General features: G+C 51.3%; 8 protein-coding genes, 1 long non-coding RNA gene and 1 other non-coding gene across 77 annotated transcripts; 3 read left to right on the forward strand and 7 right to left on the reverse strand.

Annotated features, from left to right (window-relative positions):
- Positions 1 to 42,913: 42,913 nt before the first annotated feature.
- MAP3K10 (mitogen-activated protein kinase kinase kinase 10) lies at positions 42,914 to 66,294 on the forward strand. 2 transcript variants are annotated; one of them, XM_054538912.2, is made up of 10 exons: positions 42,914 to 43,798; positions 49,461 to 49,641; positions 55,556 to 55,728; positions 56,192 to 56,367; positions 56,978 to 57,224; positions 60,128 to 60,244; positions 63,513 to 63,684; positions 63,784 to 63,896; positions 64,225 to 64,923; positions 65,685 to 66,294. In XM_054538912.2, exons 1-10 carry the CDS (start codon positions 43,117 to 43,119, stop codon positions 66,005 to 66,007), a joined length of 2,883 nt encoding a protein of 960 aa, XP_054394887.1. In that variant the 5' UTR covers positions 42,914 to 43,116; the 3' UTR covers positions 66,008 to 66,294. The 2 variants fall into 2 exon arrangements, with proteins under 2 accessions (XP_054394887.1, XP_024094164.2); XM_024238396.3 differs by having other exon boundaries at positions 55,556 to 55,704.
- Positions 66,295 to 66,758: 464 nt separating this feature from the next.
- On the reverse strand, positions 66,759 to 69,086 carry TTC9B (tetratricopeptide repeat domain 9B). Its single transcript, XM_024237374.2, has 3 exons — positions 68,657 to 69,086; positions 67,889 to 68,071; positions 66,759 to 66,991 (listed from the first exon to the last, which is right to left on the reverse strand). Exons 1-3 carry the CDS (start codon positions 69,081 to 69,083, stop codon positions 66,882 to 66,884), a joined length of 720 nt encoding a protein of 239 aa, XP_024093142.1. The 5' UTR covers positions 69,084 to 69,086; the 3' UTR covers positions 66,759 to 66,881.
- Positions 69,087 to 72,953: 3,867 nt separating this feature from the next.
- CCNP (cyclin P) lies at positions 72,954 to 78,020 on the reverse strand. Its single transcript, XM_063719501.1, is given in 6 exon segments — positions 72,954 to 73,212; positions 73,889 to 74,040; positions 74,125 to 74,283; positions 75,197 to 75,352; positions 75,431 to 75,520; positions 77,097 to 78,020. Coding segments are annotated over 6 exon segments (990 nt in total). The 5' UTR covers positions 77,364 to 78,020; the 3' UTR covers positions 72,954 to 73,046.
- A 5,030-nt stretch (positions 78,021 to 83,050) lies between these two features.
- AKT2 (AKT serine/threonine kinase 2) lies at positions 83,051 to 135,866 on the reverse strand. Of its 3 annotated transcripts, XM_054538916.2 has the most exons (17): positions 133,066 to 135,317; positions 132,705 to 132,932; positions 130,229 to 130,352; positions 129,598 to 129,743; positions 115,743 to 115,872; positions 107,483 to 107,611; positions 105,712 to 105,823; positions 93,302 to 93,455; positions 92,707 to 92,838; positions 90,692 to 90,757; positions 89,554 to 89,622; positions 88,595 to 88,717; positions 86,979 to 87,107; positions 86,612 to 86,826; positions 85,980 to 86,067; positions 85,762 to 85,864; positions 83,051 to 84,670 (listed from the first exon to the last, which is right to left on the reverse strand). In XM_054538916.2, the coding sequence occupies exons 5-17, from the start codon at positions 115,786 to 115,788 to the stop codon at positions 84,591 to 84,593; spliced, it is 1,446 nt and encodes a 481-aa protein (XP_054394891.1). In that variant the 5' UTR covers positions 115,789 to 115,872; positions 129,598 to 129,743; positions 130,229 to 130,352; positions 132,705 to 132,932; positions 133,066 to 135,317; the 3' UTR covers positions 83,051 to 84,590. The 3 variants fall into 3 exon arrangements, with proteins under 3 accessions (XP_054394891.1, XP_024092565.1, XP_063575568.1); XM_024236797.3 differs by lacking the exons at positions 115,743 to 115,872; positions 129,598 to 129,743; positions 130,229 to 130,352; positions 132,705 to 132,932; positions 133,066 to 135,317 and adding an exon at positions 135,680 to 135,866; XM_063719498.1 differs by lacking the exons at positions 90,692 to 90,757; positions 130,229 to 130,352; positions 132,705 to 132,932; positions 133,066 to 135,317 and having other exon boundaries at positions 129,598 to 129,755.
- A 7-nt stretch (positions 135,867 to 135,873) lies between these two features.
- On the forward strand, positions 135,874 to 156,530 carry LOC129051774 (uncharacterized). 2 transcript variants are annotated; one of them, XR_008516244.2, is made up of 4 exons: positions 135,874 to 137,090; positions 143,092 to 143,248; positions 144,728 to 144,843; positions 155,915 to 156,530. It is a non-coding gene; the product is annotated as an uncharacterized LOC129051774 (long non-coding RNA). The 2 variants fall into 2 exon arrangements; XR_008516246.2 differs by having other exon boundaries at positions 135,875 to 136,062; positions 143,096 to 143,248.
- LOC112130264 (U6 spliceosomal RNA) lies at positions 149,979 to 150,085 on the reverse strand. The gene has a single exon (XR_002912535.1). It is a non-coding gene; the product is annotated as a U6 spliceosomal RNA (small nuclear RNA).
- Positions 156,531 to 172,728: 16,198 nt separating the features above from the next.
- Positions 172,729 to 200,144, reverse strand: C20H19orf47 (chromosome 20 C19orf47 homolog). 14 transcript variants are annotated; one of them, XM_054538923.2, is made up of 12 exons: positions 199,895 to 199,987; positions 198,760 to 198,882; positions 195,040 to 195,072; positions 193,420 to 193,471; positions 187,911 to 187,998; positions 187,701 to 187,815; positions 185,493 to 185,571; positions 180,094 to 180,231; positions 178,015 to 178,167; positions 175,672 to 175,742; positions 173,696 to 174,044; positions 172,729 to 173,018 (listed from the first exon to the last, which is right to left on the reverse strand). In XM_054538923.2, exons 4-12 carry the CDS (start codon positions 193,436 to 193,438, stop codon positions 172,930 to 172,932), a joined length of 1,101 nt encoding a protein of 366 aa, XP_054394898.1. In that variant the 5' UTR covers positions 193,439 to 193,471; positions 195,040 to 195,072; positions 198,760 to 198,882; positions 199,895 to 199,987; the 3' UTR covers positions 172,729 to 172,929. The 14 variants fall into 14 exon arrangements, with proteins under 14 accessions (XP_054394898.1, XP_054394897.1, XP_054394895.1 ...); XM_054538922.2 differs by lacking the exons at positions 198,760 to 198,882; positions 199,895 to 199,987 and adding an exon at positions 200,028 to 200,144; XM_054538920.2 differs by lacking the exon at positions 198,760 to 198,882 and having other exon boundaries at positions 199,895 to 199,990.
- PLD3 (phospholipase D family member 3) lies at positions 200,050 to 231,342 on the forward strand. 50 transcript variants are annotated; one of them, XM_063719151.1, is made up of 14 exons: positions 200,111 to 200,297; positions 218,433 to 218,465; positions 218,598 to 218,813; positions 219,255 to 219,380; positions 219,480 to 219,554; positions 219,643 to 219,785; positions 220,569 to 220,752; positions 222,749 to 222,869; positions 222,951 to 223,078; positions 224,516 to 224,716; positions 227,298 to 227,437; positions 229,404 to 229,569; positions 230,645 to 230,744; positions 230,845 to 231,342. In XM_063719151.1, exons 4-14 carry the CDS (start codon positions 219,354 to 219,356, stop codon positions 231,030 to 231,032), a joined length of 1,473 nt encoding a protein of 490 aa, XP_063575221.1. In that variant the 5' UTR covers positions 200,111 to 200,297; positions 218,433 to 218,465; positions 218,598 to 218,813; positions 219,255 to 219,353; the 3' UTR covers positions 231,033 to 231,342.
- A 788-nt stretch (positions 231,343 to 232,130) lies between these two features.
- HIPK4 (homeodomain interacting protein kinase 4) lies at positions 232,131 to 243,391 on the reverse strand. Of its 2 annotated transcripts, none has more exons than XM_002829251.6 (4): positions 242,574 to 243,391; positions 236,935 to 237,291; positions 233,473 to 234,318; positions 232,131 to 232,629 (listed from the first exon to the last, which is right to left on the reverse strand). In XM_002829251.6, the coding sequence occupies exons 1-4, from the start codon at positions 243,036 to 243,038 to the stop codon at positions 232,447 to 232,449; spliced, it is 1,851 nt and encodes a 616-aa protein (XP_002829297.1). In that variant the 5' UTR covers positions 243,039 to 243,391; the 3' UTR covers positions 232,131 to 232,446. The 2 variants fall into 2 exon arrangements, with proteins under 2 accessions (XP_002829297.1, XP_054394889.1); XM_054538914.2 differs by having other exon boundaries at positions 233,464 to 234,318; positions 242,574 to 243,345.
- A 3,020-nt stretch (positions 243,392 to 246,411) lies between these two features.
- PRX (periaxin) lies at positions 246,412 to 265,320 on the reverse strand. The gene is made up of 7 exons (XM_024236433.3): positions 265,264 to 265,320; positions 260,283 to 260,326; positions 260,101 to 260,199; positions 259,849 to 259,974; positions 255,664 to 255,820; positions 251,264 to 251,460; positions 246,412 to 250,614 (listed from the first exon to the last, which is right to left on the reverse strand). The coding sequence occupies exons 4-7, from the start codon at positions 259,873 to 259,875 to the stop codon at positions 246,613 to 246,615; spliced, it is 4,383 nt and encodes a 1,460-aa protein (XP_024092201.3). The 5' UTR covers positions 259,876 to 259,974; positions 260,101 to 260,199; positions 260,283 to 260,326; positions 265,264 to 265,320; the 3' UTR covers positions 246,412 to 246,612.
- Between the last annotated feature and the right edge of the window lie 3,416 nt (positions 265,321 to 268,736).

Below are 268,736 nucleotides of genomic sequence, written 5' to 3' on the forward strand. Positions count from 1 at the left end.
GGAGATGAGGCTGAGGTTTATGAAAGGCAAACACATTTAATGGTTAACCCAGGCCTGAACCAGGCTGCCTGGATGGACAGGGTTTTTGTTTGTTTTTTGGGGGTTTTTTTGAGACAAAGTCTCGCTCTGTTGCCCAGGCTGGAGTGCAGTGGCTCAATCTTGGCTTACAACAACCTCCACCTCCCAGGTTCAAGTGGTTCTCCTGCCTCAGTCTCCTGAGTAGCTGGGACTACAGGCACGTGCCACCATGCCTGGCTAATTTTTGTATTTTTAGTACAGACGGAGTTTCACCATGTTAGCCAGGCTGGTCTCGAACCCCTGACCTTGTGATCTGCCTGCCTTAGCCTCCCAAAGTGCTGGAATTACAGGTGTGAGCCACCACTCCTTGCTGATGGACAGTTTTTATAAGCTGTTATCAGGAAGGAATGCTTTTGGCTGCAATAACAAAAAAAAAAATTTTTTAACCTGATGAACACTAGCTGAAACCTATAAGAAATTAATTTTATGCCTATTTTTCAAGGTCCAGAAGAAGGCTGTCTGGAACCGTTTTTCTGGCTCAGGTGAGCCTAAAAACCAAGTCCTTATGAAAGGATCACTCAAGGCCAGGAGTTCCAAGACCAGCCTGGGCAACACAGCAAAACCCCATCTCTAAAAAATAAAAACAAAATTAGCCGGCGTGGCGACATGCATCTGTTGTCCCACTTACTTGGGAGGTTGAGGCAAGAGGATCTCTTGAGCCTAGGAGGTCAAGGCTGCAGTGAACTATGATTGCACCACTGCACTCCAACCTGGGCAACAGAGTGAGACCATGTCTCTTAAAAATAAAAATAAATAAATAAAATTTTTTTAAAACCCAGGCCTCTAGGAATCAGAGGTTTTCTGTGGGTCCCTAAAGAATGTCCATTTAACTTTATTAATACTTCCTTAGAGAATCAGCTCCAAAGACAGCTAAGCATAACACAAGCAGTTAGGGCTTCAATGTAGAAACTTTGGAGGGCACAAACATAATAGGGGTGCACATTGGGGTGACAACCAGAAGGAACTGGGAAATGTGATTGCTATAAAAGACAGCACAGGCTGAGAGTGGTGGCTCACTCCTGTAATACCAGCACTTTGGAGGCCGAGGTGGACGGATCACGAGGTCAAGAGTTCAAGACCAACCTGGCCAACATGGTGAAACCCTGCTCTACTAAAAATACAAAAATTAGCCAGGCCTGGTGGCACGTGCCTGTAGTCCCAGTGACTCAGGAGGCTGAGGCAGAAGAATTGCTTGAACCCGGGAGGCGGAGGTTGCAGTGAGCCGAGATCACGCCACTATCACCCAGCCTGGGTGACAGAGCAAGATTCTGTCAAAAAAAAAAAAAAGACAGCACAGTAGCTACCCAGGGGAGCAGGGAGAGGACTACGATGGGGAACAAGGCGGGGTTCCTGGGGTGCCCAGCAATGTTCTGTTCTTGAAGCAAGTGGAAGTTAAAAGGCTGTTGTCTTATCTCATTAAGGCAGACCTTTGTTTGGTGTAGCTGGCTTCCTTCCTTCCCTTTTTCTTTCTTTTTCTGGAGACAGGATCTCGCTCTGTTCCACAGGCGGGAGTGCAGTGGCACTGTCATAGCTCACTGCAACCTCAACTGCCTCTGCTCAAGTGATCTTCTCACCTCAACCTCCCAAGTAGCTGAGACTACGGGCACGCACCCCCACACCCAACAATTTGGTGTCATTTTCTGTATATATGTTTTATTTTACAACCATAGGCTGATAAAATAGGCTCCCAGGCCCAGCGCAGTGGCTCACACCTATAATCCCACCACTTTGGGAGGCCAAAGTGGGAGGATCGCTTGAGCCCAGGAGTTCGATGCTGAACTCAGCTATAACCATGCCACTGCATTCCAGCCTGGGTGATAGAGTGAGACTCTGTCTTTTTTAAAAACAAAAATACAAAATAAAATAAAAATAAGATGGGCTTCTCTGCTCCTGCTTCATCATCCAACCCTGTGTCTTTCTTCCTCCTCGTTGCAAAATAACTCCTGCACCTCCGGGTTGCACATCCACATCTCTGGCAGGAAGTGAAGGCCAAACATCTGGAGTCTTCTCCACATAAAGCTTTGCCTTACCCTTTAGAAAGAAAACCCTCTTCAGGCCCACAACAACCTCTGCCTCCCAGGTTCAAGTGATTCTCCTGCCTCAGCCTCCAGAGTAGCTGGGATTATAGGTGCCTGCCACCACTCCCAGCTAATTTTTGTATTTTTAGTAGAGACGGGGTTTCACCAGGTTGGCCACAGTAGTCTCGAACTCCTGACCTTGTGATCCACCTGCCTCGGCCTCCCAAGGGATTACAAGTGTGAGCCACTGCACCCAGCCAAATTAATTGATTCTTTAAACCCTGACATCTTAGAGCACCGATCCCCAACCTTTTTGGCACCAAGGACCAGTTTTGTGGATGACAATTTTTCCATGGGTAGGGTGGGTGAGGTGGGAATGGGGGGATGGTTTTGGGATGATTCAACCACATTACATTTATCAATAGCTTCTCATAAGGAGTGAGCAACCTAGGTCCCTTGCCTGCACAGTTCACAATAGGGTTCACACTCCTATGAGAATCTAATGCCGCCGCTGATCTGACAGGAGGCGGAGCTCAGCTTCCCTGGCTCACCCGCTGCTCACTCCTGCCGTGCAGCCCAGTTCCTAACAGGCCATGGACCCATATCAGTCCACGGCCTGGGGGTTGGGAACCCCTGTCTTAGACTACTAAGCCCCATTCTCCTGAATTCTTGTGGCATCAATTTTTCATCAGCCAAGCATCTAACCCTCCAGGCACAGCCCTTGAACAAGCTTGCCTCTGGTACTTCAGCTCGACTAACCTTCTGCAAAAACAGTGGTAACTGGGCCCTGCCCCTCCACTGTGGATATGGGGAACGGATGCCCTGCGTCTACTCCCAAGCTCCCCCTACTGTGCCCTCGAGTACTGTAGAAGCTGGAAAGCTATTTTTAAAATAATAACTTCACCACTCTCACCCAAATAATCAATACTTAATTGCCAATTGGTTTTCAGTGCTTACCCTCCTGTCTTAAAATATCATGTAGACCGGGCGCGGTCCCAGCACTTTGGGAGGCTGAGGTGGGTGGATCACGAGGTCAGGAGATCGAGACCATCCTGGCTAACATGGTGAAACCCTGTCTCTACTAAAAAACATTAAAAAAAAAAAAATAGCTGGGTGTGGCAGCACGCACCTGTAGTCCCAGCTATTCGGGAGGCTGAGGCAGGAGAATGAAGTGAACCCAGGAGGCGGAGCTTGCAGTGAGCTGAGATCGTGCCACTGCACTCCAGCCTGGGCAACAGAGCATGACTCAGTTTCAAAAAAAAAAAAATTTAATACTAATAGAAAATTTGAGGCTGGGCATAGTGGTTCATGTCTGTAATCCCACCATTTTGGGAGGCTGAGGCAGAAGGATTGCTTGAGCCCAGGAGTTCAAGACCAGTCTGGGCAACACAGTGAATCCCCATCTCTACAAAACATACAAAAATTAGCCAGGCATGTTAGTGCATGCCTGTAGTCCCAGCTGCTCAGGAGGCTAAGGTGGAAGGATCTCTTGAGCCCATGCAGTGGAGACCACAGTGAGCCGAGATTGTACCACTGCACTTCAGCCTGGGTGACAGAGCTAGACACTGTCTCTAAAGGAATAAAAAGAGAGGCCAGGCGCAGTGGTTCATGCCTGCAATCCCAGCACTTTGGGAGGCAAAGGCAGGTGGATCACCTGAGGTCAGGAGTTCGAGACCAGCCTGGCCAACATGGTAAAACCCCATCTCTACTAAAAATACAAAAATTAGCTGGATGTGGTGGTAGGTGCCTGTAATCCCAGCTACTCGGGAAGCTGAGGCAGGAGAATTGCTTGAACCCGGGAGGCAGAGGTTGTAGTGAGCCAAGATGGTGCCATTGCACTCCAGCCTGGGCAACAAGAGTAAAACTCTGTCTCAAAAAGAAAAAAAAAGAAAAGAAAAGAAATTTTGAGGTAACAGATGAGGAGATGATTGCTATGGAAAAGATAGTTTGTTACTCACAGTTCCCAAGAGGAAGGGGCACATGATTCCATGGGGGACCACATGAGGGAGCCCCTGAGTCAGTTAGGAGAAGAGACAGAGGAGGAAACTGGGCACGAACTTTTACCGTGGTTGCCACAGGAAGGAATTGCTGATGCTGCTTCTGGAATGAAGTGTTGCTGGGGTAACACTCACAAGAAAAGCAGGCAGACAGGAAGCAAAAGTCCCTTCTCCTGGAGGTGACCAGCCCCCGTGGAAGGGGTTCCGGGATGCAGAACTTTCAGTGTTAAAAATGGGAAAGATCTGGCGAAAGTGGGACGAGTTGATTACCCTACTTCTGCAGTCTCCTAGCAAACTCTCTTGCCAGAGCCTTACATAGAACCATCTGGCAAAGCAGAAATGTGGTTTGCTTGTCCCAGCATCACAAAGCAGGGCACAGGATGGTGCGTTTGGAGCTGAGAGACAGTAACTCCGTAATTGATACTGACTTTTTTTTTTTTTTTTTTTAACAGAGTCTCACTCTGTCGCCCAGGCTGGAGTGCAGTGGTGCGATCTTGGCTCACTGCAACCTCTGCCTCCCGGGTTCAAGCGATTCTCCCAGCCTCCCGAGTAACCAGGGCCACAGGCAAGCACCACCACGCCTAACTAATTCTGTATTTTTAGTAGAGACAGGGTTTCATCATGTTGGCCAGGCTGGTCTCGAACTCCTGACCTCAGGTGATCCACCTCCCTCAGCCCCCCAAAGTGCTGGAATTACAGGCATGAGCCACCTGGCCCAGCCTGATACTGCCTCTTTATGACCTTCCTGGTCCTCTCCAATCCGTCCTCTGGGCTGCCATTGAGAGGAGCTTTATAAATAGATAAAACTGATCATTTCAGACTCTTGCCAAAAGTTTTCCATAGTTACCTACCAGCCAACCAGGGTGAAATTTCAACTTTTCAATGAGGCATAAAATGTTCCTCAAAGTTATCCTCAGTTACAGCCCAGTTTTATCTCCTCTCCTGAACTTGACATTCTAGAAATATATAAATCTTTGAATTTTTTAAAATAAATCATATTCTCCATTTCCTATGCTTTTAATACACTAGTCCCTCATCTGGATAAAAAGATTAGGCCGGGGGCAGTAGCTCACACCTGTAATCCCAGCACTTTGGGAGGCCAAGGTGGGCAGATCACCTGAGGTCATGAGTTAGAGATCAGCCTGGCCAACATGGTAAAACTCCATCTCTACTAAAAATACAAAAATTAGCCAGACATAGTGGTGTGCACCTGTAATCCCAGCTACTTGGGAGGCTGAGGCACGAGAATCACTCGAACCCGGGAGACAGAGGTTGCAGTGAGCCGAGATCACACCATTGTACTCCAGCCTGGGTGACAGAGGGAGACTCTTGTCTCAAACCAAAAAAAAAAAAAAAGCATATTAAGCCCCCCTTTTTAGAGACAGAGTTTTGGTCTGTCACCCATGCTGGAGTGCAGTGGCGTGATCACAGCTCGCTGAAGCCTCAACTTCCTGGACTCAAGCTATCCTCCCACCTCAGTCTCCCAAGTAGCTGGGGCTGCAGGCCCACCACCATGGCCAGCTAATTTTTTTTTTTTTTTTTTTTTTTTTGTAGAAACAGGGTCTCGCCCTGTTTCCCAGGCTGGTCTTGAATTCCTGGCCTCAGGGGATCCTTCTACCTCGGCCTCTCAAAGTGCTGGGATTACAGGCATGAGCCACTGTCCGCCCAGCCAAACCCCTTTTTTAGAAGAAAATATCAGATCAAAAGATGTGCTTCCACTTTAAGAATGGAAGTTAACTTCTGATCAGCTCAATGTTAGCTGGATTTGAAGTCCAAAGAAAATTGAAGCAAATGTATTTTTGAATTACACAGTATTTACTGTTCTCACGCGTTTGACACCCAAGGAGAAGAAAGATAACGCTCCCAGTGCTAATGAAACTTGCTAGGTTTTCTTTCCTGCTAAAGATATTTATACTTGAATTCTTTTATTTTTTAATTTTTTAGAAGCAGGGTCTCACTGTATCACCCAGGCTGGAATGCAGTGGCTTGGGCAGAGCTCACTGTAACCTTGAACTCTTGGGCTCAAGTGATCCTCCAACCTCGGTGGGAGATTACAGGCGTGAGCCACTGCACCTGGCCTTAAATTCTTTTTAAGGCTTGGAACAGCTTTAGGTTAATTCCATAAATGAAAAAGCTGTAGTTGATTTGAAAATTAGAGATGGTTTATAAAATAATATCAGGGGATATAAATGATTCTGCAATAATTTACCAAGCTTTTCCTTAAATTCAAAGGCTAATAAGCTTGCATGGTTATCTGGTTAAAAGGGTGATTTTGCTTTTTGTTTTTTGTTTTGTTTTGTTTTGTTGAGACAGAGTCTCGCTATGTCACCCAGGCTCCTGAGTGCAATGGTGCCATCATAGATCACTGCAGCCTTAACCTCCCGGGATCAAGCGACCCTCCCATCTCAGCCTCCTGAGTAGCTGGGACCATAGGTGCCTGCTACCACATTTGGCTAACTTTTTTTTTAATTTTTGTAGAGATGTGGTCTCACTATGTTGCCAAGGCTAGTCTTGAACCCCTGGGCTCAAGTGATCCTCCCCACTTGGCCTCTGAAAGTCCTAGGATTACAGGCATAAGCCACGGTGCCCAGACTGACTTTGCTTTCCCCACTCCCCACCCTTTCTACAGCAACATTTTTTCTTTTTAAATCAGGTGATTTCTGACAGGTCTTTAGTTTTTCTCCAGCATGAATTCCTTCGTGAAGACTTCTGAGGCAAACTCTAGGCTGTGTGGGATCCTATTGGATTCAGTATCTCCTTTCAATGAGCTGCATGGTAACTGTTTACTCAACTGTCTTTCCATCATGCTAAACCTTCTTTCGGGCAGAAACTGTGGCTTTCCATCTTCAGATTCCACATTTTGAGCACAGTATCTTCCCTATAGTAGACATTCATCCTACCCTTGTTGAATACATGTAAAATAACTTTTGATGAAACCAAATTTACATAGAGAGAAGGGTGGCCATCAGGGACTCTGGGGGAAGGACGGACGTCCTTCTAGGGGAAGATATTGGTCAAAGGATACAAACTTGCAGTTATAGGATGAATAGGTTCTGCAGACCTCATGTAAAACTTGGTGACTGACTGTAGTTAACAATACTGTATTATATACTGGAAATTTGCTAACAGAGTAGGCCTTACATATTTTCACCACACACACAAACAGGTGACTGTATGGGGTGATGAATGTGTCAAGTAGCTTGATTGTGATCATCATTTCACAATGTATTTTAAAAATCATATTGTAGGTTAGGCACAGTGACTCACACTTATAATCCCAGCACTTTGGGAGGCCAAGGTGGGACGATTGCTTGAGCCCAGGAGTTCAAGATCAGCCTGGGCAACACAATGAGACCCCATTTCCACAAAAAAAGAAATTTAAAAATTGACAGGATATGGTGGTGCACGCCTAGAGTCCCAGCTATTTGGAAGGCTGAGGCGGGAGGATCACTTTGAGCCTGGGAGTTTGAGGCTGCAGTAAGTCGTGATCACACCACTGCACTCCAGCCTGGGCTACAGAGACAGATCCTGTCTCATTTAAAAAAAAAAAAAAAAAAGCCCAGCGCGGTGGCTCATGCCTGTAATCCTAGCACTTTGGGAGGCCGAGACGGGTGGATCACGAGGTCAGGAGTTCGAGACCAGCCTGGCCAACATGGTGAAACTCCATCTCTACTAAAAATACAAAAGTTGGCCAGGCATGGTGGTGCACCTGTAGTCCCAGCTACTCAGGAGGCTGAGGCAGGAGAATTGCTTGAACCTGGGAGGCAGAGGTTGCGGTGAGCCAAGATCACGCCATTGTACTCCAGTCTGGGCAACAGAGCGAGACTCCATCTCAAAAAAGAAAGAAAGAAAGAAATCACCTTGTATACCTTAAGTATATACAATTTTTATTTTTAAGTTATGCTTTAATAAAGCTGGGGGATAAAAAGATGTTCAAATGCAGCCCCAGCCAATTCTTACTCAACTTTGGCCAAGTTTAGGATTATCTGAGTTTCTGCTGAACAGAACAGAAGCCATGGCGTGTTGTGGCTACAAGTGAGCGCGCTGGTGTCAAGCTGCTTGGTGAGATAGTTGCTGGCTGTTTGGCCTTGGGAAAGGGATTGAGCTCACCAGGCCTGAATTCTTTTCCTACGGAATAAGGATGTTGACAACAGTGCCTTATTCATTGCATGGAGGATTAACTGAGGCAATGAATGTTCAGTCCAGAGTACAGAGCTGGAGACTTTAGACAGAACTGAAATATTAGGTGGGCTGGGGGCAGTGGCTCACACCTGCAATCCCAGCACATTGGGAAGCAGAGATGGATCACTTGAGCCCAGGAGTTCGAGACCAGTCTGAGCAACATAGTAAGACCCCATCTCTACAAAAAATCAAATTAATTTAAAAATCAGCTAGGTGTGTGTGGGCAGGGGGAGCACACCTGTAGTCTCAGCTACCTGGGAGGCTAAGGTGGAAAGATCGTTTGAGCCCAGGAGTTGGAGACTACAGTGAGCTGTGATTGCACCACTGCACTCCAGCCTGGAAGACAGAATAAGACCCTGTATCTAAAAATAAAACTTTTTGCCGGGTGCGGTGGGTCATGCCTGTAATCCCAGCACTTTGGGAGGCCAAGACAGCGAATCACCTGAGGTCAGATGTTCGAGACCAGCCTGACCAACATGGAGAAACCCCATCTCTATTAAAAATACAAAATAAGCCAGGCATGGTGGCGCATGCCTGTAATCCCAGCTACTCGGGAGGCTGAGGCAGGAGAACCACTTGAACCCAGGAGGCGGAGGTTGCAGTGAGCCGAGATCGTGCCATTGCACTCCAGCCTGGGCAATAAGACTGGAACTCTGCCTCAAAAAAAAAAAAAAAAAAATTTAAAATAATAAATAATTGAAATGTTAGCTGTTAGAGTTCTATTCTTTGAAATGTGGGAAATGGCACTTAACTCACAGTGTTGGGGTTTTTTGTTGGTTTTCTGTTTTAGACAGGGTCTCGCTCGCTCTGTCACCCAGGCTGGAGTACACTGCTGCGATATCAGCTCACTGAAACCTCTACCTCCCAGGTTTAAGGGATTCTTGTGCCTCGGCCTCCCAAGTAGCTGGGATTACAGGCCTGAGCCACCATGCCCAGTTGAGTTTTTATTTTTTTGTAGAGACGGGGTCTTGCCATGTTGCCCAGGCTGGCCTCAAATTCCTGGGCTCAAATGATCCCCTAGCCTCAGCCTCCTGAAGTGCTGGGATTACAGGCGTGAGCCACCACACAAAGCTCATAGTATTGTTTTAAGGTTAAAAAGGTGTAATAGGGCCAGGCACGGTGGCACACGCCTGTAATCCCAGCACTTTGGGAGGCCAAGGCAGGCGGATCACCTGATGTCAGGAGTTCAAGACCAGTCAACATGGCGAAATCTCGTCTCCACTAAAAACACAAAAATTAGCCAGGCGTGATGGTAGGTGCCTGTAATCCCAGGTACTCAGGAGGCTGAGGCATGAGAATCGCTTGAACCCAGGAGGCAGAGGTTGCAGTGAGCCGAGATCGCGCCACTGCACTCCAGCCTGGGTGACAGAGCAAGACTCTGTCTCAAAAAAAAAAAAAAAAAAGAAGAGAAGCAGAAGGGGAAGGGAAAGGGAGAGGGAGAGGGAAAGGGAAAGGGAAGGGGAAGGGAAGGAAAGGAGTAATAGGTTCGGTGATTCCAGTGATCTGGCATAAAGCAAGCCTTTGCCTGGGAAGTCCCTCACTTAATGCCCCTGATTGCCTCCTTTAGCTATTCCGGGGCAGATCTGTCTTCCCAAAATGCACCTCACTGAGCAGCTAGTGCTGCCAGTTCTTGTGTGTCACTCAGAGAATAGGGTTTTCCCCAAAGGAAGGACCACTGATTATGTCAAGAGAGCTACAAGCCACTCAGCAACAATGCCTTTCATCTCCCTGACTTTGGCTATGAGTTGTTAGGAAAGCCAGCGTAACATTCCCAGGCCTGGGGTTGCACCACCTGGGAAGGAGCTGGTCTATGGAGCAGAGTGCTGGCCTTGAGCTTCTTAGTAACAAATGCCACTCAAAGGACATACAAGACAAGGTCAGTCGTCTGGTTTTTCAGACAACTGCCCAGGCCCACTGGTTGCAGTCCTACGTCCCCATTGCCTTTTGCAAAGAGTGCAGCTGCAAAGCCGTGCCACTCTGCAGGGCCACATCTCCACAGTGAAGCCCAGATCACACTCTGGGGCCATGGCTCAGTCTGCTCATTTGCGAGAAACCCAGGACTCCCAGGGATCTAGCAGTAACATGGACCACAGTGCCTGCGAGGGCCTGGCATGGTGGCTCATGCCTGTAATCCCAGCACTTTGGGAGGCTCAGGCAGGAGAATTGCTTGAGCCCAGGAGGTGGAGGCTGCAGTGAGCTAGAACGGTGACACTGAACTCCAGCCTGGGCGACAGAGCAAGACTCTGTCTTAAAAAAAAATTTAAAAATAAATTGCTGATAACACAATTCTCACCTGAAATGCTCTTTGTAGATTAGCGTATAGCCTGAATTTTACCATTAGGAAAAAAAAAGAGGAGAGGTAGTATTGAAGCATTTGTTACTAAGTAGAATGAACTGCATGTGCAAAGATTCAGAGGCGACATGTGTAGCAGATTCAAGAAACTCCCATAAATTCAGTATGACAAGCATGTCGCTGTTCTATAATTTTTTATTTTTATTGGCAAATAAAAATTGTATATATTTTTAATTGAGATATAATTCACGTACTATAAAACTCGCCGTTTTGTTTTTTGTTTGGCTGGTTTTTTGTTGTTGTTTTCGAGACGGAGTCTGGCTCTGTCACCCAGCTGGAGTGCAATGGCGGGATCCTGGCTCACTGCAACTTCTGCTTCCTGGGTTCAGGAGATTCTCCTGCCTCAGCCTCCTGAGTAGCTGGGACTACAGGTGTGCACCACCAGGCCCAGCTAATTTTTGGATTTTTAGTAGAGACAGGATTTCTCCATGTTGGTCAGGCTGATCTTGAGCTCCTGACCTCAAGTGATTCTCCTGCCTCAGCCTCCCAAAGTGCTAGGATTACAGGTGTGAGCCACCGTGCCTGGCCAAAATTCGCCGTTTTGAAGTCTACAACTCAGTGGGTTTTCATGTATTCACAATGTTGTGTGACCATCACCACTAACTCAAGCACATTTTCACCACCCTGAAGAGAAACTCTGTACCCATCAGCAGCCACTTCCTGCTTCCCCTTTCCCCCAGCCCCTGGCAACCAATAATCTACTTTATATCTCTATGGATTTGCCTCTCTGGACATTTTATACAACTAGAAGGATACATTTGTCGTGTGTGTGTGTGTGTGTGTGTGTGTGTGTGTGTGTGAGAGAGAGAGAGAGAGAGAGAGAGAGAGGTGGTCTTGCTACGTTGTCCAGGCTGGTCTCAAGAGTTCAGGCCTCAAACGATCCTCCCACTTCAGCCACCTGAGTCGCTGGGATTACAGGCTAATGCCACCAAGCCCGGCTAATTTTTAAAAATTTTTTTAGAGATATGGTCTCGCTACAACTTTTATCCTTTAATGTCTGGTTTCATTCAAGGTTCATTCAGATGGCCAAGCCTGCTGTCACTGGGGACCTTCCTGAAGGGACAGCAAATATCATGACCAATAATGCAATCTGCCATACCTTGGCACGCCAATACTGTTTCCAGATATTGTCACTATTTCTTCTCCATACTTTTTTTTTTCTGTTTTTGAGACAGGGTCTTGTTCTGTTGCCCATGCTGAAGTGCAGTGGCACAATCTTGGTTCATTGCAGCCTCAGCCTTCTGGACTCAAGCGATCCTCCTACCTCAGCCTCCTGAGTAGCTGGGACTATAGGTGTGCACCACAAAGCCCGGCTAATTTTTCTAGTGTTTTGTTGTTATTGTTGTTTGTAGAGATGGGGTTTTGCCATGTTGCCCAGGCTACTCTTAGACTCCTGTGCTCAAGCCATCCTCCTGTCTCAGCCACCCAAAGTGCTGGGATTACAGAAGTGAGCCACTGCACGTGGCCTATCCATAGTCTTTGTTGTTTTTTAACCCTGTCCCTTTGAGGCTTATGCTATTGAGCTGTACTGCTTCCACTTCATCTTAGCAAGCCTCCTAGACAGATCCTCTGTTTTGGGGTTTGTTTTTTTTTTTTTTTTTGACAGAGTCTTGCTCTGTCGCCAGCCTGGAATGCAGTGGCACGATCTCAGTTCACTTCAACCTCCGCCTCCCGGGTTCAAGTGATTCTCCTGCCTCAGCCTTCCAAGTAGCTGGGACTATAGGTGCACGCCACCATGCCCAGCTCATTTTTGTATTTTTAGTAGAGACGGGGTTTCACCATGTTGGCCAGGCTGATCTTGAATTCCCGACCTTGTGATCCACCTGCCTCAGCCTCCCAAAGTGCATGCTGGGATTACAGGCATGAGTCACCGCACCTGGCCTCTTTTTTTTTTTTTTTCTTAGAGACGAGGTCTTGCTTGATTGCCCAGGCTGGAGTGCAGTGGTGTAATTACGGCTCACTGCAGGCTTGAACTCCTGGGCTCAAGCAGTTCTCTCATCTCAGCCCCACGAGTGGCTGGGACTACAGGTGCGCACCACCACACCAGGCTAACTTTATAAATTATTATTATTTTTTTTTTTGTAGAGACTAGGTCTCACCATTTTTTTTTTTTTTTCGGAAACAAGATCTTGCTCTGTTGTCCAAGCTGTAGTGTTGTGGTGCCATAATAGCTAGCTCACTGCAGCCTCAATCTCCTGCACTCAAGTGATCCTCCCTCCTTGGCCTCCCAAGTAGCTGGAACTAAAGGCACATGCCACCACACCTGGCTAATTTTCATGTTTTGTAGGGATGAAGTCTCGCATGTTGCCCAGGCTGGTCTCAAACTTGAACTCCCAGCCTCAAACAATCCCCTCCTCCCCACCAAAGCCTCCCAAAGTGCTGAGATTTTAGGTGTGAGCCAACGCGCCGGGCCAGGTCCTCTTCTCCCTTGCTCTCCACGGTCTACTTGGAAATCTGAGAGTTGGCTGAGCGCAGTGGCTCATGCCTATAATCCCAGCACTTTGGGAGGCCAAGGTGGGCGGATCACCTGAGGTCAGGTGTTTGAGGCCAGTCTGGCCAACATGGCGAAACCCTGTCTCTACTAAAAATACAAAAATTCGCCGGGCATGGTGGGTAAGCACCTGTAGTCCCAGCTGCTTGGGAGGCTGAGGCAGGAGAATTGCTTGAACCCGGGAGGCGGAGGTTGCCGTGAACTGAGATCACGCCATTGTATTCCAGCCTGGGTGACAGAGCAAGACTCTGTCTCAAAAAAAAAAAAAAAAAAAAAAAGAAAGAAAGAAAAGAAAAAAAAAAGAAATCCGAGAGTCATCCTTCACTCCTTCCTCTTCCTTACTCCCATAGCAGACCTCTTGGAATGTCCTGGAAGTTCTAAGCCTATCACTTCTCAGTCCCCACAGAAGTCACACTCTCCCAAGCCACCATCATCTCTGGCTTGAATTACTGCTGCAGGAGCCTTCCAAGTCTGGCTCCTACAATTAATTCATGATCCACCCAACAAGCACAGCACGTCAAGTCACTCCTCTCTTAAAATCCCCCAGTTTCCCGTTTTCCCTTAGGAAGAGTCTAAAACCCTTAACTTTTTCTAGAAAGTTCCTCCAGGAGGTCTCTACCTACTGTCTCAGCCTCAGACCCTCTGTGCTTCTTCAGCATCCTGTGCTGGCACTCAATTACTTTAGGGGTTTCATGACATGGTTCTCTCCCTCCCACTCCTTTTCATCCTTGGGGTCTTAGCTTGCTCCCCGAGGCCTCCCCACCCAGTAGTTCTCAGTCCCCGTGTGCCCACAGCGCCCTCTACTGCCCCTTCCCAAACGCGCAGCATGGGTGTGTTCACCCAGCGCCACACCCAGGCTTCAAGCTGCAAGACGGCAAGCACTGCCTCCTCCACCGCTAAGTACCTGGTAAAGCAATTGTAGTCAGTAAATATTTTTTCTTTTTCTTCCCTTTTTTTAATTTTTTTTTTTTTTAGGTAAAGAAAGGCATTTATTAGGTCTGGGCATGGTGGCTCATACCTGTAATCCCAGCACTTTGGGAGGCCAAGGCCAGTGGATCACCTGAGGTCAGGAGTTCAAGACCAGCCTGGCCAACATGGTGAAACCCCATCTCCACTAAAAATACAAAAATTAGCTAGGGGTGGTGGTGCGTGGCTGTAATCCTAGCTTCTCTGGAGGCTGAGGAGGGAGAATCGCGTGAACCCAGGAGGCAGAGGCTGCAGTGAGCCAAGGTCGCGCCACTGCACTCCAGCCTGGGCGATGGAGGGAGACTCTGTCTCAAAAAAAGAAAAAAAGAAAAGAAAGGCATTTATTAGAGAAGGCATGAAAATACGTTGCAAGAGTGCAACAGGCAGCACTGCGGAGAAGGGGCTGTCTCCTCTCAGTAAATATTTTTTTCAATTAAAGAATGAGTTTTTCATACAAGAAGCCTGAAAGAAAAAAAATGGTAAAGGTTGTGAAAGTTGTCAGAGTCAAAATGGAGTCACCAGGCCTGGTGCGGTGGCTCATGCCTGTAATCCCTACACTCTGGGAGGCCGAGGAGGGCATATTGAGTTCAGGAGTTCGAGACCAGCCTGGGCAACATAGTAAAACCCTGTCTCTACTAAAAATACAATTAGCCTAGTGTGGTGGTGAGCGCCTATAATCCCAGCTTCTCGGGAGGCTGAGGTGAGAGAATCACCTTGAGCCTGGGAGGTTGAGGCTGCAGTGAGCTGAGATCATACCGCTACACTCCAGCCTGGGAGACAGAGCAAGACCCTGTCTTAAAAAAGAATGGAGTCACTTCTGAAAAAAATAAATAAACTCTGACACAGGAGTTCAAAAACACCCTGGACAACATAGCAAGACCCTGTCCTCCGCTCCCCGCCCCGCCCAAAAAAAGAAGAAAATTAGTTGGGTGTGGTAGCACACACCTGTAGTCTCAGTTCAAGGCTGCAGTGAGCTATGATCTGGCTCCTGCACTCCAGCCTGGGTGACAGAGCAAGACTCTGTCTATAAAAAAAAATTATAAAAATTTAAAAAACAAAAAAGAAAACCTGACAAATAGAGATGGAGAAGGCCATGAAGAGAAGATTCTCAGGGTTGGATGCCTGATTACAAAAACTATTACAAAAGACTCCAACTCTGCAAAACCCACAACCCTGCACACACAGAAAATACTTCTGCAAGAACATCTTCCCAGCAATTGCCTATCCAACTTAAAACTGGCATCATACCCGTTATTGATCTTTGTAGCCAAGGATAATTATCTCAAAACAATTATGCACTGCTCCTCATTTTTTGTTTAAAAACCTTTGTCAGGCCAGGCATGGTGGCTAATGCCTGTAATCCCAGCGCTTTGGGAGGCCAAGGTGGGCAGATCACCTGAGGTCGGGAGTTCAAGACCAGCCTGACCAACATGGAGAAACTCCGCCTCTACTAAAAATACAAAATTAGCCAGGTGTGGTGACACATGCCTGTAATCCCAGCTACTCGGGAGGCTGAGGCAAGAGAATCGCTTGAACCTGGGAGGCAGCGGTTGCAGTGAGCCGAGATCGCGCCACTGCAGACTCCAGCCTGGGCAACAAGAGCAAAACTCCGTCTCAAAAAACAAAACAAAACAAAAAAAGCTTTGTCTCCCTTTGCCTCCTGGAATATACAGTGTTTACTGTGACACCTGTATTCCTATTGCAATGCTCTGTTCCCAAGTAAATACCTTTTTCTTTTAGAAAAGCTCTCTGTTATTTAGGTTGGCATGGTTAATAGATGCAATGGTTAATGATTACTAGATAATTAATATTGATTAATGGATGATTAATAATTGAGTAATAGATGTCATGGATAATAATTACGAATTATGATTAAATTAGCTTCCTGGATGTATTAGTCTACTTGGGTTGCTGTAACAAAATACCTTAGACTGGATAATTTATAAATAATAGAAATTTGGCTGGATCTGGTAGTGTATGCCTGTAATCCCAGCACTTTCGGAGGCCAAGGCAGAAGGATTGCTTGAGGCTGGGAGTTCGAGACCAGCCTGGGCAACATAGCAAGACTCCATCTCTACAAGTAAAAAATTTTTTAACACTTTGGAAGGCCGAGGCAGGCAGATCACGAGGTGAGGGATCAAGACCATCATGGCCATCATGGTGAAACCCCGTCTCTACTAAAAATACAAAAAAATTAGCGGGGCGTGGTGGCGCATGCCTGTCATCTCAGCTACTTGGGAGGCTGAGGCAGGAGAATCGCTTGAACCCGGGAGATGGAAGTTGCAGTAAGCCAAGATTGCGCCACTGCACTCCAGCCTGACGACAGAGCAAGACTCCATCTCAAAAAAAAAAAAAAAAAAAAAAATTAAATTAGCCAGGCATGGTGGCATGAGCCTGTGGTCCCAGCTACTGGGGAGGCTGAGGCAGGAAGATCACCTGAACCCAGAAGATTGAGGCTACAGTGAGCCGTGATCATACCAGCACACTCCAGCCTGGGTGACAGAGTGAGACCCTGTCTCAATAAAAATAAAATAAAATAAAAAGAATAGGGCCTGGTGTGCTGGCTCACGCCTGTAATCTCAGCAGTTTGGGAGACCGAGGCGGGTGGAACACTTGAGGCCAGGAGTTCGATACCAGCCTGGCAAACATGGTGAAACTTCATCTCTCCAAAAAAAAAATACACACACACACACACAAATTAGCCAGGCATGGTGGCGTGCACCTGTAGTCCCTGCTACTTGGAAGGCTGAGGCATGAGAACCCTTTGAACCCAGGAGGCAGAGGTTGCAGTGAGCCGAGACTGCGCCACTGTGCTCCAGCCTGTGCGGCAGAGTGAGACTCTGTCAAAAAAAAAAAAAAAAAAAGCAAAAAATAAAAAGACTAGAAATTTATTGCTCACAGTTCTGGACACTGGGAAATCCAAGATCAAGGTGCCAGCAGATTTGGGGTCTAATGAACACCCATTCCCTGTAAATGGCACTTTCTATGTATCTTCACCTGGCGAAAGAAAACCACAGCTCTCTGGAGCCCCTTTTATAAGGGCATTAATCCCATTCATGAGGGCAGAGCCCTCATGACACCATCACCTTCTAATACCATCACCTTGGTTATCTGGTTTCAACAGGGGAATTTTGGAGGGTCACAAACATTCAGGCCGTAACACTGGCTTATAAAGAGAAGCAGAACAGGGCTGGAAGCCCAGACACGCACGCCACCCCTGAATTACCATTAGTTCTCAACTCACCTGACATCATTCCCTTTCAGTGTTTCCTATGTTTCTTTATTTTTTTTTTTTTAAAGACAGGGTCTCGCCCTAAGGCCCAGGCTGGTCTTGAACTCCTGGGCTCAAGTGATCCTCCTGTGTCCGGAATTGGTGGGTTCTTGGTTCACTGACTTCAAGAATGAAGCCGCGGATCCTCGCGGTGAGTGTTATAGCTCTTAAGGTGGCGCGTCTGGAGTTTGTTCCTTCTGATGCTTGGATGTGTTCGGAGTTTCTTCCTTCTGGTGGGTTCATGGTCTCGCGGGCTCAGGAGTGAAGCTGCAGACCTTGGCGGTGAGTGTTACAGCTCTTAAGGCGGCGCGTCTGGAATTGTTCGTTCCTCCCGGTGGGCTCCCGGTCTCGCTGGCTTCAGGAGTGAAGCTGGAGACCTTCCCGGTGAGTGTTACAGCTCATAAAAGCAGTGTGGACCCAAAGAGCGAACAGTAGCAAGAGTTATTGCAAAGATTCAAAGAACAAACCTTCCACACTGCCGAAGGAGACCCCAGCGAGTTGCCACTGCTGGTTCTGGCAGCCTGCTTTTATTCTCTTATCTGGCCCCACCCACGTCCTGCTGATTGGTAGGGCCGAGTGGTCTGTTTTGACAGGGCGCTGATTGGTGCGTTTACAATCCCTGAGCTTGACACAAAGGTCTCCACGTCCCCACTAGATTAACTAGATAGAGTGTCCACACAAAGGTTCTCCAAGGGCCCCACCAGAGTAGCTAGATACAGAGTGTTGATTGGTGCATTCACAAACCCTGAGCTAGACACAGGGTGCTGATTGGTGTGTTTACAAACCTTGAGCTAGATACAGAGTGCCAATTGGTGTATTTACAATCCCTGAGCTAGACATAAAGGTTCTCCACATCCCCACCAGACTCAGGAGCCCAGCTGGCTTCACCCAGTGGATCCCACGCTGGAGCTGTAGGTGGAGCTGCCTGCCAGTCCCGCGCCCTGCACCCGCCCTGCCCTTGGGTGGTCGATGGGACTAGGCACCGTGGAGCAGGGGGCGGCGCTCATCTGGGAGGCTCGGGCGGCACAGGAGCCCACGGAGGGGGTGGGAGGCTCAGGCATGGCGGGCTGCAGGTCCCGAGCCCTGCGCCGCGGGAAGGCAGCTAAGGCCCGGCGAGAAATCGAGCGCAGCGTCAGTGGGCTGGCACTGCTGTGGGCCCAGTACACCCTCCGCAGCCGCTGGCCCGGGTGCTAAGCCCCTCATTGCCTGGGGCCGGCAGGACCCGCCGGCTGCTCCAAGTGCGGGGGCCGCCAAGCCCACGCCCACCCGGAACTCCAGCTGGCCCGCAAGCGCAGCCCGGGTTCCCGCTCGCGCCTCTCCCTCCACACCTCCCTGCAAGCTGAGAGAGCCGGCTTCCGCCTTGGCCAGCCCAGAAAGGGGTCCCACAGTGCAGCGGTGGGCTGAAGGGCTCCTCAAGTGCCGCCAAAGTGGGAGCCCAGGCAGAGGAGGAGCGGAGAGCGAGCGAGGGCTGTGAGGACTGCCAGCACGCTGTCACCTCTCACTCCTGCTTTGGCCCCCCTAAGTGCTGGGATTACAGGCATGAGCCACCACACCTGGCCACTTCTATGCCTCTAGACCTCATGAAATGCCCTTCCCTGCTATGCCTGTTGAAAGAAAGCCAGTTTCACGCTTGAGAGAGTGTGTCCCTTCCTCTGCCCTCCCTAATTCCTGTTGTCTCGCCTCTCCCACAGTCCTCCTTCTGGGTGTATCCCCGAGTCCTTCCCTTTTACCCACCCTGAGACTCCCACAGCTCTCTCAGTGGAGTCCTCCACAGAAGTCTGGAGCCTCACCAGGATGTTGCCTGTCCCCGAGCTCATTTCTGAGTAGAAGGATTTGAAACCCTCAGAAATGACACCCTGAAAAAAGAAACAGAATGCTGCACCCGTGAGACACATCCCAGGCCTGGGCTTGTTAAGTCTGTCTGCCAAACCAGGCTGTGCTTTGGGTGTGATGTGGACAGCTTTGCAAAGCCCCCTCCCGCCTGTCAAATCATAGTTCCTCCCTCTGGGCTAAAAAGGGGGTTGTCTGAAATTAAAGCACTGGAGGCTGTGTTTGTCTGCGCAGGCTGCCATAGCAAAGTGCCACAGACTGGGTGGCTTAAACAACAGAAATTTATTTTCTTACAATGCTGAAGGCTTGGAAGTCTAAGATCAAGGTGTTGGCAAGTTTGCTTTCTTCTGAGGCCTCTCTCCCTGGCTTGCAGTCGGCTGCCTTCTCACTGTGTCCTCACATGTTCTGTTATCTATGCATACACATCCCTGCTGTCTCTCTGTGTCTAAATTTCCTCTTCTTGGCCAGGCATGGTGGCTCAGGCCTGTAATCCCACCATTTTGGGAGGCAGAAGAAGGAGGACCACTTGAGGCTAGGAGTTCAAGACCAGCCTGGGCAACATAGTGAGACCCTGTCTATACTAAAAATACAAAAATTAGCCAGTTGTGGTGGCACATGCCTGTAGTCCCAGCTACTCAGGAGGCTGAGGCACGAGAATTGCTTGAACACAGGAGGTGGAGGTCACAGTAAGCCAAGATTGCGCCACTGTGCTCTAGCCTGGGCGACAGAGCGAGACTCTGACTCAAAATTAATTAATTAATTAATTAATTAAGGACATCAGTCAGTTTGGAATTGGACCCAGCCTCATGACCCTATTTTAACTTTATCACATCTTTAACAGCCCTATTTCTAAATACAGTCACATTCTGCAGTACTGGGGGTTAGGGCTTCCACATATGAATTTGGGGGAGGGGGAACATAAGTCGGCCATAACAGAGACAGTCCTTGGTTTTAGGATATTACCAATCCTTCAGGGTTCTCTGAATAGGAGCAATAACCAATGGAAGAATAAGTAAATAAGTGTCATGTCTGTGAAAGCTAGAGACAGGATACAATTAATTTGTAAATGAATAGGCACAGGCTGGGTGTGGTGGCTCACACCTGTAATCCTAGCAGTTTGGGAGGCCGAGGCCAGGAGGATCACTTGAGCTCAGGAGTTTGATACTAGCCTGGGCAACACAGTGAGATCTCGTTTCTATAAAGAAAAAAAAATTTTTTGACCAGGCACAGTGGCTCCTGCCTGTAATCCTAGCACTTTGCGAGGCCAAGGCAGGCGGATCACCTGAGGTCAGGAGTTCGAGACCAGCCTGGCCAACATGGCAAAACCCCGTCTCTATTAAAAATACAAAAATTAGCCAGGCGTGGTGGCACAGGCCTGTAATCCCAGCTACTCAGGAGGCTGAGGCAAGAGAATCACTTGAACAGGGAGGCAGAGGTTGCAGTGAGCCGAGGTCGCACCATTGCCCTCCAGCCTGGGCAACAGAGTGAGACTCTATCTCAAAAAATATTTTTTAATTAAAAAAAAAAGAATACGTATGAATAATTGTATGTCAGCTAACTTTTTTTTTCTTTCTTTCAGATGGAGTTTCATTCTTGTTGCCCAGGCTGGAGTGCAATGGCACGACCTCAGCTCACTGCAACCTCCGCCTCCTGGGTTCAAGTGATTCTCCTGCCTCAGCCTCCGGAGTAGCTGGGATTAAAGACACCCACCACCACACCCAGCTAATTTTTTGTATTTTTAGTAGAGACAGAGTTTCCCCATGTTGGCCAGGCTGGTCTCGAACTCCTGACCTCAGGTGATCCACCTGCTTCGGTCTCCTAAAGTGCTGGGATTACAGGCGTGAGCCACCACACCCGACCAACTAGCTTTTTAACTCAATGAAAGAGAGCAGAGGAGGCCTGGGGTCCACACATCTGGGTCCTTCCCCCAGTTGTGCCACTGTTAAAGGAGAGACAGTACGATTTAAAGAGACTGGAAGATAAATAAAAAGGAAAGTTCCAAATTGCAGGAATTAGTATCTCCAAACAGCCTCAATCCTTTTGGAACTGGGAAGCAGGCCTGCAGGACTGAATGATAAAAATAGTAGTAACTCAGTAGAAAGCAGAATATTTCTTTCCAACTCTGAGGACTGTGGTGCACATTTGATGGAAAGATGGGAAGAAAATCAAATGCACTAAACTTGTTCCAGGGGCAAGCACAGCAAAGTATCTGCCAAGAAGGGGGATCCCAAAGAGAAAATTTATCAGCCTCAATTTTGCGTGGGGTTAGCCTTGTACGCAAGGATCCCAGGTATCCTGCCAATAGCATGGGATACATTGTTATGGGACAGATAATGCTAAGTACATAGTATCAGCATGAAGATCTAGAGAATATCTTCATACATTACATGGCAGGTTTGATTGTGAAATTTTTAATTTGTTTTGTTTTGTTTTATTTTATTATTTTGAGACAGGGTCTCACTCTGTCACCCAGGCTGGTGTGCAGTGGCGCAATCACAGCTCATTGCATCCTCCACCTCCCAAGTTCAAGTGATTCTCCTGCCTCAGCCTCCTGAGCAGCTGGGATGACAGTCGTGTACCACCACGCCTGGCTAATTTTTGGGTTTTTTTGTAAAGACAGTGTTTCATCATGTTACCTAGGCTGCTCTCAGACTCCTGGGCTCAAACAATCCACCCACCTTGGTCTCCTAAAGTGCTGGGATTACTGGTGTGAGTCATCACACCCTGCTGATTATGAAGTTTAAAAACTTAAGTCCTGGCCGGGCGCAGTGACTCATGCCTGTAATCCTAGCACTTTGGGAGGCCAAGGCAGGTGGATCACTTGAAGTCAGGAGTTTGAGACCAGCCTGACCAACATGGTGAAATGCCGTCTCCACTAAAAACACACAAAAAATTAGCCAGGCGTGGTGGCACGCACCTGTAGTCCCAGCTACTCGGGAGGCTGAAGCAGGAAAATCGCGTGAATCCGGGAGGCGGAGGTCGCAGCGAGCTGAGATTGTGCCACTGCACTCCAGCCTGGGTGATGGAGCAAGACTCCGTCTCAAAAAAAAAAAAAAAAAAAAAGTTAAGCCCTCTGTGTCACGTAAGTTTGTATGCTTGGGTAGAGATACAGCTCTCCATTGTTCCTGGGCACACAGTAAGACTAAATGAAGGGAGTCTTGGCTGGGAAGCGTGTGTTTTCCATTGACATGTTCCCAGGCATGTGTGGACATGGCTGGTGTGGGCCTCAGGAGTAAGGCAAGGGGAATTCAGGATTTCCTCTCTCCATGACACATGACAGCTTAGGTCAGGTTAAATTTCCTTTGTTATATGCTCTCATACAATTGCATTCCTCTCCTTCTGTCTTAGTCTATTCAGGTTCCTTATAGCAAAATGCCATAAACTGGATGGCTTATAAACAACAAATATTGGCCGGGCACTGTAGTTCATGCCTGTAATTCCAACACTTTGGGAGGCCAAGGTGGGTGGATCACAAGGTCAGGAGTTTGAGACCAGCTTGACGAACATGGTGAAACCCTGCCTCTACTAAAAATACAAAAAATTAGCTGGGCGTGATGGCACATGCCTGTAATCCCAGCTACTCAGGAGGCTGACACAGGAGAATCGCTTGAACCCAGGAGCTGGAGGTTGCAGAGAGCTGAGATCACACCCTTGCACTCCAGCCTGGGCAACAAGAGCAAAACTCCGTCTCAAAAAAACGAAAGGAAGGAAGGGAGGGAGGGAGGGAGGAAAAATATTTATTTTTCACAGTTCTAGAGACTGTGAAGTCCAAGATCGCGGCACAGGCAGATTCGGTGTCTATCAAGGGCCCATTTCCTAGATGGTGCCCTCTCACTGTGTCCTCACATAGTAGAAGAGACAAACAAGCTCTCTTGGGCTTATTTTATATAAGCACTAATCCCAGCCTGAGCGCTCCACCCTCATGACTAATCACCTCCCCAAAGGCCTCAGCTTCTTTTTTTTATTATTATTTTTTAAGAGATGAGGTCTCACTCATTCACCCAGGCTGGAGTGCAGTGGCACCATCACAGCTCACTGCACCCTTGACCTCCCAGGCTCAAGTGATCCTCTCACCTCAGCCACCCAAGTAGTTTGGACTACAGGCATGCACCCCAGCTGATTTTTTTATTTTCTTGTGGAGACAGGGTCTCTCTAGGTTGCCCAGGCTGGTCTCAAACTCCTGGGCTCAAGTGATCCTCCCACCTTCGCCTCCCAAAGTGCTGGGTTTACAGGCATAAGCCACCGTGCTCAACCGTATTAACATTCTTGCTTGTGTGATGGATGCTATCACTGACGAAACCCTCCCAGGTCTCTGGTAGTGCCATGAATTTCTAATATTTTCAGACTCAAAGAAATGCCCAGAGTTCAAAGAAGAACACCAGAACCTCATTTGAACTCACCTGCCTGTCCCTAGTGAAGGGCAGTCATCTCAAATACAACTGACAATCAAGTTCAGATCTGACACTTTTATCATAAATTTATGAACTAGCTGGTCCCAGGTGTGCATGGCCCACTTCTCCTTGTCCATGATCAAGATAATTTGCTTGTTATTTGCTTTTTATTTTTATTTTTTGAGAAGGAGTCTTGGTCTGTTGCCCAGGCTGGAGTGCAGTGGCGCGGTCTAGGCTCACTGCAACAAAACCTCCACCTCCCAGGTTAAAGCAATTCTCTGCCTCAGCCTCCCAAATTGCTGGGATTACAGGTGCCCACCACCATGCCTGGCTCATTTTTTGTATTTTTAGTAGAGACGGGGTTTCACCATCTTGGCCAGGCTGGTCCTGAACTCCTGACCTCATGATCCACCTGCCTCAGCCTCCCAAAGTGCTGCGATTATAGCCGTGAGCCACCGCACCCGGCCTGCTTTTTATTTTTCTACCAAAGACTTCTGTCCTCGGTTTTCTCCTCCCTCCAGCCCTTCTGACCCAGCTGGCCACAGACCATGATAGATGAAGTGCAGAAGTCCTCGCTGCCAAGCTGCTTCTCCCTTGTGACTATGTCCATGCTAAGTATTTCTGTCTTAGAATAGAGCTACAAGAATTATAGAGGCTGAAGACTCTCATTAATAAACAGCCCTTTGCATTTGACAAGGTGTTACAGAAGAAGAAAGAAGTGAACTTTTTTTTTTTTTTTTTGAGACAGAGTCTGGCCCTGTCACCCAGGCTGGAGTGCAGTGGCACAATCTCGGCTCACTGTGACCTCCACCTCCCAGGCTCAAGCCATCCTCCCACCTCAGCCTCCTGAGTAGCTGGGACTACAGGCACATGCCACCATCACACCCAGCTAATTTTTGTATTTTTTGTAGAGATGGGGTTTTGCCATGTCTGATCTGCCCAGGCTGGTCTTGAACTCCTGGACTCAAGCAATCCACCTGCCTAGGCCTCCCAAAGTGCTAGGATTACAGGTGTGAGTCACTGCGCCTGGCCAGAAGTGAGTATTCTTAATAGCCTCAGGAAATGAAAGATACATTACTGGGCCCATACTCAGCTCCTGGCAAAGCCACCTCCATCAACTGCCTCCATTCCAGCTGGCTGGCTGTAAAATTGCCTTTGCAAAAATTATGACAGTGAAAGAAATATAACGTAACTGACTCCATCTTGCTTCTAAGTTCACAGCTGTCTTTGCTTATTCCTGCACATAGGCCAAGCCAACTATATGAGGAATTTAGTTTATAGTTTAACTTTAAAACAAAGCAAGCCAGGCGTGGTGGCTCATGCCTGTGATCCCAGCACTTTGGGAGGCCGAGGTAGGTGGATCACTTGAGGTCAGGAGTTCGAGACCAGCCTGACCAGCATGGTGAAACCCCATCTCTACTAAAAAAAATACAACAATTAGCCAGGCGTGGTGGCACACGCCTGTAATCCCAGCTACTTTGGAGGCTGAGGCAAGAGAATCGCTTGAACCCAGGAGACAGAGGTCGCAGTGAGCCAAGATCACGCCACTGCACTCCAGCCTGGGTGACACAGCAAGACTCCATCTCAAAAAAATAAAAATAAAAAATAAAAAGAATAAAATAAAGCTGATGACAGTCCTTCCTGAAACTAACCCCCTTCTTGCTCAGGGACTGACTGACACTGCCTTTGTATAACTAATGAAAGACCTCAAGGTTAGATTTGTGGTAGGGGCCTGAATTCTGCTAAGATGAAGGCATAGTTAAACTCTTAACAGTCATTGTTTCTTCTAAGATGTGGATATAGTTAAACTCTAACCAGTCATTGTTTTATAACTTGCCTTTTTTTGTAGCTGCTTATTATTCAGAAATCATATAGCCAATGGTCACAAGATTTATAACTTCCCCAATTCCCCCATGGACAACATCACTATTGTACAATCAAAGACTGGTGTTTGAGACATTTTCCAGACCTTGCATTCCGTATGGACCAACTGGCGCCACCTGGACCAGCAACCGACACCCAGGAACTGACTTAGCACAGAAGATAGTTTCGATCCCCTATGATTTCATTCCTGACCCAACCACTCAGCATTCCTCATTCCCTAGTCTCCTGCTTGCCAAACTATCCTTGAAAAACCCTAGCCTCCAAATTCTTGGGGATGTGGATTTGAGAAATATCTCCTGTTCTTCTCACTTGACTGGCCCTGTGATTATTAAACTTTCTCTGCTGTAACTCCTGCTGTTCTTGGTGTCTTGGCTTTTCTGGGCAGCAGGCAAGAAGAACCAGTTGGGTGATTACAGCAAGGATGGGTTTCTTGCTCAGTTATGAAATCCTTCTTTTTAGCAGGCCATTATCCCCATTATCAGCCATCCTTGACTACTTTTGTCCAGAAGCACACCTCGCAACTTGTCTGAAGTGCAACCTACACCCACCCCAGTAGGAATTGCCCTGGGACATGATGGAGCTCTTCAGGCCCACGGCAGTGTCAACTGTGAGTCATGTAAAGGAGAAATGCCAAAGAAAAAAAAAGAGACGAAAAATAAATAGAGCCAAGGAAGACTCTGGGGATCTTCTAGGTTGTACAAACCAAAATAGGTTTTTGTTTGTTTGTTTTTGTTTGTTTATTTGTTTTTTTGAGATGGAGTCTTGCTCTGTCGCCCAGGCTGGAGTGCAGTGGCACGATCTCGGCTCACTGCCAGCTCTGCCTCCCGGGTTCACACCATTCTCCTGCCTCAGCCTCCGGAGTAGCTGGGACTACAGGCACCCGCCACCACGCCCGGCTAATTTTTTTTTGTATTTTTAGTAGAGGCGGGGTTTCACCGTGTTAGCCAGGATGGTCTCGATCTCCTGACCTCGTGATCCGCCTGCCTTGGCCTCCCAAAGTGCTGGGATTACAGGCTTGAGCCACCGCTACCGGCCCAAAATAGGTTTGGGGGAAGGAAAGAGTGAAGGAATTACAAACAGATCCATCAACACCCTCCTTATCCTCAAAGTTTACTGTGTTTTTGTTTTATTTTGTTTTATTTTGAGACAGGGTCTTGTTCTGTCACCCAGGCCAGAGTGCAGTGGTGTGATCATGGCTCACTGCAACCTCAACCTCCCGGGCTCAAGTGATTCTCCCACCTCAGCCTCCAGAGTAGCTGGGACTACAGGGCATCCATCATCATGCCCAGCTGATTTTTAAAAATTTTTTTGTAGAGATGGGGTCTCACGATGTTGCTCAGGCTGGTCTCAAACTCCTGGGCTCAAGCAGTCCTCCTGTCCTGGCCTCCCAGAGTGCCAGGGTTACAGGCATGAGACACTATCCCTGGCTTACTGTGTTTTAAAGAAGCCAAAGAAGTACTTCAGTGCCCTGACATGATCTTTGCTGACAGTCAGATCTACAGGCACGTTCAAAGGTGACTTGTCATATAATGATACATCCATTTCAATCCACTGGTCCAGGAGCTGCCTTCGGGGCATTAGGACAGCTGGGCCTCACAAGCCACTTCTGTTCTAGCCCACTCTTCAGGGCAGTTGACGGAACACAGTGAGAATGTTCCAGCAAAGAAGTGTATACCTAAAGGTGAGTCACAGGTACTCAAAAGAAAGCAATACTGGTATGCACAAAGTGAAAAGCTTCCCAGTAGATTAGATATTCCCATACCAGCTTCTTTCTTGCCCCATCCTCTGGCTTCTAATGGCCTCTTGCATCTTTCCTTGGCCAATTCTTTTCTCTCTCCATGTTTATTGTCTCACCTCCCTTCCTCTCACCCCCAGTCCTTATTCTCATCTTCTGCTTCAGATTCCTGTCTGTTTTCTTTTCTTTCTTTCTTTTTTTTTTTTTTGAGATGGAGTTTCGCTTTTGTTGCCCGGTTGGAGTACAGTGGTGCCATCTTGGCTCACCGCAACCTCTGCCTCCCAGGTTCAAGTGATTCTCCTGCCTCAGTCTCCCAAGTAGCTGGGATTACAAGCATGTGCCACCACGCCCGGCTAATTTTGTATTTTTAGTAGAGATGGGGTTTCTCCATGTTGGTCAGGCTGGTCTCGAACTCCCGACCTCAGGTGGTCTGCCCACCTCAGCCTCCCAAAGTGCTGGGATTACAGGCTTGAGCCACCACGCCCAGCCAATTCCTGTCTGTTTTCAAGAAAAAGGATCCATTCCCTTCTTGATCGTCATGTCCATCTTGACTTTTGCATGATCAACACCCTCTGTCCTACCCTGCAATCACCCTACCTCTTCCTCCTCACATTTATTGTCCCTCAGTGACAAATTTCTCCCCTGTTCTTTGCTTTTCAAAAGCAAGAACGAAGACAAATTTTGAGGCCAGGTGCACTGGCTCATGCTTGTAATTCCAGCACTTTGGGAGGCTGCTGTGAGAGAATCGCTTGAGGCTGAGTTCAAGATCAGCCTGAGCAACAGAGTGAAACCCCGTCTCCACAACAAAAAAAAAAACAGAACAGCCAGGTGTGATGGCATGCACCTGTGGTCCCAGCTATTCAAGAAGCTAAGATGGGAGGATCACTTGAGCCTGGGAAGTTGGGGCTGCAGTGAGCCGTGATCATGCAACTGCGCTCTAGCCTGGGCGCTCTAGCCTGCCTCCAAAAAAAAAAAAAAAAAAAAAAAAAAAAATTAAACTTCGAGATTATGCAGAGCTTCCTGATCATTAAATATATCCTCAGACGGGGATGGTGGTGCACTCCAGCTCTATGCCGATAGAAACTCTTGTACTTAGAACCCTTCCAGACCTCATCCTATGCACCTCTTCATCTGTTCCCTTGTACCCTTTATATTAAACTGGTAAACATAAGTAAAGTGTCTTCCTGAGTTCTATGAACTGTTCTAGAAAATTATCGAACATTATGAGGGAGGCATGCAAACCCCCTGATTTATAGCTGGTTGGTCAACCAAAAGAGTCAAACTCTGTAAAATACTTGAAGAGATTTATTCTGAGCCAAATACGAGTGGCCATGACCCATAACGCAACCCCAGGAGGTCCTGGGAACACATGCCCAAGGTCACTGGGGCACAGCTTGCTTTTACACATTTTAGGGAAACATGAGACATCAACCAACACGTGTAAGATATACACTGGTTTGGTCTGGAAAGGTGGGACAACTCAAAGCAAGGTAGTGGAGTGGAAGGGAGGGGAGGTGGGGATTCCAGGTCATGGATGGATTCAGAGATTTTCTGACTGGCAATTGGTTGAAAGAGTTTAACTAAAGACCTGGAGTCGATAGAAAGGAGTATCTGAGTTAGGATAAGGAGTTATGAAGACCAAAGTTCTTTTTTTTTTTTTTTTTTTTGAGACAGGGTCTCACTCTGTTGCCCAGGCTGGAGTGGAGTGGCCCAATCTTGGCTCACTGCAACCTCAGCCTCCTGGGTTCAAGCGATTCTCATGCCTCAGCCTCCCTGTAACTGGGATTACAGGTGCATGCCACTGCAAGAAATTTTACTATCTATTCTCTCTGAAGCCTGCTACCTGGAGTCTTCATCTGCATAAGAAGAACCTTGGTCTCGGCTGGGTGCAGTGGCTTATGCCTGTTAATCCCAGCAATTTGGGAGGCTGAAGCGGGTGGATCACCTGAGGTCAAGAGTTGGAGACCAGCCTGGTCAACATGGTGAAACCCCATCTGTACTAAAAATATAAAAATTAGCAGCTGGGAGTGGTGGCTGCCTGTAGTCCGAGCTACTCAGGAGGCTGAGGCAGGAGAATTGCTTGAACCTGGGAGGTGGAGGTTGCAGTGAGCCAAAATCATGGCACCGTACTCCAGCCTGGGCACAGAGTGAGACTCTGTCTCAAAAAAAAAAGAATTTTATTTTTGGTTTACATTGGTCAGAAGTACAGGAGTCCTGGGACTTGCAACTGGCATCTGAAGTTGGTGGGTGGGGCAGTTTTGAGCCCTTAAGCTGTGGAGTCTGCCCTAACTCCAGGTAGTATCAGAATTGAACTGAATTGTTGAATATCCAGTTGGTGGCCAGAGAATCAGAGAACTGGCTGTTGGTGTTGGAAAACATCCCAGGAGTCCTTGAAGTAGGAGAACAGAGAACCAAGAAGAGCATGAGAACCAGAGACAGAGTAAAAAGGATTCAAAGATGAGCTGTTCTGGAGTTTAACCCCTTACACACTCATCACCTATGGACAACCCACCTTTCAATAGACTTGGACGCTTACAGGCTCCCTGAATGGAGGCTGGATGAATTGGACACCTTGTGTGGATAAAGCATGAAAGAACTTCCATGTAAAACAAGATGGAACCAAACAGACGCAATTGGAAACGTCCCTATGGGCACCAATGGACCTACCTGCACCGTCCCTTAGGTATGGAGTCAGCAAATGCTCACTGCAGTATCCCAAGAATGAACAGGGTTTAGCAGGAGATCCTTTCACAGAGAAGAATCCTTCTAGGAAGTGCCCACTGAAACATTCAGTTAATCTAAGATTTAGGCACTGAGAATGGAGCAGAGAAATTTTTTTTTTTTTTTTTTTTTTGAGACAGGACCTCACTCTGACGCCCATACTGGAGTGTAGTGGTACCTACATGGCTCACTGCAGCCTCAACCTCCTGGGCTCGAGCAATCCTCCCATCTCAGCCTCCTGAGTAGCTGGGACCACAGATATGTACCACCACGCCCAATAATTTGTTTGATTTTTAGTAGGGACAGAGTCTCACCATGTTACCCAGGCTGGTCTCAAACTCCTGGGCCCAAGTGATCCTCCTGCCTCAGCCTCCCAAAGTGCTGGCCTTATAGGCGTGAGCCACTGTGCCTGGCCGCAAATTCTTATATCAAGGCTTCATCCTTCTTTCTGTATATAAATATCTGGAAGTTCCATGGAGCTATAGCAGATGTCAGGAAGGGCCTCATTCAGAGTCTCATCTCTTGCTTTTCATGGTAATTAAAATCTTAAGGTTGGCCAGGCGAGGTGGCTCACACCTGTAATCCCAGCACTTTGGGAGGCTGAGGCGAGCAGATCACGAGGTCAGGGGATAGAGACCATCCTGACTAACTCAGTGAAACCCCGTCTCTACTAAAAATACAAAAAATTAGCCAGGCGTGGTAGCAGGCACCTGTAGTCCTAGCTACTCAGGAGGCTGAGGCAGGAGAATGGCGTGAACCTGGGAGGCGTAGCTTGCAGTGAGCTGAGATCGTGCCACTGTACTCCAGCCTGGGCAACAGAATAAGACTCCGTCTCAAAAAAAAAAAAAAAAAAAAATTACAAACAATTGGCCAGGCGTGGTGGCGGGCGCCTGTAATCCCAGTTTCTTGAGAGGCTGAGGCAGGAGAATTGCTTGAACCCAGGAGGCAGAGGTTGCAGTGAGCCGAGATCATGCCATTTCACTCCAGCCTGGGTGACAGACAGAGGCTCTGTCTCAAAAAAAAAAAAAAAAAATTTAAAGAGAATAGCTTCCTGTTGGTCCCCAGCCCAGAGCCAAGCAGTTCAGTGAGTGACATTAAGCCAGATGAAGATGACATAGCAGAGCAAATGGCAATGCTATCTTCTAACCAGAATTGTCAGTAATTTACCTCCAGCCTTGCCAAAGCCCAGGAGGAGGCTTAATTGAAGAAGGGATATTTGCAGGCCACAGATCAAAATGACATAAAGAATTATGAAAAACAGGCTGGGCGCAGTGGCTCACGCCTATAATCCCAGAACTTTGGGAGGCTGAGGCAGACAGATCACTTGAGGTCAGGAGTTCAAGACCAGCCTGGCCAACATGTTGAAACCCCGTCTCTACTAAAAATACAAAAATTAGCCGGTAGTGGTGATGCGTGCCTGTAATTCCAGATACTTAGGAGGCTGAGGCACAAGAATCACTTGAACCCAGGAGGTGGAGGTTGCAGTGAGCCGAGATTGCACCACTGCACTCCAGCCTGGGTGACAGAGTGAGACCCTGTCTCAAAAAAAATTTTTTTTTAATTCTGAAAAATGGAGTCTATCACCACCCAGACTGGTTCCAACAACAGGAAAATTATGGAAAAAGTGATTTAGACACTGCAGTATTTTCGACACGGCAGACTGAGCACATGATATAGTCTCTACCTCTCACACCAAACACCAGCTGCAAAGAAAGCATCTTTCAAAAACATTCACTATGCAGGGTGCAGTGACTCGTGCTGGTAATCCCGGCGCTTTGGGAGGCCAAGGCAGAAAGGATCAACTGAGGCCAGGAGTTTGAGACCAGCGTGGGCAACATAGTGAAATATCATCCCTAACAAAAAAAAAAAAAGAATTAACCAGGCATGATGGCACACACTTGTGGTCCCAGCTACTCAGGAGGCTGAGGCAGGAAAATCACTTGAGCGCAGGGAGTTTGAGGCTGCTGTGAGCTATGATCGCACCACTTGCACTCTAGCCTGGGCAATAGAGCAAGACCCTGTCTCTTAAAAAATATAAAGATCCATTCATTTAAGAAATAGTTAGTGAATACGTACTATGTACCTGATATTTGTATTAGTCCGTTCTCATATTGCTATAAAGAAATACCTAAGGCCAGGTGTGGTGGCTCACGCCTGTAATCCCAGCACTTTGGAAGGCCGAGGCAGGTGGATCACCTGAGGTCAGGAATTCCAGACCAGCCTGGCCAACATAGTGAAACCCCATCTCTACTAAAAATACAAAAAAAATTAGATGGGTGTGGTGGCGGGCACCTGTAATCCCAGCTACTTGGGAGACTGAGGCAGGAGAATTGCTTGAACCCAGGAAGCAGAGGTTGCAGTGAGCCGAGATTGCACCACTGCACTATAGCCTGGACAACAGAGTGAGACCCAGTCTCAAAAAAAGAAAAGAAAAAAAAGAAAAGAAAACAGGCCAGGCACAGTGGCTCACATCTGTAATCCCAGCACTTGGGGAGGCCGAGGTGGGTGGATCACAAGGTCAGGAGTTCGAGACCAGCCTGGCCAATATGGTGAAACCCCGTCTCTACTAAAAATATAAAAATTAGCCAGGTGTGGTGGTGGGCACCTGTAGTCCCAGCTACTTGGGAGGCTGAGGCCGAAGAATCACTTGAACCTGGGAGGTGGAGGTTGCAGTGAGCCAAGATCGAGCCATTGCACTCCAGCCTGGGTGACACAGCGATACCCTGTCTCAAAAAAAAAAAAAAAAAGAAGAAAATAAAAAAAGGAGGCCCTGCTTGGAAGAGCGGCGCTTGTAATGGAGGTGCTGAAAGGTGGCCTTCGAGTAAGGGGTTAGGGCGACACATGGGAGGAGTCACGCTTGCATTGCACACAAAGGCTTTCTTCTCTGAGCTATGCCGTCCTCTTCCCACTCCTGAAATTTACCAGGAGGGGCGTGATGCAGGGCCTGGGCTTTCACCCCTCCACCAAGCAACACAGACTTCCAAGGGAATATGAGTTCCAAAGGGGAAAAGGGTGAGGAACTAAAGCACTATATGGGAACAAACTACAGCAGAGGGAATGAAATTAATAAAGAACCCTCAAGGATATAAAGGAGAATACTGAAAACCTGAAGCAAAGACAAGCAGTCCAAAGAAAAAACAGCCAGGTATATAGTGGCTTACACCTGTAATCCCAGCGCTTTGGGAGGCCGAGGTGGGAGGATCACTTGAGCCCAGGAGTTCAAGACCACCCTGGGCAACATAGTGAGACCCCCCCCTCCCCAATCTCTCAAAAAAAATTAAAAGTCAGCTGGGCGTGGTGGCACACGCCTGTGGTCCCAGCTACTCAGGGGGCTGAGGTGAGAATCTCACTTTGAGCCCAGGAGGTCGAAGCTGCAGTGAGCCATGATCACACCACTGTACTCCAGCCTGGGCAACAGAGCAAGACCATGTCTCAAAAAAACAACCAAAAAAAGAAATTATAAAATCTAAATAAAGAACTCACTGGAGGGACTAGGCAGTAAAACAATACAAACTGCGAAGAACTTAAGTGAGAGAATGTATCAATTTCAGAAGGTAACAGTAAGAGACAAAAACTTGGAAAATATTAACATTTTAGAATTTAAAAAAATTAACATCTTATGATGGATAAAAGTAGACATGGTAATAGGTGTAAAACAACAGACTCATAGGAAAGACAGAAGGGAAGAAATATTTGGAAAAAATAATGACTACATTTTACAAAAATCAAACGAAAAAGGTAAGACTCCAAATAAAAGGGCTTGTATGTGTTTGCCAGGGCTGCTGTGACACTGGGCCACGAACTGAGCTGCTTAAATAATCCAAATGTATAGCTTCATGGTTGCGGAGGCTACAAGTTCAAGATCAAGGCATCAGCAGGGTTGGTTCCTTCTTTTTTTTTTTTTTTTTTTTTGAGACAGAGTCTCACTCTGTCACCCAGGCTACAGTGCAGTGATGTGATCTCAGCTCACTGCAACCTCTGCCCCCTGGGTTCAAGTGATTCTCCTGACTCAGCCTCCTGAGTAGCTGGGATTATAGGCATCTGCCACCATGCCTGGCTAATTTTTGTATTTTTAGAAGAGATAAGGTTTTGCCATGTTGGCCAGGCTGGTCTTGAACTCCTGACTTTAGGTGATCCACCCGCCTCGGCCTCCCAAAGTGCTGGGATTACAGGCGTGAGCCACCGCACCCAGCCTGTATTTTTTTGTTGAGATGAGGTCTCGCTATGTTGCCCAAGTTGGTCTCCAAATACTGGCCTCAAGCAATCCTCCCACCTCAGCCTCCCAAGTAGCTAGGACGACAGGTGTATGTCAACACGCCTGGCTAATTTTTGTATGTTTTGTAGAGATGAGGTCTCGCTATGTTGCCCAGGTTGGTCACCAAATACTGGCCTCAAGCAATCCACCCACCTCCCACACCGTTGAGATTGTAGGTGAGAGCCTCTCCCCCTGGCCTCAAATTTCCCCTTTTCATAAGGACACCTGTCATATTGGAGTAGGGACCCACTCTAACATCTTAACTAATTACACCTGCAACAACCCTATTTCCAAATACAGTCAGAGGCACTGGGAGTTGGCACTTCAACATGTGAATCTGGGGGGTGGGGTACCCATACCAGGCTCATAGACAAATAGGTTTCAAAACATGTAGATAATTTTCAATTAATCTGAAGACCTTCAAAGAGAAAAATTCTAACAGCTTTCAGAAACTAAACAACACCAGACTTGTCAGCAGCAACAACACATGCAAGAAGACAATGGGGTAGTATTTTGTTCGAAGAATAAAAGGAAAAAACTTGGAACTTACAGAATTTTATGTCTAGCAGAACTGTCATTTAAATGTGAGAGTACATAAAGATATTTTCAGATATAAAAAAGTGTCAAAAATTTATCCTGGGCCAGACGTAGTGGCTCACGCCTGTAATTCCAGCACTTTGGAAAGCCAAGGTGGGCGGATCACGAGGTCAGGAGTTTGTCACCAGCCTGGCCAGCACGGTGAAACCCTGTCTCTACTAAAAATACAAAAAAAAAAAAAAAACTAGCCGGGTGTGATGGCAGGTGCCTGCAGTCCCAGCTACTTGGGAGGCTGAGGCAGGAGCATCGCTTGAACACGGGAGGTGGAGGTTACAGTGAGCAAAGTTCCCACCACTGCACTCCAGCCTGAGCAACCGAGTGAGACTCTGTCTCAAAAAAAAAAAAGTTTACCCCACAAAAACCTTCAAAAATAATCCTGGAGGAAGTATTACAGCAAGAAGAGAAACAACTTATGAGACACAGGAAATAATAGTGACTACGTTTCTATGATAAATAAATAATGCCCCCAAAAGGCATATTTATACAAATCCAAAATCGAAAGTCTAAAAAATATCAATATGGCAGTTTCAGGGCAAAAGGAAGCAGAGGGGAGAATTTATGGGGTAGAATAAACACAAATTAGTCTGAGCATGTTAGAAATAACTACTATAACTTTTTAAAAAGTTTTTAAATTAAATAATTTTCAAATCAGAAGTAGAAAATAATCAATGTATTCATGGAAGCAAGGAAAGGAGAAAAAAAAGAGAGTATGGTAAATAAAAGACTGAAAAGAGAAAGACCAAAAAACAAAAGTCTTTTGTTGTTGTTGCTGTAGAGATGGGATCTTGATCTGTTGCCCAGGCTGGAGTGCAGTGGCTCAGTCATAGCTCACTGCAAACTTGACCTTCTGGGTTCAAGCAATCCTCTCACCTCAGCTTCCCAAGGTGCTGGGATTACAGGCATGGGCCATTGCACCTAGCCAGGAAAATGCATTTAAACCTGGGCTTTAAAGAATTTCCTTAGGGCTGGCCACGGTGGCTCACACCTATAATCCCAACATTTTGGGAGGCCAAAGTGGGAAGATCAGGAGTTCCAGACCAGCCTGGCCAATATAACATGGTGAAACCTCGTCTCTACTACAAATACAAAAATTAGCTAGGCGTGGTGGCAGGCGCCTGTAATCCCAGCTACTTGGGAGGCCGAGGCAGGAGAATCGCTTGAACCCAGGAGGGAGAGGTTGCAGTGAGCTGAGACTGTGCCACTGCACTCTAGCCTGGGCAAGATAGCAAGAGTCCATCTCAAAAAAAAAAAAAAAAAATCCTCATATAAAATCCCAAGGAACATAAGTTGATATTTTTAAAAATCACTAACAGGAAATAAACTACATAAGCAGAAGCAATAAACCTCGGAATCAGACTCACAAATGGCACAGCCACTGGAATTATGCTGTACAGAACATAAAATAAATATAGTAAATCTTTAAAGAAAATAATGGCGGAGCTTTAAAAATACTGAAAGAAAAGCTGATTATTAAAACTGTCAAGGAAGATTTGGAGAGGAAAAACTAAAAATTATATAAGTGAAAACTTTAAAACCCAGTGAACAAATGAAATCGATTACAGCACAGCTAAAAAGAAAAGAAACTAGGCACATATTGGACGAAATTATACAGGGTGTGGCCAGGCACAGTGGTTCACACCTGTAATCCCAGCACTTTGAGAGCCTCAGGCAGGAGGATGACTTGAGCCCAGGAGTTCGAGGCCAGCCTGGGCAACATAGCAAGACCTCGTCTCCACTAAAAATTAAAAAAATTAGCCAGGCATGGTGGCGTGTACCTGTGGTCTCAGCTACTGGAGAGGCTGAGGTGGGAGGATCGCTTGAGCCTAGGAGGCAGAGGTTGCAGTGAGCCAAGATCGCACCACTGCACTCCAGCCTGGGCAACAGATTGAGACCCTGTCTCAAAGGAAAAAAAAAAAAAAAGAAGAAGAAAAGAGAGAGATTGTTAGAAGATAGTATTAGGGAACCTGGCACTTGTAAGGAGAAAAGTAAAGTTAGTTCCCTACCTCTCCCCACAATACAAAGGTCAAATAAATGGGCTAGGAACCTAAATAAGAAAGGTGAAAGCAGAAGGCTAGGATGGTATGTTAATTTCCTAGGGCTGCCGTAAAGTACCACATGCTGGGTGGCTTAACCCAACAGAAATCTATTGTCTCCCCATTCTTGAAAGCCAGCAGTCCAAACTCAAGGTGTCAGCAAGGCCACGCCCGCTCTGAACGCTGCAGGGGAATCCTTCCTCACCTGGTCTTAGCTTCTGATGATTTATTGGCAGCCTTTGGAGTTGCTTCGCTTGTAGCTGCATGACTCTAATCTCTGCCTTTGTTGACATATGGCATTCCGTGTGTGTGTGTGTGTGTGTGTGTGTGTGTGTGTGTGTGTGTGTCCGTCCTCACATGGCTATCTTCTTTTTATTTATTTATTTATAGAGACGGGGTCTCACTGTGTTGCCCAGGCCGATCTTGAACTCCTGGGCTCAAGTGATTCTCCCACCTTGGCCTCCCAGAGTGCTGGGATTATAGGCGTGAGCCACGGCGGCCAACCAGGCTGTCTTCTTATAAGGACAACAGTGATGCGGCATTAGCAGCCCACCCTACTCTAGTATGACCTCATCTTAACTAATTACATCTGCAACGACCTCATTTTAAATACAGTCACATTCTGAGGTACTGGGAGTAGGAATTCAACATGTCCTTTTGGAAGAACACAATTCAACCCATAACAGCTGCTAGAAAAATGTAGAATATTGTTATGGCTTTGGAGTGAGCAAAGATTCTTCAACCCAGAAAGCACATATGGTGAAAATGTGACGGTTTTGACTACATGAAATTTAAAGATTTCTTCCAAACAAGGACATCAGAACATCATTGAAAAAGTTAACACAGCTGGGAGAGGTGGCTCATGCCTGTAATCCTAGCACTTTGGGAGGCCAAGGAGGCGGATTACTTGAGGTCAGAAATGGCTCATGCCTGTAATTCCAGCACCAGCCTGGTCAACATGGCGAAACTCAGTCTATACTAAAAATACAAAAATTAGCTGGGTGGGCGTGGTAATGGGATTACATGCCTGTAATCCCAGCTACTAGGGAGGCTGAGGCAGGAGAATCACTTGAACCCAGGAGGCGGAGGTTGCAGTGAGCCAAGATCGTGCCACTGCACTCTAGCCTGGGTGACAGAGCGAGACTCCATCTCAAAAAAAGATTAAAAAATAAAAAGTTAACTTGATGTTAGTCAAGGGATACAAAATATCAGTTATGCAAGATGAATAAGTTATAGAGATCTAATATACAATGACATGACTATCGTTAATAAGATTTTATTGTATACTTGAAATTTGTTATAAGGGTAGGTCTTAAGTGTTCTCACCCCCCAAAAAAAAAGCTCCCCAACTCATTGAATAGGGCTAGCATTCTGCCAATGTCAAAACTAGGCAAGAATAACACCAGAAAATGCCATTTATGAAAACAAATGCAGGCCAGGCATGGTAGCTCATGCCTGTAATCCCAGCACCTTGGGAGGCCAAGGCAGGTGGATTCCTTGAGGCCAGGAGTTGGAGACCACTCTGGCCAACATGGCAAAACCCCGTGTCTACTAAAAATGTAACAATTAGCTGGGCACAGTGGCATGCGCTTATAGTCTCAGCTCCGGCGGCTGAGGTGGGAGAATCGCTTGAACCCAGGAGGTGGGTGAGCTGAGATATCACCACTGCACTATAGCCTGGATGACACAGCAAGGCTGTCTCAAAAAAAAAAAAAAAGAAAAGAAAAGAAATGCAAAACAACCCTAAATAAAGTATTATTAAATAAAATCCAGCAATGGTGAAGCAAGAAAGAGGAGATAATCAACATTAATGGATTAAAGGCAGAAAAACCATCTGATCGCATAAATAAATGCATAAAAAGCATTTGATAAAATGTAACACCTGCATTTAAAAAAAAAAAGAAAGAAAGAAAAATATCTAGCAAGTTAGGAATAGAACCTGATAAAGGACTTCTACTAGAAATCTACTAAAAGCATCATACTTAACGATGAAACTTAGGCTCATTCCCTTAAATGTCTAGGACAAGAAAAGAATTGTCCATTAATACCACTGCCATTCAACATTGTATTGGAACTCCTAGCTAAAGAGGAGAGGATTAAGAAAAAAAGCATAGACATCAGATTTTTTAAAGCTGTAATTTTTTTCTTTTTTCTGGACAACAGGATCATCTAGCTAGAAAATCGAAGAGAATTATCTGTCGAGCTATTCTAGAACAAGCAAGAGTGAGTTCAACAAGGCAGCCAAATCCAAGATAATTTTTTTTTTTTTTTGAGACGGAGTCTCACTCTGTCACCAGGCTGGAGTGCAGTGGTGCAATCTCGGCTCACTGCAACCTCTGCCACCCGGTTCAAGCGATTCCCCTGCCTCAGCCTCCCGAGCAGCTGGGATTACAGGTGACTGCCACCGTGCCCTGACTAAATTTGTATTTTTAGTAGAGACGGGGTTTCACCATGTTGGCCAGGCTGGTCTTGAACTCCTGACCTTGTGATCCACCCGCCTTGGTCTCCCAAAGTGCTGGGATTACAGGCATGAGCCACCGCACCCGGCCCAGAGACAACCTGTTCTGCAGCCCATTTGCTTCTTCCAGAGTCTCCCTCTGTCGTCCGGGCTAGAGTACACTGGCTCGTTCTCGGCTCACTGCGACCTCTGCCTCCCAGGTTCAAGTGATTCTCCTGCTTCAGCCTCCTGAGTAGCTGAGATTACAGGCATCCGCCACCATGCCCAGCTAATTTTTGTATTTTCAGTAGAGACAAGGTTTCATCATGTTGTCCAGGCTGGTCTCAAACTCCTGACCTCAGGTGATTTGCCTGCCTCAGCCTCCCAAAGTGCTGCGATTACAGGTGTGTGAGCCACCGCCCCCACCCTCTATTTGCTTCTTTCAGATGAATCACCCCATAAATGATTGGTAAATGGAGTAATGATGTCAGCATAACACAAGCATGTTGGTTAACATGCAATTTTCTCCAGGAAGTTAACATTTTGAAGCAATCAGGGCCAAGCTTTCTCACAGTTAAAGGGGAAGCCTTAGTACTAAAAGATCTTCAGAGGAAAAAGCTGCAAATCTACAGAAGTGTCTTCCTTTGGATCCACAGTGGCTGGTTTAGTGACTTCAAAGACCACCATGTTTGTCACAATGTTACGCCTACGGCAAAGCCATGAATGCAGATGAAGAAATTGCAAATATATTTCTCTCATATTAAAATAACAGATTAATGAAAAAGATCACACCTTGGATCACATTTTGAGTTTTGATGAAAACAATCCCCATCAATAGTTAATATCTCCAGACCAGCATCCCCAAAGAGGAAGCATAAGCCCAACCTTCAAGGCTGCAAAGTGCTGCTGAAAGCAAATGCTCATGGAAATTTACCTATTCTAGTGTTTCTATTAGCGTCATTATTGGTTTTGTAGCACTCTGAATATAAAGTTGTATACAAGAGGCCGGGCACGGTGCCTCACACTTGTAATTCCAGCACTTTGAGAGGCCGAGGCGGGCGGATCACAAGGTCAGGAGATCGAGACTATCCTGGCCAACATGGTGAAACCCTCTCTCTACTAAAAATACAAAAATTAGCTGGGCATGGAGACACACACCTGTAATTCCAACTACTCAGGAGGCTGAAGCCCGAGAATCACTTGAACCAGGCAGTCGGAGGTTGTGGTGTGCCAAGATCATGCCACTGCACTCCAGCCTGGCAACAGAGCGAGACTCCATCTCAAAAAAAAAAAAAAAGTTGTATACAGGTTTTTATTTTTACTTTTTTTTTTTTTTGAGTCAGGGTCTCGCTCTGTCTCTCAGGCTGGAGTGCAGTGCCACAATCACAGCTCACAGTAGCCTCGACCTCCTGGGCTCAGGTAATACCCCTATACCTCAGTCTCCCGAGTAGCTGGGAACACAGGTGCACACCACCACACCCGGCTAATTTTTTATTTTTTTGTAGAGACGGAGTCTTCCTATGTTGCCCAGGCTAGTTTGAAACTCCTGGACTCCAGTAATTCTCCCTCCTCGGCCTCCGAAAGTGCTGGGATTACAGGCATGAGCCACCGTGCCCAGCTAGTTGCATATATTTTGAGCAATCTGTCTCTAACTATTTTTTCCATGAAGTCTTGTTAATTTTAGTGCACCGTTTTGAAGAACTGAAGGTTTTTTAAGAATGCATATAGCAGGTTATAGCAGAAACACTTATACTCAGAATGAAGCTGGGGCTCTCTCTTCCAACAAGCATTTTTGATATGTTCCGAGTGTCCCTGCTAGGTAGCCAGGAGACCAGGTAACCCACTTCCCTCTGAGATTGGAACAATTCCCCAAGGAGCCTGAGGGGCAGTTCTCTGGAGTTTGGGCACTAGAGCCCCTCTTATTTCCTCTTCTTCTCTCCTCCCTCTAGACCCCATACCACTCAGGAGAGGCCAAGTAAAAAGACCCAGAATTTTGCTTCTTACAAGCTTAGAGATCTTGAGGAAGTCACTGAACCTCTGCGGGACCCACTTTCCTCATTCTTTAAATAGAAAGGCAGTGGGTTGTTTGTTTTTTGTTGATGTTGTTAATCGTGGCGATGGTTATTAACTTTTTTTTTTTTTTGAGACGGAGTCTTGCCCTGTCTTCCAGGCTAGAGTGCTGTGGCGTGATCTTGGCTCACTGCAACCTCCACCTCCCAGGTTCAAGCGATTCTCCTGCCTCAGCCTCCCGAGTAGCTGGGATGGATTACAGGCGCACACCACTACTCCCAGCTAATTTTTTTTTTTTTTTTTTTAAATAGTAGAGACGGGGTTTCTCCATGCTGGCCAGGCTGGTCACGAACTCCTGGCCTCGTGATCCGCCCGCCTCGGCCTCCCATAGCGCTGGGATTACAGGCGTGAGCCACCGCGCCCGGCCTGGTTGTTAATTTCTAAAACTGCCTTTCATTCTTACTTTGCCATTTATAGCTCTGTAGCCTTGCACAAATGACTTCACTTCTCTATGAGTCATCTGTAAAATGGGGCTCTTTGTGAAGACTTAACGATACCACGTGTACAAAGCACTGAACACAACATGCACATTAAGCTCCCCGAAATTGAAACTCCTATAAAATAGGAATCGGGGATTCTCAAGAGCAGGAGTTCTGACTTCAGCAGAGGAACCCAGAGCTTGTGGGGAAAGCAGACGTGGCTGTGACATCCCCAGGGACACTAAACACATCCTCCCAGCCCCATCTTCCCCGCAGAGTCCCGACCCCTAACTTACTCCAACCACCCGCCGACGCCCGCAGCCCGCTGTTTGGGGGCCGCCCCCTGCAGCGCCAGGTCCCCGCGCGGACTACAGTTCCCAGCGTGCATCTCGGTCGGAGGTCCGAGGGGCCGTCCTGCCTCAGGGACAGGGTCCAGGCTGCGTTCGCGGCTCCAGGCAGTCACAGTGATGCACTCAGCTCCTATTTTTCGCGTTGCTAATCGCGTCCGTTACAGTCCACCCCATCCTGGGCCGCGGCCCCCGCAGGGTCTGTGAGGAGCGCTTCCCCCCGCCCCGGGCGCCCGCTACGCCGCATCCGAGGGAGGGGCCGAGGCCGGGCTCATCTCTCCGGGAGGACTCCTTCGGCTTCGTGGGGTGTCATGTCCACTGCGGCCCGAGGCTGGTCGCGGGGCTCTGCGGGAGGGCGCTGAGAGCCGGGCCCTGAGGCCGCACGGCCGGAGACTACAACTCCCAGGCGGCACCGCGGCGGCGGCACCGCCCACACGTCACTCGGGCCCCGCCGGTGGCCCGGGGAAGCAGCACGGGCGGGGGGCAGGGGCTGGGGCCGACCGGGAGGCCGGTGCCAAGGATGGGGGCCGCCCAGCTGCCCCGCGCGTGAGGAGGCCGAGGGGCGCGCCACCCCGGCCCGGGGCGGCCGCCCCAGGGGCCCCGCACCCCCGCCCGGCCCGGCAGTCGTGGCCCGGGATGCGGAGCCGGGGGCCGCCGGTGGAGCTGCGCGGGGTGAGCGGCGCGGGGAACGGGGACTGCCTGCCGCCCTCGCCCTCGTCCCCCACCGGCGGACCCCGGCGGGCATTCGAGAGCCGCGCAGCCAGGCCCTCTTAACCCTCTGCCGTTTGGGGGGCACGGGTGAACCTGCTGCCCCACTCCCACCCCGCCCCGCCCCGCCCGGACAGCCAAATCGGAAGGGACGAGCCTGCCCTTTGAAAGGGGTTTTTTTCTTGCTCCTGCGGAGGGCGCCCCAGCCATGGCCCTCAGGAGCTCCCTAGACCCCGCAGGGACTGCCCTCCATCCCGGCCGCCGGGGCCCGCCTTCTGCATCCCGCGGGCAGCCTGTGTGAAGCGGCCTCCCGCAGCCCCCGGCCCCTCCCCCATGGAGGAGGAGGAGGGGGCGGTGGCCAAGGAGTGGGGCACGACCCCCGCGGGGCCCGTCTGGACCGCAGTGTTCGACTACGAGGCGGCGGGCGACGAGGAGCTGACCCTGCGGAGGGGCGATCGCGTCCAGGTGCTTTCCCAAGACTGTGCGGTGTCCGGCGACGAGGGCTGGTGGACCGGGCAGCTCCCCAGCGGCCGCGTGGGCGTCTTCCCCAGCAACTACGTGGCCCCCGGCGCCCCCGCTGCACCCGCGGGCCTCCAGCTGCCCCAGGAGATCCCCTTCCACGAGCTGCAGCTAGAGGAGATCATCGGTGTGGGGGGCTTTGGCAAGGTCTATCGGGCCCTGTGGCGTGGCGAGGAGGTGGCAGTCAAGGCCGCCCGGCTGGACCCTGAGAAGGACCCGGCAGTGACAGCGGAGCAGGTGTGCCAGGAAGCCCGGCTCTTTGGAGCCCTGCAGCACCCCAACATAATTGCCCTTAGGGGCGCCTGCCTCAACCCCCCACACCTCTGCCTAGTGATGGAGTATGCCCGGGGTGGCGCACTGAGCAGGGTGCTGGCAGGTCGCCGGGTGCCACCTCACGTGCTGGTCAACTGGGCTGTGCAGGTGGCCCGGGGCATGAACTACCTACACAATGATGCCCCTGTGCCCATCATCCACCGGGACCTCAAGTCCATCAACAGTAAGTGGTGTCCTCTCCCCAAAATTCCTTCCACAGAACCTCTCAAGGCCAGGCCTAGGTGGCGGGAAACAGGGTGAGGGACACCAGATGACACTGTGCCTGGAGTGAGAAGGGGCAGCAGTATGATACCTTCAGGGTGAAGGTGAGGTAGGCCTTGCCCGCCTTAAGGGAGAAAAAGGAGGCTCAGAAAGGTTGAAGGACTTACCTGCCTCCCAGGCTGCAGAGTCACAATCGCTCAATAAACATGTATCCATGAACACCTGCGTTCCCTGCATGAACAGGACAGATGCAGTGCCTGCCTTCAAGGTGCTCGCCATCCAGCCATGCTGCCAGAGTCCACCAGGCAGAGACAAAAAGAGCCTACCCCGTCTGGAGTCAGTGTCTCTCAACCCCAGCACTATTGGCACTTGAGGCTGGATCATTGTTGTAGGGGCTGTCCTGTGAATTGTGAGTTGCTTAGCGGCATCTTTAGCTTCGTCCCACTAGATGCCATTCCCTGCCCCCATCCCCAGCTATGACAACCAAAAGTGTCTCCAGGCATTGCAAATGTCCCCTGGGGGGCAGAATCACCCCCAGTTGAGAACCATTTCCTGTCTTCATAGGCCGAGCTGGCCAAGGCAAACTGGAAAAGATGAGGGAGGAATTAAATGCATGTGGCTTATATAAAAGCTTCCAGGCTGCCTGACAGGTTCTCCAAAGTTGATTGGTTGGTTGAATAAATAATGGAGCCAGGTAGAAGGGAACATTCTACAAGACTCATTTCTAGATCGAAGAGCTTCATGTGGTGTCAGCAAGTATTAATTGAGCACCTATTAAGCAGGAGCCCAACTGGGACTAAGACAGCCATGGTTTCTGCCCTGAGGGTACTCACAGGCTAGCAATTTCATTCATTCATTCCACAGATATTTCCAGAGTGCTGTGTGCCAGACCCTTTCCCAGGGATACAGCAAGAAAAAAAATCTTACATTCCTGGCTCTCCCATTCGTGCTGTGCCCCATCTCACTCCCTTTCATTTCTTCATTCATTTGTTCATTCTTCCATTTGGTATTTACCAGGCCAGATCATGTGCTAAGCAAAGGCATCAGCAGTGGAGAAGGCCAGCATGTCCCCGGCCCTCACGTCACTCACAGTTAAGCCCTAAAATGTGAAGGTGCCCCCTTTGCTCTCAACACCCACATCTCATCTACTCCTGATTTCTGTCACTTCTACATCTTGAAATTTACTTTAATCCATCCCACTATTTTTAGGAATATATTGCTATTCCCCCACCTATAGCAATTGTAAGCCCCTAGAATAGAGGGACTGCATCTTCCTTGCCTCCCAAGCCTGACATTTGTATATCAACAGAAAGCTTGGCTGGGTGCGGTGGCTCACGCCTGTAATCCCAGCACTTTGGGAGGCCGAGGTGGGTGGATCACCTGAGGTCAGGAGTTCGAGACCAGCCTGACCAATAAGGTGAAACCCCTTCTCTACTAAAAATACAAAAATTAGCTGGGCATGGTGGCATGCACCTGCAATCCCAGCTACTCAGGCTGAGGCAGAAGAATCACTTGAAACCAGGAGGTGGAAGTTGCAGTGAGCCGAGATCGCTCCACTGCACTCCAGCCTGGGTGACAGAGCAAGATTCCATCACACACACACAAAAAAAGAGCTAACACATGACCACGATGTGCCAGGGCTGGTGCCGTGTCTGGGGAACTGATGCTTATGCCCCAGCACCTCTGAAATGTTGGGTAAATGGAGGCAGGGCCACCCAGCATGCTCCTGTTGAAGGCTGGGGCTCCTCGGCCCTTCCTCACCCCTGCTGATTGACAGCACGCCCCACACCCCGAGGTTTTTTGTAGCCAATGCTATTTGGCCAAAGGGTCAGTGGGCCTCTTATGGCCAGGGCTTCCTCCTGGGGTGATGGGTCTGCTCTTTGCCAGAAACAGAGGACACAGCACCTCCACAGCACTGCTTCCCCACTCATCCTACCCTAAGGAGCGCCTCATCTGCCATCATTCATTCATTGGTTCATTCCACCAGTAATTCTTAAGTGCCTACTCTGTACTAAGCACTGTCCTCAGCCCTGGGATTACAGAAGTGAACAAGGCAAGATTTCCCCCTCCCCCAGCTATGGAATTTATATTCTGGTGAACAGGAATAAATGATGGATAGATGGATACCAAAATTTCAGAGAGTGTCAGGGGCTCTCAGTGGACTAAGGCAAAGGCTGGAGCAGAGGGTTCTCTTTATTTAGATTGGGTGGTCAGGGAAGGCAACATTTGAGCAGAGACCTGAACAAAGGGGACCCAGCCTTACAAAGATCTGGGGAAGGGGAACAGTGGGGCACATGTCCTGAGGTGGGAGTGAGTGTGGCTCATTGGAGAACAGCAAGACCAGAACAGCAGGCATTGAGGCAGAGATGGGAGGAAGTAGGATCAGAAAGGCTGGCAGGAGCCAGATCACATAGGACCTTGGGGGCCATGGTGAGGACTTGGGGTATTTTATTTGATGTAGTGGAAGCCATTAGAGGATTTGAAGCAGGGAGTGACAGGATTACATACAGATTTTGTAGGGGGACTGACTTAGGCCCAGCCTGGGAAATACAGAAATAAAGCATAAAACCATGAGATGTTTCCTCTGTCACAGGGTTTTGATACAAACAGGAGAGGTGGGGACCTAAGAAGGGAAAACTTCTGCAGAGGTGGAGTCACAGACTAGGAATTTACAGTGGGGGCTTCCAGGAGGAGGTGACAATAAAGCCGGGCCTTTTTTTTTTTTTTTTTTTTTTTTTGAGACAGAGTCATCTCACTCTAAGACCCAGGCTGGAGTGCAGTAGCGTGATCACAGCTCACTGAACCTTCCGCCTCCTGGGTTCAAGTGATTCTTCCACCTCAACTTTCCAAGTACCCAGGGCTACAGGCGTGCGCCACCACGTCTGGCTAATTTTTGTATTTGTAGTAGAGACGGCGGTCTCGCCATGTTGGCCAGGCTGGTCTTGAACTCCTGACCTCAGGTGATCCACCTGCCTTGGCCTCCCAAAGTGCTAGGATTACAGGCATGAGCCACCGCGTCCAGTCTGAAGCTGGACTTTAAAGGATGGGCAGGATTATCAACTGTGTGACCCTGGGTGATTTGCCAATCTCTGCCACCTTCAGTTCCTTCATCTGCCAAATGGGCATGATAGTAGAACTACCTTACTATTATTATTATGACTGGGAAGTAGCCAGGAATGGCAAAAGAGAAAGGTGGAGAAATTCGGAACAATTATGGCAATATCACACACTAATAACAACAGCTAACACTTTTAAAGGCCCTATTGCTTCAGGCAATAAATTTTTACTATAATGCTAGAAGGTAAATTCTGTTACCAGCCCCATTTAACAGAGGAGAAGTCTCAGTGTGAAGATTCAAGTAAACTGTACAAGGTTACGCAGCTAGGAAGAAGCAGGGCTGAGATTCAACCCCAGGCAGTACACTGTATACTTTGGGGCCTCTGTGTGATAGAAGGTAGTAAAATATCCCAGCAGTTAAGAGATTGGGCTCTGATGACAAAACTAATTCAAGCCTTTGTCCTGCCATTTTCTAACCATGTGACCTCTTGGACAAGTGACTTCTGAGTCTCTGTTAGCTAGTCAAGAAAAATGGGTTGTGGCTGGGTGCAGTGGTTTACTCTTGTAGTCCCAGCACTTTGGGAGTCCAAGGCTGGAGGATTGTTTAAGCCCAGAAGTTTGAGGCTACAGCAAGCCATAATCACATCACTACACTCCAGTCTGAGTGACAGAAAAAGACCCTGTCTCTTTATTTGTTTTCATTGAGATGGAGTCTCGCTCTGTCATCCAGGCTGGAGTGCAGTGGCGCAATCTCGGCTCACTGCAACCTCTGCCTCCTGGGTTCAAGTGATCCTCTCGCCAAAGCCTCTCAAGTAGCTGGGACTACAGGCACCCGCCACCACACCCAGCTAATTTTTGTATTTTTAGTAGAGACAGGTTTCACTATGTTGGCCAGGCTGGTCTCGGACTCCTGACCTCAAGTGATCCACCTGCCTTGGCCTCCCAAAGTGCTGGGATTACAGGTGTGAGCCACTGCTCCTGGCCAACCCTGCCTCTTAAAAAAAAAAAAAAAAAATGGCTGGGGGGGTCATTCGTGAGTCAATTCATATAGAGAGCTTAGCACAGTATAAACACTAGCCATGTACAAACACTAGCCATGATCCTCATCGCTATTAGTGACAACCCAGGTAGAAAGTAAGCTGGAACCATCCAGTATGTTTAGGGAATACTTCAGTCAGATTTTGTCACAATAATGCTATGTAATAAGCTACCCCCAAAACTCAGCATCTTAAAACAACCATTGTGTATTACTGCTCCTGCATTTGTGGACCAGCTGGAGGGTAAACTGATGGAGGCTGGGCTCAGCTGGAGAGGCTTTGCTCCAAGTAGCTCTCATCTTCTTGGACAAGCAGGCTAGCTGAGGCATGTTGTCATGGTGATGACACAAGTGCAAGAGGGCCAGCAGACATGCGAGGCCTGGGCTTGGAATTGGCACCCTGTCATTCTTAGCCAAAGCAAGTCACACGGCTGAGCCAGAGTCAGGGTGCACTCTGCCTTTGTTTTTTGTTTTTGTTTTTGTTTTTGTTTTTTCGGAGACAGAGTCTCACTCTGTCACCCAGGCTGGAGGGCAGTGGCGCGATCTCGGCTCACTGCAACCTCCACCTCCCAGGTTCAAGTGATTCTCATGCCTCAGCCTTCCGAGTAGCTGGGATTACAGGTGAGCACCATGATGCCTGGCTAATTTTTGTATTTTTAGTAGAGACGGGGTTTCACCATGTTGGCCAGGCTGGTCTCGAACTCCTGACCTCAAGTGATCCGCCCACCTCGGCCTCCCAAAGTGCTGGGATTACAGGTGTGAGCCACCGCGCCCGGCAATACTCTGCCTCTTTAGCAGAAAGAATGGCAAAGTGTCATGGCAGAGTGCAGACACAGGAAGGGGTAGGATTGGGACCCTGACTGCAGTGTGCCACAGGGGTGATAGACACGAGGGGGAAGCCACGTTCCTCCCTTCTGCCCCAGGTTTGCAGTTCCTGCTTCCAGGGTAGCTGGGAACTCAAGGCCTGGAGAACCAAGGCCTGGGCTGTTGTTTCTTTTTTTTTTTTGAGACAAGGTCTCACTCTATTGCCTGGGCTGGAGTGCAATGGCAAGACCATGGCTCACTGCAACCTCAACCTCCCAGGCTCAAGTGATCCTCCCAACTTAGCCTCCCAAGTAGCTGGGACTGTAGGCACGCACCACCACACCCAGGTATTTAAAAAAAATTTTTGTAGAGATGGGGTCTTGCCATGTTGCACAGGCTGGTCTTGAACTCCTGGGCTCAAGTGACCTGCTTCAGCCTTGGCTGTTGGTTCTTGACCATTCATGGAGCTCCCCAAAGCCCAAGACAGAGTCAGAATGGCAGAGGACACAGGAGGAGCTCCCTACTCCCTCATGGGAGCCTGGGACAGGGATTAGACCTGGGCAGAGGGGCTCATGGATGTTCCAGGCCAGGAAAGGACCTGCCACAGAGTGGGGCAGCCTGAGGCAGTGAGAGGGGAGACGTGTTTCTAGCTGAGGCAGCGGGCCAGAACACTTGGGTCTGCAGCACGGCAGGTCTGGGGTGACCCACCTTTCTTCCCACCCCACAGTCCTGATCCTGGAGGCCATCGAGAACCACAACCTCGCAGACACGGTGCTCAAGATCACGGACTTTGGCCTCGCCCGCGAGTGGCACAAGACCACCAAGATGAGCGCTGCGGGGACCTACGCCTGGATGGCGCCGGAGGTTATCCGTCTCTCCCTCTTCTCCAAAAGCAGTGATGTCTGGAGGTGCTGAAAGGCGCGGCCGGGATGGCCTCTGCGGAGTGAGGGAGGGAGGAGGGGGTGAGGGCAGAGTGGGAGGGAGGGTCTCCTGCTGAAGCCAGGATCTCAGTCTGACAAAGGGACCTGCTGGCAAGGTCAGGCCACCAGACAAGTGCCAGTTACCTGTTCAGCTAGCACAAATGGCAACTAGGGGGCACATTGGGTTAGAATAAAAAATTTATAAGATCTAGAGACAAGGCTGGGCGCAGTGGCTCACACCTGTAATCCCAGCACTTTGGGAGGCCAGGGTGGGTGGATCACTTGAGGTCAGGAGTTTGAGACCAGCCTGACCAACATGGTGAAACCCCATCTCTACTAAAAATACTAAAATTACCTGGGCGTGGTGGCAGATGCCTGTTGTCCCAGCTACTCGGGAGACTGAGGCAGGAGAATCACTTGAGCTCTGGAGGCAGAGGTTGCAGTGAGCTGGGATCAGCCACTGCACTCCAGCCTGGGTGACAGAGCGAGACTCTGTCTCCAAAAAAAGAAAAAATTTTAAAAAGCGTAGAGACAGCATGTGCATGCCAGCACTGAAAGCCCCCTCAGACACTAGCCCGTGCACCGTCCCATCTGTCAGATGGGAAAATGATGAATTCACTCATTCATTCCTTCATCTAACTGCACCGGGTTCTAGGGATATAGCAGAGAAGAAAAATAGACGCAATCCCTGCCCTCAGGAATAGTAAGTCAGTCAACATACAAGAAGCTCTTTTTTATAAAGCTGTTTTTTAAGAAAATTATAATTTTTAAAGACAAGTACACCAGAAAAAAGTGTTAGTACAAAGTGCGAGGAGGCTGAGAGGAAGGCACTTTGAGGGCTGGAACACTACTTTTGGGAACGCTTCTCTGAGCAATCTGAGAAATGATACTTCATCTGAGTTCCAAGTGGCAAAAAGGAACCAGCCACGAAAAGTTTGGAGGAAGAAGGAGGTGCTGAGGTGAGCATGGTGTGTCCCAGAAACAGCAACGAAGCCCATGTGGCTGCCACTGTGCAGGCAAGGAAGAGAGAAGTAGGAAATTATGTAGGAGAGGGAGCTGGAAGGCCCTGTGGGGGAGGGAGTGGCCTTCAGGTTTTATTCTAATGAAGTAGGAAGCCATGAGGAGCCATGTCTGGATAGAGTGGTAGCTCACACCTATAATCCCAGTAGTTTGGGAGGCCAAGGTGGGAGGATCACTTGAGGCCAGGAATTTGAGACCAGCCTGGTCAACATAGTGAGACCCCATCTGTATGAAAAAGATATTTTTAAATTAATTTTTATAAAATGAAGTAAATAAAAACTCCTTTGGAGGCCGGGTGTGGTGGCTCACGCCTGTAATCCCAGCACTTTGGGAGGCCGAGGTGGGTGGATCCCTTGACACCAGGAGTTTGAGACCAGCCTGGCCAACATGGTGAACTCCCATCTCTACTAAAAATACAAAAATTCGGCCAGGCGCGGTGGCTCACACCTGTAATCCTGGCACTTTGGTAGGCCGAGGTGGGTGGTTCACTTGAGGCCAGGAGTTCAGGACTAGCCTGGCCAACATGGTGAAACTCCATCTCTACTAAAAATACAAAAATTAGCCAGGCATGGTGTTGGGTGCCTGTAGTCCCAGCGACTCGGGACGCGGAGGCAGGGGAATCGCTTGACCGCAGGAGGCGGAGGTTGAGATGGCGCCATTGCACTCCAGCCTGGGTAACAGAGCGAGACTCCATCTAAAAAAAAATATTTAAAAATAAAAGCTCCTTTGACTGTTAGGTAGAGACGGCCAATGATGGGTCTGTTGCTGTCACCAGTGAGAGTTGATGGTGGCCATGGAGACTTTCAACCCAGGACCTTCTGCTTGGTTGGAGCCAAACCTGGGTCTCCCCATTTACTGTTCCCGTCAATTCCCAGCTGAGGCTCCAGATTGTCCAAGCAGCAAATTAATGGGTATGGGACCGAGACAGATCAGACAGGAAGTCTCCAGCTCAGCCTAGAGCAGAGCAGCCCTTTGGGAGAATTTCCAATTGGCTGTACATCAGGCGTTCATTTGTGCTACCTTTTTTGTTGTTGTTTTTTTGGGACAGAGTCTCACTCTGCCGCCCAGGCTGGAGTGCAATGGCACAATCTCGGCTCACTGCAACCTCCTCCTCCCAGATTCAAGCGATTCTCGTGCCTCAGCCTCCCGAGTAGCTGAGATTATAGGCATGCACTGGCTAATTTTTATATTTTTAGTGGAGACAGGGTTTCACCATGTTGGCCAAGCTGGTCTTGAACTCCTGACCTCAGGTGATCCGCCTGCCTCAGCCTCCCAGAGTGCTGGGATTACAGGCATGAGTCACTGCGCCCGGCCGGGCAGGCTAATTCTTTCTGGTGTGGTCCTGTCCTGTAGTTACCAGGATGCAGGATATCCACACCTCCCAGCCACAAACTTCAGTAACATTCCCAGTCATTATTACAATCACAATACCCCCATAGGTTTCCAAGGACGTGGGAGAGAGGGGAGGATCATGCTACCCTCCAGTTATAAACCACTGTTTTTCCCCCACCTTGTGTGGTCTCCATTCACAAGTTTACTTCATGATCCAAAATGACTGCTTGAGCTCCAGCTTTTTTTTTTTTGAGACGGAGTCTTGCTCTGTCGCCCAGGCTGGAGTGCAGTGGCACGATCTCGGCTCACTGCAACCTCTGCCTCCTGGGTTCAAGCAATTATCTTGCCTCAGCCTCCCAAGTAGCTGGGACTACAGGCACATGCCACCAGGCCCAGCTAATTTTTGTATTTATTTATTTATTAATTTTTTAATTTTCAGTAGAGATGGGGTTTCACCATACTGGCCAGGATAACCTTGATCTCTTGACCTCGTGATTTGCCCACCTGGGCCTCCTAAAGTGCTGGGATTACAGGCGTCAGCCACCGCACCCAGCTTTTTTTTTTTTTTTTTTTTAACAGGGTCTTGCTCTGTCACCCAGGCTGGAGTGCAGTGATGCCATCACAAATCATTGCAGCCTCAACCTCCTGGGCTCAAGTGATCCTCCCACCTCAGCCTCTCTAGTAGCTGGGACTACAGGCATGCCACCACACCAGGCTAATTTTTTGTAGAGACAAGGTCTCACTTTGTTTCCTAGGCTGGTCTCGATCTCTTGGGCTCAAGAGGTCCTCTTGTCTTGGCCTCCCAAAGTGCTGAGATTACAGGTGTGAGCCAGTGTGCCTAGCTCCAGACTCTAGCTTTTTTTTTTTTTTTTTTTAATTTTAAGTTCTGGGATACATGTGCAGAACGTGCAGGGTTTGTTACATAGGTATACATGTGCCATGGTAGTTTGCTGCACCCATCAACCCATCATCTAGGTTTTAAGCCCCGCGTGCGTTAGGTATTTGCCTAATGCTCTCCCTCCCTTTGCCCCCCAGCCCCCAGGCTCCAGGTTTTATGTCTACATTCCAACCACAGGAAGGGGTAAAGAGGAAAAAGGCACCACTTCTTTTTTTTTTTTTGAGACGTAGTCTCACTCTGTCGTCCAGGCTGGAGTTCAGTGGCGCGATCTCGGCTTACTGCAAGCTCCACCTCCTGGGTTCACGCCATTCTCCTGCCTCAGCCTCCCGAGTAGCTGGGACTACAGGCACCCGCCACCACGCCCGACTAATTTTTTGTATTTTTAGTAGAGACGGGATTTCACCGTGTTAGCCAGGATGGTCTCGATCTCCTGACCTCGTGATCCGCCTGCCTCGGCCTCCCAAAGTGCTGGGATTACAGGCGTGAGCCACTGTGCCCGGCCTCATTTTCTTACCTATGTTGTGTTTTTGTTCCTGTGCTCCTGTGCCTGTCTGCTGTGCTGAGCTGCAGATGTGTCCTGCCGCAGCTTTGCAGGACAGGGATAAGTTAAGACATGAAGCAAGAAGCTTTGCCTGTCAGGCTGCCCTTGGCATGACTAGAGTGTATGTGGGGATTTTCACCTCTTATTTTGGGGTCCATTCTGTTCCTTCTTTGAACAATAGTCTTTACAGGATAGGGTGTTTGGGGATGGATTTCATCTTATTTTAGATATAAATAATATAAAATTAACCCACTATAAATTTATTTTTCATTTAAAAAAATTTTTAAAAGACAGGCTCTCACTCTCCCACGCAGGCTGGAGTGCGGTGGTATAGTCATAGCTCACTGCAGCCTTGAACTCTTGGGCTCAAGCCATCATCCCACCTCACACTCTTTCCCGGCCGGGCACCCCTTCTTTTTATGGCTACTTCCTGGAAGCTAGTTGCCTACTACGCCCCCTCCTACATCCCATGTACCAGAACTGTGGTCATGTGGACATGCTTAGCTGCCAAGGAGAATGGAAAATTCATGCAGGCAGCATGTGGCCAGCTCAATTCACCAGCACTGTCACTGAAGAATCGGAGGCTGTCGGCTGCATGGGGGCAGTGATTGTGTCTGTCTCTTCCCAATGTCTAAAATGGTGCTTGGCACACAGTAGGCACTTAATAAGTATACGCTGAATGGGCCGGGCACAGTGGCTCATGCCTGTAATCCCAGCACTTTGGGAGGCCAAAGCGGGTGGATCACCTGAGGTCAGGAGTTGGAGACCAGCCTGACCAACATGGTGAAACCCCATCTCTACTAAAAATACACAAATTAGCTGGGCTGGTGGTACGCACCTGTAATCCCAGCTACTTGGGAGGCTGAGGCACAAGAATCACTTGAACCCAAGAGGCAGAGGTTGCAGGGAGCCGAGATCATGCCACTGCACTCCAGCCTGGGTGACAGAGACTTTGTCTCAAAAAAAAAAAAAGGATATGTTGAATGAATGCATGAGTGGATAGTGGGGGAGACCAGGGATCTACTCCAGGATAAACACCACACAGAATGGCCATCAGGATCTGGGAGGATGTAGAGTTTGCAGAGGAAGATACCCTTGCAGGGACCACAGCACAGTGACGCACGCTCTGGTACCATGGAGCCACTGAGGGCACTGTCGTGGGCAGCAGGCAGACCTGAGTCCAAGTGTGGCTCCACCACTCACTAGCTGTGTGACCTCAGGCAAGCCCCTTACCTCTCTGAGCCTGTACCTGCTCATCAGATAAAGCAGGGGTCATACCAAATCCTTCTGCCTTACAGGGCTGTTGTGAGGATTACCGAGTGCCTAGCACAATGCCTGGCCTGCAGTAAGTGCTTTATAAATGTTAAATAGTGTTAACTGGTTTTTAGAGGTAAGTGCTGAGTGTTTTGGGGAAACATAGAGGAGGGGCCTCTAACCTAGCTTTGGAGGCTGCAGAATCAAGGAAGGCTTCCTGACAGAGGGGGCAACCTGTGTTGAGACTTGAGGGACAAATAGTTACACAAGGGAAGAGTGTTCTCCACAAAGGGAACAGCATGTCTGAAGGCCAGAGGTTAGAAAGAACAGGGCCTGTTCAGTATTCAGTGTGGCTGCAAGATGAAGTTGGGGTTAGAATGGGCTGAGAGTGTTTGGAAGTGAGGCTGCAGGGGTCATCAAAGGCCAGGGCTAAGAAGGATGGATTTAGGTGGTGTGCAGTGGCTCATGCCTATAATCCCAGCACTTTGGGAAGCCGAGGCAGGAGGATCACTTGAGCCCAGGAGTTTGAGACCAGCCTGGGCAACATAGTGAGACCTCCATCTCTACAAAAATAAAAATAAGAAGGATGGATTTGGCCAGTAGGAACACGGGACCTGAAGATTTTCAGGCAGAGGAGAGGGAAGAGAGGCCGAGCAAAGCAGAGACATCGGAGAGCCAAACCCACCCCATCTATTGGAGAACAAGGCCATGGAGGTCAAAGCAAGTTCTTGTGACCTCATTGGCCGGGGGTGGGTGTTGGGGTGAGGGCGGCCCTGCATGGGACCAAGGGCAGGGCTGGGTATAGGTGAGGATTGGGGTGGGCTGCGACATCACCCCTCCCTCTCCCCTGCCTGCAGCTTCGGGGTGCTGTTGTGGGAGCTGCTGACGGGGGAGGTCCCCTACCGTGAGATCGACGCCTTGGCCGTGGCGTATGGCGTGGCTATGAATAAGCTGACGCTGCCCATTCCCTCCACGTGCCCCGAGCCCTTTGCCCGCCTCCTGGAGGGTGAGCCGGGGCCCCGTGATGAGGGTAGGCTCAGCTTGGAGTGGCAGGGACCTGTGGGCCCAGACCTCGCCCCTTCACACCCATCCATACCAGTGGGCCTGGGAGTGAGGGAGAAGGGGCTGGAACCCACTGGACTCTAAACAGCCTCCCCATGGTTGGCTCCATCCCCCACATCCCAACCCTTGTTTGGGCCACGCCCAGAGCTCTCAGGACAACCTGTTAGGACTCCTTGGCCCTGGGATTCCACCGTGATCCTGATTCCCCCACCAGCCCCTCCTCGGGGTGCAGGTCCCGGGGTTTCTCTCCCAGCGTTTCACTGAGTGGAACTGGCCAGGAGCTTGGCTTTGAATCCCTTCCCCTCAGCTCTATAGCATCTGTTTGTCTGCCATCCCCAGAAATTCTGCCTTCCTCTGAGCAGGCTGAGTCCCCAGAGCATGACCACTGACACCTCCACGCCCCACCACTGTCCTTCCTCCTCCCACCCCAGAATGCTGGGACCCAGACCCCCATGGGCGGCCAGATTTTGGCAGCATCTTGAAGCGGCTTGAAGTCATCGAACAGTCAGCCCTGTTCCAGATGCCACTGGAGTCCTTCCACTCGCTGCAGGAAGACTGGAAGCTGGAGATTCAGCACATGTTTGATGACCTTCGGACCAAGGAGAAGGTGAAGGCAGGGGGCAAGGTGGGAAAGATGGAGCAAGACCCCTGAGTTCTGATGCCTTGGGCTGCTCAGAGACCCCTCCCCTGAACCCCAGCCTTTGGGTCCATGCAGGGTCAAGGGAGCCTTTTTTGCATATTAAGAAAAGACAGCCTCCTGTTGGTGGATTAATAAGAAAAAGGCACCCTGTACTGAAGTACTTACAGGTGACACTGCATGATGACTGGGGTTGGCTTTAAAATACTACAGCAGAAACGAAGAAAGGGCAAGAGGAGAGAAGGATGGGGATACAAGATTCGCAAAGCATAGGTAATTGTTGAAATTGGATGATGGGTACAGGGGGGTGCACTGTTCTCTGCTTTTGTGGGTGTTTGAAGTTTTCTAAATTGAAGAGTTAAGAAAGAGAAAAAAAAGGTACCCCTTTCTTTGGGCTAACACAGTTCCCTGCCCTGGCACCCAGCTTGGCTAGCAAAGCATGAGTCGGGTGGTGAAACCAATGTGCCCCACAGCAAGGTACCCTTGTGTGAGGCACCAACCAGACGCAGCAGCCCTGGGTCCCTCCCCAAGAAGCAGAGCAGCTAAGCCCCTCCCCCCAGCCACCGCCTCTCCTTCCCAGGAGCTTCGGAGCCGTGAGGAGGAGCTGCTGCGGGCGGCGCAGGAGCAGCGCTTCCAGGAAGAGCAGCTGCGGCGGCGGGAGCAGGAGCTGGCAGAACGCGAGATGGACATCGTGGAACGGGAGCTGCACCTGCTCATGTGCCAGCTGAGCCAGGAGAAGCCCCGGGTCCGCAAGCGCAAGGGCAACTTCAAGCGCAGCCGCCTGCTCAAGCTGCGGGAAGGCGGCAGCCACATCAGCCTGCCCTCTGGTACCCACCCGTGACCCCAGAGCGCCCCCGAGAGGCTGCTGGGAGCAGCCCTGACCTAGGATTTATCTCTTCCTTTTCTTTTTCAACTTGTTTTTATTGCTAAATATATCGCACATAGTCAGTGATCAGCCCAGTGCAGTGGCGAGCACTTGTAGTCCCAGCCTACTCAGGAGGCCAAGGGGGGAGGATCACTTGAGGCCAGGAGTTTGAGACCAGCCTGGGCAACATAGACCCCATATTTACCAAAAAAAAATTTTTTTTTTAATTAGCTGGGCATGTTGGCATGCACTTATAGTCCGAGCTACTGGGGAGGCTGAGGTGGGAGGATCATTTGAGTCCAGGAGTTCGAGGCTGCAGTGAGCTGTAATTGCACCACTGCACTCCAGTCTGGGCAGCAGAGCAAGACCCTATATCTAAAGGGAAGAAAAAGAAAAAAAGAAAATGACCAAAAACCTGTACAGCTAAATGAGTTACTCTAGTCATCTCCATGAAAGCAGAGAGAACCTCACAGCCATCCCAAGTGCTTTCCACCTGCCCCTCCAGACAACCTCACACCATCCCCTGAGAGTAACATCTGTCTTGACACTTAGGACAGTCACTTCTGAACTTTCTTTTTCATTTTATCTCTCTTTAAAAATATCTTTTAATCTGGCCATGTGCAGTGGCTCACGCCTGTAATCCCAGCACTTTGGGAGGCCAAAGTGGGTGGATCACTTGAGGCCAGGAGTTCTAGAGCAGCCTGGCCAACATGGTGAAATCCCGCCTCTACTAAAAATACAAAATTAGCTGGGTGTGGTGGTGCACACGCCTGTAATCCCAGTTACTTAGGAGGCTGAGGCACAAGAATCGCTTGAACCTGGAAAGCAGAGGTTGCAGTGAGCCGAGATCGCGCCACTGTACTCCAGCCTGGGTGATAGAGTGAGACTCTGTCACAAAATATATAATTAACATATACATATATATGCTGATATTTGACCATTTTTTTAACCTACAAAAACAGAAGTTTCACATGGATCAAGACTTAATCAGATTCAGATTCAGGTTTGATTTTTTTTTTCCCCACACTGCTTCCCAGGTAATGCATTCATGAGGGAGGCACGTAGTGTCTGCTTGTCTCTTTCTGTGATGTTACAAGCCAGAAAGCTGTGCCTTAAGCAGCAGTGGCCAGTGGAAACATAATAAAAGATATGTGTATAATTTTAAATTTTCTAGTAAGCTACACATAAAAGCAAAAAGAATAAGAGATGTCAATTTTAATATTTTAGGCCAGGTGCGGTGGCTCACGCCTGTAATCCCAGCACTTTGGGAGGCTGAGGCGGGCAGATCACCTGAGGTCAGGAGTTTGAGACCAGCCTGACCAACATGGAGAAACCCCATCTCTACTAAAACTACAAAATTAGCCGGGCATGGTGGCGGGCGACTGTAATACCAGCTACTCAGAAGGCTGAGGCAGGAGAATTGCTTGAACCCAGGCGGCAGAGGTTGCAGTGAACCAAGATCACGCCATTGCACTCCAGCCTGGGCGACAAGATCGAAACTCCATCTCAAAAAATATATATTTTTTATTTAGCCCAATATATCCATGCAATCAATACAAAATAATTGTGAGATATTTTACCTTCTTTTTTCACACTAAATCTTTGAAATCCGGATGTATTTTATATTTATGGCACATCTAAATTTGGACAGTAAATTTTCATTAAAAAAATTTTTTTTTCTGAGATGGGGTCTTGCTATATTGCCCAGGGTGGTCTTGAACTCCTGGGCTCAGGCAGCCCTTCCACTCTGGCCTCCCAAAGTGCTGGGATTACAGGTGTGAGCTATTATACCTGGCCCATCAAAAACATTGGATCTGTATTTAAATTTCATAAAAGTTAGAGTTGAAAAAATACATACACATACCCAAATTGTTCCAAACATGCTTAAATGTTTCCAATAACCAAATGGAGTACCTGTTTTTTGTTGTTTGTTTGTTTGTTTGTTTGTTTGTTTTGAGATGGAGTCTCACTCTGTCACCCAGGCTGGAGTGCAGTGGCGCGATCTCAGCTCACTGCAAGCTCTGCCTCCCAGGTTCATGCCATTCTCCTGCCTCAGCCTCCTAAATAGCTGGGACTACAGGCGCCCACCACCACGCCCAGCTCATATATATATATATATATATTTTTTTTTTTTTTGTATTTTTAGTAGAGACAGGGTTTCACTGTGTTAGCCAGGATGGTGTTGATATCCTGACCTCGTGATCCGCCCGCCTCGGCCTCCCAAAGTGCTGGGATTACAGGCGTGAGCCACCGCGCCCAGCCCCCATACCTGTTTTTAAAATTTAAACTTAAATTACGGTAATTACAATAAAATAAAGAGTTGGCTGGGCATGGTGGCTCATACCTGTAATCCCAGAACTTTGGGAGGCGGATGCTAGAGGATTGCTCAAGGCCAAGAGTTCAAGACTAGCCTGGGCACCACAGTGAGAACTCATCTTTTATATATATATATACGGTTTAAAAATTAGATAAATAAAGGTTAAACTCCAATTCCCCCATTGCACAAGCCACATTTCAAGGTGCTCAGTTGCTACACGTAGCTACTGGCGGCCATATTGGACACTGAGGCCTAGGTCCTTGATCCACTAGAGCTCTTGTGCTTGTGCTTATTAAACCACAGTTCCATTGCTGAGCCTCACCCCAACTTGCTGATTCAGGGGGGCCCAAGAATTTGCATTGCCAAGAAATTTTCAGCTGATGGTGATGCTGCTGTTCTGGGACCCACACTCTGAGAACCACTGCATTAAGGAGTGAAAAATGGTGGTGTTCCCATTCTAGAATTCCTTCTCTACTTCTACATAGGAAAATTCCCTTTGGTAATCCCTGGAACCATTTGCTTAGGAAAGCTTCTCTTTCTTTCTGCAGGCTTTGAGCATAAGATCACAGTCCAGGCCTCTCCAACTCTGGATAAGCGGAAAGGATCCGATGGGGCCAGCCCCCCTGCAAGCCCCAGTATCATCCCCCGGCTGAGGGCCATTCGCCGTGAGTATCTCTCAAGGCCCTGACCAGTCAGTCAGTGAACAAACATTTTTGAGCATGATGTTTATACCTGGCACCAAGCCAGAGTAACAACAAGAAAGAAGACAGACAAGGCCCTTTTCCTCATTCTTATCACGGGAAACAGATAGTAAACAAATAAGTCAGTAAGCATGATAATTTCTTTTTTTTTTTTTTTTTTTTTTGAGACAGACAGAATCTCGCTCTGTCTCCCAGGCTGGAGTGCAGTGGTGCGATCTTGGCTCACTGCAACCTCCGCCTCCTGGGTTCCAGAGATTCTCCTGCCTCAGCCTCCCGAGTAGCTGTGGTTACAGTCACACACAACCACGCCTGCCTAATTTTTTATATTTTTAATAGAGATGGGGGTTTCACCATGTTGGCCAGGCTGGTATCGAACTCCTGACCTCAAGTGATCCACCCACCTCAGCCTCGCAAAGTGCTGGGATTACAGCCATGAGCCACCATGCCCGGGCGCAGGATAATTTCTAGTAGTGATAAGTTCTTTAAAGGAGCTCAGGGAAGGGAATAAAAGAGGAGATGTGTTAGTCAGAGTTCTTCAGAGAAACAGAATCAACAGCATATGTTTAGATATATAGAAAGAGATGTATTGGCTGGGCACAGTGACTCATACCTGTAATCCCAGCACTTTGGGAGGATGAAGTGGGAGGATTGCTTGAGCCTAGGAGTTCGACACCAGCCTGGGCAACAAAGCCAGACCCCATCTCTACTTAAAAACAAAAGAAATAGATGTATTATGAGGGATTGGCACATGCGATTATGGAGGCTGGGAAGTCCTGCAATCTGCCTTCTGCAAGCCAGAGGCCTGGGAAAGCCAGTGATGTAGTTCCAAATCAAGTCCAAAGACCTGGCCCAGCACAGTGGCTCACGCCTGTAATCCCAACACTTCGGGAGACCAAGGCAGGCGGATCACCTGAGGTCAAGAGTTCAAGACCAGCCTGGCCAACATGGTAAAACCCAGTCTCTACTAAAAATGCAAAAATTAGCTAGGCATGGTGGTGCGTGCCTGTAATCCCAGCTACTCGGGAGATTGAGGCAGGAGAATCACTTGAACCTGGGAGGCGGAGGTTGCAGTGAGCCGAGATCGTGCCACTGCACTCCAGCCCGGGCGACAGAGTGAGACTGTCTCAAAAAAAAAAAAAATTGTCCAAAGACCTGAGAACCTGAGCACCACTGTCCAGTGTCTCAGGGCAGGAGTAGATGGATATCCACGCTCATGCAGAGAGCAAACTCACCCTTCCTCTGCCTTCCTAGACAAAAAGAGCTAACTCTCTTTTGTTCTATCTGGGCCCTCAGTAGATTGGATGGTGCCCACCCACATTGGCGAGGATGATCTCTCTTTACTCGGTCCACTGATTGAAATGCTAATCTTCCAGAAACACCCTCACAGAAATCATGTTTAACCAGCTACCTAGGCGTCCTTTGGCCCAGTCAAGTTGACACATAAAATTACCCATCACAGAAGGGTTGCGATTTTACATGTGGAAGCCCTATGGGAGGAGGTGAGGTTTGAGCAGGGACCTTCGTGCTAAGGAGTGAGACAGGCTGAGACCTCAGGGAAGCATGCCGCTGGCGGAGGGAGCAGCAAAGGCAAAAGCTGGAGGTGGGAACAGCATGGGCTGCTTGTTAGCCCGCTTGGCTGGAGCAGAGTGAATGGGAGGAGGACATAGGTTTTGTGATCAAGGAGTTCTCAGGGGTCAGATCAGGCAGGGCCCTGAGAGCAGGATAAGAGTCTGGATTTTCCTTTCTTTTTTTTTTTTTTTTTAATTTTCATTTGATAGCTTTGGTATGGATTTTTTTGTTTTTAATCTTTGTTTTGAGTTCTGGGGTACGTGTGCGGGATGTGCAGGTTTGTTACATAGGTAAACGTGTGCCATGGTGATTTGCTGCACCCATCAACCCATCACCTAAGTAGTAAGCCCATGCATTAGCTATTTTTCTTAATATTCTCCCTCCCCCCACCCTACCCCCCAACAGGCCCCAGCGTCCGTTGTTCCCCTCCCTGTGTCCATGTGATCTATTTGTTCAGCTCTCACTTATAAGTGAGAACATGCAGTGTTTGGCTTTCTGTTCCTGCGTTAGTTTGCTGAGGATAATGGCTTCCAGCTCCATCCATGTCCCTGCAAAGGACATGATCTCGTTCCTTTTTATGGCTGCATAGTATTCCATGGTGAGACAGGCTCTCGCTCTGTCTCCCAGGCTGGAGTGCAATGGCGCGATGTCAACTCACTGCAACCTCCGCCTCCCGGGTTCAAGCGATTCTCTCGCCTCAGCCTCCCAAGTAGCTGGGACCATAGGCGTGCACCACCATGCCTGGCTAATTTTTGTATTTTTAGTAGGAATGGGGTTTTCACCATGTTGGCCAGGCTGGTCTCCAACTCCTGACCTCAAGTGATTCTTCTGCCTGGGCCTCCCAAAGTGCTGGGATTCCAGGCAAGAGCCACCACACCTGGCCTGGTATGGCTTTTCTTTTAACCGCCCTGGGGCAGCCCCCAGAGCCATGTGAGCAAGGCACTGAGGGAATCAAATTGACCTTTTTCCCTCTGGCTGATGTAAGAAATAAAGGTGGAGAAAGCAGTGAGATGATGGAGGCCAGGCCAGGGTTGGGGACTTGGAAGGGACAGATGTCCACAGTCGGGGCTATATGGCAGAGACACGGTCATCGGAGTTTCCTGATAGGTTGAAGGGTGAAAGGCTAACTCCCAAGTTCCAGCCCCTCATTCACCCCAGCACTGTCCCCACCCACAGCCCCCCTGCCCTCTGTCTGGGCACCTGCTTTGTACCAGGCCCAGGAGGTCAGTCCTGCAGGGGACACAGAGACAAATACCCATACCATGGCAGCAAACACTGGCACCAGATAGGTCCAGAGCATTGCAGGGACAGAGATGAAGGCAGCTGACCCCCAGGGAACTAACTACCCAGAGCTGGAGACCAGAAGTGCAGGCAGCCCGCCGGAATGAATGGTGAAGGGTTAGGCTGTGAAGAGCAGGGGAGGCTGGAGGAGTTGGCAGGGAACCGCTTATGGCCTTCAGTGCCAGGCAGAGGAGCTGGAACTTTGTCCTGACAGCAGTAGGGAGCCACGGGGGGATTTATAGCAAGGAGGGTCACGACTGGAGTTCAAAAGAGCCCTTGGACTCCCAGGCAGAGGGTGGGCCTGAGCTGGGGGCACTGGAGGCTGGGAGCCCAGTGGGGACAGACCCTCCACCCAGTAACCTAGTGGCTTCTCTGGACCCAGTGACTCCCGTGGACTGTGGTGGCAGCAGCAGTGGCAGCAGCAGTGGAGGAAGTGGGACATGGAGCCGCGGTGGGCCCCCAAAGAAGGAAGAACTGGTCGGGGGCAAGAAGAAGGGCCGAACGTGGGGGCCCAGCTCCACCCTGCAGAAGGAGCGGGTGGGAGGAGAGGAGAGGTGAGGTGTGGCGTGGTGATGCCCACCCTGTGCCCAAGCCCCAGCTCCCAGGCTCCAGGCCACAGGACTGAGGTCTCCATCTCTCCCTGGACCCCGCAGGCTGAAGGGGCTGGGGGAAGGAAGCAAACAGTGGTCATCAAGTGCCCCCAACCTGGGCAAGTCCCCCAAACACACACCCATCGCCCCTGGCTTCGCCAGCCTCAATGAGATGGGTAAGAGCCTGGGTTCTTGTAAGGGGGTGAGGGTTCTCAGGCCAAAGGGGTGAGCCTCCTGGGGCTGAGGGAAGAGACCAGGTTTCACTGGGCCAGTGAGTGGAAGGCCTTCCTGGGAAGGGAGATGGTGGCCCCCGGGGCGTGGGGGGTCATTTCCAGGGGCAGGGACCACCCTTCTCTGAGGCTTCTCCGGGAGACAGATTCAAGAGCGATGCTCGTGGGTCTTGGTCTTGCTGTTGGAGGGGTCATCGGGGGCTGTCCCTTGGCACAAGTCCCCGTGGGGCCCTGGCCAGCCCTGCAGCGGAGTGATGGCCCTCTCCGGTTGCAGAGGAGTTCGCGGAGGCAGAGGATGGAGGCAGCAGCGTGCCCCCTTCCCCCTACTCGACCCCGTCCTACCTCTCAGTACCACTGCCGGCCGAGCCCTCCCCGGGGGCGCGGGCGCCATGGGAGCCGACGCCGTCCGCGCCCCCCGCTCGGTGGGGACACGGCGCCCGGCGGCGCTGCGACCTGGCGCTGCTAGGCTGCGCCACGCTGCTGGGGGCTGTGGGCCTGGGAGCCGACGTGGCCGAGGCGCGCGCGGCCGACGGCGAGGAGCAACGGCGCTGGCTCGACGGCCTCTTCTTTCCCCGCGCCGGCCGCTTCCCGCGGGGCCTCAGCCCGCCCGCGCGTCCCCACGGCCGCCGCGACGACGTGGGCCCCGGCCTGGCGCCCTCGGCCACCCTCGTGTCGCTGTCGTCCGTGTCCGACTGCAACTCCACGCGTTCACTGCTGCGCTCTGACAGTGACGAGGCCGCGCCGGCCGCGCCCTCCCCACCACCCTCCCCGCCCGCGCCCACGCCCACGCCCTCGCCCAGCACCAACCCCCTGGTGGACCTGGAGCTGGAGAGCTTCAAGAAGGACCCCCGCCAGTCGCTCACGCCCACCCACGTCACGGCTGCCTGCGCTGTGAGCCGCGGGCACCGGCGGACGCCATCGGACGGGGCGCTGGGGCAGCGGGGGCCGCCCGAGCCCACCGGCCATGGCCCTGGTGAGTGAGGCGCCCCGCGCCCAGGTCACAGAAAACCCCTTCTTTCCTCCTCTGCCAGGGTCGCAAGTCCAGCCCAGCCACGACCCCTCAGGCAGCCACCTCCTGCTGCTTGTGGAGGAGGGAGGGTCTGTGTCCCTTTACCGCTCACTCCTGGAGGCATTGGGGGTCTCCAGGGGACAGAGACACAGGTGGCAAACTGATGCCTATAAGGCCAGGCAGGTGCCTGTAGCAGTGGTGACCAGCATGACCATCGCCAATTCTTACACAGCCTAGACACTGTTCTCCTGCATCTGTTAACTGGGTGGGAAGTGCGGCCATAGCAGTGCTATTAAGTACCCACGTCAGGCACTGTGCTGCTTGTTTTAAGTTATCGTTATTTTATTTGCTCCTCACCTACGTAGTGAGGCGCCATTTTTATCCCCCTTCAGAGATAAGCCATGCCTGAGGTCTGTGCCTGAGCTTAGCCCAATGCAGGAGAGTCGGGAAGACCAGGGCTTTGGCCCCAGGGGCTGCTGCTAAGCAGCAGCTCCAGAAGGTTGAGGAACATGCCAGGGTCCACCCGGAGGAGCAAGCAGCTGGGAGTGGTCCCAGTCTAGGTCAAGGTCCCAGCACTGCCACACTACAGATGGGAATTGGATGCAGCAAGATCCATGGATTTCTCGAGAGAAACCAGAACTTGTGCTTTTCATGTAAAAGCTCTGGGCTTTTTAATGCCACCCTCTGCCCCACCCCACTCACCTCCTCTGAACCTCTCTTACCAGGCCCTCGTGACCTTCTGGACTTCCCCCGCCTGCCCGACCCCCAGGCCCTGTTCCCAGCCCGCCGCCGGCCCCCTGAGTTCCCAGGCCGCCCCACCACCCTGACCTTTGCCCCGAGACCTCGGCCGGCTGCCAGTCGCCCCCGCTTGGACCCCTGGAAACTGGTCTCCTTCGGCCGGACACTCACCATCTCGCCTCCCAGCAGGCCAGACACTCCAGAGAGCCCTGGGCCCCCCAGCATGCAGCCCACACTGCTGGACATGGACATGGAGGGGCAGAACCAAGACAGCACAGTGCCCCTGTGCGGGGCCCACGGCTCCCACTAAGGCCTGCCCACCACCGCCCGCCTGGGCAGCCATGAATGTAGCGCCCCAGGCCCCGCCCCAGCCCGCCATGCCACAAGGCGGGGGAGGCCCTGGGCAGGATGTTCACTCTATTTATTGGGGAAGGAGGGAGGGGGGGACACTTAACTTATTCCTTTGTACCCCAGGGGGTGGAGCCCTGTGCCCGCCCTGCACTGGGGGGAGGGTGGGCAGGGATACTCAGGGACAGGGCATCATGGGGGATTTGGCACAAAATGGAGCATTAAAGGTAACCCCTGCCCCCTACCGCACTTGACTGTGTTCCTTTTTCCTTTTTTTTTTTTTTTTTTTTTTGGAGACAGAGTCTTGCTCTGTTGCCCAGGCTGGAGTGCAGTGGCACCATCTCAGCTCACTGCAACCTCCGCCTCCTGGGTTCAAGTGATTCTGCTGCCTCAGCCTCATGAGTAGCTGGGACTACAGGCTCCCGCCACCACGCACGGATAATTTTTGTATTTTTGGTAGAAACAGGGTTTCACCATGTCGACCAGGCTGCTCTCAAACTCCTGACCTCAAGTGATCCACCCATCTCAGCCTCCCAAAGTGCTGGGATTACAGGCGTGGGCCACTGCGCCCGGCCTAGACTGTTTCTTTCCCTGGCCCAGGACCTGATGCTGGGTCATCCCAGTGGAACATTCCCCCCTACCCCACACACCCTCCCTGGGCTTCTCTGGGTTCCTAAGGTCCAAGGGATGAGGCCTTCCCTGGTCCCCCCAAGAACACCACACAAAGAAGTTATGATCACCAGTGACAAGGGTTTTACCAACGAACACATGAGTCAGGGGGAAGTTACATGGTGAGGTGGGAGGGCGAGGGATAGAGAGGTCCCCCTGGATTGACTTCAGCCAATTACATCCCGAGTCTGGGACCCAGCCCCACTGTCTTCCCGCTGGAGGCTGCAACGGTTCATCTTCAGCTGAGTCAGCTGGATGTAGCGGAGCACATTGGTGTCTGCAGGGGAGGTGGGCAGGGCATCATGTGGGTGTCCTGGGGCAGCAGGTGACGTCCACACCTCCCTGGCTCACACCCCATCCTCCGAAGTCTCCAGCAGCTCGCTCACACAGCCAGTAGAGCCAGAGCCCTTCCCCAAAGCCCCAGTCACAGTCGGCAAAGCAGAGCCATCGCACACCTCTATGCGCCTGTATTTGCGGCACCCTCTACCAGGAATGCCTCTTCGCAGAGGCTCCCGTCACACTTCTCATCCTCCAGTGACATCTGCAAGAAGTCTGTTCTCTCCGAGCCACTTAACGGGAAAACTAATCTCGTCTCTGCTCCCACAACCCTGCACCTGTTGTAATCCCTCTTCCTTCCTCATTGGCTCTTAATACAAAACCGAGTGTTGTGTCTGCCCTCCTGCACTCATGTGTGTAAGTGCACGCATGCACGCACACACACCCCAATTTCCTGGCATCGCCCACCCGAGTGGATGAGTGGATGGTGGAGGAAGTGAATGAATAGGTGTGTGTGAATGGGTGAGTGGAGGAATGAGTGTGTGCGGTAGGCAGGGGTGGGACGGGGTAATGGAGATGACAGTGGGTGGATAGGGAAGTGACTGAGCAGGTGAATAGCAGATATCAGATGTGGCAATGACGGTAGATGAGAAATGGCGGGGGAGATGTCAGAGGAGCGATAGGTGGACGGATGTTTGAATGGCGGGTAAAGGGCGGGGTGGATGAATGGATGAGTGGGCGTGCAGGGAGTAGGTGGGTGGTGCAGCCCTCCCTAGAAGCAGCTCCGCGGGAGGAGGGCTCTGCTGTTCTGCCCTGATCTTCCTGCCTGTTCCCTCCGCTGCAGCCCCTTTCCCCGCCCTGGGCCCAGCCCTCACCTCTGCCCCGCCCCGCCACTCACCTGTGGGCTCCCGGCTGCGGGCCTCCTGCAGGTAGCGCAGCGCGCGTGCGTAGTCGCCCAGGTGGTAGAAGGCAATGCCGGCACGGTAGGTGGCCTTGAAGTTGCCCTGCTGCTTCTCCAGCACCTTGAGACAGTACTCGCGCACGCGCTCGTAGTTTACCAGCTCCGACTGCAGCAGGCAAGCTGCGAGGGCGCCGCAGCCGGCACTCTCAGAGCCTGCTGGCACCCCCAGAACCCACCGGACTGCGAGGAGCCGGAGCTCCACGCTTCAGGGAACCCGGCCTAAGGGATTGCTCCGGCAACCAGGGGCGCCAATCCGCTCGCCTATCGAAGCAGGCGTAACTGCGCCGCCGCTAGGGGCCGCCAAAACACGGACAGGCGCCACTGGGCGATCCACCCAGAGCTGTCGGTGGGCAAGCGCACTAAGGCCCCACGCGGGGGCGAGGGCCGGGACCTCGAGAGCCTGGCTCAGGGCGGACTTCCTCACCTTAGGTCCACGTGCGGTCAGGGGGTGGAAAGAATGACTCAGGGGAAGCGGGCCCTGAAGACCCGACCCAAAGACCATTTCCTGCATCCCAGCTCCCTCCAGCCACAGACCCCTGTCATCCCCCACCCCTAATCCCTTTCCTTGATCAAGCTCTGAAGGCTCACCCAGAAGCCCACAGCCCTGGATCCTTCAGCCCCAGGGCCCCTGCCCCCCAAGTCGCCAAGCTCTCCCGATTGCCCCCTCCCCTCGTGCCCCATCCCCCCACCCCCCCGACGGCGTACCCGTGAGGGAGTCGTAACACTCCACCTCCGTGCTCTCCACCAGGCGCCGCTGCTCCTCGCTGAGGCGCGCCGGCCCGGGGCTGCTGGTGGGCCCGGGGGCGGGGGCGGGCAGGCCGCTAGGGCGGGCCCCCTGCGCCGCCTTCAGCTGCAGCAGCGCTCGGTGGTACTTGCCGATGGCCTCCCGGAACTTCTTCTCTCGATAGCAGCGCTGGCCCTCTGCCTTGAACGCCACAGCGGCACGCAGGCTGCTGTCGAGCGCCGCCCCCAGGCTCCCCGACGGCTCTGGGGTAGGACCGGGACGAGCCGAGCCATGGCGGGAGCCCGAGCCTGGGCCCGGGCCCGGTGGGGAGAGGGCGGGAGGCGGGCGCGGCGGAGGCTCCGGGGCAGCGCTGAGCATCAGCACCGGGGACAGCGCGCCGCGCTGCATTGTGGGAAACTCCTGCCGCCGCCGCTGCAGCTACCGCATCGCCCCCCGCGGGGCTGGTCCCCACCCTTTCTCCGCCCCCTCACCTCCGGCAGCCGACTCCGGCTGCCCCCTATGGGTCTAGGGAAACCCCTTGAGACTTCCCCCATGCTCACTCTCAAATTAACCAAGTCCTAGTTCTCCAGCCCGCCCCCCGAATTGTTCCCATTCCCCTTACCCTCCCCAACCTCCTGCCTGCTCTCCTCCCCGGTGCCCAAAGCGCCCAAAGATTCCTAGAAGGAAAGGACGAGCCTGGGGGAAAGAGCAGGAAGACATCAGCCTCACGGAAAGCTGGCTCTCAGCCCACTGGCCATTTGGCGTATCGAATGAGAACACAGGATTTGGACCCAAGCTTCCCAAATTGAAATCCCTGCTTATTTTCTCACTAGTGGTATGACTTAGACAGCTCGTTTAAACTACCTGAAACTCTGTATCCTCATCAGTAACATGGGACGATAATATCACCTTTAGGGCCAGTCGAGGTGGCTCACACCTGTAATCCCAGCACTTTGGGAGGCCGAGGCAGGCGGATCGCTTGAGGTCAGAAGTTTGAGAACAGCCTGGCCAATATGGCAAAACCCTGTCTCTACTAATATACAATATATACAAAATTTTTGTATATATACACAAAAATTAGCCTGGTGTGGTGGCGTGCACCTGTAGTCCCAGCTACTCGGGAGACTGAGGCAGAAGAATCGCTTGAACCTGGGAGGCAGAAGTTACAGTGAGCCGAGATTGTGCCACTGCACTCCAGCCTGGGTGACAGAGGGAGATGCCATCTCAAAAAAGGAAAGGAAAGGAAAGGGGAAAGAGGAAAGAGGAAAGAGAAAAAAGGAAAGGAAAGGAAAGGGGAAAGAGGAAAGAGGAAAGAGAAAAAAGGAAAGGAAAGGAATTAAAAATAATACCACCTTTGGGATTCATCTGTTAATTTATGAAACAAATATTCACTGACGTCCTTTCTGTGCCCAGCTCTGTGATGGATGATGCTGGGACATAGCAGACACTGCATGAGCTTCAGACCCTATCCTCACTGGGCCCCAGTTCAGTGGGAAGACAGACCAGTGACCAGACAGTGACAGCCCTGAGCAGGGTAGCCTGGGAAGCACAGGCAGAGTGGTCGGGGCCGAGGTGGAAGAGGCACAGGCAGAGGGGTCGGGGCTGGGATGTGGGAGGTACCTGCCCCGGGCTGAGGTGGTGATAAAGTCTTCCTGGAGGAGGGAATAACTCTATAAACAAGAGAGATCTCCTTCTTGCCCTCTTCCAGCTCGGCTGTCTATGGGGGAAAACCAGTGAGAAGGCAGACAAGTCCCCAGGAAAGGAAGCATGCAGGAGGCTTTCAAGAAAAAAATCGAGGATGAATGAGTCAATTGCCCTTCAGTCCTCCTTTGCCGTCTCCTTAGCTGTGGGACCTGGGCCAAGTTCCTCGATCCTCCTCCTTTGACTTCGTCTGTGTGACATGAGGATAAAAGGCAAGTTAACCTCAGAGCGGTTGCAGAGACTGAATTATCTTATGCAGGTAAGGCACTTAGCACAGGGCTTCATACATTAATGGGCAATTAACAACTGGTGTTTCTTATCGTCCATTAGACTCTGAGTCATGTGATCATGAGTGCCTGGCTCTGAGTCAGCATCCATATATAGTTGTTGAATGAATGAGTGTGTGAGTGAATGGCATTATGCATTACTACTCCTTCCCCCTCCTCTGAGACTCTAGCTCGGGTCTCAGCCCCAAGCATCTCCACTCTCCCCAATTCCACCCCCACAGCACATCCTCCAGCTGGAGGTCCCATGGCAGTAGTGGTCCTAGCTACTTGGAAGGCTGAGGTGGGAGGCATTATGCATTACTACCTTCCATCTCAACCGGAGCATCTCCTCTATCTCTTATTGTACTTTGCTGTAAAACGCTTTTGCTGAGTGAGTTTCTCCCTTATCCCTGGGGTCCAGCCTTGAACACCTCAGGGGTGCAAACATTTTCCTCTCTGCATCTCCAAACCCAGGCTCAGTTAGGAGTGCAAAACTCGTGAGCCTGAGTTCTTGAGCAGTGCACACATCTTTCCCTACCTCTGGTGTGTCTGTTTTGTAATGAAAAACACGGAGATCTGGCTGGGCGCAGTGGCTCACACCTGTAATCCCAGGACTTTGGGAGGCTGGGGCAGGTGGATCACCTGAATTCAGGAGTTCGAGACCAGCCTGGGCAACATGGCAAAACCGTGTCTCTACCAAAAATACAAAAAATTAGCCAGGGGTGGTGGCGTGCACCAGCAGTCCCAGCTACTTGGAAGGCTGAGGTGGGAGGATTGCTTGAACCCAAGAGGGGGAAGTTGCCGTGAGCCGAGATCACACCACTGCACTCCAACCTGAATGATGACAGAGTGAGACCCTGTCTCAAAAAAAAAAAAAAAAAAAAAAAAAAAAAGGAGATCCGTTGATTCATAACCATGTTTTCTGACCAAGTAAATGCCTAGGTACCCAGGCACAGTAGCACAGGACAACTGTACCTAAAATCACAGTCCTGCTGGGATGCAATGCTAACACTTTAACAACACCTCCTAGGTGTCAGACATTGTCATAAAGCTTTCCCTTTTATTTATTTTTATTTATTTATTTATTTTGAGATGGAGTCTTGCACTGTCGCCGGGGCTGGAGTGCAAAGACGTGACCTCGGCTCATGGCAACCTCCACCTCCCAGGTTCAAGCGATTCTCTTGCATCAGCCCCCTGAGTAGCTCGGATTACAGAAGTCCGCCACCACACCCGGCTAATTTGTTGCATTTTTAGTAGAGACGGGGTTTCACTATGTTAACCAGACCGGTCTCAAACTCCTGACCTCGTGATCCACCCGCCTCGGTCTCCCAAAGTGCTGGGATTATAGACTTGAGCCACCGCACCTGGCTGCTTTACGTATATTTTAACTCACATCCTCACCACAGTGTCAGGAGGTTGGTACCATAATTATCCCCACTGACACCTGGGCACTTCCCAGGTTAAGTATATCAGACCCCATTGATCAAACTCTTACTATCCAGGACTTACTGCTACAAACTGATGACCTTCGCAGAGCATCTTCCAGGCCTGGGAAAACCTATCTTCATAGCCCAGTATATGTGATGTGTTGGGCTTGTACAACCATTAAGAAATATTGAATTAGGCCGGGTATGGTGGCTCAAGCCTGTAATCCCAGCACTTTGGGAGGCCGAGGCGGGAGGATCACCTGAGGTTAGGAGTTTGAGACCAGCCTGGCCAACATGGTGAAACTCGTCTCTACTAAAAATACAAAAATTAGCCGGGCATGGTGGCAGGAGCCTGTAATCCCAGCTATTTGGGAAGCTGAGGCAAGAGAATCATTTGAACCCGGGAGGCGGAGTTTGCAGTGAGCCGAGACCGCGCCATTGCACTCCAGCAGCCTGGGCAACAAGAACGAAACTCCGTCTGAAAACAACAACAACAAAAACGGAAAGACTGAATTAGTTGACATCTAAACGCAGATATGGAATTGCAGAATCTCAGGTTTACTTGAATAAGATCTGAAAATCCGGCAACATCGAGGTAGCATTTCTTCTGACCAGGACGAGCATTCTCAATTCCCCACAGTCCCCATCTCTCGTGATTTTTTGCCAGTCCTTAAGGGATCCCGGTTTTATCCGGCTGAATGACTCTTGGAGAAGCCCGCCATTGCCCCCTGGTGGAGGAGTTCATAATTTGCATTTTATCTCCCAGCAACCATTAAAGGAAGTGGTGAGCACATCCAATCAGAGGGATGCGAGGACTAGAAAGCGACCAATCAAAAGCGAGAAGGGACTGGAATTCGCCCAATGAGGGCAGAGAGCGCTCAGAATAAAATAAATTCTTTTATTGAGATGAGAGACGGACACACACTGGGAGGGTTTTGTTCTTTGTTGTTGATTTTTTTGTGACTGAGTCTCAGTGCTCAGGGAGGCTCAGACTGGAGGCGGCGGAGCAGGCAGGCGGCGGCAAGGCTGGTGCCCTGGCGCTGGGGCCGCGCGTACTTGAGGAAGACTGCGGCGCGACCCGGCGCGGGACCTTGGAGCGCAGCGCGGGCCATGCACGGCTCGAGGGTGCCCAGTTCCTCGGGGCTGCAGCAGGGAGATGGAGAAACTGAGGCAGGGAAAGGGGTTGGAGATGACCCATCCTTGGAACTGGAGACTCGAGGCTAAGAAGCGCTGATGTGGGTCCCCACTGACGGGTCAGGGGCTCTCTTGAGATCGGGCACGCGTCCCATCTTCAACTGGAGTGACTAGGCGAGCACCGGGGAGAGGTGGACACCCGATTCTTCCTACAGGGAGCGGCTAGTGCGGAGTCAGAACACGCGAGGAAGAAAGGAGGGGAGCTGAGGATGGGCAGCCATCCTCTCTACCCTGGGGGCACAGGCTGGGGGAATCCATGGTTCGCCCTGCCACCTGGTAGCATGGTTAGCGGCCCTAGCAGCTAAAGGAACACCCCATCCACCATCAGATACAGAGATGGAGGACTCGAGACCTGGGAGATCCTTCGTTCTCAGCCCTGGAAGGCAATAGGAGCATCTTCTGGGCCTGGGAGACTATCTTCCACCCTGGGGCAAGGTTAAGAGCCCCCAGATCTGGACTAATGGGGTCCTCCCACTCCATTCTCTCCAACACCCAGAAAAATCAAGTCTAGGTACCACCTCCTCCCCAATAATTGTCTCTCATTCTCTGAGACCGTAAAAATGACCAGGAAGGGAAGTCCCGGAAGCTGCGGTGACCCCATACAGGTCCTCCCCCAAGAATACACCTGTAAAGTTCCGGCTGGGGCCTGGAGCCCCCCCCGTCGAGCAAGCGGTGCGCCAGGCTGAGAGCCGCAGCCGCGCGACGACCCGGCTCCCATCCCGCCGCCTCGGCCTCCAGCAAAGACAGCTCCAGGAAGTAGGTGGCAAGTAGCATCACCTGCAAGTGAGGCGGGGCGACTGTCAGGCCACGCCCCACCTCGCGCCGGCCACGCCCCCACCCCGCGTATTCACAAGGGCTCACCTGGGGGCTGCTCCCTGCCAGCGCCGCCAGCAGCCCGAGGCACAGCAGCGGGCCCGGGTGGTGCAGCCGGAAATCGAGGCGGCTCAGAATGCGGCGCTCGGCGCGCAGCAGCTCCGCCCGCGAGAAGGAGTCCGCGCTCAGGAGGCAGAGGAAGGCGGGCTGCAGATGGGGGATGCGGGGGGAGGTGAAGGAGTCTTGGATCCGGGCCCTTTACTCCCCGCCCTGGAAAGGCCCCAAGTTCCGGACCTCAGTTTCCTGGTGTGTAAAATGGGGCCATTGACTTGTGTCTGGAAGTCGTAGAGAGCACGGGCTTGAAGGTCCTGGGTTCAAGACCTAGGTTCGAGTCCAAACCCCATCATCTGCTCACTGTGTGACACAGGACATTCACTTAAGCTCTCTGCCTCAGCTCGCCCCCGCCCCCCGTAAAACAGATACTACTTCCTGCTTCACCAGGCAGTTCTGATAAGGCACTGAATTCATGCATGTTGACGGTAACTATTCAAGATGGACTAGTTTATATTATTTTTATTTACTTTTCTAAATTAGAGACGACGTCACCTTGGCTCCCCAAAGTGATTTTTTTGTTTTGATTTTTTTGGAGCGCAGTGGCGTGATCTCACCTCCGCCTCCTGAGTTCAAGCAATTATCCTACTTCAGCCTCCTGAGTAGCTGGGCCTACAGGCATGCACCACCACTCCGGGCTAATTTTTATATTTTTAGTAGAGACAGGGTTTCACCATGTTGGTCAGGCTGGTCTCAAACTCCTGATCTCAAGTGATCTGCCCGTCTCAGCGCCTCCCAAGATGCTGAGATTTCAGGCGTGAGCCACCACCCCCAGCCTTAAGACAGACTACTCTAGACTGAGTCCAAGTTCCAACTGCTTGATATGGGGCAAATGTCTTCCTCTCTCTGAGCCTCGGTCTCCTCTTCTGTTTAAGGGACACATTGACAGCCCCCCCCCATACATGTTGGGAATCCCAGACTCAGCACGGTGCTTGGCACACAGTAGGCACTGAATCAGTGACTCCCCAAAGGACTCCATCCACCCTCCCAAACCCCACCCCGGAAGTACCTCGGGAAGCACGCACTCTTCCATTTTGCACGCCACAAACAGGCAGGCCACGCCCAGCAGCTGCAGGCGATGTAGGCGCACGCGGCCAGCGCTCAGGTAGGAATCAAGCAGGTGCACCGCCAGATAAAGTGTGTCACCAGCCAGACCCAGGTACTCCTGAGGAGCGGCACGGGTGACCACGGGGTCCCGGGCGGCGACGCAAACTCAGCCCCCCACACCCTTCCGGATACCTACGTGCACCTGGATCAGCCAGTCTACCACCAGGGCGCGCATCTCCGGGGTCACAGCGCGGGGCAGGGCTCTCCGGGTCAGCACGCGGCACACCTGGGGTTGGGGCAGGGACGCCTCACTCTCCACACGTGTGCCTCTGCCTTTCTCCTGAGCTCCAGCCCTGGGTGCAGCAGTCTCCTCCAGTCAGTTGGACATCTTAGGCGTGCCACACCCAAACTGCCCTCCAAATGAGCTCCTCTTACGTGTCCTCACCTAGAACTCTGGGCTTCATTCCAGATGCCTCCATACCCACCTCTCCAGTCTGTAGCCCCCAGAGCCACGTGGTCTCCTGGGCGTCTCTCCCTAGGTTCCCAGACTTCACTTTTTTTTTTTTTTTTTGAGACAGAGTCACTCTGTTGCCCAGGCTGGAGTGCAATGGCGCAATCTCGGCTCACTGCAACATCCACCAACCGGGTTCAAGCGATTCTCCCGCCCCAGCCTCCTGAGTAGCTGGGATTACAGGCATGTGGCACCATGCCCAGCTAATTTTTGTATTTTTTTAGAGACGGGGTTTCACCATGTTGACCAGACTGGTCTTGAACTCCTGACTTCAGGTGATCTGCCCACCTCGGCTTCCCAAAGTGCTGGGATTACAGATATGAGCCACTGCGCCCGGCCTCAGACTTCAACTCTTGACCACCAATCCTCAACCCCTCTGCCTCAGAGCACCCAGAAGCGTCTTCCCGAAGAAAGATCTGACCAAGGAACTCCCCAGCTTAAAACCCTTCCATGGCTCTCAGTACCCTTGGAGAAAACTCCGATTTCTTTCAGGCTCTGCTCAAACATCACCTCTTCCCTCTCTCCCCCCACAACCCACGCGTCAGCCACAGCTGCATTCTTTTTGGCTTCTAGACTATACCAAGCCCATTCCTACCCCAGGCCCTTTGCACTTACTGTTTCCTCTACAGAGAGGGTCCTTCCCCAGCTCCTTGCTCGGCCTTTCTGTCATTCAACTAACATCTCCATGACTTTGTCTATATTCCTCCCACCCGATCACTATCTCTTTGTCACAGCATTTTCACTGTGAAGATGTCTTCCTGTGTGCTTTGTCTATTTGTCCGCTAGGCTGCCAGTCCCATGAGGGCAGGGACTTCTGCCCAACACAGGTGTCTCTCAGGTCCTAACAGAGGTCCTGGCCCAGGAGAGTCGCTGGCAAGACGTTCAACAAACTCCTCCCTTCAGTCTTCCTTCCGCAGCACCCCTCTCATAGGGATGTCTGAAGGCTGGCGGCGAGGCCAATGTTTTGGTTTCCGTGGCCTTTCCCTAGTTGTCCTAAGTGTTTGCTCATCTCCCCAGAACGACGCCAGCATTGCAGCATCTCCAGCGCCTAAAACATTTGCTACTAAACCATTAAATATTTGTTAAACAAATAAATGTGGAGGACAAGTACAGGGGACCATAAACACCCCAGGGGGGGCTGCAAAGAGCCCGGAGACGCTGGGAAAGGGCATTCCCAGCGGTAGAAACGGCGCTGTGTGAAAACAAAAGCCTGGACGTTGCAGGGAAGGAACGCCGGCTGCCAGTGACGGGGAGGAGAGGCTGGAGCGGTGGGAGTTCAGAGTGGTGTTGAGTGGGTGCTGGGCGGTGGGCCGGCGTCGGCCTCACCAGGGCAGGCGGCGGGTCGGCTCACCATGACTTCGGCGAAGATGTCCCCGGCGTACTCGCGTTCTCCCTGCAGCCCCAGCGCGCTCAGCGCCTCCTCCAGCCCCGGCGGCCTCGCCAGGCGTCTTGGGGAGACACTGGGGCCCGCGGGGAAACCGTCGGGGACTGGGGCGCTCGAAGGCTCTGCATCGAGGGAGGCAGCGGGACTCTGCAAAGGAGAGGGCCTGGGGGCTCAGCGCCCAAAGATAGGCCCGAGCCGGGAGCCAGACCCCTGGTCCCTGCCTCTCACCAGCATCCTCCAGGAGGGTGTTGCGGGCGAGGCCAAGCACCGAGGACCCTTGCAGCTAGGGGAAGAGACGCGCGGCGGGCGCTTTAAAGGCCCCTGGGCGCGTGCGCACTGAGCCCGCCTCGCCTGGGCAGGTGCACAAAGGTGAGTGCCCCGCAGGCTGGCTCTGTCCTCTCGAAGCCCTCTAAGGTCGGACAGCTGGAGACAGATCCTTATCCTGCTGCCCGGAAGCAGCCCCTCTGGGCCTCACTTTCCTGACCATAAAGTCAGGATTATTTCAAAATGTAAAATCAGGGTTTGCACCGTCAGAGGATGGATGTACAAACACAGATCGGAGGTTAGAATGACCCTTGTGGTGTCGGTGTCGCAATGGAATTGGAGATAAAATTGTGTGAACATATGGTTGTGTGGCCGGACGCGGTGGCTCACGCCTGTAATCCCAGCACTTTGGGAGGCCGAGGCAGGCGGATCACAAGGTCAGGAGATCGAGACCATCCTGGCTAACACGGTGAAACCCCGTCTCCACTAAAAATACAAAAAATTAGCCGGGCGTGGTGGCGGGAGCCTGTAGTCCCAGCTACTCAGGAGGCTGAGGCAGGAGAATGGCGTGAACCCCGGAGGCAGAGCTTGGAGTGAGCCGAGATTGGGCCACTGTACTCCAGCCTGGGCGACAGAGTAAGACACCGTCTCAAAAAATAAAAAAATTAAAAAAAAAAAAAGGTGTTGTGTATGCAAACATGCATTTCCTAGCTTAGTCCACTGGGAGAGCTTAAGAGCAGCAACACCCCAATAGTGAGAAGCACCCCTAACATCCAAACCCTGGCCACGGCATCCCATTCTCCACTAAAAGGAACCAGGGCTACTTGGAGAAATGGCTGATCCCAGGGTCATACAAGAGAAGGTACAAGATCTGGAATATTTTTGTGTGGCAGCAAGTGTCCCAATGGCAGGGCAAGTCACATAGATGCAGAAGTCACTAGCTAAATCTAGAAAATGTAAGCATCAAGATGATAGTCATAGATCACAAACCACGAATAAAATTAAAATACAAGTTTATTCTGATATAACTCAGGCAGTGGGAAAGAAAACTCTTCTAATCTTTAGAACGTGAACTAATAAATGTGTTTAGTTTTCAGACAGGGTCTCACTCTGTCACCGAGGCTGGAGTGCAGTGGTATGAACATGGCTCACTGCAACCTCAACCTCCTAGGCTCAAGTGATCCTCCCATCTCAGCCTCCCAAGTAGCTGGGACTACAGGCGTGCGCCACCATGCTTGGCTAATTTTTAAATTTTCTTGTAGAGACTGGGGTATCACTTTGTTGCCTAGGCTGGTTTTGAACTCCTGGGCTCAAGCGATCCTCCCACCTTGGCTTCCCAAAGTGCTGGGATTACAGGTGTGAGCCACCATGACTGGCCGAACTCATAAATGGAGAAGGATGGAAAATCCTATTTGGCAACCACCACAGCATCGTTTCATGCAAGAAACATCAATAGATGTTCAAACTAGTGGGTGAACATCTGATAGGAATCGGGATATCTACAAAGTATCTCTACACAAGATGCTTATTAACTATGTAAACCAAAAGGTATCTGAGACAGGTCTCAATCAATTTAGAAAGTTTATTTTGCCAAAGTTAAGGACGTGCCTGTGACACAGCCTCAGGAGGTATTCGGGGCACAGCTTGGTTTTATACATTTTATGGAAACATGAGACGTCATCAGTATGTGTAAGCTGTACATTGGTTCGGTCCGGAAAGGCGACAACTCGAAGCAGGGGAGGGGGCTTCCAGGTCATAGACAAGAGACAAATGGCTGCATTCTTTTGAGTTTGATTAGCCTTTTACTGAATGCACAATTTACAGGAAGAGCCATCCATGCCTAGTCTGGCTCAAACAATAGGGCAGAGGAAGGAATCAGATATGCTTTGGTCTCATGTGAGCACAGGGATGACTTTGAACTCTGCCTGTCTTCTGTCTACATGGAATTTCCTTGCGGGCAAATGGAGAGAGGTAAGTAGCTTTAGAAAAGAAAAAAAATCTTTTAGGCCGGGCGCAGTGGCTCACGCCTGTAATCTCAGCATTTTGGGAAGGTGAGGCGGGCGGGTCACTTGAGGTAAGTTTGAGACCAGCCGGGCCAACATGGTGAAACCCTGTTTCTACTAATAATACAAAAATTAGCTGGGTGTGGTGGTGGGTGCCTGTAATCTCAGCTACTGGTGAGGCTGAGACAGGAGAATCACTTGAACCCTGGAGGCAGAGGTTGCAGAGAGCCAAGATGGCACCATGGCACTCAAGCCTGGGCGACACAGCGAGACTCCGTCTTAAAAAAAGAGAGAGAAAAAAAAAAGTGAGGCAACCAGCCCTGGTTGAGGGAAAATAACTGCAAAATAACCGCCCTGTGAGTTTCACACCTGCCAACTGAATGCAACATGTGAGCCTGGTCATTAGCTAGGAATTTTTAACATACAAAGACATTAAGCTGACCATTAGCGAACATTATAAAATCTGTAGAGAAGAGCAGTTTCAATGTTAGCTTCCTGATCTTGATAACTGGAGAGCAGTTATGTGGCAGAATGTTCTTTAGGACAGGTATACAGATGTGGAGCGGGAGGTGGAGGGGTGAATGTAACATTCCAATCCCATTTTTGTCTGTTTTAAGTAAAATGCTATGAGGAACCTGGCAAAGGGTATATTTAGTAATTCTTTCACATAACTTTTATTTTTGAATAGATTTGACAGTTCCCACCTACCCCACACCCAATTTCCCCAATGAACATCTCATATTAGTGTGCCCCATTTGTCACAATCCGTTAGACCAATATTCATCTATTAAGTCCATGCTTTATTCAAGCCTTCCTTTTTCCCTACGTTCTATTTCAGGACACATTACATTTAGTCACCATGACTCTTTTGGTTGATCTTGGATGTGTCACTTTCTCAGACTTTTCTGATTAACCACCTTGGCAGACAAATCCCTCAACTGAGATCTGTCTGATGTCTGCTTCCTCTCAGTGAGATGGTGTGTGTCTGCAGGGGAGGATCAGAGGCAGAGTGCCATTCTATCACATCACATTAAAGGGACACCGTGAAGGTGATTCATCGGCAATGTTGACCTCAATCGGCTGGATGATGTAGTGTTTGTCAGGGACCTTCACTGAAAAGTTACTTTTTCCCCCTCTCCACACTGCACTCTTTGGAGGAGTCATTGCAGCCCATGCCTAAGAAGTGGGGGTTCCACAGCCCTCCTTGAAGGCCGCCTACAGAAATTACTTATGATTTTGTGTAGATTTGTGTATTCTCCCCATTTTGCCACTTAGCAGTAGACTTATTTCACATTTTAGGTGAAAACTCAATATTATGCTATTTTGTTGTTCAAATTCTTTTCAGCTTTGGCCACTGGGAGCTTTCTGTTGGCTCCTGTGTCCCTGTGACTTAAGCATATCAGTGCGTGCTTTCAGGCACTGCAAGATGCCCCAGGCTCATCTTGTACATTTCCTGCCCCAGGCCTGGAATAATCTTAGTACAGCACTATTTTTGAAAGTTTTCTGCAAGTATGCAATTATTTCAAAATTTAAAGTATGTGAATGGCTACACTTTTTTGGAAAGGTACTGGACATTAAAATCCTGGGATGTAGACAAACAAAAGCACAAGCACAGTACAGACGGACAGCTAGTTTATTACAGGACTGCTGGTAGCACCAAATGAAACCAAGTCAATTCCTGTTAATGGGGCAGCTGAACCGGTTGAGGGGTCTACCCCATGGAACCCCAGGAAGCAGCTGGAAAGCCTGAGTTCCCCAAATGCAGCAGCTAAAAGGGAATCTCACTGCTACCTCCGACTCAACACAGCCATCAATGCACAAGGGCAGCCCCCAGAGGCTTCACGTTAACTGAAAAAGATTACACAAAAAGAGCAGGAAACTACCGATTTATGATGCCGTGTCCATTTGCACAGAGGTAATCAGCACCAAAATAAGTACTCAAGGCCCTACGACCTCGGGTGAATTTCCTTTCTTATACTCCTGCTTTGCTGTCTTTTTTAATGGCATGTATCATGTTTTGTTTTGTTTTTTTATTTTTAGAGACAGAGTCTCACTGTCCCAGGCTGCAGTGCAGTGCCACAATCATAGCTCACTGCAGCCTCAAACTCCTGGGCTCAAGTGATCTTCCCACCCCAGCCTTCCAAGTTAGCTGGGATTGCAGGCATGCACCACCATGCCCAGCTAATTTTTGCATTTTTTGTAGAGATGAGGGTCTCCCTATGATGCCCAGGCTGGTCTTGGACCCCTGGCCTCAAGAGACCCGCCCGCCTCGGCCTCCCAAATTGCTGGGATTACAGGCATGAGCCACTGTGCCCAGTCTACTGTTCTTTATATACAAAAGAGAACTTGTGAAATTTTTAAAATGTACATTGCAAAAGATGATTATTCTACTCAAAATTTATTTGGTAAGATTTTATTAAGACTCTAAGTTCAAACACCCTTCTTGGGAAAAGCTCTACAGGATAACCACACATGCTCAACTACGGGGCCAGCTGCTGCAGCTGTGCGACCCCATCCTGTGGAAGAGGAGAGAGCCACTAAAAAGATGAGGTAGCCAGGCCTGTGCCCACACTACGAGACCTGCGTCACCATGGCGTGAGGAGCAGCAACGTGGGTCAATTCGGGGCTGGGACGAGATGTAAAACTAAAAGGCCTTTCTTTATAGGCCTGCCTATTTTATGACCACCAGGGTAGACTTTTGTAATTAAATTAAGGTCCACATGACTTTAGAAAGACAAACTAAAAAACCCCAACCAAACGAGTCTTAGCTGTAGCTAACTCTGATTTCTGTAAATTGGATCTGACTTTTTATGCTTACATTCACTTAAAATCTCAAAGACTCAATGGGTGTGAAGTGCTAACACCTTGTGACAAAATCTCAAATTCATCTGTGCCAGGCCCTCTGCACAGCAGGGCTCAGCAGGGCAGGCCAGGGCTCTGGTCCCTGGTCCCTTGCTGGGGGAGGTGTTCCATCCAACCAGCGCCCAGCCATGCAGCCACGTGACTCGAAGCACAGGAAGTGCAGGGGCCCAGACACATCCAGGCTAAAGGGCAGTGCCTAGCGGAAGGCTGACCCCAAGCTGAACGGGGTTCTAACCAAACGCTCCAGAGCTCCCACGCGACAGCAACCACGCCACCATGAACACACCACTGGGTCTGTACTGGAATTTGGGGGCCTCAAGGCTTCCAGGTGGCAGCATAAACGGGGAGGTGGGGCAGGACAGGAACGTCCCCCTCTAAGGCTTGGCAGCCGGGTGGAATGAACCACTCCCTCTCACTCAGTGACAGCACAGGCACCCTCCTCATTCTGGGCTACCCATATCTTCCAGCCCTGTCCCTCCACCCCACCTCTTAGCCTAAGCAGCACCGAGGGCCTGGAGTGGTCTCTGTCCACCCAACCCCTACATGCGGGGAGCCTTCCCACACCCCTCAGCCCCACAGCACCAGCTCCACCCACCCTCTCCAGCCTGAGCTCCTGCACACACCCCAGCTGCCCTCACCCTGAGCTCATTCTCACCTCCACGCCCCAGCTCAGTGCCCTCCTTGCTGAAGGGAGCGGCTAGTACAGGAGGAGCTGGGGCCCAGGGGTCCGACTCCATCACCAAGGCAAAGCCCAGAGTGGTTGGGCCGGCGTGAGTGCAGGCTGGGCCCTGGTCTGAAATGAGTGTCTTTATTGCTTGTACCGTACAAATATGAAGACGAGGAGAAAGGCCAGTAGGGACGGAGAACTGTCAGATAACGACATCGCACACAGAGGAAAAAGACCCTCACCCACCCGAACCAACCCCACCCCTCCCCACCCTGCCATGAACTGCGTAGTATAGGAGATGGGGTAGGGAGAGCAAACCCACAAAAGCTAAACCCCAAACACCCAGAGGTGTTGCTACAGGGAGGGGAGGCGTGGGCAGGGCAGCTCATGGATCACGGTGGGGCTCCTCCCACTAGGTCAGCACCCCTCCCCCACAGGATGAAATGCTCGGGCCAGGGATGGGGCCCAAGCCCACACACCATGCACACTGGAGGACACGCTGCCCTCACACAAACACACATGCACACACACCCACGTGTGCCTGCATCCTGCCGACACACGCAGTCCGAGGCACGCACAGGAGTCCCACAGCACTGACATGGACGTGCGCTCATGTTAAACCTTAAGGCTGCAGAACGTGGGGCCCTGGGGAGAGGGAGGGTGAGGGGGGCCTAGGAGCCTCCCTTCTCGGAGGCCCCCCACCCCAATAGGTACCAGAGATGCCCACCGCCACCCCTCCCTGACCGAGTCCATGGGGCCCAATACTGTCCGGTGTAAGATTGTAACAGCCAAGGCTGGTGCCCCTCCACCCCCGCAAAGGAGAGGGTGAGCCCAGCCCACAGCCCCCCAATGGGGCCAGGCCAGGCCCAGGGTCCCGCGGGAGGTAAGGCCAGCTGGAAGGAAGCCCTAGTAAGGCACGGGGCTGGGAGGCAGGCAGGTTTGCCCCCAAATGTTCCTCCTGCCTCATCCATAGGGTGAGGACAGTTTGGTAGGGAGGAGGCAGGACCAGGAGGCGGCGCCCAGCCCAGCCACTCCTGGTTCCCCATGGTACAGATCCTAGGATCTGGCTCCATTCACCAGGGAGCAGCCCTAACCTCCGACCCTGCAGCTCCCAAGGGCCCCTGCCTGCCCCTGGACATTATTGCTTTTCTGCCCCCATGGGGGGACAGTGGGTGGGGGATTGGACCGCCCCGTGCCTGGCCACTCCGAGCCTAGGCCACGGGGCCTGGAAGGCAGCACCACTGTCTGCCGGGTGTCGCGTCCCACCAGAAGGCAGCCTTCATCCAGAAGCAGCAGCTCAGAGGCAGACACCAGTACGACACCCAGGCCAGAAACTCAGGCAGGCCCCGGGCACCATGCTTCACCCCTCACTGGGGCTTGTGTGGATTAAAACCTGAATCTCCAACCGCCCAACAGCCCGGGCCTGGTCGGGAGGTGGAGTCTCCCAAATGCGAGTCTGGGCACAAAGGTGAGGCTGGAGGCAGGGGCTGCAGGGGCTGCAGGGGCCGCTGGGGTGCGTCTGGGAGGGGCCTGAAGAAGAACTGGAAAGGGGGTGAGGAGGTGGGGGTGGGGACACAAACCAAAAAGGCAAAGTAAAAAGTTAGGGGGAAAAAACCACCCGGCGGTGATGGCAGCGTGCATGCGTCCTCTGCGTGGGCAGACTGCTCACTCGCGGATGCTGGCCGAGTAGGAGAACTGGGGGAAGTGGGTCCGCTGGTCCAGCTCCAGTAAGCCCAGGCTGTCATCTGCGGGCGGTGGAGGTGGATGGGGAGGACCGGTCAGGAGAGGGCCTGGGACACCTGCCCAGACTCCCTGGGGAAACGGCCCCAGCTGGCGGGGGCTGCCCACAGGACAGACGGGAAAGGCCCATCCCTCCACAATGGAGCCCCTCAGCCACGGACCCACTCCCCAAACCTGAGCCCCCGGAGGCCTCCTGTGGGAGTTTCCTATGTCCTTGCCCATGCGCCCCACAGCTGGCAGGGCCTTCTGAGCCTCCCACTTCTCTCTGCCCCACACACCACCATGCCAGAGTCCAGCCCAGAGCCCTGTCCTGGCCTGCCTCTCACACCCTTCCCATCCATTCTCCACAGGCAGCCAGGGGGGCTTTCTAAAGGCCTGCTTTAACCCTGTCCCTCTCTGTATGAAACCCTTCCATGGCTGGCTCCCCCCATGCAAGCAGTCCCCACCCCTCCCAGTGGCCCCCAGACCCTTGCACTCCAGCCCCACGCCCTCTCTTCTCGCCACCATCTCCCTGGCTGCTGCCTGTCCTTGGCTATGCCATGCTTCTCCCATTACTGGCATCCCACACGCCATTCCTCCGGCCAGCTGACATGTATGCTTCCTCCTCCAGAAAGCCCTCCCTAACTGCAGGCCAGGTCAGATATTTCCTCTGGGATTCCCCAGTCCCTGGGCTCCCACAGCCTAGCCCTGACCATTCCAGGCCATCCACCCCACCTGGGCTCGGAGCTTTCCAGGGCAGGGCCCAGGGCTGGCTCAATCAGTGCTGTGTCCCCAGCATAGCCCGGCCCTGGGCTGAGTTGAGTAAGAACCCAAACAGCTGTAAAGCAGTGAACCCAGCCAGCCTCACGGACCGGGCTGCCTCCTGCCCTGAGCCTCCCCACTGAGCTCCAGAACGTGCTGCAGTCAATGGCTCCTGGTGGCCGCACTAGGTCCAAAGAGGACCAACAGCAAAAGGGCCTGAGAGCAGACCTTGGGGAAATTTCCCAGACATGAAGAGGGGGCCTTCAAGGGCCCTCCTTGAGAACTGAGTTAAGAGCAGACCCCATCCCTCCACCACTGGGGCAGGCATACCAGCGCGGGGGCCCCAGGCACTCACAGCGGTCAGGGGGTGTGATTGTGATGGACTGGGCGGTGAATTCATCATCGAAGTACCTTGTGTCGACCTCGGACGTGACCTGAGGTTTGAAGGGTGGCAGGAGCTACGGAGGAGAGGAGCTCAGGCTCAGGGACCCTGAGGCCAGGAGGCCTCAACCAAGGTCACCACGAGTGGGCCAGGTCCCTGAGGGTCCTGCTGGGGCAGGCAGTGGGGCTCACCTTCTTCTGGACCACGTCCTGCCAGTTGATGCTGAGGAAGAACCTGTGCTCCATGACCTCCTTGGCATCGCTGGGCCCCCCACCAAGCCTGTGCAGAGACGGCCGTCAGCACCTGCCTCCCGGAGCAGCTGGGTTGGGGCAGACGGGCTTTCGGCGCAGGCAGGCCCTGTATGGCCCTTAATGATTCTGTGTTGACCACAAACCACCACTTCACAGAGGAGGAAACCGAGGCTCAGGGAGGGAGCTCACGTGCCCAGGGTCAGAGCCAGGGAGTCAGCAACCCGGACCCACGTGTCCTCACTGCCTGGCCTTACCCTGAGTCCAGAAAGGGAGTTAGTAGGGCAGGCTCGGTTCCTATCCTGGCTCTGCCACATATGGTTTGGCAGCCCCAGCCAGGCCCAGGGGATGCCCTGTTCCTCAGTGTCCCCATAAAATAAGGCAGTGTCAAGGATGGGCCTGCCCTGGGGGGAGCACTCCCTAAGTGCCACTGTGGACATTTTCAGGGGCTGTGTGGGGACAACACACACTGCGACCCCACAAGCGAGCGCCCTTGTGGACGCTGCCCCCTCCAGGCTGCAGGGACAGTGGCAGCAGCTGGCGCTGGGCTAGGCAGGGCCAACACCAGCCCTCACCTCTGCTTGGGGTCCTTCTTAAGCAGCCCAGCAAGCAGGGACTTGGCCTCGGGGCTGAGCGTGCGCGGGAAGCGGATCTCTTCCATGAGGATGAGCTCGAAGAGGCGCTCGTGGTCCTGGTTGTAGAAGGGCAGGCGGCCGCACATCATCTCGTACATGACCACACCCAGCCCCCACCAGTCCACGGCCCGGCCATAGTCATTGTCCTCCAGCACCTGAGGACGGAGGAGAAATGAGGGCTGGGCCCGTGGCCCTGAGGCTGGCATCACAGTCCTGCCCTCAGGGCATCTGGGCTGGAAACACACAGGTCTGGGGGTTCCCCCTAACCTTGGCCTCACACGTTCCTACCCCCGCCAACCCCAGACACCTCAGGCGCCAGGTACTCCGGGGTCCCACAGAAGGTTTTCATGGTGGCCCCGTCACTGATGCCTTCTTTGCAGAGGCCAAAGTCAGTGATCTTGATGTGGCCATCTTTGTCCAGCATGAGGTTTTCCAGCTGTTGGAAAAGTCAACAGATCTCAGGCACATGCTCCCAAGGCTTCCTGCCGCCCCAGCCTTTCCTCCCAGGGAAAGATGCCTGGGGCTCCTGGACATCAACCCTCCCATGCCAGGCTGAGCCCAGCACACACAGCCTCACCCTCTGAGGCTCAGAGAGAGGCCAGACCCAACCCTCCTCACCCCCTGGCCCACACCCCGGGTACCTGGGAACAGCTGGACAGGGAGAGCCGAGAGCCAGGCCCTGTCCACCCACTGCCCCCATTGTGAACTGTGGTTCTTAAGTTCGAACGTGGGGGCACTAGCTTTCTTCTATTCTTTTTTTCTAGACTTTTTGTCTTTTAATTATGAAATATGCAGCCAGGCAAAGTGGCTCACACCTAATCCCAGCAATTTGGGGGGCTTAGGTGGCAGGATTGCTTGAACCCAGGAGTTTGAGACCAGCCTGGGCAACACAGCAAGACCCCATCTCCATATTTTTTAATATGAAAAAAAAAATTAGCCAGGCATGGTGGCACACATCTATAGTCCCAGCTACTTGCGAGGCTGAGGTGGCATCTCCCCCTGGAAGGCCCTGTGTGCCCCTCCCGGTTACTGACCATCCCCCACAAGAATTAACCTCTACTTCCCATCTGTACCACTGCACACAGACACACCTGTGAACTGTGGACTCACCTCCTCTGTGCAGCTTTCCCTCGACATTAGCCTATGAGACGCGTCCACACTGTCGTGTGTAACTGTAGCTCATTCCTAACTGCTGTGTGGCGCCCCACTGTGAGAACACTCCACAGTGGATCTGACTGCTCCTCTCACAGTGGATACTTGGGTTGTTCCAGTTGGGGCTAGAGTGAGTCCTGCTGCTGAGTGAGGGGGACACTTTCTAAGGTGAGTGTGTGTCCCCACTTCTGTGCACAAAGCTAGGGCAGATAGCTGGTGCTCAGCTTTGGTGGACACTGCCAAACTATCTTCTAAACTTGGCCGGGCGTGGGGGCTCATGCCTGTAATCCAAGCACTTTGGGAGGCTGAGGTGGGTGGATCACGAGGTCAGGAGTTTGAGACCAGCCTGGCCAACATGGTGAAACCCCATCTCTACTAAAAATACAAAAATTAGTTGGGCATGGTGGCAGGCACCTGTAATCCCAACTACTTGGGAGGCTGAGGCAGGTCAATCGCTTGAACCCGGGAGGCAGATGTTGCAGCGAGCCGACATCACACCACTGCACTCAACAGAGCAAGACTCCTCAAAAACAAATAAATAAATAAATATAAAGTAGGTATTGTGCCAGTTCACACTCCACTAGCGGCCCAGGAGTGCTCATGGGAGGCGTGGAAAGGTCCCTACTTGGGGCAACTTGCTACAGAACCACCACCCTGGACCTTGGTGGGGAGCTTGGCAAATGAGGGCAAAAGCTCAGCCCAACCTCCCCAGTGTGAGTCCCATGTGGTGTGCATGCCACAGGTCAGCCTGGTGCACACCCTGCCACTAACCTTGATGTCGCGGTATACCACGTCCCGCGAGTGCAAGTACTCAAGAGCCGAGACGATCTCTGCACCATAAAACCGGGCCCGCTCCTCTGTGAAGACACGCTCCCGGGACAGGTGGAAGAACAGCTGCGGGAGGAAGGGGTGGGGAGAGGAGGTCAGGCCCCAGCCCACCCACCTGCCCTTACCTTCCCAACACCCTGCCCTTACCTTCCCAACCCCGTGCCCCAGCGCAGTGATGTGGTGACACCTGTGTCATGAACCAGCAAGTGACAGCTAGAGGGACCAATCAAGGCAGAGCGCAGAAGAAGCTCACAAGTGACACAGCTGAGGGGGAAGGGCGAGGGTCCACCAGGAGGCACCCACGAGAGGGTATGGGAGAGACATCCGAGACAGGAGGGAGGACGGCATGGAGGCAAAGAGAAGCACACATCATGACCAAGTAACAATAGGCCATGGGCAAGCCCAGATCGGACGGATGAGCAAACCACGCATCCCAATGCAGGGGTGCTAACCGCTGCACGGAGAAGGCGTGAGGCAAGGAGTGGGTGACAAAAGTGAGGCGACTCTGTGAGGGGGAGCTGAGCAGCTGCGGGAATCCACTTCGGGAGGACACGGGAACAGAGGGCTGCTAGGTTTTAACCCTTCGGGGCTTTCTCTGGGGCCTTTAAGACCATCCTTCCCAGTGCTGTCACCCCACAGCCCTCTCCACACCTCTCTGGACTGGTTTGGACCTGACCTACCCACTCACTAGCTGTGTGAACTTGGGCAAGCCACTTAACCTCTCTGAGCCTCAGTGACTGCCCCCCAAAATGGAGACGATGCCGCCTGCCTCAAGGGAGAGGGGCACAAGATGACACTGAAATTTCCCTCCACTCTTTCGTCTCACCCACAGCTCCTCTCCATCCCGCCCCACCCTAAAGAAGGAGGCCCCAGAGGACAAAGCCAAGGCAGCCGTGGCTCACCTCACCCCCATTGGCGTACTCCATCACAAAGCACAGGCGGTCATGGGTCTGGAAGGCGTACTTCAGCGCCTAGGGGATGAAGGCAGCAGAGTGGGAGGTGGGAGGGAGGAGGGCTCTGCTGAGCCACGCCAGGGCAGGGCCCTGGCCCTGCTTATTCTGCACACATACACCCTGCCCTGGCTGGGGCCCCCGGGAGTTAGCCAGATGGGGTTCACATACCGGCTGCATCTTTTGGGGCATTAAGTGAAGGCATGGCTCTGCGGTAGGAAAGGGTTACATGCTGAACCATCTTGTCCTCTGCCTCCATCAGGCACAGCCAGGGGAGAACTAGAGCTCTTCTGAGCAACCAGGGGTCTTGTTTTTACAGTAAAATGTGTTCAACTTACACACACAAGTGATGTCTGCTGTGGCTGGGAGTGGCAAAGGCTTGGGAGCCAACTTCAGTGACAGGATGGACAGGCTGTCCGTCAACAAACAGTAGTTCTCGACTGCACTAAGGAGATCTACAGAGAGTTCCTCAGAGACTCCCATCAGGGGGTCCTTCAGCTCATGACAACTCAACTATTCTGTTTTCTACACTGAGGTACCTCATAAGATTTTATTTGAAAAAGTACTGTGGCTTAATAGGATACCTGGACAGCAACTAAGATAAAGAAATGACACATAAGCCATCCTCAATCTAGTCCATTTAACTGGTGGCCACTGGCCTTGATGGAGACTGCAGCCCAAACAGGCATCTACTCAGTCCAGGCTGACAGACAACACAATGCTAACACATCTGCTTCTATGAGCATATCTGAAAACAAAAACAAAAAAAATAATGTTTCCACTTCAACCAGCTGGGCTAAGTGCTCCTAACTCATAGAGACAGCAGCCATCAAATAACGTGATATCTTCAGTTGGTTCAAATGCTTGCATGAAGCCACCATCTATGAAGAAGCTGTCACCCTCCCACTCCCCAAGCCTGCTCACCCCCACCACGTCTTGGTTCGGATGACTTGGCAGGGCGCAGCAACACCTTGCCCTGCCCGCCTGGCCTACCCCAAGGCTGTGCTTTGTAGCAGAAGATTTGGGCTCTTTCTCTGAGCTCTGTCCAAAGGCTGGCCTCACACTGTCTGGGAAGGGGAGGGCAACTCACAGTGAGGAACGGGTGCCTGGTGTTCTGGAGGACCCGGCTCTCGGTGACTGTGTGAGCGACTTCATCCTGCAGACAGACTGCGGGTGAGGGGCTGGTGGGCAACACCACGCCTGCTCACCCCGCCCCGACCCGAGGAAGGGGAGCAAGGCCTTGTGAAATGCAATTCCATTCCCAGCCATAAATGCAGAAAATCACAGGAGTGAAAAGTGAAAGCCTGCAAACCCTCAGCAAATAGCAGACCCAGACGAGGATCATCAGTGGCTCTCTAAGCCACAGGTGAAAAGTCAGCAGGAATGTCACAATGTAAGCGCCAGGGTGCTAGGGGCAAGACACCTGTGACATCCCTGCAAGGGAGACAAACAGACATCACGAGAGCCCTGAGGTGCCACCACAGGCTGTGGGAAGTCCCACCTAGAAAGCATTCTTGCCCAAAGAAGGAACTGGACCTAACAAAGCTCTAGACAGCAGAACAGTGCTTCTTGGTGTGGTCTCCACACAGCACATCAGCACCGCCTGGGAACTGGCAGCAATGCAAGTTCCTGGGACCTACCCCCAGGCCCACTGAGTCAGAAACTCGGGGTGGGCCCAGCACTGTCTCACAAGCCCTTTGGGTGACTCTCATTCAGGTTCTAATTTGGTACCTGACTGTACAGCAGAACCACCAGAAGTGGTTCCAAAAATCTGGAGCCACCTGCAGCAACTTGAACACAGGCTCTCCCTGGGGCAAGTTTATCCCCAGGGCACACCTGAGAATGTCTGAAGTCTTTTTTTTTTTTTTTTTTCCTTTTTTTTTTTTAGCTGGGGGTCTGGCTCTGTTGCCCAGGCTGGAGTGCAGTGGTGTGAACATGGGTCACTACAGCCTCAACCTCTGAGGCTCAACTGATCCTCCCACTTCAGCCTCCTGAGCAGCTGGGACTACAGGTGCATGCCACTATGCCCAGCTAATTTATTTTTATTTTTATAGAGACAGGGTCTTGCTTTGTTGCCCAGGCTGGTCTCGAACTCCTGGGCTCAAGTGATCCTCCCACCTCAGCCTTCTAAAGTGCTGGAATTACAGGCGTGAGCTGTGGCGCCCAACCCAAAAGTCATTTTTGATTGTCATAACTTGGGGAGCTACTATTGGCTTTAGTGGGTAGAAGCCAGGGGTGTTGCTAAAACCCTGCAATGCACAGGGCTGCACCTACAGCACAGAACAATCTGTCCCAAAATGTTAACAGCACTGAGGCTGAGGAATGCTGCCTTAGGCCCAATCATCACATCAGGAATGAACAGTTAATTTGGTTGGCTCAATCATCACATCAGGAATGAACAGTTAATTTGGTTGGCTCAATCATCACATCAGGAATGAACAGTTAATTTGGTTGGCTCTGATGGCAGCACCACATGATTATATTCTTTACAGTCTTCATCTGTCAGGACACGTGATTGAGTATGGATGAGTGAAGTGACGTGTTGTCTAGGACAGGCCTTAAAGTATTCCAGAACAAGAAGGACAGGCAGAGCTAAGGAAACAAGGCTGGCTAAACGCTGATAACTGGTTAAACTGGACAATGGCTACATGGGGGTCCGTAATATTTATTTTCTTTTTAAATTTTTGAATGTCTTTGGAATCTTCCACTACAAAAAATTCAAATAAGGGAAAAACTAGAATTCCATTCCTGGCCCGGCCTCCACCTGGAATACCCTGAGCAGAGCCCTGGTCTCCCCAACAGCAACATCCTCACAGCCTCCCCAACAGGCCCCAGCCTCCCTTGACAGTACCTGCTGGGTGGGACCCCGAGGCTCTCTCTCCACAGGCACCCCCAGCCCCCACCAGAGGGTGGAGGTGGGGACTCAGCAGCAAGGCCTGCTGCTCCTCTCTGGGCCTAAGGCTCACCCTTTTCTGACTAGGGGGAATTTGTGGGGGAAATATGCCCGCGGCAGCAGAAAGCGTGGGTAAGCATCCAGGACTCAGGGTCAGCCTCCAGACCGCAGCCCCCACAGAGGCCAGCGAACGCAGTGCCCGGGGCACGCACCTTGGCAATGATGACTTCCTTCCGCAGGATCTTCATGGCGTAGTAGCGGCCAGTGGCCTTCTCCCGCACCAGGATGACTTTGCCAAAGGTTCCCTTGCCAAGGAGTTTGAGATAGTCGAAGTCATTCATGGTCTGCCAGGGACAGGGAGAGTGAGGGCAGTCAGTGCCTGGCTCATGGCCCATGGGAGAAAATTTTAACAAAAGAAAAAGGAAAACCAAAAGACACTGTTGCCAAACGGTTTAGGCTGGAGCAGGAAGGGAGGGTCCGGGCAGCAACTGTGTGTTCTGAAGCGGCCTTCAGACCAGGCTCTGCAGGCACAGGGCCTTGGGAGGGCTGGGCTCTGACGTGGGGGTAGCCAGGTCTTCACTACCTCCCAGGACGAAGCTGCAGTGGGTCCACCCAAGGTTGCTCCCTCCCCCATAGGCATGGAGCACACCCTAGGGCACCTGCCACCTGAAAGCACCCCACCCTGCAGGGCAGCCTTGTCTCTCAGCTGAGCCCCCTGAACTGTGTATGGAAACCAAGGAGAGCAGGCCAGCACTGGGGGTGGGGGTACCGCAGGCTGGCAGCCCCACCCCTGCTCCCAGCACTTACCACTTTAGCCCGTGCCTTGCTGACCGCCACTTCCATCTCCTCAGCCGTGGAGGAGTCACTGGGGGAGCCACACTTGTAGTCCATGGGGTCCTCGCCTGGGGCCCGCTGCTTGAGGCTATTGGCGACCATCTGGATGGCCCGCATCCACTCCTCCCTGTGCAGGGACACACGTGAGTCCCAGGAGCCAGGAGTCCTGGGCCTCAGAGTCGAACGGCTGAGTGCCACCTCCCAGCCACCCCCTGCAACAGGCAAGCAAATGACCACATACCCATGGGAATTTGGGCAAGATCTGTCAGAACCAGAGAGAGCTGAAGGGATCTGAGTGAAATTCCACGCCGTGTGTGGTGGCTCATGCCTATAATCCCAGCACTTTGGGAGGCTGAGGCGGATGGATCACAAGGTCAGGAGTTCAAGACCAGCCTGGCCAACATGGTGAAACCCCGTCTCTACTAAAAATACAAAAATTAGTCGGGGGTGGCATTCGCCTGTAATCCCAACTACTCAGGAGGCTGAGGCAGGAGAATTGCTTGAACTCGGGAGGCGGAGGATGCAGTGAGCAGAGATCACACCACTGCACTCCAGCCTGGTGACACAGAAAGACTCTGTCTCAAAAAAAAAAAAGTGGAATACAAAGAGCGATCACCAATTTCCCTAAAGTGACCTGGCCTGAGGGCCATTTGAAGCCAGGCAGCAGGGAAATGATCAAAAAGGAGTGACCCTCTCTTTTCACAGCCCCTTGAAAATGAGCTACCACCCTGAGCCTTGAATGAGGGAGAGACAGTGCTCCTGTGAATTCTTCGGAACAAATGACAAGCTCAAGTTTATAAGTTACCAATGTTTTGTAAAGTTAAACCAAGAGTAAGAAGCAGCATTCATTAGCCAAAGGAGCTGAAGACATTACAAGGCAAGAGCTGGCCCGCAGGACTCCCTGGAGGGGACAGTCCACTGGGAACAGGGAGTCTGCATGGCAGGGACAGAGGTCCTGGCAGCCCAGGGATGTAGAGGAGAGAAGCTGGTGGACAAGAAGTGGGTCCCAGCAGAAGGGAGCCTGGTTTAAGAACAGTTAACTAGAGGCTAAGCACTGTGGCTCACACCTGTAATCCCAGCATTTTGGGAGGCCAAGGTGGACCAAGTGCTTGAGCCCAAGCGTTCAAGACCAGCCTAGGCAACAAAGCAAGACCCATCTCTTAAAAAGCTTTTAGAAAACAAAAATAAAAAATAAAAACAGGCCAGGTGCGATGGCTCACGCCTGTAATCCCAGCACTTTGGGAGGCCGAGGTGGAGGATCACTTGAGGTCAGGAGTTCGAGACCAGCCTGGCCAACATAGTAAAACCCAGTCTCTACTAAAAATACAAAAAATTAGCCGGGCGTGGTGACGGGTGCCTGTAATCCCAGCTACTTGGGAGGCCAAGGCAGGAGGATCACTTGAACCCGGGAGGCGGACGATGCAGTGAGCCAAGATCGTGCCACTGCACTCCAGCCTGGACAACAGTGCAAGACTCCATCCCAAAATAATAATAAAATAATAATAATAATAATAATAAAATAAAGAACAATAAACTAGTTCTGTCACTCATGGTTTAGAACTTGCTGGGAAAGAACTGTCTTTGGACCGGGCTCAGTGGCTCACACCTGCAATCCCAGCACTTTGGGAGACTGAGACAGGACAATGGCTTGCATCCAGAAGTTTGAGACCAGCCTAGGCAACATGGACACCCATTTTGTAGAGACCAAAGATAAAAAATTAGCCAGGTGTGGGGGCACATGCCTGTGGTCTCAGCTACTCAGGGGGCTAAGGTGGGAGAACTGCTTGAGCCCAGGAGGTGGAGGCTGCAGTGAGCCATGATCATACCACCGCAATCAGCAAAAAAAAAAAAGGAAATAATTTTCTTTGGATACTTACAAACTGTGCTGCCTAATAAGTGAAAATGACCAGAGACCAAAATGAAAAATATATTAGGCTGAATTACACCAAATTGTCCACATCCCCCATTTTTGACCACACTGCAATTAGGTGTTTTCAACCCAACGCATTTTGAACCTCCTGTGTATTTTGCTTGTGTCTAGAAAATACCCATATGACCAACAGGAAAAATAAAATGTTCACTAAGAATGAGAAAATTCAAAGAGTGCAATCAGGCAACCTCTCAAATCCCAGTGATTTAAATAAGCCACAGAGAGTGCAACCAGCCCTTCACAGCATCTTCCAGGATGGCCCCCGCCCCAGGGCAAGTGTCACTGCTCCTGTGTTCCTGAGGCACTGGGGCCCCTACCCAAGGTCAGGCAGGGAACAAGTGTGGCTGGGACTGGGCTTCAAAATCCAAGCCGGGACACCCTGCTGTGCTGTATTCCTCCCCAGTCTCGTTTCCTGGTGTACCACATGAAACTACTTCTATTTCCATCCGTCCCACCATGCACCCTCTTCCACATTTTGACACTGCTGGAATGCAGATTCATCTCACAGTTGGGGTCTGTCTTGATTTAACTGGGCACTCCTTTTTCTTGGCACTATATGAAACAGGGTGCCTCCCCAATGACAGCGCCTTCGATTTGATGAAATATCACAGCAGTGTTTAATACACAGGGTGTCGTGAGGCAGAATGCCTGTGAGGCATCTGTGCAATGAGACATTCTGCAGCTGGGGGAAAGACTGAGGCAGGTCTGTATGCTGATTTGGGATGATCTGAGACTTCTTAAGGGAAAAAGGAAGGTGCAGGGCTGGGCAAGGTAGCTCACTCATGTAATCCCTGCAATTTGGGAGCAGTGGCTGGAGGACTGCTTGAGCCCAGGAATTCCAGACCAGCCTGGACAACATAGGAAGACCACGCCTTTATAAAAAATTTCAAAATTAAGGAAGGTGAAGAACAGTATACAGTTCTGGGCTCCTAAGTTAGAAAATAATGAACTTCTGCAGACACACGTTCACATAGGCAAAAACATCTCCAGAAGAGAAGTCATGATCCTGGAGCCCTGCCTGCCTCCAAGGGAGGGGAACTGGGAGTCGAAGGAAAGGAACAGCCTCTAATAACAAATGGGAAGCACTCGCTATCATCAACTATCCCTACTCCCACCCATTATGAAGGAGGAACTGAGGCACAGATTAAAAAAACAGATTCCAGAAAAACAGCAGTTGCTCCAGGCTCGGTAGCTGGAATCACAAAAGGCACGACGCTGCCCTCCCCACCCACTCAGAGACTGGAGTCCCCATAACCCATCTATGTCCACCCCACGGAGGCAGAGATTTCCACCTGCTTTGAACACAGTTCTGCCCCCAGAACTCATGGTGGATACTCAGTAGATACTTGGGTAATGAAAGAGTGAGGCAGCCAAAGTCCAAGTGGCCCCAGGGCCAGGGCGCAGCAGGGCCCAGTGCAGACCCGGGCAGAGCATGCACTGAGCCCTGGTGCACACCGGGGCAGAGCGGTGTTGGCTTCTGCATTCCCTTGCCCAACATCTCAAGCCAGTATTTCTCAACTTGCTTTAACCCATGCCCCCTTAGGAACAAATTACAGCCTAACTCCCAAACCCTACACTAATATTCCGGTTTTTCAAAAAAAAAAAAAAAAAAAAAAAAAAGCGGGGGGGGGGGGGGGGGCGGGGCAGGAGCCCATTCCATGACAGGCTTTTTTCTTGTTTCTTTTTGTTTTTGGAGACAGAGTCTCGCTTTGTTGCCAGGCTGGAGTGCAGTGGCTCCCAGGTTTAAGCAATTCTCCTGCCTCAGCCTCCAGAGTAGCTGGAACTAACTACAGGCACCCGCCACCACGCCCAGCTAATTTTTGTATTTTTAGTAGAGACAAGGTTTCACCATATTGGTCAGGATGGTCTCGATCTCTTGACCTCATGATCTGCCTGCCTCGGTCTCCCCAAGTGCTGGGATTTCAGGTGTGAGCCGCTGTGCCCAGCCTTCCATGACATGCTTTATCAGACATAGGAGTCCTCTCACAAATTTTAAATTTTTTTAATGCTGACTCTGAGTAAATGATGGTGGATTGGGGAAAAAAAAATCACAGATCTCCTAAGAGATACAGTGAAGATATTAAAAAGGAAAATATGTCTCTCATATATAAAGATCTTGAGAGACTGTCACGTGAAGACGGCAGATTGCAGACTAAGCTGTACAGTGTGGTATCATCTTTGTTTTCAAAGAGAGGGGTGGAGAGAACACAGATGGTCCCTCTGTGGAGAGAACCCGAATACATGAAGGACGGCACAGCCACAAGACCAGCCCAGAAGCAGCTCTGGGAGGCTACTCCGGATGGGAATCAGGAGCACAGGCCCTGGAGCCACCCCAGCTGGGGCTCCAAGAGTGGCTCTGCCACCTGGACGAGCTCAGCCCTCCCAGCTCTCCCCTCCACCAGGGCCTGGGGCTAAGAGGTTGGTGGGCTGTGGGCGCAGAGCACCGCGTACAGGGCTGGGTGGAAGGGAGGGTGCCGAAGACACTCGCAGGGGTGGGCCTAACCCCACCTACCCTGGCTCCCACTGCCCACCCTACAGAAAGCTCCAGAAATCACAGCGATGCAGGAGGTTATCTGGGAGTAAGTGGGACTCGCCTGCTGCCTGACAAGCTTCCGATCCAATTCTAACTGGACCAAAGTTGCCAGGTTGCAGCACTCGGAAATCCAGATGAAAAGCAAGGGCCTCTGTCCAGGATCCTTCTCAAGGGTTTGCAATATGGGGTCTGGGGCAAAGGGGAGCTCCCCATGAAGCTGGGCCTCAAGTATCTTCTAGCCCCCAGAGGAGAGCCCCTGGGGAAACCACGACTGTAAAAATAACAGCACAGAGTGGCCGGCTCCAGACACCACCTCACTTGATTCTCAAGAGCACTGCAATTCTCAAGAGCCAGCATTTCTGCTGTGGGGACTGAGGCACATGGAGGCAGAGTCACCTGTGAAGGTCACACAGCAGGGACGTGGCAGAGCTGGCACTCACCTGTGCACAGCCTACTCCTCCTTAGCACCACCCGCTGTCCCTGAGCCTCAGAGAAGCTGCTGAAAGCTACACGAGACTCAGGAGGGTAAAGCAGGGACCCTCTCTAGGGAAGGCTCATGGGACACCCAGCCAGGGAGCCCAGGGGCAAAGCGAAGTAAGAACTCTCCTCGGAAGCCATGATCTGCACCCGCCTTTCAGAGAGGGGCCCCCACCCCTGTCACTCAACAGCAGTCCCACGAACACCTTCCACTTGCAGAGGCTGGTACCACTGTGCATTATGGTGGAGGACTCCTGTCACCCTCCCAGCAACCCTGTGTAGTAGGTACTGCCATTCACTTCATGCTAAAATGACAAGACCGAAGCACAGAGAGGCTCATCTGCCCACCGACAGAGGCCAGGGACACAACCCAGGCACTTCTACCTCCAAGAGCACTTCCCCCATCGGTATTTTCTGGAACCTTCTCATCCTTATTTGGGCTCGGGGCCAGGGGAGGGACATGGGGCAGCCACGTTCACCACACCAACACTGGGAAGGGCACAGTACGGGGCGAGCACAGGCTCTGGGCCAGGAGCTGTGGGGCCATTGCCGCCCAATGTGCTGCCTGCCTACCATACAAGCTGGGGACCTCACAGTGGGTGAGAGGACAGGCTCTGGGGGATGGCCTGGACATGGATCCCAGCTCTGCCCCTTCCTGCAGGCAACACTGGGCAGGTTGTATGCCCTTCCTGTGCCTCGGTGGGTGAGGCACTAGAGGGTTCTATCAGGGTGAAATGAGACACTGGACATAAAGTGCTGAGAGCGGTGCCCAGCACAGTGAGGTCTCAAAAGGTTGTCATGAGAGTTCACCCAGCCGGCGTGCAAATGTGGAGCATTTCTGTGCACCAGGCTTGTTCAGGGCACTGAGGATGCAGCAGGGGACAAGCCCATCAGGGCTCCTGACCTGAAAGGGAAGACAAGTGTGTAGAAGCTCCAAGGCGGGGGCCAAACAGGGAGACTCCTTCTCAGAGGGCAGTCAGGGGAGGCCTGAGGAGATGACATTTAAACCAGGACCTGAACAATGGCCATCCCCAGTGCCTAGAACAGGCCCCTGGCACACAGCTGTGAAATAAATGAAATGGAGGGAAGGAGGCAGGGGATTGGGAGGGAAAGGAGCCCAGGCAGAGGGAACTGCGTGGCAAAGACCCCAGGGCAGGAGCAATCTGGGGTGTCTGTGAAGGCGCACAGGCGCCAGAATGGCTGGAGCCAACAGAGAAGAATGGAGGAGATAAGGACAGGGAGGAGTGGAGGAGATGAGGACAGAGAGGAGTGGAGGAGATGAGGACAGGGAGGAGTGGAGGAGATGAGGACAGGGAGGAGAGCATGCCCAGACCACTCCAGCCTCTACGTGCCACCATGTTAGAGATCTGGGTCTTATCCTCAGCACCACAGGAAGTCGCTGAAGGGTTTTAGTCAGGGGGGGAACAGGCTCCAAATTTCTGTTTTAAGTCAGTAGCTGCTTTGTGGGCTACGGACTAGGGGCAGTGAGAGGAGACCCTGGCATCCTCCAGGAAAGAGATGCTGGTGGCAGAGGAGACAGAGGTAAGAAAGGTACCAGCGCTGTGTGTGCCAAAGGCTGCCATGGGCAGGCCCTGCGCCAGTGCCTTCACGTTTACTTCCTCCTCTGCGCCTCATGACAGCCAGGGAACTGAGCCCCACTGAGGGAGAGACATGGCAGCTGGCCTGAATCCAGGGCCTGGACCCCAGCCCTGGGCCATCCTGCGGGACACCCCAGAGAGAAGCTCGGTGAAGCAGAGGTGGCAGGGCTGTCCTTCATGCACAAGCCCGTCCTCACCGCTTCAGGAGTGACGGCTGACTGTGGGGACTCTCCCCTAACCATCACCTCCCCAACCTAGAGGGGCATTTACAGCTGGAGGGCAACCGGGGCCCTCCCTGTGCACAGATAGCCTGCCTTGTGAGGAGAAAATAAATTAATATATGAAAAGTCCTCGGAACAGGATCTAACTCAGAGAATTTGTTTTAATTATTTTTTATTTATCCAACAAACATTTACTGAACACCCATTTGTGTGCCAGATACATACATAAATATAAATGTCCCACTTGGTGGATAGGTGCTATGAAGAAAAGCACAGCTGGGGAAGGGCAAGACAGCGAAGGGAGGCAGGGCAGGACGCACTGGGGCGGCAACACTGGGGCAGAGGCCTCGTGGAGTTGGGGAGAGCTGTGACGGCATCTCAGGGAAGAAGGCCTCAGACAAACGTGACAGCAAGCGCTGAGGCCCTCGGGCAAGAGATGTGCTAGGCATGTTTAAGGAACAGCAAGGAGACACGTGGCTAAGTGAGGGTGCTTGTGGTAGGAAACGCTTCTGGAGAGGTCGCTGGATCATACAGGACTCTGCAGGACACAGCACAGACCTTGGAGTTTACTCTGAGTGGGAGTGAAAGCCATTCAGAGTTCTAAGCAGAGAAAATACATGATAAGATTTACATCAAGGCCGAGCATGGTGGCTCACGCTTGTAATTCCAGCATTTTGGGAGGCCGAGGCGGGAGGATCACCTGAGGTCAGGAGTTCGAGACCAGCCTGACCAACATGGAGAAACCCCATCTCTACTAAAAATACAAAATGAGCTAGGCATGGTGGTGCGTGCCTGTAATCCCAGCTACTCAGAAGGCTGAGGCATGAGAATCACTTGAACCCAGGAGGAAGATGTTGCAGTGAGCCAAGATTGCGCCATTGTACTCCAGCCTGGGCAACAAGAGTGAAACTCTGTCTAAAAAAAAAAAAGAAAGAAAGATTTACATCAAAAAGATCACACATGGCCAGGCACAGTGGCTCATGGCTGTAATCTTAGCACTCTGGGAGGTGAAGATGGGCGGATCACTTGAGCCCAGGAGTTCAAGACCAGCCTGGGCAACATGGTGAAACCCCATCTCTACAAAAAATACAAAAATTAGCCTGGTGTGGCAGCAGGCGCCTGTAGTTCTAGCTACTAGGGAGGCTGGGGTGGGAGGATCACCTAAATCCGGGAGATTGAGGCTGCAGTGAGTCGTGATTCTGCCACTGCACTGCAGCCTGGGCAACAGAGACCCCGTCACAACAACAACAAAAAGATCATACTCACCTGATGCACTATTAAGTATTCTTGCCTGCCAAGACCAGGGGTCTGCAAACTTTTTCCATCAAGGACCAGAAAGCTGGGTGTGGTGGTTTGTGCCTATAATCCCAGCACTTTGGGAGGTCGAGGAGGGAGGATTGCTTGAGACCAGGAGTTCCAGACCAGCCTGGACAACATAGCAAGACTCTGTCTCCACAAAAAAATTTAAAAATTAGCCAGGCATGGTGGTGCGCACCTATAGTCCCAGCTACTCGGGATCCTGAGGCATAAGGATGGGCTAAGCCCAGGAGTTTGAGACTGCAGTGAGCTATGATTGCACCACTGCACTCCAGCCTGGGCAACAGAGCAATAACTTGTCTCTAAAAAAAAAAGTTTTAAATTTAAAAAATTTTAATCAAAATTTTAAAAGGGCCAATTATTAAATTTTTTAGGCTTTGCAAGCCAGTCTTTGTCACAACTACTTAACCCAGCCATAGTAAGCCAAAAGCGGCCAGACTACTCATGAACAAATGGACATGGTCATGTTCCAATAAAACTTTATTTACAAAAATGGAAGGCAGGGCCATAGTTTGCCAACCCTGTTCCAGGCCTAATTCTAGTTTACAAGAAATACAGACATGGGGAACAAAAGTAAACAACACCAAAAGGCAATAATATGACACACCCAGAAGGTGTGACATTCTAAAAGACAACTAGCCTGGCTTGTCAAAAAAAAAATAATAATAATAAATAAATAAATAAATAAATAAATAAAAAATCAATGTCTTGGGGAGGGAAAAAAAGACAAAGGGCTGAACTAGATTAAATAAAACAAGTCAAAGAGACATGTACCTTGCATGAATACTGGTTTTAAAACAACGTTCTAAAGGTTGCATATCCTTCAAAAGGTAACTAAAGAAATTCAAGTACGGCATGGATAAGGAGAAGTTACTAGTAAACAAAGATTATAATCATCTCAGGCGTGACAGCATCATGATTCTGTAGGAGAAAGTCCTTATTCTTAGGAGATGCCTGCTGAAACACTAAGAAGTGTCACTAAGTATGAACACAAGTTCAAGTTCAGCATAAAACACAACCAGATAAAGCAGACACAGTGAATGCGGGACTGCAGAGTCTAGGAGTGGGGCGCCTGGACGTCCATTCATTATACTATTCTTTCAACTTTTCTCCATGTGAAACACGTCTGCAGTGAAGTAGGGAACAGGGAGGAGGGTCTCTCCAGCTGGAGAGGCAACCAGGAGCCCAGTAAGGAGACGCTGCAGCACCTAGCCAACAAGCAGTCACCGACTGGCACCCACCTGCCCTGCAACCCCTGCCTCCCTCCCCAGGCTTAAGAGAGGCCAGCTGACATCAGCCTGTGTGGGCCAGGGCTGTGAGGACAGCATCAGTCAGCCAGGAGCAGAGTGGAGGGGGCCTCCCTCTTGCTAGGTTTCTGGTTCACCCCCTCCACCCACCCATAGTTAAGGTCAGAAATCTGGGACCTGGTCTCTTAGTCGTTCCAGCAGTTTTCTCTTTGGCAACAGCAGCAGGTACCAAGAAGAAAAGGCAGGTGGGGCTCTCCAGCCTACAGAATCTTGGTAAAGGAAAGGGCATGTTGTCTTGTGAAAATGGAAACGAGACCATCTCTCCTGCCTACTAAAACACCTTGTCAGTTCCCCACTCCCATTCCAGGCTTGAAAACTGTGCCAGGTACTGCTGCATCAGCTGCTCCTATTTATCATCCCCCTGCATCGTGTAACTACCCTGGGACAAACCCCAATTTACAAAGCGCCTGCCAAGCCCTGTGGGGATCTCCACCTGGAGTCCAAGGCCTTGGCTGAGCTCTCCAGCTTCAAGCGCCTCCACTTCCCCTCTTCCAACACTCCTGGCCCCTTGGTTCTCTGGTGACACAGAACCCCCTGTGGTCCCTGGAATGCATGAGCTATTTCACCTCCAGGACTTTGCATATGCTGTCCCTTCTGAACTTTTCTCCTTGCTATCTCCGTGGCCAACTCCTATCCAGTCTTCAAAACCCAGCTCAACACCCAGGACCTATACACCTACTGGTCTTGATCTGTTTTTACTGGCCATTCATGTTTTGGTCCATAGTTTTCAACTGAGTAGCACCTCAGCTGGCTTGAGATGGTAATTTTGTTCCCCTCAGTGGGGCAAGTATATTTTTTACCTTGGGAGGATGTGCAACAATAATTATAGTATAGATTATAGTAACAAGTCTCATGATATTGTGGGTTCCTGAGCTGTACTGTCCAAGAAGGTAGCCACTAGCCATATGTGGCTCTTTAAATCAATTAAAATAAACTAGAAAAAATCCATTCCTTGGTGGCTGTATTTCAAATGCTCAATCAGCACAAGCAGTCAGCACAGCCAATCGGCACAGGCAATTGGCACAGGTGCCTACTGGACAGTGCAGATAAAGGGCATTTCCACAATGGCCAGAAGTTTTCTTGGACGGCACGATTTTAGGGCTCTCCAGAGGGTCTGCTGAAACCTTACCCCGTAGATAAGCTAGAAGACTGTTTCTCAAAGTGAGGCCCAAAAGGACAAAGTGGGAAAAAGAAACATTTCCCACTGATTACAAAGGCAAAGCTCCTAATCTATAAAGAGCTAATACATAAATAAGAAAAAGACCAACTACCCAATAGAAAAATAGACAGACAATACAGACAGTTCAGAATAGGAACTCACATGGCCCTTGAGGGTCAAACTCATCTACAGAGAAAGAAAGGAAAGTTAAACACCCCGAGGTGCTGAATTTTTCCACTGCTCAGACTGGTACAAATCCAAATGTTTGAAAACACAAGGCCATGGGGGCACTCTCAGACATCGCCTAATGGAAACATCGCAAAACCACAAACTCATTTTCCCTGTGCCTCGGCAATCCTGCATCTAAGCACTCGTCACACAGGTCTACCTGTGCACATATCAAACGAGACAGACTCGGCTATTTCACTGCAGCATTCCTTATAATGAGCCAAAGGCTGGAAACAACCCCAGTCATCACAATAAAGAACGGCTAAATAAACACACTTGGGACACGCATGTCCAACTGTCTGGAAAAAAAAAAAAAAGAAAGCAAAACATGAAACAAAGCAGCTGCATCTCTCCATATATCAAGGCAAATTCCCCAAGGTACACTGAGGGAAAAAGCAAGTCCAGAAGCATGTACAATGCTACCTTTTGTATTTAAAAAAAAAAAAAAGGCAGCTGGGCACAAAGGTCTCCCTCTGCTCTTCGAGGGTACCTAAGAACAGTGATTAACCGGGGGGCAGGGAGGTGGATGGAAAGGGCAGGGTGGGGGAAGCTCCCACTAGACACCTCCTTATACTGTTTCAATTTTGAAGCAGATGAGTCTTTATCATCTCTTCTGATTACTAAATTGATCTTTTTAAAATGACTCTCTGGACCACCTGCCTCAAAATCAATAGAGATGCTCATTAAGAATGTAGTTCCTGCCAGGCAGGGTGGCTCACGCCTGTAATCCCAGCACTTTGGAGGCCGAGGGAGATCACCTGAGGCCAGAAGTTCGAGACCAGTCTGGCCAACATGGCGAAACCCTGTCTCTACTAAAAATACAAAAATTAACCAGGTGTGGTAGCACGTGCCTGAAATCCCAGCTACTTGGGAGGCTGAGGCAGGAGAATCACTTGAACCTGGGAGGCGGAAGTTGCAGTAAACTGAGATGGCGCCACTACACTCCAGCCTGGGCAACAGAGCAAGACTCCGTCTCAAAAAAAAAAAAAAAAAAAAAAGGGGTCAGGTGTGGTGGCTTGCACCTGTAATCCCAGCACTTTGGGAGGCCGAGGCAGGCGGATCACCTGAGGTCAGGAGTTTGAGACCAGCCTGGCTAATATGGAGAAGCTCCTTTTCTACTAAAAATACAAAAACTAAGCCGGGCATGGTGGCACACGCCTGTAATCCCAGCTACTCGGGAGGCTGAGGCAGGAAAATCGCTTGAACCCAGGAGGTGGAGGTTGCAGTGAGCCAAGATCATGCCACTGCATTCCACCTTGGGCAACAAGAGTGAAACTACATTTCAAAAAAAAAAAAAAAAAAAAAAAGAATGTAGCTCCCTGACCCTGGGCAGATCTCCAGGTAGTCACAGGTCTTGAGGCGAGGCCCAGAGGTCTAGACATTTCACGAGCTCTGCCTGTGATTCTGATGCACCCGCAAGTCAGAGGGCAGAGTAGGGTCTTCGGACTAAGAACCCCAGCTCTTCTCAGCCCCAGCTGGGGAGACCCCCCACCAGAAGTGCAGACAGGAAACCCCTATGTAGGGTCCCAGGGAAAATCTCTCCATCTGTACCTTTTCTCCTCACACCAGGCTTGCTCCCTCTCAAGGGCAGCCACACAAAGGCCCAGACTGACCTCTCGTCTGGAGAATCCACGTGGAAGGTCCTCTCGATGACTGTGGTCCACTGCAGGCAGCGTATGACAAAGGTGTTGGGTCGCGGCCTCTCGGTCTTCATCAGCTGGCATTCTGCAGGCAGAGGGAACAGACAGCAGGGGGCTGAGGGGATAGCCCTGCTAGCCTGCAGCCCAAAGTGCCCGAGCCACCTCCCACAGGCCCAGCCCCATGCTAGATGGTACTGGGGACACTCTAGGGACTGAGACAGCCCTGGTCCTGTTCTCACAGGGCTCAGGGTCTAGTGTGTGTGTGTGTGTGGAAGGAGAGAAGCCCACCAGACAGTGATGGCTCCATAGACAGGGCCGCGATGGGGACAAGCCTAGAAGTGTGCAGAAGCTCAGAAGTCGCATCCAACCCAGCCTGGGGGGTGAGGGGACATCCCAGAGGAAGCAGCTTCTCTGAACTAAGCCCTGAAGGAAAAGAGAACTTAGAGAGTACATGCAGAACAGACGCTCAGAGGTGAGAGGAGGTCCAACATCCTCAGGGGGTGGCCAATTCTGCTCCAAGGGTGAGGAGGGGTTAAGTGAGAGACAGGCCTGGAGAGGTGGCTGGGGTCAGCCTGGCAGGGCTTTGGAGGCCATGGGAAAGAATCTGGACTTTGTCCTCAGGGCAGCAGGGAGCCACAGAAGGCTTTAGATAGGGAAGGGACACAAACAGACAGACTGATCCCTCTGGCTGCCATGTAGAGGGTGAGACTGGAGGTTGGAAGGCCAGGGAGGTGGGGAGCCAGCTAGGGAAGATGGGGCCACACCAGAGTGGAGCTCTGCAGACAGGCCATGGGGAGAGGGCACTGAGGACCAGGACTAGGCCTCTTGGCCTGCCGTCCCTGAGACGGAGACAGGAATAGAAAGTTGGGAGAGGCCTGAAGGTCAGGTTGGGATGTGGCACATATGAGGGACCTTGAAGACACTTGGGGAGATGTGTCCAAGGAGCAGCCTGGGACAGGCTGGGAGTTCTAGTGAGACACTGAGGTTGGGAACAGATGTGTCAGGGTCACCAGCACACGTGGAGAGCAACCAGGAAAAGGCTTCATGCAGAGCAGTGTAGGACGGGGACTGGGTTCCAGAGCATGGCAGGAAAGGATGGTGGTCTGAGCTAAGGCACTGGCGGTGGAGATGGGGGTGCCTCTGTAATGTTCTTAGCAGGCAGAACAACAGGACATGGTGACCCGTCAGGTCAGCAAGGAAGGAAGGCGGCGGAGAGGGGCAGGGATGTGGACAGGACCGTATTCTCCAAGGCTCAGACAAGAGCTTGGGGCTTGTGAAACTTCACTGCCAGGGTCTGGCTGGAAGACATCCCTTTGGGTATCACAGAGGGACAGAGGATGCGAAGCCAGCCTTGTGACCAGCTGAGTGGGAAGCTGTGACCCCTCTACGTCCGAGGGACAGAGGATGGAGGTTGTTACCAAAGCACAGGATGGGAGGCACCTGCCACCAGCTGGGGACCCCAAGGCCTGGCCGACAGAAGCTGGAACCACAAGGAGGCGATGCACGGGGCTGGGTGTGGGCAAATGCCCTGGCTTCTCCCTCCCTCCCACTCTGCATCTCCCTGCAGGACAGCCCCGCCTGGCCAGCTAACAAGGAGGGAGAGCAGGGAAAGGGCGAAAACAGATCCAAGGGCAAGCAGGCCCAGGACAGGCCCACGGCTCAATGACCAAGTCCCACAAGCCCCTAAGACCTGCCAGCCATCCTGTGAGCACCAGAACACTGACCCACTCATCCCAAGACACACCTGCTACGGAGAAGTTGTTTAAGGGGGGTAGGGTCTGATCAGGGGCCTCGGGCCTCTCCTTGTACCCAATGAAGGAGCCGTCGCTCTTCAGCAGGAAGTACCGTGGCCTCCAGGTCTTGATGTATTCACCTGAAATGAGGCAGGAGGGGAGGGAGAGAGGTTAGGACAAGGTTGAGTGATGTCCCAGGTAGGCGGCAGGAGGCCCAGTGTGATGGTGACTCAGAAGGGGTACCACGGGGCGGGGAGGTGTGGGGGACACACGAGAATGCCTCTCCCAGAGGAGCCCTTCAGGTGGCCCCTGCTGACGCAGGCTGGGGCACTGGGCTGAGCCCGGGTGATCCACAGGTCATGCCTGGCAGGAAGGCGCCAGCAGCAGTGCCCTGGGGCACCAGTTGCCTCAGCGTGTGGCCAGGAGCAAGCTGTCTCTGCCAGCTCCTGGCCTAGTCCCAGGCGAGGCCCAGGCTTCCAAACACACATGCCCTGTGGCCCTGTAAGGCCAAATCCCATGGGCTGCGATTCACCAATACAGCTGTGCAGGTAGCTCCAATGCCAAAACACTTCTGTGCCGGGCAGGGTGGCACTGCTGCCACACCCTCCCAGCACCCCTTGACTCCTTCCAACTGTTCTTCACTAGGAATATCCAAGCACCCTACACACACAAACACACACACACACACACACACACGAACCCACTCCTCAGAGAGCTGCTAAGGATTAAAAGGAGATGGTGAAACATATCCACACAAAAACTTACACACAAATGTCCTCAACAGCATTATTCATAATAGCCATCAAGTGGAAACAACCCTAATGTCCATCAACAACGAATGGATAAACAAAATGTAGCAGATTCATACAACGGAAAACTATTCAGTCATAAAAAGAAATGAAGTACTGAGACATGCTGCCATGTGGAGGAACCGTAACTTATGCTAAGTGAAAGAAGCCAGTCACAAAGGGACCACGTATCTTTATGACTCCATTTATATAAAATGCCCAGAACAGGCAAATCTACAGAGATGAAAAGTAGGGCCCGGCACGGTGGCACACACCTGTAATCCCAGCACTTTGGGAGGCCGAGGCGAGCAGATCACCTGACGTCAGGAGTTGGAGACCAGCCTGACCAACATGGAGAAACCCCATCTCTACTAAAAATACAAAATTAGCCAGGCATGGTGGTGCATGCCTGTAATCCCACTACTTGGGAGGCTGAGGCAAGAGACTCCTTGAACCCGGGAGGCAGAGGTTGCCGTGAGCCGAGATCATACCATTGCACTCCAGCCTAGGCAACAAGAGCGAAACTCTGTCTCAAAAAAAAAAAAAAGAAAAAAACCTGAGTATGGTGATGGATGCACAACTCTGAATATACTAAAAGCAACTGAACTGTATGCTTTAAATGGATGAATCACGTAGTACATCAATTTTACCTCAACACGGCTATTAAAGGCCAGCACAGTGGCTCCCACCTGTAAAATCCTAGCACTTTGGGAGGCTGAGGCAGGCTTAAGTCTGGAGTTTGAGACCAGCCTGGGCAACATAGTGAGATCCGGTCTCCACAAAAAATGTTTTTTAATTAGCCAGGAGCGGTGGCGTGTGCCTGAAGTCCCAGCTACTCAGGAGGCCGAAATGGGAGAATCACCTGAGCTCAAGAAATTGAAGCTATGATGGTGCCACTGCAGTCCAGCCCAGTGACAGAGCAAGACCCTAGCTCTTAAAAAAAAAAAATCCATTTACAAAAGCCTCCAAAAAAATACTTAACCAAGGGGGTGAAGGGCTTGTATACCACAAAACATTGTTTAAAGAAATTAGAGATCTACATAAATGCAAAGACATCCTATGTTCATGGATTAGAAGACCATATTGTTAAGATGGCAATACTACCCAAAGCAATATACAGATTCAATGCAATCTCTATCAAAATTCCAACAGGCTTTTTCCTTTTTCAGAAATAGAAAAGCCAATCCTCACATTCACATGGAATTTCAAAGGGCCCCAAAGAGCCAAAATAATATTGAAAAAGAAGAATAAAGTTAAATACTTTCCGATTTCAAAATTTACTGTACAAAGCTATAGTAATCAAAACAGTACAGTTTATATAGGACAGACATACAGACCAATGGAAGAGAATTCAGAGCCAAAAAATAAACCCAAATATCTACATTCAACTGATTTTCAACACAGGTGCCAAGATCATTCAATGGGGAAAGAATAGTTTCTTCAACAAAGAGACTATATTTTTTCAAAACGAAAGAAAAGAAACCTAGAAGAAAAAATATCCTTACAATTTTTTTTGTTAATTTAAATACTGTTCCTTGCAGAGCAGGGAATAGTGACCCACAGGCAATGTGCCCAGAGTAGCCTACCCTCACAATCTTATCCCTATTTTGCAGATGAAGAAACTGAGGCAACTGGATATCCACATTCAAAAGAATGGAGTTGGACCCCTACTTCACACTATAAACCATATACAAAAATAAACTCAAAATGAATTGACCTGAATATAAGAGATAAAACTACAAAAAAAGTCTAAGAATACATGTGAGTAAATCTCATTACTTTGAATTTGGCAATGAATTCTTAGATGACACCAAATGCACAAGAAACAAAAAGAAAAACTTAAAGTGAACTCATCAAAATTAAAAACCTTTGTGCATGAAAGGACACTGTCAAGAAAGTAAAAAGATAACCTACAGAATGGGTGGAAATACTTGGAAATCTAATAAGAGTCTATTAACCAGAACACATAAAGAACTCTTACAATGCAACAACAAAAAGACAAACTGCCTGATTTTAAAATGAGCAAAAGACTTAAACAGATATTCCTCCAAAGACACACAAATGGTCAACAGAAAGATGAAAAGATGTTCAGCATCATTAGTCATCTGGCAAACATAAATCAAAATCACGATGAAGGCCGGGCATGGTAGCTCACACCTGTAATCCCAGCACTTTGGGAGGTCGAGGCAGGCGGATCACTTGAGGTCAGGAGTTCAAAACCAGCCTGGCCAACATGATCAAACCCTATCTCTACTAAAAATACAAAAATTAGCCGGGCGTGGTGGCACATGCCTATAGTCCCAGTGCTTGGGAGGCTGAGGCCTGAGAATCATGTGAACCCAGGAGGTGGAGGTTACAGTGAGCTAAGATCGTGCCACTGCACTCCAGCCTGGGAGACAGAGCAAGACTCTGTCTCAAAAAAACAAAACAAAACAAAACAAAAAAAACCACACACACACAATGAGGTACAACTTTACATGCCCAAGGATGGCTGTAATGAAAAAAAAACAAGTGTTGGCAAGGATATAAACTGACACCCTCATGCACTGCTGGTGGGAATGTAAAATGGTGCAGCTGCTTCTTCAAAAAGTTAAATATAGAATATATCACCCCGAGGTCGGGCACGGTGGCTCACGCCTGTAATCCCAGCACTTTGGGAGGCCGAAGTGGGCGGATCACAAGGTTGAGAGATAGAGACCATCTTGGCAAATATGGTGAAACCCCATCTCTACTAAAAATATAAAAATTAGCCAGGCGTGGTGGCACACGCCTGTAGTCCCAGCTACTCAGGAGGCTGAGGCAGGAGAATCACTTGCACCCAGGAGGCGGAGGTTGCAGTGAGCCGAGATCACGCCACTGCACTCCAGCCTGGTGACAGAGTGAGACTCCATCTCAAAAAAAAAAAATATATCACCCCAATGTCCATCAACAAATGAACAGATAACAAAATGTGATACATCTACAACATAGAGATTATTCATCCATAAGAAGGAATGACATATTGATATACGCTACAACACAGAGGAACCTCAAAAACATTAAGCTTAGCCAAGTGTGGTGGCACCTGCCTGTAGTCCCAGCTACTCTGGAGGCTGAGGCAAGAGGATCACTTGAGACCAGGAGGTTGAGGCTGCAGTGAGCCATGAGCCAAGGTCCCACCATTGCACTGCAACCTGGGCGACAGCCCAAGACCCTGACTCAAGACAAAACAAAAAACCATGTTGCTAAGTTAAAGAAGCCAGTCACAAAAGGCCACATATTATACGATTCCATTTACATGAAATGTCCAGAGTAGGTAAATTCATAGAGACAGAAAGTAAACTGGTGGTTAGCAGACACCGGGAGACAGGGGGTGCTATGAATTGAATTGTCCCCCAAAGTTCATGTGTTGGAAACTTGATCCCCAATGCAGCCTCATGGGAGGTATTTGGGTCAAGGGAGCACCACCCTCATGAATGGATTAATGACATTATCACAGAGTGAGTTCCTTATAAAAGGACGAGTTCGGCCAGGTGCAGTGGCTCACGACTGTAATCCCAGCACTTTGGGAGGCCAAGGCAGGTGGATCACCTGAGGTCAGGAGTTCAAGACCAGCCTGGCCGACATGGTGAAACCTCATCTCTACTAATAATACAAAAATTAGCCAAGCATGGTGGCACACGCCTGTAATCCCAGCTACTCAGGAGGCTGAAGCAGGAGAATTCCTTGAACCAAGGAGGCAGAGGTTGCAGTGAGCCGACATCATGCCATTGCACTCCAGCCTGGGCGACAGAGCAAGACTCCATCTCAAAAAAAAAAAAAAAAAAAAAGACAAGTTCAGCCCTGTCTTGTTCTCTCTCACCCTTCCCCTTTCACCACGGGACGTGCAACAAGAAGATGCCAACCCTGAATCTTGGACTTCCCTACCTCCAGAATGGTAAGAAATCAGTTTCTGTTCATTATAAATTACCCAGTCTTGGGTAATGTGTTATAGCAGCACAGAATGAACTAAGACATAGGATACAAAAACTGACTGCTTAATGGGTACAAAGTTTTATTTTGGGGTAATGAAAAGGTTTTGAAACTAGATAGAGGTAGTGGTTACACAACATTGTGATATACTAAAGGCCAATGAATCATACACTTCAAAATGGTTAATCTCACATTATGTAAATTTCATCCCCTTTTTTTTTTTTTTTTTAAGGATAAAAACTAAAAAAAAACCTCATCTGTGTTACTGGAGGTTAGGAGAGTGGTAACTGCTTGGGAGGAGCACAAGAGCTTCCAGGGACTGTCTTATTCTATTTCTTGAACTGTACACTGAGATTGGGGCAAGTTTATTATCCAGGCATTCATCTGTGGCCTTTCATACTTTGGTAACAAGCTAAGAAAAGAAACCTAAAAGCTGAACGCAGTGGCTCACAACTGTAATCCCAGCACTTTGGGAGGCCAAGACAGGAGACTCACTTGAGGCTAGGAGTTCAAGACCCACCTGGGCAATATAGCAAGACCATATCTCTATGAAAAAAAAAAAGACAAAAAAACAGGTAGAAGGAAAAATATCCTCACAATTGTATTCCTATTTTGCGAATGGGGAAACTGAGTTACAGAGAGGTCCTATTACTTTGCCCAAGCTTCCCAGCTGTCACCTGGGAGAGCCAGAATTGGAAAGCACAGCCCACATCTTGACTACTATACCGTCTGCCTCTAAACCGGCAGATGGGGCCCAGCATGGGGCGTGGCAGAGGGCAGGCGCTCTGCTAATGGTGGCATGCTGCAGCTGTGTCAGAAGTGGGAACAGCACATGGCATGAGTGACTCTGATTAGATGTACTATTACTACACCCTTGGCCCTAAGCACAGCTTGCTGGGTGAGAGGCAGCACGTGGGCCAGGCCTTGAGAGCACTAGTACAGGTGTCAGAGGGCCTGAGTCCAACCTCAGCTCTATCCACTCCTTGCTGAAACCTCAAGCAAGTCACTCTTCCTACTGAACCTCAGCTTTCCAGTCTGTAAGGTGGCACGTGCTCCACAGGGCACCTATAAAAATTCAACAAAATCAGGCTTGCCTAGAGCAGAGACAGGTGTTTGGCACACAGTAAATGCTCAGTAAACCAGCACTGCCATTATTTTAACCACCAAGGGGGTAGGTGGGGTGGTACAGGTCCCAAAACAGCAGTAGTCAGCAGGGCCCACCTCACCTTGCCCACCTCTGCCAGCTGCTACTCAGAAAGATGGGCACTGGGAAGGCCCAAGAGTGCAGGTGTGCACAAGCGTGTGTGTAGGGTGCAAACCTGAGACGGGTGTGTCAGAGCTAGGCCATCCCAGATGAGAGGGGCAGGCCAGTGGCTGGGTCATCTGGCCCCTTGTAACATGAATGGGGACACTGAAGGCCCAAGAGGGGCCAAGACTCATTTAATGCCATCAGTAATCCTAGACCAAAGAGAAACTCTTGCCCCTCCAACAGTTCCGCACCCATCCCAAGGCTCTCACAGTCCAGCCTAATGAGCCATGGCCTCCGCACGCGCAGGCCACGGGACAGGAGCCCATGACCCTGTGTACCCCAGCACACCACCCACACACCACACCAACCATTCATTCAACAACCATATACTGAGTGCCTACTGTATGCCCACCACTTTTAGACGTGCTGGGGATACCACTGTGAAGAAGCCTCATGAAAATGCCTACCCTTGTAGAGCTGACAACATCAGAGATCTGGCTTGTTAACCCACTTTATGGATGTGAAACCAAGGCTCAGTGAGGTGACATGGCTTGCCCACAGTTGCACTAAGAGGAAGCAGCAGAACCAGGGTTAGAACCTTGATAGCTGCCAAGGCTCAGAAAGCTCCATCAACAACCCCAAACTCCAGGCTCAGGCTGGGGGACTGGGCCAAGGGACCTTAAAAGCCATCTCTGTCCAGAAAGAGCAGCAGGACATGTATCTCCTCTGCTCAGTCAGGTAGGGAGGCTGCTCCCAGGGAGGGGTGTCCATCCCTCATCGCTGCTCCCTGTCTGCGTCTGCAGGGTGGTACAGTGCAGGATGCGTGGCTCTTCCCGATGCCTGCAGCGCCAGCTTCCTGCCTCCTCTTTGAACAAGCCCATTTACCCCCTCAGGACTCACTGGCTGTCGCCTCTGGCACAAGTGTGAGGCTCAATCCCCGACTTCCTTCAGGCCTTTATTCAGATGCCCCTTTCTCAGCGAAGCCCCCTCTGGCCGCCCTGCCTGCCTCATGCCCTCCCATCCTCACGCTGCTTGTTTTTTCTCCATGGCTCGCACCACCGTGTGACATGCAGGTCTGCCTGCGAGCTGTCTGCCTCCCTATCAGCGCCCAAGATACCAACACGAGGATGGGATGTTTGCCTGTCGGGCTCACTGCTGGACCCCAGGACCTAGAACAGTGCCTGGCCCACAGGCGCTGCTCAGCACGTGTTTGCTGAATGAATGCAAGTGCACACAGGGCAGCCAACCCCCACACCTGGGGCCCTTCTTTCCAGGGGGAGGCCCACAGAAGCTGGCCTGGGACAAAGCCATCTCTCAGCAGGTGGCGCTTCTCCCCATCTGCCTCCCAGTCTTGCTTGGCAGCCACTTGGGGACAAACAGCCCTGGGGTCAAAAAGGGTCTCTTCCCTGTCCTAACTTCACTAAAAGGGGACCTCAGCTTCCCACTAGTACAAATGGATCAGGCCACGCATCGGCTCACGACATCACAGGGTTGCTCTCGGCTGGAGTGCCAAAGCCAAGGTCCTTTTCCATGGCCTGCAGTCGCAACACAGCTGGACCCCGCGTTGCTCCTCTGCTTGCCTCCCCCAGCTCGCCCTGGCTCACACTGCTCCAGCCACGCTGTTACCAGAAAACACCAGGCACATCCCCACCCGGGAGCCTCTGTCCTTGCTGTCCCTCTCCCTGGGACACCCTTGCCCAGCCAGCGCCTCACGTCCTCCAGGCTCCAGGCCTCTGACCACTGCTGTCTCCTCGGGGCAGCCTCTCGATGCCCACCCCCCGCCCCCAGCCCATTGTCCCTCACTCACAGTTCCCACTTTTCACCCCAGCACTTGCCACCCCGACATTCCATGTCTACTTATTTACTGCCTACCCCACCCCCACTGGAATGTAAGCTCCATCAGGGGACCACTGTGTCTCAGAGCCCGGGGCTATCCAGCACAGCACAGAGTCAATGAATACTTGCTAACTGAATGAATGCTGAATACTGCCTCGCTGTTAGTTCAGTGACGTGACTTCCCCTCTCTGGGCCTCAAGTTTCTTCATCTATAAAATGGGGCTATGAATGAGATCACTCATGCGCAGGCAGATCCCTGCTCTCCTGCCCAGGTGACCACTGAAGGAGTCCACCAAATGGGGGCATAAGCAGATGTGGGCCTGGGGCTGCGGAATGCTGGCTCCTCAGGCTGGTAAGACCCTCCGCCTCTGCCTCTCAGGGCACAGCTTCCAGGAGGAGCCAGCGTGGAAGAAAGAAGCAATCTGGCGGGCAAAAGCGGCCTCTTACCACGCTTGTGGAGCCAGCCTTCTTTGATGACAGACACCTCGTTCATGGTGGCAGCGTGGTACGCTGTCACCTAGCTCGGGACAGCTCAGAGCAGCAGGACATGCAGGAGGCGCCGTGGACAGGGCACAGTCTGCAAGACAAGAGAGGAGCTGGTCAGGGCAGGAGGGGATTCCACACCAGCCCCTTCCCTGAGGACACTGGGCTCTGAGGCCCTCTGGCTGCTCTGCCCACTCGGCAAAGGGTAAGGCCAGTAAGGGTGGCGTGGAGCCCCGCTCTCAAGGACCCATTCTGAGCAGAGAGATGCCGCAATGTCCCCAGCGACCCCAATCTGGGGGAAGCAGAGCTCCCCGGCCTAAGCGCAGGCCAGACCCCAAACTCGGGACACCCATGCTGGGGGGAGGTGGCCCCTCCACACACAGTCACTCCTGACTGAGCAAGCATCAAGGTAGCTGTGCCTGCCCCCCATGTCATTCCCATGGCCCAACACTGAGGTAACCCAGTATGAATCAGGCAGCCCAGGGTACCTGAGGGAGTGCGCGGAGCCACCAGCATCTGCCTGTCCCCCCACCATCTTACACACACACACTCTTTTCTCTCTCTCCCCCCTCCCTTCTTTCCAAACCAGGAAGCCACCAACCTGCCACCTTCAACAAACTAAGCACACTCCCGTCCCCCCATGCCATCCCACGCCATTCCCTGAGCCTCAGCGGCCTCCCTCCCCCTGTCATATGACAGAGAAAAGACAGGTCTCAGACAATCCGGGATCTTGAACAAGAAAGCAACCTACTGCGTATGCACGGTCTGGGGCCTAGAAGCCAGTCCTGGGGGCTTGACCAAGGCCCTGGTCCCTACCCCAAGACCTTCACTTCTGTCCTCAGGGACCAGCGACCAACAGACTGAGGGACGCCGAGGCCGCTGCTTCGTCTCAGGTTCCCAGAACGGAGGGGAGGAGGGCGCGAGGCAGCGCCAGCTGGGCCCCTACCTGGAGCCTGGGGCCTGGCCAGGGTCCACAGAGACCAAGGCGCCTTTGCCTTTCCCAGCCTGGGGTTATTTGCGGACAGCAGGTCGGGAGCTACGGTGGCCCCCAGAGAAGTGGCAGCTGGCTCTAGGGACACCGTGGGCATCAGCTTTCTCTCGTGCCCCAGGGGAGCTGGTGGGCCGGACACGCTACTGCCTGGCATGTGACAGTGGCAGGCTGCCCAGGTCCCAGGCAGAAGGGAGGTAAGTGGGAGGAAGCGGGAGGAAAGACAAGATGGACAATGACAGGGAAGTAAACAGGAGGGTGAGAAATCACATTCTGGGCTCCAAGCTGCAAAGGCAATGATGTGAGGCTGGGAGCAGCAATAAGGGGCTCCCCTTGCCAGCAACATGCCCGGCACCCCACAACCCAAACACACAGGACTGCCAGACTCTCAATCCTCAACATCCCCACATCTCGGCCGGGCACAGCGGCTCACGTCTGTAATCCCAACACTTCGGGAGGCCAAGGCAGGAGAATCCCTTGAGCCTAGGAGTTTGTGACCTGCCTGGGCAACGTAGTGAGAACTTGTCTCACTACCTAATTTTTTTCTACAAAAAAATTAAAAATTAAAAAATTAGCCAGGCACGGTGTTGTGCACCTGTAATGTCAGCTACTCGAGACAGGAGGATCACTCGAACCTGGGAGGTCGAGGCTGCAGTGAGCCTTGATTGCACCACTGCACTCCAGCTTGGGTGACAGAATGAGACCCTGTCTCAAAAAGTATATAAATATGTATGTATTTCTGTAGCTCCCACTGTTCTGTGTGTCAACCTCTAACGTGACCATCTCTCCCCATCTTGCCCACGGCCTGGCTCTAGTCGGGCCTGCCCCCATCTGCCCCCACCTCTTCCCCGAGTTCCTACGCTCCACTCTTGCTCTCTCCCACGCACCCCACATTCAGCAGCTAGAGGGATCCCCAACGCTGAACCTGTCTTTCTCCTGCTCAGAACCTTTGTGGCTCCCTGGTGTTCCCAGCAAAAAAGCCAAACTCCTCAGCTGAGGATCCAAGGCCCTTCAGGACCTGGCCTCTGCTGCCCTGCGTTCCAGGTGCATGAGCTGAGACATGCATCTAGAAAGCCCTCGGAAAAGGCTAAGGACCATGACGTTGACTACTGCACCTCTCCAGCCTCTCCGCCCTACCCGACTTGCCATGTTACACTTCTGTCACTCAAGCCCTTCCCTCTGGCCTCCATCAGGGACAGCACCTCCTTCTGGGCATTCTTCGCCCTCTTCCTTGAGGTCTCAGCTAAACCAGTGCCTCCTCCAGGAAGCCTTCCCCACCTCAGAGGCTGTACTGTGTGCTCTTTGTGCACCCTCGGAGCAACCCTCTCAACACCTATTAACGCTAATGCAGTAGACCAGCAAAGCGTCTTATCTAATGAGCACATGAGGAAAGAGGCCAAGTGTCATCAACTGACCCCCACCCCAGGACCAGACACAGCCAGGGACACACTACCAGACTCTCTTCATGACACCAATCTTTTTTGGGGTGCATCCTAGACTCCGGATGGTACCAGCAACAGAATGTCACTAAGACACAGCCCTGCCTTCATGAGGCTCACAGTCTGGTGGGAGGGGCAGAAAAATACACAGATATGCAAATAATCAGGTGATGGGGAGGCTGGAGAGTGGAAGAACAGGATGTTAGCTTGGTATGGGGGACTTGCGAGCAGATACCCGAGTTAACTGAGGGAGTGAGCTGTGTAGACACATGAGGAAACGCATTTCAGCAAGGGAAAAGAAAATGCAAGGACCTGAGGCAGGAAGGGGCCTGCTGAGGAGAAAGCCAGAGAGAGGTGGACAGGGGAGAACACCAAGGGCCTTCTGGGCTATGGCTGGGACTGAGAGAAGCCCGTACCCTACACGGACCTACACCACGCCTTCCCTGATGCAAGCTCAGTTCAAAATACTTCCCAAATGCCTGGGAGGGAGAACTTGGAGTCCAAAGGAAGGGCTGATGTGGAAGGAATAGAACAGGGGCTCTATGTCTCATCTCCCCTCTCGCTGGCCCACAGTGGCCCAGGGACATCGCCTCTCAGGGCCCTTGTAATGCAGCAGCACCGGGGCTACTGGCAGCACTAAAGCACCCACTGTGGGCCCAGGGCTCGGCCTACTGCCTGGCGCCCAGTGAACAGCCAAACACACGGCTGCCATTATTCCAGAGAGAAGCAAAGGCAGCCAGGTATGGCCAAGAGTGGTCTGGGTTCCAGAGTCCAAGAGCCACCGCCAGCTGGGTGGCCTTGGGCAGGGTGCTGGCGCTCCCATGGAGTCTCTCCTGAATGCTCCCAACACCCCACCAGACAGTCGGTGACCATGCCCAGGTGAGGAGAGAAGCTCAGAGAAGGGAAGCTGTTTACCTTGGGTCTTCCAGCCGAGAAGCAGCGGAGGCCCTGGCCGCTACTGGGATCAACAGAGCTGCTTTTTACAATCTCATCTCAGCAACTAAGGAGTCAGCACAGCTGGAGGGAGAGCAGGGGGAGGAGTTGGAAGATCCCCTGCATCCTGCCTAGATCCTGCCCTGTGCTCCCACTGAGGGTGGCGCCTCAGCTGAGGTGTCCGTGACGCAGTCCTGTTGTGATAAAATACCAGCCACTGCAGCCAAGAAGATGGCTGGCTTAGGCCGGGCACGGTGGCTCACGCCTGTAATCCCAGCACTTTGGGAGGCTGAGGTGGGCGGATCACCTGAGGTCAGGAGTTTGAGACCAGCCTGACCAATATGGAGAAACCTCATCTCTACTAAAAATAGAAAATTAGCCGGGCATGGTGGCACATGCTACTTGGGAGGCTGAGGCAGGAGAATCGCTTGAACCCAGGAGGTGGAGTTTGCAGTGAGTTGAAATCCCGTCATTGCACTCCAGCCTGGGCAACAAGAGCGAAACTCCATCTCAAAAAAAAAAGAAGATGGCCTGCTCACTCGGGGGGCTGCCAACGGAGGACACTCAGGTGGGGGGACAGACTCGCCTGTGGAACCCCAACAGCACGCCCCGTGGAGGGGAGTCCCTGCACAGCCCCACCCCACTCATTACTTCCTAAGGTTCCTGGGCATGAGTCTTCTGAGGGCCTGGGCCAGAGCTGCAGCTGTTGACTCAAGACAAGGTAAAAAGAGCAAGAGCACTTCACAGGAGAGGACACCCACACAACCAAGAAACATACATAATCTCATTAGTTACAGGCAAATGCAAATCACAACCACCTACCTGGGATGGCTCGAATTTTAAAAACTGACAAGGCCAAGTGCTGGCACGGATGTAGAGGAACCAGAACCCTTACATATTATTGGTGGGAGGTACAAAATGGTTCAACTACTGTGGAAAACTGTTAAGCAGTCAAAATTAAAGCTCAATATATGCCTATCCCATGACCTAGCAATTCCTCTCAAGGAAATTAGTGTATGTACAAAAGACTTGTACTAGAATGTTGACAGCAGCAATATTCACAGTAACCCCAAACTTGTAACAGACCAGGAGTCTACCCGCAAGAGAATGGATAAACAAACACGTAGATCCACAGTAGAACACTACTCAGCAACGAAAAGGACTGAACTGCTGCTGAATACAGCAGGGAAGGAGTGAGAGAATGTTATAGAGTGAAAGAAGTCAGACAGCACTCTGCCCACGCCCCTCCTGCAGCCTGGAGCCCCGTGACCACCTGAGTCAGCTCCCACCCCTTCTCCGCTCGAACCCTCCTGTGGAACATGAAAGCCAAAATCCCCAAAGCAGCCCCAGGACCCTACGCGGCCTGCATCATCCCCCTTTGCTTCTCTGAGGGCACTTCACTTCAGCAGTACCTGGCTCCCTCAGGTGCCAGGATACACGGGGACACCCCACCTCAGGGCCTTGCAGGCACTGCACCCTGAGGTGGAAACTCAGGCCCCTCTCCACTCTCTTCAGCCTCTGCTCACATCCCTTTCTTGAGAAGCCTTCCTAACCTCCCTAGGCAAAGCATGCCCACCCTACCTTACCTTACCCTTACCCTTCATTTTCCCCCAAGCACCCATCACCACCGATGTTACTGTATGTGTTTGCTTACGCTGACAGCCCACCACCCGCACTGCAATGTCAGCACGACAAAGGCAGGACTCTTGGCTGCCTTGGCCACAGCTGGATCCCCAGAGCTTTGTAGGGTGTTGGGCACAGAGTGGGTACTTAGTAAGTACCTGTGGAATGAACATGTACAGAGTGAAGCCCTGTGCCCAGAACAGGCTCAAAATAAGCTCAATTCCTTTCCTTGCCACTTACTAAGTCCTTTTTCTCTCGCCCCCTCTCACTGACCTGGTTTTGATGCCAGACAGCACAGATGGGCTAGGGAGGCAGGTGGGGGAGCAGAGATCTGCGTCTCTTGGAGCTGGAGCTGGTGGGTGGGGCTCCTTCCTGGTGTTGTGGAGGCTCACTGGGGAGGTGGCAGCGACCCCCTCAGGAGCCTCTGTCGCCTGCACTCAGATCTGTGCCTTTCCACAGCTCTCAGAGGAAGACTTGCTCAGGAGATAAATTCAAAGACAACAGGAAGCTGGACGTGGTGGCTCATGCATGTAATCCCAGGACTTTGGAAGGCTGAGGCAAGAGGATCTCTTAAGACCAGGAGTTCAAGACCAGCCTTGGTAACATAGCAAGACCTTATCTCTACAAAAAATATAAAAATTAGCCAGGTGTGGTGGCACACACCTGTAGTCCCAGCTACTTGGGAGGCTGAGCCAGGAGGATTGCTTGAGCCCAGGAGGTTGAGGCTGCAGTGAGCTATGACTGCACCACCACACTCCAGCCTGGGAGACAGAGCAAAACTGTATCTCAAAAAACAGACAAACAAAAAACAAACAAACAAAAAGTTGGCCGGGCACGGTGGCTCACACCTGTAATCCCAGCACTTTGGGAAACCAAGGCAAGAGGATCCTCTGAGCCCAGGAGTTTGAGACCAGCCTGAGCAACATGGTGAAACCCTGTGTCTGCCAAAAAAAAAAAAAAATACATACATACATACATACATATATATATATATATATATATACACACACATACATATATATATATATATATATATATATATATATATATATGTGCACCTGTAGTCTCAGGTACCTGGGAGGCTGAGGTGGGAGGTTGACCTGAGCCTGGGAGGTAAAGGTTGCAGTGAGCTGAGATTGTGCCACTGCACTCCAGCCTGGGTGACAAAGCCAGACCCTGTCTCAAAAAAAAAATACCAAAAAAGCCAAAGACAACAAGAACTAGTGGTGTAACAGGCAGCATCTGCTCGTGGAAACTCAGGAGAAAGGCACCTGGGGCAAGAGGGGAGGGAACCAACTCCCTCATCTGCCACCAGCCATTCACCACTCTATAAACTGGTCCCAGCGTCTTGTGAGAGCATTCTGGTAAAGCTCATAAAGTGGAAAATGAACATGTGCTTGAAGGAATTTCTCCTGCAGAAAATGCTAGTGCCAGGGCACAGAGGTTCTAAGGTGGGAATTCTCAGCCTCAACACTAGTGACATTTGGGGATAGAGAATCCCTGACATGGGGACTCTTCTGCACCCTGAAGAGGTTTGGCAGCATCCTGGGTCTCTACTCACTAAAGCCAACAGAACACCCTCCCCTAGTTATGACAATCAAACATGTCTTCAGTCATCACCAAATGTCTCCTGGGGTACAAAACCACCACCAGCTGACAACCGCTGTCCTAAGTATGTACTGCTGCAATAGTGAAACCTGGCAACAATCTAAAAGCTCACAACAGGGGTCTGGTGCTATATATTGGTTAATATCATGACTCTACTAAAAAGAGCAAGGCTCACATAGCCCATATCACGTGCCAGGCCCATTTGAGTGCTTTGCACATACCAATATAACCCTCAGAGCAACCCTTTGAGGCAGACACTCCTACTGTTTCTATGATAATGAGGAAACTGAGGCACAGAAGTGAAATGACTTGCCCTATGACCTCATCTCAGGAAGTACAGGTGGCCCGGCTCCCCCACGACACTGTGCCACACAGCCTTGAGAGTTAGGCAGATCTGTACTGGGGTCCTCGCTTGCCCACTTTCTAGACTCCCAAGCCTCCGTTTCCTCCTGTCCTTGCAAGGACAGACAGCAGCGCTTTCATCACAGGCTAACGCAGGGAAGGGCTCAGCACAGCACCCAGCACATGGAAAGGGTCTGGCCACACAACACAAGCCATCCTGAGCACAGAAACACAGAAACCAGCCCTGCTGTGCCGACACTGAGACCATCAGCATTCACTAACGAAGGCTCGCAGCAAGACAAAACTCAGGCGGGATGCCTTTTCTGAAACACACACACACGTGCCCTATCACCTCAATTCTACAATATGCATATTGTTTCACACGCTGATGTCATTGAGATTGGCATGTACCTTGCAATCCATGGATAAAACTCACCTATCGCATTCTTTTCAGAAAAGCAGTTATATGATCAATAATGGACCTTATAGGGCATACTGTCTTAGACTTCAGGGCACGGGGAGGTACGTGTTTAAATGTCACACGCACAGAAAAAAGAAATCCGAAGGAAACACGCCACACTAACAGAGGCAGGAGAGTGGGTGCGGGAGGCAAGGCAGCCTCAGGAACCAAATGCCAGCTTTTCAGCCCTGGCTGTGTCACCTGCTGTGAGACCTTGGGCAAGTCACCAAGTCATGTTCCCTTTCTTCACCTCTGTTTCCTCATCTGTGTATTAGAGATAATAACTGCACATACCTCTAAGGCTATTGGAGGGTTCAGTGAGTTAATCCACATAAAGTCCTCCCAAAAGAGCCTGTAAGAGCAACTGCTCAACACGTATCAAATATTATTATCACTGGCCGGGCGCGGTGGCTCATGACTGTAATCCCAGCACTTTGGGAGGCCGAGGCGGGCAAATCACAAGGTCAGGAGGTCGAGACCAGCCTGGCCAATATCGTGAAACTCTGTCTCTACTAAAAATTCAAAAATTAGCCGGGTGTGGTGGCAGGCACCTGTAATTCCAGCTACTCAGGAGGCTGAGGCAGGAGAATTGCTTGAACCTGGGAGGCAGAGGTTGGAGTGAGCAGAGATTGCGCCACTGCACTCCAGCCTGAGGGACAGAGCAGGACTCCGTCTCAAAAAAAAAAAAAAAAAAAAAATTATCATTATTTCCTCTGATGGGTGGAGACACGGGAAACTTCACTTTCTATACTGTATGTTTCTGAACAGGTGAATTTTTACCTATTTTACCTCCTTGGTGAGAAGGTGGCACTGAAGAGACTTTTTTTTTTTCCTGAAAAGGTCTGGGTACTTCGGACAAAAAAAAAAAAAAGAGGGAGACTTTTTTTTTCTTTTTTCTTTTAAACACGCTCCCTACACTAGCCCCATCTGTCTGCTTGGAGCAGGTAGGGCTGGAGGCAGGTTGAAGCCGTGGGCAGGCTGCAAAAGAAACGGGGACAAGAATAAGCACAGAGCAGATTCCTTCTCCTCCCTGCCACCCCCCCCCCCACACACCATCCCCCTCACGCCACCCAGGGCCTTACAGCACCCACAGAAATCATGTCAAATATTCTAGTCTGCTTGGCCACGGGCTCCAAACACTCTGAGAGCTCCATGCTGCAACCAGCGGGATCCTCCACGCAGTTCTGACCCTGTCCCTCCCCTGCTCAGGACTTCTCCCCAGTGCCCATGGATCACGTCCAAGGCCCCTGTGGAGGCTGCCAGGGGCCATCTGCCTTGGCCCCGCCTGGTCTCCAACCTCACTGGTCTGCTCGCTCCAACACACAATCTCCCCTTCTCCTGGCCCCATGAAGGCTCCCTGCTCTCACACCCCAGGACCTTTGCACATGCTGTACCCCTTGCCTGGCACTCTGTTCACCCATCTTCCTCAGGGAGGCCTTCCCTGACCACCCCCTCCCACGAGCAGTGGACCCTCAGAGCTCAGCCTTCCCTTCCCCTCACAGCACTTGCCTCTGTCACCTGTGGAACTGTGAGTTCCACAAGGCAGGGACACAGTCTGTCCTAGCCCCCACTGTGTCCCCAGCTCCACTCAGCACAGGGATGGGCCCACGGCTTTCATTAATTCAAGGGGGTAGTGGTGAACAGAACCACAGCATTTGTGCCAAGTGAAGGTTAAACAAAAAATCCTGCATTCATTCATTCCACAAATATCACAACAACTCTGCGTCATCACTGCTCGGGTCACCAGGGATTCAGCAGTGACCAAAACAGAACTCCCTGCCATTGGGGAGTTGGGGGAATGAGACAACAGGCAGCAAAATAAAAAATAAATATATAGGCAAATTAGACAGGATAGCCAAAGCTGACAAATGCCATGGAGAAAAGGAGCACACGGAAGATTCAGTGCAGGGAAAGGGAGCAGGGGTTTCCGACTATACACAGGATGGTGACAGAAGGGCACACTGAGGCAGCGCGGTCTGAGCAAAACCGGAAGCAGGTGAGAAAGCCAGGGGGAGACCTGGGGAGGAACGCTGCAGGCAGGGGAGCAGCAGGGCTGAAGCGCGCTCGAGGTGCCCACAGGAGTGGGTGAAGGGGAGGGCCAGGAGATGTAGCTAGAGGAAGCTGGGGACCGCTGGGCAGGGCCTTGGGGGCCACTGTCAGCATTGTGGCTCTTATTTGGAGTGAGAGGGGAACTATCCGCCTGAGGCGAGCTGGGGAGTGGGGGAGGGGCAGCAGGTGGAACCCCTTGCACCCAGGGCAGGGCAGGGCAGGGCAGGAGTCCTTAGGGAGGCAGCCCTTCATCTCCAGGAGCTGTCCCCAGAATAAGCCCTGGGCACTGGCCTGATGGGCTCACCACCTGCCTCACTTGAGAACCATGAGGACCTGCATGCAGCAGATGTGAAAACCGAGGATGGGAGAGGTTTGGTGAATACCCACAGCGAGAGACAGCAGGGACACGGCCAAGGAGCCCGGACCCCTGTCCTCCAAGCCCTGAGCTGCCTCCACCTCTTTCTGCCTTTACTCCCAAGAGACAGGGCCACCTCCCATCTTGTGTCGCCTCCTCCCACACCCCGGCCAGCCCTTCCTTACCGCCCCTGATGTGCACACATGCATGGGAGCCCTCCAGTTGGACTGCATGGGGCGTCCCTGACCCACATCGCTCTGCATCGCCACCACCTCCCTGGGAGCTCCGGGGCAGGGCCCAGTGGCAGAAGAAGAAACCGGTGGGTCTGCATCAAGGCTAATACTCAGTGAGTGCTCACAAAGCACCAGGCATGGATTAATGTTCATCTTCACAGCCAGCCTGTGTTACTATCCCCATTCCTCACATGGGAAAACTGAGGCCCAAGGAGAGAGTCACATGCACACAGTCACAGCGAGTGGGTGCAGGAGAGGGGCCGCAACCAGAGCAGAACTAGCCCACAGACCTTTCCATAATGACGGAAATGTGGTTACTAAACGTTTGAATGATGGCTAGTGCAACTAAAGAACTGACTTTTTACTTTTCTTTAGTTGTAATTAATTAAAACTTAAAAAGCCATATGTGAGGCCGGGCACGATGACTCATGCCTGTAATCCCAGCACTTTGGGAGGCCGAGGTCGGGGGGCGGGGGCGCGGGTGGATCACGAGGTCTGGAGTTCAAGACCAGCCTGGCCAAGATGGCGAAACCCTGTCTCTACTAAAAATACAAAAATTAGCCAGGTGTGGTGGTAGGCGCCTGTAATCCCAGCTACTCGGGAGGCTGAGGCAGAGAATCACTTGAACCCGGGAGGCGGAGGTTGCAGCGAGACAAGATCACGCCACTGCACTCCAGCCTGGGTGACAGAGCAAGACTCCGTCTCAAATTAAAAAAAAAAAAAAAAGTCCATATGTGGCTAGTAGCTACCATTCTGGAGTGCAACTCTATAGAATTCCTGCTAATTAAGCACTGGGAGCCTAAAGGCAGGAGGCGGGGATGTGACTCTCACAGGCCCAAGAGGAGCCAGATCATCCCAGCTCGGCTAGAAGCTCCCATGCTATACCCCATCTCTCCCGTATCCCAGTGCAGCTTACCTGGGGAATTGGAGCAGGACTCAGGCCCAAACTCACACCTCTAGTCAACTTAAATCCTGACTCTACCACTTCCAGGCTACACAGGTCACTTCTCTGAACCTCAGCTTCCGCATCTGTAAAATGGAATCTTTTTTTTTTTTTTTTTGAGACAGAGTCTCACTCTGTCGCCAGGCTGGAGTGCAGTAGCGCCATCTTGGCACACTGCAACCTCTGCTTCCCAGGTTCAAGCAATTCTCCTGCCTCAGCCTCCCGAGTAGCTGGGATTATAGGCACCCACCACCAGGCCTGGCTAATTTTTGTATTTTTAGTAGAGACAGGGTTTCACCATCTTGGCCAGGCTGGTCTTGAACTCCTGACCTCGTGATGCACCCCCCCCCCCCCTCGGCCTCCCAAAGTGCTAGGATTACAGGTGTGAACCACCGTGCCCAGCCTGTAGAATGGAATCTTAACACCAATCTGCCCAAGCACATGTTTATGTTATGTCAAAAGATAATTTTTGCAGGCCAGGTGCAGTGATTCATGCCTGTAATCCCAGCACTTTGGGAGGCTGAGGCATGTGGATCACTTGAGCCCAAAAGTTCAAGATCAGCCTGAGCAAAATAGGGAGACTCCCATCTCTACTGAAAATTGTTTTAAAAAAATTAGCCAGGTGGGATGGTGCATGCCTGTAGTCCCAGCTACTCAGAAGGCTGAGGTGGGAGGATCACCTGAGCCAGTGAGGTCAAGGCTGCAATCAGCCATGATGGTGCCACCGCATTCCAGCCTAGGTGACAGAGCCAGACCCTGTCTCAAAAAAATAATGAAAAATTAAAAAAGATGACTTTTCTGATAACCATGGGTTGTCCTGGGGACCCAATGAGATGGCTTCACACACAGCTGGGGACAGGGCCAGTGCTTGAAAAATAGGTGGCAATTACATAAAGGACCCTGAAGTCAGGGGCCGTTCTGAGCCTGTCAGAGCCATGGAGTGGCAGCTAATGTTACTGCTGTCACTACTTGGTTCTAAAGGAATCATCCCAATAATTTCCAACATGCCCCTACTAACTTTTTGAAAATATCATCTAAATGAAAACACACAGTTAAAAAGAGTCAACGCCCTGCAGACACCTCCTCCCACCCCCCAAGGCCTTCGGACACCAGTTTGAGAAGCTGGGCTCTAGGTGACCCTGTCTCCAAAGCAGAATATGGTCTTTCTCCATCCCTGGCTGCCACCTGAATCCAGCCAGCTCTCTCCCACACAGGTCCCTCCCCACCCACCTGTGTCCCTCCTCTTTGGGGATAAAGCCCTGGCTCCCCATCATAGCCCAGGCCCTGAGCCCTGCCACCCTGCTCTCTCCCCCCTCACCCAGTCCCCCGGCTCCAGCCACATGGGCCTCCTGTTCTACCAGCACATCCAGATATCGCCCTCCTTGCAGCCTTCACCTGGCTGCACCCCGTCCAGCCCACTTCCTCGGGCTCTCACATCACAGGGGCTCCTCAGCAGCCTTCCCAAGCCCCTCTCCCACCCAGTCCAGCTAGATCTCTGTTCCCTCCTTCAGCCACACCAAGCAGTCACAGGCCAATGCAACCTCTCTGCCACCTCCGACCGCATCCAGAACTACACGTGGCACACAGAAGTGATTCAATCAATATTTGGAGACAGATGGAATACACAAATGACCAAGAACAGCCAAAGGCTGGCTCCTGAGGCTGTTCAGCAATCAGACCCCTAGGGCAGCGGGGAGGGGGTGCCTCCCATCCTCATCTCTTCCCCCTGGGCTCTGGGAAAAGGAGGGGCCAAGGTCATGGTATTGGGGGTGGAGAGAAGCAGCCACACCCCACCTCCCAAGCAGGCATGGAATGGAGTCATTTCTGGATTACTGAGGCCTACTTTGTGCCAGCTCTGTCTAGGAGAAGAGAAAACAGAAAAGAAATCATGATGACAACAGTGACAACTCCAGTCATAGCAGGCAGGTCAAGGAGACGAGGCAGTCTTCAAAAGGCAGCTTCGCCGACAGAGCAGGGTTCAACCGTCATGCCTATTACTGACTTCCAGCAAATCCAATAACCTCTCTATGCCCGTTTCCTCCCCTGTACAACGGGGACGATCGGGACAGCGAGCTGCCAGGCTGTGGTGAGGATGAGTGAGAGCAGACACCTTAAGCTCTGCAGCAGTGCCCAGCACTGAGAGGCGAACTACTCACGAGAATGACCCCAACATTCTATGTGGCTTCCTGGGCCTCAGTTTCCTATCTACAAGATGGGAGTGCTAACACTGCCCACCTCCCAGGCTGCTGTGCAGGTTTGTAGAGCTAATATGCAGTGTCTGGCTGGGCAGGAGTGCAGTGGTGAGAATGATTCACATTCCTGTCTGCAGCCCTCCCATCAGCTAACAGGCCCCACCACTCTCTCCCAAGGACCAACAACCAGCCCGTGCCCACTGCCCCACAGAGCCCATTCGGTGCTCTCAGGTGCCCTCAGTCCTGTCTGGCAATCACCAGGAGTAGCATCAGCCCAAATTCATCCCGCACCTCCTCAGGAGGCCTGTGCTTTCCAACACAGCAGCTCCGTGCATCCTCCCCACCGCCCCACTCAGCAGCAAGGTTCCCGTTTACAGCTGAGCAAACTGCACCTTAGGGAGAAGAAATGAGGCCCCAGGGCTCCACAGCCACCGAGAGGGGTGCCAAGAGCAGGGTTCTCACCCACGTCAGCTACCCCCGGGACCAGGTCACTCAGCAGCCCCAGCTAGGTAAGGGTACACCAATAACCCACCAGACCATGAAGAACTTGAAGCCAGGCTGGAGAGGAGAACCAGGGAGCGGCAACTGCCCCAGCCCATTCGGAAAGGGCCCACAAAGTGGCAAACCAACGAAAACTTGGGTTTCTGACCTCACCCTTAGAAACAACATCTGCGAACGAGCTTCTCCAGCAGGACGGCTGGGCTGGAGAAACTCCTGCTGGGACCTCTGACATGCAGTCTCCTCTTGGCGGACCCGGCTTGCTGTCCCTTGCTCAGCACAGTCAGAGCACCCGGCGCCTGCTGTGGGTGCCGAGTTGGCAGTCAGTCCTGCCCCAAGGGGGCCAGGCTGAGCTCCCACCCAGCACCCCTCCCACGCTCACTCCCTCCCTCCTGGTCCTGCTCCCAGGCTGTCTCCCCCAGCTGGGCCTCTCGCTGCTTGGCTGGCTGTCCAGAAGAGCCTGCCATGGAACCACCCCACCGTGCGGCCCGGAGGCCTGTGGTTGAGGGCCTTCCGCGGAGAGCTCTGGGAAGCTGAAGAGAGGCCCGGGGAGGGGTGACCCTGGGTCCTCCAGGGGCTTGGAGCTCAAGTCTGAAAGACACTCCTTTTCATCCCAACCCATCCCGGGGGCCTTCTGGAGACCCTAGAGGTTTGTTCTGAGGGGTTCTGCTCCTTCTAGGAAGATACCCTGGAACACACCTCAAAAAAAAAAAAAAACGCCAGAGCGCCTGCTCCCGCACTAAGCCTTAGGGGTGAGCCCATGGGTGGGATCAGAAGTCACACTCACCAGGGGCTACTGAGCTGTGGTGGGGGAATCTCTGGAAGCCCAGATTCATAGCCTGTCCCCAACACTTCCTGGCTGGGGGACCCAGCACAAGATACAGAGGCTCTCCAGGCTTCAGTCCTCACCACTGTAAAGCGGGAATCAGAGAAGATTCCTCCTGGGGCTAACGGGTCTTCACCCAGATCCTCCCACGGCTCCCTCACAGCACTCCAGTCCCTCCCCACACGCCACCTCCTCAGGGAGGTCCTTCCTGATCACCCAGCTGTAGTGGAGAAACATGCCCACACTCTCGACCTGGCCCTCATTTATTTTGCCTTCGTAATATCAACCACACCTGAGGCCCGCCAGAGACCTGGGTGCTGGGCACCAGTCACAAGCCCTGGTCTTTCCAATTCCAGAGGAGCACCGGGAATGGCGCAGGCCTGCAGGCCCACGGCAGCGTGGACGCAGGGTCAGCGGGTGCTGTCTGTATCAGGTGTGACTGCTGCTCGGCGTTGCTATTCAGTATTAGTCCGGCTGGTTGGGTTGGGGAGGGATGGGCAGAGAAATCAGCCCAATGAGCCTCCCCTCCTCTTTCCCTAAAAGTAACAGACACGGGCTCTGGGGAACACGGTGTGAAAACCACAGGAGGGAGGCAACCCTCAGGCCTTTGCTGGCTGTAAGGCAGTGATGCTACTGGAGGGGAAGTGGGAGGCCTGTGAAACGCCCTGCTCCGCTCAGTCAAATCTACCCACGCCCCCAGGCAGGAGCCTGTGACCCATCTCCTGTGTCACCTGCTAACACCCTAAATCTGACCAGGCTGTTCCCGCTGAAATTCCAAACTCCCTCACAGACAGTCCACAAGGCTCCCAGTGGAAGGGCCCTGCCTGCCCCACAGCCCCTGGACTCATCTCCTCCCTGCTCCCTCGCTCTGCCAAGCCACACAGGCCTCCGTGAGGCTTGTCCCTGCACCTCACCAAGCTCTGTCCTCCCTTCAGACCTTTGCACTGTGGTTCCCTCCACCTGGAGGGCTGTTCCTTCTCCTCCCATCCCACATGACTGCTTCACCTTGCCAAACTGGGATCAGCTCAGAGGCCCTCTCCACAGCCGCATGCATCTAAAGAAGCGCCCAGTCTGTCACCTGATTTGAATTCGCTGCCTAGCTCCTCCCCCTCTAACCGGCTCCTTGCTTATTCACCTGTTTCGGGTTGGTCTCCCTTAGCCCCACAAGGATAGGGACTTTGGCAAGTACACTGCTGTATTCCCAGTACTGATGCAACGCTGGCACATAGGAGGTGTTCAGTAAATGGTGGCGGGTGAGTGAAACCTTTTCCTCAGCTCCACAATACCCTTTGGATCCATCCTCACCTCTCACCCAGGCCCACAGACCAGTGCAGCACAGCCCCCACCAACCCCTGCAGGCACTTCTGCTGCTCCCCCTGCCCAGGTCCAGCCTTCCTGCCACTCCCAGAGCTGTGAGCTGTGGTGGGCTGGGAACTAGGGGCAGTGGCATGCACCTATAGTCCCAGCTACTCAGGAGACTGAGGCAGGAGGTTCACTTGAGCCCAGGAGTTCAAGACTAGGCTGAGCAACATAGCGAGACCCCCGTTTCCACAAAAAATTTAAAAATTAACTAGGCATGGTGGCATGCACCTGTAGTCCCAGCTACTCAAGAGGATGAGGTGGAAGGATCACTAAAGCCTAGGAGGTCAAGCCTGCAGTGAGCTGTGATCACACCACTGCACTCCAGCCTGGGTGACAGAGTGAGGCCCTGTCTCAAAAGAAAAAAAAAAGCACAGAGCCTGACCTCTGAAAAGACTCCAATGTGTCTACCTTGGAGGCGCTCAGGGCTGCAAAGCCACTGCATGGAAGAGGAGTGGGCCTGGGAGCTGCCCTTGTCAGTTCTGACTTGATTGCATGTCTCCCCCGACCTCTGTTTCTGCATCTGGAAAACTGAGATGCTAATTTCGGCCCTGATCTCCTCCTAGTGCTCTCTGACACGGTTCTGTGAACTGGCAAAGGCCTTCAAAGTCCTGGCAGAAATACTAAGAATTACAATTGCTAAGACAGACCAAGAGCTCACCATGTGTCGGGCACTCTTCTTAGTGAGGAGACGTTTCCGGTAGGCTTATTGTATGCCAGAACAGTTATGAATGCTTCCCAACAAATTAATTCACTCAGCCTTCACAATAATCCTATCAGGTGGGAATTATCATCATCCCCAGGACACCGATGATGAAATGAGCTCAGAAGGGTTGGGGAGCCTGCTCAAGGTCATACAGCCATGGAGTGGCAGGGCTGGATTTGAACCCTGTGCTCTCACTCGCTTCCATACACCTCTTTACAGAGGCTGGAAACCAGAACATTGAAGTTCTGGATCCTAGCTGGGCCAGGCTGGGGAGCTGGATCCCGGAACGCTCAAGGGGACCAAAAGTAGGGGGTGGGGGAGGCTGGATGCCTCCGTTCCATAACATAATCATGACTGCCAACCAAGACTTACACAGTGCCGGGCACCATTCTAGGAGCTTCTCGTGGATCAATTCATTTAATCCTCACAACAGCCCAAGGTGGACGTCCTTCTGAGACCACTGTATGGGAGTGAACAGTGTGGTCCAAGGTCCCAGAGCCAGAACCGACTTCACCATCCTGCTGCTAGCTAACGCAGGTCCCTGGTAGCTGCGTCACCCCCTGCATGGCTCTCTTGCTGTCTTCTTCTCCCAGCACACACCTGCCCAGGGTTAAAGGATGCCTTGGCTCCACTCTGAGGAGGGACCAAGAAATGCTGGACTGGCTGCAGGCAGAGGTGCTCAGGGCAGCCTGAGGCTCAGGGGTGAGAGGAAGGAAAGACATAGGATAGTCACCTCTATAGGTGGAGGACAGAGGTGACTCTATCCTATGTCTTTCCTTCCTTTCACCCAGCCTGGAACCTGGTGAGCGAGGAATGCATGGCACTAGGGGCTCAGTGACCTGGGTTCAAATCCTACCCTGGCACCCATAGGGTCTGATAAGACCTGGGGGAAGGCAATTCTTCCTCTGAACTTCAATTTCGGACTCTGCAAAAAAGGACACAAATACCATATAAAGCCCGAAGCACAGGGCTGGGCAGAGTATATGCTCATAGACAACAGCCACTCCTCCAGTTTCTCCTTGACAAGAGGATCTGAGGCCAAGGTGGGCCAAGGGCTCACATCACACCTCTACCACTTCAGCTATGAGACCTCAGGGAAATCTTTGCACTTCACAGTGAGTGAAATGATCCCTCATCTGTAAAATGGTATCACACTTCTAACTAGCTAGTAGCTCTCCATAAAATAGGCCTAACCACAGGTATGTTTTGAGACTTAAGTGAGATCACATGTGCAAAAGCCCTGTCACACACCTGGCATGGGGTGAATGCTATAAACACTGGGCATCCACTAGCTCTGGAAATGATTTGCCTCTCTGAGCTGCTGTTTTCTCATCTAAAAGGGAGAGCATAACAACAGCGCCTACCGCTCTAGAATTCAAGTATTCAGCAAGTTTATCTATATGAAGCATTCCAAACAGTGTGTGGCCCACAGAATGCACTCAGTTACTGTCAGCCATCAATTTCATGATTACTGTTTTCACTGCCACTGTTAGCCCCATCAGGCAAACCCTCTAAAAGCTGGCAGGAGAGGACGAGAGGAACAAACCCCTAGTGGAAAAAGATTCTACAGAGCCCCCGCTGCCTCACAGACTGTGGGACCTTTCTCTCCAGGAACCATGAGGCACGGAAGCCAGTCAGCTTGGAAGTCACTGCTGCGGACTAGGGGCAACCGTCTGCCCCCTCTGACCACATCACCAGCCCAGGTCTGCTGGGTCAATCAGGGACTGCAGCCAGTCCTCCGGGAACTCCAGACCCAGAGCAAAGGCTACAGGGCAAGCCAAGGTCATGATCTGGCCTAGGGAGCAGGGACACTGGCCACAGACCTCTGGGGCTGGCTGCTCCCAGCACCAGCCCACAGACCACAATAAGACACCAGATCCATGGGGGATCTGACTGTCCCAAGCCCTTCAGAGCAGCCTTCCTCCCTGGGCCAGGCTGGGCCAGGCTGGGCCAGGGGCATCCCCCCCTCCAAGTCCCCTTGGCCTATGCAAAGAGGAACAGCTGGGAAAACAGCTCCCGGCCTCACTGCAAGGCCAACTGTTACTGCCTTGGTGGGGAGTGTAAACATGATGTGTGACTGAGCTGGTAACCGGGAGACACAAACAGCTTCGTGGCCAGCGACAGAAGAGCACGTAGTGGTCTGCGTTGGTTCCTGGACCCTTCACATCCACTGCCAACCAAGTTCAGCCCACGAGTGAACTCCTGCTGCTCCTCTGGGAAGGTAGGAGTGGATGAGGTTGAAAAGCAGCCCATTGGAGGCTCTAGTTACTCCAGCCCAGGCGTCTTGCCGAGCCCCAGGAGGTCTCCAAATGAGAGGAAGAGGTCCTCACAATCCCAAGATCAAGATGCCCCCAGAAAGCTTCCCCGGGGGGAAGACGTGTTCCCCCAAACACTCCTTCCTCCCAAGTTTTAAGAAGCTGGTGCAGGGGCACGGCTCCTCAAATCCAAGCCTAATCCCTCTTCCTCTTCCGAATGTTAAGGCTCAGACAACTTCAGTGACTTCTAACACAGCTTTCCTCCCTCCCCTATGGAAGGAAAGAACTGTTACTGCCTGGTGAATAATCTGAGAGGGTAATGGAATCCAGAGCAGCACCTCCATGGTCCAAAGCACCCCAGTAACCATGACGTTCCCTCCAGAGTCGTTAAGAAGTTCAATAAAGGCTGAGATCAGTGTAAACCCCCAACGCCACACACGTCAAATACAAGAAACAGAAACCCCTCCTCACCAATCGGCATCACAGTCCTCCCAAAATACGCCCCTAAAACCCACTAGGGCCTGTCCCGCCCCGTCCCAGTCCCTTAAAGATCACAAACATCACAGTCCTTCTCTGATTTGGGCTCCCCTATGTTCTAAGCAGGGCTCCCCCCAACGCCGTGGTGATACAACCCAGCAACACTTGGGGAAGCATCCTCCCCAGAAGCCCCCACCCCTGTAAATACAACACAGCAACGGCTTCCACAGCGCTAAAAAGGTACAGCCCTCTACACTTGATGCGGCGCGCCCCCTCGATAGTTTAGCCCGCGCACGCCAAGCTAGATCTGCCAGCCGCGCCCGAAGGGTCCAGCCCCCGGCCCGCGCACGCTGGGGCCTGCGCTCCCCGTCCCGCACACTCGCAGCGCTCCCCCCACCGCCTCAGTGGTATGGCCCGCCGCCACCGCCCCCGGCCCCCCGAGGCCGGTCCCACCGCCCCCGCTCGGCCACCCCCACTCAGCTCCTGAAGGGGGGGCTCGAGGGCCGCGGTCCCCCCGCCGGGCACGGGTGGTACAGCCCATCGCGGCACCGCGGGGGGCCCGGACGCGACCATCGCGGGGGGGGGGCGTTCCGGGACACGCGCTGGCGCACTCACCTGTCACCGGCAGCCGCCCAGCGTCTCCGGCGGGGCTCTACCCCCGCCCATCGCCACGCTGCGCTGGTTCCCTTTCCTTGTGTTTCCCGGCAGCGGCTACGGAGCCGGCAGCGGCAGCGGCGGCGGCGACGCCTCCTCCGAGCCAGGCCCAACGGCTCGCGCGGCGCGGCCCCCCCGCCCCCTCCCCCCAGCCCCCGCTTACCGCCCCCTCCCACCCTCTGGACGGAAATACCGCCCTCTCGCGCCACAAACAGGAAGTGACGTACAAAGAGCCAAAGACGAACTCTGAGAGAGCGAGAGCGCGAGCGCAAGAGCAGGACGGAGAAGGAGGCGGGCTCACAGCAGGGCGCCGGCGCACATTAGACAACTTTGGGCCTGTGTGGGTTAGAGATGGGCCTCGCTAGGGCGTGGGGCGGAAAGGCAAGATGGGGCTACGCAGGCGCACTAGGACTCCGACGCCTGCTTTCCCTAGGGCCTAGCCGCAGCAATTATTTCCCGGCAGCCCCTAGTTCGTATTTACATACGCTTTGATCTTGTTTTACTCCGTTCTGGGTTCTGAGGCTCTTAAAGGACCCCGGAGCGGGAGTTAGTTAGGAGGGGTTTCCTTTTCAGTGTGCTCGTCATGGTTGAGCTCAGGCTCTAAAGTCACACAACCCCAGATTTGAATTTCCTCCTTTCTGGTGACTGTGGGCAGAAGGCTTGACCGTTTTCTGTGCCTCAGTATCCACATCTGCTGAATGGAAACAATCATCGCTGTGTCGCTAGCTTTTGAACTATTTTAATGTAAACAAAACGGTTTTTACCAATTAGACAGTTCATTACTGCAAGATGCCACCTGCTCTCATCGTACATATTCCAGTGAATCTGGGATATAACATTTTATAATGCAACTTGGGCCCATAAAGGCCTTAAAATCACCCTGCGGCCGGGCGCGGTGGCTCACTCCTGTAATCCAAGCACTTGGGGAGGCCAAAGTGGGCGGATCATGAGGTCAGGAGTTCGAGACCAGCCTGGCCAACATAGTGAAACCCCGTCTCTACTCAAAATACAAAAAAAAAAAAAAAAAAGCCGGACATGTCGGTGTGTGCCTGTAATCCCAAGTACTTGGGAGGCTTGAGGCAGGAGAATCGCGTGAACCCGGGAGGCAGAGGTTTCAGTGAGCCGAGATCGTGCCACTGCACTCCGGCCCGGGCGACAGTGCAAGACTCTGTCTCAAAAAAAAAGAAAGAAAAAAGGAAAAAAATGACCCTGCAAGAAAAGACCTTTGCACAGATCCTAATCCGTATATTAGCTAGTGTACTGGACAGCTGTGAGACATCTGGCTCCCAGCCCCTCCTCTCTCATAGGGGATTGTGCTGCCTCATGAATTTGGGTTCCAGTATGCCATATAGCTTGGCAATTGTATGCATTGGTAAGTGAGAAAAATACCTGGCTGAGAGTCGAATCCTGGGTCCAACTCAGTCTGTGAGAGTGTTTCAGGCAAATCCTGCTGAAGGTTCGGCTTTCATTTTCCGAGAGGTAAACCTAATGCTGGAACTAGCCCTTTCTTAATTGGTTTCCAGCTTGGAACTTGCTGCTCGGTATTCCTAATTCACGGTCTTCCCCATCAGTCGGTGTTAATAACTCTGACCAATGCCTCCCCCTTCACAGCCCTAACCATTTTCATCTATTACTCTCTGGTGACAGGTCTGTTTCTCCCACTGCACAGGAAACCCAGTAAAGGAAGAGAGCAAGACTGTCTCAGAGATCAGTGTGTATCCAACATTGCCCAGAGTGGGCTCTTGCAGAATGTTTGTTTCAAGAATTAGCCCTTCTGCCCTAATCTAGACTCAAGGTTACTGTGACCAGCCCTCTTCACTCCTGTCCACACTGAACAGCTCACAGGCCATTCCCCTATGTCTAAGTCTCCCTTGGGCCAACTTGAATCCTAGCTCCTCCTAGGGCACTTAATTATGACACACTGAGATCTCACTGAAACCACCCATGTGCTTGTGTATAAACTCCTTGCAGCACTGGTAGTCAAGGGCAGTGGCTTTCTCTCTTTTTTTTTTTTTTTTTTTTTTGAGACAGAGTCTTGCTGTGTCACCAGGCTGGAGTGCAGTGGCGAGATCTTGGCTCACTGCAACCTCCGCCCCCCGCCTCCCAGGTTCAAGCGATTCTCCTGCCTCAGCCTCCTGAGTAGCTGGGATTACAGGCACGTGCCAACACGCCCAGCTAATTTTTTTGTATTTTTAGTAGAGACGGGGTTTCACCATATTGGCCAGGATAGTCTCCATCTCTTGACCTCGTGATCCACCTGCCTTGGCCTCCCAAAGTGCTGGGATTACAAGTGTGAGCCACTGCACCCGGCTCTTTCTGTTTTCGGTTTTTTGTTGTTTTTTTGAGACAGGGTTTCACCCACTCTGTCACCGAGGTTGAAATGCAGTGGCACGATCTCAGTTCACTGCAACCGACACCTCCCATGCTCAAGCGATCCTCCCACTTTGGCCTCCCAAGTACTGGGACCACAGATGTGAGCCACTATGCCCAGCTAATTTTTTTGTATTTTTGGTAGAGACGGAGTTTCGCCATGTTGCCCAGACTGGTCTCAGACTCCTGAGCCGAGGCGATCCACCCACTTCAGCCTCCCAAAGAGCTGGGATTAGAGATGTGAGCCACCGCGCTTGGCCTAATATTCTTTTTTTTTTTTTTTTTTTTTTTTTGACACAGTCTCACTCTGTCTTCCAGGCTGGAGTGCAGTGGTGCCATCCGCCATCTCGGCTCACTGAAACCTCCGCCTCCTAGGTTCAAGTGATTCTCCTGCCTCAGCCTCCTAGTAGAGGGATTACAGGTGTGCACCACCACACCTGGCTAATTTTTGTATTTTTTTTTATTTATTTATTTTTGAGACTGAGTTTCGTTCTTGTTGCCCAGGCTGGAATGCAATAGCACGATCTCAGCTCACCACAACCTCCATCTCCTGGGGTTCAAGCGATTCTCCTGCCTCAGCCTCCCAAGTAGCTGGGATTACAGGCATGCGCCACCACGCCTGGCTAATTTTGTATTTTTAGTAGAGATGGGGTTTCTCCATGTTGGTCAGGCTGGTCTCGAACTCCTGACCTCAGGTTATCCGCCCACCTCGGCCTCTCAAAGTGCTGGGATTACAGACATGAGCCACCACGCCCAGCCCTTAATATTCTATTTATTTCAATTCCGCAACCCTGCTGAACTGATTTTCTGGTTGTGCCTTGTAGTTTGTAAAACATTAGTCTAGGAGGTAAACAACACTTCTTAGCATTGGAGATGAGTAGGCCCAGGTTCTAATCGTATCTTTTCTGTGTCCTTGTCAAAGTCACTTCACTTCTCTGAGCTTGCCTTTCTTTATTCTATTAAGACAGTAATAATATAATTTATTTAGCAATTGTTACAGGCCAAGTTCTGTGTAAACACACTCCCACTGATGCTATCCTGTTGCTGTCTATACAGTAACCCTGGAGGTTAAATGTAACAGCACATTAAGGGCCTTGCTTGAGTTCCCAGGACAAGTTAAGGACAAAGACAGTATTTGAACCCAGATAGTTTGATACCAGAGCCTGTGCTCTTAACTCATCTCATGCTGGAAAATGGAAAAGTATTGGCCCTACTTCTGTGCCCTATGTTACTTCTGCAAATGGCTTAGTTATCTTTGGGGGGCCTCAAAGGCCATCCTGGGTAACATAGCGAGACTCTTTCTCTATTTTCAGCATCAAGGGTAAAACTTGAGGGCCACTTTGAATCTTGTGGCAGGGCAACACAGCGAGACCCTTTCCATTTCAGCATCAAGGGTGATCGATCGAGGCGACTGGGCATGGTGGCTGTAATCCCAGCACTTTGGGAGGCAGAGGCAGGTGGATCACCTGAGGTCTGGAGTTCGAGACCAGCCTGGCCAACATGGTGAAACCCCATTTCTACTAAAAATACAAAAATTTAGCCGAGTGTGGTGGCAGGCGCCTGTAATCCCAGCCACTTGGGAGACTGAGGCAGGAGAATTCCTTGAACCCGGGAGGTGGAGGTTGCAGTGAGCCGAGATGGCACCATTGCACTCCAGCCTTGGCAACAAGAGCAAAACTCTCTCTCAAAAAAAAAAAAAAAAAAGAAAAAAGTGTGAACCAGAAGAAAATTCCCTACAACCTCACCCCATTTTCTTCCATCTTAATCTAGTCTATAAACTCTCTCCCCATAACTATAAATATGGACTGCACATGCACTTTGCTGGTAGAGGGGGCCGGTAACTTACTAAAAGCTGTTCAAAGGTCTCTTGATTCAGAAAAAAGAAAACGATGAGGGATCTTGCCCCAAGGGTTGGAGAGGACATCTCCTCAAAGCCCCCTTCTGTGCCCAGGGAGTAGAAATCAGGCCCAGGAGTCCATTCCAAGGCTTCTCACAGAGGAGTCTCCTTATTGATGGCAACTGGACAACCTGTGGGGACTAGTCAAAAATAATTTATTTTTTGAGATGGAGTCTCTCTCTGTCACCAGACTGGAGTGCAGTGGTGCGATCTCGGCTCACTGCAACCTCCACCTCCTGGGTTCAAGCAACTCTTCTGCCTCAGCCTCCCGAGTAGCTGGGATTACAGGCACCCACAACCATGCCCGGCTGATTTTTGTATTTTTAGAAGAGACAGGGTTTCACCATGTTAGCCAGGATGGTCTCAATCTCCTGACCTCGTGATCTGCCCACCTCAGCCTTCCAAAGTGCTGGGATTACAGGCGTGAGCCACCGCGCCCGGCGCCATTTTTATTTTTTGTTTAAAATATTAGGCTGGACACAGTGGCTCACACCTGTAATCCCAGCACTTTGGGAGGCCGAGGCAGGAGGATCACCTGAGGCCAGGAGTTAGAGACCAGCCTGGCCAACATGGCGAAACCCCGTCTCTACTAAAAATACAAAAATTAGCCTGGGAGGTGGCAGGCACCTGTAATCCCAGCTACTGGGAGGCTGAGGCATGAGAATCACTTGAACCCAGGAGGCAGAGGTTGCAGTGAGCCGAGACTGTGCCACTGCACTCCAGCCTGGGTGACAGAGCGAGACTCTAGCTCAAAAAATAAATAAACAAATAAATAAATAAAATATTGAAAAGAGTTTCCCACCTTATAAAGAAATGTCAAAATCATATATTTGATTCCCGAGCCAAAATCTACAAAGCCCACTCCCCACTGCCTCCCCCAGAAACTACTGTGCTGGGAAGATCCTTTCAGAGTAATGTTATTAATATATTTGGCAGAAGTACGTATAAGCATCAGGGATTCCGCAAATGTTGGTTCCAGTTTCCTTTTTTAAAATTTGTTTCTTTTTCAAAAATTGTAATGGAAGACACAGTGCACATTCAATTTTCTAATATATCGGAGATTCTCAAAACGTTTAAGGCCAGGTGCGGCGTCTCAAGCCTGTAATCCCAGCACTTTGGGAGGCCAAGACAAGGGGATCGCTCGAACTTAAAACTTCAAGACCAGGCTGGATAACATAGCAAAACCCCTTCTCTACCAAAAAATACAAAAAAAAAAAAATTAGTCGGGTGCAGCCGCACACACCCATGGTCCCAACTACTCAAACAAAACAACAAATATTTAAGTGGTCGTGCTAGGCTAGTATACTTTGTGTAGACCTTGATAAAGCTTTCTCTGGTCTCTCTTTTTTCTTTCTTTCTTTCTTTTCTTTTTCTTTTTTTTTTTTTTTTTTTTTTTTTGAGGTGGAGTCTCACTCCCGTCACGTAGGCTGGACTGCAGTGGTGCGATCTCGGCTCACTGCAACCTCCACCTCCAGGGTTCAAGCGATTCTCCTTCCTCAGCCTCCCAAGTGGCTGGGATTACAGGTGCCCGCCACCACCCCAAGCTAATTTTTGTACTTTTAGTAGAGATGGGGTTTCGCCATGTTGTCCAGGCTGGTTTTGAACTCCTGGTCTCAGGTGATCCACCCACTTCGGCCTCCCAAAGTGCTAGGATTACGGGCATGAGCCACCAAGCCCAGCCTCTTTTTTCTTTATTATTTTATTATTATTTTGAGACAGTCTCACTCTGTCTCCCAGGCTGGAATGCAGTGGTGTGAACACACTTCACTGCAGCCTTGACCTCCTGGGCTCAAGCAATCCTCCCACCTCAGACTCCAGAGTAGTTGGGACCACAAGCGCACACCACTATGCCCAGCTAATTTTTTTTTTTTTTTTTTTTTTTTGAGATGGAGTTTCGCTTTTGTTGCCCAGGCTGGAGTGCAATGGTGTGATCTCAGCTCACTGCATCCTCCACCTCCACCACCTGGGTTCAAGCGATTCTCTTGCCTCAGCCTCCAGAGTAGCTGGGATTACAGGCATGTGCCACCATGCCCGGCTAATTTTGTATTCTTAGTGGAGACGGGGTTTCTCCATGTTGGTCAGTCTGGTCTCGAACTCCCGAACTCAGGTGATCCACCCGCCTCGGCCTCCCAAAGTCCTGGGATTACAGGCGTGAGCCACTGCACCCGGCCTGCCCAGCTAATTTTTAAATTTTTTAGAGATGGGGGGGTCTCACCATGTTGCCCAGGCTGGTCTCGAACTCCTGGCCTCAAGCAGTCCTCCTGCCTCAGCCTCCCAAAGTGCTGGGATTACAAGCATGAGCCACCACACCCAGCCTTTTCCCCTCTCAATAAGATCGAACACCTTTATCAATCTGCTTCCAACACATAGATGGCTTCCAATCCCATGTGGAATATAAGCCAAAGGCCTCACCATGGCCTTCATGGCTGTATATGATCTGTCCCTGCCTGTTTCTCTAACTTCATCACAAACTACTCTTGTCCCTGCCCCATGTTCCAGACACACATACCTCCTCTCTGCCCCTCCAAAAAGACAAGCCTCAGGGCATTTGGGAACTTGCTGTCTCCTCTGGCTGGACTCTTCATGTCCCTGATCCTGATCTTGGCATGACTGGCTCCTTCTTTCTTTTCTTTCACAACTCTGTTCAAATCTCACCTCCGGGTGCAGTGGCTCATGCCCATAATCCCAGCACTTTGGGAGGCTGAGGCGGGCGGGTCACCTGAGGTCAGGAGTTCCAGACCAGTCCGGCCAACATGGTGAAACCCTGTCTCTACAAAAAAATACAAAAATTAGCTAGGCATAATGGTGGGTGCCTGTAATCCCAGCTACTTGGGAGGCTGAAGTGGGAGAATCGCTTCAACCTGGGAGGCAGAGGTTACACTAAGCTGAAATGGTGCCACTGCATTCCAGCCTGGGCAACAGAGCAAGACTCCGTCTCAAAAAAGAAAGAAACAAACAACCCAAATCTCACCTCCTTAGTGCTTTCCTTGGCCACTCTGAGTCTAAAAGGGCCATGCTGTCACTATGTTTGTAAGCATATTTGAATCCTCTACCTAGGACTTAACACTAAAATATTTTTGTTGTTTATTTTCTGTCCTCCCCCAAGCCAGAATATACATTTGCTCATGAGGACAAGGACTATTGGGTACCACTGTATTCCCAGCCCATGGAAGAATGCCTGTGAAAGAGTTCAGGACACACCACCCCAATATATGCCCATTTGATATGCTGATTACTTCAAACGGAGGGAACTCAGGGGAACAGTAAGTACAGGGACTTTCTCTGACCTTCCCTTACCTGTCTGCACACGGATCCTCCAAAAGAAACTCCATTGTCATGAATCCCCTCCCCAGGAGTCTTCTCAATCAGAGAAGATGAGCTCAGATCACAGGAGAAGAGATGGGAGGTTGACATGATGCCCAGACTGTCACCTATTCTTCCGGGAAAACTTTTCTTAACTAATAGACAATCTGCATAACAACTTTTATTCACCATACACTTCCTCCCTGCACCCTCCCATAACTTAAGTCACCACCACCTCCCAGAAGCCCCAAGCCCCTCTTCTTTTCTGCAGGTCAGGATGCTATATAATAAGCTTCAATCCTCTGACACTTCTTTGAATCTCATATTTTGTGGGACTTTCACGTCCCACAAATTACATACTCTCAAGTATGTAATTTTTTTTTTTCTTGAGATGGAGTCTCACTCTGTTGCCCAGGCTGGAGTGCAGTGGTGTGATCTCGGCTCACTGCAACCTCTGCCTCCCAGGTTCAAGCAATTCTCCTGCCTCAGCCTTCCAAGTAGCTGGGATTACAGGCGCCCACCATGCCACCATGCCTGGCCAATTTTTATATTTTTAGTAGAGATGGGGTTTCGCTATTTTGCCCAGGCTAGTCTCGAACTCCTGACCTCAACTGATCCGCCCACCTCAGCCTCCCAAAGTGCTGGGATTACAGGCATGAGCCACTGTGCCCAGCAATTTTTTGCTACTTTTTGTTTGTTTTTGTTTTTTTTCTGAGACAGAGTCTCGCTCTGTCGCCCAGGCTGGAGTGCAATGATGCGATCTTGGCTCACTGCAACCTCCGCTTCCCGGATTCAAGCGATTCTCCTGCCTCAGCCTCCTGAGTAGCTGGGATTACAGGTAGGCGCCACCACGCAAGGCTAATTTTTGTATTTTTAGTAGAGACGGGGTTTCACCATGTTGGCGAGGCTTGTCTCAAGCTCCTGACCTCATGATCCTCCTGCCTCGGCCTCCGAAAGTGCTGGGATTACAGGTGTGAGTCACCATGCTCAGCCTTTTGCTACTGTTAATCTACCTTATATTGGTTTAATGTGTAAGCCAGCCAAAGAACTTAGAAGCATAGCAGGAGGGGCCAGGCGCAGCGGCTCATGCCTATAATCCTAGCATTTTGGGAGGCCGAGGCGGGCAGATCACGAGGTCAGGAGTTAGTAGACCAGCCTGATTAACATGGTAAAACCCCATCTCTATTAAAAATACAAAAATTAGCAAAGCGTGGTGGCGCGTGCCTGTAATTCCAGCTACTTAAGAGGCTGAGGCAGGAGAATCGCTTGAACCTGTGAGGCGGAGGTTGCAGTAAACTGAGATGGCACCACTGCACTCCAGCCTGGGCGACAGAGCGATAGTCCGTCTCCAAAAAAAAAATCGGGTAGCGGGAAGCCATTTTTCACTCCCTTCCAGTTTCTGGTGCCCAATGTGGGGCATCTTTCACTTTTTACTCTAGGACTGCTTCAGCAGCAGGCTCCTGACATGCCTGACCAAACACTGGCCGCAGATAAGATTTCCTACCACATTAGGCCCCCAGATCTCTGCCTGTAGAGTCCAGCGGAAGCAAGATAGGTAAGAGTCTCTGTCTTTTTCCCTTTTCTAAGTTTGGATTAGCAGGAGAAAATGTGTGCGAACTAGTTCTTGTATAATAACTCTGGTTTTTTTGTTTGGTTTTTTTTTTTTTTGGTGGTGAGGGGAGGTATTCTTGTTTTCTGATTCCTCCCCTCCCAGAGATGGTCATTATTTTCCCATGTCTGTGTCTTTTGTGTCGTGTCATACGGAAGAGAATCATAGGGCAAGAACACAGGCCTCAAAGACTGGTGAGTTTACAATTCTCTGCAGACCAATGTCTGTTCAGACTAATTTTGCTGTGGGTCCCCAAGACAAAAACCAGATGAGGTGCTCCTTGGGTCTTGTTTTATGTCCTGAGAGCTTGGCTTTTCCATCAGTGAGAACACTCTGGCCTCTGCCAGCTGAGGGTGCAAGTGTCGGCTTGTGTCAGCCAGTCAGTCAAATAGGCTGGAAGCCTACGATGCAGTGACATGCGGCATTCTCTTTGTCCACTCATGCCAGCTCTCAGGAGAGTTTGGTCCCAATAACCATCCCAGTCCGTAAGGGCTTTGTTGTCTCAACCTACAATTGGACAGTGCTAGGAAAGTCCAATCCCAGTAGTGCTTGCCCGGTGTCACAGATTAGTGGGTCAGTGAGCGTCATGGGAGACCGGAGACACCATTTACACAAACACTATCCTTAATGCCTGTGGCAACAAAGGTCTTTGCTTTCTTCTTTTCTTTTTTGAGACGGAGTCTCACCCTGTCACCCAGGCTGGAGTGCAGTGGCTTAATCTCGCCTCACTGCAACCTCTGCCTCCTGGGTTCAAATGATTCTCCTGCCTCAGCCTCCCGAGTAGCTGGGATTACAGGTGCCCGCTACCATGCCCAGCTAATTTTTGTATTTTTAGTAGAGACAGGGTTTTACCATGTTGGCCAGGCTGGTCTTGAACTCCTGACCTCGTGATCCGCCTGCCTCAGCCTCCCAAAGTGCTGGGATGACAGGCGTGAGCCACCGCACCCGGCCTAAACAGCTGTCTTATCGGTACCTATGGAAAGATCAAGAAGAAAAGAGGACAGAAAGGGGTATAACAGCTAGTCTTAGAGACTCCTCTAGCAAGATTAAAAAGCAGAAATCAGATTACCTTTTTTGTTTGTTTGAGACTGAGTCTCACTCTGTCGCCCAGGCTGGAGTGCAATAACGTGATCTCAGCTCACTGCAACCTCCGCCTCCCAGGTTCAAGTGATTCTCCCTGCCTCAGTCTCCTGAGTAGCTGACATTACAGGCGCCCGCCACCATACCCGGATAATTTTTGTGTTTTTAGTAGAGATGAGGTTTCACCATGTTGGTCAGGCTGGTCTCGAACTCCTGACCTCAGGTGATCCGCCTGCCTCAGCCTCCCAAAGTGCTGGGATTACATGCATAACCCACCGTGCCTGGCCCAGATTACTTATTTACATATTTATTTATTGAGACAGGGTCTCGTTCTGTCACCCAGGCTGGAGCGCAGCATCGCAATCACCACTCACTGCAGCCTCTGCCTCCTAGACTCAAGTGATCCTCCCACCTCAACCTCCCGAGTAGCTGGGACTACAGGCATGTGCCACCACTCCTGGCTAATAATTTTAGTTTTGTAGAGACAGGGTCTTGCCATGTTGCCCAGGCTGCTCTTAAACTCCTGGTCTCAAGTGATCCTCCTGCCCTGGCCTCCCAAAGTGCTGGGATTATAGGCATGAACCAACATGCCTGGCCCACTCATGTAAATTAAATATAGTCGTGTGTCAGTTAATGATGAGAATATGTTCTGAGAAATTCCTTCATTAGGCAATTTTGTCATTGTGTGAACATCAGAGAGTGTATTTACGCAAAGCTAGATCATACAGCCTACTATATACCTAGGCTATAAGCTATAGTCTATTGCTATAAACTTGTACCGCATGTTATTGTACTGAATACTGAAGGCAATTGTAACACAATGCTGTTTGTTTGTTTGTTTGTTTGTTTGAGACCAAATTTTGCTCTGTCGCCCAGGCTGGAGTGAGTGGCACCATCTTGGCTCACTGCAACCTCTGCCTCCTGGATTCAAGCAATTCTCCTGCCTCAGCCTCCCGAGTAGCTGGGATTACAGGTGCACACCACCATGCCTGGCTAATTTTTTGTATTTTTAGTAGAGATGGGGTTTCGCCACATTGACCAGGCTGGTCTCGAACTCCTGACCTCAAGCAATCTGCCTGCCTCGGCCTCCCAAAATGCTAGGACCACAGGCATGAGCCATTGTGCCTGGCCAAGTGTTCGTATATCTAAACATAGAAAAGGTACAATAAAAGATAAAAGTGGGCCAGGCACGGTGGCTCACACCTGTAATCCCAGCACTTCGGGAGGCTGAGATAGGTGAATCACCTGAGGTCAGGAGTTCAAGACCAGCCTGGCCAACATGGTGAAACCCCATCTCTACTAAAAATACAAAAATTAGCTGGGCGTGGTGGCGGGCATCTGTAATCCCAGCTACTTGGGAGGCTGAGGCAAGAGAATTGCTTGAACCCAGGAGGCAGAGGTTGCAGTGAGCTGAGATCGCACCATTGTACTCCAGCCTGGGCAACAGAGTGAGATCCTGTCTCAAAAAAAAAAAAAAAAGGATAAAAGTGGTGCACTTGTAGAGGGCATCTCCATTATAACCTTATGGGACCACCATTATCTATGTGGTGCATTGCTCATTAAACATCATTATGAAGGAGATGACTGTATGCTTAAAACTGCTAGAAATATAGGAAGTAATCCAAATGCTTTTCAAGTTCACATGACTTGGGTACATCTTTGGTAAATAAAACTAGTTTAATATTGTTGGTTTAATGAAAAACAGCTCTGTCTTCTGACTTACAAAAAAAAATTAAACAAAAACAAAACCCAAAAAACCTTATACATGTATTCACATTATGGTCCTTGCTTAGATGATGGCTGCCTGACATGCATTTGATGTAAAAATGGTGAATAGTGGGGACAGGCACAGTGGCTCATGCCTGTAATCCCAGCACTTTGGGAGGCCAAGGTGGGCAGATTACTTGAAGTCAGGAGTACAGGACCAGCCTGGCCAACATAGTGAAACCCAGTCTCTACTAAAAATACAAACAAATTAGCCGGGCGTGGTGGCTCACGCCTGTAATCCCAACACTTTGGGAGGCCGAGGTGAGTGGATCACAAGGTCAGGAGTTCAAGATCAGCCTGGCCAAGATGGTGAAAACCTGTCTTTACTAAAAATACAAAAATTAGCTGGGCGTGGTGGTGGGCATCTGTAATTCCAGCTACTCTGGAGGCTGAAGCAGAGAATTGCTTGAACCCAGGAGGTGGAGGTTGCAGTGAGGCGAGATTGCACCACTGCACTCCAGCCTGGGCAACAGAGCAAGACTCTGTCTCAAAAAACAAGCAAACAAACAAAAAATTAGCTGGGCATGGTGGCAAGCACCTGTAGTCCCAGCTACTCAGAAGGCTGAGGCAGGAGAATCACTTGAACCTGAGAAGCGGAGGTTGCAGTGAGCTGAGATCGTGCCACTGCATTCCAGGCCGAGCGACAGAGGTGACTCCGTCTCAAAAAAAAAAAAAAAATAGCTGGGTTTGGTGGTGCACACCTGTAATCCCAGCTACTCGGGAGGCTGAGGCAGGAGAATGGCTTGAACCCAGAGGCAGAGGCTGCAGTGAGCCGAGATAGAGTCACTACACTCCAGCTTGGGTGACAGAGTGAGACTCTGTCTCAAAAAAAAAAAAAGAATGGTGAATAGGGAAATGACTTGGGAGAGCTGACTTTGTCTAATGTCTCATGAAACTTCCATGACTAATCTAAGCATAATTGTTAAGAACATGTGAAATAAATACATGTAAGTAGGATCAAAGTTTATAAATGAACTTTTCAACAACAATTGTGCTTTATGCTTTAACCCGGGAGGTGGAGGTTGCAGTGAGCCGAGATCATGCCATTGCACTCCAGCCTGGGCTATAAGAGTGAAACACTGTCTCAAAAAAAAAAAAAAAAAAGAAAAAATAATTGTGGTTTATAAAAAGGGTTCCCAACCTCCTTGATAACTACACCCTTGGATGGCGGATATTCATTAAATATCCAGGTCATTTCCAAATAAAACAAAATACTAAAGCATTCATTGCTGAACACAGGCACAAGTTTATTTACCTTTGGCTTCTTAAAATTTATAGAAAGAAATAATATATTTGGGTCCATAGGTAAACATGTCCTGTTTCATACTGAAAAACTATTCTGTGAGAAAACACGTTTCTAGAAATTATGTGTCTTTACAAAATGTTAGTACATGACAGTTCAAAATCGCTTACTTCCTAGGTTTTCACTGTAGAGTTGTTAAGACTTAAAATTCTAATATATAATTATATAACTACTATAAGTGACTCTGTATGCAAAGTGTACAAGGAAAGTAAGATGTTATGAGGTATGAAGATGTGGGGGGGTTTTGTTGAGGAAAAATAACTTGGTCTAGTTTATAAGTTGTTGAAGAATAAAGGAAGGAAGAAAAGATACAGGTAAAACTGAATGCATATAAAAGTTGGAAAGAGAGAATCTTTTGTGGTCAAACTGACCAAAATTGAGTGAATTTATTATGTCTTAAAAATGAGCCTTAATATCAAGGGTACATTGATGCAAAACTAGAATTTGGCAATTATCTTTTAAAATGCAAGATTTTCTTGTAGTATTGATAAGAAAGAGTGAAAGGTTTTCTTTTTCACCTTTTAAGTAATCTGCCTTAAAAAAATTATGTCTTATCAAAATAATTTTCTGTTTCATGTTATCTTTTATCAGGTCTTCAATTACTTTGCAAGAAAATAAAATCCTCTCTATTAAGAGAGCTAATATATATATTTTTACAACTATGTAATTTTCTCTATTTGCCTTTGAAGACTTTTAATAATTACCCTGGTGATTATGAAATGAATATTAATAAATATTAAATGCTCATTAAATACTTAAATCATAAAATATTAAATGATTATAAAATGAACAAGTTGATTAAATAGGATCCCAGATCACTATATAATTCAATAATCACTCTGGTAACCAGACTAATTATTAGTGACCTAAATTAATAGTTACCTGAGATCCTATTTAATCAAATTTTTCCTTTTTTCTTTTCTTAATTTCAAAAAATATGGAAGGCCTCATGAATTTGCGAGTTATCCTTGCACAGGGGCCATGCTAATCTTCTCTGTATCGTTCCAACTTTAGGATATGTGCTGCCAAAGCAAGCACTAATCAAGTGTTTTAAATTTTTTTTTACATTTTTGACAAACTTCCTAAAATCAAATTCTAAATTCAGTCTTTTGACCTTGAATTAACTTCGGAATTTGCCAGTTGAGCCCCTGGGAAAGCTCAAAAGATGTGTTTCTCACCTTGAAGAAGAGAGACATTAGCCAGGCACGGTGGCTCACGTCTGTAATCCCAGTACTTTGGGAGGCCGAGGCAGGTGGATCACCTGAAGTCAGGAGTTTAAGACCAGCCTGGCCGACATGGCGAAACCCTGTCTCTACTAAAAATACAAAAAAAATTAGCCAGGCGTGGTGATGGGCACCTATAATCCCAGCCACTCGGGAGGCTGAGGCAGGAGAATCGCTTGAACGCGGCGGGCGGAGGTTGCAGAGAGCCAAGATCGCACCATTGCACTCCAGCCTGGGTAACAGCGAAACTCCATCTCAAAAAAGAGAGACATTAGACTAATTAGGCTTATTTGAAATGTTAAATTAAATGGGAAACATTGTCAAATAACAAATGATGCTAAACGTTGTTATATTTATGAACCCAGGGTAGGAGGTGATGAGGGTGATAGAAAACATTTTTTTAAATAAGTTATATGGCTGGGTGCAATGGCTCATACTTGTAATCCCAGCACTTTGGGAGGCCATGGCAGGCGGATCGCAAGGTCAGGAGTTCGAGACCAGCCTAGCCAACACAGTGAAACCCCGTCACTACTAAAAATACAAAAATTAGCTGGGTGTGGTGGCGGGCACCTGTAATCCCAGCTGCTTGGGAGGGTGAGGCAGGAGAATTGCTTGAACCCGGGAGGCGGAGGTTGCAGTAAGCCAAGATCGCACCACTGCATTCCAGCCTGGGCAACACAGCTAGACACCATCTCAAAAAAAAAGAGTTATATTTCTGGATATGTTACTGATATGAATGTTCTAAAAATTATGAGATTCCTAGAAATCTAATGTTATAAGTCATAATTTTGTTACTATGTTAACATGATATATGCCACAGAAATAACCAGGTTTCCTTGTCAATTGCTGGTTATAATGAACTCTCATCAGATTTTTTAACCATGACCATTCTGTCTTGCTCATCAATAGTGTTTTGGTTCTTCTCTAAAAGCATTGGCAATCAGCTATTGCCCCAAATTGCTTCTTCAAGATTCATGGAAATGACTCTGACAAGTAGTCTGGAATAGAAGGTCCTAATAAACTTAAGATTATAACATTGGACTGGGTAAGAATTTCCAAAACTCTAGTGGAAAAACTGGACTAAGAAAACTGCTGACTCGGCTAGGTGTGGTGGCTCGTGCCTGTAATACCAGCACTTTGGGAGGCCCAGGCAGGCGGTTCATTTGAGGCCAGAAGTTCGAGACCAGCCTGGCCAACATAGAGAAACCCAGTCTCTACTAAAAATACAAACAAAACAAAAAAATTAGTTGAGTGTGGTGGTGCACATCTGTAATCCCAGCTACTCCAGAGGCTGAGGCACGAGAATCGCTTGAACCCGGGAGGTGGAGGTTACACTGAGCCGAGGCACTCCAGCCTGGGTAACAGAGCGAGAATCTGTCTCAGAAAAAAAAAAGAAAAAGAAACCCTGCTAACAACATCAGGAAGAATAAGAATTACATGGGACTGAGCTGACGGATTGTAATTTTTTTTTAATACCTACAGTATTATAGTGCCATAGGCATAGTTTGATGGCAAGTCCCGGGCTTCATAACCTTGAGAGGCTTTTATTTATTTATTTATTTATTTATTTATTTTTGAGACAGAGTCTCGCTCTGTCGCCCAGGCTGGAGTGCAGTGGCGCAATCTCGGCTCAATGCAACCTCCGCCTCCCAGGTTCAAGAGATTCTCCCTGCCTCAGCCTCCCGAGTAGCTGGGATTACAGGCACCCACCACCATGCCTGGCTAATTTTTATATTTTTGGTAGACGAGGTTTCGCCATGTTGGTCAGGCTGGTCTTGAACTCCTGACCTCGTGATCCACCCGTCTCGGCCTCCCAAAGTGCTGGGATTGCAGGTGTCAGCCACCGCGCCTGGCCTGAGAGGCTTTGCCTGGCCAACATAGAGAAACCCATCTCTACTAAAAATTAGCTGGGCATGGTGGCGCACGCCTGTAGTCCCAGCTACTTGGGAGGCTGAGGCAGAAGAATCACTCGAACCTGGGAGGTGGAGGTTGCAGTGAGCCGAGATCACTCCACTGCACTCCAGCCTGGGTGACAGAGCGAGACTCTGTCTAGGAAAAAAATTTTTTAAAAAAAGGTCCAATCTGGGCCAGGCACAGTGGCTCACGCCTGTAATCCCAGCACTTTGGAAGGCCAAGGCAGGCAGATCACTTGAGGTCAGGAGGTGGAAAACAGCCTGGTCAACATGGAGAAACCCCATCTCTACTAAAAATACAAAACATTAGCCGGGCATGGTGGTGGGCCCCTGTAATCCCAGCTACTCAGGAGGCTGAGGCAGGAGAATCGCTTGAACCCGGGAGGCAGAGGTTGCAGTGAGCCAAGAACGCACCACTGCACTCCAGCCTAGGCGACAGAGCAAGACTCCATCTCCAAAAAGAAAAAGAACCTTTACAATCAATCATTATTCTTACTGCTCTTACATAAATAATCAGGCCAAGTTTAATAAGAGACCGACCTTATTTTGCAACAAATTGATATTTTTTTTCCTTGAAACAGGGTCTTGCTCTATCACGCAGGCTGGAGTACAGTGGTAGGATCACGGCTCACTGCAGCCTCCACCTCCCAGGCTCAGATGATCCTTCTGAGGTCAGCCTCCTGAGTAGTTGGGACTACAGGCATGCACCAACACGTCTAATTTTTTTGTATTTCATGTGCCACCACGTCTGATTTTTTTGTATTTTTTGTAGAGATGGGGTTTTGCCATGTTGCCCAGGCTGGCCTCCTAGACTAAAGCAATCTGCTCCTGCCTCGATATCCAAAGTGCTGGGATTATAGGCATGAGCCACCACTCCTGGCAACAAATTGATCTCATTGTGATTGTGTTTGGCAGAAATGGGGGGTGACTGTACAAAGAAAAATTATGTTTCAGAAGAAAATTATAGTATATCCATTATTAGATTCTAGTTCATTGTTGTGGAGGGTTTGTTATTTACCTGGAAACTTGAGTGGATCCTGAATTCTTCCAGTTTCCTCAAATGTCTGGCTATGACTCTCCAAACTAACATTTCCAGTTTTTCTCCCTTCTGACTTGGAGTTACTAAAAGTAAGACTTCCTTTCCTGAAGCCCTGCAAGCTAAAACTAGAAGACTTGATAGAGACTTCAGATAAATCACCACAAACACGTAGGTATACACCACCTTCATGCCTACCGATATACAAACTAATCAGAAAGTTCACTGGACTCACACCTGTAATCCCAGCATTTCGGGAGGCCGGGGTGGGAAGACCACCTGACGTCAGGAGTTCAAGAGCAGCCTGGGCAACATGGCGAAACCCCATATAAAAATTAGCTGGGCAGGGTGGCGGGCGCCTGTAATCCCAGCTACTTGGGAGGCTGAGGCAGGAGAATCGCTTGAACCCGGGAGGCAGAGGCTGCAGTGAGCCAAGATTGTGCCATTGCACTCCAGCCTGGGCAACAAGAGCAAAACTCCATCTAAAAAAAAAAAAGCCAGGCGCAATAGCTCACGCCTGTAATCCCAGCATTTTGGGAGGCCGAGAAGGGTGGATCACGAGGTCAGGAGATCGAGACCACCCTGGCTAACATGGTGAAACCCCGTCTCTACTAAAAATACAAAAAATTAGCTGGGCGTGGTGGTGGGCGCCTGTAGTCCCAGCTACTCGGGAGGCTGAGGCAGGAGAATGGCGTGAACCCGGGAGGCGGAGCTTGCAGTGAGCGGAGATCATGCCACTGACTCCAGCCTGGGCAACAGAGCAAGACTCCATCTCAAAAAAAAAAAAAAAAAAAGGCTGGCACAGTTGCTCATGCCTGTAATCCCAGCACTTTGGGAGGCCGAGGCAGGTGGATCACAAGGTCATCGAGACCATCCTGGCTAACACAGTGAAACCCTGTCTCTACTAAAAATACAAAAAATTAGCTGGGCGTGGTGGCATGTGCCTGTAGTCCCAGCTACTCGGGAGGCTGAGGCAGGAGAATCGCTTGAACCTGGCAGGCAGAGGTTGCAATGAGCTGAGATCGCATCACTGCACTCCAGCCTGGGTGACAGAACGAGACTGTCTGGAAAAAAAAAAAAAAAAAGTTCACTGGAACCCCTGATGCAAATTGCAACCAGGAAAATCTGTGTCAAATTATCACTGCCTGCCCCTACTCCAACTGAAGATGCTTTGACCCAACATCTAGAAATCATGTCAATTGGCTGCCCTCCAGGCTCAGAAACTAGTTTACAGATTGCTCCAAACATTAACCTTATTCTTTTGTTTCCTCTTATTAAATACCTGTTTGCTTGTGCCATACAGAGGCCTGACCGTGATGGCAGCCCACCTGCCACACCACCTCCTGGAATGAGACAGAACTGATTAATTGGACTGACCTAGTCCCAGGTCTCATACTATTCAAACACTAATCTGATTTTTCTGTCATCCACCACCAAATCAACTTTTAGCATGTGGAACTTCTAGAGAAGTTTCAGATAGGAGAAATGAAGTTTGAGAAATGCCATCCCAAAATATGCCCCTTCGATACACTGATTACTTCAAATGGAGGGAACCTGGGGAACAGCAAGGGCAGGGAGGACTTTCTTTGACCTTCCCTTATCTATCTAAACACAGATCCTCCAAAAGGAACTCCAGTGTCATGAATCCCCTCCCCAGGAATCTTCTCAATCAGGGAAGATGAGCTCAGATCACAGGAGATGAGACTGAAGGTTGGCATCACGCCCAGATCTATTCTTCTGGGACAACTTTTCTTAACTAAGAGACTTATAATCTGCATAACAAGACAACTTTTATTCACCATACACTTCCTCCCTGCACCCTCCCATAATTTAGGTCACCACCACCTCCCAGAAGCCGCAAGCCCCTCTTTTTTCTGTAGCTCAGGATGCTATATAAGCTTCAATCATCTGGCCCTTCTTTGAATCTCATATACTGTGGGGCTCCTGTGCATACTTACTTAATTAAAATGAGTTTTTTCTCCTGTTAATCTGCCTTATGTCAATTTAATATGTAGCCCAGTCAAAGAACCTAGAAGTGTAGAGGGAAGCCATTTTTTGCTCCCCTACACCAGGCACATAGTTGGGACTTGGGGATCAAAAAATATTTGTTTACCAAATGCAGTTTTGATTAGGAAGGTTAAAGCTCTGTACTAGGCTGATTTTTATTCCAGGTCTGAACTTGTCTATTTACTGAGTTGGCCAGGCACAGTGGCTCATGCCTGTCATCCCAGCACTTTGGAAAGCTGAGGTGGGCAGATCACTTGAGGCCAGGAGTTCCAGACCAGCCTGCTACTAAAAATACAAAAAATTAGGCCAGGCGCAGTGGCTCACGCCTGTAATCCCAGCACTTTGGGAGGCCGAGGAGAGCGGATCACCTGAGGTCAGGAATTCGAGACCAGCCTGGCCAACATGGCAAAACCCCGTTTCTACTAAAAATACAAAAATTAGCCGGGCATAGTGGTGGGCACCTGTAATCTCAGCTAATCAGGAGGCTGAGGGAGGAGAATCACTTGAACCTGGGAAGCAGAGTTTTAGTGAGCCAAGATATGCCACTGTACTCCAGCCTGGGCGACAGAGTCAGACTCTGTCTCAAAAAAAAAAAGGTAGATTTGAAATAGCAAAATCCTTACAACACAGCCTCCCACATTATTAGGAAAAACTGAAATAATATTAACACCACCTGATCTTTTTTTAGGTCCTCAAGAAGAGAAAAATTTCACAGCTGCCCAGTGGTTTTATAAACTCTGTTCACACGTGCCACAAGATGGCGCCACATGAGCTGGCCATCCCTGCAGAAACCCAGCTGTCTTGCAGGCATCAAGTCTTCCTAGAGCAATTTGGGGGACCATTCTATCTGAACATTCACTGTCTAAAAGGAAGCTCTTACATGACACCTAAATGCAACATGTTAAGTCACCAGGGTGTCTCGGAAAAGATAAATAAATAAATGCAACATGTGATCCTGAATTGGATTCCAAGCCAGGAGAAAAAACAGCAATAAGAAACGTTATTGGGACAATTGATGAAATTGGAACGTGAATTGTGCATTAGATAAAAATATCATGTCCATGTTAAATTTCTTGATTTTGATAGTTGTACTGTGCTTATGAAAGAGAATGTTCGGCCAGGCATGGTAGCTCACACCTGGAATCCCAGCACTTTGGGAGGCTGAGGCAGGTGGATCACCTGAGGTCAGGAGTTCAAAGACCAGCCAGCCCAACATGGTGAAACCTCATCTCTACTAAGGAATACAAAAATTAGCCAGACGTAGTGGCGGGCACCTGTAATCCCAGCTACTGGGGAAGCTGACGCAGGAGAATCGCTTGAACCCAGGAGAAGGAGGTTGCAGTGAGCCGAGATCGCGCCATTGCACTCCAGCCTGGGTGACAAGAGCAAAATTTTGTCTCAAAAAAAAACAAAAAACAAAAAAGGAAAGAGAATGTTCTTGATCTTAGGAACTACACACAAGTGTCCTGAGGTAAAGAAAGACGCATGATGTTCTCCAACCTAATTCTCAAATGGTTCATAACACAATAGATATAGATGATTCATGTATCCTTATGGAGGGGAGAAGAGGGAACAGTAAGACAAATGGGACAAATTGTAAACAATTGGCAAATCTGAGTAAAGAGTATACAGAAATCCTTTGTACTCTTCTTGTTACTTTTTTTTCTTCTGAGACCAAGTCTCACTCTGCTGCCCAGGCTGGAGAACAGTGGCGAGATCTCAGCTCACTGCAACCTCTGCCTCCCGGGTTCAAGTGATTCTCCTGCCTCAGCCTCCTGAGTAGCTGGGACTACAGGCATCCACCATCATGACCAGCTGATTTTTGTATTTTTAATAGAGACGGGATTTCACCATGTTGGTCAGGCTGGTCTTGAACTCCTGACCTCAGGTGATCCACCCACCTCGGCCTCCCCAAGTGCTGGGATTACAGGTGTGAGCCAGTGCACCAGGCTTCTTGTTACTTTTCTAAAAGTTTACAATTATACTAAAATAAAGCATTACCAAAAAAGTTATTTTATAGCCTGTAACAATGTCATTAAAGTTTTTTTTTTTTTTTTTGAGACGAAGTCCTGCTCTGTCACAGGCTAGAGCGCAGCGGTGCAATCCTGGCTCACTGCAACCTCTGCCTCCCTGGTTCAAGCGATTCTTGTGTCTCAGCCTCCTGAGTAGCTAGGATTACAGGCGCATGCCACCATGCCCAGCTAACTTTTGTATTTAAGTAGACTCCGTGTTTTGCCATGTTGGCCAGAGTGGTCTCGAACTCTTGTTTTCAAGTGATCCACCCACCTCTGCCTCTGAAAATGCTGGGATTACAGGCATAAGCCACCATACCCGAGCAGGTGTGTTTGTTTGTTTGTTTGAGACAGGGTCTCGTTCTTTCACCCAGACTGGAGTGCAGTGGCACGATCTTGGCTCACTGCAACCTCTGCCTCCTGGGCTCAAGGGATCCTCTTGCCTTAGCCTCCCTACTAGCCGCCATACCTGGCTAATTTTTGTATTTTGTAGAGACAGGGTTTTGCCATGTTGCCCAGGCTGGTATTGAACTCCTGAGCTCAAGCAATCCACCTGCCTCTGCCCCCCAAAGTACTGGATTACAGAAAATTTCAGAGATAAAATTAGGTATCAACACTGTATGCCAAGTACCGTTTTAAGCCTTTCACACTAATCGACTCATTTAATCCCCACAACCATTCCACAGGATAGGTGCTATTATTACTCTCATCTTGGTTTTTTTGTTTTTGTTTTTTTTGAGACAGTGTCTTGCTCTATCACCCAGGCTGGAGTGCAGTGGCGCAATCTCAGCTCACTGCAACCTCCACCTCCCGGATTCAAGCAATTCTCCTGCCTCAGCCTCCTAAGTAGCTGGGATTACAGTCACTAGCCACCATGCCAGGCTGATTATTACTCTCATCTTAGTGAAGAGGAAACTGGAGAGGTTGAGTAACTTGTGGATCACACAGCTGTAGGATCAAGCTCTTCATAATAACACACAATCAAGAAGGTCTAAGGATCACCAGGATATGCTCTACTGATCATTTAGGACCAAGTACTCTGTAAAATGTCCGGGGGGAGGAAAGGCAACTTTATTTATTTATTTATTTATTTATTTATTTATTTATTTATTTAGAGACAGAGTCTCACTCTGTCGCCAGGCTGGAGTGCAATGGGGCAACCTCGGCTCACAGCAACCTCTGCCTCCCAGGTTCAAGCAATTCTCCTGCCTCAGACTCCAGAGTAGCTGGGATTACAGGCACGTGCCACTACGTCCGGCTAATTTTTTGTATTTTTAGTAGAGATGGGGTTTCACCATGTTAGCCAGGATGGTCTCGCTCTCCTGACCTCATGATCTGCCCGCCTCAGCCTCCTAAAGTGCTGGGATTACAGGTGTGAGCCACCGCACCCAGCCATAAAGTCAACTTTTTTTTTTTTTTTTGAGACAGAGTCTTGCTCTGTCACCCAAGCTGGAGTGCAGTGGCGCAATCTTGGCTCACTGCAACCTCCACCTCCCAGGTTCAAGCGATTCTCCTGCCTCAGCCTCCCAAGTAGCTGGGATTACAGGCACCTGCCACCACGCTCAGCTAATTTCTTTTGAGACAGGGTTTCGCCATATTGGCCAGGCTGGTCTCGAACTCCTGACCTTGTGATCCGCCCGCCTCGGCTTCCCAAAGTGCTGGGATTACAGGCGTGAGCCACGGCGCCCAGCCTCAGAAACGCAACATTAAAGGACAACTTTGCTATGATGAATTTAGGTGTTTTTGTTTTGAGATGGAGTCTTGCTCTGTCACCCAGGCTGGAGTGTAGTGGCACGATCTCAGCTCACTGCAACCTCCGCCTCCCGGGTTCAAGTGATTCTCCTGCCTCAGCCTCCTTAATAGCTGGGATTACAGGCATGCACCACCACATCCGGCTAATTTTTGTATTTTTAGTAGAGACGAGGTTTCGCCATGTTGGCCAGCTGGTCTTGAACTCCTGACCTCAGGTGATCCACCTGCCATAGCCTCCCAAAGTGCTAGGATTATAGGCATGAGCCACCACACCTGGCCAAATTTAAGTGCTCTGAGCCCCCTGCCTCAATCTGACACTGAAATTGATGCAAAACTCAGTCCTGAATTATGCAGTTTAACCAAAATAAAAGGGAGACATAAAGTGGCTGCTGATTATGTGGCTGAACCTACCAGCCATTATCACTGGAGGAGAAATCAGAATGTTCTTTAAACAAACCTGATTATTCTCAATACTCACTTTTATTTATTTGTTATTTGTTTGAAACAAGCAAATAAATAAAACAGGGTCTCACTCTGTCTCCCAGGCTGAAGTTCAGTAGCGCAATCAGGGTTCACTGCAGCCTCAAACTCCTGGGCTCAGTCAATCCTCCCACCTCAGCTTCCCGAGTAGCTGGGACTACAGGTGTGCACTACCATGCCTGGCTAATTTCTTGCATTTTTTGTAGAGAAGGGTTTCACCATGTTGCTCTGACTGGTTTCAAACTCCTGGGCTCAAGGGATCCGCCCACCTCAGCTTCCCAGAGGGCTGGGATTACAGGCATGAGCCACTGTGGCTGGCCTCAATATCCACTTTTAAATACACAAATGTTATAAATTCAAACTTATAAAACATAGAGACATTCCCTGTAACCCTGCAATTTTACTCCGAGGTATTTACCCTATGGATACGTTCACAGATGAGCAAAATATGGTATATACAAGAGGGACCATTTGTGATAGAAAAGGTCTTGGAAAACACCTAAGTGTCCATAATTATAAGACTGGTTAAATACATCATGATATAGCCACGTAGGAATAGAACAGATTTTTTTTTTTTTTGAGACAGAATCTCACTCTGTCGCCCAGGTTGGAGTGCAGTGGCACGACCTTGGCTCACTGCAACCTCCGCCTCCCAGGTTCAAGCAATTCTCATGCCTCAGCCTCCCAAATAGCTGGGATTACAGGCGTATGACACTACACCTGGCAAATTTTTGTGTTTTTAGTACAGACAAGTTTTCGCCATGTTGGCCAGGCTGGTCTCAAACTCCTCACCTCAAGTGATCCGCCCACCTCAGCCTCCCAAAGTGTTGGGATTACAGGCGTGAGCCCCCATGCCCAGAATAGAACATTTTTTAATAAGAATACACAACAAAAGCACAGTGGCTCATGCCTGTAATCCCAGCACTTTGGGAGGCCAAGGCAGGCAGATTGCTTGGGCCCAGGAGTTTGAGACTAGCCAGGGCAACATGGCCAGACCCTGTCTCTACAAAAAATTAAAAAATTAGTTGGGCATGTGCCTGTAGTCCCAGCTACTTAGGAGGCTGAAGCAAGAGGATTGTGTGAGCCCAGGAGGTCAAGGCTGCGGTAAGCTGTGATCACGCCACCGCACTCCAGCCTAGGCAGCAAAGTGAGACCATGTTTCAAACAAACAAATAAATAAAAGTGGATATTGAAAATGATCAGGTTTGTTTGAAGAATATTCTGATTTCTCCTCCAGTGATAATGGCTAGTAGGTTCAGCTACATAATCAGCAGCCACTTCATTTCTTTTTTTTTTTTTTTTTTGAGACAGAATCTCGCTCTGTTGCCCAGGCTGGAGTACAGTGGCTCGGTCTCAGCTCTCTACAACCTCCAACTCCAAGGTTCAAGCGATTCTCCTGCCTCAGCCTCCTGAGTAGCTGGGATTACAGGCACGTGCCACCACACCTGGCTAATTTTTGTATTTTTAGTAGAGATGGGGTTTCTCCATGTTGGTCAGGCTGGTTTCGAACTTCTGACCTCAGGTGATCTGCCAGCCTCAGCCTCCCAAAGTGCTGGGATTACAGATGTGAGCCACCCTGGCCTATTTCTCTCTTTTATTTTGGTTAAACCTTGCATAATTCAGGACTGATTTTTGCATCATTTGAGTGTTAAATTGAGGCAGGGGCTCAGAGCACTTAAACCTAAATTCATCATAGGAAAGTTGCCCCTTGAAGTTGCCTTTCCTCCCCGTGAACATTTTACAGAGTACTTGCTCCTGGGTGGCAGAGCGACCTTATCTCCAAAAAATAAAAAATAAATAAGAATATGCAACAAAATATGCAGTTATTTTAAAAGGGAGATTTTTCCAATAAGGACACTCAATAAAATATGCTTAACATCACCAGCTATCAGGAAATGCAAATCAACACCACAGTAAGATGCCATTTAACACCCACTAGGACAACTATAATCAAAAAGTCAGATACTAGTAAGTGTTGGTGAGGATGTGGAGAAAATGGGACCCTCATATACTGCTGGTGGAAATGTAAGATGATACAGCTGATGGGAAACAGTCTGGCAGTTCTTCAAATGGTTAAAAATAGAATTATATGACCCAACAATTCTACTCCTGGGGTATATATTCAAGAGAATTGAAAACATATGTCTACACAGAATACTTGTACATGAATGCTGACAGCAGCATTATTCACAATAGCCCAAAAGTATAAACAACCCAAATGTCCATCAACTCATGGATAAACAAATGTAATACATCCATACAATGGAATATTATTTAGCCGATAAAGGAATGAAACTCTGATACATGCCTGGTGACAGAGTGAGACTCCATCTCAAAAAAAAAAAAAAGAAAAAACAGGAATACAGGCCAGGCACGGTGGCTCACGTGTATAACCCCAGCACTTTCGGAGGCTGAGGCAGGAGGATCACTTGAGCACAGGAGTTCAAGACCAGCCTGGGCTGGAGCGCAGTGGCGCGATCTCAGGTTCAAGCGATTTTCGTGCCTCAGCCTCCCAAGTACCTGGGATCACAGGCATGTGCCACCGCACCCCGCTAATTTTTGTATTTTTAGTAGAGATGGAGTTTCACCATGTTGGCCAGGGTGGTCTTGAACTCCTGACCTCAGGTGATCCACCCACCTCGGCCTCCGAAAAGTGCTGGGATTAAACATGTGAGCCGCCGCGTGCAGACGAATTGTTCACTTTAAATGAGTGAATTGTCTGATACATGAATTATATCTCAATAGAGCTGTTTTTCTAAAAGCTCTTTACGTACTAATATAAAACAATCTCCAAGGTATATTAAGTGAAAAAAGCAAAGTGTAAAACTATTAGATATGTAACCATCTGAGTAAGAAAATATAATTATGTTTGTAAATATACAGATATTTCTGGGGGAACTCATAAAACTCCAGTAACACTGACTGCCTCTGGAGAGGGGAACTGGATGACTGAGGGACCCAGAGTAGAAGCAGAATTGTTATTTTTAAAATGAGAGATGCCCAAAAATACGTAAAAATTAACACAATGAACACCATGTGCCCACCATCCAGCTTTAAAAACCATTATGCCAGGCGCAGTGGCTCACACCTATAATCCCAGCACTTTGGAAGGCCGAGGTGAGCGGATTGCTTGAGTCCAGGACTTCAAGACCAGCCTGGGCAACATAGCAAGCCCCCTTCTCTACAAAAAAACTGCAAAAATTGGGCCAGGCGCAGTGGCTCACGCCTGTAATCCCAGCACTTTGGGAAGCCGAGGCGGGCGGATCACCTGAGGTCAGGAGTTCAAGACCAGCCTGACCAACATGGAGAAACCCCGTCTCTACTAAAAATACAAAAAAATTAGCCGGACATCGTGGCGCATGCCTGTAATCTCAGCTACTCGGGAGGCTGAGGCAGGAGAATTGCTTGAACCCGGGAGGCAGAGGTTGCAGTGAGCCAAAATTGCGCCATTGCACTCCAGCCTGGGCAACAAAAGCAAAACTCGGTCTCAAGAAAGAAAAAAAAATTAGCCAAGCATGGTGGCATGCACCTGTAGTCCTAGACACTCAAGAGGCTGAGGTGGGAGGATCACTTGACCCCGAGAGGCAGAGAGTGTAGTGAGTCGAGATCGCACTACTGCAGTCTAGCCTGGGCGACAGAGCAAGACCCTGTCTCAAAAAATAATAACAATAAAAAAAAATAAAAAATAAACACAAGAAGCCCCACTGTCTCACCCCACACCTTGCTCTTTCACAGGCTCACACTTCCTTCAGGTGGCGGAGTCCCTCACATGATGCAATGAAGGGAGATGTGGAGTCTTGCTGGGTCGCCCAGGCTGGAGTGCAGTGGCACAATCTCGGCTCACTGCAATGTCCGCCTCCTGGGTTCAAGCGACTCTCCTGCCTCAGCCTCCTGAGCAGCTGGGACTACAGACCTATACCATCACGCCTGGCTAAGTTTTTGTATTTTTAGTAGAGACAGGGTTTCACCACGTTGGCAAGGCTGGTCTGGAACTCCTGACCTCAAGTGATCCGCCCGCTTTGGCCTCCCAAAGTGCAGGGATTACAGGCGTGAGCCACCATGCCCGGCCCAATTTGCTTTTTTCACTCAGTGTTTTAGTTTATTCATATTGATATGTGCAACATTAGTTCATTTTCACTGATGTACACTATCCCACATTGAATATGTAAAACATAATGCATTCAACATTGGTGTCTTATTTTCCAACATGACCACAATGCGAGTTCTCATCCCACATGCTCTTCTTACAAGGAGATGTTGACTTCCTCTTACTGAGAAGTGGGATCTATCATGCCTCCTCCTGAATCTGATGGGCCAGTGACTGTGGCAGCAGTGAAGCCCTGTGGCTTCCAGTGCTAGGTTAGAAAAGGCCATACAGGGCCGGGGGTGGTGGCTCATGCCTGTAATCCCAGCACTTTGGGAGGCTGAGGCGGGTGGATCACGAGGTCAGGAGATCGAGACTATCCTGGCCAATATGGTGAAACCCCGTCTCTACTAAAAATACAAAAAATTAGCTGGGCATGGTGGCGGGCGCCTGTAGTCCCAGCTACTTGGGAGGCTGAGGCAGGAGAATGGCGTGAACCTGGGAGGCGGAGCTTGCAGTGAGCCGAGATCGCGCCACTGCACTCCAGCCTGGCCGACAGAGTGAGACTCCATCTCAAAAAAAAAAAAAAGAAAAGGCCATACAGTTTCCTCTGGCTCTCAAGAAGCTCCTTCTTGAAACCCAGCTGCCATGCTGTAAGGAAGCGCAGGCCACAGGAAGAAGTCATGTGTAGGCATTCTGGCTGGCAGCCCAAGCTGGGCCCCAGATAAGTGCCAGTACTGGTTAACCACCAGGTATCTAAGCAAGTTTTAAGACGACACCAACCTCAGCCAACATGTTTACTAAAATCACATGAGCGCCCCCAAGTGATAACAGCCTAATTAAGTCCAGTCAACCCCTGGGACTATAAGAGATAATAAAATGATTGTTAATTTAAGCCACTAAGTTTTGGGGTGATTAGTGATGCATTAGGTAACTGGAACAACTATGCCACAATCTGTCCATTCTCCAGTTGCTGGATATTTGTTTCCACATTTATGCTATTACAAACAGCACTTCTGTGAACATTCGTCTTCTGCGTGTATGTGGAAGTTTCTCCAGGGTATATATTTGCTAGGAGAGTAACTGCTGGGTTGGAAAGTGTGTCACCTTCAACTTTACCACAACCTGCCAAACTATTTTCCAAGATGGTTGGTACCAGCTTACATTCCATCAACAAAGTATATCCTCCCATTACTCCAAATCTTCCCTAACACTTGAGACTTAAGGTTTTTGCCAGTCTACTGGGTGTACAATGGTCTTATTTCATATCCTTTTAAGGACTGGAATTTTGTACTGTTTGCATGAATTAATCCAAAATAAGTGCTTAAATCTATAGTAATAAGTTGCTTTTATTTTTTATTTTTTCGAGACAGGGGCTCACTCTGTTGCCCAGGCTACAGTGCAGTGTCATGATCACAGCTCACTGCAGCTTCTACCTGTTGTGCTCAAGTGATCCTCCCGCCTCAGCCACCTAAGCAGCTGGGACTACAGCCGTGTGCCACCACGCCCAGCTAATTTTTAAATTTTTTGTAGAGATGGAGTTTCACCATGTTGCCCAGTCTGGTCTGGAACTCCTGGGCTGAAGAGATCTGCCTGCCTTGGCCTCTGCAAGTGTTGGGATTACAGGCATGAGCCACCATGCCCAGCCCGCTTTTCCTTTTTAAGAATGATTTACACATTGGGGTTCCATATTAAGGCTTCATTTTCTAAAATGGAGTTGTCACTGGGTATGATGGCTCATGCCTGTAATTCCTACAATTACAGGCAAGAGGCAGGAGGATCATGAGTCCAGGAGTTCAAGGCTGCAGTAAGCTAAGATTGTGCCTCTGCAATCTGGCCTGGGTGACAGAGCAAGACCCTGTCTCCATAATCCCAGCTACTCGGGAGGCTGAGGCATGAGAATGACTTAAACCCAGGAGGCAGAGACTGCAGTGAGCTGAGATTGCACCACTGCACTCTGGCCTGGGCAACAGAGGGAGACTCCGTCTCAAAAAAGAAAAAAAGGTATAGAAAAAAAGAAGGGAGGCTGCAGTAGCAGCCAAGCACATCTCATGCCTAGATCTTGGTTTCCACCACTGTTCTGCAATTAAAAGGACCAGGCTCCTTGGAAAAATGGTTGGCTCCAGGACTGGGGCAGGAAATATACAAGATAAGCCTGCAGCATCTCTAGAGCCTGAAAGTAAGGACACAGTAAAAACAAAAACAAGGCTGGGTGCGGTGGTTCACGCCTATAATCCCAGCACTTTGGGAGGCTGAGGCAGGCGGATCAACTGAGGTCAGGAGTTCAAGACCAGCCTGAACAATATGATGAAACCTCATCTCTATTAAAAATACAAAAATTAGCCAGGCATTGTTGCATGCGCCTGTAATCCAAGCTACTCAGGAGGCTAAGGCAGGAGAATCGCTTGAACCCAGGAGGTGGAGGTTGTGGTGAGCTGAGATTGCACCATTGCATTCCAGCCTGGGCAACAAGAATGAAACTCCATCTCAAAAACAAAAACAATGGGGGTATAACAAGTCAAAGGGACTCTGGAACCAACTGAAAGAGCCCCCCATGGCCAAAGTCAGACTAATGTGAGTGACAAAATAAAGACAGTAACGTTGGATGATAACCTCAAATACAAAGTAAATATCCCTGAGTCCAAACTCATAAATGACTAAGTTACTAAATGAGGAGAAGAGACACATTTCCTTTGCAGAAGAATTCCAAATAATTTATGTAAATCCCTTGCCCCCAAGGAGATGGAGAATAAACCCCTCCAACTCCTTACATGCGGGCTGTGCAGTGAATTCCTTCCAAAGAGGACAAGGTATAAAGGGAGAAAGAAGAGTAGCTTTACAAAGTGGAGAAACTTGACAAACAGGTGATCAAGATGAACAAAAACAGTGGTGAATCATGTGGTCAGTGTGTACCCTTGGTATGTGATGAAATGACACTTCCCCTCTGAGGTCTTCCTCCAAAAAACACGTAACTCCAGTGTAATCATGAGAAAAATATCAGACAAATCCCAGCTGAGGGGCATCCCATAATATGTCTGACCAGAACTCTTCAAAACTATCAAAGTAGGCATCAAAACCAAAGAAAGTCTGAGCAACTGCCCCAGCCAAGAGGAACCTAAGGAGACATGACAACTCCTTATTTGTCGATATAAATGTCTGGAGCCAGAATGTTGTCAAATTTGATAACATAATGTCATATGAGATCCTGGAACAGTAAAATACATTAGGCAAAACTAAGGCAATCTGAATAAACTATAGACTTTAGTTAATATTAATGGATCGATATTATTTCATTAATTGTGACAAACGTACCACCCCAATGTCAGATGTCATTAATATTAGGAGCAACTGAGCGTGGGGTATACGGCAGCTCTCTGCACTATCTTCTCAATTTTTTCTGCAACTCTAAAACTATTCTAAGGCCAGGTGCGGTGGCTCATGCCTGTAATCCCAACATTTTGGGAGGCTGATGTGAGTACATCGCTTGAGCTCAGGAATTTGAGACCAGCTAGGGCAATATAGTGAGACCTCATCTCTACAAGAAAAAAAACAACTGGCCAGGCATGGTGGCTCACGCCTGTAATCCCAGCACTTTGGGAGGCCGAGGTAAGCAAATCATCTGAGGTCAGGAATTCGAGACCAGCCTGGTTAACACGGTGAAACCCCATATCTACTAAAAATAAAAAAATTAGCCAGGCGTGGTGGCGCACACCTGTAATCCCAGCTACTCAGGAGGCTGAGGCAGGAGAATTGCTTGAACCCGGCAGACGGAGGTTGCAGTGAGCCGAGATCGCCCCACTACACTCCAGCCTGGGCGAGAGAGTGACACTCCATCTCAAAAAAAAAAAAAAAAAAAAAAAAAATTAAATTAAAAAATTAGCTGAGCATGGTGGCATGTGCCCGTAGCCCCAGGTACTCAGGAGGCTAAGGCAAGAGGATCACTTGAGCCTGGTAGGTGGAGGCTACAGTGAGCTGGGATCATACCACTGCACTCCAGTCTGGGTGACAGAGCAAGCCCCTATCTATAAATGAATAAATAAAGCTGTCCTAAAAATAAAGTCTATTACAAAAAAAAAACAGAGAGAGAGAGAGATTTAGCCCTGATTTTGCAAAGGGAAATGTCTCCTCTGCTCCAGGACCCCGACAGGCCTTCAAAGTTGGGTCTATAGTTGCAGCACTTGCCAAACTAAGTCAGGTCAGATGCCCAAAGGAGGGGTGGAGGTGGCTGCAGCTCAACTCTTGGCTCATCTCAGCAGCAGGGGGCTTGGGCACTGGAGAAAGGGGGGCTGAGGCTGGCCCAGGCCTTGGCCACTTGCCACAGATACTGCTAGTCTGCATCTGGCTTTAGTATCCACTGATGTGGGCTACCAGAGGAAGGGATGTGTCCAGAGGTGGCCTTGTCTCAGGGCGACCATCCACACAGAATCACTCTGCTGGGCTGCTGCAGGTCTGGTTCTGCAATTCAGCATGAGCCCTGGGCTCGCTGCACCACCATTTCCTCATCCGTTTATGGGATGAGAATAGGAAGACCCTGCCTTTTATGGTGTTGCCCTCAGGATTCGACAAGTCCAACAACCTAGCCAAGCGTTGATTTAGTACTTCCTGGCACACAGGTGGTAGTCAACGTTAGCTCTCAGCATCCCCTGACCCAATTCCTCCAGCAGTCTCCAACTGGAAGAGTCCAGCTGCTCTTCATTCCTTTATGAAATGGGGTGGTCACTGTGTAAATAAATCACCTGAAGGATGCCAATCATCTTGGAGGAGAGGCTAGTTGGGATCTGCAACGGATTCATTACCAGTATTTGCACTTAAATAATGTAATGTAATAATGTGTTCTTCAAAGTCACCCCTGAATTGATCCCATGTATAAGGAAAGTTGTTCATTCTAGGACTACTTGTAATAGCACGAGGTAGGAAACAATCTGAATTTCCTTCAAAAAGTAACTGGTTAAATAAATTAGACTACTAAGACACGTGTATGTTTGTACATGGATCCTATATGCTCCTCTGCTGTGTGTGTGTGTGTGTGTGTGTGTGTGTGTGCACGCACGCGCGTACACCTCACTGGAAAGATTACACAAGAAATTGGTAACATTTGTAGCCTCTGAGGAAGGGACTAGGGGGCTAGAAGACATGGGAAGATACTTTTCACTGTAGAGACTTTTTTATCTTTTGCATTTTGAACCATGTGAATGTATTCTTAATTTTTTTTTTTTTTTTTCGAGACAGAGTCTTGCTCTGTTGCCCAGGTGGAGTGCAATGGTGCGATCACAGCTCACTGCAGCCTCAACCTCCTGGGCTCAAGGGATCCTCCCACCTCGGCCTTACAAGTAGCTGGGAATACAGGCATGAGCCACCAAACGTGGCTGTGAATGTATTATTTATGCTCAAAAATGCCTAACAGACAGGGCATGGTGGCTCATGCCTGTAATCCCAACACTTTGGAAGGCTGAGATGGGAGGACCGCTTGAGACTAGGAGTTTGAGACCAGCCTGGGCAACATAGAAAGACCCTGTCTCTAAAAAACTAAAAGTAAAAAGTGCTTAATAGAATCAGTGAAAAAAAATAATCTACCCCTGTGGGTCATGGCTGTTGGGGCGGGCTTGGGAGAACTGCCACGTCAAATGTATAACGGGTGGGCCACTGTGACTCCGGAACAGCCGGGAGGTGGAGGCGGCATCGGCTCAGGTCACAAGGATGTGGCTCTCAAGGCGAGCAGCATCCTAGCTGCAAATGCTTCCTAGGACAAGCCAATAAGGTTGGTGCAGACATCTACACATGGACAACTCTAGAGAGTCCAAATCCACTGTCTTTTTTTTTCTTTTTTTTTTTTGAGACAGTCTCACTCTGTCGCCCAGGCTGGAGTGTAGTGGTGTGATCTCTGCTCACTGCAACCTCCGCCTCCTGGGTTCAAGTGATTCTCATGTCTCAGCCTCCCAAGTAGCTGTGATTACAGGCGTACACCAACACACCAGCTAATTTTTGTATTTTTAGTAGAGATGGGGTTTTGCCATGTTGGCCAGGCTGGTCCCAAACTCCTGACTTCCAAGTGATCCCCCTGCCTCAGCCTCCCAAAGTGCTGGGATTACAGGCGTGAGCCACCATGCCAGGTCCAAAATCACTGTCTTAAGACCTCCTTGACCCTTCTCTAAAAGGGCTATGTTTCAAATCTGCAATCAAGGCAGCACAGGTGGCTGGGTGCAGTGGCTCATGTCTGTAATCCCAGCACTTTGGGAGGCCGGTGAGAGAGGACCACTTGAGCACAAGAGTTCGAGCCCAGCATGGGGTACATAGCGAGACCTCGTCTCTATAAAATATAAAATAAAATAAAAATTTTTTAAAGGCAGCACAGGGTAGGGATTAAGGGGCAAGGATCCTGAAGTCTGTTCCCTGGGGTCAAACTCAGTTCTGCCACCCGCCGGCTGGGTGAGGCCTTCAGCAGTTAACTCCCCTCTCTGTGCCTCTGTAAAGCGCAACAATAAGAGAATCTCCCTGGCACAGCTAAGCCCTGTGTGGTAAATTACCTACATATGTTTTTATATCATTGCAGTTCCTATTACACATTGAGAAATTACCATGGCTCTTAAATTTAGCAACTGGAACTCTTCCAGTTCACCCCAGCAGTTGTTAAAATTACCCATGAAGTGGAATCAGAGGAAATTATTAGGAAACAAAGAAGGCTGAAGCTCAGCAGGGAAAGTGCGCATGTGTGAGCTCCTCCTGGTGGCAATGACCTGAAGGGGCGGCCCCTGGAATCTGAGGGCCAGCATTTGCCGTCCTTTGAGGTCAGGCCTCAGCCAGTCTCAGGAGGGTCTAGCCTGGGCCCCCACAGGGAAAGGCATCTATTACTGCTCTCTACAGCTGTCCCTCATCCTGAAGTCCGGCCCTTCACACCCCATCCCCAGTGCCTGGGACACTGCGTGACACACAGTCAGCCCCCAATATGACATAACTGAAAAACTGAAAATAATGGATTTAGGGAAGATGAAAGAAGTTCTGGAGATGGATGGTGGCGAAGGGTACACAACAGTGTGAAAGTACTTAATGCCACTGAATGGTACAGTTTAAAATAGTTAAAATGGGCCAGGCGCGGTGGCTCACACCTGTAATCCCAGCACTTTGGGAGGCTGAGGTGGGCGGATCACCTAAGGTCAGGAGTTCGAGACCAGCCTGGCCAACGTGGTGAAACCCCATCTACTAAAAATATGAAAATTAGCTGGGAGTGGTGGCAGGCGCTGTAATCCCAGCTACCGGGGAGGCTGGGCAGGAGAATAGCTTGAAACCAGGAGGCGGAGGTTTCAGTGAGCCAAGATCACGACATTGTCCTCCAGCCTGGGCAACAAGAGCAAAACTCTATCTCAAAAAAAAATAAACAATAAAAATAAAATAAAATGGTTAAAATGGTAAATTTCACATGATGTATATTTTTCCACAATGAAAATAAATAAACGGATGAGATCTAGTCTCATCTTTACCTGCTCTCTCATTAATTCTCCTCCAACCCCCTGACCTCTCCTAGGCTGTCTCTTTTTGTCAGTTCCTGTTCTCTAAACAAGGAAAGGGCCCCAGATTCCCTCCTGGGTCCCCTCCAATCTCTATGCTCCTTTTCCAGCTGGTATTACCAGGCCCTTGGCTTTTTTTTTTTTTTTTCTTTTTTTGAGATGGAGTCTCACTCTTGTTGCCTAGGCTGGAGTGCAATGGCATGATCTCAGCTCACTGCAACCTCCACCTCCTGGGTTCAAGCGATTCTCCTGCCTCAGCCTCCTAAGTAGCTGGGATTACAGGCAACTGTCACCACACCCGGCTAATTTTTGTATTTTTAGTAGAGACGGGGTTTCACCATCTTGGCCAGGCTGGTCTCGAACTCCTGACCTTGTGATCCACCCGCCTTGGCCTCCCAAAGTGCTGGGATTACAAGCGTAAGCCACCACGCCCAGCCAAGGCCCTTGGCTTTGATTCCAGCTGTACCCTGCGCATTGTCAGCAGCCATGAACCCCCAGCCCAGGTGTCCCCCTGAGCCCCAGCGGGGACCCTAACAGGCACAATGCAGTCAGAACACAGCTCCCTCGTCCTTGACCTGCTCCTTCCTCCCGTCTCCCCTTCTCTGTTAACAGCCGTTCCCCCAGATGCTCAGGTCTAACATCTAGGCGGGCCCTATGATTCTCATCTTCTCTGGCCCCAACTTCCAACCCATCAGCACATCCCACAGCTCTTCCTCCAAAGCACACACTAAGCAGCCCAAGCGGCCCTCTTCCCTGCTCCCCACTGCCATGCCCCTTGCAGCCACCCTGGCTTCCTGCCTGGACTGCTGCAGTGGCATCCACCCCAGCCCTCCCAGCCATTCCTTCTCCTCACAGAAGCCAGAGCGATGATCCTAAATGAAACTCAGCTCAGCATATCCCAGCTCCAAATCCTCCTGATCCAGCACTCCCGGGTCACTGTGCACATTCTTCCTCCGTGATCACAACACCCCCGGCCACCTAGCCCCTGCCCACCTACCTCTGCCTCATGCTGGACGCAGGGCCCGCCCTCACTCACAGCCACCAGGCCTTCTTCCTGTTCCTTGTCTCACCTCAGCACCTCTGCCCCTGGCTGTCCCTCTGCCTGAAAGCTCTCCTCCTGATCTTCAAGAAGCCACATTCCCAGCTTGGCCTCCGTGTCACCCCTTCTGAAAGGCCTTCCTATCTGCAACCCCTGAAGCGGCCCTGGCCACTTTCTCCCACTCCTCGGATTCCTTGGCCAGCACCACCGCTTTACCTACACCCCATCCCTGGAGAGGCCCTGCTCACTGCCTGCTACCAGCTCCTAGGACAGGCCTGGCTCAGGGACGCTGTGCAACAGGGAGAGGTGAGCGACCAAACCAGTGGAAACTCATGGTCTCACAAACGGAGCCCATCATTTGGAAAGGCGCCAACAGGCAGGTGAAATCCATGTGGGGAGGGGATAGAGTGACAAAACCACTATGGCTTATTGGGGGCAGGGGCGGCCTAACTGAATGGTGACTATAGCCATTACTCCCCTTGACTCAGGGCTTGCAGCAGGGACATGGACCATGCGTGTGCAGGAAGCCTGACCTTCAGAGACACAGCCCAGTCCTTTGCCACCATCCCCAGCCTGCACTGCGCATAGTGTGAAACAGTCCTGCAACTCACCCTGAAGGAGGGGGGGAAAAGATTTGAAAGTCACAAAAATATATTAAAACAGCAGCTGTCTTCACTCTAGGCACTGGCCTCCCTTCCCAGTGCCCCTTGCCCACCACCCGCCATAGACTTTCAGAGACAAAGACGCCCAGGGCAGGAAAACGGATGCGCCTCGGCCGCAGCCCAGGGTCTGGAGAGGTCCCTCCAGCCTGGGAGTGGAGGGCGGCTAACAGTCTCAACAGGCTCGACGCCACCGCCGACGAGGGGGCCGCTGGGAGGCCGGAGGTACAGGAGGGTCGGGCAGGACGCAGCGGACAGTCGGGCCTTGCCACGGGGACAGAAAACAGAAGAGAAATGAACAAAGTGAAGACAGGGAGAGACAGAAGTCACAGCAGTGGGGGGAGGTGCAGAGGAGTGAGGGAAGTCAGTGGCGAGTAGGGGAAGGGAGGCCCACCAGGTGACACCCACTCAGTTGAGGGGGACAGGGAGGCTGATGAGCTGGGGTCTGAGGCAGCAGACCCTGCTCAGGGGAAGAAGGGGAACGTAGGAGAGGAAGAGGCCCCCTGGCACTTGGGAGAGGTAGAAAAGTGGGTTCTGCCAAGGCCACAGCCAGAGAAGAAAGCACAGAGGACATGAGAGAAGGGGAGTCCTGGAGCGGGCCAGGCCAGCTGCGACGACCATCCCAGGCTAGGAGAAATGGGGTGATCCCCCAAATGCTCGGGCCTAGCTCTAGAGCCCGAGGGAGACAAGCTGTGTCATCCAGGAGCTGGTGGGAGGCGTGATGAAGCCAGGAGCCTGGGGCGGCCAGGGCAGATGCCCGCGGGCTCTGCTGCCTGCACCCCGCCCACAGGTGGGCTAGAAGGTCCTGCGGCCCAGTCTTTTGAACACGCTCACAGTGCCTGCGTGGTCCATCTGGGCACCAAGGCCCTCGCTGGAGCTGCTCCCCCGGGGCCCCACCAGAGTCCTCTTAATGGTGACCTTGACCTCGGCTGAGGACTTACTCTTGGTGCTGGTGACCTGGCTGTCCTGGGCCTCGGGCACAAGGGCAGCTGCGCCCAGTCTCTTGATGATGCTGACTTTAGACAAGGACTCCGGCTTCCTCTCAAGCCCAGACCGTGAGGAAAGCGCCAGGCGCCGCAGTGTCGGGGCAGCGGCCGTTGTCGCTGAGCTTGTGGCCTTGGCTTTGACAGTCAGTGCTGGCTGGGGACTGGCCTTGGCTGGGCCCCGTCCTAGCTTCTTCAGGACCCCGGCATATTGCAAGACAGAGCTGCTGCTGTCATTGTCGCTGTCCCAAGCCAGATCCTCGTCCGTTTCTGGGGTGGCCCCCAGGCGGCTAAAGACTCCTGTGGGCTGTGGAGGTCAGAGACAGGATGAATGAGTCACTGAGTCACTCAACACACATTCATGGAGAGCTGCTTCCTCTGTGCCTGGCCTCCTGGGACTCACAGTTGGGAGAAACACCCATCACTGACACCCCAGATAGTGGCGAGAGCCATGATGGGGGAGTCCAGGGGACTGGAGGAGCCCAGAGGAAGTACCTGACCTTCCTAGAAGTTCAGGAAGGGCTCCCTGAGAGAGAGGACATCTGAGCTGGAAGTAGGTCTAATAAAGAGGGAAGAGGACGGGAGTGCCGCACAAAGGGAATGTCATTTGCAAGGTCAATAGGTGGGCATGAGTGGAGTGGAGAGATTAATCTGGTCATTCACTCCACGAATATTTTGAGTCCCAACTCTATATTGTACCTGGTCCTAGGCCGGCAGTGCTAGGGACACAGTAATGACCAAGACAGCCTCAGCTCTGCCCTCATGGGGCTCACAGTCCAGTGGGGAAGACAGGTTTGGCATCAGAAATGACACAAATAATTCTGCAAGAATGACAGTAATGCATTCTAGACGGAGAAGGACAGCTGGAGGGCAGAAGGCAGGGGTGGCTCCTCATCAGTCCAGAGGAACTTTCCCTGAGGCACCAACTTTGAAGCCAGGCCCTCCAGGATGAATTAGCAAAGAAAAGAACATGTGCTACGCCCTGAAGGCAGGAAGCATAGTCCTATGTATTGAGCACTCACTATGTGTCCAGCTCTTCATAGGGCTGGAACTTCCAACCACATGATCCCCAGTGTTCCCATCCTCCTCATGGCAAGATTCTTGGAAGTGAGCAAGCCCAAGTTGCTGCACCCAGCAGAGCAGGACACTGGCAGGCAGGAAACGCAGCTGGGGAGCTCTGCAATAGTTCACCAACAGGCGCCGCACACCCAGCACCATGCGGGGATGATCTTAACCCTACAGCCATCCTTGGAGGTGGGTCTATACAGATGAGGAGGCTGAAGTACAAAGGACTTAAGTGACATGGCCAAAGCCATGCAGTCAGGCCCCTGTGGGCTTCAGGGTGTACTCTGAACTACACACCAGGCCTGGGGCCTGGGGGACTGCGGGCTGTGGCAGGAAGTGCAGGCTGCATCATGGGCACAGTGAAGAGCCTCTGCAGGGCTTCCAGTGAGGGGACAGGCCCTGTCCTGTGGGCCGCACACACTGCTGCTGTGGGGATAGGGGCTGGGGTCCATGGTAGCTGTGCGAGACCATTCAGGAGGCTGTCGTCCTATCCTGACAGGGAGAGGTGGCAGAGGAGGGAGAGACAGTAGAGTCATCAGACCCACTGACAGACTGCAATGGGGAGGGCAGGCAGCCCTCAGATGGGGGCCCAGGAGAGGGCTGACTTGGGGAAAGACACTAAGACCAGTTGGGGACATGGTGGGTGGGAGGCATCCAGGAGTACTGGACCCCCAGGGCTGGAAACTGGGAGAGAAGCCAGGGCAGAAGACAGATGGGAAAGCCTCCAGTGCAAAGCCAGGAACTGAGGCTGGAAAGGCGGGTTAGACGGCCCTGGGCCGAGTGAGGCTGAGATGTGTTAAGAGTCAGGAGCACTGCTCAGGGAGGACAACAGCTCGCACGCCCAGGATCGCTCCCCCATCCCCACTCACTTTACTCCCTGTCGTGGTGTCTGCCTTGGTCTCAGCGCCGAGGCGGTCAAACACAGACGTCCTGTGGAGACCTGGGAGGGAAGTGAAGCCATCAGGGAGAGGCCCCAGTGGGCCAGGCCTAGGCTGAGCTCTGTACAGATACCAAGGCAGCCCAGACACCAGTAGCTCTGGGACAGGCAGGGCCAGACTGTGCTGAGTTGGGTGTTACGTCTACACTGTTGGCTCACACTGACCCTAACCCACCCCTATCTGGCTAGAGCCAAATGTGGGAAAGACCAGCTACAACTGGCAGATTCCCTACACCTCAGCACTAGCTCATGAACTGTGTGCATGGGAAGAGTTCTTAGTCCCTGCATGTTCCTTTCACTTCTTGCGGTCAGGGACCTCTGAGAGAATCTGATGAGTGGTAGTGCATCCTCCCCTAAATTATAACCTAATAGCCGTCAATAGAATGGTTACTAAATTATGGTATATAAATACTCTGGAAATAATAAACGACCATTAAAAAAAGAATGAAGAAGATCTACCTGCATTAATATGAGAAGATCTCAACAAAAAAGTTATAGAACATGGGCCAGGCGTGGCAGGGTGTACCTGTAATCCCTTTGGGAGGCTGAGGCAGGTGGATCACCTGAGCCCAGGAGTTTGGGAACAACCTGGGTAATATAGTGAGACCCCATCTCTAAATATATATATATGAACAAAAAAGTTATAGAACATGCCAAGAGTGGTGGCTCATGTCTGTAATCCCAACATGGTGGAAGGCGGTGGTGGGCAGATCACATGAGCCTAAGAGTTAGAAACCAGAATTTAAAAATTAGCTGGGCATGGTGGCCCACATCTATAGTCCCTGCTACTGGGGAGGTAAGGTAGGAACCCAGGAGGTCGAGGCTGCAGTGAGCCGTGTTCGTACCACAGCACTCCAGCCCAGCCAACAGAGCAAGACTCTGTCTCAAAAAAAAAAAAAAAAAAAGAAAGAAAAGAAAAGTTAGGTCCAGGCACGGTGGCTCACGCCTGTAATCCCAGCACTTTGGGAGGCCGAGGCAGGTGGATCACCCAAGGTCAGGAGTTTGAGACCAGCCTGGCCAACATGATGAAACCCCGTCTCTACTAAAAACATAAAAATTAGCCGGGCGTGGTGGTGTGCACCTGTAATCCCAGATGCTTGGGAGACTGAGGCAGGAGAATCGCTTGAACCCAGGAAGCAGAAGTTGCAGTGAGCCAAGATTGTGCCACTGCACACTCCAGCCTGGGTAACAGAGCAAGACTCCATCTCAAAAAAAAAAAAAAAAAAAAAAGTTATAGAACAATACTTACATTTTAAACACAAATACTATTTGTGTTTAAAAAAGAAAAACTAGGCTGAGTGCGGTGGCTCACACCTGTAATCCTAGCAATTTGGAAAGGTGAAGCAGGCAGATCACTTGAGCTCAGGAGTTTGAGACCAGCCTGGGCAACATGGCAAAACCCCGTCTCTACAAAAAACACAAAAATTAGGTGTGCATGGTGGCATGAGCCTGCAGTCCCAGCTACTCGGGAGGCTGAGGCAGGACTGCTTGAACCTGGGAGGTCGAGGAGACTGCAGTGAGTTGACAAGGTGCCACTGCAGCCCAGCCTGGGTGATGAAGTGAGACCCTGTCTCAAAAAAATAAAAATTTAAACTAAAAAACAAAAAACTGCCTATATATGTGTTATGTACGTACATAGATGCTGGTCTGGAAAGGTTAACAAGAGACAGGGATATGGGAGTGAGGGAAGAGAGTTTGTTTTTACTGAATATGTTTCTGTATCATCTGAAAGTGCTGGAGTTACAGGCATGTGCCACCGTGCCCAGCCTTTTTAATAGAGACAGGGGCTCACTATGTTGCGCGCTTGAACTCCTAGGCTCAATCTTCCCACCTCACCCTCCCAAAGTGCTGGAATGACAGGTGTGCATCACCACGCCCGACCAAGAGATCATCTCTGTACTCCAAGTCACAAGGCCTAGCTTTGGACTATACCTCCACTCGTCTCCTCTGGTTCATATTAATGGTGCCACTTTGGGGTATTTGCCCTTGGCCAAGCACAGCCACTCATTTTATAGCAGGCCATTGCTCTATCCTTGCTCCTGGCCCCTGGGGAAGAGGTGCCAAGGAGCCCAGCTACACTAACTGCAGGATCAGAGGGCAGAGGTGATGTGTTTCCCTCCTCTGCGGCCACCATCACTGTCGCCTTGGCCTATGGCTCCTGCACCCCGTTAGGGCCTGCTTCTCAGCCACCATCTGTAGGATATGACGGGCCCTGCGTGATGCAGAGAGAGGGACACGGACCCTGCGGGGAAGCATGCCCCTGATGGGCCAGTACCTTTTGCAGCCTGCTGCTGCTCCAGGATCTTGCGGGTGCGGGGTGTGGTGCCTTTGGGCATGTTGATGACGTACTTCCCCTCCATCTCAGCAGTGACCCGGCGCCGCTTGGCAGGAACAGCCAGGCTCTCCTCCTCCCGGCGGGCCAGGGCTGCTGGGGGAAGAAAGCAGGGGTATCAGCACTCTCTGAGACAGAACGTTCTCCCAGGATGGAAGCTGGACACTAGGTGTCCTTTATCTCCACACATTCACGACTGGAATCCCTTACCTTCCCAACCACCCACATCACCACTGACCGAACCACAGAGACTCAGGTCTCTGTAACACGAGGTCACAGAAGGTGCTCAGAATCTCCAGGCCATGGCAGGACTCCCAGGCTTTCTGTGGCTCTGTCCCTATTCCAAGCAGGCTTCTGGCCCAGCCCAGCCCACATCCCCTCAGATGGGGAACCTGCTGGGTGGTGGAAAGGTTCTAGAGCTCCAAGCAGGCAGTGCTTTATGGCTGCACTCACTTGTCAACAAGCACTTGAGCTGTGTACACTTACGAGTGGTGGATTGTGAATAAGTTACACCTCAAATTAAAAAATGAATCCCCTCAAACGTGTTAAGGGTTAAAAGAGCCAGTTGCTCCCAAGCTCACCATCTTCGCAATACTTTGTTACACTGATTTTAACTTTTTTTTTTTTTTTTTTTTTTTTTTGAGACAGAGTTTTCGTTCTTGTTGCTCAGTCTGGAGTGCAATGGCACGATCTCAGCTCACTACAACCTCCGCCTCCTAGGTTCAATTGATTCTCCTGCCTCAGCCTCCCAAGTAGCTGGGATTACAGGCACGCGCCACCATGCTCAGCTAATTTTTGTATTTTTGGTAGACATGGGGTTTCACCATGTTGGTCAGGCTGCTCTTCAACTCCTGACCTCAGGTGATCCGCCCGCCTCGGCCTCCCAAAGTTCTGGGATTACAGGTGTGAGCCACCCTGCTCGGCCTATTTTTTTTTTTTTTTTTAAATGTAGAGACAGGGTTTCGTCATCTTGTGCAGGTTGGTCTTGAGCTCCTGGGCTCAAGTGATCCTCCTGCCTCAGCCTCCCAAAGTGCTGGGATTATAGGCGTGAGCCACCACGCCCAGCCCGATTTTAACTTTTTTGCTCGTGGCACACAAATCAAAGGCCAGAAGAGGGTGAGGCACTTCCAAACTTGCAGGACAAAGAGGAGACTTTGTGATGGAGGTGGGTGGGGCGTGATAGGAGTGGGTGTCAGAAACATGAAGCGCCCTGGGCCTCAGTTTCCACATTTGCCTTATGACACCATGAGGTCATTGCTGTGGGGATGGGTCCAGCAAAGGCTTAAGAGCATGGCGGATGGGAAGGCCTGGGAGCCCAGGGACTGCAGGCCCATTCCCAGCTCTCAAGCTGAGACCTGGAGGAGGACAGAGGCCAACATGGAGCAGTCTGGGAAGGAAGAGTGCTCAGGCCAAGGGGTCACCAGGAGCAAAGGCCCCATGATGGGAAGGAGGCTGGAGGGGAGCAAGCGAGCATGCAAAGTGGGGTGATGCAAGAGATGAATCTACATGATGCAGGGCCCTACAGACCATGTGGGGAAGATGCCCTTTATTACTGGAAGAATGGGGAACCCCGGAGAGTTACAGCCCAGGGGTTTACAGGATCAGACTGAAGGTTTTCAAGGATCCCTTGGCTGCTAAGAGGAGGCAAGAGGTTCTTTACCTATGACCCCAGGCATCAAGCACAGAGCTGGGCACAAGTGGGGGGCTCAGTGAACACCTGTTCACAAAGCCTGAACCCCTGAGTGAGAAGGCAATGCACACATGCCTCAACACACCAACTCAGGTGCTTCTGTCCGTTCTCCTGGGTGGGGTATCACCACCCCCCATGCTACAGATGAAGAAAGTGAGGCCCACAGACGTATGGCAACCTGACCAAGTTCACAGAGGTGATTCAGGTTCAAATGTTTTGTATACTCTGCGGCCTTCAAAGCACCTTACAATATTGGAAGCATGACCCCCAACACCTCCTACCAACCCACGTTCCCCTCCAGCTCCTCCTACCACCTGCCCATGTTCCCTCACCAGTGGCCTTGGCACTCTTTGCTGCCATCTTGTTGGACACAGTGACCGAGATCTTGGAGGTGCTGGTGTCCGGGCGCCTGGGGGGTGTGCTGGGTGGAGAGTCATGGTTCAGGCTGTTGGTGATCATTCGGGAGGCAGCTGTGGGGAGAAAAGGAGAGTCTGGTCGGGTGGGGTCCTGGAAGACAGGCCTCAATCCAGCAGTCTCAGGGTCAGGATGGAGAAGGTGAGGCTTGAGACTGAATGAGAAGGTCAGCGGGTGTCACCCTGTGACTGCACGGTCCTCGTGATGGGGATGCTTGGGGGCAGGGTGGGCTGCATCTCCCCAGGAACTAGCCCATCCCTCCCTATCCTGGGAGCCTTTCCTGAGGCTCTAGACCACACCAGTTCTGATCACACCTCACCCATCAGTCACCCAGCCTTGTGCTGAGTTCGCTTCGCCCCTCCCGGAGCTGCTTCAGCCATGCTGGTCTCCAGGATCTTCCTCACCCAGCAAGTAGGCGCTTCCTCAGGGTCCCTGCTGTTCCTTCTGCCTGGCATGCAGTTCCCCAAGCACAGCGGAATTGCTGCGTCTCATCATTCAGGCCTCCTCTCTGATGGCAACTCCTCAGAGAAAACTTCCCTGACCACCCCATGAAAAACAGCACCTCCTCACCCTTACCCACTTTCATTTTCTTCACAGCCCTTACAACTGCTTGACATTAAACTCTATTTGTTTACTGGTAAACTCACTCACAAGAACACAAGCTCCACGGGGAGGCTGTGTCTGTTTACTGCTGTATCCCAGTGCTTAAAGTGGTTTCTGAGGACAGGCACAAGGGCGCATGCCTGTAATCCCTGCACTTTGGGAGGCCAGGGGGATGGATCACTTGAACCCAGTTCAAGACCAGCCTGGGCAACATGGCAAAATCCCATCTCTACCAAAAGTACAAAAAATCAGCCAGGCATGGTGGCATGTGCCTGTAGTCCCAGACACCCAGGAGGCTGAGGCAAGAGGATCACTTGAGCCTAGGAGGTCAAGGCTGCAGTGAGCTGTGATCGCACCACTGCACTCCAGCCTGGGCAACAGAGTGAAACCCAGTCTCAAAAACAGGAGAAAAAAAAAAAGAAAACTACATTAAACCATCACAGACCATTTAACAAAACGTGACCTCCCCAAGCACCCATCACCCAGGTCAGGCATCAGGACATTATTGGTACCCAGAAGTCCCAGGACAGATCCTTCCCTATGAGACCTCCTCCCTCTCTGCAGGAAGAAATTCTTGGTTTTCTGGCCTGCTCTCTCTCCTCTGTTAATAATATACCCCTGCACTTCTTCACTTCTTCAGACATTTCTCAGGTTGGATGGGTGGCTTTATGTCTAATGGCTGCAAACTCTCTGGCTATGCAGAATCTGTCCTGTGAGAGCCTCCATTCACAACACTCTTTACCTAGCTGAGTGCAATAGGATCAGGATTTTCTGCTATAAAAGGCAAGCTGTTAAGAGGGCCCTACCTCTCGTGCTGAACCCAGAGGGAAATATGCAGCTGAAAAGATGTCAGGAATGTGATGCTTTATCGTCATGACAGGCAAGCCCCATTTGGGTGGCGGTTAAGCAACCAACTCTGTCTTTACTCTGTCTTGCATTTGCGTTGCAGTCAGGATATCAGAATACAAAGAACTGTTCTCTTTCCCCCTCCTGACAGACACACCATTTGATGTTCTAAAGTGTGTAAAAGTGATCATCTCAAGAATGTTGTTTTTGGAGCATTCTTCCCACCCCTTTCTTTCTTTGCCTGTTTCCCCTTCTCTTTTTATTTATTTTCATTTATTTTCTCTTTCTTTTTTTTCTTTTGAGACAGAGTCTCGTTCTGTCGCCCAGGCTGGAGTGCAGTGGCGCGATCTTGACTCACTGCAAGCTCTGCCTTCCAGGTTCACGCCATTCTCCTGCCTCAGCCTCCCGAGTAGCTGGGACTACAGGCGCCCATCACCATGCCCGGCTAATTTTTTTGTGTATTTTTAGTAGAGACGGGGTTTCACCATGTTAGCCAGGATGGTCTCGGTCTCTTGAGGTCTGACCTCGTGATCTGCCCACCTTGGCCTCCCAAAATGCTGGGATTACAGGCGTGAGCCACCGCACCCGGCCCTCTTTTTTTTTTTTTTTTTTTTTGAGACAGGGTCTCACTCTGTTGCCCACAATGATGGAGTACAGTGGTGCCATCATAACTCACTGCAGCCTCAAAGTCCTGGGCTCAAGCAATCCTCCCACCTCAGCCTCCCAAAGCTAATTTACTAATTTTTGTAGAGACAGGGTCTCACTATGTTGCCCAGGCTGGTCTCAAATGCCTAGCATCAAGTGATCTTCCCACCTGGGCCTCCCAAAGTGCTGGGATTAAAGGCATGGGCCACCATACCCAGTTGAACATTTCATTTATAAAGATTTGAAAGACTGGTAAAACTAATGTGTGCTGTTAGCAATCAGGGTAGTGGGTACCCTGGAGACGATGTGGTGGCTGGGAGGGGGCACAGGGGGATTCTGGCAGGCTGGTCATGTTTCCATTGCTGGATTTGGGTGCTGGCTACATGGGTGTCCCGTCTGTGAATGGCACTCCACTGTACTATTATGATTGAATGCTTTTCTGAATGTATGTTATGGGGGAGTGTTGCAGAAACGAACCCTAATTTGCTCAGCCTCTTTGCATCCACATCTTTGGGTAGGCCCTGCCCACAATGACTCTGGACTTAGCCATGTAACTTGCTTTGGCCAACAGGACAAGAGCAAATGTTGTGCAAGCAGTGGCTTAAGAGGTGCTTTGCACACTGGGGCCAGCCCTCTTCTGCTGCTTTTAGGAACCCTGCAACCACCACTGTGAACAAGCCCAGGCTAGCCAGCTAGATAATTATGGACATGTAGCCAAGTCACCCTGTGGGCCCAGATGACATCAGGACAACCATCAGATACGTGAATGCAGCCGTCAACCCGGCTTCAACCCAGCTGCCAGGTGGCCACTAAAATCAGTTGAGCTGGCCTAGAGCAGAACTGACCAGCCAACCCACAAAATCATGAGAAATAAACACCCATGGTTTAGCAAGGCATGGTGGCTTGTGCTTGTAATCCCAGCTATTCAGGAGGCTGAGGCAGGAGGATCACTTGAGCCCAGGACTTTGAGGCTACAGTGAGCTATGACTGCACCACTACACTCCAGCCTGGGCAACAGAGCGAGACTCCCATCTCAAAAAATGAAAATATGTGTCTGTGTTTTAAAGCACAGTTTTGGGTGGCTTAGTTATCGGCAAAGAGAAGCTAATGTGTATATTAAAATTTTAAAGTTTATTTTTAAAAAAGGTATCTGCCGGGTGTGGTGGCTAATGGCTGTAATCCCAACACTTTGGGGGGCCGAGGTGGGTGGATCCCCTACAGTCAGGAGTTCGAGACCAGCCTGGAGAACATGGTAAAACCTCGTCTCTACTAAAAATAACAAAAATTGGCTGGGCATGGTGGCAGGCACCTGTAATGCCAGCAACTCAGGAGGCTGAGGCAGGAGAATCGCTTGAACCCAGGAGGTGGAGGTTGCAGTGAGCCGAGATCATGCCATTGTACTCCAGCCTGAGCCACAAAAGCGAAACTCCATCTCAAAAAAAAAAAAAAAATGGTATCATACTGCTTTTAAAAACCAAAAATAGCCAGGTGCAGTGGCTCATGCCTGCACTTTGGGAGGCTGAGGCGGGTGGATCGTTTGAAGTCAAGAGTTCAAGACTAGCCTGGCAAATGTGGCAAAACTCTGTCTCTACAAAAAATACAAAAATTGGCTGGGCATGGTGGCACACACATGTAATCCCAGATACTTGGGTGACTGAGGCACAAGAATCACTTAACCTGGGAGGCAGAGTTTGCAGTTAGCTAAGTGTGCCATCGCACTCCAACATAGGCAACACAGCGAGACTCTCTCTCAAGAAAAAAAAAAAAAAAAGGTCAGGTGCAGTGGTGGCTCACGCCTATAATCTCAGCACTTTGGGAGGCTAGGGCGGGTGGATCACCTGAGGTGTTGAAAACCAGCCTGGCCAACAGGGTGAAATTCTGTCTACTAAAAATACAAAAATTAGCCGGGCATGGTGGCAGGCACCTGTAATCCCAGCTACTCGGGTGGCTGAGGCAGAATTGCTTGAACCCGGGAGGCGGAGGTTGCAAGTGAGCCGAGATTGCGCCACTGTACTCCAGCCTGGGCAACAGAGGGAGACTCCATCTCAAAAAAAAAAAGAAAAAGAAAAAATATAAATACAGTCAATACTCATCATTCATAGATTCCATATTTGCAAACTTGCCTGCTCATTCAAGTGTATTTGTAACCCCAAAATCAATACAGGCAGTGCTTTCACTGTCATTCACAGACACACACAGAGAACATTTTGAGTTGCTCCAGACACGTTCCCAAATGAGGACAAAGAAGGCATACTCACCCTCTTGTTTCAGGTCCCGCTCTGTAAACAAGTGTCCTTTGCCCAGTCTACTTGATGTCATGAATGTGAACATTTTTTTACATTTTTGTTGGTGATTTTGCTGTTTAAAATAGTCCCCTGGATGGGAGCGGTGGCTCACGCCTATTATCCCAGCACTTTGGGAGGCTGAAGCAGGCAGATCACTTGAAGTCAGGAGTTCGAGACCAGCCTGGCCAACATGGCGAAACCACATCTCTACTCAAAATAAAAAAATTAGCCGGACATGGTGGCAGGTGCCTGTAATCCCAGTTACTAGGGAGACTAAGGCAAGAGAATTGCTTGAACCCGGGAGGTGGAAGTTGCAGTGAGCCGAGATCGTGCCACTGTACTCCAGCCTGGGCAACAGAGACTTCATCTCAAAAAAATAAATAAATAAATAAAATGGTCCTCAAAGCATAGTGTTGAAGTGCTGTCTGGCTCCCTAAATGTAAGAAGGGTATGATGTACCTGATCAAAAAAATGTGTGTGTGAGATAAGCATTGTGCAGGAATGAATTACAGTGTTGTTGGCTACGAGTTCCCGGTTAATGAAATCAACATTATGTATTAACTACAGTGCCTTTAAAAGGAGACACACATAAAATAAAGCTATATATTTGACGACAGGCTTGCAGGAACCTAACCTAGTATTTCCCATAGGAGCAATGGATTCTCCATTGCTCTGTATTTCTTCTAGGCGCTAAGAATTCACTAACTAAGTGTACATATTAACTTTACAGAACTTAATGACCACAGATGGCAACTGACTGTGTGTACAGCCATTCACTACTCAGTTTATTTTTTCCCCCAAAAGAAGAGTAAGAATGCCTCCGATGGCTTTGTTTCTACCTTTGCAAATTACAGGCGGGGATGGGATGGCCAGACGTGTCCCCTTCACTGACAGGGTATAAAAATCAAGGAAAAGAGGCCTGAATAGTTAGGACTCACCACTAGTGCCACGGCGAATTTCGCCTGCAAGGGGGCTAGGGCTGCAGGGCACTGACTCAGTGGCAGCTTTGCACATGTCCTGTAAAAAAAGAACAGGCACCTGGGTCACCACAGAAGAATCATGCATGAACCTAGAGATCTAAGCAACACCACGAGGATCAACACCTGACTGCTAGAGAAGATTCTAACACATTTTACTCCTAACCATAAGAAAGCATCAGATACTCCAAACTGAGGGACACTCTATAAAATATCTGACCAGTACATTCAGATATATATATCTGAAGTTTAGCCTCCTCACCTATTGAAAAAATAGGCCACGTGTGGTGGTTCACGCCTGTAATCCCAGCACTTCGGGAGGCCGAAGTGGGTGGATCACCTGAGGTCAGGAGTTTGAGACCAGCCTGGACAACACAGTGGGACCCTTATCTCTAGAAAAAATTTAAAAACTAGCCAAGCATGGTGTCACACACCTGTAGTCCCAATTATTCAGGGGCTGAGGTGGTAGGACTGCTTGAGCCCAGGAGTTTGAGGCTGCAGTAAGCTGTGATTGTACCACTGCATTCTAGCCTGGGCGACAGAGTGAGACCCTGTCTCAAAAATAGGTGAAAGATGGCCAGGTACGGTGGCTCAGACCTGTAATCCCAGCCCTTTGGGAGGCCGGGGCAGGTGGATCACCTGAGGCCAGGAGTTCAAGCCCAGCCTGGGCAACATGGCAAAACCCCATCTCTACTAAAATTACAAAAACTAGCTGGGCATGGTGGCACAAGCCTGTAATCCCAATCACTCGTGTGGCTGAGGTACGAGAATCTCTTCAATTTGGGAGGTGGAGGCTGCAGTGAGCCAAGACAGCACCACTACACTCCAGCCTGGGCAACAGGGCGGGATTCTGTCTCAATTAAATAAAATAAAGAGGCCAGGCACAGGGACACATGCCTGTAACCCCAGCTACTCAGGAGGCTGAGGTAGGAGAATCACTTGAACCCGGGAGACCGAGGTTGCAGTGAGCTGGGATAGTGCCACTGCACTCCAGCCTGGGCGATGGAGTGAGACCCTGTCTCAAAAATAAATAAAATAAAAATAAATAATAAACAAGTGAAGAAAGGAAGGAAGGAAGGGGGGGAGGGAGGGAGGGAGGGAGGGAGGAAGGGAGGGAGGGAGGGAGGGAGGGACGGAGGGAGGGAGATAGTGCCTGGCAGGCCACAGCAAGTGCTTGGTAAGTGTTAGCTATTTTATGAATCACTTAATGAGTACAACACTCCAGGTCTAGTGCTCAAGGCCACATATACTATCTGGTAGGTGGCCACAGCCACACTAGCATCAGGGCTGTGTGAGAAGCCCCTTTCAAAGAGATCCAGGAAGGTGGGTCACTATAAGTGGAGGGGTCAAGACTGGAATGTCCAGGTTGTGAGCCAGGTTGCCATCTGGGTCCCACATAGGAAGCTGCTGTCCTGGAGATAATTATCACAAGGAAAATGTGAAGCAGCAATAATAGTTATCACAGAGGGACCCAAATACAGGCAGTTTCCACTGTGCTAGTGCTTCACATAGCTTAATACTCACAACCAGGGCTGGGAGCAGTAGCTCATGCCTGAAATCCCAGTATTTTGGGAGACTGAGGCAGGAGGATGGCCTGAGCCCACGAGTTCGACACCAGCTTGGGCAACATGGCGAGACTCCGTCTCAAAAAAATATATACAACCACCCTTCAAGATTTTTTTTTTTCTTGAGAGAGTCTCGCTCTGTTGCCCAGGCTGGAGTGCAGTGGCGTGATCTCAGCTCACTACAAGCTCCACCTCCCAGGTTCACGCCATTCTCCTGCCTCAGCCTCCCAAGTAGCTGGGACTACAGGCACCCGCCACCACGCCCAGCTAATTTTTTGTATTTTTAGTAGAGACGGGGTTTCACCATATTAGCCAGGATGGTCTCAATCTCCTGACCTCGTGATCCACCCGCCTTGGCCCCCCAAAGTGCTGAGATTACAGGCGTGAGCCACCACACCTGGCCAGGTTTGCCTCTCTTTCACAGATGCAGAAAATACAGCTCAGAGAGGTTGGGCAATGTGCCCAGCATCACACAGCAAATGGCCAAACCAGCCCTGGAACCCAGGTCGGCCTGCCTCTGCTGCCAGGCCTCCCATTGGCTCTGCAACTGACCCTCCACCTCCATGCCAAACCCAAAGACAGAGGGGCTGGGCACAGCACCCACCTGACGGTGCACCACTTTGGCATGCTTGAGAATGGCGATGATGTCGCCCACCACGGTCACGCCCAGCTCATTCATGATCTCCTTATTGAGATCCAGCAGCATGCTCTTCTGAATCCTGCAGGGAAAGGTCAGTGGTGAGGCCCCAGGTGGGCCACAGTGGGTGGGCCAGCCAGCTCCCCACCACCCCATCCCCAAGTTCAGCCTCCTCACCTATTATCCACAAACATCACGGCATAATTGACAGCAGGTCCTGGAGGAATGCCGGCTTCCTTAAAGAACTGGATCCACTCAGAAGTGGCTGTGGGGTTGGACAGGGCTCATTATTCACACTGTCCTCTTTAGAGAATAGCATTAGCAAAACCACAATCACAGCAGCTCCCACAAATTAAATGCTCATCACATGCCAGGCCCTGCGTGGAGTGCTCCACACACACATGATGGAACTGAGCCTTCCTGACCCTGTGAGTTAAGCAGTATTAAGACTCCCCTGAGTTGCCGATGAGGAAAATGAGGCAGGGAAAGGTTGGGCAACCCACCCCAAGTCACAATGCTAAACAAGGGGCAGAGCTTCCAAACCCTTACCACAGCCTTTCTCCTTAGAGCTCCACCCTGCCCCAGTGCTGGCTCTCTGCATCACTACACATGCTGGGCCCATGACTGATTCAGGGTAACTGGGACTCTGGGTTCTCTGCCCTAGTCCCCATCAGCCAGCCTAGGCCGAGAGGATGGTAGGATCCACAGGTGGCTGGAAAGAAACATCACAGAGCCAGCCCATGAGCCTTGGCAAGCCCCTACCCGCCACAGTAGCAAACCTCCCTCAGAGAGAGGCATGGAAGTTACTAATACGGGCTTCGGAGCTTGGGTTTGAATCCTAACCCTGCGATTTCCCTATGGAGGGACTTTGGGTAAGTTAACTCTTGGTGCCTTGGTTTCCTCATCTGTAAACCTGGGATAACAGATCTGACAAGTGTTTACCCAGCATTTGGCAAAGGACAGGTCCTGTCCTACGCACGGGGGATACCACAAGGCACAAGATGAAGTCCCAGCCCTTGTGGAGCTGAGATTTTAGTGATAACAGCACCAATGTCCTTGGGTCACTGTGCAGACTCAATGAGAACCTCCATATAAAAGGCTTTAAATGATGCTTGACCCAGAGGACATCCTCAAACCATGTCAGCTATTATTATTATTACTATTATTCCCATCACCACTAAACATAGAGGCACGGCCAAGACCAGGCAGACCCCACCTATGAAACTTTATTCTTTCTAAATTTTCTTGGCTTCTTGGTGGGTGTGACCCTCAAACTGACCTCAACCTGCCAGGCCAGGAGGTAGCTAAGATCACTGATTCGAAGTAGAACTTTTTTTCACATTTTGACATCTCTGAAACTAGGATCTACTTCATGATTGATGGTATGCCATGGTTTAATTAGCAAACTGTTTTTCTTTCTCAGTACATCCAACGATCCATGCTATTTTAGATTAGAAGAAATCTGTTATTACCTCACCCATTTTGCTTTTAAGACAATAGAGACTCAGAGCAGGGAAACAGACACACAGGTGTTACATGAGTGGCAGTGCGGGGCTCAGGTGAAGCCCCATGGGCCACATCTCCAAGGAGGCCCCTGCGCAGCCAGCCACAGGCTGGTTACCCAGGGTGCTGACTGGCCCTTGGGGACTGAGGCTGGCGAGGAGCTCATGTCCTTAGGATTTCCTCCGCCAGGCCAGAGCAAAGGCATACCATTTCCCTATGTTGCGCAGGCACCATCCACCTGCTAAGCCATAGGGCCCTGGGTCCCACTGGCCAGAAGCAGGCACCTCTAACTATCAAAAAGCACCACATAATGATTCCATGTGTATGAAATGTCTAGAACAGGCAAATCTAAAGAGAAAGTAGATTAGTGGTTGCTAAGGGGACAGGGGAAGTGACTGCTAATGGGTACGGGGTTTTAATTTTTTTGAGACAGAGTCTCCCTCTGTCGCCTAGGCTAGAGGGCAGTGGCGCAATCATAGCTCACTGCCGTCTCAACCTCCTGGGCTCAAGTGATCTTCCCACCTCAGCTTCTCAAGTAGTTAAACTACAGGTGCATGCCACCAGGCCAGGCTAATTTTTTTTATGTATACATATACATATACATATATATATATATACGTGTATATATATATGTATATATATATACACATATATATGTATATATATACACACACACATACACACACACAAATATATATATACACAAATATATATATACACACATACACAAATACATATATATATGCATATATATATATATTTTTTTTTTTTAGATGGAGTCTCACTGTCACCCAGACTGGAGTGCAGTGGCGCAATCTCGGCTGACTGCAACCTCCACCTCCAGGTTCAAGCGATTCTCCTGCCTCAGCCTCCTGAGTAGCTGGGATTACAGGCACGCGCCACTATGACCAGCTAATTTTTGTATTTTTAGTAGAGACGGGGTTTCACCATGTTGGTCAGGCTGGTCTCAAACTCCTAACCTTGTGATCCACATGCCTCGGCCTCCCAAAGTGATGAGACTACAGGCGTGAGCCACCGCCCCTAGCTATTTTTTGTATTTTTTATAGAGACAGAGTTTCGCCATGTTGCCTAGGCTGGTCTCAAACTCCTGGACTCAAGCGATCCACCTGCCTCGGCCTCCCAAAGTGCTGGGATTACAGGCATGCACCACAACACTCTGCTAAGGTATAAGGTTTCAAGAGAGAGTGATAAAGATGTTTTAAAATTATGGTGATAGCTGCACAACTCTGTGAACAGATAATATAAAAACCATCGAATTATACACCTTAACTAGGTAAAATGTATGATAAATGAATTATACCTAAACTAAGCTGTTATTAAGGGGAGAAAAAAGTACTACATAGGTTGGGGGTAGCTCTCTGAGCCAAAGCCTGTGATTGATTAATTGACTGATTGACTTTAAGGCTAGTCAAGTGAAGCAGTGGGAAGGGAGAAGGAACAAAGAAATCTGTAACTGATTGTGATCAATTAGTTGTAAAGACCAATCAGTTCATAGGGACCAGCCAAAGCCTGTGAATTTAACCAAGAGATTACTGAAACCCAGTGTTTGAGGAATTGAAAGAGTCCCCATATTAAGCACACACCATCATTTCATGTATTGCTAAGGAAGGAAAATATGTAGCCAATTAAACTGTCATAAGGCACCGGCTGTAAGATATACCCCTACTTCAGAAATATTAAGTTGTGCAATGATGTGAGTCTTGGAATCAATGAGATGTGGCTTGTTGCACACACCAGGAGACACGTACAAGAATATTCATAGCAGTTTGTGATAGCTCCAACCCAGTAATAATGCAATATCCATTGACAGCAGCATTGATAAACACACGGCAGTCACTCTCAAGGTGAAATACTATACAGCAGTGAAAAGAAAGTCAACATAGATGACCCTTAGACATTATGTTGAGCAAAAGAAGCCAGATACAAAAGAACATAAGGTATGATTTCATTCATGTAAATTCAAAACCAAAGTCTATAGAATAGGAATGTCCCACTGGTAATACAACTACAAAGAAAGGCAAGGAAGGCCGGGAGCGGTGGCTTACATCTGTAATCCCAGCACTTTGGGAGGCCGAGAAGGACGGATCACCTGAGGTCAGGAGTTCAAGACCAGCCTGACCAACGTAGAGAAACCCCATCTCTACTAAAAGTACAAAATTAGCCAGGCATGGTGGCGCATGCCTGTAATCCCAGCTACTCAATCTGGAGGCTGAGGCAGGAGAATTGCTTGAACCCAGGAGGCAGAGGTTGCGGTGAGCCAAGATCGCACCATTGCATTCCAGCTTAGGCAACAAAAGCGAAACTCCATCTCAAAACAAAAAAAAAAGAAAGGTAAGGCAAGAAAAGATGTTCACAAAATGATTTATTCCATATGGGGAATGGAGAAGAGAGGGGAGTGTGATTGGGGTAGGACTCTCAGGGGGCTGACAATATTCTCTTTTTTTGACCTGGACGGGTAATAGGGTTTGGATTTTTCAATCTTTTTATGGAACTATAATGTACATGCAAAAAAGTGCACAAGTCAATAGATCTTCCTAAACCAGACACACCTATGTAATCAGCACCCAAATCAAGAAATAAGATATTTCTAACACCTCAGAACCCTTTATATTACCTTTGGAGTCTCTACTCACTCCTTCCCAGAGGCAACCACCACCTTCTAACAAAATAGATTGATTTGCTTTATATTAATGGAATTATAAAGAATACAGGCGGCCAGGCGCGGTGGCTCACGTCTGTAATCCCAGCGCTTTGGGAGGCCGAGGCAGGTGGATCACAAGGTCAAGAGATCGAGACCATCCTGGCCAACATGGTGAAACCCCGTCTCTACTAAAAATACAAAAATTAGCTGGGCATGGTGGCACGTGCCTGTAGTCCCAGCTACTTGGGAGGCTGAGGCAGGAGAATCACTTGAACCCGGAAGGCAGAGGTTGCAGTGAGCCAAGATCGTGCCACTGCACTCCAGCCTGGCGACAGAGCAAGACTCTGTCTCAAATAAAAAGGAATACAGGCCAGGAGCAGTGGCTCACATGTGTAATCCCAGCACTTTGGGAAGCTGAGGCAGGAGGATCTCTTGAGCACAGGAGTTCAAGACCAACCCGGGCAACATGGCGAAACCCCATCTCTACAAAAAATACAAAAATTAGCCAGGCGTGATGGTGTGTGACTATAGTCCCAGCTACTTGGAGGCTGAGACGGGAGGATCACCTGAGCCTGGGAGGCAGAGGGTGCAGTGAGCCAAGATTGCACCACTGCACTCCAGCCTGGGCAACAGAATGTGAGCCTGTCTCAAAAAAAAAAAAAAAAAAAAAAAAAGGATATACTCAGAGACTTTGCTTTTTAATCACTCTTAAAACTACACAAATATATTTTATGGGCCAGGCACGGTGGCTCATGCCTGTAATCCCAGCACTTAGGGAGGCCGAAGAGGGAAGATCACCTGAGGTCAGGAGTTCGAGACCAGCCTGGCCAACATAGTGAAACCCTGTCTCTACTAAAAATACAAAAATTAGCTGGGCGTGGTGGCACACGCCTGTAATCCCAGCTACTTGGGAGGCTGAGGCAGGAGAATCGCTTGAAGCTGGGAGGTGGAGGCTGCAGTGAGCCAAGATTGTGCCATTGCACTCCAGCCTGGGCAACAAGAGTGAAACTCCATCTCAACAAATATATATATATAATATATATAATATACTTGTCTATATTATAATAAATGTCGAAATTTTTCAAAGCCACCAACTAATCTCTGTGCCTTAGCAATCCCCAAATACAGACCTTAAGGCTTGTGACAATAACAACACCTAAGGTTTGTTTAGAACTATGCCCAAGCTTTTACATGCTATAATCTCCTTAATCCCAGAATGTGTGAATATCATTTCCATTTCACAGGTGAGAAAACCAAGGCTCTGTGAGACCACGTGGGAGACCTGCTGGACTTCATAACCCACGTTCTTCACAGCTAAACTATATAGTCAGGAAAGAGATCCAGTGAGGAGGCGGGCAGGCCTCAAGCAGTTCCAGCCCCACCCTGCCACGGTCCTCAGAGTACAGCTGTTCCTGCCAGTGACACAGTCCTCCCTCCCCCACCCCATCATCCCCCACCAAGGCCATACCTCAAAAAGGGCAGTGGGGAGAGGGGGCCCTGGAGAGAAGGCCACAGACTCACCCATAGTCACGGAGACCATTGTCTCCCTGGCCCTGACACTGCTCCCTGGAGCCTGAAAAAGAAGAGAGGAGAGAGCCCATGAGTTGCTGCCGGCTGTGAGTGTTTGTCCCTCTCCTGTGCCTGTCTGTCTGCATGCCAGAGGAATGTTCCTGGGCTAGGGGCTCACCGCCCAGGAATAGCCTGGAGCAGCTGGCAGGAAGTCAGCCTGGGACAGAGCTGCCACCACCATCATCGCTTGTGCCTGAGACAAGGCCCAGGGACAGCAAATATCCACAGCTCCATTCCCACACACCCCAAAAGGTTGGCTGGAAAAGGAGTGCAACAGAAATAAGATACTTCTAGCCAAGACTTTAACAATAAATACCAGCCAAGCATGCTGGCTCATGCCTGTAATCTCAGCACTTTGGGAGTCCAAGGTGGGAAGATCACTTGAAGCCAGGAGTTCAAGACCAGCCTGGACAATATGGCAACCAGTCTCAAAAAAAAAGGCTGGTCCGAAGGTAGTGAATTATCTCAATTGACTGTTCATAGTCCTTTACAGATGGAACTCCTTATTCTACTCTTCCTCCCTTTCTCACTACTGCACTTGACTAGTCTTCAAACAAACAAACCCAAAACCCTATTCACTGAGAACCTACTATGTGTAAGGCACTGAAGGATACCAAGTTGAACAAAGCCATGGAACTTAGCAGCTAGTTGGGTACAAGGGACAGGGGAGACAGAGAGTAAACAAGCCAAACAGTTAATATAGTACGTTAGGAAGCCTTTAGTGCCACAGAGACGACATGGACAACCTGGGAAGGGAGGGGCTGTAATTTTCAACAGAGTGATCAAGGAAGACCTAAAGCAACATTTAGACACCTAAAGGGAGGGAAGCAATGAGCCATGTGGTTTTACAGAGAAAAAGTGTTCCAGAAGAAGGTACAGCAAGTCCAGCACCCTGAGCCAGTGGCTCATCTGGCATGCTGGAGGGAAAGCAAGGAGCCAGTGTGGCTGCAGTGGAGCGAGCAGGGAGGACACTGGGAGGAGACAGGTCACAGAAGTGGTGACCTGATAATGAGACATCCCAGAGAAGACATGGAAAACCAATTTTCCCTTACATTAGCAGATGGTAGAAAGTGGTGTTAAAGACATATTAGCACCAATGGAGACTGTCTCCATTAAAAGCAGTGTTGAATGGGAACTAAAGGAAATAACTTTTTCATGTGCTGATTCAACGCTATCCGACTCCAGGATCACGGGGCCCACACTGCCCTGGCCCAAACTTCCTTCCTACTTAGCCCTCTGCCTCTTCCCTGACCTGGTTCCTCTGCCCTCTTCCCTCACTCTGCTCCCTTCTATCTACCACAGCCCCCATTACTGATCCTCTCTCACCCCTCCATGGGGTGCAGAAGCCCTCTGTCCCAGAACCTTCCTGTTTACCACCCCATACAACCTGTCCCATCCCCTAACAGATTTCGATGGTATAATGGAGTGGTCAAGAGTAACAACTCTGCAACCAAACTGTGCAGTTCAAATCCAGCTCTACCACTTATTAGCTGTGTGATCTCAGCAAGTGACTTCACCAGTCAGGCCACGGTGTCCCCATTTGTGAATTGGGAGGGTGCAAACATGACTTACCTTAGAGGACTGCTGTAAGGGCTGGATGAGTTTCTATGAATAAAAGCGCTTGAGACAGTGCTTGGTGCCTACTAAGCACCCTGGAGGTGTTGTGCCTGGTCTCATCCTCCAGGCCTCCTTCCCCACACAGGTGCTTTGCCGGCCTCCCAGTTTTTAGAGGATGTCACCTGTGCCTGGAATGCCTGTCTCCTCCTGGCAACCTATCCTTCCTTCTGCTTCACTGCCATCTACTTTGTGACACTTTCCCTAAGTCCCCACATATGAGACTCTCTTCTCTATCCTCACTAGGGTTTATCTTGCCCTTCTCTGGCTTCTGCTCAAATTTTTTTTTTTTTCTTTTTGAGACAAAGTCTCGCTCTGTCGCCCAGGCTGGAGTACAGTGGCGCGATCTCGGCTCACTGCAACCGTCGCCTCCTGGGTTCAAATGGTTCTCCTGCCTCAGCCTCCCGAGTAGCTGGGACCACAGGCACTCGCCACCACACCCAGCTAATTTTTGTATTTTTAGTAGAGACGGGGTTTCACCATGTTGGCCAGGCTGGTCTCAAACTCCTGACCTCAAGTGATCTGCCCACATCAGTTTCCCAAAGTGCTGGGATTACAGGCACCTGGCCTTCTGCTCAACCTCTTATTGATGAGTATGACCACAGACATCACTCTGTCCTGTACTCAACACTCTTAAATCCAACTTCCCTCCTGAATTTTACCACTGGCCAAAGACAATATAGGCCAGGTGCAGTGGCTCATGCCTGTAATCCCAGCACTTTGGGAGGTCGAGGCGGGTGGATCACCTGAGGTCAGGAGTTTGAGACCAGCCTGGCCAACATGGTGAAACCCCATCTCTACTAAAAATACAAAAATTAGTCGGGTGTGGTGGTGGGCACCTGTAATCCCAGCTACTCGGCAGGCTGAGGCAGGAGAATCGCTTGAACCCGGGAGGCAGAGGTTGCAGTGAGCCAAGATCACGCCACTGCACTCTAGCCTGAGTGACAGAGCAAGACTCTGTCTCAAAAAAAATAATAAAATAAAATACAGTACAACATGCATCTCTCAAAGAACAGCACGGAGAGGTCTCAGTAAGTCAGACAGAACATCTCACAAACAAAGCACTAACTATGCATCAGGACCAGGGCCAAGCATCATGCAGATGCAACCCAACAGCTCAGTGAGTGAAGACTATTATTAGCCCTGTTTTTATCGATGAAAAACCCCGACTCATTGAGGTGCAGTCGTTTGTCAAATGGCACATCTAGCAACTGACCTTACTGGGATTCAAAAACAAGTTCTTCCTGATTCTGATGTCCAGGGAATAGCTCCCATTGAGTGTTTACTATGTACCAGGAACTGAGCATATACACATCTCAGTGACTCCTCACAACCACCCTCGGAAAAAACGAAAAATGGGTCCCAAGTTACAGATGAGAATGGCAGGTCCAAGATCACACAGCAAAAGGCTGGGCACAGTGGCTCAGGCCTGTCATCCCAGCACTTTAGGGGCAGGAGGATCCCTTGAGCCTGGGAGTTCAAGATCATACAGCAAGTAAAGGAAGCAACAGGACTTGGACCCCAGGCAGTCCAATGGCTATGGTTCATGCTGATTGAGGGATTACTACCAGCCAGGTACTATGGTCTGTTTTTCAATGTCTCAGTTAATGCTAACCAGAATCCTTTAAGTATTGGTATACTCCTCCAAGTGCTACAGACCCTACTGGATTCAATTTCCTCTCTCCACAATCTTAAAAGCCCATCTCCAGCACTGGCTTTCCAAATAGTGAAAATTATAATAGTGATTTTAAAGACGGCAGCTCTCAAAACTCAATGGATTACCACATACCAGACTCCATGTGCTAAGCCCTTACAAGACCTGTATCCAAATCCCAATTTTACCACATCCTTATCCTGACTCTGGACAAGTAGCTTAAGCTTTCTGACCTCACTTCCCTCAACTGCACAATAAGAATGGTAAGGCTGGGTACAGTGACTCACACTTGTAGTCCCAGCACTTTGGGAGGCCGAAGCAGGAGGATCTCTAGAGCCCAGGATTTTGAGGCCAGCCTGGGCAATATAGCAAGACTCTGTCACTGTTAAAAAAAAAAAAAAAAAAAAAAAACTGGGCATGGCGGCTCACGCCTGTAATCATAGCACTTTGGGAGGCCGAGGCAGGTGGATCACCTGAGGTCAGAAGTTCGAGACCAGCCTGGCCAATATGGTGAAACCCCATCTCTACTAAAAATACAAAAATTAGCCAGGCATGGTAGCGTATGCCTGTAATCCCAGCTACTCAGTAGGCTAAGGTGGGAGAATCGCTTCAACCCGGGGGTGGGGGCAGAGGTTGCAGTGAGCCAAGATTACGCCACTTCACTCCAGCCTGGGCAACAGAGTGAGACTCTGTCTCAAAAAAAAAAAAAAAAAAAAAGGAAAGGTAGCTGGGCGCAGTGGCTCATGCCTGTAATCCCAACGCTTTGGGAGGCCAAGGCGGGTGGATCACAAGGTCAGGAGTTTGAGACCAGCCTGGCCAACACAGTGAAACTCCGCCTCTACTAAAAATATAAAAAATTAGCTGGGCATGGTGGTAGGCACCTGTAATCCCAGCTCCTCGGCTGAGGCAGGAGAATCACTTGAACCCAGGAGGCAGAGGATGCAGTGAGCCGAAACTGTACCACTACACTCCAGCCTGGGCAACAGAGTGAGACTCCATCTCAAAAAAAAAAAAAAAAAAAAAAAAGTAAGAGTACCAATTCTTGGCCAGCACCTTGGGAGGCCAAGGCAGGTGGATAACCTGAGGTCAGGAATTCAAGACCAGCCTGGCCAACATAGTGAAAACCCATCTCTACTAAAAATACAAAAAAGTTAGCCAGGCACGGTAGTGGGCACCTATAATCCTAGCTACTCATGAGGCTGAGGCAGGAGAATTGCTTAAGCCCGGGAGGCAGAGGTTGCAGTGATCCAAGATCGCACCACTGCACTCCAGCCTGGGCAACAAAGCGAGACCTTGTCTCAAATAAATAAATAAATAATAAAAAATAAAAATAAAAAAACACCATCTTAAAAAAAAAAGAGGACCCTTTTTTTTTTTTTGAGATGGAGTCCCACTCTGTCGCCCAGGCTGGAGTACAGTGGCGTGATCTCGGCTCACTGCAACCTCTGCCTCCCAGGTTCAAGCAATTCTCCTGCCTCGGCCTCCCAAGTAGCTGGGATCACAGGCCCCCACCACCATGCCCGGCTACTTTTCTGTATTGTTAGTAGAGACGGGGTTTCACCGTGTTAGCCAGGATGGTGTCGATCTCCTGACCTCGTGATCCGCCCGCCTCGGCCTCCCAAAGTGCTAGGATTACAGGGATGAGCCACCGCGCCCAGCCAAGGGCCCATTCTTAAAGGCGTTACAAGGATTAAACGAGTTAATAAACAGAGTCCTTAGAACAAAGATGCACGACAGGTGGTTAAGTGCGATGTTAAGCGTGCATCAAATGAAACAAATCTTCAGTAAGCTAGGGAAACAGTGGGACAGTCACTGACTTAATGCTAGTTGTATACAAAGCGTGAGCTGGGAACAAGTATAAGGACAACTTGATGGGGGTCCATGGGATCCGACAACAGGGAATCACACAGTACAAGCTCTGAACAGTATCCCTATTCAAAGGGAATACGTAGTATTCCTTTTTCAATTATCTTTCCATTTCAGTGTACAATGTAATGGGCTGTTCAGTTTCCATTGTATTTTACCTGAACTTTTCCTTCCTCTCATGGCCAGCAATACTAGTTTTCCATTGAAGACAGCAATGCGCCGGGCACGGTGGCTCACGCCTGTAATCCCAGCACTTTGGGAGGCCGAGGCGGGCAGATCACCTGAAGTCAGAAGTTCAAGACCAGCCTGACCAACAAGCAGAAACCCCGTCTCTACTAAAATACAAAAAAATTAGCCGGGCGTAGTGGCGCATGCCTGTAATCCCAGCTACTCGGGAGGTTGAGACAGGAGAATCACTCGAACCCGGGAGGCGGAGGTTGCGGTGAGACGAAATCGCACCATTGCACTCCAGCCTGGGCAACACGAGCGAAACTCAGTCTCAAAAAAAAAAAAAGAAAGAAGAAAAAAGACAGCAATGCAAATTTGCCTTCTCAAATTAATTTACTGGGGAAAAAAATGCAGTAGTCATTATCAAGAAAAAGAAAAAACCTAGTACTTCAGGACTCAGCAAAATTGGTCAAATAGTAAGTGGCAGGATGTCGATTTCCCTGGCTCCAATTCTAAGTTTTTCCTATTGCTGTCTCTGAGCTTTCTCCCCCAACTTCCCTGAAATTCCCAGCTACACCAAAGACTCTCAGAATCATTATCATTATAATCTCAATCCACGAGCTCTCACTGTGCCAGCCCCTCTGCTTAAAATCTTTACACACACACATTTCATCAGAATCCTCAAGACGACCCTATGATATTGGTACTATCTGCTCTCATTGTACAGATGAAAAAAAACGGGGTTCAAGGAGGTGAAGACACAGGGCCCACTGCCGCACAGTGGAGCGGGACTTGAACCAAAATCCGACGGCTTCCAAACCCAACAATTTTTCATACTAAGCGCAAACATCGATACTAATAATAATAGTAGTAGTAACGAAGTGAGCGTTATGCGGAGGCGCTAAGGGATCCGACGCACACGACCTGACTTCTCACTCCCATTTATAAAGCCGGTGATACAGTCGGATTCTAACCCCCATTCCACAGGGGAGGAAACTGAGGCTCAAAGAAACAAATCGTACGTCCGAAGCCGTACAGCGGAGCCCGAACTGAGTCCAGATCCCCAGACGCCACCCGTCCCTACCGCACCCGACCCAGTCCCACCACCCGCGGCCCGCGCCTCACCTGGCCCACCGGGCCCGCGCCCACTCGCGCCGCCCGCCCTCCCTCCTGGCGGCGCCAACTGTCAGACACTCCTCCCCCGGCAAGGGCTGCCCGCCCCGGAAGCACCCCCCTCACCGCCGGAAGCTGAACTGACCCGCCCGCGGCCGCTCTACCCCACCAGGCCGCCATCAGAGAGAGTGCGGCCATAACCGTCACGTGACCGCCCACCGTCACCAGCGAGAGTGTGGTCGTAACCGTCACGTGACCGCCCACCATCGGCCGGGCGCTCCCCTCCGCCCGACGCTAGCGAGCGGCGCGGCCAATGAGAAAGGCGCATGCCTGGCCCCCGCCGGCCCGCAGTCTAGCCGTAGTGCGCCTGCGCGCGGCTGGGAGGGGGCGGTCAGGCGGGGATACAGCCTGGAAGGTACGCGTGGGGCTGGGTCTCGGAGTGGGAGACGTGGAGTGCAGGTACTGTGCGATCTGGGGGCGCGGCGCCTCGGCTACCCTCCTCGTGTTGTCCTCCACGCTATAATGCATCGCCTCCTTTATGTCGTCCTCGGTCCCTTTATGTCACCATTCCTCTCCTTCTGTTTCATCCCACTTAAATCCTCACAACTCCTTCTGTCGCCATCAGCCTCTTTAAAGTCGCCATCAACTCCCTTAACTCACTTTCGTTCCCCTTAAGCCCTCTTTGCCACCATAGGTCGTATCGCTCCCTTTAAATTCGTCATCGCCATATGTTACCTTCATCCCGCTTTTGTTGCCATTTCTCCTTTATAAAATCCTCATTTCTCTTAAACCCTCATCATACCCCCAAGTCACCTTCGCATGGCTACTGTCCCCATCGCTCTTCTTAAATCGCGCTAATGCAACCCTTATGCCATCATTACCCCTTATGTCTTTGTCCCTCCCTTGGCATTACTTTTCCTCTGACCAGTCACCATCCACTCCTCATGTTTCCAGTTTTCCCCATAAGGAGCCATCCAGCCTTACAGTTATTTTTCTTCCCTCCGTGTCTTCGTCATTTCCCCGTGTCACATCTCACATAACATACGGGGTACTGCAGCCCATTACCTGGGGTGTGTCAGAATCCCAGCCCCACCACTACACCTCTGGATACCTTGACTACCTTATGGCACCTTTCCAATCCCAGCTTCATCTGCAAAATGCACGCGGGGACATCCACATCAGGGCTGAGTGTGACGATTCTGTGAGTTTATTCTTGTGGTAGGCTCAGTTTGACATGGTGTTTTTGACTAATATTGTTATTAACCATGTCACCCTCGGCCGGGTGCAGTGGCTCATGCCTGTAATCCCAGCGCTTTGGGAAGCCAAAGTGGGCGGATCACCTGATGTCGGGAGTTCGAGACCAGCCTGGTCAACATGGAGAAACCCCGTTTCTATTAAAAATACAAAATTAGCCGGGCGTGGTGGTACATGCCTATAATCCCAGCTACTCGGGAGGCTGAGGCAGGAGTATGGCTTGAACCGGGGAGGTGGAGGTTGCAGTGAAGTGAGCTGAGATCACGCTATTGCACTCCAACCTGGGCAACAAGAGCAAGACTCTGTCTCAAAAAATAATAATAAACCATGTCACTGTCACCCTCATCAAGTCACCTTCATCATATCCTCATGGTCACTCTCCCCCTCTCCCCAGCTGCCCTCGTCATTCCTGGGGTGTCATCCCAGACCTCGTATCAGGATAGATACTCTGCCACAGCAGCCACACCACCTCACAGTCTCCGTGTTGCTCTCACCTCTGCCACATCACCAGACCTGTGGCAGTGGCCCATTGGCCATCGCTAACCTTGCTTCTGTAAATACTTAACCCCTATCTCATTATCTTGTTGGATTGAGTGATTTCCTCCACCCCCAAAAATGAGAGCATTTAGCTAATGCTACGAGGTTTGAGGAGGGCTTGGTGAGGGGGAGACTATAGGTAGCTTAGGCCCAGAATTCCCTGGGCTTTTAGAATTGGGGCTATGGAGAGATGAGGCCTGTTTCTCCCACATTTAAGTCAAACCTCATCAGTCCTAGGCCGGACGAGGTGGCTGATGCCTGTAATCTCAGCATTTTGGGAGGCCGAGATGGGCAGATCACTTGAGGCAAGGAGTTCGAGACCAGCCTGGCCAACATGGTGAAACCCCATCTCAACTAAAAATAAAAAAAATTAGCCAGATGTGATGGCACATGCCTGTACTCACAGCTACGCAGGAAGCTAAGGCAGGAGAATCCCTTGAAGCCTGGAGGTGGAGGCTGCAGTGAGCCGAAATCGCCCTACTGCATTCCAGACTGGGCGACAGAGCGAGACTGTCTCCAAAAAAAGAAAAATGAAGCAAAAAACAAAACAATACAAAAACAGACCTGCCTGGGCAAATAGCAAGATCCCATCTCTACAAAAAATTAAATGGACACAGTGGTGTGCACCTGTAGTCGCAGCTACTCAGGAGGCTGAGGTGGGAGGATCACTTAAGCCCAGGAGTTTAAGGCTGCAGTGAGCTATGATTGTGCTACTGCACTCCAACCTGGGTGACAGAATGAGACTCCATCTCTAAAAAACATTAATTTTTTTTTAAGTGGTTGGGTGCAGTGATTGGCTTACACCTGTAATCCCAAAACTTTGAGAGGTCAAGATGGGAGGATTGCTTGAGGTTGTGAGTTCAAGACCTGCCTGGGCAACATAGCAAAACCCCATCTCTACAAAAAAAAAGAAAAATCTTCTCAAAAAAAAATTTTTTAACTCAAAAAAAAAAAAAAAAAGGCCGGACGTGGTTGCTCACGCTTATAATCCCAACACTTCGGGAGGCCAAGGCAGGCAGATCACTTGAGGCCAGGAGTTTGAGACCAGCCTGGCCAACGTGGTGAAATCCCATCTCTACTAAAAATAAAAAATTAGCCAAGCATGGTGGCACTCGCCTATAGTCCCAGCTACTTGGGAGGCTGAGGCAGGAGAATCACTTGAACCCAGGAGGTGGAGGTTGCAGTGAGCCGAGATCGCGCCACTGCACTCCAGCCAGGATAAGTGAGCAAGGCTCCGTCTCAAAAAAAAAAAGTGGCTGGGCGCGGTGGCTCATGCCTGTAATCCCAGAGCTTTGGGAGGCCGAGGCGGGCAGATCACCTCAGGTCGGAAGTTCGAGACCAGCCTGACCAACATGGAGAAACCCCATATCTATTAAAAATACAAAATTAGCCAGGCATGGTGGCACATGCCTGTAATCCCAGCTACTCAGGAGGCTGAGACAGGAGAATCGTTTGAATCCGGGAGGCAGAGGTTGCAGTGAGCCGAGATCGCGCCATTGCACTGTAGCCTGGGCAACAAGAGCGAGACTCCGTCTCAAAAAACAAAACAAAACAAAAAAAAACTGCATGATCTTGGGCAACTGGCTTAACCTCCCAGCACCTCTGTTACTGCATCTGCAATATGGGAATGAAAACACAAATTAATCATTCTGCACATAATTCTTAAGCATGTACTATATATGTGCCCAACATTGCTAGACACTGGGGATACCTCAATGAACAATACAGACAAAAATATCTCGGCCAGGCGCAATGGCTCACACCTGTAATCCAAGCACTTTGGGAGGTGAAGTGGGTGGATCACCTGAGGCCAGGAGTTTGAGACCAGCCTGGACAACATGGTGAAGCTCCATCTCTACTGAAAATGCAAAAATTAGCCAGGCATGGTGGCGCGCCCCTATAATCTGAGCAACTCAGGAGGCTGAGGTGAGAGGATTGCTTGAACCCAGGAGGCAGAGGCTGTATTGAGTTGAGATCGCACCACTGCACTCCAGCCTGGGTGACAGAGTGAGACCCCGTCTCAAAAAAAAAAAATCTGGCCTTATGGACTGTGTACTACACTCTAGTGGGGGTAAGAGGCAGTGGGTAAATTGGTAAGTAGATTATTGGATGTATTCGAAGGGGCATGGGGAATATGGGGTCAAGGTTATAGTTTTAAATAGGGTGGTCAGGGAAAGCTTTCTGAGAAGGTGACATTTGAACCAAAGACTTGAAGGAGAAGAGAGAGTAGGGCTGGGCACGGTGGCTCCCGCCTGTGATCACAGCACTTTGGGAGGCTGAGGAAGGCGGATCGCTGGAGCTCAGGAGTTTGAGATCAGCCTGGGCAACATAGCGAAACCCCATCTCTACAAAAATTAGCCAGGTATGGTGGTGTGCACCTGTGGTCCCAGCTACTTGGGAGGCTGTGAGGTGGGGGGATCGCTTGAGCCTAGGAGTTCGAGGCTGCAGTGAGCTATGATTTTGCCAATACACTCCAGCCTGGGCAACAGAGGGAGACCCTGTCTCAAAAAATAAAAAAAAACGACAAAAAAACGGCCGGGTGTGGTGGCTCATGCCTATAATCCCAGCACTTTGGGAGGCCAAGGCTGGCAGATCACCTGAGGTCAGGAGTTCGAGACCAGCCTGACTAACATGGTGAAACCTCGTCTCTACTAAAATTACAAAAAATTAGGCAGGCATAGTGGCAGACACCTGTAATCCCAGCTATTCAGGAGGCTGAGGCAGGAAAATCGCTTGAACCTGGGAGGCGGAGGTTGCAGTGAACCGAGATTGCACCATTGCACTCCAGCCTGGGCGACAGTGAGATTCTGTCTCAAAAAAAAAAAGAGAGAGAGAGAAAGAAAGAGTGACATGGCCCTCTGGGGGAAGAGCATGCTGGGCAAAGAGAACAGCAAAAGCAAAAGTCTTGAGGTAGGAGCAAGCTTGGAATATTTAAGGAATAGCAGGGAGGTCAGTGAGAGGAGGGGGCAAGAGACGATGTTGGAGGGGTGATGGGGCACATCGTGGAAGGCCTTGTGAGCCATGCAGAAGGCTGGCTTTTACTCCAAGTGAGGTGGGAGCTACAGGAGGATGTGGAGCCGAGGAGGGATGCGGTCCAGTGTGACATGAAGCCATCACCCTGAGCTGTGGCAGCTCCAGAACTTCTACCCAGGATCGACTAGTGAGAGGCAGCCTTATTGGAAAGAGAGCCAGAATCTTCTTCAGTCCGCACTCACATATCCTTTATGTTGGGAGAAGGTTTCAAATATCCCTGTCAAAGATCGAGGCCGGGCGTAGTGGTTCACGCCTGTAATCCCAGCATTTTGGGAGGCTGAGGCGGGCGGATCACTTGAGGTCAGGAGTTCGAAACCAGCCTGACCAACATGGTGAAACCCCATCTCTACCAAAATTATAAAAAGTTAGCTGGGCATTGTGGCGGGTGCCTGTAATCCCAGCTACTCAGGAGGCTGAGGCAGGAAAATCGCTTGAACCCAGGAGGCAGAGATTGCAGTGAGCCGAGATCACACCACTTCACTCCAGCCTGGGCGACAGAGCAAGACTCCATCTCAAATAAATAAATAAATAGTCATAAAATTTGAGGGCAGGCTAGGGAAATGCTAATGGAGTTTTTGAGAGGCCGGCGCCACCACAGGGTTCAGCTGCTGTCCCAGACAGTGGGGGGCAGGCAGCAGGGGATCTACAGGAGAGAACAACAGGAGAGGCAGCTGTCATGTGGCATCTGTCCCTGGAAGCTTGAGGCAGTTTGGGTTCAAATCCTTGCTCCATTTCCTCTCTCTTTTTTGTTAACCAAAGTCCAGTTCGAGGCTTACCCCATATCCTCTCTGTTTCTCTTTATACCTGTGACTTCACCTCTCTGTATCCTTAATTCCCTAAGTGGGATTTTTAAGAGGACTGTTGTGAAAATTAAATATATTAAGTCCAATTTAAAAAAAAAAACAAATATATTAAGTGCTTTGAGGCCAGGCACAGTGGCTTATGCCTGTAATCCCGGCACTTTGAGAGGTTGAGGTAGGCAGATCACTTGAGGTCAGGTGAGCCCAGCAGTTCAATAGCAGCCTGGGCAATGTGGTGAGATCCCGACTCTACAAAAAAAATAAAAACTAGCTGGGCATGGTGGCACACACCTGTGGTCCCAGCTACTCGGGAGGCTGAGGCAAGAGGATCACTTGAGCCCAGCAGTTCCAGGCTTCAGTGAGATGTGTTCCCACTACTGCATTCCAGCCTGGGCAACAGAGCGAAGAGACCCTGTCTCAAAAAAAATCAAAAATAAATGCAAGAAGCCCCACTGTCTCACTCCACACCCTGCACTTTTGCAGGCTCACGCCTCCCTCAGGCCGCAGGGTCCCTCACCTGATGTGATGAAGGGAGATTTTGCATTGTTTGTTCATGAATTAGTTCAACCGTACACTGCCCTGGAATATAACTGAGCTCTGGGTTCAAATTCCTGGCTGATCCCTATAATCCCAGCACTTTGGGAGGCTGAGGTGGGCAGATCACTTAAGGTCAGGAGTTCGAGACCAGCCTGGCCAATATGGTGAAACACTGTCTTTACAAAAAATACAAAAATTAGCCAGGTATGGTGGCGGGCACCTGTAATCCCACCTACTCGGGAGGTTGAGACATAAGAATTGCTTGAACCTGGACGATGGAGGTTGCTTTGAGCCGAGATCCTGCCACTGCACTCCAGTCTTGGCGACAGAGTGAGACACCGTCTCAAAAAACAAACAAATTTCCAACTGACAAACCAATGCTGTGCAACCTAAGCAGGTAATTTCCCTGAGCCCTGCCACCTCATCTGAAAAACAGAGATGGTAACACTGCTTTGCCCTAAACTTACCATGTTGTTATTTTTCTTTTCTTTCTTTTTTTTTTTATTTGAGATGGAGTCTCACTCTGTCACCCAGGCTGGAGTGCAGTGGTGCGATCTCAGCTCACTTCAAGCTCTGCCTCCCAGGTTCCCACCAACCTCCTGCCTCAGCCTCCCGAGTAGCTGGGACTACAGGTGCCCGCCACCACGCCTGGCTAATTTTTTGTATTTTTAGTAGAGATGAGGTTTCACCGTGTTAGCCAGGATGGTCTCAATCTCCTGACCTTGTGATCCGCCCGCCTTGGCCTCCCAAAGTGCTGGGATTACAGGCGTGAGCCACCGCACCCAGCCCTACCATGTTATTATTTTTCTCTCTTTATCTTTTTGAGACAGGGTCTTGCTCTCTCACCCAGGCTGGAGTGCAGTGGCGCAGTCATGGCTCACTGCAGACCAAGCTCCCAGGCTCAAGCCATCCTCCTGCTTCAGCTTCCCATGTAGCTAGGGCTACAGGCACACACCACCATCCCCAGCTATTTTTTAGCTTTTTTTTTTTTTTTTTTTTTTTTTTGAGACAGAGTCTCACTCTGTCGCCCAGGCTGGAGTGCAGTGGCGCAATCTTGGCTCACTGCAACCTCCACTTTCTGGGTTCAAGCGATTCCCCTGCCTCAGCCTCCTGAGTAGCTAGGATTACAGGCGCATGCCACCAGGCCTGGCTAATTTTTGTATTTTTAGTAGAGACGGGGTTTCACCATGTTGGTCAGGCTGGTCTCAAACTCCTGACCTCGTGATCTGACTGCCTCGGCCTCCCAAAGTGCTGGGATTACAGGCGTGAGCCACCATGCCTAGCCTAGGCTTTTTATTTTTCTGTAGTGACAGGATCTCACTTTGTTGCCCAGGCTGCCCAGGTCTCAAACTCCTGGGCTTAAGTAATCCTCCTGCTTTGGCCTCCTAAAGTGCTGGAATTACAGGTGTGAGTGAGCCACTGTGCCCAGCCATGTTATTATTATTATTATTTTATTTTTCATTGAGACACTGTCTCGCTGTCACCCAGGCTGGTGTGTGGTGGTGCGAGCTCAGTTCACTACAACCTCTGCCTCCCGGGTTCCAGTAGTTCTCCTGCCTCAGCTTCCCAAGTACCTGGAATTACAGGTACGTACCACCATGCCCTGCTAATTTTTGTATTTTTAACAGAGACAGGGTTTCGCCATGTTGGCCAGGCTGGTCTCGAGCTCCTGACCTCAAGTGATCCACCTGCCTCAGCCTCCCAAAGTGCTGGGATTACAGGTGTGAGCCACCATGCCCGGCTATGTTATTTTTGTTTTTGTGTTGTTGTTTTGAGACTGAGTCTCACTCTGTCGCCCAGGCTACAGTGCAGTGGCATGATCTCAGCTCACTGCAACATCCGCCTCCCAGGTTCAAGCGATCCTCATGCCTCAGCCCCCCCAAGTAGCTGGGACTATAGATGCCCACCACCACACCCTGCTAATTTTTGTATTTTTAGTAGAGACGGGGTTTCACCATGTTGGCCAGGCTGGTCTCGAACTCCTTACCTCAAGTGATGCACCCACCTCGGCCTCCCAAAGTGCTGGGATTACAAGCATGAGCCACCATGCCCGACCCTGTTATTATTTTTGAACTGGGACATAAGCCTTTGGCAGTTGTGATGCCACTGTCTCCCTCCCCTGCTTTATTTTTTTCCAAGGCACATTCTATGTATTTCACTCATTTATTTTCACTCCCTCACTCCCTTAGTAGAATAACATCTTTAAGAAGAATTTTTTTCCTTTTTTTGTTTTTTGTTTTTTGTTTTTTTGAGACAGAGTTTCGCTCTAGTTGCCCAGGCTGGAGTGCAGTGACGTGATCTCAGCTTACCGCACCCTCTGCCTCCCAGGTTCAAGCAGTTCTCCTGCCTCAGCCTCCCAAGGAGCTGGGACTACAGGCATGCGCCACCATGCCTGGCTAATTTTGTATTTTTAGTAGAGACGGGGTTTCTCCATGTTGGCCAGGCTGGTCTCGAACTGCCAACCTCAGGTGATCCACCCGCCTCAGCCTCCCACAGTGCTTGGATTACAGGTGTGAGCCACCGTGCCCGCTCTTTTTTTTTTTTTTTTTTTTCCTGCAATCTCAGTTTCTGGAGCAGGGCTTGTCAGCAAGTCATTATTGATTAAATATTAGTTGAATTAATAGATTAATTAACTGGCCACTGAGCATCTGCTATGCACTTTCCTATGCTCCATGGTACTGGGGACATGGCAGTGAGTTAGATAGCCTGGCCCTGCTGTCATAGGTCTCCCAGTCAAATAGGAGAGACGAACCCATCATTAGGCACTGCCAGCAGCAAGCACTGCCAGCTAATCACAGCACTGATTTTGAGCAGGAGTGGGACAGCTTAGATTTCTGTAGTTCCAATTTAGAAGTGTTCACCATTCATGATGCTTTCCTGGACCTATTTAATTGTTTTTGAGACTGACCGTCTTCTCTCCCTAGGAGGCATAGGCAGAGGGATCAGGGCTGGGAAAGGGAGGACCAGGGGACTGTGTGAGCCCAGAGGGCTTCATGGAGGAGGTGGTATGTGAGTGGACAGAAATGAGCAAGGTGTGCTTGGCAGGGAAAGCAGCTGTTGGGAGGGTCTGGTGATGAAAGTGTGGTTTTGGTTCAAGGAACTGAAAGATCATAAATATGGCAGGGGTGGGAAGAACGGTGAGAGAGTAGGCCAAAGAGGTCATTCAGGGAAGATCATTCAAGACCTTGTCAGCCACAGTGAGGAGCTGAGACTGTGTACTGAGGACACCGGGGAGCCACAGAGTTTTTGAGCAGGAGAGGGATGTGTCAAATTCATGTGGAGGTGGGATTGCAAGGATTGAGTGGAGTCTGGAAGCCAAGGGAGGTGGCTGGAGTGGGGACCCAGGTGGGAGAGACTAAGTCAGAGCTTGTGGGGGAGGGTGAATTGGAGAGACCCTCACAGGACCAAGTCGACAAATTGTTGGGGTCCAGGACAAGGCCCAGGGCTGGGGGTAGTCAAGGAGAGCTTTCTGGAGGAGGAGGCACCAAGGCTGAGACCTGAAGGATGGGTTCAACAGCTCTTCTTGAAATGGGGACCTGGGGGAGGAAGATGGTAAGGACAGTTGGGGACATAGTAGGTGTGGGAGTCTGGGGACACCTTGAAGGAGGTGTCTGGGGGGCCCTGGGACCTCCAGAGCTGGAGTCAGGGGAAAGGAGGAAACAAGACAGAGCTTTGGGTTGAGAAAGAGGGAATTGAAGCTGTAATGATGGGGGAAGATCCACAGGGGCCTGTGTATGTAGGGCTCTGTAAGACACGGTAAGAAGTTAGTACTTTGTCCTGGGGGCAATGGGGAGCCACAGAAGGATTTTGAGCAGGAGTGGGACAGCTTAGGGTTTTTAAGTTCCAGTTCAGAAGTGTTTATCATTCATGATGCTTTTTGGACCTATTTAATTGTTTTTCAGACTGACTGACTTCTTTCCCTAGGAGGGGCACTTATTTTAAAGGGTCCTTTGAAATAAAGGATCTAACTGCTGAAAATGAAAAATCAGTTTGCAAAACCAGTGTTCTGTTCTGTTTTCTGTAGACAATTGATGGTTCAGTCCAAAGAGGTCAGAAACAATTGATGGTTCAGTCCAAAGAGGTCTGCACCATCGAGTGAAAATCAGCGCCATTAAACATGAGAACATTTCTGTTTTAAACCATTTGGAAGCCCCGTGAATTTTATTTTGTTATTTTTTAAATTAGAGACAGGGGTCTCGCTATGTTGCCCAGGCTAGTCTCAAACTGCTGGGCTCAAGCGATCCTCCCACTTCAGCCTACCAAAATGCTGGAATTACATATGTGAGCTACTGCTCCTGGCCAGCCTGTGGATTTGTAAATGTCTCCTGTGGTGTAATCTGCCTCATGTTTCCTGTATGTAGGCTTCAGAAACACACTCTGCATTCTCAGATGGCTTGAATCAGCCTTGACTTTTTCCCCACCCTCTCAACCTGAATCTCAGGTTGAGATGCCATTGTCTGCACCTACCCTGTATGCTCTGGGCTTAGAACTGATACCAGCTGGTTATCATTGTGTATAAAAGTGTCACTAGGTATAGAGAGACATCTAAAATAATCTCCTCTCAAATTTTTCTATTCTGCTGCTCCATTTCTTCTGCTTTCAATATTTTTTGAGCAATTACAATGGCCTGGGCCCTAGAGCTATAGGAATAAATCAGACAACGGACATAGCAAGGGACACATATGTTGATTATGTGTGATTGAAGTGTATACAAGATACGAGGGCGTACACAGATCTCACCAACTAGCATGTTTCAAGGGCTTACTGTGCTTCCTGCCTTCCATGGAGATCTCATTGACTTCCCAACAAATGTGAGGTTGGTATTATTAATCTCCACGTTGTTCAGAGAATGAAAGTGTGGCTTAGAGAAGGGAACCTCTTTTCCCAGTTCCACAGAGCTGAGATCTGAAGTCTGAGCTGTGGGACTCTGAGACCCACCCCCTTAACTATTCAGAGATCCCCCAGCCACCACCCTCTAGTGCATATAAGATGATACCCATTTTATTTGTTGTTTTGAGACCGTGTCTTGCTCTGTTGCCCAGGCTGGAGTACAGTGGCACAATCACGGCTCACTGCAGCCTGGACCTCCTGGACTCAAGCAGTGGTCCCACCCTCAGCCTCCCAAGTGGCTGGGACCACAGGCGTAGGCATGGGCTACCACACCTAGCCAATTATCTTTTTGTTTGTTTTTGAGACGGAGTTTCCCTCTTGTTGCCCAGACTGGCATGCAATGATGCAATCTCGGCTGACTGCAACCTCTGCCTCCCAGGTTCAAGTGATTCTTGGACCTCAGCCTCCCGAGTAGCCTGCCACCATGCCCAGCTAATTTTTGTATTTTTGGTAGAGACGAGGTTTCACCATGTTGGCCAGGCTGGTCTTGAACTCCTGACCTCAGGTGATCCACCCATCTTGGCCTCCCGAAGTGCTGGGATTACAGGCATGAGCCACCGTGCCCAGCTGCCTAGCCAATTTTTTAAGTTTTTGTAGAGATGGGGTCTCACCTTGTTGCCCCAACTGGTCTCAAACTCCTGAGCTCAAGCTATCCTCCCGCCTTGGCCTCCCAAAGTGCTGGGATTATAGGCATAAGCTACTGTGCCCTGCCAATATGGCTAATACCGGTTTATAAATGAGGCCAGCAGGGCTCAGAAGTAAAGCCCCATGCTCAGCATCAGTCGGTAAGAAAGTGGCAGAGGTGTGATCTGAACCATGAGCTCTCCAATTTAAAGGGCTGCTGTAGAGGAGGAATCAAATCTCCCACTGCCACCCTCCCCTGGGGGTTGGGGTGTTCGGGGATCTGTGACAGTGGGTTTTACTTCCTCCTTTTTGCGGGCTGTGGTGTCATACTCCAAGGGGGGCAGGACCACAAGGCAAGGGGACTGGGGGGTATTCTGTGGGCTGGGGGAGGGCACGCTTCCTGGCAGTGCCCTCTCCCAGATGAGACCTGATCTCTTTTTTTTTTTTTTTTTTTTGAGACAGAGTTTTGCTCTTGTTGCCCAGGCTGGAGTACAATGGCACAATCTTGGCTCACTGCAACCTCCGCCTCCCAGGTTCAAGCGATTCTCCTGCCTCAGCCTCCTGAGTAGCTGGGATTATAGGCATGCACCACCACACCCGGCTAATTTTGTATTTTTAGTAGAGACGGGGTTTCACCATGTTGGTCAGGCTGGTCTCGAACTCCCAACCTCAGGTGATTTGCCTGCCTCAGCCTCCCAAAGTGCTGGATTACAGGTGCGAGCCACTGCGCCCAACCAAGACCTGATTTCATCTCATGTCATACCAGCGAGGAGGCAGAGCATAAGTACCAACCTGGATGGGGCGCGCTGGGAGCCCCATGGAGGTTCTAGGGTCCTGAGAATACAGGCATTGAGACGGGCTGAGGAGGAACTCCAGCATCCGGCTGCCCATGCCCACCTTCAGTTTCACCCTGCCCTGCTCCCACAAGGATCTGAGCAGGGAGGGGGCCTGATTTCCTTCTCCAGCTGAGGCCACAGTCCTCTGGAGGCTAGGATCTGGTGATGGGGCACCCTAGCTAGGAGCCTGAGCCTCTTTATAATTTAGTTTCCATAGAAGTTTTATGTGCACTTAAAAAAATTCAATGTAAGTAAAGACCTACAATGAAAAGCAACCGTCTTGTCTCTGGGGGTGGGATGGGGGATGCCTTTGCATGGGGAGCTGTTAGGAGCCTTGACAGTCACCTTTGCTGAGAGCCTCCTGCATGTCAGTGGCTCTTCTATGCACATTATATGTGTGCTAATTCCTTTTTTAAAACTTTACTTTTTGTAGAGATGAGTCCTGCTGTGTTGTGTAGGCTGGTCTTGAACTCCTGGCCTCACGCAATCCACCCCCAACCTTAGCCTCCCGGAGTGCAGGGATTACAGGTGTGAGCCACCTTTCCCAGCCTGTTGACTCCTTTAGTTGGGAGGAGTCAGTCAGATTTTAGACATCTCAAATGTTGTATGTTCAAAACCAAACTCCTAGTCTTTTCCCCAAACTTGTGCCTCTCTGTCTTGCCCAATGAGCTATTGACACCTCCAATCCTTGCAGTTGCTGCGGCCAAAACTCAGTCATCCCTGACTCCTTTACTGCTCTCAAACCCACATCCAGCCTAGAAATGCTATCCCCTCCACCTTCAAAATGCATGCAGACCCCGCCCTTTCTTCGACACTTGGCTGACCACACCCTGGTCCTGTCCACCCTTGGCTCCTGTCTGGATGCTCCCAGCAGCCTCCTCCCTGGGCTCCCTTGCCCTGCCCCAGTCTGTTCCCGACACACAGCCGCCAGGGGAATCTTGTAACACCTGTGTTTGTTTCTTCGGGCTGCTGTAACAAATTGCCATCAAGTTCGTGGATTAAAACAACAGAATGTATGGCCAGGCGCAGTGGCTCCTGCCTGTAATCCCAGCACTTGGGGAGGCCGAGACAGTGGATCACTTGAGGTTGTGCCACTGCACGCCAGCCTGGATAACAGAGCGAGACTCCGTCTTAAAAAAAAAAAAAAAACAAATTAATTCTCTCAGTTTTGGAGCCAGAAGTCCAAACTCAAGGTGTAGCAGGGCCATGCGCCTCCAGAAGCTGGAGGGGAGATTCCATTCCTCACCTCTCCCAGCTTCTAGTGGCTCCAGGCATTGCTGGGTTTATGGCCACATCACTCTAATGTCAGCCTCCCTGTTCACATGACCTTCTGCCTGTTCTATCTCTGAGGACAGTTGTGATTGGATTTAGGGCCCATCCAGATAGTCCAGGATGATCTCATCTCAAGATCCTAAATCTGACTACAATTGCAAAGATCCTTTTTCCAAATAAGGTCACATGCACATAAGTTCCGGGGATTATGCTTGCATGGGACATATCTTTTTTGAGGCCACCATTCAACCCACTACAAAATCCAACTGAAGCCCAGCGAAGTGGCTCATGCCTGAAATCCCCGCACCGTGGGAGGCCAAGGCAGGAGGTTCGCCTGAGGCCAGGAGTTCAAGACTAGCCTGGGCAGCAGAGGGAGATCCTCATCTCTCTTTCTTTTTTTTTTTTTTGAGACAGAGTTTCATTCTTGTTACTCAGGCTGGAGTGCAGTGGCGCAATCTTGACTCACTACAACCTCCTCTTCCTGTGTTAAAGCGATTCTCCTGCCTCAGCTTCCCGAGTAGCTGGGATTACAGGCATGTGCCACCACGCCCGGCTAATTTTGTATTTTTAGTAGAGACAGGGTTTCTCCATGTTGGTCAGGCTGGTCTCGAACTCCCAGCTTCAGGTGATCTGCCCACCTTGGCCTCCCAAAGTGCTGGGATTACAGGCATGAGCCATCACGCCTGGTGGAGATCCCCATCTCTTAAAAAAATTCTGAAGCAGATCACATCGTCCTTCCCTGCTGGGAACCCACACGTGACCCTGTTCTACTCATCACAGTCCAGGCAGCCCTGCAGGATCTGGCCCTGTCACCTCTGTGACATCTCCTCTCCCACCCCCCAGCCCACTTCACTGCAGACACACTGGCATCCTCACTCTTCTCCATCCACACCAGGCACATTCCTCCCTTGGGGCCTTTGTACTGATCATTTTTCCCACAGATGTCCATCTCACCCCTCCTTGAAGTTTTTCTTCAGGTATCCCCTTCTCAGTGAGGCCTTTTCTGACCTCCTTATTAAATATCACAAACAATTCCACCCCCACCCACTGCCCTGATCCTCTGTGGCACTTACTACCTTCTAACATTATATCATTTATTTATTATCTTGTTTATTATCCCTTTTTTTTTTATTTTTTGAGACGGAGTTTCCTCTGTCACCCACGCTGGAGTGCAGTGGCACCAACTCACTGCAACCTCCACCTCCCTGGTTCGAACAATTCGCCCACCTCAGCCTCCTGAGTAGCTGAGATTACAGGCGCCCTCCATCACGCCTGGCTAATTTTTGTATTTTTAGTAGAGATGGGATTTCGCCATGTTGGCCAGGCTGGTCTCAAATGCCTGACCTCAGGTGATCCACCCACATCGGCCTCCCAAAGTGCTGGCATTACAGGCGTAAGCCACTGCACCTGGCCTCTGTTTTTCCCTCGGGTCTATTTTGTTCACAGCTGTATCCCCAGTGCCTAAAACAATACCTGGTGCACACAAGGCAACCAGTAAATGTGTGTAAAATTAACGAACAGCAAATGCTATTGTTACCATGCCCATTTTGCAGATGGAGAAACCAAGAGCACAGAGGCGTTGTCACTTCTCCAAGGTCAAACAGTCCCTAAGTGCTGAAGCTCAGATTCAAACACAGGTATCTGGCTCTAGCACTTACTGTATTGTCTTGCCAGTCTCATCCAATCTAAATCGCTTCTCCAGTACTAGTTTATTTGTTTGTTTTTTATGAGACAGGCTCTCACTCTGTCAGCTGGGCTGGAGTGCGGTGGTGCAATCACTGCTCACACTGCAGCCTCCACCTCCCAGATTCAAGCAATTCTCCTGCCTCAGCCTTCCAAATAGTTGGAGCTACACGTCCACACCACCATACCAGGCTAATTTTCTTTCATTTGTTGTAGAGATTAGGTCTCACTATGTTGCCCAGGCTGGTCTTAAACTCCTGGGCTCAAGCAATCCCCACCTTGGCCTCCCAAAGTGCTGGGATTACACGTGTAAACCACCGCGCCTGGCCCTCCAATATTAGTTTACTTTTTAATCAAAAGTTAACACAATAAGAAAAATAATACAATTAAAACATCAAAAGTTAAAATTAAACTAATCATTACAGACCTGTAATCACTGTACAATTTGGAAGCCAAAAAACATCACTGACAATTTGAACGAAGTCCATCTATTTTCTTCCTATTTTTATTTTGTTTTTGTTTTTATTTTTTATTTTCTTGTAGAGACTGGGCCTTGCTATGTTGCTGAGGCTAGTCTGGAACTCCTGGGCTCAAGCAGTCCTCTCACCTCAGCCTCCCAAAGTGCTGAGATTACAGGTGTGAGCCATGGTGCCAGGCCTTTCTCCCTATTTTTGGTTTATTAGTGACCATCCCAGTTCTCCAGCCCTGACGCTGCCAGTCCTGTTACTTCAGATCTCCATGCCCCACCTCGCCTTCGGTTTTGTTTTTATTCATCTTGGCTTCCCTAATTTCACATTGCCTGCTGTTCCAACTCCATATTCTTAAATAAAAATATGTCTCACCAAGGCCTTCAAAGAAAACTGAAGGCAAGCGTTTCGTGCACTCCCTCCTGCCTCCTCCACCCACAATGCTGTGGTCAGCCGCCTCTAAGACTGATGTTATCTTCTGCTTCTCCTAGTGACCTCTGGACTTTCAAATAACCTTAGTCTGTTGCTGTTTCTTGCTAGATTTTTTTGTTTGTTTGTTTGTTTGAGACAGAGTCTCACTCTGTTGTAACCCAGGCTGGAGTGCAGTGGTGCAATCTCAGCTCACTGCAACCTCCGCCTCCCAGGTTCAAGCAATTCTCCTGCCTCAGTCTCCCGAGTAGCTGGGATTACAACCGCCCGCCACCACGCCCAGCTAATTTTTACATTTTTGGTAGAGACAGGGTTTCACCACATTGGCCAGGCTGGTCTCGAACTCGTAACCTCAGGTGATCCACCCACCTCGGCCTCCCAAAGTGTTGGGATTACAGGCTTGAGCCGCCACACCCGACCTGCTAGATCCTTTTTAGGCGTCCCCGTTTGTCTTCCTGCTGTGAAAAGAGGGGATCTAGCATGTTCTACCCTCACCAATCTGGGATCTGACATTGGTAGGAAGGAGTTTGCAAGTTATCCCTACAAATCTTGGTTGGATCTTGCAGTAAGGGGAGCACCTAGCTCTGAGAGTTTTGTTTTTCTTCTTTGTCAAAAAAGAGTAATGCACGCCCCTGATTTTTTAAAAGGTAATGAAACTGGCGACGCCTGTGTTTGCTTTATAATTATTTCTCAACCTACACCAAGATATTTTCTATACTTCTCTGAAAATAGCTTATGTTTCACAATTTTAAAAAAGAAAATAGGCCGGGCACAGTGGCTCATGCCTATAATCCCAGCACTTTGGGAGGCCCAGGCAGGCGGATCACGAGGTCAGGAGTTCGAGACCACCTGGCCAACATGGTGAAACCCTGTCTCTACTAAAAATACAAAAATTAGCTGGTCATGGTGGCGGGCGCCTGTAATCCCAGCTACTCAGGAGGCTGAGGCAGGAGAATCGCTTGAAACCACAAGGCAGAGGCTGCAGTGAGCCAAGATTGTGCCACTGCACTCCAGCCTGGGCGAAAGAGCGAAACTCCGTCTCAGAAAAAAGAAAATAGGGGCCAGATGTGATGGCTCATGCCTATAATCTCAGAACTTTGGGAGGCCAAGGTAGGAGGATCACTTGAGTCCAGGAGTCCAGCCTGGGCAATAAGCAAGACCCCATCTATACAAAATATAAAAAAAAAAAAATTAGCTGCGGCTGGGCGCGGTGGCTCATGCCTGTAATCCCAGCACTTTTGGGAGCCAAGACGGGCAGATCACGAGGTCAGGAGATCGAGACCATCCTGGCTAACATGGTGAAACCCCGTCTCTACTAAAAAAATACAAAAAAAAAAAAATTAGCCGGGCATGGTGGCGGGCACCTGTAGTCCCAGCTACTCGGGAGGCTGAGGTGGGCGAATTGCTGGAACCAGGGAGGTGGAGGTTGCAGTGAGCCAAGATGGCGCCACTGCACTCCAGCGTGGGAGAGACAGAGCGAGACTTAGCTGGGCATGGTGGCACGTGCCTGTAGTCCCAGCTACTCGGGAGGCTGAGGCAGGAGGATTGCTTGAGCCTGGGAAGTTGAGGCCGCAGTGAGCTATGATCGTGCTGCTGCACTCCAACCTAGGAAAGAGAACTCTGGCACTGAAAAAAAAAAAGAAAAGAAAATAGGCTTACAATAAAAAGCAATCTTGACCTACCGCAAAATCCCACTCCCTTGAAGACAACCACTTCTGCCCTGTTGCTTCTCTCAGTAATACTCCTTTTCTGCAGTTATCTCTTGACTTCTGCCATGTGTGTTTGGGGGAGCTTGAGGGAAGAGGGTGTCCCTGTCTCATTGAGAGAGGTGCCACCCTCTCTCAATTAGGAGAGGAGGGATGAGAGGGGAAAGGGGTCTCCAGTGTATTTCTCCAACCGGGGCATTAAATCCCTCTTGGGAGATATGGGATGGGGTGGATCGGAAAATAAATTTTTTTAAATCCCTACCAAAATATCAGCTGGCTTTTTTTTAAAAATCAAATACCGAAATCCAAAGAGACTCCAACAGAAAATTCACCATCTCCTCTGCCCTTTTCTTCCCATCTCATGCTGTGAACTGTCTTCCGTTGACTTTATCGCTACATTTCTTCAATTATTCAACCTTGATCCCTCCGTTTCATTTTATAAGCGTTTTATTAATTTCATTTATGTATTTATTTTTGACTAGGTAATGCATGTCCATGGTACACAAATTCACAAGGTTTGTAAATGAGAAAAGACGTGAGGTTCCTTTTGTTCTTTACCTGTGGCCTCCCTGCCCTATACGGGGACTCTAGGGTGGAATGTAGCAAAGCCCATCCACCAGCCATGTACTACCCCCCAACCCGGCCAGGTTGGAGCGACAGTGTCTGGGAAGCCGAGCCCCCCTTCTCGCTGCGGTGAGCCCGGACTGAGGCGCGCACTGCGCAGACTCCCCGCTGCAGTGGGCGGAGCTCCCACAGGCCGCGCCCCCTCATCCTCCCACCCTCGTTCAGCCTGTCCAGGCAGAAGCTGGGGCCCAGCGGAGGTAGCCGCAGACGCCTGAGAGCGAGGCCGAGGCCCCTCAGGGGTAGGTGGGGGGATGGGCAGCGGGGTGGCAGGGAGGCCCTGATGATCCCTGGCTGAGCTGTGTGGTGTAGGGGCACCTGAGGGCGGAGGAGCCACCTAGAATATACCCCCTGTCCCAGGGCTGAGAAAAGCCAGGCACAAAGACCTGGGGCTCCGCTGACCTCATCCAGCGCTGCCTTTCTGGGGTTGTCTAGAGCTTGGAGGAGGGAGAAGGGGGCTGCTAGAGGGGAGCTGCGTGGGTGCTGATGGGGGCAGGGTGGGCACTGCAGAGTGATGAGCAGGCAGCAGAGAGCTGTTGGATTTTGAGGGATTTCGAAATCCTGCTGACCAGTAACCAGCTTCCTCTTTTTGGGGTGGTGGGCAGTATGCCAGTGGCCCCCATGATTATGAATAGCCCCAAGACTAACCACCCTTCTGTGATGTCTGTCTCTCGAAAGCGTAGAACACCCCACACAGTGCCCACTTTTGTTCTGCCAGTTTGGAGACCCTGACACACCCACCTTCTCACCTGGGCTCTGCGTAGCCCCAGCCTTGAGGGAAGATGAAGCCTAAACTGATGTACCAGGAGGTAGGTGGATTGGGGGGCTCAGCAGGGTGGAGCTGGGTGCAGTGGGGGTGGGGGTTCCCAAGAGCCACCTGTCACCCCCGTTGTTGTCCCCATCCCCAGCTGAAGGTGCCTGCAGAGGAGCCCGCCAATGAGCTGCCCATGAATGAGATTGAGGCGTGGAAGGCTGCGGAAAAGGTAGGAGCCCTCCACCACCCTCGCTCTGTCTCAGAGACAGGCTGGGCTGCCCCCCTCGGGCTGCCTGACCACCTCCTCCTCCCCACAGAAAGCCCGCTGGGTCCTGCTGGTCCTCATTCTGGCGGTTGTGGGCTTCGGAGCCCTGATGACTCAGCTGTTTCTATGGGAATACGGCGACTTGCATCTCTTTGGGCCCAACCAGCGCCCAGCCCCCTGCTATGACCCTTGCGAGTAAGTGGGGGGTGCTGCAGGTGGTGGGGGAGGGGCCTGCCAGACCAGGTACACTTAAGCACACACTAAGCAGGGCCTGCACTCAGCCCTACCCAGCACTTGCGACAAGTGAGGAGGTTGCAGGCTCCCAAGTGCTTGCCCGCCCCCTCCTCCTCCACACACATAGTTTCTATGGCAGCCACAGCGTCATCTTCTATCCGGCCCATGAACAGACACAGCATCTTCCACCCACATCTGTGGACACACACATGCATCTAAATACATGACCTTCCTTCCACACCTCTAGACAGACACGCAGAGGATCATGAGTCCAGGCACGCATTCAAATACACACAGTTTTAAAAAATGTTTTAAAAAGAAAAGAAAAACTCAAACACAGTTTAGCTGGGCTTGGTGGCTCACGCCTGTAATTGCAACACTTTGCGGGGCTGAGGTGGGAGGATTGCTTGAGCCCAGGAGTTCCAGACCAGTCTGGGCAACGTAGTGAGGTTCCATCTCTACTAAAAGTAAAAAAAGTAGCCAGGCATACCGGTACACACCTGTAGTCCCAGCTACTCAAGAGGTTGAGGTGGGAGGATCGCTTGAGCCCAGGGGTTCGAGGCTGCAGTGAGCCGAGATCGCGCCACTGCACTTCCAGCCTGGGGTACAGGGCAAGACTCTGTCTCTAAAAAAAAAAAAAATACAGTCTGTCCAACATACCCATGGACAGATACCATGGACAGACTCACCTCCCAGCCCTTGCTCTCCGGCACCGTATGGCTGATAGCATCCCCCACCCCCCAGAGCAGTGCTGGTGGAAAGCATTCCTGAGGGCCTGGACTTCCCCAATGCCTCCACGGGGAACCCTTCCACCAGCCAGGCCTGGCTGGGCCTGCTCGCCGGTGCACACAGCAGCCTGGACATCGCCTCCTTCTACTGGACCCTCACCAACAATGACACCCACACGCAGGAGCCCTCTGCCCAGCAGGTACCTGCAACCTTGGCCCTGGCCGGCAGCAGGGGCAGGGGGTGGGAGGCAGTGGGGGCTGTGGGGGATGAAGGGGTTTCTCCTGCAGCCCAGGAGACAGAGGGGCATGTCTCACACAGCGGATTGGACACAGGTGTTTGCAAGCAGCTGTCGTCACATGGCTCTCTGGACTGGGGGCGTTTGTCACGGTCATCTGTAGGCCTCTGAATGTCAGGGTGCGGGTTTGGTTACAAGGGATTGTTAGGCTGGCAGATGTCAGTCACCCACAAGCTGCCCTGACCCCGTCACACAAAGAAAGGGAAGAGTGGAGTAATTAACAGCCCAGCCTCAAGACAGGGGCCACCTCCCAGCTGTGTGACCCCAGGCAGGTCACCTCTTCTCTCCAGCTTCAGTTTCTTTATCTGTAAAATGGGGCCAATTTACAGCACCTGCTTCTTAGGGCTCTTGTGAGGATGAAATGGACTAATCCATGCAAATTTTAGCACAGTGTCTGGCATAGAGTCAACCTTTGTGAGTCTGCTGTTACTATATCCTGGTATGGTCTGCAGACAAACTTAAAGAACGTAAAAGCTTCACAATTTGAAAAGGAACAGCCTACATGGATAACCTCTTCCATTGAAAAACCATGAATTTTTCCTTCTGTTTTCTTCTCCCTACTGGCTCTTTTTGTGAGAAGTTGTCTTAAAACTTAACTAAAATTACAAGGCTCCTTAAGAATTGCCTGAAAAACAATAATTATGGCCAGGTGTGGTGATTCACACCTGTAATCTCAGCACTTTGGGAGGCCTAGACAGGAGGATCACTGGAGCCCAAGAGTTCGAGACTAGCCTGAGCAACATAGTGAGACTCCCCCCCATCTCTACTAAAAATAAAAAAAAATTAGCAGGGTGTTGTGGTGCATGCCTGCAGTCTCAGATGCTTAGGAGATGGAAGGAAGAAGATGGCTTGAGCCCAGGAGTTGGAGGCTGCAGTGAGCCGTGATCATGCCACTACACTCCAGCCCAGGCAACATAGCAAGACCTTGTCTCAAAAACAAGAAAAAGAAAAAGTAATAATAATAATTACAAAAGTTAAAAACCAAAGCCAGGCATAGTGGTACACACCTGTGGTCCCAGCTACTTGGGAGGCCGAAGCAGGAGGATGACTTGAGCCTAGGAACTGGAGGCTGCAGTGAGCCATGATCATGCCACTGCACTCTAGCCTGGGCAACATAGTGAAACCCTGTCTCTAAAAAAATTTTTTTTATGTTAAAAAACTATGAGCTCCCACTCCCTGCTGGCTCCCTCTGAAGTGGTTTAAAACACAGATGTAGGAGGCAGATGGTCTGGGTTCAAATCCTGCTCCATAGCTGGATGTAGTGGTGCACTCCTGAGGTACTAGCTACTTGGGAGACTGAGGCAGGAGGAGTGCTTGAGCCCAGGAATTGAAGATCAGCGTGGGCAACATAGCAAGACCCTGTCTCAACAAACAAACAAAAACAAAATCCCACTCCACTACTGAGTTCTCTGTGGGGATTATAATTAAACCGTCCTTACCGGGTTGTGAGAATTCAGTGAGTTCGCTGAGAAGGGGCCTAGAACAGGGCCTGGCACACAGTAGGTTCCAAGGCATCCTTGACTGTTGCTGTTGTTGGCATCGTCGTGCCTCACCCGATACCTTCCAGGACCCCCTGCCTGAGCCTCGCCCCCACTATCCTGGGAGATGACTGGAGGCCCTGCCTTGATGCTGAATTTTGAGAAAGTCCCTGGAGGGGCAGGAGGGGTCAGGAGGCCTTGGAGGGGGATCACAGGGCAACTAATTATTAAAGCAGATAAAGATGTTTAAAACAGATAAGGAAGTCTTTTAGTATTTTAATCTGTAAAATCTTTAATCTATGCAGGCTAATGTAAAGCCTGTTTACTCCTAATCATGTCTCAAAATAACTCCACTGGGCATTACCTTGTGGGGTTGGAGAGCTGGCTGGTCCAGCCCCTCAGAAGCTCTCCCCTCCCCGCAGGGTGAGGAGGTCCTCCGGCAGCTGCAGACCCTGGCACCAAAGGGCGTGAACGTCCGCATCGCTGTGAGCAAGCCCAACGGGCCCCAGCCACAGGCGGACCTGCAGGCCCTGCTGCAGAGCGGTGAGCTGGGGCCCAACTGGGGCTGGTCTGGGCCTGGGGGTACCCAGCCTGGCCCCTGATCACTGCCCCTGCTGGTCACAGGTGCCCAGGTCCGCATGGTGGACATGCAGAAGCTGACCCATGGCGTCCTGCATACCAAGTTCTGGGTGGTGGACCAGACCCACTTCTACCTGGGCAGTGCCAACATGGACTGGCGTTCACTGACCCAGGTCTGTCTGCATCCTGTCTACCTTCCTTCCAGGCCGCTCCCTGCCCCACAGGGCACCCAGCCTCCGACAGCACCCCTCCCTCAGTCCAGAGTCCTCTCCACCCATTCTCTGCAATGGCTTCCTCCTTGCCTCCTACCAGGCCTCCCTAATCCAAGCCACGCACGGTGGCGCACACCTGTAATCCCAACACTTCGGGAGGCCAAGGTGGGAGGATCGCTTGAGCCCAGGAGTTAGAGACCAGCCTGGGCAATATAGTGAGACCCCATCTCTACCCAAAAAAAAATTAGCCAGGTGTGGTGGCACACACCTGTGGTCCCAGCTCCTTGGGAGGCTGAGCTGGGCTGGAAGGGTCACTTGAGCCCAGGAGTTTGAGGCTACAGTGGGTTGTATTCATGCCACTGCACTCCAGCCTGAGCAACAGAATGAGACCCTGTTAAAAAACAAAGAATCCCTAAATGGAGCCCTCTACTGCCCTCACCCTGCTCCTGGAAGCCTGGGGCTCCCTCTGATCCCCAATTGCAGCTACCAGCCCCTCTACAGGACATTCAAGGGCCTGCGCACCCATTTGATCTTCATTGTACATCTCTGTGTGCCTGCTCTAAGTCCAGCCCTGTCCCGGGTAATGTTGGGAACATGGTGGTAACAGATGGGCCTCATGGAACTCCCAGTCCAATGCAGACTGGCCTGTCACCTGACAGTGACAGCCCAGAGGGGTCAGGGCCGGGGTTGGGGAGACACAGGCAGAAGGTCAGGGCCAGGATGGAGGGAACAGAGGGCTGTGGAAGCTCAGAGACCCCAACCTGGGGTATTGGAGGGTTTCCCAAAGGAAGTATAACTAATCTGATCCCTGAAGGATAGGGAGGAATTAGCCCAAGATGGAACAGGAAACAGCTTGGGCAATGAGGTGAAGATAAGACAGGACAATAACTCATGAATTCATTTCCTTAACAGATAGTTCCCCTAACCTTTAATCTCAGCAATTATGCAGGGAGATGCTGCAGATATAGCTGTGACTGAGACATCCCTGGTGCCTGTCCTCCCAGCCCAATGGGAAGACCAGTTTGTCACCAGAAAGAATGAGGAGGGAATCCCAAGGGACTATGAGAGCCCAGAGGAATGCCTGGCGCAGGCTGGGTAGTCACGGGAGGCTTCCTGAAGGAGGCAACATGTCAGCCTAGACCTAAGAATGAGTAGAAGCTAGCTCAGTGGAGGGTAGAAGCAACAGCAGATTGCAAAGTTTCAGGAAACCTGGAGCTTTGGAATAACTGATTTTCATCCAAACTTAAGTTGATAATCATTCTAGGACTTTAGCTATTGGAGCTGGGGTGGAGGGGGTACTGAGGGACAGGGGGATAGACAGAGACCAGACTGGGGAGTGTCCCTGTCATCTGTGAGCACCAGGCCGCTATCCCTGAGCTCAGCACTGCCCTCCTACAGGTCAAGGAGCTGGGCGTGGTCATGTACAACTGCAGCTGCCTGGCTCGAGACCTGACCAAGATCTTTGAGGCCTACTGGTTCCTGGGCCAGGCAGGCAGCTCCATCCCATCAACTTGGCCCCGGTTCTATGACACCCGCTACAACCAAGAGACACCAATGGAGATCTGCCTCAATGGAACCCCTGCTCTGGCCTACCTGGCGGTGAGTCTGGGGCAAGTGGGGCCTGTCATGTCCCAGCCCCATGCTGTCACTCACAGCCTCCATCTGTCCCTGTTTGGTGATGACAGGGAGGGCGTATCCTGACCATCAGTTCTCACCCCAGCTCATTATGCTTGGTCAGGGGACTGGAGTAGCTCCCAACATCCCTCGGCCTCTATTTCAGTTAGAAAATGGGTATTGTTTCCAACCTGTTAGGGCTGCTGGGAGAGGTTCCCTGGGTTCATGCACACCAAACCGTTGGTGCTCTGTGTCATCCAGTATAGCCACAGGTGGCTCTTTCAGTTTAAGTTAATTAAATGCAATTAACAGTTCAGGCCAAGTGGGGTGGCTTATGCCTGTAATCCCAATACTTTGGGAGGTTGAGGTGACAGGATCACTTGAGGCCAGGAGTTTGAGACCAGCCTGGACAACATAGCAAGACTCCATCTTTACAAAAAACAAACAAACAAAACTAGTTGGGTTGGGTGGTGCATGCATGTAGTCCCAGCTACTCGGGAGGCTGAGGCAGGGGGCTCACTTGAGCCCAGGAAATCGAGGCTGCAGTGATCCATGATCACACCACTGTACTCCAGCCTGGGTGACAGCCTGTTTCAAAAAAAAATTTTTTTCAAGCCAGGCATGGTTTCTCATCCCTGTAATCCCAGCACTTTGGGAGGCCAAGGCCAAGATGGGAGGATCACTTGAGGCCAGGAGTTCAAGACCAGCCTGGGCAACATAGGGAGACATCATTTCTTTCTATTTTTTTTTTTGGGTCTTATTATTTATTGTTCTAGATAGGATACCCAAGAACTAGGGAGACACCATTTCTACAAAAACATAATATTAATTAAAATTAGCCGGGTGTGGTTGCGTGCACCTGTAGTCCCTGGGGAGGCTAAGACAGGGGGATCACTTGAGCCCAGGAGTTCGAGGCTGCGTGAGCTGATTGTACCACTGCACTCCAGCCTGGGCAAGAGGCTGTTGCCCTGTCTCTAAAAAAAGACAAAATTCAGTTCCTCATGCAGTAGCCACATTTCATATGCTCAGTAGCACCTGTAGCAATTGACCACCATATTGGACATTTCCATCACCGTGACAGGCTCTATTGGACAACACTGGCTCTTGCCCATGGCAGATACTGATCACTCTGGACAAGGCACTGATGTTTCTAGCTCTTGATGGTTTCACTAGTTGAGGCAGGCAACCCAGGTCTCCCTAGGTCCCCCTGAGCAAGTCACCTGTCCAAGCCCAGAGTCATCATGGAAGGTACGACCCTAAGGTATGGACGCAGGGAAGTGTGATGCATTGGGGTCTTTCACTACAAGGGCCTCCCACGGGGGATCAAGGCTCTCCTCATTACCACTTCCCCTTTTAGAGCCTCAGTTTCCTTGTCTGTTGAGCATTAAGGAAGATGGGGGGGCAGGCACAGTGGCTCATGCCTGTAATCCTAGCACTTCGGGAGTCCAGGATGGGCGGATCACTTGAGCTCAGGGGTTGGAGACCAGCCTGGGAAACGTGATGAAACCCCATCTCTACCAAAAATACAAAAATTAGCCTGGAGGGGTGGCGGGCACCTGTCATCCCAGCTACTCGGGAGGCTGAGGCAGGAGAATCACTTGAACCCAGGAGGTGGAGGTTGCAGGGAGCCGAGATTGCACCATTGCACTCCAGGCTGGGCGACAGAGTGAGACTCCAGTTCAAAAAAAAAGCGGGGGGCGCAGGGGAGCTGGGAAGAGGGCCTGGTGTGGCACTGGGCACCCGAGGGGTTCCCAGTCAAGGCAGGCTGTGAGCAAATCAGGGAAGAAAGTGACTCGAGGCCAGGCACAGTGGCTCACGCCTGTAATCCCAGCACTTTGGGAGGCCTAGGCAGGTGGATTGCCTGAGGTCAGGAGTTCGAGACCAGCCTGGCCAACATGGTGAAATCCCATCTCCACTAAAAATACAAAAAAATTAGCTGGCTGTGGTGATGCACGCCTGTAGTCCCAGCTACTCGGGAGGCTGAGGCAGGAGAATCACTTGAACCCAAGAGGCAGAGGTTGCAATGAGCTGAGATCATGCCACTGCACTCCAGCCTGGGAGACAGAGCAAGACTCCATCTCAAAAAAAAAAAAAAAAAAAGACGAGCAGAGGTCCTCAAACTGAGCATGCCCCAGAATCAGCTGGGCGGGCTTGTTAAAACCCAGATTCCTGGACCCCACCCCAGCACTCTGATTCAGTAGGCCATGTGCAGTGAGGCCCAGGAATTTGCATTTTTAACAAGTTCCCAGGTGATGCTGTTGCTGCCAGATCAGGGACCTTACGTTGAGAAGCACTGGGTTAGAGCATAAATTCTGGAACCAGACAGCCTGGGTTCAAATCCTGGCTCCATTTATCTGCTCTGTGACTTTAAGTAAGTCACTTACCCTCTCTGAGCCTCAGTTTCCTCACATGTGAAATGGATGTGGTGATTAAACCTCTTCTTCATGGAGGCTGAGGATTTGGTGAGATCCACAGTACCTGGCTTGTGGTAAGCTGTCCGTATGTGGGGTCCATTGTGATGATGACCCTGGCAGGGCACGTGTCTTGACTGTCCCCTCGCCCTCAGAGTGCGCCCCCACCCCTGTGTCCAAGTGGCCGCACTCCAGACCTGAAGGCTCTACTCAACGTGGTGGACAATGCCCGGAGTTTCATCTACGTCGCTGTCATGAACTACCTGCCCACTCTGGAGTTCTCCCACCCTCACAGGTACTGCTGGGTGTGGAGATAGGGAGCCGCTGCAGTTGGCCAGGAGACGGGAGAGGGAATCATGGAGACCAGAAAGCTGGTGGGGGCTCCAGGCAAGGGGACAGATGGAAGAGAAGCCGCAGGGAGAGACAGTCACCAGGAGGTGACCGGAAGAAGGTATCTAGGCACTTGAGACAGGAGAAAGAGAGATTATGGAGGAGACAGGGATGAGGTTTCAGGACAAGGTTTGAGGGAACAGAGAAAAGGATGAGAGGGCCGGGCGTGGTGGCTCACACCTGTAATCCCAACATTTTGGGGGGCTGAGGTGGGTGGATCACTTGAGGTCAGGAGTTCAAGACCAGCCTGGCTAACATGGTGAAATCCCATCTCTCCTAAAAATACAAAAATTAGCCGGGCGTGGTGGCACGTGCTTGTAATCCCAGCTACTTGAGAGGCTGAGGCAGGAGAATTGCTTGAACCTGGGAGGTGGAGGTTGCAGTGAGTTGAGATCGCACCACTGCTCTCCAGCCTGTGGGACAGACAGAGCGAGACTCTGTCTCAAAAAAAACAACAAAAAAAGAGAAGGCTCAGAATATTGGGGTTGAGGGCAGGAAGCCTGAGGCAGGGGTGCAGGATGTTGGATTTAGGGAGGTAGGAGGCATGGGCTGGAAACAGGACGAGGGGCTTGGGGGATGGGGACTAAAAGTATTTGGGTTTAGGGTAGCAAGCTTGGGGATTTGTGATCCTGGGATAAGAAGGATAACAACCGGCTGGGCGCGGTGGCTCACGCCTGTAATCCCAGCACTTTGGGAGGCTGAGGCGGGTGGATCACGAGGTCAGGAGATTGAGACCATCTTGGCCAACATGGTGAAACCCCGTCTCTACTAAAAATACAAAAAATTAGCCGGGTGTGGTGGCAGGCACCTGTAGTCCCAGCTACTTGGGAGGCCGAGGCAGGAGAATCGCTTGAACCCGGGAGTCGGAGGTTGCAGTGAGCCGAGATCGCGCCACTGCACTCCAGCCTGGGCGACGGAGCGAGACACCTTCTCAGAAAAAAAAAAAAGAAGGATAACAACCATACCCACTGCAACATCCAGGTGGATGATGGCACTTGTGGGGCTCAAAGAAGGTATTCTAGGGGCAGTAGATAAGACAATGGGTCCACGCATGGTGGCTCACACCTGTAATCCCAACACTTTGGGAGGCCGAGGCGGAAGGATCCCTAGGAGTTTGAGACCAGCCTGGGCAACATAATGAGACCCCGTCTCTATAGAAAAATTGGAAGATTAGCCCAGTGCGGTGGCACTCACCTGCAGTCCCAGCTACTGAGGAGACTGAGGCAGGAGGATCACTTGAGCCCAGGAGTTGGAGGCTGCATTGAGCTATGGTCGTGCCACTGAACTCCAGCCTGGGTGATAGAGCAAGAACCTGTCTCAAAAAGAAAAAAAGAGGATGGATCGGGCACGGTGGCTCACGCCTGTAATCCCAGCACTTTGGGAGGTCAAGGCGGCCAGATCACCTGAGGTCGGGAGTTCGAGACCAGCCTGACAAACATAGAGAAACCCCGTCTCTACTAAAAATACAAAATTAGCCGGGCGTGGTAGCGCATGCCTGTAATCCTAGCTACCCGGGAGGCTGAGGCAGGAGAATCGCTTGAACCCAGGAGGCAGAGGTTTCAGTGAGCCAAGATCATGCCATTGCACTCCAGCCTGGGCAACAAGAGCGAAATTCCACCTCAAAAAAAAAAGAAAGAAAAAAAGAGGATGACAACACTGTTTTGGGGAGCAGGAATGGGAGCCGCAGCCAGGAAGAGGAAATAGGGATGTGGGATTTATGGAGACAGGAACAGGGTCTGGGAGCCAGCGATGAGGAAGTCCTCTCAATAGCTAAAGCAGGGCCCAGGCTTGGTTCCCCAAAGCTGAGGGCAAAGCCTGTGGACACAGCTGCCCTCTGCATCCTGCCTCACCTCCTATACGCCCGTCCTCAGGTTCTGGCCTGCCATTGACGATGGGCTGCGGCGGGCCGCCTACGAGCGTGGCGTCAAGGTGCGCCTGCTCATCAGCTGCTGGGGACACTCGGAGCCATCTATGCGGGCCTTCCTGCTCTCCCTGGCTGCCCTGCGTGACAACCATACCCACTCTGACATCCAGGTGGTAAGCACCGCCCCAAGCCACCCCTCGGCCCCTGTGTGGGGCAGTCCTAGGGACACAGCCCTCATGGGACTCGTCTGTCAACTGACAAGGGCAGCCCAGAGTGAGCCCTGTCACGGTGGGGAAACCATGGGTCAGGGCCAGGGTGGTGGGGCACAGGGAGAGGGGCCAGGACCGGGATGAGGGGGCACAGGCAGAGGGGTTGGGGCCGGGATGGGGGTGCAGAGAGAGAGGTGTTGGGACCAGGAATGGGGACATGGGCAGGTAGAGGGATCGGGGCTGGGATTGGGAGCACAGACAGAGGGATCAGGGCTGGGATTGGGAGCACAGGCAGAGGGGTCAGGGCTGGGATTGGGAGCACAGGCAGAGGGGTCAGGGCTGGGATTGGGAGCCCAGGCAGAGGGGTCAGGGCTGGGATTGGGAGCACAGGCAGAGGGGTCAGGGCTGGGATGGGGAGGCACAGGCAGAAGGGTCGGGGCCAGGATGGAGGAGGCCCAGGCAGAGGGGTGAGGACTGGGGTGGGGGGCACAGAGAGAGGGTTTGGGACCAGGACTGGGGGAGTGGGCAGGTAGAGGGGTCGGGGCTGGGGTTGGGGGCACAGGCAGAGGGGTCAGGGCTGGGATGGGGAGGCACAGGCAGAGGGGTCAGGGCTGGGATTGGGAGCACAGGCAGAGGGGTCAGGGCTGGGATTGGGAGCACAGGCAGAGGGGTCAGGGCTGGGATTGGGAGCACAGGCAGAGGGGTCAGGGCCGGGATGGGGATGCCCAGAGGAAGCCTCTGCCCTAGCGGGAAGGGCCAAGGAAGATGTTCTGGAAATGGGGGTATCTGAGATGAGACCTCAGGAATGAACAGGAGCCATTCTGCAGGGAACAGTGTTTTGCAAATGAGACCACCGGGGCCTCCCTTTCAGCTTTCGTTCTCAGAGTGCCCCACCACCTGGCCCTGTTCTGGCCCCCAAGGATTCTATGGGAAGCAGTAGAGTCCCACAGATCTGGCTCCACACCCTGCTCCCTGATCCCGGGGCTCCTCCTACTCCCCCTGCCTCTCACACTCCTTCCCATCCTCCCCTCCCACTCAGAAACTCTTTGTGGTCCCCGCGGATGAGGCCCAGGCTCGAATCCCATATGCCCGTGTCAACCACAATAAGTACATGGTGACTGAACGCGCCACCTACATCGGTGAGTGTCTTGAGCACCACGGGGCACTGAAGAAGAGGGGGTTCAGACACCAGGGGCAGCCCCCCAAGGGTGCCCTTACGCTCCACCCATTCCTCTCTAGGAACCTCCAACTGGTCTGGCAACTACTTCACGGAGACGGCGGGCACCTCGCTGCTGGTGACGCAGAATGGGAGGGGCGGCCTGCGCAGCCAGCTGGAGGCCATTTTCCTGAGGGACTGGGACTCCCCTTACAGCCATGACCTTGACACCTCAGCTGACAGCGTGGGCAACGCCTGCCGCCTGCTCTGAGGCCCGATCCAGCGGACAGGCCAAGGCCTGCTAGGCCCCCGCGGACCCAGATGCCCTGGGTCACGGTCCCTGTCCCCGTGCCCCCGCTTCTGTTTGCCCCATTGTGGCTCCTCAGGCTCTCTCCCCTGCTCTCCCACCTCTACCTCTGCCCCCACCGGCCTGACGCTGTGGCCCCGGGACCCAGCAGAGCTGGGGGAGGGATCAGCCCCCAAAGAAGTAGGGGTGCATGCTGGGCCTGGCCCCCTGGCCCACCCCAACTTTCCAGGGCAAAAAGGGCCCAGGGTTATAATAAGTAAATAACTTGTCTGTACAGCCTGTGCCTGACTGAGTGGTGTGAGATGGGGTGCAGGGGTAGGGGACAGCTGGCATGGGCCTCTGGTGGGGACATCTTTTTGTGCTGAGCCCTCAACATGTCACTGGCATGTGCTGAGCCCTCAGTGTATGACTAGTGTGAGTTAGCATGTACTGAGCCCTCAGCATGTGCTGGCATGGGTTGGCATGTGCTGAGCCCTTAACATGTAGTGTACATGGGCTGACCTGTGCTGAGCATGCAGTGTGCCACCTTGTGGCCTGGCATGGACTTAACACTCATGTAGCCAGCATGGGGTATGTGCTGCACAGAAGCATGTTCCCAGATTGATCAGCAGGGACCAAACCATTGCCACATCCCAAGGGTGAACAAGCATGGCTGAGCACCGGAGTGTGCAGCAAATGTGAATTTCGGCCTGCCAAGTGGATTTACACCCAGCATGTCCCAAATGTGGGTGAGTGCATGCCAACCCTGTAAACATGTAGGAAGGACAGGTCAACAGACAAGGAGACCCCAGCATCTGGCAAACTTGATTAACACATACTGAACACAGCATGTTCTGAGGGTGGATTCCCAACATGCCAAGCACATAGCGTATTTAGGACATGGGTTAGTCAACCAAGCACAGTTTTTCCCTCCTAGTGTGACAGCAGCCCAGGCTCCAGCCTGAGCCAGTGGTCAACTGGGCCCAGCATCGCAGAGCAAGTCGCTGGGTGCCAGCCTGGAGCCCCCATTCCCCCCAGGGCCAGTCCAAGCCCCAGGCAGTGAGAGCAGGCTTGAAGCAGGACTGCTGAACAGTTCTATATTGAAATAGACAGAGGCAGCAGGGCCGAGGGCAAGCGCAGGGCCAGTGGGGTGCAGCCCCCTTTCCTGCTGTCCTTCTGGCCAAGGGGCATGGGCCAGACTCCAAAGCCCTGCTGTGTTTAGGAGAGGTGTGCAGGCACGCACCGCACCGCAGATGGGGAATGAGAATTTCTGGATAACTATCTTTCTGTAAGAATAATTTGTGGGTTCGGGAGATGGCTCTGAGGAGCAGTTCAGGTTGGGAGGGAATGCCAGCCCAGCTAGCACAGCCCCCAGTGATGGGCAGGGGTGGAATCACCATCAATGGTGCCCGGTGACATGCTGGAGGAAGCTGGTGGCCCCCCGGGGTGGACCATGCTGGTGGGAGCGGCGGGGTGGGAGCCCCTGAGCCCGTGGGCCCCTGACGCTCTCCAGGGTCCAGTCTGGCTCACTCAGCCATTCTCCAGGACAGCTGCTGGGGTCGAAGAGCTCAGGGTCTGGCCTCTGTGGGGGAAGAGGAGAGAGGTGCATCAGCCAAGCAGTGTTAGTGTATTAGTGTCTGCTGAGCCTCTGTCACCTCCTCCTCATGAGGGTGAGCATGTACTAGGGTCTTACCAGTGCTGGGCCTTTATTGCCTCTTTGTAGTGATGTGATGACAGCTCACTGCAGCCTCGACCTCCCTGGCTCAAGTGATCCTCCCACCTCAGCCTCCCGAGTAGCTGGGACTACAGGTGCATGCCACCAAAACCAGCTAATTTTTCTAATTTTTTGGTGCAGACGGGATCTCACTATGTTGCCCAGGCTCTTTATCACTTCTTATAAGTAGATTACTGTGCCCTGAGCTTTTGTCACAGCCTGGAAGTAGCTGAGTAAGTGCTGAGCCTTATCATATCTTGACGGTATTAGGTGTGTGCTGAGCCTCCTCAGACCCTAATTGTATCCTGAACATGGGTGAGTGTGTGCTGAGCCTCCTCACACCCTTATCATATCCTGAGCGTGGGTGAGTGTGTGCTGAGCCTCCTCACACCCTTATATCCTGAGCGTGGGTGAGTGTGTGCTGAGCCTCCTCACACCCCAATCGTATCCTGAGCATGGGTGAGTGTGTGTTGAGCCTCCTCACACCCTAATCATATCCTGAGCGCGGGTGAGTGTGTGCTGAGCCTCCTCCCACCCCAGTCGTATCCTGAGCATGGGTGAGTGTGTGCTGAGCCTCCTCATACCCTAATCATATCCTGAATGTGGGTTGAATGTGCTGAGCCTCCTCACATCCTAATCTTATCCTAAGGTGGGTGAGTGTGTGCTGAGCCTCCTCACACCCTAATCGTATCCTGAACGCACCCGGCTCACCTCAGCTTCCATGGTCATATTGTCAATGTTGGGCCCATCCTCATCTCGCTGCAGGATGGCCGGTGGCTCAGCAGAGGCCCCGAGATGCTCTCTTTCCTCCCAGCTGCTGCCCCGGCAGGGCCTGTCATCCTCAGGCGAGACCTGGCTCAGCCGAATGAGGTTGCTGAAGTTGGAGTCGGACTTGGAACCCGCAGGTGGCTTGCGGGCCTTGTGGCGGCCTGCCAGGCGGCTGCTGTAGAAGGCCAGGATGGGCTCAGGGCTTGAGTCGGGCATGTGGTGGCCAGTGATGGCTGCCTTGAGGGGGGCCATCATGTCGGAGACCACATCGGTGCAAGTCTCACCCCACAGCCCATGCCCAGCCTCCTGCAGACTCAGGTCGTCCAGCTGGTCGATGGCCCTTTGCATACCTGGTGCCTTCTCCTCTCGGAAGAAGGGGCTGCTGCTAGCCACACTGCCCATACCCGTGGCCTCCTTCTCCTCAGCCAGACGGTAGTAGGGGGTCCCATCTTCTAAAGCCACGACAGGTGTGGGGGGCTTGCCCTCCACCTGGAGCGAGAGGCGGTAGCTGCGCAGCGAGAGCTGGTAGTAGTGGGTGGTCTCGTGGGCACTGCGCAGCTGCTGCATGGACACGAAGGGGTGGCGCAGCGCAGCGCTGGGGCTGATGCGTTCGTGTGACTCCCAGGTCAGCATGCGCTTGATCAGCTCCACCATGCTCTTGAGGTCGGCGTGCTCCGCCAGTGCCTCCCGGTCGGGGAAGCTTAGCCGACTGGCCACACTGCCACCGTTCACTGTCTCAATCTGGTCCAAGGACTTGAGCATATACTTGCGGCGCTCCAGTGGGCGCACCTGGCGGGGCATGGAGAAGGGGGCAGGGTTGACCGTTGTGCAGGGCTAGGGCCCTGGGCACTCCTGCTGTGGTACCCACATGTAGCCCCGACTTCCAGGTCTGCCCATGATCTGCCTTGGAGCTCTCTGGCTGCTAGAAAGGCCACCCTGGATCCGTCACACCCAAGCCCCTCTAATCTAACCCAAATCACTGGCCCAAGTTCCACCCCTTGCCCCAGACCTCCAGTCCCCCTCAGCACCATGGGTGCAAGCCCTACCAGCAGCTAGCAGAAGGGCTGCCCGGAATCTCTAGTCCTCCCTGGAATCAAATCCAGGTCCCTCTTACTGCCACAGCTCCACACTTGATCCCAGGCCTCCCGGTGGTCGAACCCAGACCCTTTCTTGCTATACTAGTTTATCACCCCCTGCTATTAAACTGCCATTGACTTTTAGTCTCACCTGTGGTCCCATCCAGACCCTTGTTGCTGTGAAATCAAGACCTATGACCTCAAACTCCTAGTCCCCTCTGCTGTCTAACCCAGGCTCTTGCTGCACAGATTGGAGGGACAAAGCCATAGAGGTAGCAGACTGGCTGCTGCCCCAAACCTCTAGACTCACCTGAGGTCTCACTCAGATCCTTTTTTTCTTTTCTTTTTTTTTTTTTGTATGTGTGAGACAGAGTTTTACTCTTGTCGCCCAGGCTGGAGTGCAATGGTGCAATCTCGGCTCACTGCAACCTCCGCCTCCCAGGTTCAAGCGATTCTCCTGCCTCAGCCTCCCAAACAGCTGGAATTACAGGTGTCCACCACCATGCCCAGCTAATTTTTGTATTTTTAGTAGAGATGGGGTTTCACCATGTTGGCCAGACTGGTCTCGAACTCCTGACCTCAGGTGATCCACCCACCTCAGCCTCCCAAAGTGCTGGGATTACAGGTGTGAGCCACTGTGCCTGGCCTTAGATCCTTTTTTTTTTTTTTTTTTTTTTTTGTTTAAACAGGGTCTTGCTCTGTCGCCCAGACTAGGATGTAGTGGTGCAATCATAGCTTACTGCAACTGCCAACTCCTGGGTTCAAGTGATCTTCCCACCTCAGCCTCCCAAGTAGCTTGGAACTACAGGTGTGTGCCACCATGCCTGGCTAAATTTTAAAAAATTTTTTTCTAGAGACGCAGTCTTGCTATGTTGCTCACAGTGGCTTCAAGTGATCCTCCTGCCTTGTCCCCCACCAAAGTGCGTGGACTACAGGCATAAGCCACTGCACATGGCCTCTCTCGCAATTCTCATAGCCAATCTCAGACCTCATATATTCTCTGTGGTCTAATCCCTCTTGCCACACAAGTTGCTGACTCCAGAGCTGAAGCTGGCAGAGAAGCTGCCCCAATCGTCCTGTCATACTTGTAGTATGACCCAGATCCCTCTTGCTAGAGCAGCCCCCACATCTGACTTCCAAACATCTAATTCTCCGTGCAGTTTCTCCCCCAGATCTATCTTGCTGCAGTAGCTGACCAGTCCCACTTTTGATCTCACACAGCTCTTTCTTGCTGTGAAAATGCCCTAGGCTGACCCCCAAGTTCCAGTCCTCACTGAGGTTTAACCCAGAATTTTTTTTTTCAATTATTAAAAATATTTTTTCGGCCGAGCACGGTGGCTCACGCCTGTAATCTCACCGCTTTGGGAGGTCGAGGCGGGTGGATCACGAGGTCAGGTGTCTGAGACCAGCCTGGCCAACATGGTAAAACCCCATCTCTAGTAAAAATACAAAAAATTTGCCGGGTGTGGTGGCGGGTGCCTGTAATCCCGGCTACTCAGGAGGCTGAAGCAGGAGAATCTTTTGAACCCGGGAGATAGAGGTTGCAGTGAGCTGAGACCACACCACTGCACTCCAGCCTGAGCAACAGAGTGAGACTCCGTCTCAAAAAAAAAAAAGAAAAAAATATTTTTCTTTCCTTTTTTTTTTTGAGACGGAGTCTCACTCTGTTGCCCAGGCTGGAGTGCAGTGGCGCAATCTCGGCTCACTGCAACCTCCACCCTCTGGGTTCAAGCAATTCTCCTGCCTCAGCCCCCCGAGTAGCTGGGATTACAGGTGTCTGCCACCACGCCCAGCTAATTTTTTGTGTTTTTAGTAGAGACCGGGTTTCACCATCTTGGCCAGGCTGGTCTTGAACTCCTGACCTCGTGATCCACCCACCTCGGCCTCCCAAAGTGCTGGGATTACAGGCATAAGCCACCACACCTGGCCTGTTTTTTATTCTTTTCACTCTATTCTTCTGGTCTGATAGATTTTTTCTTTTTGAAACAGGGTCTTGCTCTGTCACCCAGGCTCAAGTGTAGTGGCATGATCATAGTTCACTGTAGCCTGGACCTCCCGGGCTCAAGGAATTCTCCTGCCTCAGCCTCCCATGTATCTGGGACAATAGGCCCATACCACCGTGCCCGGCTAATTTTTTTTTCCACGTTTTATAAAGAGGAGGTCTCACTATGTTCCCCAGGCTGGTCTCAAACGCCTGGGCTCAAGGGATCCTCCCACCACAGCCTCCCAAAGTGCTGGAATTACAGGTGTGAGCCACGTTGGCCACCCTAGAATTTTTTTTCATGTAACAGCCCCCACACTGACTGCCCTCATCCAACTTTTCCCTTACCTTCGTCTCGGCCAGGTAGTCAGCCGAGGACTTGAGCTGCCAGGGGTTGGCAGCGTCAGGGTGGGGGTTGCGCTTGAAGAAGTGGTGGGCCTTGCAGGCGGCGTGCAACAGGTGCGGCTTGGGCAGGCCCTGGGTTTCGCAGATGTAGCGCACCTGGTCGTATTCGTTGTTGCCCGGGTAGAGGGGCCAGCCCAGGTGCAGCTCAGCCATGACGCAGCCCAGGGACCACACGTCCACCTTCTCGCAGAAGGGCAGCCCCAGCAGGATCTCAGGGGCCCGGTAGAAGCGCGACTGGATGTATGGCTCCTTCACGTAGCGCACCTCGCTGAAAATGCTGGCGGATCCAAAGTCAATCACCTGTCAGGGGTGGGGAAGAGGGCGAGTGGGCAGGTCAAGCTGCAGGGACAGCTGAGCTGGGCCACCCCTGGCATCTTTCACCTGGCATCTTCCTGCATCTGCTATTTGACTCTGGCCGTCTCTGGGTCTGTGATTCTTTAGTTGCTTTGTTGGTTTTTGTTTGCTTGTTTGTTTGAGACAGAATCTCGCTCTTGTTGCCCAGTCTGGAGTGCAATGGCACGATCTCAGCACACTGCAACCTCCACCTCCCCAGTTCAAGCGATTCTCCTGCCTCAGCCTCCTGAGTAGCTGGGATTGCAGGTGCCCACCACCGCGCCCGGCTAATTTTTTGTATTTTTAGTAGACACTATGTTGGCCAGGCTGGTCTCGAACTCCTGACCTCATGTGACCCACCCGCCTCGGCCTCCCAAAGTGCTGGGATTACGGGTGTGAGCCACCGCACCCAGCCTTTGTTGTGTTTTTTTTGTTGTTGTTGAGACCGAGTCTCACTCTGTCGCCCAGGCTGGAGTGCAGTGGCGCAATCTTGGCTCACTGCAACCTCTGCCTCCTGGGTTCAAGTGATTCTCCTGCCTCAGTCTCCTGAATAGCTGGGTCTACAGTTGCACACCACCATGCCCTGCTAATTTTTGTATTTTTAGTAGAGATGGGGTTTCACCATGTTGGCCAGTCTGGTCTTGAACTCCCGACCTCAGATGATCTGCCCGCCTCAGCCTCCCTAAGTGCTGGAATTACAGGCATGAGCCACCGCACCCGGCTGTGGCCGTAGTTGTTAAGTCCCTATCTCCGTCTCTTCCAGCCTTTGTGTCTGGTTCGAGTGACTGACTCTGTCTCTGTTCCTCTCCACTAGAACTATGCATAGGAGGGTTAGGACCCTACTCTTCCTCTTGCACCCCACACCTTGTCCATCAGCCAACAGATCTAGCATCTGCTCCCTCTGCATGCCATCCACAGCCCCCACCCTGGTCCTACCCCGCATCCTCTCCAACCTAGACTAACGCAGGGGCCTCCTCGCTGGTGTCCCTGCTCCTCTCCTCTGCCCCCTAGTCTGTCTGTCACAAGCATCCAGGGGGATCCTGTGGCCACCTGGAATAGATTGGGTCCTCCCCTGCTCACAGCCACATCCTGTGACAAAAGCCAAAGTCCTCACCGTGGCCCACAGGTCTCCAACGTCTGCTCTGTCACCTCACCTCCCTGCCACATCCCCCACTCTCCCCGTCACTCACCCTCCTCCAGCCACAAGGGCCTCCTCACTATTCCTTGAATAAGTCAGACATTCCCAGCTCAGGGCTTTGCACTGGCTGTTCCCTCTGCCTGGAATGCTTTTCCCTGCATGAGCACAGGGCTCCCTGCCTCACCTCCTTCAGGTCTTTACTCAAATGTCACCTTTCTATCAAAAGGTGAAAGGGAGGACAAAAAAAAAGATCACCTTCTCAGTGAGGCCTCCCCTAATCATTCTGTGAAAGCATCAGCCATCAGACCCCACCCTTCCTATCCCCCTGCCAGGCCCCTGTTTTTCTTTTTCTTTTCTTTTTTTTCTTTTTTTTTTTTGAGATGGAGATTTTTGAGACAGAGTTTTGTTCTTGTCGCCCAGGCTGGAGTGCGATGGTGCAATCTTGGCTCACTGCAACCTCCTCCTCCCAGGTTCAAGTGATTCTCCTGCCTCAGCCTCCCAAGTAGCTGGGATTACAGGCGCGTGCCACCACACGCAGCTAATTTTTATATTTTTAGTAGAGACGGGGTTTCGCGATGATGGCCAGGCTGGTCTCGAACTCCTGACCGCAGGTGATCCACTCGCCTCGGCCTCGCAAAGTGCTAGGACAGGCGTGAGCCACCGCACCCGGGTCCACCGTTGCTCTTAATGCCATTTCACACACTATATCTCTTAATTTTTTATTTTAATTTTATTTTTTAATTATTTATTTTTTGTGACAGAGTCTTGCTCTGTTGGCCAGGCTGGAGAGCAGTGGTGTGATCTTGGCTCACTGCAACCTCCACCTACTGGATTCAAGTGATTCTCCTGTCTCAGCCTCCTGAGTAGCTGGGATTACAAGCGCTCATCTTTTGCATTTTTGGTAGAAACGGGCAGGGTTTCACCATGTTAGCCAGGCTGGTCTCAAACTCCTGACTCATATGATCCAAAGTGTTGGGATTACAGGCATGAGCCACGGCGCCCAGCCCTTTTTTCCTTTTTAGAGACAGGGTCTTGCCCTATCACCCAGGCTGGAGTACAGTGGCACCATCGTAGCTCACTGCAGCCGCGAACTCCAGGGCTCACAAGATCCTCCCGCCTCAGCCTCCTGAGTAGCTGGGACCACAGGCATGCACCACCATACCCAGCTAATTTTTTAACTTTTTGTGCAGACAGAGATGGGTCTCACTATGTTGCCCAGCATGGCTCTTGGGCTCAAGTGATCCTCCTGCCTCAGCCTCCCAACATGCTGGGATTATAGGCATGAGGCCCCGCACCTGGCCCTGGTCTACTTCCTTATCAAGTTCAGCATTTCTCTCCCCAGCTAGGATGTCAGTCCCACAAGGGCAAAGAATTTATCCATTTTGTTCAATACTGTATCCCTAGATGCCTAGAACAGGGCTTGGCACACAGCAGGGGCTCAGTAAATAATGAGTGAATGAATGAATGTATGTATGGGCTTTGAGTTCCTTCATTCTCTTTCCATCTCTTGCTTGTATCTCTCTCTCTCCGTCTCTCGTTTGAGACAGTGGCTCACCCTGTCACCCAGGCTGGAATGCAGTGGCGCAATCTCGGCTCAAGGCAACCTCCACCTTCCAGGTTCAAGCGATTCTCCTGCCTCAGCCTCGCAAGTAGCTGGGACTACAGGCACGTGCCACCATGCGCGGCTAATTTTTGTATTTTTAGTAGAGATGGGTTTTCACCATGTTACCCAGGCTGGTCTTGAACTCCTGGGCTCCAGCAATCCTCTCACCTCAGCCTCCCAAAGTCCTGAGATTCTAGGCATGAGCCACTGTGCCTGGCCATTTGTACCTCTCGTTCTTTCTTTGCAACTGCCTCTCCATCACTTGCCTGTCTCTTGTCTCTCAGTGTCTCTCTCTCTCTCTTTCCATCTCTGTCTCTGTGTCATCCACTAGGAAGACACCTCCCTGAAGTCCAGGTCCTCTTCTGTCTTCCTCATCAGGCACTGTTCACACCTGTCATAGGCCTTTGACACATGACAGGTGCTTGGCCAACAGCTGCGGAACCAACATTGTGAATGGCCAAAAGCCTTTGTCTCTTCCCATGCCTCTGGTGGAGCTGTCTGCCGTTTTCACTCTGAATCTCCGTGACTCTCTCTTGGCCTGTTTCTTTTTCTTTTTCTTTTTCAGGTGGTTTCACTCTTTTGTCCAAGCTGGAGTGCAGCGGCATGATCTCGGCTCACTGCAACCTCCGCCCCCACCTGGGTTCAAGCGATTCTCCTGCATCAGCCTCCCAAGTAGCTGGGATTACAGGTGCACCCCACCACACCTGGCTAAGTTTTGTATTTTTAGTAGAGACGGGATTTCACCATGTTGGCCAGGCTGGTCTTGAACCTCTGACCTCAGGTGATCCACCCGCCTCAGCCTCCCAAAGTGCTGGGATTACAGGCTTGGGCCACTACACCTGGCCAGCCTCAGTTTCCTTCTCTGAGTTTTTCTGCTTTTCATTCAGCCATTTCTCAGTTTTTTGTTTTTGTTTTGTGGTGAGATAGAATTGAGCTCTGTCGCCCAGGCTAGAGTGCAGTGGCGTGATCTCAGCTCACTGCAAAACCTCTGCCTCCCAAGTTCAAGTGAGTCTCCTGCCTCTGCCCCACAACTAACTGGGATACCAGGTATGTGCCACCACACCTGGCTAACTTTAGTTTTGTTTTTTTTTTTCTGAGACAGAGGGACTTCCTCTGTCGCCCAGGCTGGAGTGCAGCGGCGTAATCTCAGCTCACTGCAACCTCTGCCTCCCAGGTTCTAAGTGATTCTCCTGCTTCAGCCTCTGGAGTAGCTAGGATTACAGGTGCCCACCACTACACCCAGCTAATTTTTATACTTTTAGCAGAGACGAGGTTTCACCATATTGGTCAGGCTGTTCTCGAACTCCTGACCTCAGGTGATCCACCCGCCTCGGCCTCCCAAAGTGCTGGGATTACAGGCATGAGCCACCGCACCTGGCCATCCCTCACCTTTCACCTGCAGAAAGCAGTATCATGAAATGGTTATTAACTGCGATTCTGATCCCAGAGTGCCAGGGCTTCAGTACCCAAGAGGCTGAGTGACCCTGGGCACTTAGTCTATGTTTGTGGAATTCATTAATTAATTCATTCATTCATTCCACAGAGACGGTGGGGGTGATAATGCCAGCCAGGTGCTGTGGATCCGTCCTGTCTGTCCCCTGCTGTGTTTGTGGAAGTCCCTGCTTCCCTGGGTCTCTGTCCTTCCACCTCTTGGGGCAGAATAATCCACTTTTTTCTGTCTCTGTGTCTCTGGCAAGCATTCATTTAGCACTGGCTCCATGACTGCAGTGCTGGGAGATGTCAGGGACACAGCGATGACTAAGTCAGCCCCAGCCTTGCCCTCAGGGTGCCCCTGGTTGAGACGCATCCAGACAGTATCAAACTCAAAAGCAGACAGAGACTGGGCATGGTGGCTCACACTTGTAATTCCAGCACTTTGGGATGCCAAGGTGGGCAGATTGCTTGAGTTCAGGACTTTGAGACCAGCCTGGGCAACATGATGAAATCCCGTTTCTACCAAAAAACACAAAAATTGGCCGGGCACGGTGGCTCACGCCTGTAATCCCAGCACTTTGGGAGGCTGAGGCGGGCGGATCACAAGGTCAGGAGTTTGAGACCAGCCTGGCCAACATGGCGAAACCCCATCTCTACTAAAAATACAAAAATTAGCCGGGCATGGGTGGCAGGCACCTGTATTCCCAGCTACTCAGGAGGCTGAGGCCGGAGAATTGCTTGAACCCGGGAGGCGGAGGCAGTGAGCCAAGATCATGCCATCATCACCCCGTCTCTAATAAGTACAAAAAAAATTAGCTGGGCGTGGTGGCGCATCCCTGTAATCCCAGCTACTCGGGAGGCTGAGGCAGGAGAATCACTTGAACCCAGGAGGCAGAGGTTGCAGTGAGCTGAGATTGCGCCACTGCACGCAAGCCTGGGTAACAGAATGAAACTCCGTCTCAAAAATAATAATAATAATAATTTTAAAAAGTTAAAAAAAAATCGAGGGCTGGAAGAAGCTGGGAAAAAGACAAGGAACTAGGGACGCAGCCACCCTAGATGACCCCTACTCACCTTGACCCTGAAGGGGCAGCGGGTCTGGTCCACCAGCATGATGTTCTCAGGCTTGAGATCAGCGTGGATGATCGCCAGCTCCTTGAGCCGGGCCAGGGCTCTGAGCACCTGCAGGGTGACTGTACGGATGTGGCGGGCAGGGAGGGGCGCGAAGTTGTTCTCCTTCTGGAACTCAAAAAGGTTTTGCTCCAGCAGCTCGAAGACCAGGTAGAACTTGAGGGCATCGTGGAAGAACTCAAGGAAGCGGATGACGTGGGCCTCCTCAGGGTCTAGGCCTCGCATGCAGTGTAGCAGCTTCAGCTCATTCTTGATGATGCGGTTGCGGTAGGCGTCGTTCTTGAGGATCTTGATAGCCACCATCTCGCCTGTGCTCCGCCGCCAGCCCTTGGCTACCTCCCCGAAGGTCCCCTTGCCCAAGACCTCGATGATGTCGTAGCAATCAGTCTCCGACTGGATGGTGGCCATGGTGCCGCTGCTGCCAGACACCGCCCTGCCCAGGCCCCTGTGCCACTGGCTCTGCCGCCCAGGCCTCCTGCCTGGCCGCCGACACAGCAGGCCCCCAAGTGGGGGAAAGAGAACCGCACTCGTGTCTCCTCCTATGAGGTTGGCCCCTGCTTCCCTGGCACCCCCAAGCCCCCAGGCCACACTGTCAGTCTGCCAGGGGCTGCGCCCTTCCCCAAAAGCCCTCCTGGCTTGGGATGAGGGGCCCCAGGCCCCACCGAATGGGTTCCAGCGCTGTTGAGTGGCTCTGGTTCTGTTGTTGGAGACCTGAGCCCTGGCTGGAGTGGGGGTGGGGTGCCAGGCTGGGCCCCCTCCCCCGCCCAGTGGCGGAACCTTGCAAAGACCAAACAGGTGAAGTGTTGACAGAGGGGAGTCTAATCGTGGGCCTTGGGCATACAGGAATGGGGATAAGGCAGGAGTGAGGAAAGGTGGGCTTCTTGAGCTTGGGAGATGTGATATGTGTGTGTCCGTGTTCAGAAAACCCCTGTCCCAGCCTGTGGCTACTGTAGGGTGAGGTTGTAAAAGGCCCTGAATGCCAGGCTAAGGAGATTGGACTCTGTTCTGAGAGCACTGGGGAGCCACAGAAGGGCTTTGAGCAGGGGAGGGCAGGGTCAGGGCAGGGTCAGATATGAGAGTCAGAAAGTTACTGTATGAAAAAGGATAGGTTGGAGCGGGTAAGAGTGGAAGCCCCAAGCCAGGGAAAGAGTCCAGGACAGGACACAGATGGGAAAGGTTGGGGAGGGGAGGGCGAGGCCAATGGATGAGACACTCAGAAGGCCAGGAGGAGCAGCCGTGAGACCGACAGTTTGGGGGAAAGGCGGGAGCTGTCTAAGACCAGGCCTAGGGCTCTGGCATGAAAGGGCAGTCCTCGAGAAATGGACATGGATAAGAAGCAGCTTGGGGGAGATGTTGAGGCCAAATTAGAAAATGTATTTACTTTTGGCTGGGTGCGGTGGGTCACGCCTGCAATCCCAGCACTTTGGGAGGCCAAGGACGGCAGATCATAAGGTCAGGAGATGGAGACCATCCTGGCTCACACAGTGAAACTCTGTCTCTACTAAAAATACTAAAAATTAGCCAGGCATAGTGGAGGGCACCTGTAGTCCCAGCTACTCGGGAGGCTAAGGCAGAAGAATAGCTTGAACCCGGGAGGTGGAGGTTGCAGTGAGCCAAGATTGCACCACTGCACTCCAGCCTGGGTGACAGAGCGAGACTCCGTCTCAAAAAAAAAAAGTATTCATTTTTATTTATCTTTTTAATTTTTTGTAGAAATGGGGTCTCGCTATGTTGTCCAGGTTGGTCTCAAATGATCCTCCTGGCCTCAAGTGATCCTCCTGCCTCGACCTTCCAGAGTGCTGGGATTGTAGGCATGAGCCACCAGTCCAGCCAGATTAGAATATTTAACATCAGGCCGGGCTCGGTGGCTCATGCCTGTAATCCCAGCACGTTGGGAGGCCGAGGCGGGTGGATCACCTGAGATTGGGAGTTCAAGACCAGCCTGACCAACATGGAGAAACCCCGTCTCTACTAAAAATACAAAATTAGCCGGATGTGGTGGCGCATGCCTGTAGTCCCAGCTACTCAGGAGGCAGAGGTTGCTGTGAGCCAAGATTGCACCACTGCACTCCAGCATGGGCGACAGAGTGAGACTCTGTCTCAAAAAATAAAAATAAAAAAATAAATAATAAAATAAAATGCCTAAGGTCACCCAAGTGACTGCCAGAGACAGCCTCTGACCCTAAGCAGCCTGGCTCCAGCGCCAAGCTCTGAACCACCACCCACACAACCTCCTAAAAACCAGGAGACCTCTGGGGAAGGCGTGCAGAAGCTGCTGGGTCCCCAAGGGGATGCAGGAGTTTGGGAGTTGTCAGCACAGAGAGGAGGTGTGGAAGCCGTGGGGGAGGGTGATGTACCCTAGGGAGGGTGTGGGGGTGGACAAGGGCCCGGGATGAACCTCCAGTGCCCAAGGAGCACGGGGAGAGAGAGGTGTGGGGAAGAGGGCAGGTGTCAGGAACATCGAAGGGGCCTTGAAGAGTCAGGACAAGACAGACAAAGGAAACCCTCAGGCGTCGCCACGGGGAGGTCACTGCTGACACAGACAAGGTAGGAGGAGAACCCCAAATGCTGGGGTCTTGGAAATGGGGGTGCACCATGAGTGTAGATAACTCCTGCCATGTTTGGTGGGGGCAAAGAAAAAGTGTGTGGTGAGACAGTGACCTGAGGAGGGCCGGCTCGAAAGGACAAGGTACTCAAGTGAGTGGGGGATTCTGCCAGGCCCCTCATCCACTGAGACAGGACAGGGAGATGTGAGGAGAGTGGGGGGTTGTCGGGGCGAGACTTGGGACCGGATATTGAGTCTCCTTAGTCCAGTGTGGGACATCACAGAGAGACGTGGAGGAGGCTGGAGGCCCTGCTGGGAGCCTCAGGACTTAGATCCTGAATTGGGATGGCAGGGAGGGATGGCCCATGGCCCCTGGGAGCTGAGACCAGCGCTGACAGGTGCTGAGGACCCTGGGACCTAGTTCCAAGAGGCGGCTGTGTTTTTGAGGTAGAGGCTTTGAGGGGACCAGGAGTGGCCTTCCTGGGTGGGGCCAGAGTAGACAGGGCAGTCAAACCAGCCAGACAGGAAAGAGAAGGCTAGGATGTGCAGAAGTGCCCTTGCCGGCAGAGGGCAGGTGGGGAGCAACCACTCTGGTAGGAGTGGGTCCCCCAGGACAGGCAGGCTTCCTGGCAGAGGGGTCCCGAAGCTGTGCTCTGCCAGGGAACATCCCAGAGTCCTCTTTAACAACCCCTGGGAATTCTCAAGGGCTAGGGACGTCTCCCCTCCCACCATAGCCTGCCCCAAGGCCATCCTGACTCTTTGTTGTTGTTTTTGTTGAAACAGAGTCTGGCTCTGTTGCCCAGGCTGGAGTGCAGGGGCGCCATCATGGCTCAACTGCAGCCTCGACCTCCTGGGCTCAAGTGATCCTCCCACCTCAGCCTCCCAAATAGCTGGGATCACAGGCACGGGCCACCATGCCTGGATATTTTTTGTATTTTTTGTAGAGATGAGGTTTCCCTGTGTTTCCTAGGCTGGTCTTAAACTCCCGGGCTCAAGCAATCCTCCTGCTTTGGCCTCCCAAGCGCTGGGCTTACAGGCATGAGCCACTGCACCCAACCCACCCTGACTCTTCTCAGACCAGGTATGACCTGTTTCTCCCCTCACACCAGAGGTTCCCCTCAGGACAGGCTCAGGCGACCCCTAGAACCTCCTCTTTGGAGACTGCCTTCTCTGCATCTCCCCTATACCCACTCCTGCCCCTCCCTGTCCCCTATGCACACAGGGGAGACAAATGCATGGCTACTTCCAGATTATTTTATTCACATGGCTTGGTGGGGTACAGGCACTCCTGCCAGAGAGACAGGGGCAGGCCTCCCCGCCAGCCCTGGTCAGTCACCCACCTCCCGGCCCTCTTAGGGTTAGTGCTAGTTATCACACACACGACAGCGAGGGGGTAGAGAAAGAAGGCAAGACGGGATCCCCATCTGACCAGGGGCTTCAGACAGCCGCAGCCTGAGCCCCCTCCATCCTGGCCGGGCCTGGAGCCCCTGTCTCTGAAAACCCCACACTGGGCAGCCGCACCCGGAATCCACCCTGTTCCTGGTCCCCACTCCCACTCCGGGCCTTGGGGCTTAGGGACACCCTGGGGAAGCGGAACTTGGGTGACTTCTCTCTGACGGGGGACTTGGGGGCTGCATCGCCCTCCTGCCCCCGAGAGGCTTTAGAAGGGGCCACCAGGCCTACACGTGGCAAGCGGACCCGGCCCCGGCCCCGGCGACCCGAGGCCCCTTCCCCACTGCCCTCTTCCTCCTCCTCCTCCTCCTCGGGGCCGGGGGAGCCTTCCCCAGTGACCATCTCACTTTGGCTGAAGCCTACTCGGGGCAGCCTGAGTTTGGGGCTCTTGGCCTTCTCACCCTCCTCGGCCCCCTCCTTGGCCCGTGCCAGGCCAAACCGGGGCAGCCGTACCTTGAGCTTGTGTCCGGCCTCTCCCTCCCCCTCTGCCACCTGGTACTCGGCATGGTTGCCCCCGGGTGGCGAGAGCTCCACGTCGGGCAGTGAGAGGCGGAAGGTACGCTCGGCCCCTGGGGGCTGCTCCTCAGCACCCTCGGCCCCCACCCTAGCTCCGGCCCCCAGTGTGGGCAACTTCAGCCTCAGCCCACCCTCGCCTGTGGCCGCCTCGCCCATCTGTGCCTCTCGGCTTAGCCCCACGTCCAGCTCAAGCTGGGGCACTGTCACGGTGGGCATCTTGAAGACACCCTCACCCACCAGCAGCTCCCCACCTGCAACCTGGGCTCCAGGCAGAGACAGGGTCACCTGGGGCACCTGAACCCTGTAGCCTGCTGTGCCCTCTGCTGAAGGGACTGTACTCTCAGCCTGCTGCCCTGGGGTACCTGCCTCCCCAAAGCCGGTCAGCTCCACTTGCGGCAGGGAGATGCCCAGCGGAGGCATCCTCAGCCCCGCTTCATGGCCCTCAGTGACCACCTGCCTGGCTGTGGACACCTTCAGGCCTGACAGCTGCATTCCACTGACGGCCACAGCCCCCTCTGCCCTCCCTTCCTCCTGGGTGCCCAGCGTGACCAGCTCCACCTCGGGGATCTTAAGCTGCACAGCAGTGGACTCAGCCTTTTCCCCCAGGCTGGCACGCTCACCTTGAACTTCTGCTTCCTTCCCTCGAGCCAGCCCAAAGGAGGGCATCTTCAGCTTGGGCATCTTCACCCGCCCATCCCAGCCCCAGCTCTTGCCCTCCAACTCAGTCACCCCTGGCACTAGTTCTGCTGCCTCAGTGTCCCGGCCTCTGGCCCCAAACTTGGGCAGAGCAAACCTGGGCCCCTTGAACTTGAGGTCGGCCCCTGCCACCTCTACCTTGCCTGAGGGCAGGTGGGCATCCAGGCTGAGCTGTGGGATGGACAGATCGAGGGCAGGCAGCAGGCCTGCCTCCCCGGCCCCTTTGGCCTCAGCCTCAGCCCCCACCCGAGCCTTGGGGAGTGAGATGGCAAATTTGGATACCTTCAGCTTGGTAGCTCGCCCAGCCCCCTCAGCCTCCGCCTTAGCCACCTTTGGCCCCGAGAGTCCAAACTTAGGTAAGGAGAACTTGGAAGAGGGCTTGACTTTCGTCTCCATCATCTCCAGCCGCCCTTCCTCAGTTTCCACGGCGGGTAGCTGTGGAGTGACAATTTCAACAGAGGGCACTCGGAAGCCCACTTCCCTGACCCCTGCTGCCACCTCGGGGCCCTCCGCCCGCTCTACCTTGCCCATTTTAGCGGCTGGGACCTGCCCCTGCAGGCCAAGTGCTCCTGGCAGGTCTAGCTCCACTGAGGGCAAAGTGAGAGAGGGGACACCCACATGAGCCTCACCATCCACCTCTGGCTGCAGACAGGGAAGTGTTACCAGCTTCCCTGAGACCTCAGCACCCGCCTCGCCTGGCTTGCCACGTGATGGGGACTCTGCCCTCCCTAGCTTGGGCATGGTCATCTTGGGCATCTTGAAGCCAAATTCCATCCCTTCTGCCTGTTCTGCCTTGGCGGCCTTTAGCTGCACCTCTGGAGCCCTGGGCAGCTTCACCTCTGGTGCCTTCGGAAGATGCACGTCGGGAACCTTCGGCACTTGCATTTCCGGCAGCCGAATCTCTGACACTTTTGGCAGCTGCACCTCAGGGAGGTGCACATCGGGCACAGCCATCTCAGGCACCTTGGGGAGTTTTATCTCTGGGAGCTTCACGTCAGGGACTTTCATTTCGGAGACTTTGGGCAGCTGCACCTCTGGGAGGTGTACATCGGGCACGGCCATTTCAGGCACCTTGGGGAGTTTCATCTCTGAGACTTTTGGCAGCTGCACCTCGGGGAGTCGAACCTCTGGCACAGCCATCTCAGGCATTTTAGGGAGTTTCATCTCTGGGACTTTCGGGAGCTGCACTTCCGGGAGGTGCACATCGGGCACGGCCATCTCGGGCACCTTCGGGAGTTTCACCTCAGGGAGTTTCATCTCAGGGAGCTTCATCTCTGGGACTTTCGGAAGCTGCACTTCCGGGAGGTGCACATCGGGCACAGCCATCTCGGGCACCTTCGGGAGCTGCACTTCAGGGAGTTTCATCTCAGGAAGTTTCATCTCAGGCACCTTTGGAAGCTTCATCTCAGGGACTTTCATCTCTGGCACTTTCGGCAGCTGCACCTCTGGAAGCCGCACCTCTGGCACAGCCACCTCTGACACCTCTGGGAGTTTCATCTCTGACACTTTGGGCAGCTGTACCTCTGGAAGCCGCACCTCCGGCACAACTATCTCTGGCACCTTTGGGAGTTTCATCTCTGACACTTTGGGCAGCTGTACCTCTGGAAGCCGCACCTCCGGCACAGCCATCTCTGGCACCTTTGGGAGTTTCATCTCTGACACTTTGGGCAGCTGTACCTCTGGAAGCCGCACCTCCGGCACAGCCATCTCTGGCACCTTTGGGAGTTTCATCTCTGACACCTTGGGGAGCTCCACCTCTGGGAGTCGAACCTCTGGAAGGGCTGCCTCGGGCACTTTTGGAAGCTTGACCTCAGGAGCCTTGGGGAGCTTCACTTCAGGTCCTTTGGGCACCTTGACCTCGGGCCCTGACACTCCAATGCCAAGGGAGGGCATCTTGATGATGGGTAGCTTCAGCTTGCTCTCTACAACTTCAGGAGCAGCGGGCCGGGGCTCCAAGAGGGAAAGCCCAAAAGTGGGCATTCGAAGTCTGGGACCTTTCACCCTGGCCTCAGGGCTGACCTTGGCTACCTTGGCCTCAGCAACTTCCTTTGCTCGAGCCCCAAATCGGGGAAAACTAAGGCGGGGCATCTTCAGGGCCACCTCAGGTGCCTCTCCTCGGGCCTCCACCTCCGCACCTGGCAAGGCCAGGTCCACCCCCACAGTCGGTGCTGCCACATCCAGGGTGGGCACCACTACCGACACAGCCCCTTCCCGGGTCTCTAGGCAGGGAAGTGTGGGCAGAGTGGGCAGTGAGGGCAAGGCAGGCAGCTCCACCTGGGGTACCTGGATCCCCACGGCTGGGGCCTCCACAGCAGGAGGAGCCGGGGCTCTGAGCCCAAGGGTTGGCAGGTGGAGGGCAAAGCCACCAGCTGCCTCTGCTGAGGGGGCAGCCTTGGGAGCTGAGACCTGGGGGACACCCACCTCGGCCCCTGGCAGCCGGGGCCCAACCAGCTCCACCTGAGGGGCTGTGAAACGAGCTCCTGCGGCCACCTCAGCCTCCACCTTGGCCTTCCTTGGGGGAGGAGCGGCGGCGGCCAGCCGGGCTGCCTGAGCCTCTTCGGCCACTTCTCGTACACGCAGCCGAGGCAGCTGGAGGCGCCGGCGGGCAGGGGCGGCCGGGACAGGACCCTTGACAGCCTCGGCTTTGAGGCCCCGACGCAGGCGGGAGAACTTGGGAAAGGAGAACTCGACATCAACAGGGGCCAGGTCAGCGGGGACCCCCAGAGCCCCAGGCACCATCTTCTTCTTCTTCACAGGGGACAGACTCTGGATGTTCTGGGGAGAGAGGAGAGAGGCAGGAGGCGGTGGGACAGTGGGAGGCTAGGAGTGGACAGGAAGAGCCCCACCTGGTATTGGACCAGGCTGGGGATGCGCTGGGTCAAGTATCTTGTTCCCCAAACATCACCCCCACTTCTTGCCTGTCATTTCACCATGAGGGCCCAGGAAAGCAGGCAGCCATCTAGAATCTCCAAACGAGTCAACAGGAGTGTAGGGACTGGGACCCAAGACTTCTAGATCCTGATCCGGGATTTTCCCCAACATCCTCATTCTAGAGATGGGGAAACTGAGGCCCAGGGAGGGAAATAACTTTGTCCAGGGCCACTCAGCAGTAATTGGGCCGGCACTCAGGCTGGAATCTGGCTTCCCTGGTTCGAAGTAGCCTGGTTCAGGACCTCTAGCAAGCCTGGATCCGATGGTGGGGAGGCCTCTCCGAAGTGGGTGAGGGCCCTGGGCTGGGGTGGGTCTGTCCCCCTTCCCGGGGAAGAGTTTGGGGCAGAGAGGAAGGGGCAGAGGGTGGAATTAGCTTGGGTTAGTGACAAGACAGAGGGCAAGGCTGGCCCACGATGGCGGGGAATGGGGCTCACGGCGCAGAGACCAGATCGCTGGGGCAGTCCAGGGCCGGGGCCGGGCTAAGCACGCGTACCAGCTTGGCCACCTTGGCCCGCGGGCCCTTGATCTCGTAGCCAGACACGGTCCCGGGCCGCAGCGCCAGGTCCCCGGTGGGCACAGTGCGCTTCAGGCAGAAGGAGACTTTGTAAGGCTCGGCGCATTGCAGCAGGCGTAGTGCGTCCTCGTACTTGAAGTTCTCGAAGAACACTCGGGCACTCAGCAGCTGGTCCCCTGCGGGCGAGGTGGAGGTGCGCAGCACGTGGGCATCTCCCGGCTCCGCCCGGGCCTAGTTCTGCCCACTTGCACGGAGCCCCCGCGGTGAGGACCCGCCCCAAATTTTAGTCTCTCCAATCCCCAGCGCAGGATTGAGTCGCAGTTACGCTAGTCCCCGCCCCATGACCTTATCCCCGCCCTCTGCAATGAACAAAGCCGCGCCCACTCAGGTCACGCCCGCACCTTGTCGCTCCCCTACCCATCCTTATGTTTCAGATGCTGACTTTGCTTCTTTTATGGAGGGAACAGAATCAGAAGGGAATTTCCAGAAGCTCCCACACTGTCTGTTCACCCCCTTTCTCCTGCGGCGACTTACTCCACTCGCCTTCCTGTTCCTGGGGATGAACTAACCCCACTCCTAGCTCAGGGCAATCCCTCCACCGCCTTCTCAGGGACATCCTCCCGCAATTCTCTCCTCTTCCCACATCATTAATTGTCCTTCTCGTCTACATTATTCCCATCAGCATACAAACATATTATTATTTCTCGCATAAGAAAGGTTGTCATGGCCTCACTCCCCGGGAGCTCCTGCCCTATTGATCTGTTCACCTTAATAGGCAAAAGGTATTGAGTTCTCCAGTGGCATTGTTACCAGTTCTCCAATCACACCTCTGACCCTGCTTTCCCACACACACATCTGAACTGCTCCTCTCACCGTGCCCAGGCCTTTTTTTTTTTTTTTTAAAGACGAGATCTCGCCAGGTGCAGTGGCTTATGCCTGTAATCCCAGCACTTTGGGAGGCCAAGGCGGGTGGATCACCTGAGGTCGGGAGTTTGAGACCAGCCTGACCAATATGGAGAAACCCCGTCTCTACTAAAAATACAAAATTGGCCAGGCATGGTGGCACATGTCTGTAATCCCAGCTACTAGGGAGGCCGAGGCAGGAGAATCACTTGAACCCAGGAGGCGGAGGTTGCGGTGAGCTGAGATCACGCCATTGCACTCCAGCCTGGGCAACAAGAGCGAAATTCCATCTCAAAAAAAAAAAAAAAAAAAAAAAAAAAAGACAAGATCTCACTCTTCACCCAGGCTGTGGTACACTGGAGCAATGACAAATCACTGCAGCCTTGAACTTCCAGGCTCAAACGATACTCCTGCCTCAGCCTCCTGAGTACCTGTGAATGCAGGCCCGTGCCACCACACCCAGTCTCTCTGGCCTCTTAAAGACACACTACCCCAGACCTCAGGACTTGGACCTCCTCTCTGTCTACATGCTCAAGTCACCCCTTGGGAATTCTTGGGAAGCTCATCCAGATTGAGGAGTTAAAAGATCATAAATCTGCTAACAATTCCTAAGCATATCTCTCCAGCCCAGCACTCTCCCCTCCACCCTAGACTCACATCCAACATCTCCATCATATCTCCACCTGGGTGTCCAACACCACACCTCTCCTTTAACAGATCCAAATTGCAATCCTGGTCTTTCTTCTCCAAATGAGTACTAGCCTCAGTGTGCTCCTTTTGAGGGACCAGCAACTCCATCCTCAGGTCAAAAATCCCCAGATCCATCCTGGACAACTCTCTTTCCATCATACCCAATATCCAGTCCTCAAAGCTCCTCCTTCAAAATATATCCAGAATCCAAATATATGTATACCTCCAAAACCCTTTGGTCCTGAGCATCCTCATCTCTTACCTGGATAATCACAGTAGCCACTTTGTTGATCTCCCTGCTCCTAACCCTGCCTTCATATATTCTACTGTTTGTTGTTGTTGGCCTTGTTTTTGAAACAGAATCTTGCTCTGTTGCCCAAGCTGGAATGCAGTGGTGTGATCATGGCTCATTGCAGCTTCAATCTCCTGGGCTTAAGCAATCCTTCCGCCTTGGGTTCCCCGAGTGCTGGGATTACAGGTGTGAGCCACCCAATGCTTGGCCATACTCTACTGTTAATGCAGCAGTTCAGCACAGTCAATTCATGTTTCTCCTCTGCTCACAGCCCTCACAGAATAAAAGCCAAAGTCTTATAAAGCCCTCTAAAAAATGTCCTCCCCTTACCTCTCTGGCCTTCTCTCTTACTCTCCTCTTCACTAACTCAGTTGCGTAGACACTGGCTTCCTCACTGTTTCTCCCACAAGCTAGGCATGGTCCTACCTTGGGGCATTTTTGCTGTCTGTTCCCTCTTCCAGATGGCCTCATAGCTTGTTCCCTTACCTCCTTTAGCCTTTTCACCCTTTCCAGCCCACCCCATTTTTTTTTTTTTTTTTTTAGGTGGAGTTTTGCTCTTTCGCTCAGGCTGGAGTGAAGTGGCCCGAACTCGGCTTACTGCAACCTTAAGCAATTCTCCTGCCTCAGTCTCCTGAGTAGCTGGGATTATAGGCGCCTGCCACCATGCCCGGCTAATTTTTGAATTTTTAGTAGAGACAGAGTTTCGCCATGTTGGCCAGGCTGGCCTCGAACTCCTGACCTCAGGTGATCCGCCCACCTCAGCCTCCCAAAGTGCTAGGATTACGCACCCAGCCAAGCCCACCCCCATTTAAAAATGCAGCTGTAGGCCGGCCGCGGTGGCTCACGCCTGTAATCCCAGCACTTTGGGAGGCCGAGGAGGGCGGATTACGAGGTCAGAAGATGGAGACCATCCTGACTAACACGGTGAAACCCCGTCTCTATTAAAAATACAAAAAAAATTAGCCGGGCGTAGTGGCGGGCGCCTGTAGTCCCAGTTACTAGGGAGGCTGAGGCAGGAGAATGGCGTGAACCCGGGAGGCGGAGCTTGCAGTGAGCCGAGATCGTGCCACTGCACTCCAGCCTGGGAGACAGAGCGAGACTCCATCTCAAAAAAAAATAAATAAATAAATAAAATAATAAAAATGCAGCTGTAGCACATTGTCCTCCTGGCAACTGTAGCACTTATTGCTTTCTAATTTACTAGGTATTTTACTTAATTTGCTTAAATATGTCTCTCCCGGCCGGGCGCTGTGGCTCACGCCTGTAATCCCAGCACTTTGGGAGGCCGAGGCGGGCAGATCACGAGGTCAGGAGATCGAGACCATCCTGGCTAACACGGTGAAACCTCGTCTCTACTAAAAATACAAAAAATTAGCCGGGCGTGGTGGTGGGCGCCTGTAGTCCCAGCTACTAGGGAGGCTGAGGCAGGAGAATGGTGTGAACCCGGGAGGCAGAGCTTGCAGTGAGCCGAGACTGCGCCACTGCATTCCAGCCTGGGCAACAGAGCGAGACTCCGTCTCAAAAAAAAAAAAAAAAAAAAAAAGTCTCTCCGCACTGGAATGTAAGCTCCATAAGTGCAGGGACTGTTGTTCACTGTTTTGTTCACGGCTGTAGCCCAAGCAGCTAAGATAATGTCTGAAATAGGGTGGGGCACCGTGGCTCATGCCTGTAATCCCAGCACTTTGGGAGACTGAGGCGGATGGATCACCTGAGGTCGGGAGTTCGAGACCAGCCTGGCCAACATGGTGAAACCCCGTCTCTACTAAAAATACAAAAATTAGCCGGGCGTGGTGGAGGGCACCTGTAATCCCAGCTACTCAGGAGGCTGAGGCAGGAGAATCGCTTGAACCAGGGAGGCGGAGGTGGCAGTGAGCCGAGATCGTGCCATTGCACTCCAGCCTGGGCAACAAGAGAGAAACTCCGTATCAAAATAAATAAATAAATAAATAAATAAATAAATAAATAAATAAAGTCTGAAATAGAAGGCACTAATAAATAGTTGTTGCATGAATAAATCACGTCAGCTTCATCCATTTCCTAAAACATCCTTTACTTACAAAGCTCCTCTTCCCAACCCCTCTAAGTGGCTCACTCCACCCTTTTCTCCTGCCCCAACAACAACATTTACTAACACTCACGTAGTTAAGCACTATGTGCCACTTAGCTATGTGCTAAGTATTTTCACATACTTACTCATTAAATCCTCAGTACATAATAACCCCATACAAGAATAAGTCCCATTTCAGAGATGAGAAAACTGAGGCACAGAAAGATCACAAGCTAGTAAACGGGGGATGTGGAATTCGCACTCAGTGAACCTCCGGAGTTCGCTGTGAACAGTCAGCAAAGCCCCGCCCCAAGCCCTTAACCCCGCCTCCTGGTGGCCGGTCACGCCCCCATCCCCCGGTCAGTTTCAGCCTCTCTTTGGACCCAAGGCAGATTCCTAACCCCGCCCCCGCAGTTCGACCCCGCCCCACACCCCGGGCCCGCCCACCTTCCTGCAGGCTGAGGCTCCTGGCGGCGGGTGAGTCCTCGCGCAGCTCCCGAACGAAGATTCCGTCTTTGCCACCGCCCGCTACGTTGATGCCGCTGACCCCGGTTTGCGCCTCCGTCTCCACGATAATTTCCACCAACTCCGCCCGCCTCAGCTCCTGCAGAGGGCGGCAAGGTGTCGCATTGGGGCTCTAGGGCCGGACCTCGCCCAGAGCCCGCCATTGCGCTCAACAGTGGCTCATATACATATATATACATATATATATTTATATATATTTAGAGACGGGGTTGGGGGACGGTCTTGCCACACTGCCCAGGCTGGTCTCGAACTCCTCCTGGGCCCAAGGGATCCTCCCGCCTCGGCCTCCCAAAGCGCTGGGATTACAGGCGTAAGCCACCGCGCCCGGCCAAAAGCGGCTATTCAGCAGGTCTTCAGGGCACACGCCCCTCGGCGCTGCACTCGCAGGACGTCGGGGCACACCCACTCCGGCGTCTCGCCTTTAAGCAAGCCCGCGGGCGGCTGGCTTTCTGGGACCCGCGGAACAGTTAAACAGCTCCGCGGGCCGGCTGGCCTCTCCGAGGCCCTAGAGCGGCAGTCGAAAGGGGTTAGGGGAGGAGACGGGGTTGTAAGGGGAGGGACTGCGTCCGAGTGGGCTGGAGAGAACTTGAGTTGTGATTGAGAGGCGGGACCAGGATCGTGGGGGCGTGGTCATGTTGGGAGGGCGGGGCTGCGGGGGGGTTGGTGCGGGTAGGAGGGGTAAGACAGCACAGGCCTGGGAGGAAGAGCCAAATGGGGTATAGAAGGGTGCAAAAAATAGGAGAGGAATGTGGCCAGAGCTTATGGGGGGTTATTTGGAGCTGGGGTGGAGACCCCTATTATTTTTTTGTTGGGGGAGACAGGGTCTCTCACTCTGTCCCCAGGCTTGAGTGCAGTGGTGTGATCATGGCTCACTGCAGCCTCCACCTCCTAAACTCAAGCAGACCTTCCGCTCCGGTCTCCCAAGTAGTTGGGAACACAGGCACGCGCCACCACGCCCAGCTAATTTTTAATTTTTTTTTTTTAAGAGACAGGTATATCACTGTGTTGCCCAGGCTGCTCTCAAACTCCTGGCCTCAAGAGATCCTCCTGTCTCAGCCTCCCAAAGCGCTGGGATTACAGGCATGAGCCACTGCATCTGGCCCTGAGACCCATATTCTACAAGCTGAATTTAACTATGGGGGAGGGGCTGTAATTACAGCAGAACAAGAGAATAGTTGAGGATGGGATTCTGAGGAAGGAGCTAGCTGGACCTTCAAGCCGTCTGGGATTCGGGGGACAGGGAGTGGGATTTGCCTCCCTGAAGGCTTGAATGTGTGTGAGAATGTGCTCTATTGTAAATTCAATGACCCGAAGGCCTGTGAAACGCCCACAGGAGAGGGAATCCAGTGAAGGGGGTCTGCGTGGGTAATGAATGGGACTGGCAGACATGGCATTCCCGGTATTTACTGTAAATGATGCAGATTGGACCTGGCCCAGAAGCCACTATGGGATTCACAATAGGGCTTCCCAGAAGAGGCAGTGACAAACCTGGGTCCTGTCTAGGAATCCAATCTGCTGTGTGTCTTAGGAAGAATCTTGCCCTCTCTGGACCCACTTCCCTGCTGCAAAATAGGGTAACATAGGCATACTGGAAGGAGGTTGCAGTAGGGATCTGAGAGGATGCTGTCATGGCCAGCGCACTGGGGCCAGCACAGACTGGAATTGAGCCCAGGACTTGGAGGGAGAGCAGGTCTAGGCCAGATGCCCCAAGGGACTAGGGGGCTGAGCAGGGCAGTCTGGGTAAGAAGAGTTGTGGCTGGGGCTGTAGGGAACAGCACGACCACCAGTACCACCCTTTGGCTCGGCAGGCCCTGGGCTCAGCCTTTTATGTGCAGGACCTCTCTCTTTTTTTTTTTTTTTTTTTTTTTGAGGCGGAGTCTCGCTCTGTCACCCAGGCTGGGAGTGCAGTGGCGCAATCTTGGCTCACTGCAACCTCCGCCTCCCGGGTCAAGCGATTCTCCTGCCTCAGCCTCCCGAGTAGCTGGGATTACAGGTGCGTACCACCACGCCCAGCTAATTTCTGTATTTTTAGTAGAGATGGAGTTTCACCATGTTGGCCAGGATGGTCTCAATCTCTTGACTTCATGATCCACCCGCCTCAGCCTCCCAGAGTGCTGAGATGATAGGCATGAGCCACTGCGCCCAGCCTCTTTTTTTTTTAAGAGTCGGAGTCAGGCCAGGCGCGGTAGCTCACACCTATAATCCCAGCACTTTGGGAGGCCGAGGCGGGAGGATCACCTGAGGTCAGGAGTTCAAGACCAGCCTGGCCAACATGGCGAAACCCCATCTCTACTAAAAGTCCTAAAATTAGCCAGGCGTGGTGGTGGGCGCCTGTAATCTCAGCTACTCGGGAGCCTGAGGCAGGAGAATCGCTTGAACCTGGGAGGCGGAGGTTGCAGTGAGCTGAGATCGCACCACTGCACTCCAGCCTGGGTGACAAGACCAAGGCTCCGTCTCAAAAAAAAAAAAAAAGAGTCAGAGTCTTGTTGTTTTGCCCAGGCTGGTCTCCAACTCCTGGGCTCAAGGGATCCTCTGGCCTCAGCCTCCCAGAGTGTTGGGATTACAGGTGTGAGCCACCGAACGCAGTCTGCAGGATCTCATTTCATCCTCTCCCCATAGCCTTGGGCAGTCACAGAGGAGGACACTAAGACCCAGAGAGGTAAAGTGACTTGCCTAATGCCCTGTAGCAAGTTAAGTGGCTGGGCCTCAACCTTAGGTCTGTGACCCCAGAACCCATAGGCCATCCTGTGGGCACAGAACTCCTGGCGCTCTACCCACTGTCTCTCACTCCCAGTAGTAGCTTGGCCCCTGTAACAGTAGACCTGCTCTGTGCCTGGTATACAGTAAGACATGGTCGATGCCAATCCACCATCTCAGTAACAGTGACAGCAGCTGCCATTCAAAGAGGCTTCCTCAGCACCAGACTCCGTGCAAATGGCTCAAGCGTGAGTTCTCAGAGGTGGAGATCATTACCTCCATTTCTTTTTTTTTTTTTTTTTTTGAGACAGAGTCTCGCTGCGACCCCCAGGCTGGCGTGCAATGGTGTGATCTCGGCTCACTGCAACCTCCGCTTCCTGGGTTCAAGTGATTCTTCTGCCTCACCCTCCCGAGTAGCTGGGACTACAGGCGTGCACCATCATGCCCGGCTAATTTTTGTATTTTTAGCAGAGATGGGGTTTCACCGTATTGGCCAGGCTGGTCCCAAACTCCTAACCTCAAGTGATCCGCCCACCTTGGCCTCCCGAAGTGCTGGGATTATAGGTGTGAGCCACTGCGCCCAGCCCCATTACCTCCATTTCACTGGGAAACTGAGGCTGAAAGAGGTGAGATCATCTGCCCAGGGCCACACAGCTGAAGTGGTAGGGTTGGGATTTGAGCCATGGGTCCAAGCCCATGTCCTTAACTCCTACATTATATGCCCTTGTTTGTTTGTGTGTGGGTGTGTGTGTTTAGACAGGGTCTTTTTTTTTTTTTTTTTACTTTGTTTTTCTTATTTATTCTTTCCACACGGGAGACTTAATGAGACAGGATCTTGCTCTTTCACCCAGGCTGGCGTGCAGTGGTTCAATCATATCTCACTGCAACCTCAACCTCCTGGGTTCAGGTGATTCTCCCACCTCAGCCTCCTGAGTAGCTGGGACTACAGGAATGCACCACCAAACCTGGCTAATTTTTTTTTTCCGATAGAGACAGGGTCTCCCTATGTTGCCCAGGCTTGTCTCAAACTCCTAGGCTTTAGCGATCCTCCTGCCTCGGCCTCCCAAAGTGCTGGAATTCCAGGCCTGCGCCACTGCACCTGGCATATACTGCCTCTTCTGATGAAGGGTTTCTGCCGGATTTTCTTCAGCTCCTTATTAATTTAGCTCCTTTATGCGCCAATGAATTCACTGCTTTGAGTCTTAGCCTGTGCCAGACACTGCACTAAGGACATTACATATGTTAATTTTCTTCTCCTCACAGTGACCCATAAAATAGACCCTGTTATTATTTCCATTTCACAGATGGAGAGAATGAGGCACAGAGAGGCCAGAAAGTGTCTCCTTGCTGCCCTAGTCTGTGCCTCCCCATTGCCCTCAAGTGCGCCTTGCAGGACACGTGGGCACTCACCTCGGCACTCCGGCTCCTGGCCTCCATGGCGTTGCTGGGAGGCACCTGCACCCCAGGCTCCTGTGTCCTCTCCCCTTTCTGCTGCAGAACCAGCTTCAGTTCTGCATGGAGCAGCTGCCTCTGAGCCTGAGGGAGGACAGCAGTGGAAGCTTGAGGCCAGGAGGGGATGAGAGGTGGAGGCCATGCTTACAGGGAGAAAGCAGGGTGGGTACTGGAAGGGGAGAAGGGCCCCCACCCCAGCTGTCCTCTCACCGCTGCCTGGGCGCAGGCACTTCCTCCTAACAGGAGCCCAGCCCGAGGTGCCGCACAGCTGTCTGCAGGGCTCACACCCTTCCGCGGGGTTCTTGCTGCCTGCCAGGGAAAGACCAGGATGTGAAGTTCCAAGCAGGCGAGGAAGGGGTGGGGAGGGGCATGTGGCACCAGCCTGTGCTCACCTGAGGGTCACCTCCAGCTCCTTGGGCCTCCTGGGTCCGGGGCTCTAAGAAGAATAATGTGAGCAGTGTTATTGGCTAACACCCACCGATGACTTCCTGAGTGCCTGACCCTGCTGCGTTCTGCTGATACCCTATCCCCGTCGTGCAGGTGGGAAACTGAGCCTCAGAAGACCTTTACCCAGGATGACTCAGCTGGACAACACACGGTAAAGCCAAAACTGACTCCGAGGCCTGTCTGGCAGCAGAGCCCCCGTGCCAAAGATCTTGGCCAACTGAGGGGGCCAAATTCACTAAAAAATAATTGCTATTTGAGACAGGGTCTAGCTCTATTGCCCAGGCTGGAGTGCAGTGGTGCAATCACAGCACACTGCTGCCTCGGTCTCTGGGCTCAGGCGATCCTCCCACCTTGGCCTCCTGAGTAGCTGGGACCACAGGTGCATGCCACAACACCCGGCTATGTTTTTTTGTTTGTTTTTGTTTGTGTGTGTTGGCGGGGGGGGGGCGGGGAGAGAGAGAGAGAGAGAGAGTTTCGCTCTGTCACCCAGGCTGGAGTGCAATGGCGCGATCTTGGCTCACTGCAGCCTCCAACTCCTGGGTTCAAGTGATTCTGCAGCCTCAGCTTCCCGAGTAGTTGGGACTACAGGTACGCACCACCATACCTGGCTAATTCTTGTATTTTCAGTAGAGACGGAGTTTCACCATGCTGGCCAGGCTGGTCTTGAACTCCTGACTGCAAGTGATCTGCCCACCTTGGCCTCCCAAAGTGCTGGAATTACAGGCATGAGCCACTGCACCCGGCAACACCAGGTTAATTTTTTAAATTAATTTGTAGAGATGGAGTCTCCCTAGGTTGCCCAAACTGATCTCCAACTCCTGGGCTCCTGCTATCCTCCTGCCTCAGCCTCTCAACGCTATAAAATAATTATAGCCACTCCCATGTACTCCCAGTGAGCAAATCACAGCGCCTCTCTGTGCTTCAGTTACGTTGTCTATAAAATGGGGAGAATAAGAGCTTTTACCTCACAGGGCTGTTCCGAGGAGCAAATGAGTTAATAAGTGTAAAGTGCCAGGCACCTGGCAGGTGCTTTATAAATACTTGCTATTATTATTATTATTATTATTGTTATTATTATTATTATTTTGAGACAGAGTCTTGCTCTGTTATCCAAGCTGGAATGAAGTGGTGCGAATTCGGCTTACTACAACCTCTGCCTCCTGAGTTCAAGTGATTCCCCTCTCTCAGCCTCCCAAGTAGCTGGGATTACAGGTGCCCGCCACCACGCCTGGCTACTTTTCGTATTTTTAGTAGAGATGGGGTTTCACCATGTTGGCCAGGCTGGTCTCGAACTCCTGACCTCAGGTGATCCACCCGCCTCGGCCTCCCAAAGTGCTGGGATTACAGGCATGAGCCACTGCACCTGTCAGGCCATTATTATTACTAAGAACTTCCTATGGCCCTGACCTTGTGTCGAGCGCCCCACATGCTCCACTGCACATGGCCCTCAGCACAGCCTTGTGCAATCAGCTACTACTGAGCCCATTACAGAGGAGACACCTGAGGCTGGGGGAAGGGCTGTCACTAGCCCAGGTCACAAATGGTCGAGCCAGGACTTGAATTTGTCTGAAGGCTCCAGCCCTTTATCTGGGTAGTAATAATACCTGATGGGTACTGAGTGGTTAGTATTTGCTGGTCCCCGTGCTAAGACCTTCACCTTCTACTTCACCTCGGAAAACCCCATTTCCTGAGAGGCCACAAGAACTTGCTCAAGGCCTCATAGTGCAGCCAGAAGGAGGCAAAGCTGAAATTCACATGCAGCCACCCGCCAGGCCCATCCGGGGAAATGGAGATGAATACTGTCTCCCCCAACCCCCGAATCTGGGCTTGTCCTCACAGCCCCCACCTGGCATGCCACCCCGCCAACCCCTATTGCACAGGGAAAGGTCAGGCCTCACGCGGCACATTCCCTCACACAATGGCCCGTCTGCTGTGCTCAGTTGCATTCCGCCCCTGCCCGCCCACCCTGGCCACACAATGGCCTTTCATAGCCCATCACTGGCCAGGAGAGAGGACATGGGGACCCCTTAACACTCCCACAGCACCCACGCCCCCCACAGTGTAAGAGGGCTTCTTTCTGCATCTCCTAGGGGTCCTGGTCTCTGTGGCCTTCCCTGGGATCCCCTGTGAGCCCCCTGCACCTTCCAGGCTGTGCCAGGACTTGAACTTGTCTAAAAACTCCAGCATGGGCTGGGTGCGTGGCTTAGGCCTGTAATCCCAACACTTTAGGAGGCTGAGGTGGGTGGATCACGAGGTCAGGGGTTCAAGACCAGCCTGGCCAACATGGTGAAACCCCGTTTCTACTAAAAATACAAAAAGTAGCCAGGCGTGGCAGCGCGCACCTGTAATCCCAGCTACTCGGGAGGCTGAGGCAGGAGAATCAATTGAGCCTGGGAAGTGGAGGTTGCGGTGAGCTGAGAATGCACCACTGCACTCTAGCCTGTGCGACAGAGCGAGACTGCATCTCAAAAAAAATAAAAATAAAAATAAAAAAAGCTCCAGCACTTTAGCTGGACAATCATAATAACAACTAATGGGTATTGAGTGGTTACTGAGTAGGTATTGAGTATTAATATTAGCTGGTCCCTGCACTAAGAACTTGTCTGCCATGTCTGGGGCATTTCCTCTGACTTGGGCCCCGTGCTAGCACCCGTAGGCCTCAAAATCACCCTAGATGTTGTGGCTGTTACAGGGGTGGAAACTGAGGCTCACAGGAGTGGAAACCGAGGGGCAGAGCTAGGACCCGTGCCTGCCCTTCACCCCTGCTTCACCTTAATTTGCATTGTTGGCTCTGCGCACTGGGGCAGGAACTGGGTTGGGCAGGAGGGGGCCAACGGTGCTAGAAACACACCCAGGCCAGGTGCCGGGCCCGGGCCAGGCAGGCGCTTTACATACTTGACCTTGTGGGACCCCATTTAACTGACGAGTCAATGAGAGTTAAGAGACCGGTGATCACAGTGACAGAGTCGAGACTTGAGCCCAGGTGTGGAAGCGAACTCAGTTCCCTTACCCAGGACTGAGACACAGCACAGAGTCCTGAGCTGGAGACACGAGAAGCCTGAACCTTATAGGTGGTAGTGGAGGGGGTCTCCTGGGTCACAAGCTGTCTGTCCCAGGCCCGTGGCTGTGAGGGTCATGCCCAGAGCCTGGCACAGGAAGTTCAGGCGGGGCAGGGACAAGAGAGAGTGCCCTCCTTCTTCGTCCCTGCCTGGGACAGGCACCCAGCCCAGGTTATATTTAGCCCAACTGTGCTCTTCCTGAGCCACGTACCCAGCCCCTGGGGTAAGGTGGGGGCAGCTTCGGAAGGAAACCCACAGAGAGGACTCTGTGTTCCCAGCTCTGCTTATCCCACTAGGCAGGGGAAGGAGGGGTGGGGAAGGTCCCTGCCTTGTGTTAGGGGCAGATCTACTGGGACCAGGCAGACACTCCAGATGCCAGTAGCCTATTTCTTGGGTGGTTACTGTGGCATGACCCTGGCACATGCCAGAACTTTCAGAATCCCCAGGGTCCCCATTTCTTGAGCACCTACTATGTGCTAAGATCCTTCCTGTCTTGGCTCCTTCAATCTTTGTAACATCTTCCTGGAGTGGGTACAACTGAAATATCCATTTCAGATGCGACTCATGCCCTTCAGACCAGCTGGGTTGTCATTTGGAGGCTGCTGAGGGATCGGCTGAGGGCATTGCCCTTCTGGCCCTCTTTCCCTGGTGACTGCGACCAACTTCACTTGGGAACCCTGCCTGCTCAGAGCCTCAGCTTTCCCCAGCCACCAGCATGATCTCCCATAGCAATGGGGGTCAGGGGTTGAGCTGACTCATCCAGACCTCTAAACATTATCCAAGGCCACCTAGGGGGTCAGGGGGAGTTAAGACAGTGGCCTCTGACTGCCTCGGTTAGTCCCTGCTCCAGCACTTCCCAGGTGTGAGGACTTGGGCAAGATCCTGCATCTCTGGGGCCTCAGTTTCTCCATCTGTAAAATGGAGCCAATAAGAATGGCTTTGAAGATTTGTGAGAGAACAGCAGGTGCTTAGAATATCCCTCATATATAGTAAATGCTTAATTAATATAAACTCGTCTCTGACAGCAACAGGGAGAGTATGGAGGGAGGGATCTGTGCCTCTCACAGTGTTGCACATCCAACCTTTGCTACTCAGTGGCCCCCACTTTCTCTGCTACCAAAGGGGAGCTTTGGTTGAGAGACAAAACCCAGCTCAGGCACCAGCCTCCCACCAACAGGATCCATGCTGCCTCCCTAGCACCCTACTCCAGGGACCCACCCCAGGCATCCTGCCCCAGCTCTGGTGTTTGTTAGTTTGTTTTTTGGAGACAGGGTCTCCCTCTGTCACTGAGACTGGAGTGCAGAGGTGTGATCACGGCTCACTGCAGCCCAGACCTCCTGGGCCCAACCCAATCTCCCATCTCAGCCTCCAGAGTAGCTGGGACCACAGGCATGCACCACCATGCCCAGCTAATTAAAAAAAAAAAAATTTGTTTTGTAGAGATGGGGCCTCTCTATGTGGCCCAGGCTGGTCTCGAACTCCTGGGCTTAAGCAGTCCTGCCACCTCAGCCTCCCAAAGTGCTGGGATTATAGGCATGAGCCACCATGCCTGGCTGCCCTAGCTCTTTAAAAGCAGCAACTCATTTACTCTGGCACCGGCCCTGTGAGGTGGCCTCCAGACATCAGCCCATTTTAGAGATGGGGAAACAGAGGCACAAAGGATGAAGTATCTTGCCCAAGGCTGCACAGCCAGAAAGGAGAGGAAAGGGGATTTGAACCACTGGCTCCAAAGTCTGTACCTTTAACACCTACGCCACACGGCTTCCTGAGCCCCCAGGCCCCCTCCCAGCACCTCCCGGGACCCTGAACCTCATTCCCACAGTGTCTCAGCCTGGCCAGGGAAGGGACCGTCCGGCTGATCTCTTACCGCTGAGCCTCCAGACTCCTCGAGAGCTCCTGGTCCCGTCTGTCAGCCCTAGCCCTAGGCTCGGGGGGAAAAGGAATGGGGAGGGGGGAGGAGAGAGAGACCCCAGCCATTGGCTGCGGGGGTGTGACGTCACCAGAGGGTGGGTGGTGGAGAAACAAACATCCCCCTCCTCCAGCTACATCTATCCGCAAGGGGTGGGGGCCACGAGACAGCCACCAGCCGCCTCTCTCTTGCCTGGGCCGAGATCTCTGCCAGGAGCTCAGCTTCAAGGATTTGCACGTTGGCCTCCTCGACTTGGAGAGTCAGGACCCTACCCCAGCCCCACTGTTTCCTGGCTCCAGGACCCGGGCCTGGCCAACCGCCTCTACTGTAAACTCCTTTCACTCCCTCTCCCTATCAATTTGGGTTCAAATCACAGCGCGAGCACTTCCTGGCTGGGTGACCTGCTGCCAGTCACAGCTTCTCTTTGCGGATAGTAAGAGTACCTACCTTATGGGGTTGTGGTGAAGATTAAACGAGTTAAAAGAGACTGAACATGTAAGACAATGCCAGGCGCAGAATGAGGGTTACTAATAAGTATTTGGTATTATTTTTCACACAAATTAGGTGGCTGGCTCATCTTGCTGGGGGGTTTTGGCCCCTTTTTAGTAAGACTGGGGAGCCCCAGTCTCTGTCTAATGGAGTTACTGTTTAGGGGGACACCTATCATATACTAAGTACCATGCTCAGTGCTGAAGCCCTGCTTTTGAATCAAGGGTATAAAATGGGCTCCTTATGCTCCCCACCTTTTTTTTTGAGACAAGTTCTCACTCTGTTGCCCCGGCTGGAGTGCAGTGGTGTGATCAGGGCTCACTGCAGCCTCAACCTCCTGGGCTCAAGCAATCCTCCCGACTGAGCCCCCTCAAATAGCTGGGACCACAGGTATGCATCACCATGCCCAGCTAATTTTTGTATTTTTTGTAGAGGTGAAGTTTCACCATGTTGCCCAGGCTGGTCTCGAACTCCTGGGCTCAAGTGATCTTCCCACTTCGGCCTCCCAAAGTTCTGGGATTACAGGCGTGAGCCACCGCGTCCAGCTATGCCCAGTTTATAGCTATGTGGCCAGGAGGTGGTGGAGCTGAGGTCCAACCCCTGTTCTCCTGCACCACAAAAACCCTGCTACACTCTTCTGCCCCTTCCACTTTGCAGACAAGAAGGCTCAGAGAAGGTAAGTGACTCTCCCAATATCACCATAGCAGGTCATTGGCAGGGGTTCAGATTTGAACCCAGACCTGCCCGACTCCCAAGCCAAGGCTACCAGGCCTCACCCCCAACCCCTGGACCCTGGTCCAGCCCCCAGCCTGCCCTGACTCACCAGACCCCGGGGGGCGGCACAGGGAGCACAGGTACCCCCACATGCCACTTGAACCCACCCGGCTGCTGCCTCGGAAGCTCGTCGCTCTCTGAACCCAGGCCCCAGGCCTGGGCTGGGCTGAGGCTGGGGGATTACCCCCAAAGCGCATGTCAGCAGCTTCTGCCCCATTGTCCAGCCAGGCACAGACACCAAGCCCTGGCCTCCGTCGGCACCCTCGCCCCTCACACCAGCCTGGGTGGCCCCTCTGCAGACCTGTCCCCCATCTCACACCAGAGGGTTGGGGCCTACTTCGGAGGGCATGGGGGACCAGGCCAGGATGGCAGGATCCCGGAATGCTGGGGGCCTCCCTCCCTTCTCTCTGAAATGCCCCCTGCCCACTCTCAGCCACCGAGGAAGGCAGGAATGTGCTGAGCTCTGGGAAATGCCTTCCAGGCCTGGCAGCAACCAAGGGTTGGGGTGTGGCCAGAAGCCAGCCAGAGCCCTCCTCCCGGGAGGGGTAGAAGGGATGGTATGGTCGGGGCTCCTGATGGGCCTGAGGAGACCCTCACTTCATTGCAGTCTCTCTCCTTCACTGATTCACGCAAACGTTCTTTCCTTCCTGTATTCATTCAACAAACACTCACAAGCCCTGTTTAGTGGTAGGTCTTTTGCTGGGCACAGGGGACATCAACAGATCTAACTCCACCCCAGGGAGGAGGGGGAAAACTCAGGAAAGGATCCTGCAGGAGGTGATATCGGCAGTCAAACTGAATTAGCCAGGCGTGGTGGCAGGCATCTGTGATCCCAGCTACTCGGGAGGCTGAGGCAGGAGAATTGCTTAAACCCGGGAGGCAGAGGTTACAGTGAGCCAAGATCGCGCCATTGCACTCCAGCCTGGGTGACAGAGCGAGACTCTGTCTCAAAAAAAATAGTAATAATAAATAATAAAAAGAAGTCAAACTGGAAGATTGAGGAGGAGGGAGCTAAGGAAAAAAGGAGGGAAGGGGGTTCCAGGCAGAGGGACAAATGTGGGCAAAGGACCAGAGGTGAGAAATGGAGCGGGTCTTCATTCACCATCAGCAAACACTCAGTGAGCACCTGGTCTTCTGTCCAGTCCCAGGCTGGATGGTGCTGGGGACACAGTGTGACTGGGACAGCTCAGGCCTGCGTCCACGCCGTTCACAGTCCAGCAGGGAACAAACCCAGAAAAAGGAGGGTTGTGATGGGGCAATCATAGGCAGAGAGGTCAAAGCCTTGATGGGGAAGTCCAGAAAAGGTGCCTGCCCCAGCCTAGGAAGAGAAATCAAGGAGGGCTTCCTGGAGGAAGTGGCATTTGAGCTTTCACCTGGAGGATATATAGGAGTTAACCCAAAGCCATGAGTGGTGAAGGAATGACAGTGTGTTTCAGGTAACGGGAATACCCTGTGCAAAGGCCGTTTGAGAAAATGGTTAAGGTGAGAGTGTGAGGGAAAGGTAAGAGGAGATCCAGGGGTCAGCAGGGCCATGAGGAGGGCCTCCGACTTTGTCCTGTGGGCCCTGAGTAGCTATTGGAGGGATGAAGTATCAATAGCACTGAGCTTTTAGGTACAGGAAGGCAGAAAGAGGCTGAGCTATCAGCCAGGCTAGCGTAGGGAAGAAAATCCCCCTCTCTCTGCTCAGGATCAAACAGAAAAGGGAGGCTGGTACACACCATCCCCTCTCTTCCCTTGTCTCAGAGAGCAGAGATCTTTGCTTGTTCTCAGTCTTAGGGGAAAGCATTTAACCTTTTGCCATAAAGTAGGACATTAGTGGTCCATGTTTTGTAGATACGCTTTATCAGGTTAAGGAAGCTCCTTTCCCTAGTTTGCTGTGAGTTTTTTGTTTCCTTGTTTTTGAGAGATGCGGGTCTCACTGTGTTGCCCAGGCTGGCCTCAAACTCCTGGCCTCAAGCGATCCTCCTGCCTTGGCCTCCCAAAGTGCTGACATTACAGGCATGAGCCACTGTGCCCGGCCTGCTGTGAGTTATTTTCTTTCTTTTTCTTTCTTTCTTTCTTTTTTTTTTGAGACAGAGTTTTTGCTCTTTCGCCCAGGCTGGAGCAAAGTGGCACAATCTTGGCTCACTGCAACCTTTGCCTCTGGGTTCAAGATATTCTCCTGCCTC

Source organism: Pongo abelii, chromosome 20, assembly GCF_028885655.2.
Source record: "Pongo abelii isolate AG06213 chromosome 20, NHGRI_mPonAbe1-v2.0_pri, whole genome shotgun sequence".
NCBI classification, from domain to species: Eukaryota; Metazoa; Chordata; class Mammalia; order Primates; family Hominidae; genus Pongo; species Pongo abelii.

What these genes read in the sequence shown, in the direction of transcription:
- MAP3K10 (XM_054538912.2), top strand. Translation starts at nt 43,117, where the DNA reads ATGGAGGAGGAGGAGGGGGCGGTGGCCAAGGAGTGGGGCACGACCCCC. An exon ending in ACCTTCGGACCAAGGAGAAG is followed by an intron (nt 56,368 to 56,977) that starts GTGAAGGCAGGG and finishes TCTCCTTCCCAG; the next exon opens with GAGCTTCGGAGCCGTGAGGA. An exon ending in CGCCAGCCTCAATGAGATGG is followed by an intron (nt 63,897 to 64,224) that starts GTAAGAGCCTGG and finishes CTCCGGTTGCAG; the next exon opens with AGGAGTTCGCGGAGGCAGAG.
- TTC9B (XM_024237374.2), bottom strand. Translation starts at nt 69,083, where the DNA reads ATGCAGCGCGGCGCGCTGTCCCCGGTGCTGATGCTCAGCGCTGCCCCG. An exon ending in GTGTTACGACTCCCTCACGG is followed by an intron (nt 68,072 to 68,656) that starts GTACGCCGTCGG and finishes GCGCCCTCGCAG; the next exon opens with CTTGCCTGCTGCAGTCGGAG. An exon ending in CCGCAGCCGGGAGCCCACAG is followed by an intron (nt 66,992 to 67,888) that starts GTGAGTGGCGGG and finishes CCTCCCCTGCAG; the next exon opens with ACACCAATGTGCTCCGCTAC.
- AKT2 (XM_054538916.2), bottom strand. Translation starts at nt 115,788, where the DNA reads ATGAACGAGGTGTCTGTCATCAAAGAAGGCTGGCTCCACAAGCGTG. An exon ending in AAACAACTTCTCCGTAGCAG is followed by an intron (nt 105,824 to 107,482) that starts GTGTGTCTTGGG and finishes CTCTGCCTGCAG; the next exon opens with AATGCCAGCTGATGAAGACC. An exon ending in AGTACGCCAATGGGGGTGAG is followed by an intron (nt 88,718 to 89,553) that starts GTGAGCCACGGC and finishes TTCCTCCCGCAG; the next exon opens with CTGTTCTTCCACCTGTCCCG.
- C20H19orf47 (XM_024236589.3), bottom strand. An exon ending in AATTCGCCGTGGCACTAGTG is followed by an intron (nt 180,232 to 185,492) that starts GTGAGTCCTAAC and finishes TTCTCCCCACAG; the next exon opens with CTGCCTCCCGAATGATCACC. An exon ending in GCAGCAGCAGGCTGCAAAAG is followed by an intron (nt 175,743 to 178,014) that starts GTACTGGCCCAT and finishes CTTCCCTCCCAG; the next exon opens with GTCTCCACAGGACGTCTGTG.
- PLD3 (XM_063719149.1), top strand. Translation starts at nt 219,354, where the DNA reads ATGAAGCCTAAACTGATGTACCAGGAG. An exon ending in GAGTTCTCCCACCCTCACAG is followed by an intron (nt 227,438 to 229,403) that starts GTACTGCTGGGT and finishes GCCCGTCCTCAG; the next exon opens with GTTCTGGCCTGCCATTGACG. An exon ending in CCCACTCTGACATCCAGGTG is followed by an intron (nt 229,570 to 230,644) that starts GTAAGCACCGCC and finishes CCTCCCACTCAG; the next exon opens with AAACTCTTTGTGGTCCCCGC.
- HIPK4 (XM_054538914.2), bottom strand. Translation starts at nt 243,038, where the DNA reads ATGGCCACCATCCAGTCGGAGACTGATTGCTACGACATCATCGAGGTC. An exon ending in GCTGCCCCTTCAGGGTCAAG is followed by an intron (nt 237,292 to 242,573) that starts GTGAGTAGGGGT and finishes CACCCCTGACAG; the next exon opens with GTGATTGACTTTGGATCCGC. An exon ending in TGGAAGCTGAGGTGAGCCGG is followed by an intron (nt 232,630 to 233,463) that starts GTGCGTTCAGGA and finishes CTTCCCCCACAG; the next exon opens with AGGCCAGACCCTGAGCTCTT.
- PRX (XM_024236433.3), bottom strand. Translation starts at nt 259,875, where the DNA reads ATGGAGGCCAGGAGCCGGAGTGCCGAG. An exon ending in GAGCCTCAGCCTGCAGGAAG is followed by an intron (nt 251,461 to 255,663) that starts GTGGGCGGGCCC and finishes CCTCGCCCGCAG; the next exon opens with GGGACCAGCTGCTGAGTGCC. An exon ending in GGGCCAAGGTGGCCAAGCTG is followed by an intron (nt 250,615 to 251,263) that starts GTACGCGTGCTT and finishes CTCTCTCCCCAG; the next exon opens with AACATCCAGAGTCTGTCCCC.